Source organism: Gopherus flavomarginatus, chromosome 4, assembly GCF_025201925.1.
Source record: "Gopherus flavomarginatus isolate rGopFla2 chromosome 4, rGopFla2.mat.asm, whole genome shotgun sequence".
NCBI lineage: Eukaryota > Metazoa > Chordata > Testudines > Testudinidae > Gopherus > Gopherus flavomarginatus.
In genome coordinates, this window is record NC_066620.1 from 69,973,182 (window position 1) to 70,185,968 (window position 212,787).

Genomic DNA, 212,787 nt, shown 5'->3' on the forward strand with positions numbered 1-212,787 from the left:
TTTTTCTTCTCTATTCTTTCCTTTTTTTCTTACCGCCCTCCTTACTTTTGCTCCCCATGAGCTTGGTTTTCTCCAGCTCATATTTTCTCTCACCTTTCCTGCTTTTTCCATCTTCCCTGCTGTCCCTCATTCTCCTTTTTCTCTCTCTCCAAGCTCCTTCAGTTTTTTCCTCTCAGAGCCAGAGTGAAGAGATCACCTAGTATGCTCCTCTCTGTAGTTATAGTGATCTCTCTTACTGCCAGGCAAGGAAGCAGGCAAGCACTGGCTTTCTGAAGAAGTGATAGATGGTCATCAGTTAACCGGAAAGAGTGGTTTGAAAAGCTCAGCAACACTCCTAGTCTGTACAAAATATGGTGAAGAGTCTGGGCCTGCTCAGTGCCTTCACCTTTGATGGGCCTGTAGAAAAGCTCATCGTATGCCAAGACAATATCGTTGGTGACATATTGAGTCTGTTGCTTACAGAGCTTGCAGCATTTTTAGTGGCCTCACATGTTCTCAGCCTTTTAGCTTTCTTCTGGATTTGGCAATCCCCTTCCTCTTCAGCAAGGCTCCTTTCATTAATATCTCTGTAAATCTGTAGTAGAGCTTTGAGTGGTCCCAGGCTATGAGATAGGAAGTGAGGGCCATGGCAGCTGCAGCAGAGTAGGAGGCTCTGGCTCTCCTCCTCCTCAAACACCAGCTGGTGAATCCATCCCCTTGGCCCAGCTTCTCATGAGGAGCCAATTTTAAAAGTTTAGACTCCCACTGTCCTTTCAGAGGAGGATGTGGTTCCCATGAGACTTCCTGTAATATGGTCCAGTGACCTTACTCAGCATTCCCCCTCTAGGGAGAACAGAGCTTCCAGGACAAGCTTCCTTCCGCTGCAGTTCTATGGGATGGCTTTACCGGTCTCAGCACTCCAGTTTTTCCTTCTGCTGCAGGGAAGAGCAGTCTTCAGAAGATCCTCCTGTGCTGAACCCTTACAATACCACAGCTTTCCAAAAGTCCTCCTCCAGGCAGCTCATCTGAGAGTTTTCCTCCCTGAGGCTGGGGAGGAGGGGACTGCCATAATTTTCAGTGCCCCAGTTCCCTGTCTCCATCCTCCTAACAGTTGAGAAAAATGACCCTTTCTGCTCCAGCCATTTTTAACAATGTAGTTTTGTAACATGCTGGCTAAGGCCATGTCTACACTACAAAATTGTCAACCTAGAGCCAGCCACCGCAGTTATTAAATTGCGTGTGTGCGCACATGCTTGGCTTCTTATGTTAGTGGTGCACATCCTTAGCGGGAGCACTTCATTGTATTGTCAGTGTGGGGCATAGTGGGATGGCTCCTGAAAGCCAGTAACAATGCAGTGTTTACACTGACACTGTGTTGAACTGACTACATTGACTGACTTTACGTTGCTCAAAGATCTAGTGTTGCTAAATCAGCACCAAGAAGCACTTATTTTAGCAAGAAACAAATTTAAGTGAAGGCTGCTTATGTTGACCTAACGGTGGGGTGTAGCCTGAGTCTCACTGTGTTGTGCCTCCCTCTAGTACCTAGTCTTCAGAGGCTCCTGTAACCAGTGAACAGACTTGCTTCACTACCTCCCATGGTAAAGGCCGTTGACGGTTCTGAGTAGAAAGTGCCTGTAGGGGATGCATCGCTGAACAGACCTGCCTTAGCTTTATGCAAAGCTGCTCTTGCAGAAAATCTTAACATGCTGCACAGAAAGTGATTATTCTGGATACAACTGACAGCCTGTCTCTGACTGTCCTCTGTGCTAGAGTGTGCCACCCAGCCTTACAGAGGACAGGAGTAGTTCTCGTGATTAAGGGCTGGGATGAGAAATGGTTAATTTCCTCTGGAATTTGTACATTTCTCACGGTGCTGTTGACGTGTGGCTCTGTACGTCTGTCTGATGCACCTGTCATGGGCCGCTGCCAGCTCCCAGGGAGAGAAGACACGTGGGGAGAGGGGTTGGTTTTGGGGTGAGGGTTACGTAGATTCTCCCTCCAGCCCCTGCTTTTGCGGGGTGGGAGGAACGGAAGTGTGTGAGGGTCCGCCTGGAAGGCGCCTGTCCGCCCCTGGCCCGGGGGCAGAGCACTTGTCTGAGCAGCTGACGCAGGGATGTGTTTTCCCTGGTGTGATTTCCGTTTCTCGGAAGTGAGGAGCAGAGCAGCCGGCGACCGAGGGCGGATAGGGGCAGCCCCTGCCCTGTCTGCGCTCAGCTCCCCGGCAGAATGGCCCCAGAACTACATTTCCCAGAGTGCCGCGGGCCGGGCCGGTGCGGATCGCGCGCTGGAATTGTCCCCGCCAGGCCCCGGTAGCAGCCGGCGGGGGCGTCCTGTCAGGCGGTGAGGGCGGGCGGGCGGGCGCGCCCAGGTTGTTGCTGCTGCCGGGACGCGGCGGCTGCGGGCGGCGGCTCCGGCCATGGACGAGCAGGCGGGGCCCGGCGTTTTCTTCAGCAACAATAACAACAACAACGCGCTGCTGCTGCCGCCGGGCGGGGCCGGGCCGGGGCTGGAGCCGGGGGAGGCGGCCGCGGGGGGCTCCTTGGCGGCGGCCGCCCCGGCCCCGGTGTCCGCGGCCCGGGCTCAGTACAGCGTCCCCGGGATCCTGCATTTCCTGCAGCACGAGTGGGGCCGCTTCGAGGCGGAGCGCGCCGAGTGGGAGGCGGAGCGGGCAGAGCTGCAGGTAACGTCGACCCTCCCCACCCCTTCTCCCTGGCCCGGCACCGGTGGCGCCTGGGCCCGGCCCGTGACTGTGAGGTCCGGCCGCTGTTTGGGGGAGGCAGAGACGCAGCTCGGAGCCCCTCGGACATCGGCCGTCCCCTCTGGCGCCTGCGCTGCCCCGCATCGCACCCCCCGGGAAAGGGCGGCGCTGGCAGCTCCGCCCCGGCCGCGCAGCGTGTGGGGGGCGTGACACCCGCGTCCCCTCAGCCCGGTGCACCCGGTGACAGGACGCTGAGCCTTATGTGTCCCAGGGCTTGGCAGCCGGGGGCACCCAGGTCACAGTGTGGTCCTCAGTCTCTGTCATGTTCTCTGTCAGTTTCACCTGTGAGTTGGGGCTGTTCTGCGGATCCTTGCTGCGCTGGGGCTTAGGGTGTCTGGTCCTACCCGTCTCTTGTTTCTCCCATTTTATCTTCCCTTGTTTCTTTGAATGGCTCCAGTTTCTTCGTGTCTCTTTCTTAACGTGAAGAGGAGGGAAGAGGAGTGATGCCATGTACTCTTCTGCTCTCCCTATGTGTCGAAATCTTTTGTGCTGAGAGAGGCTGAATCTGGGCCCTGTCCATCCTAGAATAACTGGGACCTTTAATTCTCCAGCAGTGGTAGCAATAGTAGGAGGTGTAGTGGAGAAAAGACCTTGGCATCTTTATTTTCTACATTACAATTGTTGTCGTTCCTGACCGAAGATGACACTGACAACAGTTTTATGTCTTGTGAGTATGGCTGTGGCTAAAAAGACTGATGCGAGAGTGCCAATCCTTGCTACATGAAGCGCATAGGTAGCTGGATGCTGAGGAAGAGATTACCATCGATGTCTGCTGCTGGTTACGACTCAGCCTCTGTGCCTCAAGATCGATATGGTGGTTAATCTCGTATTGGGTAACCCTATCATTGACTACTGCTTATATTACTATTGTAATGCTATTGTAGTATTGCCTATACTACACTACAGCTTCTGCTGTTGATGCTTCCCAGAGTAGTTGCATAGTGAAGAAAGCATCCTGATTTTCCTGTGTAGACAAGGCCCAGAGCCTGTTAGCCTTCAGTTGGTCAGAGCAAGTTGCTAGATAGAGAACTCTCATCTTCCCATCCCTTCATAGGCTAAGGAGTTAGAGCTCTAGTCATTCACAAACTATCTAGAGCCACTTCTCGCAGGCCATGTCTACACTAGCGAGCTTACAGTGGTACAGCTATACTAATGCAGCTGTGCCGCTGTAAGATCGCTCATGTAGCTGCTCTATGCCCACGAGAAGCTTTCCCCCCATACAAAATGCTGTCCACACCAGCACTTCCGTTGGTGTAACTTATGTCGGTCTAAGGGGTGTTTTTTCACACCTCTAAGTGACATAGGTTATACTGACAAAAGTGCTAGTGTAGACATAGCCTTAGTTATTAGCATGCTGTAAGAATTGTAATAGGAAAGGGGGTTTTCCAACCATTTACAGGTGAGTTGCAAGAATGAATCTGCTGTAGATCACATCTCTATCCGTGCTCCTAATAACTAACTACTTGGTTCTCAAAGTGACCATGTTTGAGACTAAGAACCTACCACCCATTCCTCTTCTCTAGGTTTCCCTTTTTGTTTTTCGCTTCCTATCCCTTTGTCCTCTTTTCTCTTCATATCCCTTCCCCAGCACGCCACAACGCAGGCTGCTTCCCTGCTTTTTATAGACAGGAGAATCTCCTGATTTTGTCAAAATCTCTGTTCCTCTGGGATTATCAGGCAGGTCTGCTGAACAGGATTGCAGGTGTGGTGTTCTTCTATGGTGATTCCCTTGCACAGGTTTAAAGACGTGCTTGGACAAGGGAAAGAGAAGAGAAAGATGGATGTGATTGAGTCTGAGCTGAACTGATTGACCTTCACTGCAAAATTTGTAATTTAATAATTGATTCATTATCTATTTGTGTCTAACAGAAACGTGTTGAAAATAACCTCTGTATCTGGACAGATATAATGAGCATCAGGCAGGCCATATGTATAGTGGAATCCCATAAATAAGGTTTGATTTGGGCAAACTTTATTTTGATAATCATATAATATGTATGTATTCACATTACAGTGTGCATCACAAATAAAATGGGCATGAGAGAAAAATGTCCATCTTGCAAGGACCTAATCGTGCTAAACTTTTTACTACTACTACTACTACTTTGCACTTACGTAGCATGCTCCATCAAAGGATCTCAAGATACTTTAAAAAGGTTGGTAAAGATGATTCCCTATTTTGTACACTAGGTGGAAAAACTGAAGTACAGAGGTTAAACTACTTGCTATCTTGTCAACGGCAGAATTGGTAATATAACTAGGGCTGTCAAGTGATTAAAAAAATTAATCGCGTGATTAAACAATAGAATACCATTTATTTAAAGATTGGTGGATGTTTTCTACATTTTCAAATATATTGATTCCATTTTCAACACAGAATAGAAAGTGTGCAGTGCTCACTTTATATTTATTTTTGATTACAAGTATCTGAAGTGTAAAAAAACCAAAAATGTAGTATTTTTCAATTCACTTAATACAAGTACTGTAGTGCAATTGCTTTATCATGAAAGTTGAACTTACAAATGTAGACTTATGTATAGAAAATAATTGCATTCAAAAATAAAACAACATAAAACTTCAGAGCCTGCAAGTCCACTCTGTCTTACTTTCTGTTCAGCCAATCACTCAGACAAACAAGTTTGTTTACATTTGCAGGAGATAATGCTGCCCACTTCTAGTTTACAATGTCACCTGAAAATGAGAACAGACATTCTCATGGCACTGTTATAGCCAGCGTCGCAAGATATTTACATGCCAGATGCGCTAAAGATTCATATGTCCCTTTATGCTTCAACCACCATTCCAGCGGACATACGTCCATGCTGATGATGGGTTCTGATTGATAACAATCCAAAGCAGTGCAGACCAATGCATGTTCATTTTCATTATCTGAGTCAGATGCCACCAGCCGAAGGTTGATTTTCTTTTTTGGTGCTTTGGGTTTTGTAGTTTCTTTATTGGAGTCTTGCTCTTTTAAGATTTTTTGAAAGCATGGTCCATACCTCATCCCTCGTAGATTTTGGAAGGCACTTCAGATCCTTATACTTTGGTTCTAGTGCTGTAGCTATCTTTAGAAATCTCACATTGGTACCTTCTTTACATTTTGTCAAATCTGCAGTGAAAGTATTCTTAAAATGAACAACATCCAAGACTGCTATAACATGAAATATATGGCAGAATGCGGGTAAAACAGAGCAGGGGACATAAAATTCTTCCCCAAAGAGTTCAATCACAAATTTAATTAACACACATTCTTTTCATAAGCATCATCAGCATGGAAGCATGTCCTCTGGAATGATGGCAGAAGCATGAAGGGGCATACAAATGTTTAGCATATCTGGCACGTAAATACCTTGCAATGCCGACTACAAAGTGCCATGCGAATGCATGTTCTCACTTTCTGGTAACATTGTAAATAAGAGGGTAGCATTATCTCCTGGAAATGTAAACAAATTTGTTTGTCTTAGTGATTGGCTGAACAAGAAGTAGGATCATGTTGACTTGTAGGTTCTGAAGTTTTACATTGTTTTGTTTTTGAGTGCAGTTATGTAACAAAAAAAAACTACAGTACTTGTATGAGGTGAATTGAAAAATACTGTTTCTTATGTTTACAAATATTTGCACAGTGAAAGATAATCAAGAATAATATAAACTTTGATTTTAATTAAAACATAGAATACAATATATATATAAAAATGTAGAAAAACATCCAAAGTATTTAAAACATTTCAATTGGTATTCTGTTGTTGTATTCTATTAATTGTGATGAATTATTTTTAGTTAATTGCGCGAGTTAACTGCGATTAATCAACAGCCCTAAATATAACCTATTTTTTCTGACTACAAGTTATCTGCTTCATCCCTTGGGCCTACTGCCTCTGTGCCAAAGCATCTCAATAAGGTTATAATTAGCTTTGATTGGCACTGCCACAAGCTGTAAAAACATTTATCTGCTAGAAAGTGATACTCAAAAAGGTGTGAAATTCTTTGCAACCTTTGTAAAACTCAAAGAAATTATTTCCTATCTGACAATTTACAAATGATTGCTCTCTGATCTGTATTTTGTGCTACTGAGAAATGGCTTTTGGAAATTAATTGATCCACATAGCTGAATTATAAGCAGTGTTAATTAAAACCAAATTCCACTGACTTCTGAAGCCTTCCAGCTGGCCTGTACATATGTACGTGTGTGTGTGTGTGTGCGTGTGTATATATGTGTATATATATATGTGTGTATATATGTATATAGGGAAATGTTTAATAGAAGTTTGAGGTCATATAATTTATCCTTCTCTGGATGCCAAATTGTTCCATATTATACAATTACTGGTTTTTCATCTAGCCTAGTTTAAATGTTAAATTATCACTTTTCTTGGGATACTGTTTTGTGCTCCTGATAGTACATGATTTTTTTCTCATTTTGCATGGGCTTCTTGTGCTAGTCTGTCTAACTCCTCACGTACTATGGTATTTACACCCTTCAGATAGTCCAGGAGTGGCCAACCTGAACCTAAGAGAGAGCCTGAATCTACCAATGTACATTGCCAAAGAGCCACAGCAATACATCAGCAGCCCCCCATCAGCTTGCCTGCTCCCAGCGCCTCCCACCTGCCGGCAGCCCGGCCAATCAGCGCTGCCTCCTCCCTCCCCGCACTCCTGATCAGCTTTTTTGTGCCCTGCAGGAGGCTCGGGGTGGGGGAGGAACGAGGGCATGGCAGGCTCAGAGGAGGGGGTGGGGAGTGGGGACAGAGCCTTTGGCAGAGCCAGGGGTTGAGCAGTGAGCACCCCATGGCACATTGGAAAGTTGGCGCCCATAGCTCCAGCCCCAGAGTCTGTGCCTATACAAGGAGCCACATATTAACTTGTGAAGAGCCGCATGTGGCTCCGGAACCACAGGTTGGCCACCCCTGAGATAGTGTATACTGTTATCATGTTTTCCTTTGCCTTCCCTTCTATAGTCATAGCATAGCCAAGTTACGCTTATTTAGGTTTTTTTTAATCTCCTCATAAATCAATTCCACTATGATCCCTGTTCACTTGTGGGTGTATTCTCCAAACTTCATCTGATTTGCTAATACTTTCTTTGTAATGAAATTCCCAGAATTAAATGCAGCATTCCATATCCACTCACACCAAAGTCAAACAGAAAGATTGTTACCTTTCTATTGCATCTGTTCCCTTGCACATCTTTAAAAAAGAAATGCTTGTGGGGACAAAGGAAACAGATAGGACGTGATTCTAAACTGGAGTGATTGACCTTAATTGCAGAATTTGTCATTTAGTAACTGATTCAATATCTATTTGTATCACGTTAACAGAAACAACTCTTAAAAATAACCCATGTATTTGGCACAGATATAATGTGCGCATTAGGCAAGCGACATACAGTGGAATCCCATAAATAGATTGATTTGGCAAACTTTGTCTTGATATTCGTATGTGTGTATTCATGATTAGGACCCTACCAAATTCATGACCATGAAAAATGTGTCACGAATTGTGAAATCTGGTCTCCCTCAGTGAAATAGGTCTTTTGTGTGCTTTTACCCTATACTATACAGGTTTTATGGGGGAGACTAGTGTTTCTCAAATTGGGGGTCTTGACCCAAATGAGAATTGCAAGGGGGTCATGGTATTGCCATGCTTACTTCTGTGCTGCTTTCGGAGCTGGGTGACCAGAGAGCGACGGCTATTGGCCAGGTGCCCAGTTCTGAAGGCAGCATCCCGCCACCAGCAGCACAGAAGTCTGATTGGCAATACCATACCATGCCACCCATACTTCTGCACTGCTGCCTTACAAGCTGGGCAGCTAGAGAGTAGGGACTGTGGACTGAGGGCCCAGCTTTGCAGGCAGCAGCACAGAAGTAGGGGTGACAATACAATACCATGCCATCCTCACTTCTGCGCTGCTGCTGTCAACGGCTCTGCCTGCACAGCTGGGCCCCCTGCCAGCAGCTACTGCTCTCCAGCTGCCCAGCTCTAAAGGTAGGGTCACTGCCAGCAGCAGCACAAAAGCACCGCAACCCCACTAGTTGTAACCATCTCACAGCTCCTTTTTGGGTCAGGATCTCTAGAATTACAACATTGTGAAATTTCAGGTTTAAATAGCTGAAATCATGAAATTCATTATTTTAAAAATCCTACGACTGTGAAATTGATCAAAATGGCTCGTGAATTTGGTAGGGCCCTATTCATGATACAGTGTACCTCACAAATAAAATATGCATAAGAGAAAAAAATTCCATCATGCATGATGGGATGTTTTTGCTAATTTCTCATGCTTTCATTTGAGGTTTCTAACATCTTGCATAGCAAACTCGTTTCTAATTTGCTGTTCCACTTTCACCTGTTGGATTTTCTCAGTATTAGTTTTTCCCAAGTTTATCCTTCCCATCAAGAATCCCCCAAAAATGTACTAGCTCACATTTTTCAAGTTCAGTCTTATTTTATGATCTGCCTCATTGTCATCTTTCTTGTGTCATTTCTCTCTTTGCTGGGGTTCTTAACATTGGTACATTAATATCACTTGCAAATTTAATTAATATGCTGTTTCTTCCCTCTTCTGATGAAGATGTTCAATAAGATCAGAACTAACATATTCATGCATGATGCCAATAATGCATATCCCCCAATTATATACTTTGCAATTATACTGTTGCCATTTGCTTACAAGTATTTACAGTAGAACCTCAGTTATGAAGACCTCAGGATTGGAGGTTGTTCGTAACTCTGAAATGTTCATAACTCTGAACAAAACATTATGGTTGTTCTTTCAAAAGTTTACAGCTGAACATAGACTTAATACAGTTTTGAACTTTACTATGTAAAAGAAGAATGCTGCTTTTAACCATCTTAATTTAAATGAAACAAGCTCCTTATGTTGTCAAATTTTTGAATTTTCCTGTATTTTTTTTTAGTAGTTTACATTTAACACAGTACTGTATTTGTTTTTTGTTTTGTCTCTGCTGCTGCCTGATTGTGTACTTCCGGTTCCAAATATATGGTTGACCAGTCACTTTGTAACTCTAGTGTTCAGAATTCTGGGGTTCTGCTGTAGTGAGTTTTCAGTGCACATGAGTATTCATGTCTGAGCTGATATAAACTAATGCAAAGAGTAAAATGTTGAGAGACACTGTCAAATATTTTGTGAAATTAAGTGTTAATCAGCTTCATTCCCTTCATCTTGTTTTGTTTTTTGATAGTATTACAAAATGAAATTTGTGATTATAGCTTATTCTATTATCTTCTAGTTTGGTGATTTATTATTATTGGAAATGGAAGCTAGATTTATAGAGCAGAAATTGATACAATTGCACATCAATTTTTGAAAATCAGTGCTAACTTTTCTTAGATTCTTCTGGGGTAACTCCTCAATTCTCAAAAATAATTATTCATTGTGATTGTGTTTTTACTTAAATTAAATTTTACTTAGATTAGGTTTTTACTATTAAAATTTACACTATTTACAAGAGACAACTCCTTTTTATAAAAAGAAAACAGTCAGACATTTGGGAGTAGTGGAACCTATTAGGGACAGTGCTCTCTTATTAAAAAGAACAGGAGTACTTTTGGCACTTTACAGACTAACAGATTTGTTTCAGCATGAGCTTTTGTGAGCTACAGCTCACTTCTTCGGATGCATAGAATGGAACACACAGACAGGAGATATTTATACATACAGAGAACATGAAAAGGTGGAAGTATGCATACCAAGAGGAAGAGTCTAATCAATTGAGATGAGCTATCATCAGCAGGAGAAAAAAAACTTTCCAAGTGATAATGAAGATGACCCATAGAAGGTGTGAGGAGAACTTAACATAGGGAAATAGATTCAATTAGTATAATGAAGCAAATGCTCACCAGCAACCGCACACCATACAACATAAACACTAACCCAGGAACCTATCCTTGCAACAAAGCCCGATGCCAGCTCTGTCCACATATCTATTAAAGTGACACCATCATAGGACCTAATCACATCAGCCACGCCATCAGGGGCTTGTTCACCTGCACATCTACCAATGTGATATATGCCATCGTGTGCCAGCAATGCCCCGCTGCCATGTACATTGGCCAAACCGGACAGTCTCTTCGTAAAAGAATAAATGAACACAAATCTGACATTAGGAATCATAACATTCAAAAACCAGTGGGAGAACACTTCAGCCTCTCTAACCACTCAGTGACAGACTTGAAGGTGGCAATTTTGCAACAAAAGAACTTCAAAAACAGACTCCAAAGAGAGACTGCTGAACTTGAATTAATATGCAAATTAGATACAATTAACTCAGGCCTAAAAGGAGACTGGGAATGATTGGGTCATTACACTAATTGAATCTATTTCCCTATGTTAAGTTCTCCTCACACCTTCTATGGGTCATCTTAATTATCACTTCAAAAGTGTTTTTTTTCTCCTGCTGATGATAACTCATCTCAATTGATTAGACTCTTCCTGTTGGTATGCATAAATATCTCCTGTCTGTGTGTTCCATTCTATGCATCCGAAGAAGTGAGCTGTAGCTCACGATAGCTCATGCTGAAATAAATTTGTTAGTCTCTATGTTGCCACAAGTACTCCTGTTCTTTTTGCGGATACAGACTAACATGGCTGCTACTCTGAAATCTGCTTTCTTATTGTTTGTCCATAAGTAACCTGTTCTTTGGAAAACGTTAATCAAATAGATAAAGGTGACCAGTTGGACGTAATTTACTTGGATTTTCAGAAAGACCATATGTAAGATATTAATGAGTAAAAAACCTAAAAAGATGAGGGCTAAGCTTTGTCAGATTAAAATGGTGTGAAGTGGTAACAAACAGCTGGTGTGAAAGGATACTGTTTGAATTGGAGAGAAGTGGTAGAGGCGTATCTTGGAGGTTAGTATTGGGGTCAATGTTCTTGTCTCTAGGGGTTGGGGAGAAACACTGATGGTTGGAATTGTGACAGAGAGAGCCCCTCTCTGTTTCCCTCTTCTGCTATAAAACAGAAGCAGTGTCTAGTGGGTGGTAAGATTGGGCCATCCGAGGCAACTGAGTTACAGTAGTCAGGAGAGGGGGGTAGTCAAATGGACGAGCATGGCTATTTATATTTTTGAGAACAGTATTTGTCTTTAAAAAAATAAATAAATTGTACATATACTGTTCCCTGACATTATTTATTTATAAATAAACTACTGCAGAATGACAGTCTTTTATTGCAAATATAATTCAGTCAAACTTTGAAAAAGTAAAACTATTAATCTTGAAATGGATAGTGAGTTGATGAAGTTGAATTTATTTAGTTTTTTCAAAAGTGTAAAATTTCAGATGAATTTAAGTAATTTTGAAGTTTGAACATAATAATGGAAGACAAAATTAAAATGTGCAGAAATCAGATATTACATAATATAACCTTCTCCCCTCCCCCCCCCCCAACCAAAACAATAAAAACAAACCCCAAACTTTGGGGAAGGTGATTTGGCAAAAGTCTTGCATAACTAATTGAAGATGTTTGCTGATTAAGAAGCAATAGCTTAAAAAGGCAAATAATGGTTGGGTTCATAGTTTTTTGAAGGATAAAAATATGGAAGATTATGACAATGTCCATTTTTTTAATTTAAGCACAGTGAAGACTAAAGTGCTCCAAAGAAGTGAAAAGAAGATAGAGAATATTGGAAAATGACAAGAGGTTGCAAGAGCTAAATTTATTTAGTTTTGAAAGATGCTAAATCGACCTTAAAGTAATTGAAAAATTATTAACAGTGAAGGGAAATCTGCCAGTTGCAGATCTTGTAATTAGAGCATTCACCTGAAGCAGAGGAGGAAAGGTTATTTTATTACCAGTATGTCATTGGTTTGGTTTTTTTGTTGATCAGTTACCACAAATGAGCACTTACACTCATTAGTAGCCTCATTTAAGACAAGGGACTACTTGTGCAAGTAACTGTTCACCGGTGTGAGTAAGGAGTAAAATGTGCAGGCTTGATTGTTAGGTGCAGAGGAAAATTTAAGAACTAAATCACTTCTGAATATAATTTGAAGGGATTTTCAAGGCCCTTCATATCTCTGCCCCTTATTATATATTCCTTTCTTTTATTGCATCAGTACCCAATAACTGTCCACTTTTCTCATCACCATCTTTGCACCTTCTCCCAAGGTTGGGCCCAGGATCTGTTAAGCTTACGATTTAAAGACACGTATGAACCCTTTAATAGTGCAAAATTATGTATTTAGGGAATAACAAGAATTGTTGCTATAAGCTGGGGATTTATCAGTTGGAAGCAACAGAGGATGAGAAAGACCTGGATGTATTGGTTGATCACAGGATTAATAGGAGCTGTCAATGTAATGTGGCTGTAAAAAAGACTAATGCAGTCCTAGATTTCCAGTAGGGACAGGGAAATTTTAGTACCATTATACAAGGCACTGATGAGACCTCATCTGGAATACTGTGTGCAGTACTGGTCTCTCATTAAGAAAGATGAATACAAACTTGAATGCAGAAGGGCTCCTAGGATGATCTAAGGAACGGAAAACCTACATTATAAGAGGAGACTCAAAGAGCTCTGCTTGCTTAGCGTCACCAAAAGAAGGCTGAGGGGAGATTTGATTGCTCTACATAAATATATCAGAGGGATAAATACCAGGGAGGGAGAGAAGTTATTTAAGTTAAGCACCTATGTGGACACAAGAGCAAATGGATATGAGCCAGCCGTCAACAAGTTTAGGCTTGAAATTAGGCAAAGCTTTCTAACCATCAGAGGAATGAAGTTCTGGAAAAGCCTTCCAAGGGAAACAGTGAGGGCAAAAAACCTAACTGGTTTCAAGACTTAGCTTGATAAGTTTATGGAGGGAATGGTATGACAGGACTGCCTACAATGGCATGTGGCCCAATGGCAACTGCTAGTAGCAAAAAATCCCCAGTGTCTGGAGATGGACAGTAGATGGGAAGAGCTCTGAGCTACTACAGAGAATTCTTTCCTAGGTGTCTGCTTGATGGGTCTTGCCCACATGCTCAGGGTCTAACTGATTGCCATGTATGGGGTCGGGAAGGGATTTTCCCCCAGGTCAGATTGGCAGAGACCAGGAGGTCAGACTAGATCAGGGGTCTCAAACTCAAATGACCACGAGGGCCGCATGAGGGCTAGTTTATTGGCCCGAGGGCCTCATCACTGATACACACACTCCTCGCTGCCCCTGGCCCTGCCCCCACTCCACCCCTTCCATGAGGCCCCACCTCTTCCCTGCTCCCATTCCAACCCCTTCCCTGAAGTCCCCACCCGAGCTCCGCCCCCTCCGTGCCCCCGGAGGGTGTATGAGTGGTGTGGCAGGGGCTCAGGCAGGAAGTTGAGGTGCAGCAGGGGGTTGGGGTGCAATTTGCTCAGGGTGCAGAAGGGGTGTGGGATGCAGCAGGGGGCTCAGGGCAAGGGGTTAGGGTGTGGGGTGCAGCGGGGGATCAGGGCAGGGAGCTGGGATACAGGAGGGGTGTGGGATGTGGCAGGGGGCTCAGGGCAGGGCGTTTGGGTGCAGCAGGGGGTTGAGGTTCAGGCAGGGGGCTCAGAGCAGGAAGTTGGGGTGTGCGGGTGCTCAGGGAAGGGAGTTGAGGTGCTGCAGGGGGTTGGGGTGCAGGCAGGGGGCCCAGGGCAGGGGATTGGGGTGCAGAAGGGGTGTGGGATGCAGACAGGGGGCTCAGGGCAGGGGGTTGAGGTGCAGGCAGGGGGCTCAAGGCAGGGGATTGGGCTGTGCAATGGGTGGGGGATGCAACGGGGGCTCAGGGCAGGGAGTTGGGGGGTGGGGTGCAGGAGGGCTTTGGGCTGGCAGCAGCGCACACTGAGGCCAGGACAGGCTACCGGCCCCGCTCCACTCCAGGAAGTAGCTGGAACCATGTCCCTGCGGCCCCTGGGGGAGGGGGATGCAGGGCTCTGTGCGCTGCTTGCCGCGCCTCCAGATACCTCCCCCAAAGCTTCCATTGGCCGTGGTTCCCCATTCCCGGCCAATGGGAGCTGTGGGGTGGTGGTGCCTAGAAGCCAGGGCAACACATGGATGGAGCCCTCTGCTTCTTCCCCCCTCCCCGGCCGCAGGAACGTGATGCCAGCTGCAGGGAGCGGCGCGGGGCTCGAGGGGGGCAATCCTGCAGCTGTAGTTTGCCCACCCCTTGCCTGGAGGTAGGCTGCGGGGGCGGACATGGGCTGCTTGGCGAGCCGCAGGAAATAGCCCCACTGGCCGCGTGTTTGAGATCCCTGGACTAGATGATCACGATGGTCCCTTCTCACCTTGAAGTCTGAGCCTGTTTTTATTGTTCAAACTGTTTCTTACGGAAATGACTCTACAGAGTAATTAACATTGTGAATATGGTTTTGTAGCTTTTTTTAATGATCATTATTTATTATTTATTAAGGATCACAAATTTAGTGTCTCCCTGAACTGTTGTACAAGTCATAAATGTTATTTTCAGTGTTGTAAATATTCCTTTAAAATATTGTCAAATTTTCATGATTTTGGTACAGAATGCACTGTTGACTATTATAGACATGCCCATGGAATATATTTTGTACCTTATAAGTAAAGATAAAAACTGATATGTACACTCGGTACATATTTCAAAGTGCTAAGTGTGTATTTGTAGTCTGTGCATTGATACATAAGCTTTTCGTTGATATCTTACATACTTAAAGTCTGTTCTTCTCAGTAGTCATTTTACATTGTCTGCACCAACTGGAGCTATAACATGACACTTGCATTGTGGGATAGATCCTTTTTGCCTATGTCATCTGACCAAGAAATTCTAATTATAGGTAGGCTCCAGAAGCACATATTCATTACATCTCTTTTGAGACTGAAGTTTTATTTACTACTTCTAGGATGGACTGTGTGAAATTCCCAAGACCACAAAAATCTTGTAAATTTCTCTTGCATCTTGATTCAATATTAAAAGCAAACAATATGTGAGTGTCTAGTCTTTAATCTATATGCATGCAGACTTATATGGGAGAGATGAGAAATCAGAAAGCCACCTACTCACATTGTTAGCATAATGACTCAGGCCCTCATGGCCTGTCAGGCTGTCCATTTTATTTTGCCTGTCAATCCTTCATTCCCACCTTTCTCAGTGAGTTCTAGACATCCTTTGGCTTGGAAGGAGGAAAGAAAGATTATGATTGTTTCTATGTTTAAATACTTGTGAGATGCTCAGATACTAAAGTAATCCAATGGAGTTACTTTATCTCCAATATCTAGGCTTCCTAAAAGGTTTTGGATTCTTTCAAAGTGAAAAGATGACTCCTTTTCCATTCTGACATTGTTTCATTAACATAATTACTCAGTGTTTATACATGTGTAGTTTCTTGGGTAGCAAGATAAGTCACTTTCTCCCACCTCAGTCCCTTAATTAAACTCTTAATTACGTGTTCAGATTTAATTCATTGTTGCAAGGACTTTTGTTCTTATGTGATTACTGCATTCTATAGGCTTCTATGGGGGTACTCATTTTTTGTGGGGAAAATACATAGTTTGGACTCAAATTCTATTGCATATATCTGCCTTTCCCCTGCACAATGGTTCTCTCCTGCTGAAGCTAGGCCATTGTGAGTATGTCTACACAACGTTTTGAAATGAACAGGACTGGGTCAACAAGACTTGGAATAGTGAATCACATTAGTGCTCTAAAAATAGCTGTGTAGAAGAAAAAAGTTCAGATTTCATGGCCACGAAATTATTGTTCAGCATTGACAAAATTCTTGGCACTCTGCAGGTCAACAATTAGAGACCCCAAAGTCCTGTTTCTGAAATTTGACATTGGAAAGCACAGAGAAGGACTGAGCTATTAAGGTAGAATGCTTCTAGTCAGTGTATAGTATGTAATAAGACAGTTATTTTAGCTAAGGTACTATGCATTGGACCTGTGCACTTAAATGATGTTAAAGTACAAGGAAGCATGAGAAGTCTACATTAAAATAGTAATAAATAATAAACAAGAAATGCTACAATTTTTGGGTGGGTTTCCTGTAGTAAATACCTAAAAATCAATTAGGTTTGAAATGTTTTAATGTGTTAGTAGTATAGTTTTTTTTTTTACAACTATTTATTAGCATTGGTCTAGATCAACTTACACTTCTAATTAGACTTCAAAAATGTTATACAGACAAATTTAGCTTTCATGTGTTTGGTGCCCCCCCCTCCATCTGTCTCTCTAGTCCATTCACACTGCTCCAATTTTGAGAGTCGTGTATTATGCTGAGGACCAGGAACAATACCCTATATTTCAAAAATATTATAGTTGTTTTTAAAACAGGTCTGTGAGAAGAGTCCCAGTCTAGACTAAAGTTATTTTTTGTTACTAGAATAACCTGTTTCTTGGAGAAGATTTTAGTGTTGGTGATGCAACATTTTTAACCGGTAAAGGGGGAAAAGAAGAGAGGAGAGAGAACCTTCTTCATTTTTGGAGGAGGTGGGGAGGACTGAAAATTCTAAGATTTTTGTATGCTTTTTCATATTCTAAATATGTGCTGGATGTGATACAGGACTGAATATTCAGTGATTTAGTCTAGAATAATCTGTTGATCTTTGCTATTTAAACAGTTTTAGCAAGAGTATTCTCAAAACATGGAGGGTTCTTTTTCCAGTCAAGGTCATTGTAGAATTTGGAGTGGGTAAATAATCCAACTGCAAATTAGAAATTAATATATTTTTTTTTTTGCTAGACAGCACCTTCATCTTGCTTCTTGACTGTAACTCACTGTGTCGTTTTTTGCTTTTCATCAGCTGCTGTAAAATTACAGGACCTGTACTGGGTGTAAACCTGAAACAAGCTGTTGGGAATTTGTTGCAGGCCAGTTGGAGTACTTGGAGGATCATTCTTAATGGACTGAACACAGGAATGAGAGCCAGGGACCTCCAGTTATAATTCTGATTTGTCCCAATCACCGTTGACCTCAATGTCCTTAACTACTCTCTCCTTCAGTTTTTTTTCCAAAACCTTGCATACTACAGATGTCAAACTAACAGGCCTATAGTTACTCGGATCACTTTTTTTTCCTTTCTTAAAAATAGGAACTATGTTAGCAATTCTCCAGTCATACAGTACAACTCCTGAGTTTACAGATTCATTAAACATTCTTGCTAATGGGCTTGCAGTTTCATGTGCCAGTTCCTTTAATATTCTTGGATGAAGATTATCTGGGCCCCCCGATTTAGTCCCATTAAGCTGTTTGAGTTTGGCTTTTACCTCGGATGTGGTAATATCTACCTGCATATCCTCATTCCCATTTGTCATCCTACCATTATCCCTAAACTCCTCATTAGCCTCATTAAAGACTGAGGCAAAGTATTTGTTTAGATATTGGACCATGCCCAGATTATCCTTAACCTCCACTCCATCCTCAGCGTTTAGCGGTCCCACGTCTTTCTTTGTTTTCTTCTTATTTATATGGCTGTAGAACCTTTTACTATTGGTGTGACTTCTGTGTGTACCTGTCTATGAAATGGGGATAACTACTACTTCACAAACATATTGCAGAGAGAATTAATTAATGGTTGAACAGCTCTTCAATAAATGAAAAGATTTATATAATTATGGAGTATTACTAATAATGGAACATCTCTTTTTAAGTTGGAGCAATTCCAGAAACATCCCTTAAAGCCATATGTGGATGGATGAAATTGATACCAAACATAAATAATTTGTGTGTGTAGAAACTAATAGCCCAAATGTAGCTTCCTTGCCTCTTCTTGAATATCCCATATTAAAGGGAAACTCCAGATAGTTTTCTTTTTTGCTCTTCTATGATATCAAGGGATTTGTTAACAGCATCTTTTTTTTTTAACTTAAATCTGTGGAGGAGGATGAGAATTTTAGATCCTGTGAATTTTGGAGTTTTTGTTAATATAAAGTTTCATGCAAATTCTAAGCTTTAATTTAAAAAGATATTACATTTTAATCTTTATGTAGCCATAAAATGCAAGATGATGTGCCGTTGCCCTCCTAATACAACCTTGTAAAAAATATTTTTTTGTAGCAAAATAGTACCAAAAGTGTGACCTTACCCTTGACCACTCCAGTCAGTTTCAATGTAGTGTGAACTTTAAAGCATATTGGACCATTTTACAATAGCATACAAAAAACTTGACAAAGGTTAGACTGCTGATGTGCTGAGACCACCGCTTGTCGTGCTGATTAATACTCTTTCCTTGTACTCCCCGTCCGTGTGTATCTGTCTTATACTCAGGACTGGCGCTAGGGGTTTTAGTGCCCTAGGCGCATGGCAATTTCGCCGCCCCGTGCCCTGGTCCTGCAGCTCCGGTGGAGCTGCCGCAGTGGTGCCTGCGGAGGGTCCACTGGTCCGCGGCTCCGGTGGAGCTGCCGCAGTGGAGTCTGCGGCAGCTCCACCGGAGCCACGGGAGCAGCCGACCCTCTGCAGGCACGACTGCGGCAGCTCCACCGGAGCCGTGGACCAGTAGACCCTCCGCAGGCACGACTGCAGCAGCTCCACCGGAGCCGTGGACCAGTAGACCCTCCGAAGGCACGACTGCAGCAGCTCCACCGGAGCCGCCTGCCGCCCCCTCCGGCAAAATGCCGCCCACCAATAATCCTGGCACCCTAGGCGATTGCCTAGGCCGCCTAAATGGAAGCGCCGGCCCTGCTTATACTTAGATTGTAAGTTTTCTGGGTCAGCAGCTATCTTTTTGTTCTGCTTGTTCCGCGCCTAGTGCAATTAAATCCTGGTCTGGACTGGATATCTTAGGAACTATGGTAAAACAAATAATAATTAAGCATGACAGTTTTTCCCTCCATTAAAATAAAGGTAAAATGTTCTTGTTCCCTGAGATTTTCATCCTCCTGAACAGCACGGAAGTGCGGGGGATGGGATCATACTCTTGTAGCCTGGAAAGTCTCATCTGTGTACCTGTCTGTCTCCCTTAGTTCCCCCAGTTCAGCCACTCTGATCTTAAAGCCTGTACTCGGTATCTGAGGGCCATGATTTGCTTGCACCTGCCCACAAGGCAGGTAATCATACATGCTGCATTCAGTGCAATAAACTGCATAGCCCTCATTCTGCTGCTGGACTTCTGCCTGCATTATTTTTACTCTTGCAGGGGTTCTGTTTGTTTGTTGAAAGGGTATTTAGCCTAAGTTTAGAATGTTTTTTAGGTGTTTCTGTCTCTCTCATTCCCTCTCTAAGGGTATGTCCACACGCTGACCCACGTAACAATGGTGATACAACTCCCAGCGTGGAAGCAGCTATGTTGATGTAACTGTGTTTCCGTCAATGTAGCTAACATACTTCGGGTAGGTGGTGTTCCTACACAAACAGAAAAACCTCTTCAGTCAGTTTATACTACGTTTATGATACGGGTCTATGATGGTGTAGCTATCCTGGTATAGTCACTTTAGTGTAGACACACCTTGACTCCACCTTGAGTCTTCATTGCTGAGCCAGCAGGAGCTCAGAGTGCTATGGTAAGAGAGTGCTCCACCCATAGTGAAAGAAGCATTACATGTCTCTGCATCAACCCTTCAGGCCACTTCAGAATTGGTGATGACTAGCCTAGAAGTTTGCTTGACACAGCCCTTCTTGGCTAGAAGGTCAGTTACTGCAAAAACCTGTTTATGGGGCGTGTGTGTGAATCCCTTGAGATTTTGACATGCTTTCTTGGGAGTGGCCAGGGTACAATGCTAACGTTATGACATAGCATGTTCACAACAAAGGTATTCTTTCCTTAATTTACAGTACAGTAAAATAATTTAGATTCAAAATTTGATACACATTAAAACTGTCATATTGGGAAATACATTGTTGATTCCAAATAATCATCAAAAAAAAAATCTGGTTGCAGAGGAAATTTAAAGAAAAATCTGATTGTGCATTTGTGAGTGTGAGAGAGAAAACAAAGCAACCTAATCTGGGTTTTCTCAAACTCTTCCATATTGTGTACCTCAGATATTGTCTTGTGAACCACTTCCTCTTCAACTTGCAATGCTGCAGATCATCTCCCCTCCCATTTGCAGTCATATCCCTGTGGCAACTTCAGAAGAGTAATGTTAAATAAGTACTTTTTTAGATTCCTTTTCCTGCAGTTTAGCAGTTGGATATTTAGAGCCACCAGCACCATAGAGTTACAGGATTTGTGAGTGTATATTGTGGCTGAAAGTAGAAATGAATTTTGTAGGGAGGCACAGACCCTCATCAATATGGTATGCACGTTAAATAAGGTGTCTTTGATACTAGCAGTGAAACGTTTAAATTTTTGGTAGTGGGGTAGATGTTACAGAATATTTCATATTGCTTCCAGACATTCTGTGAATCTTTCAGTCTTCTGATTGCCTTTTACCATCTTATCTTATTGATCACCTACATTCGGCATTACTCCTTGAAGCATGTTTGTTTACATATTTCACTTGGATAATGGCCATTTATTTTGATCAGAGGGGAAATATAAATTTCTTAGCATAGAGACTTTGATTAAATATGGCATATTTCCATTTGAAGTTGTAGAAATATACAGCAATAAATTTTCTTGACTTGCACCTCGTGATATTTTTATTTCCTATTGTTTTCTCCTGACTGGATGAAGGTGCAGGTAGCTGTCTTTGTTAAATAAATATTAAGTAATATTGCGTACAGATACTGTTAAGAAAACATTATAGTTGCATGTTTAAGCATTCAAGTCAGGAAATACCAGTGATAAGACTTGATGTGTAACCTCAATGTTGTCTCTTCTGCATATGCATTAGTGTTTTTTAAATTTAATTTTACTTTAATTATGCTTTAAATTTCTCAAGTATAGTATCACACAGCTTTTTTCTGTAAGCTTAGATACATATCTTGCAATAGTTTTTCACTGTACAGTAAGATGACTTCATTGTAATTGTCTAGTATATATTTATCAGTTGAATACAAAAAATTAGGGTCACTAAAGCCTTGGAAATAACAATAATAAAGAATTGGAGATCTTACCGTGTTCCTCCAGTGTACCCTATGAAAATGACCAAATGAAATACTAACATTTCCAGTTTGGGAATTGCACAGAAATATTGTATATTCTGCATGGAAGGATGTTGTAAGAAGGAGGTGGAGGGGCATGAACAAATTATGCCAGAAACTATTAATCTTAAGGAAGAGAGGCCATAAATTTTTCGTGGTCCCTAAAGTGGGCTTGTCTGTTACCGATCAAGTGAATGGGCAGTCACTCTGAAGAATCCTGATAAGCTTCAATGCACGGAAATAAGACTTAAGTTTGCAGCCTTGGCCTGCCTGGTGATTTTCAGGGTCTGTCTTTTCAGGGCTTAGACCTGGGGTAAGCTGCAAAGATCTAAACCCAAGGGCTTGAAAAAATTGAAAGCTGGTCAAAAGCCTATCAACCTTTGTATCATTCCCCTGACCTCTGTTGCTACATCCCATTCTTCATCTCTGTTTTGTGTTTACCACCACAAAGTCTGAGTGGCAGACATCATTTCTTGATCTTATCTAGTTCAGTCTCTCTTCGGCAGCCTTACACTTCTTGCAGAAGCACTGGACACAGTGATTTAAGAGTCCCATGACTTGATCAAGCTCAAGTTGTTGCAGAACAAGTAGTGTTTTCAGTCAAATATTTAAACAGACTGGAGACTTGAGCTCTTGTTCCCGCAAGCACCCCTTTTACTCCTTGTTTGACAAATCCAGGAGCTATTCAGAAGCCTGGAAACAAGAAAAAGCTACAATATAGTAGTAATTTTACTAACTTGGGCCAGTACTTCTCAAGACATACGGATAGAAACCATCTGCAGAGTCTGTTCTTCAAAACTTTCCTCCAATATACATGCTTCCCTCCTCTCCCCCAACACCAAAATTTCAGGGGACACAATGAAATGAGAAACAATACTTTCCTACATTCCACATCTTTGAATGTGGGCATTCCTCATCAGGATCAGCCACATTCTTCTGTGGGCCTAAGAAGCACTCAAGAGCCGTTTTCACTCTTTTGCCCTCAATTGGCCAGTCATGTAGTCCACACTTAGAACAAAGAACCAGCTGTCTCTCCTGATATAGAAAACATCAAAAGGCAGTACCTTCATTTTACCTCAATGCTTTCCGCAGCCACTATTTCCCTTTCCCAAAATAAGCAAACAGAAAATAACAAACCACCTTCTCCCTTTATAGTCCCATAAACCTTTGAAAAGCATGTCTCTCAAAGTTCATTGACCTTGCTTCATCAGATAGGATAACCTCATGCTGTTCTTCCCTTCCTGTCATCTTCCCATCCCCCTTCTGATGTCTATGTAAATTGGGCTTCTGTTGTTTTTTTGTCACAGGTTGTTTAATTTCTTTGGAGACAGGTAGATAGCAGTGATGTTTCCTCCTGCCTGGGAGGGAAACTGTTTCTCTCTGTTTGGTCATAGGCTTTAAAGCATAATATCATTAAATGTATATAATTTCCTCATATATACATTAATCACCAGTGTGTCATTAGCTTTTAAAAAAGACCTCTCTATACACTTCGTATACAATATTACTATATTATAAAAAAAGTTGATTCAGTTACTTGATGCCTTGAGGTTCAGCCGCCCTGTCTTTAGTGACCAGTAAAGCTTTGAAATGGATTTTTCTCAGGTTTACCCCTGTAAGTAAAGCTTATTTAAGCTTTGAGGAAGGCAACATAGAGTCTGGTGGTAATGGAAGCTCCATGCTCTTTCTTCCTCCACTAGTGTTTGCTAAAATGCAAATTTTCTGTTTCTGCAATCTCGTGCCTTGTTTGATGACTCTGTTGCTTATATATAAATTGAGGTAAGCCCATATTCTTTTGTTTAATACAGACTGTGCTTATACGTTGCTTGCCAAACACATTGTAAGGATGATTCTAGCACATATTCATAACTTATTGTATACATCCTGTGCATACATCATACAAGAATATTAATGATCAGTGAGTTACTAGTTTTCCAATAATATCTTACATGTCGCCTTTGAGATACCGATTATGACAACAGTGTGTGAGGCGCAGTCAGTATGTCAGGCCTGATCAACTGCTGCCAGAGTAGAGCACCACAAATTGGCCTTTGTGTCATAATCATGATGGGATTAATTTGGAGGAAGAGTTTACCGATCTATAGGCAAAACCCTTCATATTACAGAGTATTAGCCTGCCATCTTGCTTGATTCTCCTCCCTGAAAATATGGCAGGAGCTTCAGCAGCTTATTCATGAGGATATAAATATGGCCTGACATTGGGTATGGGCAGCCTAGGATATGGGTGAAACTGTGGTCAGGGCTAGTACCGTGGAGTGGATGCCTGTAAATATGCTTGGCTTCAAACATCTGAGTTAGACTTATAGAGTTTAAGTTCAGAAGGGACCATTATGACCATCTAGTCTGACTTCCTGCACAATGCAGGCCACAGAATCTCACCCACCTACTCCTGTAACAAACCCCTAACCTATGTCTGAGTTATTGAAGTCCTCAAATCATGGTTTAAAGACCTCAAGGTGCAGAGAATCCTCCAGCAAGTGACCCATGCCCCACGCTGCAGAGGAAGGCGAAAAACCTCCAGGGCCTCTGCCAATCTTCCCTGGAGGAAAATTCCTTCCCGACCCCAAATATGGTGATCAGCTAAACCCTGAGCATGTGGGTAAGACTCACCAGCCAGCACCCAGGAAAGAATTCTCTGTAGTAACTCAGATCCCAACCCACCTAACATCCCTTTACAGACCATTGGGCATATTTACCTGCTAATAATCAAAGATCAATTAATTGCCAAAATTAGACTATCCCATCATACCATCCCCTCCATAAACTTATCAAGCTTAGTCTTGAAGCCAGATATGTCTTTTGCCCCCACTATTCCCTTTGGAAAGCTGTTGTAGAACTTCACTCCTCTGATGATTAGAAACTTGTCTAATTTCAAGTCGAAACTTCCTAGTGTCCAGTTTATATCGGTTTGTTCTTGTGTCCACATTGGTACTAAGCTTAAATAATTCCTCTCCTTCCCTGGTATTTATTCCTCCCATATATTTGTAGAGAGCAATCATATCACCCCTCAGCCTTCTTTTGGTTAGGCTAAACAAGCCAAGTTCTTGGAGTCTCCTTTCATAAGACAGGTTTTCCATTTATTGGATCATCCTAGTATCCTTTCTCTGTACCTGTTCCAGTTTGAATTCATCCTTCTTAAACATGGGAGACCAGAACTGCACACAATATTCCAGATGAGGTCTCACCAGTGCCTTGTATAACAGTACTAGCACCTCCTTATCTTTACTGGAGATACCTTGCCTGATGCATCCCAAGACCGCATTAGCTTTTTTAACAGCCATATTACATTGGTGGCTCATAGTCATCCTGTGATCAACCAATACTCTGAGGTCCTTCTCCTCCTCTGTTACTTCCAGCTGATGCATCCCCAACTTATAACAGTAATTCTTGTTCTTAATCCCTAAATGCATGACTTTGCACTGTTCACTATTGAATTTCATCCTATTACTATTACTCTAGTTTACAAGGGTCATCTAGATCTTCCTGTATGATATCCTGGTCCTTTTCTGTGTTAGCAATACCTCCCAGCTTTGTGTGATCTACAAACTTTATTAGCATATTCTCACTTTTTGTGCCAAGATCAATAAAAAGATTGGTCCCAAAACTGTTCCGTGAAGAACTCCACTGGTAACCTTCTTCCAGCCTGACAGTTCACTTTTCAGTATGACCCGTTGTAGTCTCCCCTTTAACCAGTTCCATATCCACCTTCAATTTTCATATTGATCTCCATCTTTTCCATTTTAACTAATAATTCCCCATGTGGAACTGTATCAAATCTTTTACTGAAATTGAGGTAAGTTAGATCCATTGCATTTCCTTTGTCTAAAAAATCTGTTACCTTCTCAAAGAAGGAGATCAGGTTGGTTTGGCATGACCTACCTTTTGTAAAACCATTTTGTATTTTGTCCCAATTACCATTGACCTCAATGTCCTTAACTACTTTCTCCTTCGAAATTTTTTCCAAAATCTTGCATACTACAGATGTCAAACTAACAGGCCTATAGTTATTCGAATCACTTTTTTTTTCCTTTCTTAAAAATAGGAACTATGTTAGCAATTCTCCAGTCATACGGTACAACTCCTGAGTTTACTGATTTATTAACAATTCTTGCTAATGGGCTTGCAATTTCGTATGCCATTTCCTTGATTATTCTTGGATGAAGATTATCTGGGCCCCTCGATTTAGTCCCATTAAGCTATTTGAGTTTGGCTTCTACCTCGGATGTGGTAATATCTGCTTCCATATCCTCATTCTCATTTGTCATCCTACAATTATCCCTAAACTCCTCATTAGCTTCATTAAAGACTGAGGCAAAGTATTTGTTTAGATATTGGACCATGCCTAGGTTATCTTTAACCTCCACTCCATCCTCAGTGTTTAGCGGTCCCACTTCTTATTTATATGGCTATAGAACCTTTTATTATTGGTTTTAATTCTCTTTGCAAGGTCCAGCTCTGCATGGCTTTTGGCCTTTCTCACTTTATCTCTACATGTTCTGACCTCAATAAGGTAACTTTCCTTGCTAATCCCTCCCATCTTCCACTCCTTGTAGGCTTTCTGCTTTTTCTTAATCACCTCTCTGAGATGCTTGCTCATTCAGCTTGGTCTACAACTCCTGCCTATGAATTTTTCCCTTTTCTTGGGATGCAGGCTTCTGATAGTTTCTGCAACTTTGACTTGAAGTAATTCCAAGCCTCCTCCACCTTTAGATCCACAAGTTCTTCAGTCCAATCCACTTCCTTAACTAATTTCCTTAATTCTTTAAAGTTAGCCATTTTGAAATAAAAAACCTTAGTCTCAGATCTATTTTTGTTTTAGCCTTCCATCTAGTTTGAACTGAATTAGCTCATTATCGCTCGAACCAAGGTTTTCCCCTACAACCATTTCTTCTATGAGGTCCTCAGTACTCACCAAAACCAAATCTAAAATGGCATCTCCTCTTGTTGGTTCTTCAGCTTCTTGGTGAAGGAATCCATCAGCTATCACATCCAGGAAAATCTGAGCCCTATTATTATTACTAGCACTTGTCCTCCAGTCTATATCTGTGAAGTTAGTCTCCCGTGATCACACAATTTCTAATAGTGTTTATTTCATTAAAAACATTAAGGCAGTCTCTATCCATGTCTGATTTGGATCCCGACGGTCTGTAGCACACCCCAAGCACTATCTCAGGGGAGGCTCTAGTAGCTTTCTTTCCCAATGTGATTTTTGCCCAGACAGACTGTCTTATCCATTTAATCCCTCCTTATTTCTTTAGTCTACCTCATCACTGATATACAATGCTATTCCACCACCTTTTTCTTTCCTAAACATCGCATAGCCTTCAATACCTGTACTCCAGTCATGACTACTATTCCATCATGTTTCTGTTATTCCTATAATATCTGGTTTCACTTCCTGCACAAGTGGCTCTAGTTCCTCCATTTTGTTACCTAGGCTCCTTGCATTAGTGTACAAATATCTTAATTTTTGCCATTAGGCGTCACTGATATTCTTTACCCGATTAGGCATAGACATTCTACCACCAGTATCACCTATTGGACTGGTATCTACACTACCCTTCCTCTTTACATCCATTCTCCTACTCACGGCTGTATCCTTTCTTACTTTGTTTTCTTCCCTCTCAATGTTAAATTCCGGCATGGAGATTACTTGGGCATCTCCCAACCATCTCCCCCAAATTCCTAGTTTTAAGCTCTCTTAATCAGTTGTGCCAGCCTCCATCCTAGAAGTCTATTTCCCTCCTTACTCAGGTGAAGTCCATCCAGAGAGAATATGAATGCTTCCCAGTGGCCATACATCCCAAAGCCCTCCTTATAGCACCACTGCCTGAGCCATCTCTTGATCGCCATAATCTTGTCACACCTTTGTTGCCCTTCTCTAGAAACAGGCAGAATCCCACTGAAGATCACCTGAGCCTCGATTTCCTTAAGCATCTTCCCCAGCCTGGCATAGTCTCCCTTGATACCTTCCAGTGAGAATCTAGCTGTATCATTTGTTCCCATATGAATGACAATCAACAGATTCTTTCCTGCTCCCATTAGGATCCTTTTCAGCCTCAGGGCCACATCCCGTATCTTACCCCCTGGCAGACAGCACACCCTTCTTTTCTCCGGATCAGCTCTAGTTACAGGCCTGTTCGTTCTTCTCAGTAAGAGAAGTTCCATGAGTTGGTTTAGAAAGAGCTCAGGGACCTGGTTTGTACCCGAGAGAACTCTTTTGGGCACCAGTTGGCCTTTTTGCATGATTGGTCATGAACATCCTCTATTACAATTTTATATATAAAGGAGATTTTTTAAAGTAGTTAAGTGCTAATTTCCATTCGGAGACAATGAGAATTAGGCACCTAACTGCCATTTGTATCTTTAAATCTCTCACCTCCCTCCAGAAACCATTTTTATTAGTTCAACTGACATTTCTTATAAACAATGTTTCTGAATAAACTTCATAGTCTATTTTTCCCAACATTTAAATAAAGGCTCAGCCTTTAAGTTTTCCTTTTCCTTTCATTAACTTTAAAGAAATCCCTTGACCTGCAATATAGATATCTATGAAATATTTAACCTATTTACATGCTACTTCAGTTATTATTCAACTTAAGACATTTTCCCCTTACATGTTGTTTGTGTCTTCCTGCCCGGGAAGGGGACAAAGGAAGGGAGTGGCAGGAGGGAAGCAGTTTGAGTTTAGGCTTGGGGCTGTGTGGGCGGAATTCAGGGTATCCTAGCTAGGATCCAAGCACCCTGAAAGCCCAGAAGGACTCGGTGGAGGGGTCCTGACTGTGCCTGCAAGCTCTGCTGTAACCTGTGTTCCTGTTGTTCAATAAACCTTCTGTTTTACTGGCTGGCTAAGAGTCACTGTGGGTCCCAGGAAGAGGGGTGCAGGGCCAGACTCCCCCACGCTCCGTGACAATTAGACCAAATTTAATTGCTATGTGAGGCAATTAAATATTACTATATTTCTTTAACTCCTGTTTATTATTTTAGAGTCTTTAATGAGGTCATAGTTTAAAGGGTTTGTCAGTGCAAACTATGGGTAGTTTTATAACAGACTTAATAATAATAATTTACAGTACAAACACAGATCAGAAAGACTGCTCCTGGCCCAAGGAGCTTACAGTCTTAGTATAAGACAAGAGATGGCAGATTATGAGGTAATGTTTGTTAGTATGATAGTCACTGGTCTCTGAATAGTAGCAACCTAATATCGTGATGCCTACAAAAGAAACTTAACAAAGGAGATATTTTGAGGAGGGATGTGAAGATGGATAAGATGATGATTTTGTGGATTTTTACAGAGAATACTTCAGCTGAAGTGCATGGGGCAGCATAGAAGAATGCCCAAAGATTCTTGTTTTGAAAATGTAACATGGGCAGTGAAGGCTGGCATCATGGGCTAATTGGAGATGAGCACTGGTAGCTTGCTTGTGAATTAAAGATTACAGATATGCTGGGGACTGACTGTGAAGGGTCTTGAAAGTAAAGACGAGCTGCTTATGTTTGAGGTAATAGAGAAGGGGGAGCCAGTGGAGGAATTCAAAGAGAGTTGATATGGTCAAAATAATAGTTTTCAGTAGCCAAACTTCATTTAAACATGTTAAATGGAATCAGTTGTGAAATGATTCAGAAGGGGTTGGGAGTCTATGGCACCCTTAATATATCTGTCATGCAAATATATTAGGGGAACAACTTGCCTTTTTTTAACTTTTCTAAGTAGAGTTTTGTCTTTTCCAGGCCCAGATTGCCTTTCTTCAAGGGGAAAGGAAGGGACAAGAAAATCTGAAGAAGGATCTAGTGCGGAGAATCAAAATGCTGGAATATGCTCTTAAACAGGAAAGGTACATCACCTTTAAGATACTAGAGAATTTTGTTTAAAAAATCTCTTACTAATATTTGTCTTTTAATATTTGATCTCATTTGACTCAGAGGAAAAATATTTTTTTGTAGATCTGAATCTTGAATTGGTAATTATGAACGTAAGAATTGTTAGACTGAATCAGTCTATCTCATCCAGAATCCTGTCATCAATAGTGTCCACTATTCAGATGCTTCAGAAAAAGGTTTTAAAAAACCCTGCATTAGTCAATTACAGTATAACATCTCTCAGGGCAAGTTTCTTTCTAACTCACAGAAGACATTGTTTTATATCATGAAAATTTTTTTTTTCTTCCAAAGCTCTTGTTTGTTAATAAACTAAATAAAAATTCTTGTTATCCACATAAATATCTGTATTTATGGATCTTGAAAGAGTTATCAAAATTGTAGTGTTCTACACACGTCTATCGCAACATGTGGTGTATCTCACCCAGTGCACTAAATGCCCCAATAACAACTATGTGGTTGAAACCAGACAATCGCTATGCTCTCAAATGAATTCACATAAAAAAAAAATGGACAAAAACACCAAATCACCTGTGGGTGAACACTCTCCACAGAGGTCTGACAGAAGTCCTCATCCTTAAAGAAAATCTGCAGAACACCTTTAAAAGACAAGCCTGGGAGTTTAAATTCATAACTTGCTAGACACTAAAAATCATGGACTTAATAAAGATACTGGATTTATAACAACCTATAACCCAGTAAACCGCTCCTTCCAGCTTTTTTTCCCCTCTCCAGTCAGAGGGGAAAAGGAGAAGTGTTAACTGACCACTTCACCTTAAATGGTCCCTTGAGATGTGTTAACTATTTGTGCTAAACAATCTGATCCTTGAATTTAGCTTTGACACTGAGTACATTTCCCAGATTTGAAGAAATCTTGTGTGAGCTCAAAAGCTTCTCTCTCTCACCAACAGAGGTTGGTCTGATAAAAGAGATTACCTCACCCATTTTGTCTCTCTAGGGCTATGTCTACATTAGAGACCTTAAAGTGGTACAGATGCAGCTGCGCCATTGTAAGATATCCCATGTAGACATTCTATGCCAATGTCAACATAATTAAATCACCTCCAACAAGCAGCAGTAGCTATGTCGGTAGGAGAGCATCTCCTGCCGACATAGCACTGTCCACACCAGTGCTTCTGTCGGTCAGGGATGTGCTTGTTTTTTTTCAAACTCCTGAGTGACATAAGTTTTACTGACAAAAGTGCTAGTGTAAACATAGCCTTAGACCCACGGGAAGGAGACTCTGGAAAAATTCCACCATGATTTCAACAGCTTCCACCCTACCATCAACCTCAGCCTGGACCAGTCTACACAGGAGGTCCACTTCCTAGAAACCACCGTGCAAATAAGTGATGGTCACATTAACACCACCCTATACCGAAAACCTACCGACCGCTTTGCCTACCTTCCTGCCTCCAGCTTCCATCCCGGGCACACCACACGATCCATTATCTACAGCCAAGCACTGAAGTACAACCACATCTGCTCCAACCCCTCAGACAGCTACCAACACCTACAAAATCTTCACCAAGCATTTTCAAAACTACAATACCTGCACGAGGAAATAAGGAAACAGATCAACAAAGCCAGACATGTACCCAGAAGCCTCCTACTGCAAGACACACCCAAGAAAGAAACCAACAGGACTCCACTGGCCATCACATACAGTCCCCAGCTAAAAACCGGCCAACGCATCATCAGGGATCTACAACCCATCCTGGACAATGATCCCTCACTTTCACAGGCCTTGGGTGGCAGGCCAGTCCTCGCCCACAGACAACCTGCCAACCTGAAGCATATTCTCACCAGTAACTGCACACCGCACCATAGTAACTCTAACTCAGGAACCAATCCATGCAACAAACCTCGATGCAAACTCTGCCCACATATCTACACCAGCGACACCATCACAGGACCTAACCAGATCAGCCACACCATCGCCAGTTCATTCACCTGCACGTCCACCAATGTAATATACGCCATCATATACCAACAATGCCCCTCTGCTATGTACATCGGCCAAACAGTCCCTACGGAAAAGGATAAATGGACCCAAATCAGATATTAGGAATGGCAATATGCAAAAACCTGTAGGAGAACACTTCAACCTCCCTGGCCACACAATAGCAGATCTAAAGGTAGCCATTCTGCAGCACAAAAACTTCAGGACCAGACTTCAAAGAGAAACTGCTGAGCTTCAGTTCATCTGCAAATTTGACACCATCAGCTCAGGATTAAACAAAGACTGAATAACTTGCCACCTACAAAACCAGTTTCTCCTCCTTCGTTTTCACACCTCAGCTGCTAGAAGAGGGCCTCATCCTCCCTGATTGAACTAACCTCGTTATCTCTAGCCTGCTTCTGGCTGGCATATATATATATATAACACATATACACACCTGCCCCTGGAAATTTCCACTACATGCATCCGACGAAGTGAGTATTCACCCACGAAAGCTCATGCTCCAATACGTCTGTTAGTCTGTAAGGTGCCACAGGACTCTTCGCTGCTTTTATAGCCTTAGAAATGTACCAGGGGCATTTCATTCCTTATGCTTTAGGGCATAAAATGACCACTAAATAGCTTAGGGAAAAACCACCACTTTCCCTCTGTGGGCACAGTTTCATGTTTATCCATTAATAATTAGACTTGCACCTTTCTCTGAAGTGTGTGATATTAGACATCGTCATTCAGGATATCAAACTAGATGGTCAACTAATCTGATCTGGCATGACAGTTCCTTTCTTCCTCTGTTTTTAACCATTTTTAAAGCAAATCCAATGTTTCTGAATGGGTTAGGCTGACAGCTATTTATAGCAATCTGTGATATAAAACAGCAATCTTCACTTTCAAGAAACAATCTCCTATTTGTTCTGGGAAGGTCTCTAAGCAGAAATTTTGTTTGGTACTTAGAGGCAGGGCAGCATACTGAGCACAAGAAGCCCTGCTGTGTGTCACAACAGTATTTTCCTAAATCAGTTCACAACCTGCGTTAGCCAACATTCAGTGAAGAGCTTATGTTGATTGTTCCCACTGAGCATCTGGGAGTCACAAAAAGGACAATCTGCAGGAGAGGAGCAGAACTTTTCTCTTGGTCAATTGTGATGAGGGCAGGGGAAAGCAAGACTCGGGAGAGGAGGAGAAAAAAAATCAGGTAATTAAGAGATAAAGGGAAGATTACATGGCTCCTGCCGTGCCCTCCAAATTTACCAAATCTTTATCAAGCAAATAACCATACCTATTAGTCATGACCCAGTGTGTAAAATGCTGATCCATACTATGGCCCATTGGCAGCATGTCATGACAAGTGGGAATGGCACTGGTTTCTCAACAATATGCTGCCTCTCCAGCCTCTGTATACTGAGTATTCAGCATATTTTTTCAGTCGCTGAGAATGATTAACTTAATTTCTGATCAATGTCACTGTTCTGTAATTAAGCACTGTAAAATCATGCAAGACTCATTACTTATAGTGTAAAAATTTTCCACTATGGAGCAGAGTGTTTTTGGTTCTATTCCCTGGCAAAGAGATTTGGTCAACTTTAATACATAATGATTTCTATCAAGGATTCTTTAATACGTTATATGCAAAAGTCATTTAAAAAGAAGAAGGATCATCAATAATTAATTTGAACTCTTTCATACATTTGCTGGTTCAAAGCAATTCTGCTGTAATTTTGCTACCATCCAGAAGATTGCAGTGTAAGACTTTTGTTCACACTTCAAGGTTATTTTATTACTTTTTTGGTAGTAATGTTGCTCAGTTACCAGTTACTTGTTTAAATTATTATCCCTGGATTTTCAGGAGCTAACTAAAAACATGCTAATCTGTTTTAAGCATATGTCCAACAACTAATAATCCGTCTGTTACTCATTTGCTTTTCCAGAGTATTTTAACCAAACAGAATTCTTAGGCCACTTTTCTAGAAATACTTTTATTATTTTTTAAAATGGTGTGTCTGGTCAGAGTAAGACTGGCGCCTTCTCCCCTGGCCAGGATATCTCCCAATGCTGTTCCTGGCAGTCTGTCTTGTTTACGTATATTGGTCTGGCGACTCCTCTTAGTACTTCTACGGATGTTTGGCAGACACTCTCAGCACAGCTGGATTGGATGCTTCAGGTCTGCACACTGAAATATTTCCAAGAAATAGCCGCATTTCTTGATTAGAAATCAAACTGGTTTCTTTCTATGAATTGGTCTGTGAGCAATGAAAGTCTTTGATCCTAGGGCATTTAAATTGAGAGAGTTTAAAACTTTAAAATTAAACTAAGTTTCTTGTTCTCAATTATTGAGATGTTGGGGCAGCCATATTGAATAGCAAATATGGATTACTTGCACAGCGGTTCATGAAGAGGAAAAGAATGAAGCAGAGCAATGAATAAGCTAATGAAGTGAGAAAGCAAAAGCAGTTGTAGTGATCCTCCTTATCTTAGTAACTAAGCTGATCTATTTAGTAACAAAGTTTTGCAGTCTAAAAATATCTTCCTTCCAAATGACTTTCAAAGCTGGTTGCAGTTGGAAAATAACTTCTGTGACAAAGTTCCTCCTCTACCCTGGTGGGTCCTGTGTTTATTGGTGGATTTGATTGCCTCAGAGAGTCACCATGTGGGTCAGGAAAGAGCCCAGAGACCTTCCCCTCTCATAGAAGCCACAGTCGAGGTCAGTTACTCATGTATCTGATCAGGAGTTGGGAGGTTTGGGGGGAATCCAGGCCCACCCTCTACTCCAGGTTCCAGCCCAGGGCCCTGTGGATTGCAGCTGCCTAGAGTGCCTCCTGATACAGCTGCGCGACAGCAACAACTCCCTGGGCTACTTCCCCATGGCCTCCTCCAAACACCTTCTTTATCCTCACCACAGGACCTTTTTCCTGGTGTCTGATGATGCTTGTACTCCTCAGTCTTCCAGCAATATGTCTTCTCACTCTCAGCTCCTAGTGCCTCTTGCTTCCAGCTCCTTGCATGCACACTACAAACTGAAGTGAGGTCCTTTTTAACTCAGGTGCCCTGATTAGCCAACCTGTCCTAATTGATTCTAGCAGTTTCTTCTTAATTGGCTCCAGGCATCCTAATTAGCCTGCCTGCCTTAGTTGGTTCCTGCTTGTTCTGGAACTGCCTGTTACCTTACCCAGGGAAAAGGGATCTACTTAATTAATCTGGGACTAATATCTGCCTCATAACACTCTCCTGTATCCATCTGGCCTGACCCTATAACACTTTGGTAACATGATGTCTGTTCAAGCCAATTATTTTCATATCATTTTACTTTTCAGTCTCTGCATACTGTTGTTCCTACAAATTATTCGTTTCAGAAATTAATGTAGAAGTTAATAGTTCAATGACTTACATCTCATCTAAACCATAGTTTTCATGTGAGGATAATGTAGATCTTTAAGTTTAATTTCTTATCCTCCAAACTTTAGGGTATTCTTTTTGGGTATTCCATATTGTCATAATGATCATATGGGAAACTAAATTTCTCCATTTATCTGCTGCACAAACACAAGTATAGTTAGCTGCAATGTACAATTCTCCATATATGTTAATATAGCTGGCCTCTATTCTGGAGCAGCCAGTTTTAGTGTTAAAAATGTAGTTCAGTTGGAGCTAGTCAGAGTTGGACTACAATTTGAGGGAATTTAGTGAACGTATAATGAGAGAAAGTATTAAAATCCATTGGTGTAGAAGGAGTGTTGGGAAAAGTAAAAGACTAAAGTGCAACAAACTATAGTCCCTCTGAAAATGGAAAATGCAAAGAAAACCAACTGGTTGTGGTGGATCAGTAAGTATCTACTCAAACTTCTGGGATTGAAAAGAAACTCCACTGGGATTGAAGAAGGGGAGAGGAAACAAAACTAGATAGAAGGAGTTTAACACACAAGATAAAAAGTGAGAGCCATGAAGAAAATGAATTAATTACCTTGATGTGAAAGGAATCAGAAGGGCTTTCAAAAGTATATTGAGGTGGGAGGAAAAACCTGCCTAAGTTAGTAGGTCCATTTATAAATGAAGATGTGAAAGTGAGAACAGGCATTCGCATGGCACTGTTGCAGCTGGCGTTGCAAGATATTTACATGCCAGATGCACCAAAGAGTCATATGTCCCTTCATGCTTCATCTACCATTCCAGAGGACATGCATCCAGGCTGATGACACGTTCTGCTCGATAACAATCCAAAGCAGTGCAGACTGATGAATGTTCGTTTTCATTGTCTGAGTCAGGTGCCATCAGCAGAAGGTTGTTTTGGTTTTTTTAAATTTTTTTTTGGTAGTTCGGGTTCTGTAGTTTCTGTATCAGAGTGTTACTCCTTTTAAGACTTCTGAAAGCATGCTCCACACCTTATCCCTCTCAGATTTTGGAAGGCACTTCAGATTCTTAAACCTTGGGTCGAGTGCTGTAGCTATCTTTAAAAATCTCACATTGGTACCTTCTTTGCGTTTTGTCAAATCTGCAACGAAAGTGTTCTTAAAATGAACATGTGCTGAGTCATCGTACGAGACTATTATAACATGAAATACATGGCAGAATGCCGGTAAAACAGGGCCGAAGATATATAATTCTCCCCCAAGAAGTTCAGTCACAAATTTAATTAACACATTATTTTTTTAACGAGCATCATCAGCATGGAATCATGTCCTCTGGAATGGCAGCTGAAGCATGAAAGGGCATACGAATATTTAGCATATCTAGCACATAAATACCTTGCAATGCTGGCTACAAAAGTGCCATGTGAACGCCTGTTCTCACTTTCTGGTGACATTGTATATAAGAAGTGGGCAACATTATCTTCTGTAAATGTAAACAAACGTGTTTGTCTTAGCGATTGGCTGAACAAAAAGTAGGACTGAGTGGACTTGTAGGCACTAAAGTTTTACATTGTTGTGTTTCCGAGTGCATAAAATCATAGACTATTAGGGTTGGAAGAGACCTCAGGAGATCATCTAGTCCAATCCCCTGCTCAAAGCGGGACCAATTCCCAACTAAATCATCCCAGCCAGGACTTTGTCAAGCCAGGCCTTAAAAACCTCTAAGCATGGATATTCCACCACTACCCTAGGTAACCCATTCCAGTGCTTCACCAGCCTCCTAGTGAAATAGTGTTTCCTAATATCCAACCTAGACCTCCCCCACTGCAACTTGAGACCACTGCTGCTGCTTCTGTCATCCGTCACCACTGAGAAAAGCCTAGCTCCATCCTCTTTGGATGCCCCTTTGGGTAGTTGAAGGCTGCTGTCAAATCCCCCCTCACTCCTCTCTTCTGCAGACGAAATAATTCCAGTTCCTTCAGCCTCCTCTTCTTAAATCATGTGCCCCAGCCCCATAATAATTTTTGTTGCTCTCTGCTGGACTCTCTCCAGTTTATCCACATTCCTTCTGTACTGTGGGGACCAAAACTGGACACAATACTCCAGGTGTGGCCTCACCAGTACCGAATAGAGGGGAATAATTACTTCCCTTGATCTGCTCGCAGTGCTCCTACTAATACAGCCCAATATGCCGTTGGTCTTGTTGACAACAAGGATACACTGCTAACTCATATCCAGCTTCTTGTCCACTGTAATCCCCAGGTCCTTTTCTGCAGAACTGCTGCTTAGCCAGTTGGTCCCCAGCCTGTAGTGGTGCATGAGATTCTTCCTTCCTAAGTGTTGAACTTCATCAGATTTCTTTTGGTCCAATCTTCTAGTTTGTCTAGGTCACTCTGGACACTAACCCTACCCTCCAGTATATCTACCTCTCCCCCCATCTTAGTGTCATCTGCAAACTTGCTGAAGGTGCAATTCATCCCATCATCCAGATCATTAGTAAAGATTTTAAACAAAACCAGCCCCAAGACCAACCCCTGGGGCACTCCGCTTGATACCGGCTGCCAACTAGACATTGAGCCATTGATCACTACCTGTTGAGCCCAACAATCTAGCCAGATTTCTCTCCACCTTATAGTCCATTCATTCAGTTAATGCTACTTTTTTTTCTTGCTGGCAAGAATACTGTGGGAGACCGTATCAAATCTTTGCTAAAGTCAAGATGTATCACATCTACCACTTTCCCCGTATACACAGAGCCAGTTCTCATCATAGAAGGCAATCAGGTTGGTCAGGCACGATTTTCCCTTGGTGAATCCATGTTGACTGTTCTTGATCACCTTCCTCTTCTCCAAGTGCTTCATAACTGCGCCAAGTGCAATTATGTAACCAAAAAAAATATAAAAATAAAAATCTACATTTGTAAGTTGCATTTTCATGATAAAGAGATTGCACTACAATACTTCTCTGAGGTGAACTGAAAAAATACTGTTTCTTTTATCATTTTTACAGGGCAAATATTTATAATAAAAAATAATATAAATTGAGCAGTGTACACTTTGTATTCTGTGTTGTAATTGAAATCAATTCATTTGAAAATGTAGAAGAACATCCAAAATATTTAACAAATTTCACTTGGTATTCTATGGTTTAGCAGTGCGATTAAAATTGCAATTACTCGCGATTAATTTTTTTGTTAATTGCGTCAGTTAACTGCAATTAATTAGCAGCCCTAATTAACTTCATTTAGATCAGTTTATTAGACTTTTGTAAATTGCTTGCCTAATAGCACATCAAATGGAATTCTCTTACAGTTTCTCTCTCAATGGGGATTATTGTAAAAAAACTTAAAACTTCTTTTCTGTTCACTCCTTTAACCAGTATAAAGTAGACAAAAATATATATCTTTGACTTGCCAAGAAGTGCAGCCTAAAGATTGGACAAATTTTGTCTGGAACATAAGGCTTAGTATTTTAAATAGACCTCTGATCTCTTTTGTCATTGTAAAACAATGTTTGACTTCAGTGATCCATGTATTGACTGTAATCTTATATTCTGTGGAAGAATCTCTCAATATCAGTAATTACTTCTTTTCATGAACATTGTTGAATTCTATTAGTTTTATAAATCTGCGCTATTACATTTAAAAATAAATAATAAGAGGAGGGAGGCAATGAAAGGAAGTAAGGAACAAGAATATTCAACTGCCAGGAAAATACTAGCCCATTTTAAATTAAGGATGTTAAGCAGGAACACGTGTTATCTTGTAAACTTGGGTCAGAGGAACCTGTGTCAACACTGGACGACTCACTTTTTAGAAGAATTGTGATACTTGCTACGAGTGTGTGTATGGTAAGGGAAAGGGGAACCCCTCCTTTGCCTCTCATGGAGCTTCCCTCCTGAGACACTGCTCTGCCTTATCAGTCACCATCTGATTTTAGCATAATGTGAGTAGGTGAGTGGATTTGCTAGTTGATGCTTGCATCATCTGAAGTGTAGTAATTTGCCTCTGTGTGACGAAACATGGTCTGGTGTTTTTAAAGTACAGGACTCAGAATAATGAGATCTGAATTATGCCATTGTGACAAAGTTCCTCCTCTACCTTGGTGGGTCCTGTGCTTATTGGCAGATTTGCTTGCCTCACAGATTCACCCTGTAGGTTGGGAAATAGCCCAGAGACCTTCCCCTATGGTAGAAGCCACAGTCCAGGTCAGTTCCTCCTGTGTTTGATCAGGAGTTGGGAGGTTTGGGGGGAACCCGGGCCCGCCCTCTGCTCCAGGTTCCAGCCCAGGGCCCTGTGGACTGCAGCTGTCTAGAGTGCCTCTTGGTACAGTTGCGCGACAGCTACAACTCCCTGAGCTACTTCCCCACGGCCTCCTCCCAACACTTTCTTTGTTCTCACCACCAGACCTTCCTCCTGATGTCTGATAATGCTTGTACTCCTCAGTCCTCCAGCAGTATGACTACTCACTCACAGCTTCTTGCTCCCAGTTCCTCGCGCACACTTCCTCTCCTCTGGCTCCCTTTGGCCTGACTGGAGTGAGTCCATTTATAGCAAAAGAGGGGCCTTAATTAGAGTCAGGTGCTTAACAGCCTCACCTGACTCTTAGCAGGTTAATTGGAGTCAGGTGTTCTCATTAGCCTGGAGCAGCCCCTGCTGTGGCAATGCTTTAATGATGGTTCTTTGCCACTTCAGTGCTTTAACGTTCCTTTGTGCGCCCACCCTCCACCCCCCGGTTGGTGAGGGGTGCAGCAATGTTAAAGCACTGCCACGGCAAAGGGCCTTGCAGCACTTTAATGTCACTGCCCCATTGCCCCCTCGCCCCCCCCCGCAGCCTCCGACGGGCAGGGGATGAAGGGAGCAGTTGCCCTGGGGGCTGGCGATCTAAAAGGGCCCAGGGCTCCAGAGCAGCGGCATCCAGAGACCTGGGCCCTTCAAATCAATATGGGAGCCCTGGGCAGCACAGGCCAGGCAACTTGAAAGGGCTGGTTGGGGGATACTCACCCCCCAAGCCCTGCCCCTTCCAGGGGCCAGAGCCTGCCTGCCCGCCCCCCGGCCCATACCAGTAAGTGGCCTTACTTTCACCCCTGCTTTTAGTTCTGCTGAAATAAATTGGACGGAGGTTATTTTTTTTTTTGGGGGGGGGGGAGGTTGGAGCAGGCAGAATGGAAAAATATCTTTCTGAAACGGACCTATGGTATCTGTGCATCTACAAGCATCCTTTAAATGAGTTAATAGACTTCCTTTTGCCTTTTCTTTTTCAGAGCTAAATACCACAAATTAAAATACGGAACAGAATTGAATCAGGGAGATATGAAGCCTCCAAACTATGATTCGGGTAAGAATTTAAGAGTGAGGGAATTTTAGCTACAGTTTGTTGAACAACTTAGTGGATACAAAGAAGATAGTAAAGATTGCTTAATGTTGCAAAAGACAAATGTTAACCAGTGCAGTTTGTTACACTGATATTATAGGTACAGTTTGTTTCTTAAGTATCTGTAATTAGGCCATCAAATGAGTTGAAGTAAAAAACTGGATGCTGCAGAATATATCTATTCTCCCCTCTTCAGATCAAAATTCAAGAAAGTTCTGGAGTCACAGAAAGGTGGGGAAAACATATCTGGAGAATCTTGTATTGGAGGAATAGAAGAATTGTTGTGAATTAACAATAGCAGTGTAATGCAACAGCAATGAATTCAAAATGCTTAGTGCACCTCTACCCCAATATAACGCTGTCCTTGGGATCCAAAAAATCTTACCACATTATAGGTGAAACTGCGTTATATCAAACTTTCTTCGATCTGCTGGAGTGCGCAACCCTCACCCCATGCCCCTGGATCACTGCTTTACCATGTTATATTTGAATTCATGTTATATCAGGTCATGTTATATCAGGGTAGAGGTGTACATCATTTCCTGATTCATGATCTTGGTTGGATTCCAGAAAAATTTAAACAAACGTATTAGAGGTAAACTAAAGTTGAAGGTACATACTATAGAATTTTATAAAATTTTCAATGACAACTGGAAAATAAATATATAACAAATGGTGAATACAAGTTTGGAACAGAACAATTTTTCCCTGTATTTATGGATAGCTTTCTTGGGTTATCCCTCGAGAAGATGAATCATCTACTCCTCATAAAGAAATGGAGTGACTTTGAGCCACAAAAGAGGAGGAATTGGAATTCCTTTTGTTCTGATCAGTAAAATAAACATTACCAAGTGGACTTTTTCTCCCAGGATCCAGATTATGCAACAAGTCCTTGAGAGGAAGAAGGAATAAGCAGAAATTATTCCACAGCTTTATTCTCCCATATAGCCAATAAAAAAAACTTACATGAAAGTCATTTCTGCACACTTCACCCCTGCCATTCACTGGAAGGAGACTTTCCTGGTTAACTGAGTCCGGCAAATCCCTATTTTACTGAGTGCTGAAGATGGTCTAAAAACACTTACCTGTCAAATTCTTGACAACACATTCCCTTCCCAAACTGCGGAAAATACAATGAAGCACAAACTGAGGCATCTTATTTTTCATCTCTTACAGAATAGTGCCAATCAGCTCTTGTACCCAGACTGGAAGAATACTCAATTCTGTTACATTCTACATGTAGCTGCTTAAAAGAATGGAGGTTCTTGCACCATATGGGATCTAAAGCTGGTTTTTCATATGCTTTCAGGATGGAGATGTTTCTATTATTTCTAGTCCGTGCGAGTTGTACTTGCTTTACTGCATATAGATCCACGCACATCTACATGCTTCTCTTAGACCAAGTCAGAAAAAATATTGAGGCTTATTTCCAGTGATACATCCTGCATGTCCCCTCTGTGGTACCTTGAAGTTTCTAATAATTCTGGTTATAATTCTCCTAATCAAGGGATTCAGCTCTGATCTGTATTTTGGTGACATTCTTAAAGAGCTCTTCTGTGCCATTTGGCAAGCAGTCCAAGTTCTTTCAGTCTCCTTCCTGAAGAATAATGGATCTGTCTTCAATTTTTGGGAGGGAAGCAGAGATCTCTCTGAGATGTCTTTACTTCAACCTTAATATAGGCAACCTCCAGGTTTCCTATCCGAAGAGGAGTTAGCGTGAATTTACTTCAGTCTTGATGCATAAAAGTCTCTTGGCTTTATCTAGAGCAGGTTTTGATAATTGTACGATGGATCCAGATGTGTTCAGCTGTCTTCAGAAAATCAATATCTAAATGACTGATTATTTCTCATTGCTATTCCTGAGCAAGCTTGTAGATTCAAAGTCATAATAGTACTTAACATTCATATGGCACTTTTATATGTATTTATTTTTAAGACTGAGCTGACAGGGCAGCAGCACATTTGTTTATGCCATAATAGCTTTATCTGGGTTAAAGGAAAAATGTAGTTGTGGTTTTAAATAAAAGATTATTTTCAGGTAAAAATTTGATGAAAATATGTTGAACTACTATTAAAATAACCATGGCTGGAAGAAAACTGCCTATTGTCTAAACAAAAACAGCTTCCCCACACAAATCATTGAAATATGGCTGAACTTTTAAGTTATCTGTAAGGAGACCTGACTGAGAGATGTCTCCATGACCAAATCTTAGACATTGGTTGGGTAAACTTTAAGGATTGCTATTGTGTCAAATGCAGTGGGAACCAATATTTTTTTTTATAATAATTTTTTTCACTTTATAAGAATCTAATTAACCTTAAAATATGTGATCGCTACAGAAAACACTAGTGCATATTTCCAGATATATGCATATGACCGCATCCTTGTGAAGAAAAGGAGTTGGAACCAGTGAGATGATGGGTTTTATACTGGGAAATAATGGTAATATGAAGGCGCTGATGACAAGTATGACTTGTTCTCAGAATACAGTAGTATGCTGATGGCAGTCTTTATAGTGTTCTCTCATAGGTAATACTGCAGAGCTGCACTTATTTTAAGAGCTTTAAAAATAAGACTGAAAAAAACTGATTTTAATGAAATCTTTTCCAGATGAAGGGAATGAAACAGAGGTTCAGCCCCAACAAAATAGTCAACTAATCTGGAAACAAGGGCGACAGCTGCTGAGACAGTAAGTGTCAAAGTTCAGACAAGGGAGCTAGATACAAACAAGCTTGGAAATTGAATGTGTCACTGGGCTTTTCTTAAAGATTTCCATTAGACTTTTCTCTTTCGTGAAAAGAGTGGCAGAGTTGGGTTAACTTTTTCTTTTGTCACTCTAACTTTTCCAAAGTTTGAGAAGTTTTGACAAGTTGCAGAATAGAAAAAGTAAAAAGTCAGAGGGGGCCAAAGTACTTGCCACTTTTCATATGCTTTCAGTGGCAAAAGGGGAAAAAATGGAGAAAAGTAGTGGGAGGGGGATTAAAATTTGGTTTAAGAAAATTGACAACAATCTAATGAACAATATAAAATCTTTTTCACAATTTTTTTTTCAATTTTTGAATGGAAACACACGATAATTTTGCCTCAAGGAGCTTCCAATCCAAAAGGACTAGAACACCACCATCTGTGTTGTAGTTTTCAGTTCTTGACATATTTAACTCTCTCTAGAGCAAGAGTTGGCTCCATATAATAAATTTCCTGCTATTTATTGTGATTATTGCAATAAATTGAAAATAATAGCAATGAGAACATACAATAGTAATCTACAGTGATTTTGAAATGCTGTAATGGAAGGTGCATGCACTTTGATGAAACGGAGTCAAAATTTATATATTTTATCCAAGTGTCTGTCCCCCTAACTATGAAATATCTCAGCAGTTAGCAGTCCCTTGCTTTAAATGGTCTGGTTCTTGTTGCAAGGCAATGTCAGTGTAAGGTCCTCTATTGTGTAACCCAGTCTGTCCCCACATAAACCCTATACCCTATTCTGTCAGAGTGAGGTTCCGATGATTTTCATGCTGCAAAGCTTACCTGTGTTTCCGTACTTTTTTGTTGGGGAGGACTGAGTGGGTAGGAGAAAAGTCTGGGTTTTGTTTGGTTTTTTTTTTTTTTTTTTTTTTTTTTTTCCTGAAAGGCCTTAACTTTTGGCACTGGACCAGTTTTCTTGTTGAATGGATTGTTATTTAATGTATGTATATCCATAGTTAGATGGGCACATTTTAAATAAACAAATATTTTCTTGGCTGTGACTCAGTGGTTTGAGGACAGGTCTCCCTCTCTGAATCTTAAAGAAGATTGTGCTGTTTTATACATGATTCAGCATCATATATTATAAAATTGATGCTTAAATTAAATACAGACTTAATTTTGCATAATTAATTTATGGGGCTGCCAGAAATTCAGCGCTGACTCTTTCTCCCACCAGACTGGTGGCAACGAGGATGTAATTGTTGTTGTTAATGCAAGGAGTGGCTTGTATTAATAGAAGAAAAACAAATGCCCTAGTTTGTCATAGTGTGTTCCTAAAATGATGTAATACATAACACTTACATCCTCAGAGACCTTTACAGTATTGACCAGTTAATCCTCATAACACCCCATGAGGTCAGTAACATTAGCTCTATTTTTACAGATGAAGAAAGAGACTGAAAGATTGACTCACCCAGCACCATGCAGTATATTACTGGTAGAGCCAGTTTTAGAACTCATGCATCCCAATCCCACTCTCAGTTTACTAGGTTGCACTTTCACTTCTTACGCACGTGAGCCAAATGCACGTTCTGCAGGAATATTTAAGATTAATAAAATAATTAAGTAAGACTAGATCTGTACAAAATACATTACATTGTAAAATCATATGTTTGTCCTATTATAGCGACAGTAACAGAATGGGAAGTTGACACAATAGGTGTTTAGAGGCTTTGTCTAATGGTCATCTAAGGGACAGAATTTAAGCTTTTCTTTTTTTAAAGTTTGGTTTAGATTTCCATGAACTTCTCTTGATAAATAAAATGGTTGTGGTATGTTGTATGTAACTGACATTTTTATGAATAAATTGCAGATATTTTAAGTTAAAGTCCTTTTCCATCTATTTTGGTAAATGTAATGAATAACGTATTGTATAAACACTGACTGCTAGCCTCTTTGATTTTCTCAGTGACTGTAGAGACTGGTACTGCAAGAGACAGTCCCCTCTGCAGCTGGTACAAGACAATTTCTTAGCATGTTTCATTAGTGCAGTACCATGCTTTGCTAAGCATTGTACTGCAGATGAGTTTAGGGAGACGCTTACAATTATTTAAATCAATAAATAACAGAGTATATTATTGAGATCTGCATGAAAGACTAGCATGAGTTCTGTTCATACAGGTATCTGCAGGAAGTGGGTTACACTGACACTATACTGGATGTGAAGTCAAAACGAGTGCGAGCTTTGTTGGGCATCTCAAGTGATGCATCAGACAGGGAAAATGGCAAAAATCAAGAATCAATGGTAAATGGTACAGAGGCTGAGGTTAAAGAAAACGCAATGATTGGGTAAGTGCCTAGGATAACAAACGTTATCTTTGTGTATAAGTGCAAATTATTATTATAATTGTAGTTTATGTTCATTTGAAAACTTATACTTTTTAGTCTTCAAACTGACAATATTTATAGCCAATTCTATTTTAAAATTTTAAAGGATGAATATGGAAGCCACACTTCTCTATGTAAGTGTATTGCTTCTTTATGAGAATCTTAATTTTATTTCCGTTGGAAGGTCCCATTAGGAAATCAAACCTTCTGATTTGTGATACATCTGTTAAATGCTTAAGAGAAAATACCAACTGTCAGGGTCAGCTTTTTCTTTAGTTTATTAGAAACCTTAATATAGATTAGAGGCCTCTGCATTCTGGTAGATAGTGCTTACTGTTATAACAGTATAATCTCTAGTAAGCAGAGGATTTTATTTATAGTATCTGAAAACATTTTGAACATGGATAAGTTTTAACTGTTATAACTCTCCAACTTTTTCACTAGTGTTTACATGGATAAATATGTGAAATTCTGGGTATACTCTAAGTGTAGCTTCCATATACTCATGCCAATCCTTTTTTGATATATTTCTAATACTATTGCAAATGTGGTACAATGAGTCAAATTGTGCAGAGTTCAATGCTTAGGCTTAGGCTTTGCCAAACTTAATTATTTTTAAATTTGATGGATAATACTGATTGATATTTAAGTATTGATTTTAATTTTTATTGATTTAAATTTTCACAGGTTTGGGAAATTATGGTGTGTTAGGCATTGTGTGTGTGAGAGAGAGGAGGACAATTAATGACAGTTGACATTGAGACTCAAAAAGTTAGTTTTATAACCATTAAAACACAGACTGTCAAGATTTTAGACTTAGATCAAACTTTAAGTTCTCAAGCACAATTTTTCTTTCTTTGCCTATTTGTAAATTTCAATTATGCAGGAAAATATTTTTTCACTGGTTAGTGTGTGTACAGTGAAATCGATTTCAATATTTACCAATAAAAATCTAATTCTTTCTTTCAAGCTGACTTCTGTTTTGTTTACACAATAATATTTTGCTAAAAGTATTGTAAATAAACTTTTAAATCTTTTTCTTGCCACACTTACTACCATGAATATCTGAAGCTCACTTTAGGTGTTCAGCAAAATTATTCCTTGGTTCTTGATTGAAATACTGTAGCTTGGAAGAGCTTATCCTAATAAAAAGGATGTTGAGTCATTTTGATTGAAAATGTGTGACTGAGCTCTGTACTCCCATAGGTAGTATTACCACCAACAAGCAGTAGACCCTTGTTTGTCTAGGTTTGGCCTCTTGTTCCACAAGCAGGTGTGGTTTAAATGTAGCAGAGGTAGTGCCCTTTTCTTCTGAAGTATAACTGCTCTTTGTGGCACCTAATCTCTCCAAAGGGAGTTCACAATAATCCCAGCCAGTAGATAATTGTACTGGCATCAAGCATGTGTGGAGAGAAGTTACTTAATTAACTCATTTTCATTCTGTAATTAAAATTATTCTGTTAAATGAGGAATTAGGGCATATGAGGGGACCACAACTGTTAAATTATTTTGTACTTCTGAATAGTTAGTAAGCCTTGCCCTGAGGAGGACATCCTCTGGTTGGCAAGGGCTGCTGCTGCTGAGTCAGCCTTGCTGCTCTGAGGTAGTAACCTAATGGAATTGACTATTTGTTGTAGAAAACTATTTTTCTACAGATACATTATTTTCCCTTTCCATATTTATCCTCTTTCTCTCCCACTCCTCCTATGATAGTTTTTCATTTTTGTTCCAGCCTTGAAGAATAGTGAGTTCTGACTACGTATGTAGCTTTCAATTTGGGAGATGTGAATGATTTGTTTGAGGTAAAGTGGGAGTTAAGCTCTCTCTCCCTCCTTTTGTTTTACTTGAGATTAGTGGAGTGTCATTTTCTATTAGTTTGAATGGAAGAGAGCTCCAAATAGGGAGATGTATAATGGGTAAATTGGATTGAATGATGGAGCTGAGCTAGTATATTTAAAGATACCTGTTAGGAAGATGCTCATTAGAGGACATAGGCCTTGGAGTTGGTGGCATCAGGTACTTAGTTTTGCCTCCTTCAGCAGCTCAGTTGTCCTTTTTGAGAACTATGCATGTAGTGGCGGGTGTAACTGTTCCTTCAGATTTCTTCTCCATAAGCTTTGATCTTACAGAGCTAGGTCTGTTTTGAATAAGGATAGAGAGACAAGGTGGGTGATTTAATATCTTTTATTAGACCAACTTCTGTTGGTAGAAGAGACAAGCTTTCCAGGTCACGCAGAGTAGCTCTGTGTGGCTCCAAAGCTTGTATCTTTCACCAACAGAGGTTGTCTCTCTAATACCTGGGACCTGCACGGCTACAACAAAAACTTGAATAAGGTTAACATTTGCAAGCTATTTCTGGCTGTGTGTGTTCAGTGATCCACCAATTATCTGTCGTTCTAGAAGACTTGCAGTTGCAGGATTATGGTATTCCGTGCACAACCTGAGAAACTGCTATGTTCTCCTCACTTGTAATTCACAGGGTCACTAACAGCTGAGAAGAGTTGAGTTGAGCATCTGGGTGTGTGGAACATGACAGATGTTTATGGTTCAGTGCACGTATAGACCCTCAGCTATATGATTATTTCATGGTGGAGTACTCTGAGTTTGTTTCTGCATTCTTCAAATGACTGTGTTTGCAAATGTCAGCTCAGACCTCTGGTTTGCTTAGTCTTAGAAGTGAAGGATGTCAGGGTTGAGAAGAACTCTTGCAGGGCAGAGTGTATAACTAGCCACCTGTGAATATTTTGTATTGTAGAGTACATGTGCATAGGAGATCAACCATCATATCATATATTTCAGTGCAGGAGGTATTCCATGCTTCTCTCCCTTTATTTCAGTCCTGATGGGACTTGCTTGTCTGCTTCCTCAATCTCTTGAAGAGCACCAGTGCTGAGTACGTGATTGAGATTAAGGGCAAGCAGGATGAACCACGTCCTAGTCAGAATATTTGTTCAGCCTTCAGAGACCTGAGACTGTCAATCCCTATACCCAAGCAAATCTGCCTCTCAGAGTATTTCTACACTGCAATTAAAAACCTGCTGCTGGCCTGTGCCAGCTGACTTGGGCTAAGGGGCTTGGGCTCAGGGGCTGTTTAATTTTGTGTAGATCTTTAGGCTTGGGCTGGAGCATGGGTTCTAGGACCCTGAGAGCTGGGAGGGTCCCAAACTCAAACACTGCTTTTAAATAGCCCCTTAGCTCGAGTCAGCTGGGACAGGCCAGCTGCGAGTGTGTAATTGCGGTGTCGACATACCCTCAGAAACACTTCTGCCTAAATTGTGGGAAGAATTGGGGCAAAGTTTAGATGGCCCAGCCCACTCTTCAGTGGCCCAGAGGAAAAAGTACCCAGACTGAGGCACCCCATTAGTCCCAGACAGCTTACTTCCTCAAGAGGGGGAAAGAATAGGGGACTTCAATCAACTGCACCTCCTCCCCACATCCATGGTGTATAGAGAGCTGATGGAAGGTTATGAAGCCAGAATAAGCTTGTGACTGGGGGCAGGAGGTAGACAATGCCTGAAGACATATGAGGTGCTGGTGGTGGTAGTAGAGAAATAAGTGATTGGTGGGTGCTGTGATAGAGGGTATGTGGAAGAAGAGCAAAAGGAAATGACAGAGAAGAAGAAAAGAGAAAAATCGATGGGAACTCTGAGACAAATTGAGAAAGAGTGGAAAAGAACATGAGTGAAGGAAGTAAAGACCACAAACTAGGGGAAAAGAGGGGCTTTGAAAGGCACAGAAGGAAAGAGAGGGAACATGCTACAGTTTGAGGGGAAATGCCCAGATCTCAGAGTAAAAGAAGGGAAAAGCACAGAGGACACACTAAGTTACAATGTTTTAAAGATTTTTTTTTTTTAATATAACAGTATAGAAATTTACAGAAAGAGCAGGTTGGCCGAAGTGACTACCATACAAAGAGAACTCATTCAGTATGTGCAGATCTAATGTTGAGAGGAAATCTCAAGAGTTAAACACTTAAAGCTACAGTATGGTCATTACTTAGGGTATGTCTACACTACGGGATTATTCCAATTTTACATAAACCGGTTTTGTAAAACAGATTGTATAAAGTCGAGTGCACGCGGCCACACTAAGCACTTTAATTCAATGGTGTGCTTCCATGTACTGAGGCTAGCGTCGATTTCCAGAGTGTTGCACTGTGGGTAACTATCCCGTAGCTATCCCATAGTTCCCGCAGTCTCCCCCACCCCTTGGAATTCTGGGTTGAGATCCCAGTGCCTGATGGGGCAAAAAACATTGTCGCGGGTGGTTCTGGGTACAGCCTCACCCCTCCCTCCGTGAAAGCAGCAGACAGCCGTTACGCGCCTTTTTTCCTGGGTGAACTGTGCAAACGCCATAGCACAGCAAGCATGGACCCTGTTCAGATCAAGACCGCAATCGTGGACCTTGTAAACGCCTCGCGCATTCTCTTGCAGTCTGTGCTGAACCAGGACCTGCAAAACGAGGCAAGGAGGAGGCGGCTACAGCAGAGCGGCCACGAGAGTGATGAGGACACGTACACAGAATGCTCTCAAACCGCGGGCCCTTGCACTTTGGAGATCCTGCTGGTAATGGGGCAGGTTCTAGCCATTGAACGCCAATTTTGGGCCCAGGAAACAAGCACAGACTGGTGGGACCGCATAGTTTTGCAGGTTTGGGACGATTCGCAATGGCTGCAAAACTTTTGCATGCGTAAGGGCACTTTCATGGAACTTTGTGACTTGCGTTCCCCTGCCCTGAAACGCCATAATACCAAGATGAGAGCAGCCCTCACAGTTGAGAAGCGAGTGGCAATAGCCCTTTGGAAGCTTGCAACGCCTGACAGCTACCGGTCAGTCGGGAATCAAGTTGGAGTGGGAAAATCTACTGTGGGGGCTGCTGTGATGCAAGTAGCCAAAGCAGTCATTAAGCTACTGCTACGAAAGGTTGTGACTCTGGGAAACGTGCAGGTCATAGTGGATGGCTTTGCTGCAATTGGATTCCCTAACTGTGGTGGGGCAATAGATGGAACCCATATCCCTATCTTGGCACCGGAGCACCAGGGCACCCAGTACATAAACCGCAAGGGGTACTTTTCCATGGTGCTGCAAGCGCTGGTGGATCACAAGGGACGTTTCACCAACATCCACATGGGATGGCCAGGAAGGGTTCATGACACTCGCGTCTTCAGGAACACTATTCTGTTTAAACGGCTGCAGCAAGGGAATTACTTCCCAGACCAGAAAATAACAGTTGGAGATGTTGAAATGCCTGTAGTTATCCTGGGTGACCCAGCCTAGCCCTTGATGCCATGGCTCATGAAGCCATACACAGGCAGCCTGGACAGTAGTCAGGAGCTGTTCAACTACAGGCTGAGCAAGTGCAGAATGGTGGTAGAATGTGCATTGGGCCGTTTAAAGGCACGCTGGCGCACATTACTCACTCGCTCAGACCTCAGCCAAACCAATGTCCCCATTGTTATTGCTGCTTGCTGTGTGCTCCACAATCTGTGTGAGAGTAATGGGAAGACCTTTATGGCGGGGTGGGAGGCTGAGGCAAATCAGCTGGCTGCTGATTACGCGCAGCCAGATACCAGGGCAATTAGAAGAGCACACCATGAAGCGGTGCACATCAGAGAAGCCTTGAAAACGAGTTTCATCACAGGCCAGGGTACGGTGTGACTGTTGTGTTTTTTTCCCCTTGATGAACCCCCACCTTGATTGACTCCTTCCCTGTAAGCAACCCACCCTCCCCCTTCGATTACAGCTTTCTTAAGGAAATAAAGTCACTATCGTTTAAAAATCATGTATTCTTTATTAAAAAGTCTTTATAATAAGAGGGAGAGAACTGACAAGGTATCCCAGGTGTGGTTTGGGAGGAGGATAGGAGGGAAGGAAAAGGCCACTAAAAATATTTCAAAGTAATGACAGCCCAACCAAAAGGCTGTCCACGGAGGTGGAGTGGGCGGGTGCACCAAGCCTTCCCCCACGCGTTCTTACACATCTGGGTAAGGAAGATATGGAACATGGTGAGTGGTGAGGGTGGTTACACAGGGGCTGCAGCGGCACTCTGTGACCCTGCTGCTGTTCCTGAAGCTCCACCAGACGTTGGAGGATGTCAGTTGGATCACGCAGCAGCCCTAGTGTTGCATCCCGCCACCGCATATCTTCCTGCCTACACCTCTGATCTTCCTGCCGCCACCTCTCATCTCGAGTGTCTCTCCTCTCCTCACATTCACTGACATCTTTCCTGTAATTTGGTACCACATCCTTCCACTCATTCAGATGAGCTCTTTCATTGTGGGTCACTTCCATGCTTTCTGAGAACATTTTGTCTCGCGTCTTGTTTTTCCTCCACCTTATCTGAGAGAGCCTTCGGGATGGAGTAGGGAGGCTTGAAAAATTTGCAGCTGCATGAGGGAGGTAAAAAAGGGAGAAAAGCATTTAAAAAGATACATTTCACAGAACAATGGTTATACTCTTTCACAGTGAACAACACTATTCACCTTACATAGCACTTGTGATTTCACTACAAGGTTGCATTTTGCATCTTAATATTGAGTGCCTGCAGCTCTGGTGTTACAGATTTCACAGACGCAGGTCCAGGCAGCAGAATTCAGCTTGCATGCGCCCATGGTAAGCCATTGTCTTTCGGCTTCTGCAGCCTTCATATACACAGTGCCCTCCTTTCCCAAATACCAAGCAAAGCCCGTTCAGTGTTGCTTCTTTCCTGTTAACATGCAGCAGCAGAAACCACCCACCCATCCAGTTCTCTGGGATGATCACTTTACCCCTCCTCCCACTGCGTGGCTGGTATCATGAAAGATCACTGCTAATCACTCCCCTTCCCCCCCACCGCGTGGCTGGTAGCAGGGAAGATCCCTGCCAGCCAAACGCAAAAAAGCTCAGCATCGTTACCGCCCCTCCCCTCTCGGCTACCTGCAAGGAAGGATTTCTTTTAAGCCGCAGGCAAACAGCCCAGTAGGAATGGCCATCTCTGTCCCCTTAATTAAATTCCTGAATTTCAACCAGGTTACCATGAACAATATCACTCTCCTGAGGATAACACAGCTAGATAAAGAACGGATGTTACTTGAATGCCAGCAATCACTGGGACCATACGCAGCTAGGCTTTGTCATGCAGTGATACCAGATTACTTGCTACATGCATGGCGTGGTCAAGTGTCCTACCATGGTGGACGGAATAAGGCTGCCTTGCCCAGAAACCTTCTGCAAAGGCTTTTGGAGTACCTCCAGGAGAGCTTCATGGAGATGTCCCTGGAGGATTTCCGCTCCATCCCCAGACATGCTAACAAACTTTTCCAATAACTGTACTGGCCGCGAATGTATCCCAAGTCCTCAGGGCAAATCAATCATTAAAAAACGCTTGCTTTTAAACCATGTTTTATATTTACAAAGGTACACTCACCAGAGGTCGCTTCCATGGCTTCATTGTCTGAGCTAGTGGCTTGGGAGGGCTGGGATGATAATTCTATCTGGGTGAGAAAAAGCTCTTGCCTGTTAGCACACACCACTCAGTTCTCCCCATCTGCAAGCTCGTCCTCCTCTTCCTCCTCCTCATCTTCTCTCTCCGCAGAATCCTCAGGCATGGCTGAGATTACCAGTCCCACCTCGGAATCCACTGACAGGGGTGGGATAGTGGTGGTGGACCTCCCTAGAATTGCATGCAGCTCAGCGTAGAAGCGGCATGTTTTCGGCCCTGCCCCAGACCTTTCATTTGCTTCTTTGGTTTTCTGGTAGGCTTCTCTGAGCTCCTTAACTTTCATTCTGCACTGCACTGAGTCCCTAGTGTGGCCTATCTCCATCATAGCCTTGGAAATTTTTTCAAATGTTTTTTCATTTTGTCTTTTGGAACGGAGTTCTGTTAGCACAGAATCCTCTCCCCATATAGCGATCAGATCCAGTACCTCCCGTGCGGTCCATGCTGGAGCTCTTTTTCTATTCTCAGGAGACTGCATTGTTAGCTGTGTTGATGAGCTCTACGTGGTCATCCTTGCTGGTGAGCTCTCCACGCTGGCCAAACAGGAAATGAAATTCAAAAGTTCGCTGGGCTTTTCCTGTCTACTTAGCCAGTGCCTCCGAGTTCAGATTGCTGTCCAGAGCGGTCACAGTGGTGCACTGTGGGATACCACCCGGAGGCCAATACTGTCGATTTGCAGCCACACTAACCCTAATCCGATATGGTAATACCGATTTCAGCGCTACTCCTCTCATTGGGGAGGAGTACAGAAACCGGTTTAAAGAGCCCTTTATATCGATATAAAGGGCCTCGTTGTGTGGACAGGTGCAGCGTTAAATTGGTTTAACGCTGCTAAAATCGGTATAAATGCATAGAGTAGACCAAGCCCTAGATTTAAAAAAAATGGAAAATGTGTTTTTTATTATTATTGAAATGTAAGTTGTTAGTAATAAGCTAATACCATTTTAGTTTGTATCAAATTAATACAGTAGGAAAAGTAGTACAAAAACTGACGGACGCTAAGTGAAGACCTGTTAGCAGTGAAATGTAGACCTTCAATACAGTAAAATAAGATGTGATGCTAAAGGGGCTTCTGTAATGTGATAACTTATAACTTTTCTCAGGACTTGAACAGGTCTAGGGTACCTTCCTATTACGTAATAATGTTACAGTAAAAGTACACAAATAATTGATTTGTAATCAAGGTGGATAAAAATCCATTTTTTATGAAAAGAGAATTTTTTTTTAAATTATATCTTTTTTTTAAAATAAATCTGCTTAAAGGAAATCTGAATTTAATACAGAATATGTTGAGGCCAAAACTTGCTATATTCTCTTAAAACATCTATATAAAAAATAAATGTGCTGAATCCATGAGCCTCTATCAAAAACTGAATTAAAAACTACTTTTCTATAAAGAAAGATGGTGTCCCCCTGTTTCTAGATTTTGAGGTCAAGCTTTATCAATATGGCACAATAAGTCAGCCTAAGTAACTCATTTTGAAGAGTCTTAGGCAAGTAGCAACTTATGTTCCAGTCATTTTCACTTAAGCATATTTGAAAATTTTCCCAGGCTGACCTGAAATAATCAGTTTAATTCACTGATTGCAGTTAGTCCATCTGTTTTAATTTATCATTTAAATGTAAATGTGAAATGGGTTAAATGTATATATCCAAAACATTTAAGGTTGTTCTGGTAATAAAAATAAATTTTATGTGCTGTTTTGTGTGTTTAAATTCTAATTATCATCCTAATACAGCTTGACACAAATCATGACCTAAAAGTTAATTATCTGGTAAAGGAAAAGAACAGCTTGGTTAAACGCCTGTCAGGGATAGTCTGGGTTTACTTGGTCCTGCCTCAGCACAGGCAGCTGGACGTGGTGACCTCTCAGGGTCTCTTCTAGCTCTACATTTCTGTGAGTCTGCATCTTTAAATAAGCAATATATCACTCAACATTTTCTAACATACTGAAAATGTACAATTAATATGAATCTGAAAATATTAATCTATATAATTGCTTAAGAAAATATATATATAAATAAAAACATACCTCCTAGATAGCAACATTGTGTATCAAATCTACCGTAAAGGCTCTATTATTGTATGTCCATGTATTTTAATGGTTTTTTCAGCCAATGAGAGTGCACCTTTCTTGGAAAATAACAAGTACAATTTGATTTAAAATGGATTATTTAAATATAGGCTTTCCACCTGATGCTTTTAAATCATGATTTAAATCAATCCACCATGGTGGCAGTCAATGTTTAATAAAAGGACTTGCCTACATGCCAATGGTGAATGAATTTGTCTGACAAATGCCGATCAAATTTTGCACTTGGGGATTCCCAGGAAGAGGATCAGATATGATGCTTTTAATACTGCCTGCTTCTAGCACAGTGTCTTGCATAAGACCATTGCACCAAGTGCAGCAATTGCTGTTGCTCCCTCAGCCTCCATCAGCTCTACTAGCTCACTGCCTTCCACCATACAGACAGACATCTCTTATTTCCCTCCTGTCCTCTACCAAATGTCTCTTACTGTTGTACGGATAAACCCTGTTGTCTTCCCCTGTCCCTGCATGCAATCCCAATGTCCAGATGTCAGGTTTCTGGAGGAAACAAGGATACTCTTCTCCTCTCAACATTGTAATCACTTTATTTTGTAGAGTTTTTTGTTTTGTTTTGTTTTTTTAAAAGAGGGGAAAATTCTTGTGCCTGGTGTGCATGCATCCATTATACCATATCTCATCTGACCTATGTTCATGGCCAGCATTTACTCCTGGGGGAATTCTGTGCTACTGCATACGTGCAGAAGTCATGACCCTCGCAGATTTCTTTGCTTGCCCACAGAAAATGGTGGGAAAGCAAAGGGAAGTCGCAGTGCAGGCACATCGGTTGGGATGCCCGGAGCAGCCAGCAGAGATAAATCTCCATGTGGGGGCTGGGGATGCCCCACCAGGTGGCTCTTATCCTGTGTTGAGCTCAGCTACTAGTCTGAGCTGGGCTGGGGGTGGGGAAGGATGAGACTTGTTCTTCCTCTGCTAGGAGTGGTTGGGGCCAGGTCAGACCCACCCCCAGAATCCTCCCTGACTGCAGGAAGCTCCACATGCTTTCCCACACCCCACTTCCTGCCCCCATTGCTCCTCAGCTGGGGTGTAGGGGGAGGTCATTGTTTGGGGAACTGCCCCCCATCTGCCCATCCCCCAAGCATCCAGACCCTCCCCCCATACCCAAACCTCTCTGCCAAACCTCACCCCCCTGCCCCAGACCCCCTCTCAAGCCCTGGCTCCCTCACCAATCCCCACCCTCTCTGCATCTGGACCTCCATCTCTGCACCAAGACCATCCCCGCTGAGCCCTCCCATACTTCAACCCCCACGCTGATGAGTCCCTCAACCCTACTGCCCCAACCAACTGCACCCAGACCTCCACCCCACCAAGCCCCACTCCCCCAGAACCCAGACCCCCTGCTGAACCCCCAACCACCTTCGTGCAGCCAGTAGCCTGTGCTTCCCACTGCTATCCTGGAACTTCTACATCTATTTATTAACAAATACAATTTTCAGAATTTTGCAGAATTTTAAAATATTGTGCTCCAGAATTATTATTTTTTGGCTCAGAATTTTTAATTTTTTAGTGCAGAATTTTGTAAGAAGTACCAGTATTCTAACGTTCAGTGCTGTAGTGTTGGCTATAAATGCTACATCTCTGTGAGAATGGGAAAATTTCCATGAAGAAGCTGGGAATGCTTGGGGTGACTGTGGTAGGAGGCTGCTTTTATTCATCTCAGTGTTCCTGTGTGGGGAGGAGGAGGGTAGCAGTAGGCAGAGCTGCTGCTGAAGTAGTACTGTGAAGACTGTCACTTTCTTTTCTAATAGACTGAAATGCTTATTTGAAGATCTGTGAGTTTCTAACTACTTCAGAAAATTGTTTTAAGTCTGGATAGTCTCAACTTTTCACATGTTGATGTTGGATTTCCAGTAGATTTGGAGCACCATGCTCAACTTACTCCAACTGTCTGAAAATCACTTAAGTAGGAGCTGAAGTTTTTCCTGCTCATCGTATAGTATATCAGTAGTCACTAGACATATGGCTAAATATTTGTCTTTTTACACATTTCTGTATATCTGCTAATATACAGATCCTCATGAACACTTTAACACTCAAGAACATCATGTGGATTTGGGATGCTTCCTGGAAGATTTTGATTCCATTTATGAAAACATTATTTTGATAGCCTGACATTGATAATCCTGTTCCCATATGTTTCATGGCATTTAAAAGGGGAGCTATGTTCACTTTCTTCAGATCAACCCACTTGCATTGCGGAAGATAAGTACAACTTCTCAGCATGAATGAACTCAAACAGATACTAAAAATAACTTTCTATTAACATTTGAAATTTCCAATGCCTGCAGTGAGCAGAATGAGAGTTTTTCCCACATCAAAGTTTTATGTCATTAAACCAAACAAATGGAAACTGCCTCACTAAAACGTCATATGTAGCCTTGTACAACATGAAAGTATTTAAGTATCTTTAGCTTATTCCTTAAATCTCATAATTAATCAAGTTAATTCACCTTAACTGAATCCTAGGTAGTCCAAATTAATTTCTTTTTGAGGATATTTTTTTATTATTGACAGAAGAATAAACATGTCATAGAATAAAATTGATTAAATGGAATAAAGGAATAAAATATCCAATAATAAAATAGATAATTTATGATGCTGAGGACTTGATAAAGGGGCTCAAAGATGAGAAACTGCATTGAAATGGCCAATCGAAACTTATTCCAAGAGTCCGAACATTTGTTAGAAAAACACTTTTTTAAAGGTTAAGGCTGATTTGGGCTATACTCTCTCTCTAACCTCAAACTGGATTTGCACCTTTTTATTTTAATAAGGCTGGTTTCTGTTTCACATCTTACACATGAGCAAAATAAACTCAAGTCAGCACTGTCATGGAATCTGCTCCCTAACATCAGGAGAATAATTAAGCATTTTCCCATGACCCTGATTTATTTTCTGGAGTAAAATAAACCATTCCCACCAGGACTTAAGCAACTAAATGTCTTTCTACTCCAAAAGACAGACGACCGAGTAATTCCTGCATCCATAAATCCTCTTAGCACTTACACATTTAATCAACCTGCTCTTTGTGTACTGGCTGATGAACATACATAGTGTGTGTTAGCATGCTTATAAAATGGTTTATTGAAAAAAAAAATTAAACCTCTGAATTTAATTGGAGGAAGGAAATAATGCCAAAATAGTGTGTGAAGTAGACACGAATAGTAAATAAAAACAATTATAACATTGAAAAACTATTTTATTTTTAAAAATCACTTTTTATTTCCCCTCCTTTCCTCTGTTCCTATCTCCCTCTTGCTTTGACATGAGTGGGGCTTCAAAACAGTTGTTTTTGCCGCACCCAGACACACACACCAGATGAGCTTAAACAGGGCTTCTGAAGGAAAACTACTGGGCCAGTTGGCTTTAGTGGATTATTAGGAGTAATGCTTCAAACAACAAGCAACACCTTACTGTGTTCTTTGAAGTCACACTCTTACTGATCCAATGAAGACATTCGGGCCAGTGACAACAGCTTCACTTTAGAAGCATCTCTCGTTCCACTGCCACACATCTGTGACCAGGACTGGTCCCTTGTTCTTGGAAACCTCATACAAGGCACTTATGGCGTGAAGAGGAAGAGACAAAAAAAGTTAAGAAATAAAGGAGAGGGAAGTAGAGAGAAGGAGAGGGATGAATAGGGAAGTAACTTTTAAAGGTTGCCCCAATTATTTTTTACAAAAATTGTTTGTGGTGTGGTCTGGCTAGTCAAGTGGCTGTATCTTTTCATGTACATTTGTAGGGACATAATTATATGGGCTGAAAGCTTCTTCAGTCAGTAAACTTGCAGTTTACATCCAAACCATTTTGTAAGTATTACTTCCTACTTTTATTTAGTTTTGCATTGTTTCTTATATAGTGTATGTTAATTCATTAGAACTTTCAAAGAGATTATGACAGATTGTCTAGCCTGTCGTCAATTTATACACAAGGTAAAAATTATATTAAAGCGGTTCTACAGTTTTATTTGGTGACGTATTTCCTTATTTTTAGTTATGCTGCATTATAAAGGGCCTGGCTCTCTGCATGGTAATGAAAATTCTTCAAAGTGTTTGGAGTCACTAGTCATAGAAAAGAATAAGCTAATTGATATGTATGCATGTGTTTTCTGTACTCAGTCTGAGACACAGCTTAACTAAGATTTTGGCAGGCTTAAAAGAACTTTCATACCATGAGAAGGGAGTTTTTAAAGATACTATGGCCTCAAATTTGAACAGATTTTGTTGATAGGAAGAGATAAGGAGTCAACAAAAAATAGCTTAGGAAAGTGATGTAACATATATTTGAGGCCCAAAGCAGGCCTTGGAGAGAACAAAAAGCTGTATTTTCTGTAAGGGGAGAGGGGATTTTGCTAAAACACACTCTCTCGCCCCTCTCTCTACCCTAGGTCATGTAAAACCTTTCTGGTACTCTAGATTAGGCCTTTGAAACTGGAGGTCAGACAGACTTTTTCTTTATTGGCCTGCTTAAACATTTTTTAGTCTAAGGAGAGCCTGTATTTAACTGTTTTATTTTGTGAATTTCCTCTGGTTCTGTAATTTACCAATAAAGTCTGTTTTGATTTAAGACAGTCTGTCTTCAGTCTTTGATACTGTTAGTCACTGACAAGAGTCTCTGAGAAGAAACTAACCTCTTCCCTTGTGGAAGGGAGGGCATAGATTCAAGAAAGATTCAAGGTGGGAGGTAATTAAGATCTCAGGTATCATTACAAAGATAATAACTGTCTGTAATATAATATTAAATTTAATTTTAAATTATAAAATATTATGGGTCATGTTAGAAGCAGCAAAGAAAATTCAATATGCTCTTAGTGGCATCATCATACAAAAAAGTGAGTTAAACTTTAGTGTCCTGTGTTTTACAGTTTACTGTGTTTAAACCAGCTCCTAAATTAGACCTTGAAAGCCAGATGGACATTATATGTTTTGGACTAGTATCTTATGTTTTAAGGTTTTGACCAACTGGCTCCCAAGCCAAAATTTTTGCTGGAAAAACAGTTCAAGGCAGGAATTGAAGTTGGTTGCTGGTATGGTGAGACCAGTCATATCAGAGATAGCTTTAAATGATATCTATGGAGTATTTCTAAAAGAACAGAATTGAGGGCAGAGGTGTATGCTCTACATTATCTCAAAGAGGATTGGGAGTTCTGTGAGGATAGTTATGGTCTCTATTCCAAAAGGGAGTCAGTTCAGATATTTCCCAAATCTGAAATCATTAAAAAAGCATATTGCACCGCCTGGTCCTCTTACCCTCAGTGTGTGTGCAAGGAATTTCCCCTGCACAGTTATGAGTCCATAAAGGTGCTATAGGGAGAGGTGCCCTCAGCTGAGTCCTGTTTTTCCCCCTCTCATTTAATGCAGCAGTTCCTACTTCGTCTGCTTTTGTCGGTATCCTGCTGTTCAGCCTTTTGTCATTATCACGATTACACTTCACACATCAACCAACTTTCAAACACAGGTTTCACTTTCAACTATTTAAAACATTTTCTTCTGGTATTCTAGTATAATTGGTAATGTAAAGTTGAAATCGATTTCATTTTTTTATCTGAGTTAAAAGTAATTTCAGTTACTACCCTTATCCTTGAGCAGTCCTGCCAATTTTCTTCACATACTCGTAATTTTTAATGATTTTCACTCTCCTGTTGCTGTGTGAAGGCCCATACGAACAGTAAAGGAAGCTGACTAAAGAAGGGTAAATCTTGAAACTGACTTTACACAAAGTGCTGTTGAATGCACAATGTAAAACAAACTAAAAAATAGATAAGATTCCTCTCATATTTTTCAGTTAACAGCATTTTTAGACATCACTTGTAAGTCAGTCAGTAAAAAATTAGATATTCATGTGATTTGCCAAATGGCAAGAATACCACAAGTAAAAGCATTAGGTGCTAATGCAATTAGATTGCCAAATCTCCCAGAGCACAAGGCAGAGACAATATGTCTGCAAGGTGAAGCTTCATTTCTCCGTATACCTCTAGGAGTTGGAGATTTTTCCACTTGTTTCCATCTTTATTTAGCTATCCTACCAGAATCTTTGTTCAGACTTCTGTCCCAGTGCGAGTAGTGTTAGACTGATTTGGTTTTATGGATTCTTGTTCATCGTAGGAGTTTGAAGAACTGATTCGCTAATTGTGTTTAATCTTAGGATCTCTTTTACTGTACTGCATGTTCATCAACATTACCTTGATTAATGGTCACAGGCTCTAGCTTGGATTCTTTCTCTTAACAGTTGTTGACATAGCAACCCTTCCTGTTCCAGAGACATTTTCTGGATTTTTGCCAGAATTGACAAAAGTAAGGTTAGCAAAATTATATTTTGTTGAATGTTAACTGCTCTTTAGAGCCCCTACTACATACTTGAGTCTTAAACAGATTTTTTTTCATTGAACTGTTTTACAGTAGCAAATTTAGTGCTCATCAAAGGTGTGTGATTGATGGGTCTGGAGCCTTCTGTTTCCCAGCAAGAGGGAGGCATCACAGGAAGCAGTGAAGTCATATTTTGCTCCGCCACATTACTGTGCTCCTCTGAATGCATGAAAGCTAGCTTGGCTGTCTTGGCTCATTCAATCCTTGTGCTTCCTACTGCAGCTTCCAAGAAGGGTGCCAGTTGTGCTGGTGGTTTGTGATGTGGGTCCAGCTGGAAACTGTTCTAAAATACTTCAAAAAATTGAAGCAGCCAAGTGGGGAATTGCAGCTGAGTAAGAAATAATTACAAAGCGTAAAAAAAAAAAAAAAAAGACCCATCATTAATATTATATTGTTTGCCCACAAATATAATTACATATAATCATTGTCCAGTTTTACCAACTGACTTATTTTTATCTTGCAGAGTACTGGTCATTACAGAACAAAACAACCAGATTGGTGAATGCAATTTTTTTTTTGTTTTTGCTCTTCTTTATTCAAAATATGTTTTTTGTCCAGGAAACCAGAATTGACAGACTCTGCCTCTCTGCTAGAGACCTTCAAATTTCTTGAAAATGCAGCTGCAGATTTCAGTGATGAAGATGAGGATGAAGATATTGAAAGAGAGAAAACAATGATTGATACCTCAACGGTGGGTCAAAAAAACCTCATTGTTGAAAAACTTGTGGTGAACAGAAAAGTAAAAGGAAAGTGTGAGGTTAAGAAAACGTAAACAGGTTGATTCTCTGTTACTTATACATATGCATCTGCATGTGCCCCATGCAAATTATTGAATGTACCCCATATATGACTAAATGTAAATCTGCCTAGTTGGGTGTGCAAGATTGGAAGCATGAGATACGCGCTTCTGAGTGTGTGTGCACAAAGTAAACTTGCCTACTTGGAGCTTGAAAATGATCCCCAAATGTTACTTTTTACTCTTCTTTGGTCTATTCTGTTAGCTTTTATATATATATATATATATATATATATATATATATATATATATATATATATATATATATATATATATATATATATATAATTAAACAAAAACAAAAACCTCTTGCTCTATTTGAATCCAGAAGTTTGTGAACCTAATTATTTTTAATGAACATCTGATCAATTTTATTTTTTAGGAACCACACACCTTCTAATTCAATCTTCCTTCTTTTGATGTTGAGAAGTATAATCTGTAATGCTAAATCAGAAATCCATTTGATGTGAAATATTTGCTTATATTGGCTTAAAACTTTTAAACTAATTTGAGGAAAATGCTTTTTGCAGTTTCCCAAAACGTATTACATTTCATTTTTAGCAGCTTGTAGAGAATCTTAAAGTAAATGTACCTGTAATATATGAATAAACCCAACCCTATTTAACCCAATCCCTTTTTGTTTTGTCAAATTGTTATGATTATAAGAAGCACACAGAATCTTTTTCAGGGGAAAAGGCAATACACCATGTTTATTGAAGATACAACAATTAGCATATGCATTCAATCACACCACACACAGACACACACTGTCCTGCCAAGCAATGTTATAGTTATCAGTCCAGAGTCCAGATCAATCTAGTGGCCACCTAGGTTGATCACCGGTAGGGAGGAGCTGGGTTCCATCGGTCGCGACACGATGCTCTGGGGAAGTCTTGGCAGGACGAACCCAGTGTTTCATGAACAAGGCACCCTGTTTATATAGTGATTTTCCTGCATTGGGACCAATGAATTTTGCACCGTCATGCTGTAATCAATTGTTGTTTGACAAGTGCTTGGTTTTTTAAATGTTTTGTTTTTTATTTTTATTTTTTTTTAAGTTTCTCAGGGAGTTATCCCATGCTGGTTGTAATTACAGCTTTCTTGTCGCCATTGATAGGTGCCTGTCTCATTTTTAGAGTCTTTAATATGTCCTTCTCTGACATTTTAATAGGGGCATGTTGCAGCCTCTTGGCGCCCTTGTATCTGTCTCCAGTTCCTCCCTAGACCATCTGGTTAAGCAATGGTCTTTACACTTATCTCGTAACACACACATTCCTCATTCACACACAACACAAAATTAATTTATACAGAATATTTTGAACAGGAACATCAAGTTGCAATGCAAAAGAAAGCAATTAGACATTCTTTTACTTATTTTAAAATGCTAAACCTACAACAAATTGGTGACCCTCAAAGGTCTGTCACTGCCTTGAAATCAGCACAGACACAGATTCTGACTGATGTATCTTTACCAGTGGCCCATTAGGTCATTTCTTTCTGTTATTCAAAAAGAGTAGGCTGGCAGGATATGATCAAATCATACACCAATACATTTAATACATGTTACATTATTTTTCTTTCTTTCATTCTAAATTATATAAAATACAAACAATACTACTACAAAATGACTAAACTTCTTTTTGAGTATACAATGTATGGTAAGATTACAATTGATCAAATGAAAATGTCTGAAAATTTTGTCCTAATAAATCATGTTTGTCTAATCAGTTAGTGGTATTTAAATATAATTTTAAAATAATGGACCAATTAGTAGTTTGATGGTACAATGGTGATTGACTGTGGAAGTACAAATAAATGCCCTTTCTTTCTCTATCATCAAGGGACTGCCATCTGTAACAAACAAATTTACTTTCTGCAGATCTAAAAATTTTTTTTCAATAAGTCTTTTACCTTTGCAAAAATTATCTCTCCTGGGTGTGTTTCTAATCGTATGAAGCACAAAAATTCTTCCTTGAAAATTTCACCATCATAAAATCTAAAAAACAGTGATAGCTGGGCAGTGTCATTAAATCGCTTGATTCAACCTCTTTTAGAGATGTGTATTTGGCATTTTTAAAACCATAAAGCAGTGCTGACAGACAATCCTTGTAATTTATCTCCAGTCTTCACACTGCCATAGAATTAGGCAGGGAAACTTGCTTTACATGGTTCACAATGTCATCTTTTCCTATTTGACGGAGATAAAAACAGTCATAGGCAAATAGTAGGCTCTAAAGTTCTACATTGTTTTAATTATAAACATTTTTTTAAGGGGAGCTGGTGGGCCACACAGGAAGCCTTGATGGAACACATTTGGCTCCGAGGCTGCCTATCGAGTATCGCTGCACTACTGCTTAGATCGGCTTAACTATGCCACTCAGTGGTATGGATTTTTCATGTAGTTATGTCAACCTAATTTTTAGTATAGATCAAGCCTAAGTGAAATAAGTACTGCTCAAAAGCAGTTTTTTCTTTGAAATAGAGGCCATTAAAATTGACAATATATAACAACTAATATCTATAAATAACAAACCTAAGTCACTGGTTAATTAAGTGACTTTAACGTAGACAGTCCACTTTTGTTGTAGGAAAAATACATTTTGTTTGACTAGTATATTATGAATTAGTGTAGCTTAGAACTTTTTGTTTTTTAATAAATTACTGAGATGGTGTTAATGACCAAAGAAAATCCAACTTACGAGTGATAAAAGCATAGATGGTGATGGTAAAATGTGCAACAAATAGGCAAGGTCATCAGCACCATTTTGCCCAGCAAAGATGAATCTGAACAAATCAGAAGACAGCAGCTACTCAACAGACTCTCACCTCTATGTTTTTGTGTGTATCTATAAGGTGGGGAACATCAAAGACAAATCTGGACATCAAAAACTGTGATTTCAGAAAAGTAGAGCCTGTCTGGCCACTGATACTTGCTTTTCTTGATGCTTTTGTGAAGTCCTGCATGCACTTTTGCCCTCTTGTAAAAAAAAACAACCACTGTGCATTTATTTTGGACTAAAATCCTTTCATGTATGTTTATACACAAGCTACTTGTTGTGACATTACCCATGGTACAGTCTGGATAGGTGGATAGCTGTCCCCCCTCAATTCTCAAACCTGGAGTGCTTCTTACACTGCTATGCTGTGAGAGCAACCACTCCGTTTGCTCACACACAAACTCCAGCTATATTGTATGAATGCTGTAGCTAGCCACTCCTGAATTACACTGCAGGACAAAACCAGTCCCAGACTTTCCCCTAAAAATATACGTCTTGTACTGCCCAAATGAAGTTTCCCAAATATTTCATTCCAAAAACACATTGTTTAGATAAAACAAGTTTATTAACTAAAGAAAGATAAGTTTTAAGTGATTACAAGAAATGAGTCATATAGGTCAGAATTGGTTACAAGTAAATAAAAGGTAAAACGCATCTAATACTGAACTTAAGCTAAATGAATTCAAAGCAGTCTCAGTAATGTTATACAGTAGACTCTTATAACTTTACATACAATGTTGCCACACATATTTTACCAGGACAATAATAATCAGCACATTATGAGTTTTCAAAGGATACCTCATAAGCCATACTTTGTACTAAATCCATTATAGTTTTGTAAAAAGGGTGAACATAGGAATACAGACTGTCAACACTTGTAGACTGTATCCCTGGTAAATTACCAGTATAGCCCTTAATGTGTTTTGGTTGTGTATTGACTACTTTAGGGTGTGAAAAATTGTTGTTTTAGACAGGACTTTCCTTTAGTTTTACAGTTTGAATAAATCAAATGTGTTTACTTTGTCCTGTTTCCCCCCTGCCCCTGCTGCTAAAATACAGGTACCCTATGTTGTTGTTTTTTTTTCCTGCCTCTGTTCTAACTTTATTAGTTCCACATGTGAAAGCAAATAGTGCTGGTAGATACAAAGTTGTATTTTTAGTTTAATTTAGCTTTTTTCTTTTTATTTAGATGGTGAGGAGAAGAGTGGTGTCTGATAGCAGTGAAGACAGAGATACAGAAGAAGCTTTGAAAGAATTTGACTTCTTGGTTGGATCAGATGATGGAGATGGAGAATCTAGAAGTTCAGGAGATGGAACTGACTGGGGTAAGAGAGCTTAGGGGATCACACCATAAAAACAGAAAATGAGTCAAGCATAAAAATTGAACAATATTTTGCCAAGATCGCAACATCTTTAAAGGAGCTCTACTGTAAATCTTTGGGTGGTAGCCTGAGATATTGTTACTTTTCTGTATGCAGCTTTATGTACAGATTTTTAAGATATTCATATTAAAATTCAGTTGTCTCTATTAAGTAATAATGCAAATAAATATAGTTTAAATAATCTTTATAGAGTGCCAATACCTTTTCTATCTATCCAAACTATAGAAGCCCTATAAAAAGTTGTTTTGTCAGATTGTAAACATGAATATGAGAGGTTTTTAATATTCTTCCCTTCCTCCCACTTTAATACAGAAAACAATGTGAGTCATAAAGATTTAATTTATTTTTTTTCCATTCAAATGGCAGCAATTTGAGCAGTTTGGTCTATTCTGTTGCTCAAATTCCTTTGAAAAGATAGCAGACATATATTTAAATCCTACTTAGTTAGAAAGAGAATTTCATAAACTATTGTCTAGTAATATTTGGTTCAAGTTAATATCTTGCAGCCAGGTTATCAGAACCCAGTTTACTTTGAAGAATTGATTACTTAAGCCCCAGCACACTACGTAGACTAGCTGCATGCCAAGCTGATAGATTCTGAGGATATTTGGCCCAGTATGTAAAAGGTTGAGAGGCTGCAGTTAACTCTGATGGTGGGAGAACGTGAGCTCCCCAAGCTCCCCTCATAGCCCAGTGCATATCTCTAACTCTCTCACCATTCATTAACTCTCTCACCATTCATTAACTGGTTACAAGGAAGAAGAAAGCTTTACTTGAGCTTTAGGCTTGCAGTAACCCTAAATGTACTGAAATCACTGGGCCTTGGATTGGACTGTAAATAGTTACTTTAAATACAGCTACAAGAATTCCCTTAAGTAATTAAAAGGATATGATTCTTCCCCAAAAATAATTCTTGAAAGACATACTGGTATTTGCTTTTTTTATAATTAAACCTTCGTCTTTTCTGCTTTCTGAGCATACTGTATCTATCACTTGTGCCACTGAAATGTGAATAGGTTGAGTGTGTCAGTTATCAGTCCTATTTAATTTAAGGTGTTAAATAAATTCTTAACATTGACAGCTCAGTACAGATTTACAAAACATTTACTCTTCCAACCCCCCCCCCGGACCCCAAAAAATGTTTGTTATGGAAAGTTATAATTTCCTTTATAGTAGTATGTTTTCAATCCTTGTAAAATTGGATCCAAAGGAGGTTTTCAATTCTTTATATCACAGCTTGTAATTACAGTTATAATAGTCTGTCTGCATAAGCTGCCGCAATGTCATTATAAATCCTTTATCAACTCATTTAAGACACTTATTTGATTTAAATGAAATGAAAAATTAAAGGTAATAATGTCTTATAACTTAATATATTGAAAATAGGGGGAAAAGAGATGGTAAAGTTGTTTAAAAATTGCTTTCTAGTTTTGAACAGTACATTTTTTGCAACAAAAATTTCCTGAACATTTTTAATAGTAATTTATTAAACAGGTACAATACAATGCCATAACTGACTACTTTTGAGAGCCTATAGAGTTGATCAGATCTGTTATTTCTAAACTAGAAAGCATTTACATACTAGTTCAAAATCCACTTTGTAAGATGGATTAAATATGATGTATGGTACATGCAGGAAGTATGTAAGTGTGTATTATTATCATAGGCATGCCATAGAATATTAACATCTGAAGTAGTTTGCTGACAACTCTGCCATCTATGTCTTGCATATTTCTAAACATTTTTTGCCAAAGAAGAGCACAAATTCCATGTCAAATCTGGGGAAGAAAATCATGATCAGCTAAAACTTCTCTCCTGATTTCAGAAATGATGGCCTGCTGTCCACAAACAAAACTGCCCTGCCCTGCCATTAAATGTAATGCTGCTTATATTTCATGATCCATTTTTATTCTACCTCTGTATTACACTTCTGGGAATGACTCCAGTGCTGATGTGGGGAATAGTTCTTAACTTCTACCCCCAGCAAATCACCAGACTTGCGGAGACTGGGGAAAAATCTGCGGTGAAGAAACTGATACACTCTCCTTTTCCCTTCCCTCACAATATATGTGGAAAAGATCCACACATAGAGTAGACCTTCTGTACATTGGTCAAAATGACTTAGCCCATCGATGGCCCGTAATAGTTTAGCCTCTTCTCTAAGAACTTGTTTAACTATTGATATTTCTCCATTTTCAAAGGTGTTCCAAAAATAATTAATTCTTAGCTCAACTATTTGTTTCCTTAATTAATTAATCTATCACCCATCGACGTAACTCATCTTTGATCGCTGTTTTTTGTATCATAATTCTATCAAAATCCAATGTGTTAGTCTCTTCCAGTTTATTAGAATTTATAAATACTTCCTCCATGGATGTGTTAATGTCTTCACCTCAATATGAGGCGAAGAAAGCATTTATATCAGTGGCTCTCAACCAGGGGTACATATACCCCTGAGGGTATGCAGAGGTCTTCCAGGTGCTACATCAACTCATCTAGATAGTTGCCTTGTTTTACAATGGGCTAAAAGCACTATCAAAATCAGTACAAACTAAAATTTCATAAAGACAATTACTTTTATGCTACTCTATATATTATATCAGTGTTTCTCAACCGGGGGTTGTCATGATTTATTTTATAATTATATTGTAAAAATGAGAAAGTAAGCAATTTTTCAGTAATATTGTGCTGACACACTTTTGTATTCTTATTAGGGCTGTTGATTAATCACAGTTAACTTGCAATTAACTGGAAAAAAACTAACTACTATTAAAAAATTAATCTCAATTAATCGAAGTTTTAATCACACCATTAAACAATAGACTGCCAATTTAAATGTATTAAATATTTTGGATGTTTTTCTACATTTTCAAATATATTGATTTCAATTACAACACAGAATACAAAAGTGTACCGTGCTCACTTTACATTATTTTTCTTACAAATATTTGCACTGTAAAAATAACAAAAAATAGTATTTTTCAATTCACCTCATACAAGTACCATTGTGCAATCTCTTTATCATGAAAGTGAAACTTACAAATGTAGATTTTTTTGATAACATAACTGCACTCCATAACAAAACAATGTAGAACTTTAGAGCCTACAAGTCCACTCAGTCCTACTTCTTGTGCAGCCAATCACTAAGAGAAGCAAGTTTGTTTACATTTATGGGAGATAATGCTGCCCGCTTCTTATTTACAATGTCACCCAAAAGTGAGAACAGAAGTTTGCAATGCTGCTACAAAAGTGCCATGCAAGGTATTTGTCTCAGGGATGCTAAACATTTGTATGCCCCTTCATGCTTTGGCCACCATTCCAAAAGACATGCTTCCATGCTGATGACACTCGTTTAAAAAAAATGCGTTAATTAAATTTGTGACTGAACTCCTTGGGGGAGAATTGTATGTCTCCTGCTCTGTGTTTTACCTGCATTCTGCCATATATTTCATGTTATAGCAGTCTCTGATGATGACCCATCATGTGGTTCGTTTTAAGAACCCTTTCACTGCAGATTTGGCAAAACGCAAAGACGGAACCAATGTGAGATTTCTAAAAATAGCTACAGCACTCGACCCAAGATTTAAAAATCTGAAGTGCCTTCCAAAATCTGAGAGGGATGAGGTGTGGAGCATGCTTTCAGAAGTCTTAAAAGAGCAAAAAGAACAGGAGTACTTGTGGCACCTTAGAGATTAACAAATTTATTTGAGCATAAGCTTTCATGGGCTACAGCCCCACTTCATGAGATGCATGTAGTGGAAAATACAGTAGGAAGATTATAAGTATAATTATACACACACACAAAGAACATGAAACAATGGGTGTTACCATACACACTATAAGGAGAGTGATCAGTTAAGGTGAGCTACTATCAGCAGGAGAGAAAAACTGTTTGTAGTGGTAATGAAAATGGCCCATTTCCAGCAATTGACAAGGAGATGTAAGGAACTGGCAGAGGGGCATATACCATCATCTGCCAGCAATGCCCCTCTGCCATGTACATTGGCCAAACCGGACAGTCTCTACGTAAAAGAATAAATGGACACAAATCAGATGTCAAGAATTATAACATTCATGTTGGAGAACACTTCAGTCTCCCTGGCCACTCGATTACAGACCTAAAAGTCGCAATATTACAACAAAAAAACTTCAAAAACAGACTTCAATGAGAGTCTGCTGAATTGGAATTAATTTGTAAATTGGACACCATCAGACTAGGCTTGAATAAAGACTGGGAGTGGATGGGCCATTACACAAAGTAAAACTATTCACCCATGCTTATTCTCCCCCCCCACACACACACAAACACACTGGAATGGTGGTTGAAGCATGAAAGGACATATGAATCTTTAGCAAATCTGGCACATAAATATCTTGCAATGCTGGCTACCATGGTGCCATGCGAACGCCTGTTGTCACTTTCAGGTGACATTGCCAACAAGAAGCAGGCAGCATTATCTCCAGCAAATGTAAACAAACTTGTTTGTTTGAGCAATTGGCTGAACAAGAAGTAGGACCGAATGGACTTTTAGGATCTAAAATTTTACATTGTTTTATTTTTGAATGCAGTTATTTTTTGTACATAACTTCACATTTGTAATTTTAACTTTCATGATAGAGATTGCACTACAGTACTTGTATTAAGTTAATTGAAAAATACTATTTATTTTATTTTTATAGTGCAAATATTTATAATGAAAAATAAATTTAAGTGAGTACTGTACACTTCGTGTTTTGTATTATAATGGAAATCAATATATTAGAAAATGTGAAGAACATCCAAAAATATTTATATAAATGGTATTCTATATTGTTTAAACGCGTGATTAATTGCGATTGATTTTGTTTAATTGCTTGACAGCCATAATTCTTATGTCTCATTTTGTAAGCAAGTAGTATTTGATTGAAGTGGAACTTGAGATACACAAGACAAATCCGATTCCTGAAAGGGGTACAGTAGCACAGTTACTAGCTCTTGCATGATAAATAAGTACCCCAAATTTCACAAGAAGCCAAAAATCAAGCTAATCCCATTTCAAAGCAAGGCCAAAACAAGCCAGTCGCTAAGAACCCCAATACTATGTGACTAGATCCCCCCGGCATGCAGTCTGGGACTGGGGTGGTCCTGCTGTGCACCCCTGACTCTCTCCCCACCCCTTGCCCCTGCTTGCCGGCAGCTGGTCAAAAAAAAAGATGCAACAAACTACAGGCCAAACAAGCAACATGCTACAAGCCAAAAACTAGTCAACAAGCCACTCACAAACCAATTAAGTCAAAAACAAGCCCAGTTTCTGCATTATTTCATGGATTTGGCATGTCTGTACAGTAGCCTGGAAATGTGGAGAGCCACTGATTTAGATTATCAGCCTCAGACATTGCTTACCTTCATGTCGTATTGTGCCTATCATTTTGTTGGCCAGGGAGAGCTGAATACCGCTATCAGTGTCACGTCTGAATAGCCTGTAGTGGTGTCAGAAGAATATAGAATACACTTTCCAAAGGAGTGAGCAACCATTTATTTTCTTTCAGTAATCATTCATTCCTTACATTACTTCCCTGTTAATGGCCTTACTGGTTTTTTTTGTCATGCTTCTAATATTTTAATAATACACCATAAACTATAATGGCCATCAATTAGGTAATATGGTTAATAAAAAAAATTAAATCAGAAAATGCTACATGGACAAACTTTTTTAATAGTTTGTTTTAACTGACAAAATCTGAGATTGAATTTCTAACTTTGGGGTGTGCTTCTTTCATTTCACACTGGGGAAAAAACTGCCACTTAACTTTTGAGTAGTTTGGCTTTTGTTAGTTGAATCTAGATCTTTGAGGAAATACAGTTTTGTTTTCTATTATAGCTGTAGATGAGGTGGTCTGCGTTCAGTTGGAAATCCTGCTTTCCACAGTTTTGTACTAAGATGGGCATAAACGTATTGACTGAATCATAGCATGAAAGGTCTTGAGTGTTTTTATTCATTTAAATGTTAGATTTTGAAACTAGATAAGTTGTCACTGTGTACACAAGAAAATACTTTTCATATGGGTTTTGAACATGCAAATTAGTCCCTGAAGAGCCCTTTAAATGACAGATCAATCATAGCCAAATGATCTGTTCTGAACCATCAGGAGAATAATACACAACTTTTTAAATTTTTTAAAAGGAAGGAACACTTTACCAATTTTAGGCTTAAGGAATAAACTTTGTATTAAATATTAATGAAACATGATAAATTTGAATGAGGAAAATAAAGCCTTAATTTAATACATTTTTTTTAAAAGAAAACCCACAGTTGTGATGTAAAAATACATAAATGATAAATGGTATTTTTCAGTTCTGAGTTGTCTGTTATAATAAACTGCCTAAATACAGTCTTCTGGTATGCTGTTTAAATGTTTTTAATATTCGTACCTACATATCACCTTTCATTGGAGGATCTCAAAAGAGTTTACAAGTGTGGGTAAGTGTTATTTTCCCTGTTGTACAACAGGGGAAACTGAGAATCAGTGACTTAACTGCAGGTATGGCAGAAGTTCAGTTGAGTTTAGGTATAAAATGCAGGCTTCCGACACTAGACGTGCTGCTTCCTTTGTCTGATTGTGATGTCTCAAATTTTTCCAGTCTCTTGTTAAATTGAATGCTCTTTTAATGTCTAAAATTATTTGTAAAAACCCTGGTGAAATGTAAAGTAAACTGTTACAAGAACCCCTTTAATTTAAACATACTTTTTTTGTATAAATTTTAGGGTCAGACTAAGTAAACTCTAGACATACTGCACCCATGCTGTAAATGCTAGGTTAGGTTAGTAATGTAATGTGTATTTGTGGATATAATTATTTCTCTGGAAAAATAATTAAAGCAGTAAAAGTATTACCTGCTTATTAGAAGAGGAAAAACAAAACAAAAAATGAAAGCAAAAACACTGTTCTATGAACAATCACTTATTGGGTTCAGAGATGAAGCATTTGAAATTTCATCACAAAATGATTTTTTAAGAAATTCTGAGCAAGTGAAAATAGGGGTGAGAATACAGTCTCGCAGAATTTGCAACCATAATGCTACTTGTGTATTTTAAATACAAGGTATAAATAAGATTCACAACAGCTGCTACCTCTTTCAGTGAAAACTGTTTAGTGACATATTTAAAAAGGATGTTTCATTTGTTTTACTTTATTTAGAAAAGGAAGATCAGTGTCTCATGCCTGAAGCCTGGAATGTGGACCAGGGAGTAATAACCAAACTCAAGGAACAATACAAAAAGGAGCGCAAGGGAAAAAAGGGAGTGAAGAGTAAGTGGAAAACATTGCACCTTAAAATCATAAATCCCACCTCTTTCACACCCCTAATTCTATCTTTCTTTCAATGTTTTCCTAAAACTACTTACTCTTTTACTTTGTCACTCCTGACTGCTTTCCTGTTCACCAGTGCTCAGGGGTTGAAATTAATGATAGTCAGTCCAGTTGCCTGAGAAAGTAGGAAGATGCTGACTGGGATATAACTTTTACCAGTTTAGTGTTGGATAAATTCAAAGTGATTATGCTGGACATGGACTATGTAGCAATCAGTGGTGATATATAGACATATGAAGTTTAAATGCATTGTTTTGATACTTTATTTAACTGTATATTTCAACTGAGAAAATGTCAGAACTCTTAGTTGAAAACATGCCAGTTTTATAAGACCTGTTTTAGAGTTTGATAAATAAAACAAACAACTCTTTAGTATCTGTTAGCTGATAGAGAGAGAAACAAGTTAATTTCTACCCTGTTTGTACTTATTAGTCACAACATGCAAGTCATGCTGTCCTCATAATTCCTTGTGCAGGGCTCGAAATGGAAAATAAATCTTATTGACAACCTCTAAATCAATTCTTATTTATCAAATACCATTATACCTGTGGAATTTATATTTGTCATAGGTGTTATTTGGATTCCAAGCAAACAGCTGTGTTAGGGATCTGAAATACAATTTCTAGCCCTGTTCATCATACCTTTCTCTGTTACATCTCCTGAAACAGAAATCCATTATGTGAAACCTTTGTTGTTAAATAAAATAAGTATTATACACCTTTCAGAGTCAAGTTAAATGTTTAACATGGAAATCATAACTATTTCAAACATAAAGCTGTGTTGAGAACTCTTGTGGGAATAAGTAAAATTGAAAAATAATGCACCTAATTCAGGGGAAAATGTGAAGGATATGTTTCATTACTCCTCCCTTTGTGGGAGGATGCTTATTCATTTTAAGGGAACTGTCACTTCCAGCATGGTTACAAAATCCTACAAAAAGATGCCGTGTCCTCTACGTTATTGTTTCAAGGCTGCCTCATTTTGTTACTTTATGCATTTAGTAGATTCTAAATGTGATTGGTTGCAGGTCAGTAAATATTAGCTTTGAGATCATAGCATCAAATATAGCATGTAGAGATTAAACCTACATTATTACTTTCTCTAAGCAAATCAGTATGTACTTTAGATTCCTATGCTGATATGAATGACATTTGAAAGAATTCTATGTTCTTTGGTTGCAGTTATTTGAGGTGCCATTGAGATACCTGAAAAAATGCAAGCATAACAAGAAGTTGAGCTTCCCCTACAAAAAGTTATTGTTTTACCAAATAAATTCTGAATTTCTTCGTAATTAAAATAGAGATTCTCATGCAATGGGAATACACAGAAAATTATTTTAATAATTTTTTGTCTACATATACAATGTCATAGTACATGTATATAATATACAGTTCCAGGGCCAAAGTTTTAATGAGCTAACTTGCTAGAAACATTTAAATTAAGAAATAAATAGAAACGAGTACATTTCTCAGTCAGATATTGGGTGTGTAGATCCTGATTATCAAATTATAGTAATTAATGATTAATTTAGGCACAACTATCATTGGAACTTTGTTTTATATGTTTAATGAGCAAAGTGCCTGATGCAAGACTGCAGTTTGGCACCTTGCACTACTTCACAAGGGTATTGTAGTTAAATGTACAGTAACATGTTTTTGGATGGAGGTTTGATCTGGGGGAGACTAAGAATTGCAGACATTAAGTATCTTTCCATGGACAAACCATCATTGGAAGGGCATCAGTGCAGAAAAATCAGGAGGAGTCGCACCTGTTATTTATCACCTGTTCATGATCTTAGAGAAGAAAGGAGTGAGGAAAGAAATGGAGGTGGGAAGGGGATTAAACACTTTAATATTGAGATGTATGAAGTCTGTTTTATAACTTTAATCTCATCATAGATGAGTATTCAGAGATAAAACTGTTCAGTACAATGTTGTTTTTCTATAAAATCAGATACTGTACTAAAACAATCTTGCAAAATCCTATTCACTCTTAGCCTGACTCAAGTAACATTTTGTAATAGACAACTAAAATACTATTTAGTTTCCTCATTATCATTGTGGTGAGGGTGGGAAAAATAGAACTTGTACCTGGGCTAATACATTTATAATGATTTTGCAAGGCTGTAGTAAAAATTCCTGTGAAGTAGCGTAATAAGATCAGACATATATTAGAATACACCTCTGTGTTAACGCTACGTAAAAATAGCTGTATTATTTACTGGTTTAGGAAAAACCATAATGGACTATGGGTAAGATATTTTCCCATTCTTAATTAAACTTACAACAGGAAAAACTACCGAAGATATGTTTCAGCCTCAATCCTATATAAAACAGTCAAAACAGGGATGTGGGAAAATGATGGCGCAAAGCACAGGTAAGTGTCAAGAAGGGCACGGGTCTTCACCACATGTAGCTTCAGGAAGTAAGCCAGCGAATCCAGTTTGATTTATATGTTTAATATAACAATTGTGTAAATTATGTAGCATCACAAATATACACTCCTGCACAAATAATTGTAAAATATTCACAAATTTATTTAAAGAATATACTGCACAAAGCATCTGCACAGATTTTTAAAATAATTCACAAATGTTTGCAATTGTTCTTGGAAAGCAAGAAAATATTTTGTTCGATCATTTTGTTGCGATGAGTCAATTGAAGGTATTTAACTTTTTCATGCAAATAGCAGTGTGAGTTCATAAAAGTGGGAGAAAAAATTCTCAGTTGCTTCCATCACTTTCTTTTTCAAAATGTTCATTTCATGCTGAAAGGTTAGTTACTGCTGGAAGTAGGCGCTCATTGCTGATGTTTATTAGGAAATGTCTTATCAAAGATAGGATCCATTGTTGCTTGTCTTGCTGTAACATATTTGATGTGATAAATTGCATTGCTGTGAATTATGTTTACATAAGCCATTTCACTTTTGTTTTTCCCGGTTAGGGCCCAACAGGTCAAAGCTGCAAGACATGCTTGCAAACTTGAGAGACGTTGATGATCTACCTTCATTACAGCCATCTGTCACATCCCCTTCTAGGCCGAGTAGCTCAAGGCTTATTGAACATGAGATAAACAGGACAGATGAAGGCAAGTATTTAAATCTGCATATGTTTATATAAATTTGTATATGTTTGTATATTTATAATAATAATTATTACCTAACATTTTACATCTGATACTTTAGAGCGCTTTGCAGATATTCATTTAGCCTCATCATACCCCTGAGGTAGATAAGCATTATCCCCTTCCTCCATCACCCGGGGGAATTCAGGGAGAGATTTAAATTCCTGATCTGAAATTTTTTGAGGTCAGTGGAAAGACTGCAATGAGCTTCGTGTCAGGCCCTAAGTCATTTGCCAATGTTCACCCTAGAAAACTGGCAGAGTCAGGTATAGAACACAGATCTCCCAGACCTTAACCACAAAACCATCCTTTGTCCATGTATGTTTGTACAGAAGATGTGTAGCATTTTATAATATTTGAGCGCAGTGATAAGGAACAAACTCTGCAGCTAAATTAAAGGGTGTGTCTAACATGGAAACACGCAGTGACTGAGTCCAGAATCATAGAGGAAAGACAGACCGCAATTTTTGCTCAGGTTGGTTGCCCATTTCTTAAATTTTATGGTGGAAAGTCCTAATATGCTGTGCACGGTCTCTGATTCGGTATGTAACACTTACCTTCACAAACACTACACCTATAAATTGTTGTTTGCAGTGTTCTAGCTTCAGTATTTCAATTATTTTAATGATATACAGAATAATCAAATAAGCAAAAAGTGCCTTTTCTGAGGTGTTCTATGAGGCATACTGTGATTTATGCCCAAAAGATTGCTAAATATGACCAGAAAAATGAGCAAAACATGGTTTTGGCTAATAATCCATATCTCTTCCTGAAATAGTAAGAAATTAGATTGACAAAATTACAAAACAAATGAAGATGAAAAAGAGTTCCATATGGGTTAACTGCTACAGAGCACAATAGTTCAACCTCCCACATGCTTAGAGAGGTTTTTTTTTTAAAAAAATGGTAACTTAGCAACAATTTGAAATGTAGCAGAATTATTTGTGTGTGTTGAGCATTTCCTGTCATCGCACAAGTGCCTCACTGGTGGCAAAAAACATGAGAGCTTTCCACATTCATTGTCTTTCAAAATATATATATTGTAATTGAGAGCATCTGACGAGCTTATGAACAAGGCAAAACCAAAACACATCAATATCACTTCATTTTTCATTGGTGAAAATTTATTATTAAAAATATAGCAGTTTAATATCCATTTTAAAAAAATTACATATAAGGAAGTATTAAGTAAGTTAAGAATGCAAGTGAGAGAAAGGAAGCTGGTAATTCATGCATCAGTTCCTTAGTAGAGCAAAGAAGAAGAGATGTTCATGAATAAAAAGCAGAAATTTGGGTAGAGTTAAATTTATGCAGTCTTCAAGCAGAGTACAAAAAGCTTGAATCTGACTAGAATAAGGTAGAAAAGAGAATGCCATAGGGAGATTCAGAGAAGTACATGAATGGTGAGAAGAAATGATCTTACTATGTTCTGGATGGACTGGAGAGGAGTAAGATGAGGTCAGAGCTGAAGAAGGCATAAAGATAAATTGGGCAGAAATTACATGTCAGTAGGAATAATCTGCATGTCTGCGTACTCAGAAGGATGTTAGCATGTTTTTCTGTATTAGAAAGGTCTAACATCAAAAAGGGTTAGAAACTTTTTTTTTAATTCAAGCTTAGATTCTAGAACAGTGGTTCTCAAACTTTTGTACTGGTGACTCCTTTCATGTAGCAAGCCTCTGAGTTCAACACCTCCTTATAAATTAAAAGCACTTTTTATATAGTTAACACTATTATAAATTCTGTAGGAAAAGCAGGGTTTCGGGTGGAGGCTGACAGTTGGCGACCCCTTCCCCCCCCCCCCCCCGGAATAACCTCGCTGTGACAGTGTACCCCATAAGGTTTTATGGGGTGGTGCTCTCAAATGTATGTATGATATAACTGGAATAGGGTTTTGCTACATATGCCATGTGTCATAACGTAGTCCCAGATTTGGACCTTAGCGTCCAAAATATGGGGATTAGCATGAAAACCTCCAAGCTTAGTTACCAGCTTGGACCTGGTAAAGCTGCGACCACCCAAAAAATTAGAGTGTTTTGGGGCACTCTGGTCCCCCCAAAAACCTTCCCTGGGGACCCCAAGACCCAAATTCCTTGAGTCTCACAACAAAGGGGAATAAACCATTTCCCTTCCCTTCTCCCTTCCAGGTATTCCCTCCCTGGGTTCCTGGAGAGATAAACAGAAGCAAACTCCATGAATCTAAACAGAGGGATTCCACCCTCCCCGTTTCGAGCCTTGGAAAACAGAAGTACCGAGAGCTAATCTCTCTTCCCCCCTCACCCAGAGGGAATGCAAAGTCAAGCTAGTAAATCTAACACACACAGATTTCCCCCGACTTCTTCCTCCCACCAATTCCCTGGTGAGCACAGACTCAGTTCCCTGGAGTTCCCCACTAAAGAAAAACTCCAACAGGTCTTAAAAAGAAAGAAAAAGTACATAAAAATGGTCTCTCTGTATTAAGGTGACAAATACAGGGTCAATTGCTTAAAAGAAATATGAATAAACAGCCTTATTCAAAAAGAATACAATTCAAAGCACTCCAGCAACTACACCATGTAAATACAAAAGAAAAAAACAATAACCCCTATTGTATTATGACCTCTGTACTCACAACTTGGAAACAGAAGATTAGAAAGCAGGAAATAGAAAAATCCTTCCCATAGCCGAGAGGGACAGGCAGAAGACAAAAAACTCAGAAACAAACTTCCCTCCACCCAGACCTGAAAAAGTCTGGTTTCCTGATTGGTCCTCTGGTCAGGTGTTTCAGGTTACTTTTTTTCACGTGAAAGAGACATTAACCCTTAGCTATCTGTTTATGACACCATGTAACATATCTATGTAAAGGTTATGATCTACTGGTTATGTTCATCCTAGTTGTATGCAGGCACCATTTGTGTGTTCAAAGTTATGAACTTTGGCTGTATAATGGCTTGATTTCTAAGTAGCCTTAATTAGAACATTTGGTCACTTCTTGGGAAAGGAATGTGCAAGTTAAGTGCTCAGTCAGGAAGCACTTAACAGACAAAAGAGCTTGGAAGACTCATAGACTCATAGGTCAGAAGGGACCAATCTGATCATCTAGTCTGACCTCCTGCACAAGGCAGGCCACAGAACCCCACCCATCCAATTTAATAACAACCCCTATCCCAGGACCGAGTTATTGAAATCCTCAAAAATGGTTTGAAGACCTCAAGCTGCAGAGAAACCACCAGCAAGTGACCCGTGCCCCACGCTGCAGGGGAAGGCGAAAAACCTCCAGGGCACCTCCCAATCCGCCCTGGAGGAAAATTCCTTCCCGACCCCAAATATGGCGATCAGCTAAACCCTGAGCATGTGGGCAAGAGTCACCAGCTAGCACCCAAAAAGGAATTCTCTGCAGCAACTCAGTACCCATCGCATCCAACATCTCCCCGCAGACCATTGAGCAGACCTGTGTGGTGGTAATTCAAGATCAATTGCCCAAATTAACGATCCTATCATAACATCCCCTCCATATACTTATCAAGCTTTGTCTTAAAGCCAGGAAAGTCTTTTGCCCCTACTACTTCCCTCGGAAGGCTATTCCAGAACTTCACTCCCCTAATGGTCAGAAACCTTCGTCTAATTTCAAGTCTAAACTTCCTAATATCCAGTTTATACCCATTCGTCCTCGTGCCTACATTAGTACTAAACTTAAATAATTCCTCTCCCTCCCTAACGTTAACCCCCTTGATATATTTATATAGAGCGAGCATATCCCCCCTCAGCCTTCTTTTGGCCAGGCTAAACAAGCCAAGCTCTTTGAGTCTCCTTTCATAAGGCAGTTTTTCCATTCCTCGGATCATCCTTGTAGCCCGTCTCTGAACCTGTTCCAGTTTGAATTCATCCTTCTTGAACATGGGACACCAGAACTGCACACAGTATTCCAGATGGGGTCTCACCAACGCCTTATATAACGGTACTAACACATCCTTATCCTTGCAGGAAATACCCCGCCTGATGCATCCCAAAATCGCATTTGCTTTTTTAACAGCCGTATCACATTGGCGACTCATAGTCATCCTGCTATCAACCAGTACCCCAAGGTCCTTCTCCTCCTCCGTCGCTTCCAACTGATGCGCCCCCAACGTATATCCAAAATTCTTATTATTAATTCCTAAATGCATGACCTTGCACTTTTCACTATTGTATTTCATCCTATTTCTATTACTCCAGTTTACAAGGTGGTTCAGATCTTCCTGAATAGTATCCCTGTCCTTCTCCGTGTTAGCAATACCCCCCAGCTTTGTGTCATCCGCAAACTTTATTAGCACATTCCCGCTCTTTGTGCCAAGGTCAGTAATAAAAAGGCTAAATAAGATCAGTCCCAAAACCGATCCTTGAGGGACTCCACTGGTGACCTCCTTCCAGCCCGACAGTTCACCTTTCAATACGACCCTCTGGAGTCTCCCCTTTAACTAGTTCCTTATCCACCTTACAACTTTCATATTCACTCCCATCTTTTCCAATTTAACTAACAGCTCCCTGTGCGGAACCGTGTCGAACGCCTTACTGAAATCTAGGTAAATTATATCTACCGCATTTCCTTTATCTAAGTAATCCGTCACCTTCTCAAAGAAGGAGATCAGATTGGTTTGGCACGATCTACCTTTAGTAAATCCGTGTTGCAATTCGTCACAATTACCATTGACCTCTATGTCCTTAACTACTTTCTCCCTTAAAATTTTTTCCAAGACCTTACATACTACAGATGTCAAGCTAACAGGCCTATAATTACCCGGATCACTCTTATTCCCTTTCTTAAAAATAGGAACTACATTAGCAATCCTCCAGTCATATGGCACAACCCCCGAGTTTATCGACTCCAATTCACATAAGAAGTCTACCTGAGGATGTTCAAGATAGCATGTGGGTAATGACTGCTACCTGCAAGCCCTGAGTCATGCATGGGCATGTGACTTGCCCATGTGATTCCGAATCTCCATTTTGTGACTGGATTCTACGCAGGGTGAGGAGGGGATCTTCACCCACAAGAGAGTCTTTTTAAACCCCTGGGAGACCCCTCCATTTTGTCTTCAACTGGCTAAAGAAGGAGCCTCTCCACCCCCCACTCTCCCCCAAGAATACTTGAAGGAAACTGGAACAAAGAACAGTAACTACAGGGGTGTGAGTGATTGCTGGACCCAGGCTAAAAGGAAATTAGTCTGTAAAAGGGAGCATTCTGAAACTGGTGAGGATCTTATCCGTATTTAGTTTGATTAGACCTAGATTTGTGCATTTTATTTTTTTTTTGTGACTTTGTTCTGTCTGTTATTACTTTGGTAACACTTAAATCCTACTTTCTGTATTTAATAAAATCACTTTTTATTTATTAATTAACTCAGAGTATATATTAATACCTGGGGGAGCAAACAACTGTGTATATCTCTCTATTAGTGTTATAGAGGGCGAACAATTTGTTTACCTTGCATAAACTTTATACAGGGTAAAATGGATTTATTTGGGTTTAGACCCCATTGGGAGTTGGGCATCTGAGTGCTAAAGACAAGCAGTTCTGTGAGCTGTTTTCAGGTAAACCTGCAGCTTTGGGGCAGGTAATTCAGACCCTGGGTCTTTGTTGGAGCAGACGGGAGTGTCAGCAACACAGGGTGCTGGAGTCCTGAGCTGGCAGGGAAAACAGGAACAGAGGTAGTCTTAGCACATCAATTGGCAGCTCCCAGGGGGGTTTCTGTGATCCAACCCATCACAGTCGCGACCCCCTGAGGGGTCCCAGCCCCCAGTTTGAGATCCCCTGTTCTAAAAGGTGGTAGGTCTTAGACATTTCCTCCACAGCTTCCCATTCTCAGTCTACATGTCACTCAAACAACAAAGGCCATTAGTATATGGTGGAGGGCAGAATATATGCAAACGTGTCTCAATACCAGGGGTGTATGGTTCCCTCCTATTCCTTCAGTTCATATTTTCTTCTGCCTATCAACAGAGCTTTCAGTCACGAAGCGCTGTTCAGATATTGGTTTTCTATGTTTCATTTTCTTTCAGAACTCATTATTTAGTGAATTTTCTCTAGTAACTTATTTTTTTATGTCCTATGGGTGCTCAATTTAAGGTGCACATGCCCCCATGTGCCTTTGATAAGAGACTTGGTAGCAGTGCCTTGCAATCTACCCATGAGCGCTGTCATTCCCCATACTGAGGGTATAGAAGCAGTATCAGATGAACAGCCTTCAGTTCCTTCTCAGCTGCCTAGGCCTGAGTTGAAGCATTTTGTCTATGTCATAGTTACCGTTGTCGTAGGGAATAGATTCTAGTTTTTGCTTTATTGTTTAGAGCTTACTTTAGTCCCCCTTTTTAGTTTTTACCAGTTGTATAAGGTAGGTAGGTAGGGGTGTGTGTGTGTGTGTGTGTTAGGAAACTTCTTTGAGACTCCTCGTTGCTCCCCCTCCCACCGGGGGGGGGGATGAGTGGGTGGGTGCAGGCTTTCCTTCTTTGAAGGATGTTATCTTTGTGTTAAGCTTAAATCCTCTGGATTGAAACATTGTCTCACTTGATGGAATCCTGTGCCTGTTATTGATGGTCACTCACTGTGTCTGCAGCTTAGAGAACATCCATTTCCCATCTAAGTGTAAAAGTTGTTCAGGGTTTAAGAGTAGGCCTAGAAAAAACATGGAAATTAAGTTTAGGCTTCTCATGGTGGTGCACTCCCTTCGCCTTGCTCAGACCCAGGTCCAGATACCCCCTCTTCTGCCAGGTATAGCAGTCTCCCTGTTTGTACAGCACCCCATCAACTTCTGCAGCCCACTCCCCCACTGGGGAGAGAACCACAGAGGATGGCACCAAGACTTCAAGAAAGAGGAGCTCCAAATCACCTCAAAAAGAAGATGGTGCCAGGAAACCAAGGTCACCACAGAGACCCACTGCTTTAGAGACCTCGCATCCCAGAAAGGATACCACTGAGGCTCCTGAGAACTCCTAATACCGAGGACCCTTCAGCTCAGGCTTCAGGAACTTACAAGTCCTGTGGTACCCTGCTTCCAAGTTTCCTGCAGTATCCAAGTTGACATTGATAGCACTGATTGATCAGTTTGCAAAGTCAGTCATCCACAGAGCATCATCAGAGTTCTGCACACTCTCACCTGGTACCACAGGAGTTTAGATTTTCCAGGACTTGTTTGTCTTGGATGAACTTGTCATAAACAGATAGCTAAGGGTTAATGTCTCTTTCACCTGAAGCACCTGACCAGAGGACCAATCAGGAAACCGGATTTTTTCAACTCTGGGTGGAGGGAAGTTTGTGTCTGAGTCTTTGTTTTCTGTCTGCCTGCTTTCTCTGAGCTTTGGAGAAGTAGTTTCTACTTTCTAGTCTTCTGTTTCTAAGTGTAAGGACAAAGAGATCAGATAGTAAGTTATATGGTTTCTTTTCTTTGGTATTTGCATGAATATAAGTGCTGGAGTGCTTTGATTTGTATTCTTTTTGAATAAGGCTGTTTATTCAATATTCTTTTAAGCAATCGACCCTGTATTTTGTCACCTTAATACAGAGAGACCATTTGTATGTATTTTTCCTTTCTTTTTTATATAAAGCTTTCTTTTAAGACCTGTTGAAGTTTTCTTTACTGGGAAATTTCAGGGAAATTGAGTCTGTACTCACCAGGGAATTGGTGGGAGGAAGAATTCAGGGGGAGATCTGTGTGTTGGATTTGCTAGCCTGATTTTGCATTCCCTCTGGGGGAATAGGAAAGTGCTTTTGGTTTCCAGGACTGGGAACAGAGAGGGGGAGTCACTCTGTGTAGTTTCACAGAGCTTGTGTCTGTGTATCTCTCCAGGAGCACCTGGAGGGGGGAAGGGAAAAAGGATTATTTCCCTTTGTTGTGAGACTCAAGGGATTTGGGTCTTGGGGTCCCCAGGGAAGGTTTTTCATGGGGACCAGAGTGCCCCAAAACACTCTAATTTTTTGGGTGGTGGCAGCAAGTACCAGGTCCAAGCTGGTAACTAAGCTTGGAGGTTTTCATGCTAACCCCCATATTTTGGACGCTAAGGTCCAAATCTGGGACTAAGGTTATGACAGAACTGGAATCCCCTCTATTGATGGATATGGAAAGACTCTTGGTACCAGGGCCTCATCTGTCGCCATCTATTCTGCAGACTAACATTTCTTCCTAATGAGGCAGTGATGCTGCCACCTCCATCACGTGTGGATGATCTTAAGCACTTCCAAATGCTCACAAAGACAATTTCCGACTCCCTCCAGAATCCCCACAGAAGACATTCAGGAGACCCAGAACAAATTCTTGGATGTTCTCTATATTGCCATTTCTGGTCTAGGAGTCTTACCTACAAACAGAGCCCTGCTTGAACCTGCCAAAACAATTTGGGAAACCCCAGCTCCCAGACCTCCAACCTGTAAGAGGACAGAAAAAAGAAAAAACAATGTTCCTGCTAAAGATTCCAAGTTTTTGTTCACACACCTAGCCCTCAATTCCTTGGTGCTGGATGCTGTGAATAAACAAAGTAGACAATACCATTAAAGGCTATTCCACATTCTAAGGACCTAGATCTCTTTTTGGCCAAAAAAGGTGGTCCTCTGCTTTGTTACAATTTAAAATTGCCAATTATCAAGTGCTGATTACAAAATATAACTACACCCATTATGAGAAATTTAGTTTTTATTGATCATCTGCCTCAGGAATAATGAGAGCAATATCAGGTATTCATTGTGGAAAGTCATTTATTAACCAGGACTTTGTTACTCTAGATGTGGCTGACATGGCAGCTGACTCTGTTTCTGCAGTGGTCATATGTCATGACTTCTGGCTGCAATCCTCAGGTCTCCCTAGGAAAAACACTGTGAGGTTCAAGCTCTTTAGTGAGTTCACCAGGAGACTCTTACATTCTTGCAGGGATTTGAGGGCTACTATCTGCTCCCTCAGTATCTACGTGCTTGCAAATAAAAGAGATTCAGCAGGTCATAGATGGTGCACAGATCCCACCAAGCCCAATTCCTTGTTTATCACAGGCCTTTGCAACCACCTAAGAAGAAACCTAATTTCCACGATAGAGAACCATCCTCCACCACAAGAACAAACACTACTCAGCTTTCCTCATCTCAGTGTCAATGTTGATGTTTTGGCCAAAGGTTTTGCTCTCTTCCATTATTTGGGTATCATCTCTCCTATTTTCGATCTTCATAGGAGAAGATTACTTCTGACAGATGGATTTTGGAGGTTGTAACATGAGGTTATTCCATCCATTTCACTTCCATTCCCCCACCCTATCCTCCTTCCTCATCCTTTTTCAGGGACTCCATCTGCTGAAACAGGAAGTCCTGTTCCTTCTCCATATAGTAGTCCACAGTTCCAGTTCCTGCCAAACACAGAGGGAAAGGGGTTCTATTCCAAGTAATTTCTGGTTCCCCAAAATAAGAGTATATGGAGACGAATCTTAGATTTCAGATGGTCGAACATTTTCATCAAAACACGGAAGTTCAGAATGGCAACACTCATAGCTATAAATAACATCTCTAGATCTGGGGGATGGGTCTGCAGTCCTTGACCTTCATGGTCAGCCAGGAGCACTTCCAAGATCACGTTCTCCCATCCAGGCTCTGTACTGCCCCCGGAGTCTTTATGAAGGCCCTTGAGAAGCCACTCAACTCCAACGATCAGGAATAATTGATTTCTGCTATCTCGATGATTTGGCTTCTCAAGGGCCATTTGTACAACAAAGTTCTTTCCACAGCGAGGAAAACTATGACCCTATTCAACCAGTTAGGACTTGAGCCCAACAAAGACCAGTCCACATTGAGACCAGTTCAGTGAATAGAGTTTATAAGGAGCCACCTAACATGCCACAAATATCCAGAGTTTACCTACCAACTGACAGGTTTTTGACACTATCAGATCTGATCGTGCAGGTTCAGGTAAGTCTGCAAAGAGCCACAATTTGTCTGCAGCTCCTAGATCATATGGTATCCTGCACATTTGTCACGCTTCATGTCAGATTGCACCTACACTGCTCTCAAGGATGATTGAGAACTGATTACACCCCCAACAAGCACAGTCTGAACAAATTACTGTCAATTCCTCATCAGGTTCTACAGTTGGTGGAAAGACCTGGACAATGTCTGTGTTGGCATTCCTTTCATTCTGCCTCTCAACGACTGCCACCATTGTATGATGCATTTCTCATAGGTTTCTCATAGGGTGGCAGTTGGGTGTATAATATCTTCAAACACATAACATTCAAGGCAAATGGATTGCCCAAGAGTCCACTTTCCACAGTAACCTCCTGGAACTCAGATCAGTTAGATTTGCCTGCAAACGTTTCCTTCCCATGATCAAGGGCTAATCTATCGACAGACAACAGAACCAGCATTCATTATATAAATTGTCAAGGAGGAGCAAGATTCCTTTCCCTTTGTGCAGAAGCAGTAAAATGGTAGAAGTGGCACATAGCGCGTCGGATTTTCTTCTCAGCGTCATACTTACTGAGTCTTTAGAACACTATATCCAATGGCTCAAGCAGACACTTCTGCTAGGACTAGGAGTGGGAATCAAATACTTAATTCTTGAGCATATATTCCACACCTGGGTTTTTCCAGAAACAGACCTCTTCACCAATGTCCTCAGCAGAGGGTGTCGGATGTTCGGATCAAGAGGGTCTAGACCATCAATCTCAGGGAGAAGCCTTCGTCATCTTCTGGTCAAGATATCTCCTCTGTACCTATCCACTAGCACTGCTGCTCCTCAGAGTACTAAACAAAATCAATCAGGACAGAGCTAAAGTCATCCTAGTTGCACTGATTTGGCCAAGGCAAATATGGTTCCCCTGCCTGATTCACCTTGCATCTCACTACAGCTTCCAACCATTCCTGACCTGCTGACTCAAGAACTGATCTCAGCTCGAACGTGCAGTAGCTCAAGGCTTGGTTTCTAGATGGTTCTCTGGGGTAGAGGTCTCCTGTTGAAGAGAGGTACAGGAGGTTTTGTTGAATAGCAGAAAAGCAGCAACTAGAAAAATTTACCTGCAGAAATGAAAGAGATTCCACCATTATTGTATCCCCTGCTGAGTCTTCCCTTTTGGATGTCTTAGATTACCTGTCAAGTTTGAAGAATTCATGCCTCTCTCTGAGCTCTGTTATAGCAGCTAAATGAACTTTCACAGTTTTCTGTTGCCCTATTGATTGGCTTTTAGTGTTGCTCACCCCATCACTTCCAGATTCACCAGAGGATTGGCTGACCTTTTTCCACATGTCAAAGAACCCACTCCTATTTAGAACTTGAATTTGGGCCTCAACTTTATAGACTCATAGACTTTAAAGTCAGAAGGGATCATTATGATCATCTAGTCTGACCTCCTGCACAATGCAGGCCACAGAAACTCACCCACCCACTCCTGTAACAAACCCCTAACCTATGTCTGAGTTATTGAAGTCTTGAAATTGTGGTTTGAAGACCTCAAGCTGCAGAGAATCCTCCAGCAAGTGACCTGTGCCCCATGCTGCAGAGGAAGGCAAAAAACCTCCAGGACCTCTGCCAATCTGCCCCGGAGGAAAATTCCTTCCCAACCGCAAATATGGCCATCAGTTAAACCCTGAGCATGTGGGCAAGACTCACCAACCAGTAAAGCCTCCATTTTTAGCCACTAGCTAAGTGTGTCCTTCTACACTTGTCTGTGAAGACTGCATTTTTAGTGGCCATCACCTCCACTAGGAGAATTGGTGAGCTTTGTGCCTTAATGATTGGTCCCTTTCTACACAGTTTTCTATAAAGAAAAGGTATGTCTTTGGCCACATCTCCCTTTTTTTACCCAATGTAACCTCAGACTTTAATATCAGTCAGGTCATCGGCTGCCAGTGTTACATCCTAAACCTCATCTGACTAGGGAGGAAGCTGTCCTATGCACCTTACACAACAAGAGGGTATTGGCTTTTTATTTGGAAAGGACTAAACCCTTCAGAGTCTCTCCCAGGCTGTTTCTCTCTTTCGTGGACAGAATTAAAGAAGTCCCTCTTTCTTCTTGAAGACTCTCTAAGTGGGTTTCCAATTGTTTCATCTTCTGCTATGAGGCTGCTAATGCTAAACCTCCTTTCAGGGTTGTAGCCCATTCCACCAGATCTCAGTCTATTTCCATAGCTCTGTTGAAGAATGTATCCATTGGTGAAATATGCAAAGCTGCTGTGGACTTTCATCTACACCTTGTCAGAACACTATGCCTTAGTACATGCCTCTAGGGCAGATGCTGCCTTTGGGACTGCAGTTTTGCGAACTGTTAAACTACAACTCCTAAGCACCCATCTCCTTCAGAAAGTACTGCTGAGAAGTCGCCTGAAGTGGAGCATAGGGACCTTACTGACAGAGAAGGAAAGGTTACTTACCCTCTGTGGTAACTGGAGTTCAAGATGTTTGACCCTATAGGTGCTTCACTACCTGCCTTCTTCCTCTCTACCTCAGAATCTTTGTGTCGTAGGACTTTGTAGTAGAGAAGGAACTGAGGGCAGTTCATCTGACACTTCCTGCATACCCTCAGTCTGGGGCACGAATATGCTAGGATGCATGTGTGGACCAAATGGGCACACTGCTATCAAAAGCCTCTGATCAAAGTGCATGGAGTTCATGTGCACCTAAGTGTAACACCCAACAAATATCTTGAAGAATTCCAGTTACTGTACAGGGTAAGTAACATCTTCTTTTGTATGCCTGTCACTTTTTAGCATTACAAAGATTAAATGTAACATCTAAACTACCCACAATGGACAACACAAATATCCATTCTTTGTATCTTTGTAATGTGTTAACATTTGAGAAATGTTTTAAAAGTATATCTATTTAACAGTACCATTCCAGTCATAACCCAGTGATTGTCATAGCTGAGCAAATGCTTTATCATAAAGATGCGTCTCATCCCACACTCTGAAAATCTTTGGAATAGATTTCTGGTGACACACCTGAAAGGGCAAGATACAATGGCAGTGACCTTCCACTGAAAGCATCCTACATTAAATCCCTAAAATGTCTAACTTGACACTGGTAGCAAAAGTATCTAATCAACAGTTGCAGTGCTGAAGACACTAAGGCAGCTATTTCCAAGCTACTTATGGGTTTTTGCAGTAAATTAGAACCAATATATTGAATTACATCTGGAAACAAATGGGAAGCCAGTGGAGCGGAGTTAGCATAGGCATAATTAGCTCTTGCTGACCCATTTTTGTAAGCAATAGGCTGCAACTTAGGGCACTATAGATGAAGATTCCAGGTAGTCCTCAAGAGGGCACAGCAACAGCCTAACCTGAAGACAGCAGAAGCATGAATGACTAGTCAAGTTTGCATCTTCCAGGAGAGGCTGCAACCTATATATAATATGTATAAATATAATAATGTATGAGCCACAACTTCGGAAATTCAAGAGCAATGAAGAAACTGAAGATTTGTGGCAAAAGTGATCTCTTATTTTCATTGCATCTGATCCCTCTCCTTGCTGGTTTTCTTTTCTAAACTTCAGTTCTCCTGGAGCAGCTGTATAGTTCAAGTTGAATGTGATGCATAGGCTAGAATTTCCGTAAGTCATCCAGGCTCCTTCAAGTTTGTTGGTGTGAGCTCCACAGGGAAATTAGTTAGGGTATAGATGGTATCCACATTTAATTGTTCTGTTTTCATTCCTGTTAACTCAAAGATAAGTATCAGGTGACCTGAAGGCTAATTCCACCAGTGTTATGATACCATTTCTGTCGAATCTACAACACATAATCACCTCTGAAATTTGAAGACTTCTCCGTTTTTATTTTTACCTAACGTTGCTCTCAGTTGAAAGGCTAGGTCAGATGCTCCTTATGAGAGAATGCTTGAACACTCCCTTTTTAAATACCCAGTGCTCCTCTGGGTACGTATACCTATAATTTCCAAGATAGCTGTGGAAGCAGTGTATAGAAGGAAAAACCTAGGTTTTTAATACCTGAATTTCTCCAAATATGTTGCCTCAACCAGCCCCTGTTTCCATTCTTCCCTTCCCTGCGTCTTTGGAGCATCTGTGTATTCTGTATAAAATTGAAGAAGTGGCTGTGCACCTCTTTATTACTTTGGCATTAGAAAGAGCTGAAAGGGACATAAACAATTGCTTTTAGCAGTCCTGAGGCACATGGACTCCAAGGGTGTGGATCTGTGAAAGCAGCGTATTCAAAGACCTCCATTACTGGAAAGTGCCTTGGATATCTTTTGGAATATGTGTCTTTTCCGCATGCGTGAATGTCTATTGCTCTTTTGTCCTTGGTTACTAATTGAGATAATTTAATATATAATATTTTACAGGGAAAATGAACAGATATTTTTACATGAAAATCCACAGAATTGTATGTGTATAGCTATGACTTTTTGCGTGTTTTTCATTTCTTGCAGTGGAAGCTTTAACATTCCCTCCTACATCAGGGAAGTCATTCATTATGGGAGCAGATGAAGCCCTTGAAAGTGAACTGGGTCTTGGAGAATTGGCAGGCCTTACAGTTGCCAACGAGGCAGATTCACTGACTTACGATGTAAGTGGTAGTTTAAAATAAGCCATTTAAGGTTCTGCCGTCTATATGTGTGTGAAGATCTTAGTGAAGTCTGTAACCATGTAAAACTTCTGACTACAGGAGGAACCCCACATGTGCAATATATAGAATAAAGAAAAGTGTTTGCAAAATATCCATCATTTGCAAAATGAAGGATAATTCTCTTTATTAAAAGAGAAAAAAGTTAAGTGACCTTTTAAGGGTCTTCTGCTGTCTTAACTCAAAATAGCTGTTCTTCATGTATAGTAATTGCTCCTCAGATCCCCACCCTTGGGGTACATCTCCACTGCAATAAAACTCCTGTGGCTGGTCTGTGTCAGCTGACTCTGGCAGGCTGCAGGGGTATAAAATTACAATATAGCTGTCTGGGCTAGGGGACCATAAGAGGTGGGAGCGTCCCAGAGCCCAGACTCTAGCCTGAGCCTGGATGTCTACACTGCAATTTTAGAGCTCCGTGAGCCTGACTTGGGCCTGCTGCATGTGTTTAATTGCAGTGTAAGGCATACCCTTGGAGTCTGTGTGCCATGCCACAGACCTTAGAACTATTGAAAGTCAAATAGCCTTAATAGGTGATAGCATTGTGCACATATAGCTCCTCGCTAAGATTTTAAGATGCATGACTCCCTCCTTTGTTTCTTCTGTATAGCCTGTTAATGAATCTCTCAGCTGCTTATTTGGAGCCAGATGTCAGATTTTTCATATCTTTAAAAGCTTTTACTTTCTAGCAAAGTGTATTTTAGCTATTATTTACTTTAGCCATCTGTCCCTGTGTTCTTACCTTGGTGATCTGGCAACTACAGATCAATCCCAGTACAATGCTCTTTTGCAGATGTAAAGGAATTGCAAACAGTAGCAAATGGAAGGTTTCAGGGTAGGAGCTTTAGTTTTCATCCGACCTGACCATACATGTAGTAAATTACCATAGGTGTTATGGCTATGTGATTTTTTTTTTTAATAAACTCTGGAATAAAATCATCCCCGGCATTTCAAATTCCAGAAATTAACAAGCAGACCTTTAAAGGCATATACACCCAGACACAGATGTTACACAGCTGACTGCAGTTTATTCAAAGACATTGAGTAATGCTGCAGCAGCAGCCATCACTATATTCTGCAAAGTATTCAATTTGTCTTTTGTGAGTCATGATTTGTTTAGCAACAAGAGAGGACATTCCTGTTTAGGTACATTGGATCTGGTAGCATGGTCTCCTAGCTTTAGCTCAGGGCTGCCTCTGTTTCCACTAAAGTATGCATGATTTTCTTTCAAGAAGGGAGGGATGCTGTTACATTCTGATCTCACTTCCCTTCATTTGGTAGTATAGATTCTTGACTCTTAACTGCTGAAATCTCGAGTTTAAGATATTTGTCAAGTGTTGTTGGAGTCCTCTAATCTATTCATATGAAAGAGCTTTCACGTTGTCTGTTTGCTTCTTTGTTCAGGCTTCCATGTGGGTTCTGGTGTCTCTCATTTGTTTGTTCAGTACTTTACATCTTGGAGTAGCAGATTTCATTGCTGAAACCTATCATTCCTGTCTCTAACCTGAAAGTTCATATGGCAGTTGCTTTTGCATATTACTGCCTTCCTGTGAAAGGGCATTCATTTTTGTTCATTCACTTACAATGTGATTTCTTAAGAGCCTTCTACAATTTTGTCTTGTGATCCAGAAATCAGCTCTTTCATGGTTCTCATTGACCTCACTTGACTGAAGGCTTAGGCTGCAAGTAGTCTGATCAGATACTAATTTTGGAAGAACTGTCTTCCAGTCCTTAAATCAAATTACTCTTAAGCTACCCTCTGTGGTTGATTTCCAAGAGTAGAACCCATCTTGGTAATTTAAAGAGGGAGAAAAGTAGGTTACTTATTAGTAACTGAAGTTCTTAGAGTATGCTGCCACTGTAGACCCATTTTTCTACCTTTCTGCCTTCTTCAGAGATGCTAGGATGTCCAGAAGGGTGAAAAGGAATTGAAGTAGTTTTACCTGGTAGATGGAGCTCTAGACTGGAACTCAGGTGTTCTGAGTTCTGTTTCTGGCTCTGTTACTAGCCTGCTGGCTTACCTTAGGCAGGTCACTTCATCTTCTCTGTGCCTCAGTTTCACCATATGTAAAATGAGGATAATGATATTTATCTCCTATGTAAAGTGTTTCTAAAATCTGCAGATGAAAACTGCAGTCTAAGAAGTAGATGATAGTACTGTTATCTGTATTGGCACCAAGCAGTGCATGCCAAGTAGCATGTGGTCCCCTCCTAAGACTGTTTTCTGTTCCTGTTAATAATTTAGTACCTCCTACGGGTCACTAATTTCAAACACATAGGTCCTCAGCATTGTTTAGTGAGGGCTTTAGAGTAAGATTGGGGAAAGTTCTCAATATTGTGTTCTTTGAACAACATTCCAATTCAGGAGAATCAAAGTACTATAAAATCCAGTTCTTCCTGTGAAGAAAATTGTATAAACCCATTTCCTCTGGTAGAAACAAGTTTTTTCAGATACCTCAATCAATTTGAGACAAAAAATACGTTTGAGTGCTCTGTCTAGGAGTAGTTCCTCCTTGATAGGAATAGGAAATCACTTATGTGATCTAGAGAAAAGTACCTTTCTCCTTAATTAAAATTTCTTTTAGTTTGACATTGGTACTATGTGACTTTACAAAATGTGTCTCAATCCTAAGTACATAATTAGCAAGTAATACAACGAGACTAAGTTTCATGGCTGCTATAAATCTGTGTAAGAGACCCTAAAAGGGCTCTGAGATCTCAGTAGTCATTAATCACACAGATTTTTTGATTTAATCTGTGTGACAGACTCCTTTAAGAAGTTCTGATCTGACAGAATGTTACTGCCATCTGAAATTAAACAGGGATTACCAAATCTCAATTGTCCAAGTGAGTGAAAACAAACATGTATAATCTGTGGTAGGAATCTCATGTGAAGTGGTGCCATTCTGGGGAAACTTGGTGTGAAAACTCCAGATAAGTGTCGTACAAGTGAAGGTATACATTTATTGTGGACTCTTGTCCCATAATCTGTTTTTACTTAAAGAGCAAGCTGGCCATTAGGAGTCCTTGTGGCACCTTAGAGACTAACACATTTTATTTGAGCATAAACTTTCGTGTGCTAGAACCCACTGCATCAGATGCATGGAATGAAAAATACAGTAGGCAGGCTCACTCCATGCATCTGATGTAGTGGGTTATTGCCCACGAAAGCTTATGCCCAAATAAATGTGTTAGTCTCTTAGGTGCCACAAGGTCTCCTTGTTGTTTTTGCTGATACAGACTAACATGGCTACCCCTCTGAAAGCTGGCCATTATCATTTTAAATCCACCAGCAAGAAAGAACAGAATTTTTATACCTGGTTTGGGAAGCCCTCTAGATGGGAAAATGTGAACTGTTCCAGCAAATATTTCACATAAGTAGAACTGGGAAAGGAAAACACACTTGCAGATAGGCTCATCCAATCAATGGTGTCTGGTTGACCTGTCAGTCCGTAACTCTGGTGTTCGTATCTTTGAGGTTCTACTGCTTTCTCCATTCCGTCTAACAACATGAATTCTATCCAGGCTCAGTCTAGACAATAATTACACAATATTGATAACCCTTAGTGGTAAACTTGCTTCCCAGTTGTTGGAGGAGGTGATTGCTGAGTCATCAAATTATGTTTGCATTCTTAAAAACTTGGAATCTTGCTAAATGTTAACTTACAATTTCTGTCTCTTTTGGAGAGAATTTTTGATAATATGAAGTCAGCAAGAAAGGTTTATTGTTTTTCATATGATGGAGGCCTGTGTCCTTTAAATATCATGTTCCACACCAATTGTTTGATTACCTTCTGCACTCTTCATTTGAATTACAAACATCTTTCTTCAGTCACCATTCTGTTTAGTGCTTCATAAATTCACAAAGGGCTTAGATTTTTCTTCCTGGTTTTTAATAATAAATACTGAACTACAGTAGCATCTTGAATTCAGACATATCAAAGTATTTCACGAACATTAATTAAGTCTCTCAGTGCTCCAATAAAGAAAGTATTCATTACATCCATTTTACAGGTAGGTAAACTGAAACATGCAGGGTAAAATCCTGGTCCCATTGAAGTCAATGGCAAAATCCCATTAACAACAGTGTGGTCAGGATTTCACCCAGACACCTTAAGTGAATTTCATAAAGTCCCATAGCATAAATATCAGATCCAGAATGAAGCTTGGGAGTCCTGACTTTGTCATTGTCAGGCCCTGAGAGAATCCTTCTCAGTTTGGTGTTTATTAAAAATTAGCATCTGGAGTACAAATGTGTAAATTAATAATAACTAATAGAAGTGAACATCAATCAGTAGTTAAAATGATTAAATATATATTTATCCAGTAATGTTTTGATGTTCATCAGTCTTAATCTTACATCGTTAAATGTTACATTCTCGTGTAATCTATCAGAAAATAAAATATAAACCCTCCCTTCCCATCCAAAACCTGTAGCTACTTAAAGTTGTTATATTACTGTGTTAGAACATTAATTACAGTTGTTAAACTTTATAGTTATTTAGGAAATATTTCCAAAGTGACACTGAAATCTGTTCTGCCCTGCTCTTTCTGGCCATATCAGTAGAATGGATCCTAAACTTCTCTGAGTTGGAATTCTGTCACCTAATTCCTATACGCCACCTGTTGAAGAAATAATCCGTTACCTGTAAGCCTTCTTTTTAACAAACTGGAGCTGACAAATGTTGTCTCCCTTAAAGGGATGCTATTAATTTGAAATTGTCAGTTTAAAAAAATGACTTGAAAGTATTTTATATCACTGCACCTGCCTCTGACTCCACCTGCCAATTTACTATGGCATTTGCTTTCATCCCCAGTACTTTTTCTCTGAAATTAGGCCCCACTCATTTTCCAGCAATAAAGGAAGAGTCTCGAGGATCTGCAGTCTTTTTTAACTGAAAAGGAGCATTGAATTTAATCTAAAATAATTTGTCACTCCAAGAACCTCATTTATAGATTTAGCAACCACTATTTCTCCTTTAATGCTTATTGAGCCTGATTTTCTAAAGTTTTAGGTTTCTATGCTGTGTGTTCTCATTATTACTTCAATATTTATTAAACTCTGGGAAACAATTTTTAAGTCTCTGATACATACTGTTTGAAGATATGCTGGATAGAATGCATAGACTTTTCAATATTGAAATCTCTGAGCTGTATTCTATTAAAGACCAATCTTTCAAAGGGGCATCAGTCCTCTCTGCCTGCAATTAATTATAGACACAAATGTTGGGATCTACATGAAATGTGCTTCACAACAAATATTATGATACTGTTAGTCCTTATTTAGTTTTTGTATCAGCATTTTATTAGTGGACTTTATCTGTTATTGCCAAGCAAATGAGTGCAGGGGACTCAACTAGATGATCTCTTGAGATCCACTGCAGTCCTGTGATTCTATGAAACTTAGCGCAAGTAGTGGTTGATGACAAAGCCTAAAAGATCATCCATTGTTTTATTTCAGCCTTTGTCCAAGGGAGCTGTGTTGAAATGACTGCCTTACAGCATTTCTTTTACGTTACTGAGACTGGATTATCATTTGGGTCACTTTTAAAAAGCAGTTATTGTTAAAGAAGTATCTTTGTAAATATAATGAGGAGTCCTTGTGGCACCTTAGAGACTAACAGATTTATTTGGGCATAAGCTTTTGTGAGCTAAAACCCACTTCATGTTGTTTTTGCTGATACAGACTTAACACGGCTACCACTCTGAAACCTTTGTAAATATAATCTTACTCAACTGTTCTGCTTCCTTTTTGAATTCCAAGTCATCACTGCTTATTTTACTGATAAAAATAAGTTTGTACTGATTCTGTTAGCACAACAACGCCAATACATCTCTAAGAAAATAAATTGGATTAAATTAAGATCCACATCCCAATTGCATCCTAACTATTCCTATAATGCGCCCTGATTGAGTCAAGGCCACTGTTAATATGTGAACCAGAAAGAACGCAGCTGAACTTCCAGATCCTAGGCTGAGTTGGCAGCACTGGTTGTTAGGAAGGATATCTTTTGACTTGTAAACTGAGAAACTTTGAGTCACTGAGCGATGATAAATGTGACTCACAGAGCATTTCATGTTTGCACAGAGGCATATCCATATGTGAAGACTTCCATCTTCTGTTTTTATGGGATCTTCTCTTTATCATTTTAAAAAAGTAATCCAATTGATGTTATTTATGATCTTATTTTTTAATTCTGGTCATAAACTATGGCTACTTTTTAAAATATGAAAGTGAGGAAGAAAAGTAAGGTGCAAATAATCTGACTTTTGTATATACTACCTGTATATGTAAATATGAGTTTTCTCATGCTTGGCAAATAGAGTGCTGGTTAGTTTAAAGACATGGAGATATGAAAATGAAGTAACAATTTGAAGTAATCCATAAATGCTAGATTAAAATTCTGATTTCTCCTTTTGTTGTAAGTCCACCAAACTAAGTACAAATTTTGGGTATTTTTTCCAAATAGATAGCAAACAATAAGGATGCACTGAGGAAGACCTGGAATCCTAAATTCACATTAAGAAGTCATTTTGATGGAATAAGAGGTCTGGCTTTCCATCCAGTTGAACCAGTCTTAATAACTGCATCCGAGGACCATACGTTAAAAATGTGGAATTTACAAAAAACAGCGCCAGCAAAAAAGTAAGGCTGTTCTTATTTAAGTGTTGTTTATGTGAAACCATTTAAACTAATTATTTAGAGAAACATTAACAACAAAGAAAGGATCATTTGGGGCTTGATCCAACTGCAGGTGGAGTCAATGGGAGTCCTCCCTTTTCACTTCATTGCGAGGGGGAATGAGGCTGTTGTAAGATACAGACTTTAAAAGAATGCCAGGCTGAAGCCATGTAATTTCGTTAATCTCTTCTTTTCATTATGAAAATACCATATGATTTCTTTTTACTGTACTTCCATATAGATACTGTTATATTATTTTACTAGGAAAACTTATTTAAAGGTGGTGACATATTTAATTATATATCACTTACGTGTGTGTATATATATTTACTGATAAAAATATGGACAGACATGAGATCAGATTCTCTGGCCCACTCTGCACTTTGTGCGCAGCTGAATCTGGATGCATCTCCTCTGCTGGAGATTTCCTGAATAGCCAGTAACTATGCCGCCCTCCTAGAGTTATCAGAGTGATTGGTGGGGAGAGACTTGGCCAGAGCATGGTGTACTCCTGCAGTCCCTAACATGCAGTTCCTTAGGGACAGTTACCAGCTGGCAGTCTAGAGCATGTTCTTTAGCTGCTGTAAATTCACTTGGGGTTTTGGCATAACCGACCTTAGAATCAGTGAACTGTAATCCACTCTCTACCTCTCTCTTGTGGCTGAGCACAGTATAAAATGTGGCCCACAGAATATATGTGATCTATTCAAAGTTTATTCCCTCTTTTTGGTTTGATTGTTGTAGGATTGCTCATGACTAGTCTGCTTTTTTTTGGGGGGGGGGGGGGGGGGGGGAGGGGGGGGCTGCTTTACAAAAAAATATCTTTCCAGTATTGCTTTTTGGAGATGGAAGATGGTTAGGGAAAACTTTAATATGAGTTTACAGCAGTTGGACAAGATAGCTGTTTCAGCATTCTGTTTTAAAAAAATATTTCAGGGAACACTTGTGTATTATAACAAACTCTGAAATTGCTCTCCTGTGCTTTTGTTTAGGAGTGCCTCTCTTGATGTAGAACCTATATATACATTCAGAGCACACAGGTAAGTACATGCCTTTGCGCATATAGAAACACTACTGTGCTCTGAGAAATAGTTTTCGTATGTTTAAAGTAGTTTTCAAGTATTAATTTCTACCATGTATGAAAAATCAGCTAGTCTTTTTATTAATTTAGTTTTCATATTATCCATTTTAAATATTTGTATGTGTGTTTGGTTCTATTATGAATGTCTTTATTCTAGTTGGAGCTTGTTAAAGCTACCATTTTAAAAAGACAAATCTAAATATAAATATTGCAAAATAGGGAACTTTTGTGCTTGTTACTGCAGTACAGAATTTTTTTCTCCTAGTATGTTTGCAGGCAAAATAGTTGTTTAATTATATTTTAAAACTGATAGGAACAGACTCATCGTTAGTGCTTCTTTTGTACTTCATACAATTGATTTAATCATTAATTTGGTCTGACTTTAATAATATGCCTGGACATTGGGGAGCCTTTTTTGTCAAAGTCAAAAGCACTGTATCACATACCACCTGAAATGTGCAGTATTTTTGTTGCAGTGTTTCCATCTAGCGAGTCTCAGTTAAGAGTTCACAAGACCAAATGTTTTCTTTGAACATAGACTTAACAGCTATTTTTCTTACATGTAATCAGTGAGAAGAGTTGAAATGATTATTTGGTTTCTGTGGATTTTTTCCAGTGGCCCAGTGCTCTGTGTGGTAATGAGCAGTAATGGTGAGCAGTGTTACAGTGGAGGAACTGATGGCCTCATCCAGGCCTGGAATACAACAAACCCAAATATTGACCCCTATGATTCTTATGGTATGTTTCTGTCACACTTGGCACATTTTTGTCACAGACACTTAGCGAGTGAAAATGAGGTATCTAGTGAAAACCTGAACTTTTGCTGGATTTAGCAGCGCCGTGAACTGTTTTGCATAGTGATATTCAGAACTTGAAAGAAAAAGGTAACTATTGGCTTTAGTATCTAAGGGCTTGACTACATGAGAAGTTAGTACATGCAAGCCACAGTGTGAATCTACAGCACACCAATTTGCTGTGCACTAACTTGCCATGTAGACAAATCATAAGTAAACTGCTGCTTTAGTTCTTGGATTGACTCATTATTACGGGCTGGCAAAAGGGTGAAACCTGCCAGTTTAACGAAGAACAAGGACTATGTCAAGAGACTTCTTAACATGATGTTTCATATATGGTTTGTATGAAAGTTGGCTTTTGAGAAATAAACTGACATGCTATTAATGACATTTTAATCTTAACTTATGTTTAACTTCTTGAATGCTAATTTCTCCCTCATGTAGCATAATTGCAGCAACTTTTTTTCTGTTGCTTCTGTTGATATTATACATGAACACTTTCAGATTGGAAAAGGCTAGGAATACATGGAATTATCCTTTCATTTCTCATCCTCTGTACACATTGTCCGAGACAGATGCAGGTTCGGATAAGGATTTGATTGAGAGAGGAAAATTAAAATGTGACAGATTGAAATTTCAAACCTCGTGGCCGTTTATTAATGGGGATAAGTTACAACTTGGGCCGGCAAGAGGCAATTTATCAACTAGAAATACTATCAGAATAAAACCACACACAACTCGAAACAGTCTATTTACATCCGACAACAAGAAACCAAACGATTTATAATCAACTACTCACTAAAATCCAGAGCAGATACACAAAACTAAGTAAACTGTACACACCTTAACCAAATATTGTAAAATACACCAACCAATCACAATAGCAATCAATACAACAATTTGACTTTCATATACTGTATACACAACTTTGTCCCAAGTAAGAGTGAGAAAGAAAGGAAAAAGAAGAAAGAAGAGGCTGAGCGAACAGAGTATTTATAGAAAACAAAATGCACATACCACACTCCAAACGCAGCTGACCAGCAGTACAGACACCAAGGGCATGACGAATTGGTGAGAAATAATCCAAAAGAAAAATTGACACAACACGAGCCGGCAAAATCCAGAGGAGACCCTGGCTGAAAGGGTGATCAGGCCTTTCAGCTAACACGCAGATACTCCTGCTGTTTTTGGCGTGAGACATGGTTTTATTTGAAGACTCTTACTCGTGTCAGCGTCTGATTGGTCCCTAGCTCCTTCACCTTCCAGGTTCCGAGCTGGTGCCCTCTACGTCAATAGGAAGTGCATCTGGCACACTACTTTTTGCACACAGCCCTTGTCATAACAGATAGCTAAGGGTTAATGTCTCTTTCACCTATAAAAGGGTTAACAAACAGTAACCTGAAACACCTGACCAGAGGACCAATCAGGAAGCAAGACTTTTTCAAATCTGGGTGGAGGGAAGTTTTGGGTGGGAGTTCGTTGTTCTTTGTTTTGTGTCTGTGCCCTCTCAGCTCTGAGAGTGATCTATCTATCTTCAAGCTTATAATCTTCTGTTTTTAAATGTAAGTACAAGGATAGTAAGACAATAGGTTTATATTGTTTTTTTTGTATTTACATGTGTGTAGTTGCTGGAATGTGTTAAATTGTATTCTTTTTGGATAAGGCTGTTTATTCATTTTTTTTCCTTTAAGCAATTGACCCTATATATTGTCACCTTAATACAGAGACCATTTTATGTCCTTTTTCTTTCTTTTTATATAAAGCTTTCTTTTTAAGACCTGTTTGAGCGTTTTTCACTGGTTAAGGCTAAGAAACGAAGGGAGGGGGAAAGTCTCTTTGTGTTAGATTTACTAAGCCTGACTTTGCATACCCTCTGGGTGAGGGGGGAGAGAGGTTAGATCTCTCGGTACTTGTGTTTCAAGGACTTGAAGCAGGGAGGGTGGAATCCCTTTGTTTAGATTCACGGAGCTTGAATCTGTATATCTCTCCAGGAACCCAGGGAGGGAACACCTGGAGGGGAAGAGGGAGAAGGGAAGTGGGTTATTTCCCTTTGTGGTGAGACTCAAGGACTCTGGGTCTTGGGGTCCCCTGGGAAGGTTTTGGGGAGACCACAGTGAGCTAGGCACTGTATAATTCCTGGCTGGTGGCAGCGATACCAGGTCCAAGCTGGTAACTAAGCTTGGAGGTTTTCATGCTAACACCCATATTTTGGATGCTAAGGTCCAGATCTGGGAAGAAATATTATGACAGCCCTATAGTGTAGCACACGGCACTGACTTGACCTTTTGACCAGACAGAAGGTTCAAAAATAGGCACACAGCACTATAAGGTGGCACACCACACCATAGGGTAGCACACGGCACTACAGTGTTGCACACAGTATCAGTGTGACCTTTTGATCGACAATTGGCCATACAGACGCCATGTTTGAGCTTAGGTTTAGGGTTGCGACACGCATCATAAAGATATCTGAATATTTCTCCCTTTCTAAGTGCTTCTTCTTATTTTTATAATACCATTGGAGTGAACAGCTTTGTAGAAAAATGTAGGAAGACAAGAGCTGTGCTGAGGAACTTTAAGTGTAAATTAGAGAATTTAATAAATAACAATAGTGGTCATGGAAAACGGGGACAAAAGAAAAACATTGGAAAGGAAATACAGTTTTGGAAGACTATGGGTTTGCAAAAAAACCAAATCATACCTGTTTTTCATTTATGTGTTAGTTTCTGGTAAGTTTTGGCGGTTTTAGGATTACGTTATAAATTAAAGATAGTGTACTAGTGGAAAGAAACAAATCTGAAGAGGATCAAGATTGCTTGGCCTACACATAAAGAGTCTGTTCTAAGAATTGGTAGCAATGTGGTGAAAAGTATAGAGCTGCAAATGAGAAAAGGAAACAGCTGGGGAACACTAAAGAGAAGAATGCACATAAGGAGCAAAAGGAGGCAGAAGATACTTTAAATATAGGCAGGGTCTGAGCTGTGTGTATAGGGCCTTATGATGAGGCAGAGGGGTTTGGCCTTGATTTAGAAAGAGATTTTAACCCACTAAAGAGACTCAAGGAGCAGGGAGACAGGGAGAGCACCAGGAAAGGAAGGTGCTTTACGCCCTACGGTATTTTGAATATACTGAATGGGTAGGAAAGAAGCACAGGCCAGAACAAAGGAGGTGGCAGTAGTCAGTACAAGATAGTTAAGAGTTTTAGTGGTAGTGGTATAGAGGAAGTGGATTTTTAGAGATGTTGTAAAACCCAATTTTATTGTTTAAAAATACAAATTAAATAACTGAAATCCAGATACCCTAGTGAAATCTGAGTACCGTTACATTGAATACGCTAAACTTCTTCAGTGATAGCCCAGCCAAATCCTCTGTTTTTAATATTTGATTCTATATACAGCCAAAGGAATTACTTCTAATTCAGTGGTTTCTCTTTATTTAAAATTTGTTTCAAAACGTTTATCCCCTATCACTTTTTTCACAGATCCGTCTGTTCTAAGAGGTGCATTTGTAGGCCACACAGATGCAGTATGGGGCTTGGTTTATAGTGGAGCACACCAGCGTTTACTATCCTGTTCAGCAGATGGCACCATACGTTTATGGAAAGCTTCAGAAATTGCTCCAGCTCTTAATATATTTAATGATAATCAAGGTACAGAATAATTTCCTACTTAAATGCTTATAGCTTCGCTGTTTAAACTCATAATTTCTGTTATTGTCCCACACACTCCTCCATCCTGCTCCTGAAGACTCCATCTTAGTTTTAATAGTAATTTTTAAACAACTGCAACTTTTTTGTAAGTATTTTTACCCTTTAAGTTACTTGTGTCCTCTAACTTTGTCCTATAGATGTTTTTCTCTGGGAATTAGTCTTAGAGCTCCATGCAAGAAAAGATTTCTTTCCCATGAACAGACTTCAAAGTAGAAATGGCTCTCCTATCCCATCCCAAGCTCTTAAATAAAGCGTCTTAATAAAAAATATTCTCTGAGATAGTATATCCACCAAATAGGATTAAGTTGGTGACCATATTAGACTATATGGGCATAGATTCTGAGTCCTTACTCTCTCTAGATAATAAAATCTGTTTTAAACCAATGAACCACTGTAGAGTATCACTTCAAATAATGACTTGTATTCATTATATTATCAAGTGCAAGATGGCAGTCAGTGTTTCAATTGATAAGTAATGTTTGAAAATTATATAGTTTTAGACAGCATTAATAACTTTTTCCTTACGTCATAATGAAACTATATAATTTTTTATACCAAAATGGTTTCTTGCTTTTACCAACTAATTCATTTCTAAAAAATGTTCTGCTTTTCTGTAGAAATGGGAATCCCTTCTTCTGTGGACCTTGTGAGCAGTGACCCAAGCCACATGGTAGCATCATTTAACAGTGGGCACACTTGCATTTTTAACATAGAGACACGGCAACGAATTCTTACCTTGGAATCCAACACAGATACCAGTATGTATCCAAAATGAAAACGTTTTCTTCTCTAGAGCGATTGATATTTTTATTGTTGAAAGCTTGTATTATTTTACTCAAAATGAGAGTATGTTCACAAAAAATAGGGAAGTTGGGTGAGAGGTGAAATTATAGAGTGAAATGCAGTTGCTGGCTTTTAAGCAGTGACGGATAATGTTACTGCTAATCTTCTAGACCTCATGCAGGGCTCCAGCAACACAGTGAACCACATATCTCTGATGAAAGGTCAGAAGAAATGCATATTTTGAACATGCATTGTGTGACTCATAATTCTATTGGGATATTTTTAAGCAGTTACTATAATAGTAAAAATTAAAGCAGAGGAAATAGGTTGGGGGAATCCATAGCGAAACCCCTCCTCTGTGTATCCCTATGCATGGATATTATATGTAAGTGAATTAATGTTAGGTAGTGTGTCTGAGTGACAGTGAGTGTGCATGTGTGTCACTTCTAAAGTGCTTTGGAATGATTTAGGATAAAAGGCACTATATAAAAGTAAGGTATTACTTGAGAGAGCTTCCATTACAGACACATGGTAGATTTAATGCCTGTGAAGAATTTTTAGCCCAAAACTTGTTACTGATTTTATTCTTTCAAAGGAATGTGTGCTGGAGTTTGCAATCATTAGAGATTCACTATATATTTTTTTCATAGCCGCTAACTCTTCCTGCCAGATCAACAGAGTTGTCAGCCATCCAACGCTTCCTATTAGTATCACTGCCCATGAAGACAGGCACATCAAATTCTATGACAACAATACAGGTAAGTGTTCTTTCACCAGACACTGTCCAGAATAGTGCTGTAAAACAAAACAAACATACTCTCATAGTAATTTGTTGGCAGTCTCATGAGAAAGGTCAAGGATTGACCTTTGACGTGGAACTATCAACCCAGACTTCATCTGTAGAAAGCCCATACAATTGGCACATTGAGAGGCAATGTCAGGAAACTGCAGTCTGCAGTTTCTGGTTTTAAATGTCTCACATGGTAGTGATTTCCCCATTTCCCCTGTGAGGGCTATTGCACAGACCTAGTGGAAACTCATTCTTGGGAAACTTCCCCTCAGGTTAGTCTAAAATTTTCATTTGCTGATTTTTCATCTTTTTTTTTTTTTTCCTAATTCTGCCTGCTTGGATCCTCATAAGCACTTAAAAGCAGCCTAGGCATCTCTGTAGGATTGCTGAGCACTGGGTCTGCCCTGGCCTATTTGGGGAAGCAGTAGTTTCCTTTTGAAGTTCTACTAATGACATTGCTCCAGACTCAGTGGGAGCGCTACTCCAGTAATGTTGCTTCAAAGAAAATGGCCTCTTCTCCAGGAACGACTGGACAGTTTTTAATTCGGTTTAAGTGTGGACGGGGAGCTGAATTAACATTCCCAGTTCAGTTTTAAGGGAAGCAATTACCTGCACAGAGGTGCTGTGGGATTCAATTACAGTAGTACACCAATCTTTTCCCAGCAATCTGTGGCCCTCTTGCTATTGCCAATTCACTTTCTTCCTTAAAAGTTGTGTTGCACACAATTCAGTATTCCCAGTGTTGTTTTTACAGTAAAACACGAGAGCTTAAAGTGTTATGTGAGCTCATGGCAAGGGATAGTAGAAGCTGGGGGAAAAGATGAAAATAAATCTATTTATTAAAAGTTGAACAAGTAGACAAAAAGACTTAACCTTTTTCCTGTTTTCTTACCCTTTGTGTGTTAATTTCCTTCCACAACAGAAGAATATATTCCATAGATAAACGCACAAGTGTTTTGTATGTTTTTAAATGAAGGAGCTGCTATAATAGCAATAAGTCATGCAAGGCTCAACAGTAGTAAAGGGCTGATTCCATTTTGGAATGGTTGAAGGCAGTCAACTGTATTTACCCAAAATGTGGATGATTGCCTACCAGTGCACACATTGTTGTGGCTTATTGCTGAATAACTGACCGCTAAGTCAGTCAGGAAGCGGATACTTGTATATGCACTCTGGCTGCAGCGTTAGTTCAGGAAAAACTATTGATTGTTCCAATCCACAAGGCATATGTTGTATACATAGTACAATGGATTAACACAGTTGACGACTTCAGAACTGTTGATCACTTAATCAAATGAACAATATAAAATGACTTGATATATAACCATACTCGCTCAGTCATGAGAGAGTATTTTTCTTTAATATGATATAAAACATGAAAGCTCTAATCAGTGGGAAAAATCAATGGACAGAATTAAAATGTTCATTCTCTTTCAGATTCAGTGGGGCCATACAAAGTAAATTGCCATAATATGTTGAATTACAAAAATTAACTGTAGAAAAATAACAGGGATAATCTTTTCTTTCAAAGGAAAACTGATCCACGCAATGGTAGCCCACTTAGATGCTGTCACAAGTTTAGCTGTTGATCCTAATGGCTTGTATTTGATGTCTGGCAGTAAGTAAATCAAATGTTAACCTCTTCCTTTATCATAATAACTTTAATGTTTTTTACAATTAAGAAAACATGTTTCCCTCTTTCTCTGTGTAGGTCATGACTGTTCAATTCGCTTATGGAACCTTGAAAGCAAAACCTGTATTCAAGAATTTACTGCTCATCGCAAAAAATTTGATGAGTCTATTCATGATGTGGCATTTCACCCATCCAAGTGTTATATTGCCAGTGCAGGAGCAGATGCTTTGGCTAAGGTCTTTGTATGACACAGTGCTTCCCTTTCAACTCTAGCTCTTGTACATTTAACCAGATGCACAAAAGAGAGGGAGACATGAGCAAGAATCTTCATTTCCTACCCTGAAATTAAGAGAACGTTTGTAATGGTTTAGTTTTTGCAGGGTGCTCTTTTCTAAATTAAGGTTTCTTCAGGTTTCTGCGAACTCAGCTGGTGCTGAGAGCTTGGAAACTCTCAGTTTCAAATGTCAACAAAAGAACTGCTTTTATTTCTGAGGGTGTGAATATTCGTCCAGGCAGGCCTTGGGCGAAACTAGGTATCTGTATTCTCTGCTAATAAAATTGGACACTATAGAGGGATGGTCAAGTAAATAGGTGGCCTGATTACTGCAGGGAGAGGGGAAGGGAACTTCCAAGTGTTTCTCATCAAGGAATCTTATAAACTTAATACTTAAATTAAGTGACCTAAAAAGGTGACCATTCACATGTCCATTGGGCTACCATGTGAATGTCACTTGTTCATCCCTTTGGTATTAATGACTAGATGGTGTTTAGAGGAAAGTAGCTGATAGTTAATCTCAGCCCACTTTGCTGCTAGCATAAGGTAAATTTGGATAAAAGGAAAAAAATACTAAATTTTAAAAAATATTAATGCAGTAATGTTTTGTTAAATCTATTATGTTATACAGCAAATATTTAGTTGCAGAAAATGTATACATTTTATTAATTTTGTGAAAGAATGTGATAGCAAGTGGCTTGAAGTTTAGGCCATGGTCTAATCTCAATTAAGGAGACAGGCTGAAATAGTCTGTATATACTGTAATAAGGGATTTAATTTATTCAAATTTATAATACTGTTTGTTGTTGGTCAGGCACAAGAAATTATAATAAAACTTCCTACAGCAATCTCTAGCAGAGTTTAGGCAACACATCTTCATTTTTTCCCTTTCCTACAAAAAAGAGTGCCACTGTGGATGAAAATCATTTCATTTTAAGAATAAACGTGGATTCATAGTGCTCTGTCTGAGCCTCGCAATCAGATTAATGCAGTAGTTGCCTTTACAAAGTTCCACCAGTTTGAAAGATTCTGCTAGTTCTAGAGAGACCCCCTAATTTTCAAACTATTGGAACTTTTGAAATGTTCCCCCTGTATGGGGCATGCTGTGCCATTGATCTTTCAAGTGTGGTTATGTGAAAAGTGACCGTTTAAAAACAGCACCTTTTTACTAAGCAGATCTGGTCCCTCGCTATATTCAGAGTATATCTGTTTACATTAGTGACAGAAAAAAGTTTGCTGGTTTTTAGTCCTGTTGTCCCTGCAGGGTGTATTGCAGGTGAGAAAGAGTAAGGTGGATTCTATTCTGCTGGGCACCATCAGACTTGGTTACCTTTCTGTAAATCCATTTAAGGCAGTGGTGTCCTCAGTTCCACTTGTGGAATGTAATTAGTTCTGCAGATTCTTTATTACTGGTGATGATGTGAGAAAGAAAGAACCCCGCCTGACTCTCAAATCCCAGGTTGAGTTTGACTAGAAGTTAATAAAGAGATCTTTTCTTTTAAACTGGCACGTTGGAAATAGGAATCATTGAAACACAGTAAACATAGGACACAATGCTATTTTTAGAGTGATTTTTCAGAGCAGAACCCTCCATTGATTACAATAGGGAGTTTAGATTAGCATTCAGTGTCACTCTATTGCTTTATGATAAAAAGTTGCCCCAAACTGTTTGAGGCTGCAGTGTACTATATTTAATGGAATATCTTTTACTGCTCAGCATATTCAGATATTTCAGTTTGTGATATTGATGTACAATATATTTCCATTAAATAACATTAGAATTTTACCACTAAACAGATTACTATAATAACTCAAATTATTTAGTTTTATATGATAAAAAAGGGGAAATCTGACTGCAAAACTGAGCATTCAACTTTGTGAAAAATCATTTGTGTACTTGACTTGTTCTTTCAGTGTCATTATTTTATTTCTGGAAAGGAAATTACAAAGATTTATTTGAAAAATTCTAAAAGTTATGTATATTATAGATGTGTATATATATATTGTAAACATGTATTAAATCTGTCTTGTAAGGGAAGGAAGACTTCATTGGTGCATTTTAATGTTTTAGTATTAAGAATTCTTCTCAGTTTGTGTATACAAAGGATAATGATAAGTATGAAATGAATGTTGTGCTGTTTGCTTACAAAATATAATATGTAGTTACAGGTGTTTAGATTGCTGTACATAAAACTAATAGGCCAGCATGCTTGTTTTTAAAGACTGTCGTTCTAACTGATTAAAAGTTGAATGTAAGAAAAAGCGGCTAATCAAATGTGAATTGAAATATGTTCCATTCTTACTGTTGAGTTCTTGCTCAAACTGAAAAGTGAATCTTTTAAAGCTGGCAATAGCTGGAAGATGAGGTGCCTTTAAAAAAACAAATGTAGCCTTACAAAGAGGTTGTGGAGTATATATTTTTGTGCTGGTCTTCATAATTGATGTTAATGTCTTTTTTACTGTATCTGCTCATGTACTTGTGGGATTGCAGGATACTGTGCATGAGCCTGTCAGCTCTTCTGAACGTCATCATAGAAGTTAGGGATGGAAAAGACTGCTTATGCAGTTTAGTTCATCAGCCTGACAAAGTAGGATTGTTACCTTATTGTGCATTTTGGTAGTGTTTTGACCAGTGAGGTTTTATATATGTCCCAAAAGATTAGGCTTTTATTGCTTCCCTTGGAAGACTACCCCAACGCTTAGATATTTTTCACTGTTGGAAAGTTTTACCTGATATTCTGTCTAAATATTTCTTTTCTTAATTTCATCACATTATTCCAAATTAGTCCTTTGTATTGAATAGTTCCTCTCCATGGTTGGTATTTACACCCTGAAGGTATATGTAGACTCTTATCATATCCCTTTCTTAATGGTCTCTTAGGCAAGCTATACATGTTAGCTCTTTACATTTTTTCCTCACAAGTCAATTTTCTACAACCCCTGATCACTTCAGCCTTTTCAGTTTGTCAGTTTATTTCTTCATAACTTGCCGTCCAAAACAGTGCACACACCATTCCAGATGCAGTGCCATCAGCACTAGTATAGACAGGGTCTGTTAACCTCTGTGTTCTGTGATGTGATGCTTCTGCTCACGCAGCCCAAAATGTTGTTGGCCTTTTTGCTGCTGTGTCAGATCACAAACTCAAATCCCAGTTGTATCTGCCATCTTCTTTAGACAATTTTCAGCATTATTGCTTCCAAGGTTGTTGTTTCTTCTTTAGTTATGTGCAACTCCTCCCAATTCAGTATAGTCTGTAAATTTCATTAATGTGTATTGGCCAATAATGAAAATAGTCACAGGATTGGACCCAACTCTGTTCTTTGCAGTATCTCCACTAAAAATTTCCATACCCATGATGCATTACATTCTGCCATTATGCTATTTCCACATCAAGTTCACATGGCAATTTTGTAGTTATTTCATAGAAATTTCAGTGTAGGTTAACCTGTGTTATTAATCTTTGTTTTTAGTAAAGTCCAGTTGAAAGGAGAAATTGCAACCCCTTTATCTGGTGAAAATGATCTAATAGGCTTAAACATCCTCCTTTTCACTTTCAATTTACAAGGATAAACCATATGCTGTTTTTGTATGTTTACGGTTCAGCTAACTAAAATACTTGTGCAGAAGGATTAGACTAGTTTGGGACACACCTTTGATTAAGTATTATGGGAAATATTTCCTTCACTATTATAGTGTCTTAAGTCAGTGCATTTTTTTATTTATTTTTTGAGTACCTTAAAGACAAACCTCTGTGACATGCCAAGTAAAATCCTAATCAGAGTGTTCAAATGTCTCTTTCATTTATATTGTTTATAAAAGTCACCTAGGAGTACCATGATATTCAGATCACATTTAAGTTTTTCATTTAATAAAAGTTTTCTTTAGAAAGAGCCCTTTAAAACAAACCTCATTTCCTATAGTGGTGTTTTTTTTTAGGGTGCAGTGTGTGATTAAAGTAATGTTACAGCTTAAGTATTCCCAAGCGTAATACGGTTCAGTTACTAAGTGTGTAATTGTTCAGTATTCAGCTTTGTAATTAAATCATAACTATAGATGTAGAAGCTGCAAATTCCAAATAAATAAAAACTTGTCCTTTTCAATAAATAAAATCTAAAGTAACTAAACACACACTTTTTTAAATACATCAATCTGAACTCATCCCAAATTTTTCTAATTCTCAGCTGCTTTAACCATTTGTTATAGGGAGTTCCACAAACTATGCATTAATGTAAAATACATACATCATTTTTTGACAGGAACACTGGATTCCAAGCATATTACTAGAATCCATCCTAAAGGAAACAAAAAATTCATTAGGAAGCATTAACGTCATATCTTGCATCGTTTTCAAACACTTCTAAAGACTTTTCTATAATGAATGTCAACTTCTGTGAAGTCTGCCCATCACGGGTTGCAGGATATCTTAAGACCCAATCTTAAATTCTAAATTTTGCCCTTTTGTGCCAAAGTAAAAAGCATAGTTTGGTGAAATAGTAAAATATACCACTAGAGAAGGAGTAGCAAGAGATTTGTGGTATCCTATAACAAAATCTTTGAAAATAAAATGGTGTTTTGTTAATTTATTTTTCAGATATAAGGTCCAGTCTAACTTGGACACATACTCCTCAGAGACTCCAGTGTGACCACACATGAGCTTCAAATTAAGCACGTGTAAGAATTTGCAGTATCTCAGGCCATAAAAAAGTTAATAGGTGACTTGTTCTCATATACTGTGATAGTATTAGAACTTAATCACAACAGAGGAAGTGCAGGACCGGTTTTCAGCCTTGTTTCTGAATGCCCATGATTTTTTGGATTTAGATCATGACCTCTATGTTATATAAATGATTATAGTATTTTTGCATTTAATTCATTATAAACAATCCATTCCATACAAATAAATGCACAGTCAATGCCATTCTAAGCTTAGCTTTGGAAACATTGCTTTGTATCCAGTGTGATACACAAATGTTCTAGCCATTTTACTATGTTACTAAATGATGCTACAGCTTTTTATTTTTATTTTGACATGCAAATGAGCTATGGATGGGAAAAGTTCAAGGATATTTCAGAGTCAGTTTATGAACATGTATATATTTCAGATAGGTGAAATGGAACTCTTCATTAGATTGGGAAAATACAAAGTGGAAAAAACTGTGGAAACTCTAAGTACCCTAAGTACAATACAACATTTAAAAATACATTCTGAAATTTGAGGCTGCTAAATGGAAAATTATTTGGCCACAACTACTAAAAAGGGAAAAATCAGACCATGACATTGACAAATGAACATACGGTATTGTTGTTAGGAAAATTTATAATGTGTAACATAGTTAATTTGTTACCTCTTAGACCTTTCCTGATGGTGAGCTTCAAAGCTACAGTCAAATTAACTATTTCACTCGAGTGGCATAGAGTAACTCTGTAGTAAGGTTTTAGTTTTGTTTTTGTTTTTGTTTTTTGAAATCTTTTGCTCTTCCTTGAGGCAAATATTTCAGGTAGTACCCTTGTCCCATAAGGAGTTGAGAATTTACCATTTACTCTGACTTATGTTGTGTTTTTTGTGGAGTAGGCTACACTGAAAAGTGACATGACTTGACTTCTGTGGTATAAATGGATTTAGGTTTATAGAAGAACACTGGTAACTATAAATTGCACGTAATCTGCTAATCAAACCCCTTGCAATGTCAAGTACTACTCAGCATGACTAAGGGTAACAATAGTAAAGTGGTAGACAACATTTTGCACATCAGGCTGTCTGTGGGATATGTCTACAAACCAGAAAAATTGTAGTTGGAGGGAAACTGAATTTTGAAAGGTGGCCTGACGTGAAATGGAACAAAATGAGGAAATCTTAAGATGGTGAAAAATTTAAGGTATGAGCCCGATCAAACCCCTATGTTTAAGTGATCCTTACTCAGGCAAGTACTCCTTTTCATTCAATGAGTCTGCTTCTGTTAGTGAAAATCTTACAAAATCAACCTCTTCGGTTGTGTATGATGACTTCTTCTTGTTTACTAACAACTATTTGCTGAGTAGCCACCTTTTTCATGGTCTTGTTTGTTGTTACCATTTGAATCTCTTCCATAAACTATACATTCACAGAGCCTTAAAATCCCATCTGTTTTTGACTTCCTGCTTTGGAGGGTGAATTGCATTGATTAACAGTGGTTTCCTGTTTAGACACTTTTTCTGAAGGACAGCTGGGATTTCATGTCTCTAGGATTACAGCAGCTGAGTTTTCATTATTTAGAACAAAAAATTTGGACCTACTTATTTTTAATTTTAGTTTCTGATTCTAGTGAATTTTCTTATTTTTTTATCCTACCTGCTGACTTAATTTTGTTGCTTGAAGTCTGTTTGAAACCTGAGAAGTATTGTACAACATAAGACCTTGCTTTAAGATTCTGTTCTCGGTATAAATCCCTTTGAACGGTGCAACAAGGGTTCTAATCTGGTGTTTGCAGTGTTGTTGTAGCCGTGTTGGTCTCAGGAAAGAAAGACGAAGTAGATAACGTAATATCTTTTACTGGACCAGAATCTGTTGGTGAAAGAGACATTTTTTTTCTTTTCTACTTTTTCTTCAGGTCCTGATGACATGCTCTGGGTAGCTCGAAAGCTTTTCTCTTTCACCAACAGAAGTTGGTCCATTAAAAGATATTACCTCGCCCACCTGGTTTTAATCTTGCTCATTTTCAGTAAAGATACTTTGGTTTGTCCATGGTGACAATCTATACAGTAGCTAGATTAAAAAATATATTTTAATGCAGGTCTCTACATGAGCTAGTGTGATATTTTTTAAAACCATTTTGACCCTGTCTACACTGCCAAGACTTGTTATAACACAGTAAGACCACAACCATGTTTACACCATGCTTAAGCATGTTTTTTAAACTGTTCAAAGCCCTGTGCTGACAAAGCCTAAAAGTCCTGTTTGGTTGCATTCATTCACCTTGAATTGCAGGCTCCCCAAATTACTTGCTCAGAGTCTGAGAAATCTTTGGTCCTAGCACCAAAGTCTTAAGCTGAAAGGTTAAAAAAAAGACTTACGCAGCTGGATTTGTACTTTTCTAAAAGGGAAGGAATAATTTCTTGCCAAACCAAATAGATTCATGACTTTTGTGGCTTGCTTACTAAAAGCAGCCAAAAATATTGTATAAAGGATAAACGATGGACTTCAGGCTGACACTTATCCATTAAGAATTATTTTTTTTATTCTATCTTTCATTGAAATTGTGATCTTTACATGTAGCTTGTTTTTTCAGATGTAGAGCTCCCAAAATGGTTGTTTCATCTCAGTCAAGCATTTACAACAAACACACAAACAGACTTCAGGGGTATCACTTGAGCATTAGCAATCTGGAGCAACTTACTTTTGTAAATACAAAAAGAGTATGTTAACAAACAACATTTTGTAGCTTTGGAACCTGAGTGGATTGACAGGGAGTCTTGTACTACATGCAGTGGTTTCCTTAAATCACACATCTCAGCAACTTGTAGAAAAATACAGGATAATAAAACTATTATTCAGTGTAATATTTTCTAATAATTATAGGTGTAATAACGTCTTAACATGGATATTCATCAGTATACCCACTGTTTGCAGTGTGTTTTGCATGAATATCTCAATTGGTTTCTTAAAGAGACACTCAAGTTAAAACAGTCTTTCAAAGAAATTTCTTTGCCTCTGGAACTAATACTACCCGTAGTTAAAACTGAAGTAATTTTAAATGTTTCACTATTAATGTAGTTTGTTTCTTGTTTTGATTCCTGTACATCATTTTTTTCTCTGAAACCAAAAACTATATTTGGGACCAAAGCTGTCTGGTAATGCCCCCTTTTAAAATATAGATAGGGTTGCCAATTTTGGCTGAACATATTCCTGGAAGTTGCCTCACATGACATAATGCTGAATTCAAGTTTCATCTTTAATGTCTGGAGACTCCAGGTCAATCCTGGAGGGTTGGCAACCCGTATTGCAGGTGGTGACTACAAAATATTAGTGACTATAGCTGCCACATTCCTAAGTCTGAACTTTGTGCTGCTCCAATGAAAGTTGAAGTGAAAGGGTACCAGTTGCTAAGAGTAATGTGGGAAACGCATCCTTGAAAACAATTAACAAGGATAAAGATTGAGCGTGCATGTTACTTTGGAGTTCTTATGTTGCACACTCAGAATGACTACTTTGGTGTAACATTATCAGACTGCAAGTGCTTTGTGAAATGGTGGCTCAGATGGAAAATATCTATTTGTTGAGTAATTCTGTCGGCTTGTCAATTTGTGTCTGTGGTTTAGTATGAGATTATGTAAAAGTTATAAACATGCTAATTTGGTGGTATATGCTACCATTTTGTATACAGTGAATTAATTATTTTAAAAGTGATATATCAGTTTTTTAAATTTGCAAAGTAACTAGTTTTCCCAATAATAAGAATCCATAAATTGCAAATGTTCTATAATTTCAAAAGGATTTTGCATTCATTGGGGAAAATCTAACTGCTTGTGTTAATCCCTACAATTTTGAGATGCTTTTACCATCAAGCAGATCAGAAGTTTTTTGTATTAGAATGAAAGCATTGTATTATCAGTTAAAAGTTTAATATTGTGTCAGAACTTCAGAATTCATTTTCAGAATCCTAGACATACATACAAAACTGCAAAATTTGAAAAGTTACAAGGCAGTCGTTTAACACTTATTTGCATATTTTGGGACATCTCAATAGGAGTTCTCTAAGTTTTCTGTTTTTATGAACTGCAATGAAACTATTGGTTGTGGAACGTATTGGGTCAATTGTGTTTAAAGTTATGTTTGCTTGTCTGATAAGCCAAGTATGTCATTAAAATTATATAGATCTGCTTACGTTGATGTGCAATTTAAAATGAGATAACATTGAGGTAATCATGTAGGTATTTATATTGCTATGGCAGTAGTGAAGTGAGATATCTGTATACTGTACCCACATTCTGGCCTGAGCAAAATCACATGGACTTCCAGAAATAAGCAATGGTTTTTAAGAGCAGCTTTATTTAATGTTGCAGGAGCAAGTAAATGTTGTTTGTACCATATACTTGTACATGTAAATTGGGTGCTAATAAATACTATTTTTCAACATTTTGTAGTGTGTCCATATTTTTGCCTTATAAGAAATATATAAGCCTATAGAGTGTGGGGACACCCCAAAAGAGCCCTACAGATGTATATTACACATTCCATTGTGGGCCATGTTAGTATCATCTGAATTTTCCTTTTAAATTTGACTTTTACAAAAGCAGTTCTTCTGTTCCTGTGCCAAATATTATCTCCCTTTCCATTCTTTGTGCTTGGTCTACATTTCCATGTGCTGTTGATTATGACTATGCCATCTTGACATCAGTGGTACCTTACAACTTATGCAGTCTTTATGCACAAAGGTCTTAGTATCTTCACTGGGAGTTAGAGGTACATTATTCCAATAGAGTAAATGCCTTTATGTAGGGAGTTGATTATCACAGAGTGATGCAGCGATCTTGGGAAGAACACAATGTGCTTCAGCCTTACTTTCTCTAACATAAGCAGACAGTAGCATGTACATTTAAAAAAAGTGTACACACAATTCTCCCCATGTGGAGAGGATGATAGAGAATGAACCACACATGACAGAGGTCAGTCATGTTGCTTAATGCACTATTGGCAGATGCTCAGTGAAGAGCATGGTATAAAAATCTGTATCGAATTGAACAGAAAAACTTGTTAGCAAACTCATCCTGTTTCCTCTGAGTTCAGAGTAGGGTAGAGGAGAGCCCCAGCCTCCTTTCAGTGGCTGGCAGAATATTCACTTTTCCCAATTCCCTCTACTGTAGGAAAACAGGAATTGCTAGAACAGAACAAAGGTTTATCTAGTCCAGTATCCTGTCTCCAGCAATGGCCAGTAGCCGATGTTTCAGTGAAAAGTGTAAAATGCTCTTATGTACAATTTATCAGTAAGCTGCCCACATGGGGAGGTTTCTTCCAAAGCCAACTACAAACTGTCAGGGCATTATGAACTGAAGCATAAAGATGTATATCCCTTATTGTAATAGGTGCATAGTCTTATTGGCCATGAAAACAAAAAATGCCATTAATGTAAAGATTGATAGTAAGTATGTGTATATAATGGAAAGTTTAAAAATATGGAAGTGAGCAAAAATATAGTCTTCTTAATAATTGCAGGATTAAAAGTTAACCTAGACAACGTTTAGTAGACCCCAGAAAGAGGGGTGAACTGCTGTAGAAGCAGGAAGAGCATACCCACCTACCCTACCCTTCAGTTGACTAGAGCTAGATGTAAACAATGTGGCTGAGATATTGCTAAATCTGTAATGTCCCCCAAGGCTCAGTCCTGTCACTTGTTCTGTTTAACAAGTAGGTACAGCTGCATGGGGCTAATGAGACTTCATTGGCTATCAATAATGCCATCAGCATGTAGATGACTCATCAAGCATGGACAGTTTTGTACCGCTGCTGTCCCACTGCCTTGTACATTTAAGAACCTGAATGAAAAATAGCTGGTTCAAGTTCTGTCCAGAAATGAGGGAGTTGTTTAAGGAGCTAGCAGTTACTGTGATCTTTCTCTTGAGAGAGAGAGTCCATTTTACAGTTTAAGCGAGGGAGGGGGGGACGGAAGTCCCCTGCTACTCGGGGTGCCCAGATAGCAGCAGTAATGAGGAATGCTTTCTTTCCACTTAGGCTAGGCAGGAGACTGTGTGGATGTGGATCTGGCTATGGTTATCCATGCTTCAGTGACATGGAGAAAGGACATTTTCATGGCCCCCTATTGGGCTAGCTACTTCCAAAAGCTTCCCTAATAACTGGGAATATATTACCTCAATATTGCATACAATGCAGGAGCTGCAGTGAGCACAGAGAAGGGAAAACTGGTTTGTGCGTCTCATATAGGAGCAGCAGCCTCGGGGATCTCTTCCCCGGGGCTTCCCAAATATGAAAGCAGTGAATAAGGAATACGAAGGCCCCATCTGAAAGCTTACCGCCAGCCCTAGTAGCTGAATCCCCACAGAGCAACAGCAGTATGGGATCTCCCCATGCCAGCCACCAAGTGATCACAGCAGGGCAGTGGGCCACTGGGGCCAAAGGGGCAGGGAGGAGTCCCAGCCCATCCAATATCTCCAACCCCACTTCCTGGCCTGTGTGGAAGGCGGTTATGGCTCCACCATCATTCCCCTCCTCACAAAGCCCAAGGGAAGCAGTAAGGAATCTGCACTTCTGGCCCAGCAGTGGCTGCTCCACCCAGCCTGCATGCTACAGGAACTGAAAGGAAGGGGTATTTTGTGGGGCAGTGAACCAGTCTACTCCACATGCTTTGAGCTGCATGAGATGTCACTCTCATGGGCCCCAGGCACAGAACGACTTCTGCCCAGAGCCAACTCTGCCCATACTACACGCACACCACTCCTTTTAGTCTTGCACAGACTCCCTCTTGGTTTCATATCAAGTATTTGCTGTGGCAAGTCCTAGTGGGGGACGTGAGGTATCTGGTGAGTGTGGCTGGTGTGCATGGGAAGGTGGAGCAGCAGGTACCCATGTTCAGTCCATAGGAATAGGGTAGTATCCCCTTTAAAAAGTTGGTGAGCTTTTTAGTGAAACTCACCATGGTGTAGAAGCCTCCAGCAGTCAGGCAGATGAGATGTATACCTATAGTGAGGCCTGGCCTGTGTGCATGTAATTAGTAAACACATCTATTTGGGATCAAGCTATTCCCAGGTGATTCCTTTATGTTCTGGGAGATCGTCTGTCTAGCTGCTGTGGTACCTAATGCTGCTAAGCCCAGCATTAGCTGCTATTGTGTACTCAGTGAGCCCAGTCAGCATGGCTGCAGAGAGCATATATATCACTAATGTAGTGGGTACATGTACGAGTTATGATCTCTAGTGACTAGCTCACAAAAGGATAGGGAGTCGCTGCTATCAGCTAAGGGAGTTTTCCTTCAGTCCAAATGACAGCTTGTGCTTTTGGAGCTGAGAGACTAAGGGCCAGATTTTTAAAGGTAGTTAGGTGACTAAATGGGAGTTAGATACCTAGATATCGCTGACAACTGGCCCTGAGGCATTTATCCCAGCTCTGCATGGGTTTCTAGTTTATCTAGTAATGCTTAGCTTTTAGCCGTACATGGTTTAATTGCAGCAATGGAGTCAAATATGTCACAGCTACCAACTTGGAAACCATGGGATTTCCATGCCATTCAGGTCTCAGAGGTCCACAGCGTTCACACTGATGTTTCCTACAGATCCTCAGGCACTATGTGAGAGATGTTTCACCTTTGTTCCCTCTGTCCTAACATCAACCTCCATCTCAGGTGCAATGTATCCAATTCTGCAAGTTTACACTGCTTGGACTTGACTTTCCCTTCTATGGATCTTTGCAAGATTTGCAGTAAGTCAGCCAGGTATGCTAAACATAAAATAAAAAGGTTTCTGTGCTTTTAACACCGTGGGTCTTGCTGATCGCGATGGTATCTCTAGTTTTAGGAAACCCCTATTTGCATTTAAAAAACTAAAGTGCAACAACGTTTGGATGTAGAGTTTTTAAAATATTATCTTAAATATGCAAGCTGTACTGCATACACCTTTATGGGTTTTTTTATTGCAAAAGGTTTAGCAACTTGTATTACGAAAAGCTCTTTAAGTAGCTCCAACATGTTACAAAAGGAACTCTGCTTCCTTCACAAACAAATATACAAGAAAAAAAACTGTTTTTATGAAAAGTTTTACACATAACTTACTATTCCATGTTTTAACAAAATGTTCTTTGCAGGGGATTTTCAGCAGATGACCTGTACTTTGGTTTCTGTCCAAGGTAAATGTTTTTTAACGTATCACAGGATATATTCTGCACTTGTTCTATAAACTGGATTCCCATTGATATCAGTGGTAATTCCACAATTGTAGAATAAACCAAAAAAATCACTTTTGGGGATCTGACAATTTAAAGATCACTTCAAAGACTTAGGCAATGAAATTCTCATGACATTCAGTCACCACAGAAAAACAGTTGTTCAATAAGTTTATGGTTTTATTTTTTAAGTGGTTTATCTTGCTGCCTTTTGAAAAATAATCTTGCATGCTTGATGGTGACTGAACTTTGTTACACATAAGTGAAGAGCATTTACCATGGTAAATGATTATCAAGTTTACTATTTTTCAAGATTAAAATGTTCAAAGAAATGAATGTCCTAAAGCAGGGATCAGCAACCTTTGGCATGCAGTTTGTTTACCTGCCGTGTCTGCAGGTTCGGCCGATCGCGGTTCCCACTGGCTGCGGTTCGCTGTTCCAGGCCAATGGGGGCTGTGGGAAGTGGTGTGGGTTGAAGGATGTGCTGGTCACCCCTTCCCACAGCCCCCATTGGCCTGGAGCGGCTAACCACGGCCAGCGGGAGCCACAATCAGCCGAACCTGCAGATGCGGCAGGTAAACAAACCGGCCCGGCCCACCAGGCTGCTTATACCCTGGCAGGCCGCAGACCAAAGGTTGCCGATCCCTGCTTAACGCATGCCAATTGCCCTTATTGCTCCTAACTTCATATTCCCATGTTAGACCCTGTGTGTAAAACTGGTCTACTCAGGGTTTATGGAGGGTGTCAGAATTTAGGCCAGTGAGAGTTCAGAATGCCTTGCAAGTGTGTGTGTTTTGCTGATGGAAGGCTGCAAAAATCTCATCAATGAAATAGCATTAGTAGAACAAGGAGATTATCAAGTTATGTCAGCCTATCTTTATTGTGAAGTAATGCATGCCTGTAGGCAATCACTGGAGAGTGGCACAGATCCCTTCGCCTCTGTCTCTGATGAAATTATTTCTTTTGGCTAATTAGGGTTGGAAGGATTGTATTTCTAATGATGTTTTTGAGCAGTAATTTTAATGACATGTTTGCATTCAGATCCTGTTATTTATTCAAAGTTTAGTAGCTATGAGAATTGAGCCACACAAAAATCATTTAATATTTCGTCATTAATTTCTTACCCTTCCCTTTTTAACTATCCCCAAGCATTGTGGACTACAAATTCCAATAGCCAGTGAAGTTCATCATTTCTCTCAAGTAACATTTAACTCTTCTCTCCTTTCCCTCCAGGAACTGTGATAAATGATGAATGTATATTATCAAGTTTTAGTGGGTGAAAAAAATAGATGCCAGCTGACACCAACTAAAGCCCAAGTCTTTCAAAACTTCAATAATATATCACATCTGGCATCGTTTGCTGATGATTAGTTCCTCATTTAAGAAGACAGTGTCATAATACACCTCTACCCCGATATAACGTGACCTGATATAACACGAATTCAGATATAACGTGGTAAAGCAGTGCTCTAGGTGGATAAGTTTAATATAATGCGATATAATGCAGTTTCACCTATAATGTTCGATATAATGTGGTTTCACCTATAACACAGCAGCATCTCCAGACACCAGTGCACCAAGCGTGTGCCTGGAGCAGCAAGCCGCAGGGAGCACCCTGCCAGTCCTGCGAGGGCGGCAGTGAGGCTGCCTTCGACAGCTTGCCTGCGGGAGGTCTGCCAGTCCTGCGGATTTGACAGCAATTCGGCAGTGGGTATATGCTGAAGCCGCAGGACTGGCGGATCTCCCACAGGCAAGCCACCAAAGGCGGCCTGCCTGCCGTGCTTGGGGTGGCAAAAAAGCTAGAGACGCCCCTGCTATAATGCAGTAAGATTTTTTGGCTCCCGAGGACAGCGTTATATCGGGGTAGAGGTATAGTATAATTGGCTTGGTCAAGCACAGTGTAATGCGCACTCTGTGAACCAACAGAGACAAAACCAACCCCAAATACTCCATCTACAGAGTGTCTTTACCATTAGGAAGTCCTGCTTTTGCCAATGTATAATACACAATAATATAGGCAAACTGTGTTTCTCTTAAATCCTTAACAAAACAACTCTAGAGCAGTCTTTTCTCTTCATGCTTTTGATCTCCCTCCATGCTTCAGGGTGAAACTTAAAAGAGAAATGGTTTGATGACAATGCAGTGGTTCTCAAACTTTTTTCATATTGTGTACCACTTAGGACAGAGGTCCTTCCTGAGCCCAGACCCTCCTTGCAGTAACTATCATGCTTGGACACTGATAATAGGACAATGTTAAGAGGACAAGATTCTAAATAAACTCCCTCTAACGCAATGGGTGGGGATTCTGGATTCCATTTTCTCAATTTTGTATGTGTATCAGCTGCTTCCTCTCCATGGGTGCAGAACTCTATTAGGGTCAGTGAATGCCTGCAGACCCCACTGCTCTCATCTATCCATTTGCAGTTTGGCTCTTTCTCCTGTTTGTATCTATCAGCTTGAAATGATACCAAATGAAAACCTGTCAGAGAGACATAAAACAGCTGTCCAAGGATTTAAAAAAAGTGTTCTGGATGTTGTTGGAAAGCATGTCTGGAAACCCTGAGTCCTGGTCTGGACAACAACTAGCAGGAAGCATCACTGCTAGAAGACAGAGATCTTTGCTACTCTGATAAATACAACTTGGCCTCTACCTGGCAGTGTTCCACAGCCTACCAGTACGGGAGGGATAGCTCAGTGGTTTGCATATTGGCCTACTAAACCCAGCGTTGAGAGTTCAATCCTTGAGGGGGCCATTTAGGGATATGGGGAAAAAAATCTGTTGGATGATTTAATTGGGAATTTGTCCTGCTTTGAGCAGAGGGTTAGACTAGATGATCTCCTGAGGTCCCTTCCAACCCTGATATTCTATGGTCCATAGTGCTTCTCAAACTGTGGTCTATGATAGAGAATGTCTTTAAAGAGAGCTTCTGCAATATACAAAGGCCAAATGAAAATGTCCCTGGGATCTACATTGAAAAACCTTTTCAAACCTCTCTTCTGGAAACAAATTTTCAATCTACAAAGCTGAGTCACTTGATTTATCTTTTCAAGGGTTGTAACTATCTTTGTCTAGCCAACCAAGTCAGAGTTTTGAAGCCAGCAAAAAAGTTAAAATAAAAATGCCCGTCTACACAGAGCTTTCTCATGCATAAGGAATAGATCTGAAATCAGCTTTGTTAACTGAAAAATGCCAGAGAATAACTCTTCTAGTATTTCTTGGACTCATAGCTGGCATTACTTGTATAGCATTTTGTGTATTTTCTGCATGATACCCAGTGACCCAGCGTCAGTATAATGCTTTGTCTACTTGCATCAGTTCCGGGGTTGTGAATTAAACTCTGTACAAATGTTCTGGATGATCCTAGGAACAAATTTGTAGAGATAGTCAAATTCATCCACGAAGAAGGAATGCTCTTTATCCGGGTCTGTTGCAATGGATTCCAGTTCATCCTGGGCTGCCCATGCAATTCCAACGGAATAAGCTATGACCCCTGAAAAGACAACCAGCGTTTAAAATGGCCAGGTGTGTTTTCAAAACAGTCACTGCATTGAAATTGTTTTTACAAAATCTGATCCCACAATAGATGTTATGTTTAGGGCATAAAATGAAGGGACCAGACTCTGGACTGTGGCTTCTGAGAGACATTATAGAAAGTGCAGCCAATGGGCCGCTCTTATGTACAACAGGCTCTGAAACTCTTGAGTGTTACAGCTAATTCCCCTCCCACCCACAATACAATGCTTACACTGGAGTCCCTGAAAGGAGCTGCATATAGCCACATACATCAGACCTATGTTGCTTCTGTGCCAGGAAAATTCTCCATGTCCCATTGCAGCTTATTTTACAGCCTCTATTTGAGCGTCCAACAAAAATTGAACCACATATACAGACACGGGTGTGGGGAGGCAGCGTCAGCCCTGAAGAACAAGTCTTGCCAATGGCAAAAGGCATCAAACAGTAGTAGGCTGTTGCCTGAAAGCCTGGCACAGAAGGTGTTTGAACATCCTACACTGAAAGCAAAAGTGAACTTTATACACACACTTCTTGTGGCTGTAGGCCTATAGAAACCCATTGAGCACTGCAGTGTGAGAGAGACATCCTGTCTGACAAATCTGACTACACTATTTTCTTACGGACTTCCCATCTTTTTACTCACCCACCTTCATCTTGATTAGCTCTAACAAGGCCATAGCTTAGGGTGGTGAGCTGCCCAAAAGTCCATCTACTGCCATACTGCAATGACCACTCTAACTGCCTTACCTCCATAAATGTTAAGCTACTGTATATAGGTGGAGTGGGCCACCGTAGCAGAATATAGCACTAGTTTACCATTTTGATGAGCTGTCATGGCTGGCACTCGGACATCATCATAAGACCTGCCATCTGTAATGAGAATCATTATCTTCCTCTTGTTGGGTTTAGATTTGCTGAAGAGCTGTTCAGAGGCATAGCTGATGGCTGCTCCAGTGCTGGTCCCTCCACTCCAGTAGTTAATTTGCTTAATAGCATTCAGAACATCTTGCTTAGTGCTGTGTTTGTCAAATCCAAACTCCAGCCTCTGCTCATAGGTGTACTGCACAGCTCCAATACGAGTGTCGGTGTCTGAAATCTCAAATTCTTTGCTTATGTTGGCTACAAATTGGAGGACAGTGCGGAAATTGCCAGTGCCAACGCTGCTGGAACCATCAATTACAAAGCCAATGTCAGCTGAATTTAGACACGTCTTGCTGCAAGCCAGTCGATCAGTGTCACAGACCCGCTTCACCAAGGTCTGGACTACCTTGCGTAGGTTGAACCAGCTTGGCACGTTAATGGAATAGAAGCCATTTGTTCTGCATACAGCCTGCAGAGAGATGCAAATACAAAAGTAAAAAGGCACTTTTTGGGCATAATGTGGATTGAGTTCAATTATGTAAAGTGTGATCAACTAAAGCACTGGACATCCTGCCCCAACATTTATAAAACGTGATGGAGCGGTCAGTGTTAATTGTCAGAAAAATTCAATATGAAAGTCCACCACCCTCTGAGTTTCGTTTTGTACACAGGTTATGTCAGAGTTAGGCCAAGAGTCAAAACTACAAATTCATTTTCAAATATCTTTGTTCATGTAGTTCAGTTATACTCTGTACAAAGTGGCCTTCTTGGGAGTTCCTTGTTTGACTGGCAATGGCTCCAGATCACATCCCCTCCAGTTAAAAGTAAAAAGATGAGGTTTTGTCCACCTGTCAGTCCTGCAAATTCAACATGGTACCTGAGAGTCAAGCTGCATTCTTTCTGGCTCATGCCATCCCAACCAGAAATCAGGATCATGAAACAGAAATGTGGCACAAAAAAAAAATGTTGGTGATGCATAACCTAAAGGAGACTCTGACATGGTTGTGTTGGCTCCCCAGTGCAGTGGAAGCAAAAATTCTTAATTTTTTACAGCTTAGTAAATTAAGCAGTTATGACTCTGAATGCACATAGGGGGCAGGTGGAGGGAAGCTCTTCCAGACCTAACAAGAGGAGTTGGGAACTTGTGGTGAGGGAATGGATTTCTTGCTTGCTGGCTGGGTGCAGGGAGAGAGGAGGAGGAGGCTAGAATGTGGAGTATGTTGTAGGTAGGAGAGGTAGATTCAGAATTGTTTTAGAATGTAAAATCTTTAAGATGTTAATGTTCCAACTAACTTGTTGAGAGGGTTTTAGCCAGATTGTGTCTGCTCTTCATCGTCCACCTGAAAGGAGGGTTCAACTCTTTCTGTACTAGTGTCCACCCCACTACATTTGGTGTCAGCAAATCTACCTTACGGCAGCTCTAAGTTAGTTCCGTACACATTGGTTTAGGCTTCACTTCATAGCATCACTGTGTTTATTTTCTTCTATCTTGCTGCTCTTTTTATGTTCTGATACTGCCATTTACAGCCATAAGATAAATGCACAGAATCATAGGACTGGCAGGGACCTCAAGAGGTCATCTAGTCCAGTCCCCTGCACTCATAGCAGGACAAAGTATTATCTAGACCATTCTTGACAGGTGTTTGTCTAACCTGCTTTTAAAAATCTCCAATGATGGAGATTCCACAACCTCCCTAGGCAATTTATTCCAGTGCTTAATCACCCTGACAGTTGGAAAGTTTTTTCTAATGTCCAACCTAAACCGCCCTTGCTGCAATTTAAGCCTATTGCTTCTTGTCCTAGCCTCAGAGGTTAAGGAGAAGAGATTTTCTCCCTCCTCCTTGTAACAATCTTTTATGTACTTGAAAACTGTTATCAGGTCCCCCCTCAGTTTTCTTGTCTCCAACCTAAACAAACCCACTTTTTTCATAGGTCATGTTTTCTAGACCTTTAATCATTTTTGTTGCTCTTCTCTGGACTTTCTCCAATTTGTCCACATCTTTCCTGAAATGTGATGTCCAGAACTGGACACAGTACTCCAGGTGAGGCCTAATCAGTGCAGAGTGGAATAATTACTTCTTGTGTCTTGCTTACAACACTCCTGCTAATACATCCCAGAATGATGTTTGTTTTGCCAGCTTTGCCTTCCTGCTTGGGCCCCCTGCTCTCTATCTTCCGTGCCAGCTCTGGCAGGGTCACAGAGCCTCATTGTAGTTTTGCCCTTTTAAAAAATAAACGAAAACAAGACTATAAGCCAATCAAATACAGCCTAGAGACAGTCCAGCTAATGCCATTAAGGGCTTTCAAGCTCATAGGAAATGTATTTCATGGCAGAGTGACAATGGAAAGGGCACAAAATCATCTTGCAGGGTAGCTCAGAGAACAAGTTGCTTTCTGAAAATACTTTCTAACTTCCACCCTGCATCCTGAGCCCTGGCTGATCTGGCATATCACACCTCATGTCACAACTTCATGCCAATTGGCCCTGCAGTACTTTTTAAAATGACATGAGTATTGGCTGCCTATCCAAAATGGTTTAAGGCTAGACCATCCATAGTGTAGATTGCAGGGATTCACTCTTCCAAGAGTAACCAGAAGTTTCATCTATTTGTAACAAAGCAATGGAGACGACATACTTCAAACAAGTTTACTGAGCAGACATTACTTACACCAATTAGCTGAATAATTAGTATGTGCCCCTGTGTTATGATTTCTCATTTAGACGTTTGTGGCTTTTATTTTGTTCTGTTGAAGAAATCTCACAAAAGCAGGTTGAGCTCCAGGTGTGTTTGGTATATGTAGCATTTTTAGGGTGCACTAAGTATCTTAAAAGGTATCAGTCTCTGTGGTATCCAGGTGCAATGACTTTTATAAGAACCAAATAGCATCACAGGAATGGGGTGATGTTTCTCTGTGGATGTGTGGGCTTTCCTGGCAGAGCTAGGTAGATACAGTCCGGGAGACTTAATATTCCAGCTGTTGGCAGGAAGGGAGTAGACTTTAAACGAAACTATTATTTCTGTCTCTCTCAGGAATCTCTATGGCTCTTATTACTGTACTGTGTGTAAGCACTCCACAGTCTCATGTATTTATCTAGCTTCACAATGCACCTGTGAGGTAGACAAGTAGTAGTATTCCTATGTGACCAACGGGGATTAAGGCACAAAATTATGTGTTGCATGCATCCTGAACAGAAGTACCTAACTCTGCCTAACTCTGAGAGGACACACCCCTCTCAGTGATATCTCCCTATTGGCTAGTTTAGGCAGCTCCCTGCATAGCTTGCTGGCTGTTGTGGATTCCATTCTGAGAGATCTCTCTCCTCCATTCAATGTATAAGGAGCGTCAGCACCTAAATCAGGAATTGTGGATGCCATTCTTAGTCTGGTGATTTTCTAGGTGCCTAAAGCTAGGCATTGTGATGCAGGGCATTGTAATGCTTAAGTCCATTTGTGGATCCAGGCCAGAGAGACTAAGGCCTTGGCTACACTGGCACTTTACAGCGCTGCAACTTTCGTGCTCAGGGGTGTGAAAAAACACCCCCCTGAGCGCTGCAAGATACAGCGCTGTAAAGCCTCAGTGTAATCACTGCCGCAGTGCTGGGAGCTGCGCTGCAAGCTACACCTGTAGAGGATGTGGAGTACATGCAGCGCTGGGAGAGCTCTCTCTCAGCGCTGGTGCTCCGACCACACTCACCGCGGCAGCGCTTTGAAATTTCAAGTGTAGCCATACCCTGAGGGTATTCTACACTGGCAGAGTTACAGTGCTGCTCAGAGAGCGCTGAAGGGAAACAGCTGTTGTGAGTTCACACTGTCAGCTGCCTGTGCAATAGCATGTATTTTTTGTTTTTTTATATTAAAAACTTTATTTAACTACTTGAATAATTTACAACAGATATCAGAATGAAAAAATATATATTTCTCCACAACAGATGTGTATACAAACCAAACTTATCAGTATACTAAAATGAACCAGGCCAAAACAGCTACATCTTGAATTCATATTACCGGGCATCAAAGATAACCAATCTTTTTGTTCTGTTCTTGTACATTATTCTGTACCCACATTCTTGACACCTGATAGGATCTCTTGCTTTTATTTCATTTTCGGTGTCACATTCTCCACAAATGTAAATCATTGGCTGTTGCTTTGGAGGCTGAACATCCTTTTGAGAATCCATATTCTGTCCGGAGCAGGCTCCGCTCTGCTCCTCTCGGGTCACACTTGTGGCACTTGCAGCGGTATTCGGAGCAGTGCACTCTGAGTAGCTAACCTACAGAGCATCTCTTCCTCTTCTGCTGCTAAGAGTTGTGGAAGGTAGAGGGGGTCGCAGGGCATCCTGGGTCCTGTCCCAATGCCCCATGATGCTTTGCTTCGCATCCCAGCAATCCCTGTGCTTCCGTCTGCATTTGGCACCATCTTTCAGTGGTTTGTGTACTGTACGCTCTGCCTCTTCGGTCTTCAGGAATGGATCCCGCACTATTGACCAATATGCTGCTTGCTCTGACTAATGCACCATGAGTGACAGTGGAGTTATTCCTTAAACTACAAAGGCAAGAGGAGTGCAGCACTGATCTTGCCATGCATATTAGCTATGACATGAGATGGCCTGTGGCATTCACGGAGGCGCTGACCACAGTCGAATGCCACTTTTGGGCTTGGGAAACAAGCACTGAATGGTGAGATCGCATTATCATGCATGTCTAGGAGTGGCTGCAGAACTTTTGGATGAGGAAAGTCATATTCATGGGACCGTGTAATGAGCTCGCCCCAGCCCTGCGGCGCAAGGACACGAGAATGAGAGCCGCCCTGCCATTGGAGATGCGCGTGGTGATTGCACTGTGGAAGCTGGCTACTCCAGACTGCTACCGATTGGTCGCTAACCAGTTTGGAGTGGAAAAGTCGACTGTTGGACTCATGTTGACAGAAGTGTGCAGGGCCGTTAATCGCATCCTGCTCCAAAAGACACTGATTCTGGGCAACATATGTGACATTGTGGATGACTTTGCACAAATAGGATTCCTTAACTGTGGAGGGGCGATAGATGGCATCCATATTCCAGTTCTGGCACCAAACCACCTAGCCACTGAGTACACTAATCAGAAGAGGTATTACTCTATGGTCCTCCAGGCACTTGTGGATCACCATGGGCATTTCACGGACATTAACATAGGCTGGTCCGGAAAGGTGCATGATGCACACATCTTTCTGAACACTGGCCTGTTGAGGCTGCAAGCAGGGACTTCTTTCTCAGACTAGAAGATCGTGGTAGGAGAAGTTGAAATGCCCATTTTGATCCTGGGATACCCCTCCTTATGAAGCCATACATGGGGAACCTTGATAGTAGTAAGGAGCGGTTCAACAACAGGCTGAGCAAGTGCAGAATGACTGATGAATGTACTTTTGGCTGTTTAAAGACCCACTGGTGCTGCCTATATGGGAGGTTTGACCTGACCAATGACAATATTCCTATGCTTAAAGCCCTGTGCTGTACACTCCATAATATTTGTGAAGGGAAGGGTGAAAGCTTCACTCTGGGATGGACTACTTAGGCTCAGCACCTGGAGGCTGAATTTGAACAGCCAGAGACTAGGGCTATTAGAGGGGTGCAGGGCGGGGCCATAAGGATCAGGGATGCCTGGAGGCAGCAATTTTGAAGGTGAAAGCCACTAATATTTGTTGCTATGCTCAGCAACATAATACATGTAATGTTAGGAGATGATTGTGATTGGTGGAGATGATGCACTATGAAGGTCTAAGAAAATTGCCTGTTGCTCTGTAGGGCTCTGTTTGCTTTCAATTAATGGAATAAAGATTGCTTTCAAACCAAAACAATTCTTTTATTAAAAAAACAACTGGAGAGGGGAGAGAAACAAAAAACGCATATGCAGGGGGATGGGAGAAGGGAGGGTCTCAGGAGGAGGTTGGGTCCTGGAACAGTTAAAGATTTGTGTATCTCCAGGTATCGTATCCAGCCTTCTCCTTTGGAGTACAGTGCAGCAGGTGCTGTACTTCAGCAGGGCTGAACTGCAGAGGGATGGGTGTTGAGTGCAGTGGGTACTGGGAGTCAGCAGAGCTGGACTGTGATGGGGCAGGAGTGGAATGCAGCAGGTACAGACTGGAGCCAGGAGGTTATAAGTGTGTGTTTGGTGGTGGTGTCTGAGGGGCATATGGGAAAGAGTTTTGTGACAGTGGCTGCAGGGGAGGGCAGGTGTGGATCTGATCAGTTTGGAGTGCTTTTAGTGCCTGGAGCGTGTCCACTTGGCGCTCCATAACCTTTAAGAGCCATTCCATGGCTTTGTTCTGGTGCACTGCATTCTCCTTTCAGTCCCTCTTCTCGCTGTCCCACCATTCCTTCAATTCTTGTTTTTTGACCTCTCCCCAGTAATGGCAGAGTAGCGTGGGAAAGTTACCCTTAATGGGGCAAGAAACAAAGCAGCTCTGCCAAAGAACCTGTGGCAGTGAATTGCCCAGTATCTCCATGAGAGTTTCCTGGAGATCTGAGGCAGATTCCTGTGAAGTGAGGGAGTCAATCAACACCCTGTTCCACTGCTCAGCCTAGGCACGTGGTGGTACGTGCATCATACAGACACAAGCCTGCAACCGTCCCCTGCCCCCCTAACAACTCACTTTAGCGATTCCCAAAATCAAAGCCATTTACCAGGGTCGTCCTCTCTTGTTTACGCTTCACCAAGATCTGACAGCTGTGATTAACTAGCCTTCTCTGGGGCAGAAAAGGGCTGCATGCATCTCTGACCTCTGAGTCATCCTCTGCCTCTAGGTTTGCCTCCCCCTCCACATCCTTGTCCAAGATTTCCTCCTCATGGCTTGGTCCACTTTTGACTGGCACGCGAGCCACCGAAGTAGTCACAGTGGAGGTGGGGTCACAACCAAGTATCATATCCAGGTCTTTGTAGAACTGGGAGCTTGTGGGCACAGCACCGGAACGGCGGTTTACCTCCTGCGCCATGTGATAGGCGTTCTGCAGCACCTGCACTGCAGTGTGTCCCAGTCATGTCCCCTTTCTGTCATGCCACATGAAATCTGTCCATAGGTATCATAATTCCTATGGCTGGAGCGCAGCTGGGACTGGACAGCCTCCTCTCCCCAAATGCTGATGAGGTCCAGCAGCTCAGAATTGCTCCAAAAGGGGGATTTGCCTGGTGAATGGAGCAGGCATGGCCACCTGGAAAGATGCACTGAGACCACTGCATATCACCAAGCAAACAGGAAGGGGACTTTCAAAATTCCAAAGGAATTTACAGGGTAGGGATGATGATTGGTCACCTGAGAGCAGGGCAGTAGAGTTCAAAGTGATGACTAGAAAGGCGAGAACAGGCATTGTGGGACACCTCCCAGAGGCCAGTTGCAGCGCTGTAATTGACCAGGGTGTCTACAGTGGCACTGCAGCGCCGTACCCCCCGTGCAGAAAGCTGTATGCCTGGGGTGGATTTTTTTACAGTGCTGCAACTGTGCAGTTTCTGTGTACCAAGTGGCTTGGCAGTGTGTACACCTCAGTGTGTACACAGGAGTTACTGTGCAGAAACTTGCCAGTGTAGACAAGGTCATAGTGACTTTTCCAAGGTTGCACAGGAAGTCTGTGAGGGAACAGGGAGATGAAATGAGCTCTTCCAAGCCCCAGGCCTAGCATCCTAGGCACTAAAAATTTGAGTTATAGTTATTACTTCATATGGCAAGGGTGCTGAAGGTAGCATTTAAGAAAAAATGTCTTCATAACATCTACAAAAGGGTTGAAGAATGGCTGTTATTTATATCCATTGGCTGCTATATTCAATAACATTTAAAATTTAGAAATATGTATTTTCATAATACCAAGTGTTTAGTTTGCCACAGGGACTCATTAACAACTGTTGATGAAACCTATATTTTAAAATAAAGCCATTTTTAGTTAGAACTTCAAAATTTCCAGACTTTTTTTCAGAATATTCTGGTTTCCCTTTCCATAACTCCAGAATGCTCTGACAGATTTACACCATGCATAGCAAACATAAAACACCTCCAAAATTGGCTGCTCACTTGCATGCCACACCATGGTTCAGTCCAAAGCAGTTTGAAACTGGTAAGATGTTCACACCTTGTCTTAACTTCCCCCAGTTACAGATTTATAATGGAAACATTGGAAATTTAAGTAGTAGAGGGGTCAAAAGTGTTGCTTTCTGATGAGTAGTCTAGGAGCAGGGCTTAGACGGACTTATTGATGCTAGAAGTCTTTTTACTAAGCTACTGAGCTGTTTCTAGCCTATGTAGTGGATGGTCAGCGGATCAAAAATTGTGGGTGTCACCTAATTTATTAATATCATTTAAAATAATTTTGTGTGTTCAGCGACACCTCAAAATCACATTTTTAAGTTGTCTGTTTTTACTGACTTTGTGCTATTGTGCCTTCTCTTGGATGTGGAAACGGGAGTTGTTTATGACCTTAGTACTAGCATGGGGCTCAAGGGCCTCTCAAACTTTGTTGAATGGGAGAATCACAGTGTTGATACAAATAAAAACTTCCGAGTCAGTTACGCTAGTGAAAACTCAGAGTACCTCCATTAGCTTCAGTGGAATTACTCCAGATTTACACCTGCATTTTGTAACTGGAAACAGAATGTGGCTTTTAACGTCATAACACATACAAATCCTAACAACAGTAACATTAAAGACATTATTTCATTAAAAAAGGCAAAAGCCATGCTTTAATATATACAACACTAGTTTCTACTGTAGTTGTTCAAGATAATAAAAATCATATGAGAATTCTAGTGGGGAAGGATGTTATTAGGAATGCTGTGATTTCAAGGGAAGGTATTTTTTGCAGTCTATTTATTTGTGTAGTCTGGTATTTTTGTAGTGCAGGGATATAGACAGGAGCTTTATACAGCCTTAATCCAAGCCTTAAAAATGGTATTTGTTTCTAGCTCAGATCATTCATGGAATATAGAAAAACAGGGATTAGAAATGGAAAAGATCTATCCACATTTGCCGGCCAGCACAGAATTGTGGCTCACAGCCTGTTTTCTAACACTTTGTCAAGTCTAGCTTTACAAGTCCCAAATGCTGTGGTTTTCACCACATCCCCTGGGAGACTATTTCATAGCTGAATAGATCTCACTGTAAGGAAGTTCCCCCCTCTCTTAATTAGCCAGTAAAAATGTTACTGGTTCTTCATTCCAGCCGTTCTTTTCTAGTGTAGGCAGAATGTAATATAGCCAGCCTCAGACAAACATAATTATGAACCCATGACTAGACCATTGCTGCCCATTGCTGTTCAACATTCAAATGTTAGATTTTATGGCAATTCTTACAGAGAAACCATAACCATAAGAAAGAAAGAAAAAAAAAAAAAGGGAGTGGAGGAAGAGAGCAACCTCATCCAAGATGGGCTCAAATCAAACCATCAGATCCAAACACCCTGAAAACCTTAGTAACATTCAGGCCTAGCTCCAGGCTTTGCACTGTGAACCCAGATCTAGTTTCATGTACCCTATTCCCCAGTACCTTGTCCACAAAGTTGGGTTCAATAACATTCTGTTTTTCGTTTTCATCAGCTCCTTCAATGGTGACAAAGAAAATGTTGATTCCAGATTCTCTTGCCAGTCTGGAGGCCTCCTCTACCTTATCGGTGGGCCATCCATCCACCAGCACTATGGCCACATTGGGTGCTCCACCTCGGTTTCCATTGGAATCCAAAAAGAAGTTTTTGTTAACAAATGAAAGTGCCTTCCCTGTAAGAGAAGTGAATGGGAGGATGTTATATCCTATTGACAGTAACCAGTCTCTTTAGACACAGCAACACTGAACTCTGAGATTCACTGACCTAGAGGTCAAATTCCAGGCCTAGAGCACAGGGAAAGGGGTGCATTAGCAAAGATAGAGTGGAGGCAACTTGACATGGCTACACAAACAGGAATGGGAGCCACCTGCAATGGTCCAAGTTTATGCCCTACCCTGGTTCTAACAGAGGTGCGAACTTCACCCTTTCTCTGCTCCTCTTTATTAGCGCTGATGAGCAAAGAGAGCACCAGGCTCAGATGTGCCAGGGGAGCTGCTGATGAGGTTGAAGGAGAAGAGCGACACCCCACAACTCTCAACTTTCCTGAAAACCAAACCAAGGCAGGAGCAGTGGAAACTAGACGTTAAAAAAATTAATTAGAAAAAAAATCTTGTACATGAGATGGGATCAAAATCTCACTGACTAATGCATGTAAGTTATCATTAAAAGGTCTTTGCTAGCTCCTTTCTCCCCAGATCAGTGCAATGGAGGGGGCAGAGAAGTTCTAATACCCTTGTTAGTCTGATGGTGATATACGCAACAGAGGATGCCCGAGACATGTTCTTGAGCATGAGGTCATCATCTGCCAAGCCTGGTTCCATGGTGCTGCAATGAGCTTATTTGCCCATGAGAATTAGGATCCCACATCCCATGGTCTTTCTCGGGTTAAGGAATTGCAGATATGCTACCCCCATTCCACATACCAACATTAGAACGTCCTCCTTTCTGTGGAATTTTCTCAATGGCATTTTTCACATCCCTGGAGTTTGCATGAGTTTTGAGGTTAAATTCTGTAGAAGGGTCATCGCTAACATTTAAATAAGAAAAAATAAAAGTAGCTATCAGTTTTTGTTTTCCATGTAGCATGGTTCCATTTATAATTGCTTTAGTAATGCTGCATGGGGAAGGAAGAGGAAGACTCGTCACGTAAGGCAGTTCACTACATAGTAACAGAGGAGACCCTTAAAAGGTCGTCTCTAGTGTTTCCTATATAAACATGTTGGTATACCTGTAAAACACAAATGATAAAGTAACAGGCATTAGTGAAGACATGCCAATGGAATCTTAAATGTTTTTTTGGCAGTGGACATCTCTGAACTCGTTTAGTAGAGCAGTGGTTTTCAACCTGTGGTCCACAGACCCTGGCGGGGAGGGCGGTCCACAGACTAGGTCTAAGATTTCCAAATAGGTCTGCACCTCCATTCAAAAGTTTTTAGGGGTCAGCAAATGGGAAAAAAGGTTGAAAACCACTATAGTAGAGGCAACTAGCTTGCCTGTGGTAATGGTGTAACAGAGTTATATGAATTACAGGGCTTCTTTCATTTGAAAGCTATTTTTAGGTAACTTTACAACATATATTAAAAAAAAAAGCTCGGTGTGTATTTTTGTTTCACCTTTTAGTATTGTGCTGCTATTGGTATGTAAATTGAACTTCAAAGTCTATTTTGTACTAGTCTCATTAGTTTACAAGGTTACTTCCTGCTTAAGAAACCCCCCTCATTTATTTCAGTGATTTTTATCACTTTGTTATTAGTTAGCAGGAAAAGAATAAAAACATTTAGGGCTAGAAAGGACCATTATGATCATCTAGTCTGACCTCCAGCATCTTGTTTACTTCTGTCTATGTTCAATCTTTGAAGATAACCAAGTAGATTTTTCCCATAGACATTTTTATTCAGTCTCCTAATACTCCAAATATGTTATTCCCCAAGTTTCCAAAGTTGAATTTTAGATAGTTTCTCTTATTTAAAATAGATGTGGTGTAAAATAATAAGTGATCACTCCAAAATGAGTTGGGAACAGTGCAGTAGTGACCCTGGACAGACTGAGATAGAGCCAGATGTTACCGGGAGACACACTTACCCATACTGAACAATGCCCATGAGAGGACCAGCTACGCCAACATCAAGAGCTTGAGCCACATCACTGAGGAATTGTTTTTGGATCTGAAAACGGCGTTTACCGATGCTCCAGCTCCCATCAATCAAGAAGGATAAATCAACTTTGCAATCTGAGACAGGAAATAATAATGAGACACTAAAGATCTGTGAAGGATATTTTTGTTGTTTGTTAGATTTGATTTTCCTCTGACAGGAAATCAAGGCATGAACGTTATAGCTGACAACCTATCTCACTATGTGAACGCAGCAGAAAATTCTCATTCCTATTCATTTTCAGAGGATCATTGTCATCCAGTCTGACCTCTTCTATAACATGGGCCAGAGAATTTCACTCAGTCATGACTGTATTGGATCCAATAACTATAACAGACGTGATATGCAACCTTGATCCTTAATCCTACACACCAGATACAGGGAAATCCAGTCAATCTGTTAAAGCCCTGAGTCTGAAATTCCTGTTCCATGGAAGAAAATGGCAAAACTCCTATTTATTTCAATAGAACTAGGATTTCACCTGGAGTATTTAGGCTTTGCAGGTGAAGTACAGGGTGGCTGAGAAGGTGCAATCTATATCCCCCCAGTAAGTGAGGTGCTGTAGATTACTGTCCCTGGCTGCTAGTCCACGAGTAGGAATAGCCACTGCAGGGCTTCTGTGCCTGTTGCATTATGGTGGGGCCACTGAATCCAAATTACTGGAGGTCTCTCACCTCCACAGCCTGCTGCATTGTGAACAGGTAACACCACTGAACAAATTGTGATTTTCTCAGTGTAGCTACTTGAGCGGGGGAGGCCTTTCTTCAAGTGGCTACTGAAATCAAATCCTAGTAATGCTGCTTGCTATAGCACTAGAGAAGTGGCTCTCAACCTTTCCAGACGACTGGACCCATTTCAGGAGTCTGATTTGTCTTGTGTATCCCAAGTTTCACTTCCCTTAAAAACTACTTGCTTACAAAATCAGACATAAAAATACAAAAGTGTCCCAGCTCGCTAATACTGAAAAATCACTTACTTCCTCATTTTTGCCATATAATTATAAAATAAATCAATCGGAATATAAATATTGTACTTACATATCAGTGTATAGTATATGGAGCAGTATAAACAAGTCACTGCATGAAATTTTAGTTTGTACTGACTTTGCTCGTACTTTTTCTGTAGCCTATCGTAAAACTAGGCAAATACCTAGATGAGGTGCTGTACCCCTGGAAGACCTCTATGTACCCAGAGGGGTACATGTACCCCTGGTTGAAAACCACTGCACTAGAGGCTTTTATATGAGAATTGTTCAGTGATTACTTTGGCTGGTATGTAATTAATTCCGAGACTGATAATCTCATGTGGTGTCTTCAGATTTAGTGTAGATGCTTTTAAAACTGAACTATAGACTCTTACATGAATATATGCAAGCCAACATACCTTACTGTACAGGATCACTCTAGAAAAGCCAAGCTTATCCCTAAACAAACTCTCCCCTCTAATTGCACAGAAGTGCTTGATCCATAATAATCTGCAAACGGTCTCTTTGGTCATTAACAGCCTGATCTTGCTTCTATTCCAGTCAATGGCAAAACACTCATTGATTTGAATGGAACCAAAATTTGATTTAACTAGAGTGCTAATTAAGGTTTTTTTGCCTCAATGTAAACCTCATAATTCCTCTTTGATGTTACTTCCTACCAATCAGACTGACCAAGACTGGTGTATTTTAATTATCAAATAACCAAAAGGCTACAAAGCACTGATTGTTCCTACCTGATTATGCAGCAGACTTTCCATCTAATTGCTTTCAGTTTTCCCCTTAGGGAAAACTTTTCTAAATTTCAAAAATGCTGAATTATGGAAGAATGATAGGGAAACTCCGTTCATTCATAGGGAACCATGGGGCACAGCTGGAGTTTCCAGTAATGCTGCCTTAATAAAGGGCCATGTTTTCCCAAATTCCTGCTCCTAAAGCTAGGTCTACACTGGGGAAGGGGGAGTGTCGACCCAAGATACACAACTTCAGCTACGCGAATAGTGAGGACAGCGGCGAGTCAACTGCTGCTGCTCCCCCATCAACTCCACTTCTGCCTCTAGCCACAGTGGCGTTCCGCAGTTGACGGCACAGTGATCGGGGATCGATTTTTATCGTGTCTACACTAGACGCGATAAATCGATCCCAGATAGATTGATCACTATCTGCCAATCCGGCGGATAGTGTAGACATACCTTTAATGTGAAATTCTCCCCTGTAATGTGACTGTGTAAAATGGTGCTCTCTTACCTATCAGGGCCCTGACTGTGCAAAGACTTATGCACATGCTTAATTTGCTTTTGCATGCAAACCGTGAGAAGTCCCGTTGTCATCTATAAGACTATTCACAGCATGAAAATTAAGCACATGTACATCTTTGCAAGATGGGGAGCCCAAATCTGCTCCCTATAGATTCAAATACTTCCAAGGTTAGATTTGAATTTGGTTTCTCTCTACTATGGAGATGAGCATGGGAAAGGAACCGGAGTGGGCTAGAACTGTCGGACAGCATTAGAGTTCATGGGATAAGAATTCTGATACCTGCTATTTCATTTTACTTTGCTATTGTCTATAATTAAACTGTGATACTTTTAATCTCTGTTCAGCCGCTTATTCCTCACAGCCCAGGCAACACACTAACCTAAATAATTTTGTAGTGAGCCTACCTAATTACTGTGACAGGATAAAATATATCTACCAGTATTAAATGGTATTAAAATTAATACCTAATTAAATGGTATTAAAATTAATTCAGTATTAGACTATTAGGGATTATGGGGCCATTCAGTTAAATATTTAATTTATTTAATATCCCTTTTAAATGCTGTTCATAGTGATGTACAAATTTCCATTTGCTGCAGAATTTGGTACTGACCGTACACAGCTGATTTGCCACAACCCTCAGTACTGTGAGGTGAGAGCTGGGGCATTTGATAGCTTAGAGAAGGGCTTCCGTCAGTGGTGGAATGGAGAATCTCTTCTCCCTACTCAACGTTTGCTTTCTTTTTCTCTCACTCCTCACTTTTAGGCCTGATCCGAAGTCAGTGGGAAAATCTCTCATTCACTTCAATGGGCTATGAGTCATGCCCGTTGTGAGAAGAGGGCCTTCCCACCCCTTTCTAACAGGGGGTGAAGGTTTCTAGATGCTCTTTCTCTACTACCTCCCAGCCGTACCTAGTAGGTCTCTCTCCCTTTGCTGCTGTGACTGCTGAGCCCATTTTCTGAGTGATTCCCTCCTCCCTCCATTAGATCTGCTGCCAAGCCAGTAAAGCCCCAATTCCAAGAGCCAGGCCTGCTCAGTAAGTTATCCCGGATGAAGGGAGCGCTCCTGTTATCAGTGCCCAGTTGCCTAGGTCTTATCCCAGGCAGAGCAAATACAGGGCATTAGTTAGTAGGCTTCCTCCTGACAGGATCCAAATTCTGTGTCTGATGGCACGTTGCGAAGCCATGGCCCTGGGATTGTAGAATTCACATGGTCCTCTGTATAACACTTTAAATGGCAAACATCTCACTCATGCTTCCCAGCTCAGGTAGACAGATGCAGGCTAGCTCTTCTTAAGTGAGCATGCTAAAAACTGCGGCGTAGCCAGAGGTAGCCGCCCAAGTGTGTACAATGGGGGTCCAGGAGGGTTTGTACTCAGGTGGCTAGTCCAAGGTGCTACCTGTGCTACTCTCAGCGACGCGGCTATTTTAGCATGCTAGCTCAAGCAGAGCTTACACGTGTCTGTCTATGCACACTGGGAAGCTGACAATGTAGATGTACCCTTTGCTTTGAGTAAGCTAAGAGTCTGTTGCTATTTTTTTCCTTATGGTAGAAACAATTATTATTTAGAGAAGATGAGAGACACGGCAAATGGCTAAACAGAAACTTTTAAGGATGTCTAGGTTATTCTATTGTAAAGGAATATATGTTCCAAAAATGTGTTTTCCCCCAATAGCTAATATTTAGTTCCTTTCTTGACTATAGTCTCAAAAGTACGATTCACATAACAGCAGGAGATTATTACGACTTAATGATATTATTAATTCTGATTTACGTACTTGGATTTCCCTGGGAAACTGGTTCCAAAGGTTTCAGATTCAAGTCTTCCTTTGAACTGAAGCCTGGAGAAATTAAAAAAAAATTTTAGTCACTAAATGCACAAGAAACTGTTCTGAGTCTGACCTCACTGATCAGAAGAAGGTAATGAGTGAACAGATGCATCTTGTTCCACATACGAATAAGGAGGCAGGTCTGAAAGAGATTTGTGCCACCTTTTGTTATTTTGGTCAGGTGACATGTAAAACAATGCATCTCTGGGACACAGGGACTTGTTGCTTGTCTCCACTCCTGTTACTGATTAGAAAAGGAAAGGATTGGGATCAAGTTATTGTCCTTCGCATTGGCCTTACACTAGGTCTTAGTTCTTTTGCTTAATGGAGATGTCCATCTACTCATCTTGAAATCTTCTAATCAGAGAAGAACTATTAAATCAGGGTGCTGGCTATATTCCATGTCTAAAACTGATGGAGAAAAGACTAAAAAGTCAGTAACACATGGCTATTTCCAATGTTTTTTACACATTTACTCTAAGGCTAAATCTGCTCCTAAAATCTAACAAAATATACATAGCAAAAAGACTGGAGAAAGAGTTATTGTTTTGTATCCTATCCTGGTACCTCCAGACAGTTCAGAGCAGTGGCTCATCTAAAAGGTTTACTATCCAGCAGCCTAATCTAGTGGTGCAGATTTTTCTGAGCACAGTTCTATTTTGTGGTGTTTGCTAGAGGTATTAAATTTGGCTTTTCTGATAGTAACAACCTCAGTGAAATGAATTAAACAGGTGATCTGTTCATGACACAAACACTTCTGGAATCTCTCTCAGAAGGTGGTTCTTACTATAGCTCTCAAATTTGTTGCTAAGATTAATTCAAATCTGCATATTTCACTTTCTTCCCTTTGCTGAAAACCCCAGCAATCAAAGGGTGGGTTACTATATGGACTGCATGTTAGAAGGGAAGGGAAATAATGTGAGAAATTGAGAGTTGATTCTCTACTGCCTTGCACCTTCATTTACCCCTAGTTAAAATGTATATTAAGTAGGAGCACTATTCTGACTTACTAGCAGCTTACACGTCCTTTGCACTGGTGTAAATGACTACACAAGGTTTCAAGGCAGCAGAGAGTCAGGCCACTCATGTCCTGTTTCCCTATATGGAGATAGGAGCAAAGACAATGAGCATCCTACCACATTAAGGATGCTAAGGATAACCTAGGCATGGCCCAATATTTAAATAAATACTTTGCCTCAGTCTTTAATAAGGCTAATGAGGAATTTAGGGATAATGGAAGGATGACAAATAGGAATGAGGATATGGAGGTAGATATTACCACATGTGAGGTAGAAGCCAAACCTGAACAGCTTAATGGGACAAAATTGGAGGGCCCAGATAATCTTCATCCAAGAATATTAAAGTAATTGGCACATGAAATTGCAAGCCCATTAGCAAGAATTTTTAATGAATCGGTAAACTCAGAGGTTGTTCCGTATGACTGGAGAATTGCTAACATAGTTCCTATCTTTAAGAAAGGGAAAAAAAGTGATCCGAGTAACTATAGGCCTGTTCGTTTGACATCTGTAGTATGTAAGGTCTTGGAAAAAATTTTGAAGGAGAAAGTAGTTAAGGACATTGAGGTCAATGGTAATTGGGACAAATTACAACATGGTTTTACAAAAGGTAGATTGTGCCAAACCAACCTGATCTCCTTCTTTGAGAAGGTGACAGATTATTTAGACAAAGGAAATGCAGTAGATCTAATTTACCTAGATTTCAGTAAGGCATTTGACACGGTTCCACATGCGGAATTATTAGTCAAATTGGAAAAGATGGGGATCAATATGAAAATTGAAAGGTGGATAAGGAACTGGTTAAAGGGGAGACTACAACGGGTTGTACTGAAGGGTGAACTGTCAGGCTGGAAGGAGGTTACTAATGGAGTTCCTCAAGGATCAGTTTTGGGACCAATCTTATTTAACCTTTTTATTACTGACCTTGGCACAAAAAGCGGGAATGTGCTAATAAAGTTTGCGGATGACACAAAACTGAGAGGTAATGCTAACACAGAGAAGGACGGGGATATCATACAGGAAGATCTGGATGACCTTGTAAACTGGAGTAATAGTAATAGGATGAAATTTAATAGTGAAAAGTGCAAGATCATGCACTTAGGGATTAATAATAAGAATTTTAGTTATAAATTGGGGACACATCAGTTGGAAGCAACAGAAGAGGAGAAGGACCTTGGAGTATTGGTTGATCACAGGATGACTATCAGCCGCTGATGTGATATGGCCGTTAAAAAAGCTAATGCAGTTTTAGGATGCATCAGGTGAGATATTTCCAGCAAAGATAAGAAGGTGTCAGTACCGTTATATAAGGCACTGGTGAGACCTCATCTGGAATACTGTGTGCAGTTCTGGTCTCCCATGTTTAAGAAGGATGAATTCAAACTGGAACAGGTTCAGAGATGGGCTACTAGGATGATCTAAGGAATGGAAAACCTGCCTTATGAAAGGAGACTCAAAGAGCTTGGCTTGTTTAGCCTAAACAAAAGAAGATTGAGGGGGGATATGCTTGCTCTTTATAAATATATCAGAGGGATTAATATTAGAGAGGGAGAGGAATTATTTAATCTTAGTACCAATGTAGACACAAGAACAAATGGATATAAACTGGACACTAGGAAGTTTAGACTTGAAATTAGACGAAGGTTTCTAACTATTAGAGGAGTGAAGTTCTGGAACAGCCTTCCAAGGGGAGTAGTGGGGGCAAAAGACATATCTGGCTTTAAGTTGACATATCTTGATAAGTTTATGGAAGGGATGGTATGATGGGATAGCTTAATTTTGGCAATTGATCTTTGATTATTAGCAGGTAAGTATGCCCAGTGGTCTGTGAAGGGATGTTGGATGGGATGGGATCTGAGTTACTGCAGAGAATTTTTTCCTGAGTGCTGGCTGGTGAGTCTTGCCCACATGCTCAGGGTTTAGCTGATCGCCATATTTGGAGTTGGGAAGGAATTTCCCTCCGCGGCAGATTGGCAGAGGCCCTGAAGGTTTTTCGCCTTCCTCTGCAGTGTGGGGCATGGGTCACTTGCTGGTGGATTCTCTGCAGCTTGAGGTCTTCAAACCACAATTTCAAGACTTCAGTAACTCAGACATAGGTTAGGGGTTTGTTATAGAAGTGGATGGGTAGGATTCTGTGGCCTGCTTTGTGCAGGAGGTCAGACTAGATGATCATATTGGTCCCTTCTGACCCTAAAGTTTATGAGTCTATTATATCTAGGTAAGTGAAGCAAGTCATTAAGGAGATGTGCAGGTTTTTTCTAAGAGAGTTAGGTTCTTCTGCTGGGGGAAGAGAGAAAACAAAGTAAGGTCTGATCCAAACCCCACTGAAATCAATGGAAAGATTCCCAGGGCCAAAATGTGGAATCGGAAAAGGAGCAGCCTGAATGTGTTTCTGTCCCTTCATAAGACAAACTAAAGTAGATATGGCCTGGAGAGGTAGTATTGGATCACAGAGTATTATAGGAGCAGCATAAGGATGATTGAAAGAGTTCAACCTGACTTCAGTTCCTGATTTTAATGTCTGGCCATTTTTTCCTAAGTTAAAGCAACTCACTTCTGCCTAAGTGTAAGAAGCTATTTCTTCTCACATGAATAGGACAAGACAGGGGAAGATAAGCCAGGGCAATACTGCAAATAAAGGGAAAAACCTACCTATGCAGGAGGATAATTCTGTTTTGTTTCCTTATGAGACAGTGAACCGGTTATTATACTTGTCTATCACTGAGACAAGTCGTAGGAGAACCACCCCCAAGTCTTCATCAGCAGGCAAACGGAGAAAATACTGCAGACTTCAAAAGGAAACCAGCAAGATGGTAGCATTAAAAGTATGAATTTAATTACAGACAAAAGTTTAGAAATTATGAAGTGCTTCAGGGTTACTCTTTCCTGTAAAGCTGCCAGCCACCCACAAATTAACTCATGTCAGTGTGAACGTACGTAAAGAGAGCAGATAACCAAGAATATCAGAGGAAGCTACCTCTGAGCTCTGAAGGGAACTGGCAGAGCTTTGACTTCCTGGAGCATCTAAGGTGAACCCTGCAGATACCAATGATCAGATTGTCAAATAAGATAGACCCAAGCCAAGAGGAAGAGGAGAAGCCAACAGCACTCCATAGCTACAGATCAATTCCTGGTCCCATTGTATTCTGATAACTAATCTTCACAAAGTACTAGCTCTTCATACACTCCAATCACTTGCACCCACATAAACATAGGCAGGAACCATCCTGTCATTCTGTTCTGCACACAGTGCCTAGCACAATGAGGTCCTGACCCCCTGGCTAGGATCTCTCCATGCTATCATGTTACAAATAATTATTGTTAAATGAAATAATAATCATTATTAGTCTTAGCTGGGGAAATGTGTCTCAGTTTTAAATCCAACTCTCAGTTAAGAAGGCAGCTTCCAGCATATGAACTTCAATTACCAGACTGCTGCTGGATCCACATACGAACAAGATGAGGGAGGGAAAGGCACAAAGCTCAATTCCTCTTCCCTTATGATCCTGTGGAGGGGCCAGCCCTAGCATAGTGGGAAGCAGAGCCATTTCCCCCTGACAGAGCCAGCCGTTGTGCTAGCCTCCCCAAATGCGGCTGGATGCAGGGCGTGGCTCTGCATAGTGGAGTGGAACAAACACACAGAGGAGCACACGCAGCATTCATTTGATCTGAAGGGTGGCTGCTGTAATGTATGTTCTTTGAGAGCTGTATAAGAGGTTGTGACTGAGTTAGTTGTAAGGCTGGTGCAAGGATGTTTCGTGCCCTAGGCGAAACTTCCACTTTGCGCCCTCCCCCATCCCCGAGCCCCACCCCTGAGGCACCCCCCTCCTTACTTGCTGCAGGAGGCTCTCCCTGTGCTCCCTGCCCCAGCTCCCTCCACCTAAATGCTGGCGGCGACCAGGGGGGCGGAAGATCCGGCCGCCGTGGTCGCTGCCGAAGAAAATGCCGCCCCCAAAATTCTAGTGCCTTAGGTGACCGCCTAGGTCAACTAAATGGTTGCACCGGCCCTGGTTATTTGGATTCCTCCCTAGGCCTTTTCTACACCATTAGAGCAAAAAGTACCAACACAGGCACAGAGGGCAGGAGTCTGGGAGCTAGCTAAACTCCCAGCACAGGTTAGGACAGCTCTCAGGTGCTATCTTCACTTGCACCCTTGTTGCAATGGTCCCACTACAGGCACACAGGGTGCCTTACACACTTTTTTTGGGTGAGGGAGGAGGAAGTTCTCCTACAGCTGCAGCTCTACCTCCCCACCTTCTGACAGGACCAATTCTCAGACAAAAATCCTTCCTGAAACCTATATCATCCACCCCTAGCCTGTCTTTGCACCAGAAAGGCCTCACCAAAGTCGTCTTGACCTAGAAGAGCCAGGCCTTTGCCTTGTGAAACAAGGAGGGCCGTGCCTAGCTTTTTGTTCTTGTGCTGTACTGTGACTGGCACTGTCCCTTTCAGCTGGGGCTTCTCTCCAGTGTGAGCTGTTAATATTGTCTCTGACCAGCCCTCCCATGCCAGACTTTAGAATCCATGAACTAGAGGACAGCAAACGGAGAGGAAAATGCTTTTGTTGCCTCAGGGAAACACTCAATACACAGTAGACCAAGATAACTTAATAACAGGAACATAGTCATTAACATAAAACCCATAGTGTGGCCTGCTTCCTGCTTTAGCTCATTCTGACTAACCACAGCTACAGCAAGAGCACCACCACACCAAAGAGGGAGAAATACTGGCAGGCCTCAGAAAGGTCAGGTTCTAAAAGAAACCGATGTCAAAGCAGCATACTCCACTAGAGCCATTTCTAGTCTGTATAGGAATTCCCTGTAGTTGCCTGGTCCTCTTGCAGGGAGCCCTGGCTGCTGCATTTCTGAGCTGATTTTGCATGCTTGCATGCACTTGTGCCATTTTTAAAGAGGCAGGAACTGAGAGGGCCAGTGCAATGTTACAGAAGAACAAAACGGAGCCCTGTGTTGTGCTGCAAGTTTTACAATGTTTTTCCCACCTGTGCTGCTCATAAACTTCTTTATTAAAAAGAGAAATTTCCCATATAAAGCTGCAACTGACAACAAACGCTCTTCCACTTGCTCCTTTTGTTTCTTCCTGGTAAACAGTACTGACGAAGTGGGTATTCACCCACGAAAGCTCATGCTCCAATACGTCTGTTAGTCTATAAGGTGCCACAGGATGCTTTGTTGCTTTTTACAGATCCAGACTAACACGGCTACCCCTCTAGTACTGAATATGTATCCCCTAACCATTAGCTCACTACTCTCATGACACGCTGCGGGCTCTGTAGCCATAACCATCTTTGCACAAGAATTTTAAAATAAAATCGACCAAACCCATTCGCAGACTGTTGTTCCTGTTTCTTTGTTGTCCCTCTGCCCAGTGGTAGCAGGGCCTTGAAGGTCACTCTCTCAGTGACAGAGAGTCTGTGTAACTTGTTTTATTGACACCAGGGATGGCACAGGGATAATCAAACAGCAATAGGCAAGCCCTTCTTTCAGTAATCTTGGCTCAACACTAATGCCACATTCCTAGGGAACAAATAAGCCTCAAGAATTGACTCCAGTCAGAGACCAAGGCAAAGAGCAAACTCTGCTGCTGCTGGCACAGGCTTGCTCTATCCAGAATGTTGCATTGTATAACCAACAACAACACAGCATGTCTGCCAACACTGAACATTTGCTCTCACACTAACAAAAAAAAACTACTGGAAGACCACATTTAACAGCACAACCTGGTGATGCTGCCATAACAATCACTAATAGATATCAGTCCAAAATATCTAATAGGGAAGGATCTCCATACTTACAGCACGAGGCCCAAAACCTACTCACTGGTCTAAGGGGGACTATGGGACAAAAAGTCTGATGGGAACAAAGAAACTGCTTCCAAAGAGAAGTACCCACTTTCCTCCAGGTAAGGTTGCCAGTTTTGGTTGGACGTATTCCCGGAACTTTGATCATATGACATAATTATTAATAAAAGATTAATCTCTAACTCCTGGAGCCTCCAGGACAATCCTGGAGGGCTGGCAACTCTATTTACAGGAAATACCAAAGGGTGCAAGAAACGTGATCCTCCTCTAGATAAAGGATCAGTTGAGAGCTCCTAGTGGCATCGCTTCTTACTACTTTCCCCCTTGACCAGCCTGATCTTGAGTCACCTGTGGGAAAGAGAGGAGTAGGTGTCAGGGAAATGATGCCGAGGTAAGGAAAAGGTATGGAGCAATACATCCATTCCCTGGGAAAGGAATCAGCCATTCAAGCAGGGACTAGTGGTGGCTGACTGGTAGCATATCTGATCCTCAGCCTCAAGCAGTGACATGTTCCCTGTACCTTTGGGTACATCTGTGTGTGTCTGCATCTTTCTTTGGAATTGGCCCTCAGGCCTAGTCTATGCCATGTGCCTCTGGTTTTCCATCAGTATGCTCCCTACCAGTGGTAGGGTCTGTTTTTGATCCTGGTCCCATAAGCATACAAGGCTTGGTTCCCAGTCTACAGTCAGATTCTCTTAGGGAACTGGCTCAGCAGTAGGGTCAAGAGGCAGAAGTTCACTGCTGCAGTGTCCCAGCCTGGAGTAATGTCGGTCAGATCTGCCTGGCTCTGCCCTACCTATAATTATCAGAGCAGCCCCAACCCTGAATCCCAGTGGAAGTGGCAGAAGGGACCGCAGTGAGGCTAACAATCATCGACGTAAAGACTTCATTCCTTTAAAGCCAGATCCAGAGAAGTCAGTCCACTGTTTGGCAGTAACAGCACATCATCCTGTCACAAAGGCAAGCTGCAGAGGAGTGAGTGGGGGCAAGCAAACACCAGAGTTTAACAGGTCAGTCACAGGAATGGCTAATTGGCTTTAAAGAAAAACAAATATAGGCTAAGTCTACACTACAAATTACTTTGCTGTAACTTACGTCACTCAGGGGTGTGAATAATCCACACCCCTGAGCTACGTAAATTACACCGACTGGCATAAAGACCGGTGTGGACAGCTACCACCTCTCGTGGAGGCAGGCGTTATTAAGCCGATGGGAGAGCTCTCGCCTGTTGGCTTACAGTGTCTTCAAAGCGCTACAGCGGTGCAGCTGCACCACGGTAACTGCTGTAGTGTAGACACAGGCACAGTAATAACCTTCTAAGTAACACAGGAAGTGTGAAGAGTATCATATTCACCCATGGGTGGTCTACAAATAATAAAAACACAATAGAATTCATGTCACCTTATTTAAACAGAACAGGTGAGAGAAGAGAGCAGCAGCTTTCCAGAGGCAGGAACTCAAAGGAGATTACAGAGGGGATAACAAAGTCTGGACTTAGACTGATGAGTGGCTGAAAATCAGAGCAGTTGGGACGTTTCTATGTGGGTCTTTGTTTGACAGATCTCTAGGAGGAAGGCTGGACAAGGAGCTGGGGGCTGTGAGCCAAGGCAGGCACAAAAGCCTGGCACTCAGCAAATGCCCATAAAGCAGCAAACAGTTGAGCTACAAGAGACTTTCTAAAATGAAGGGACTGTGGTGGTCAGTTCAAATGCTGAGCGACCAAGGAGAAAGCAATAAAGTGACAACAAAAAGGGGATTTGGATCAGAGAAGGCAAATTGCGGCAGCAAATTCAGCAGAGGAGAGAATTCATTACCTTGGGATCAACAACTTACCACTCTACCGAAGGGGCCACGAGTGTTTCCTTTCTCACCCCATTTTCAGGTGTTTAATAATTTTTTTTAAACATTCAACTTTTGGGCTCAGATTTTTCAGTTTGAGTCCCTCTCTGAAGAAGATAACGTCTTGAAAATATGAGCAAAACTGGTTTTCATTGTATTTTACATAGCAAATGGTATAAAATACTTATCCTACTATGAAAAAAAAATGCAATCTTGTTTTGAACAGCTCTTCTGCAGCAGGTGGGCATAGAAAGGTGAAATTTGGAAAGGGAAGTAGTCCTCACTGGGGAAAAGTGCCACTGAAGACTTTCCTGAGAACTGGTTATTCTTTGGCAACATTATGAGCCTGCGTAAACACTACACTGATCTCTTGCTGTGCATTGGTCTCATGAAGGGCCTGATTCTCCACTGCTGTGCACCTTTTGCAGTCAGAAATCCATGCACAGTGAAAATAAAAAGTCGCCCTTATGACCAGCTTTGCATTTTCTTCACCTAGGTGTAAATGAGTAACACAAGGTGTAAAGAGGTGCAGAATCAGGCCCAATCCTGCAAAAACATAAGTACATACTTGTTGGCAGAACCAGAGCCTCAATTTGTAAATTGCACTTACAAGTCATGAAACAACAACATTACGGTTTCGTAACCTTCCCCTTGCCTACCTGTGTGTATGCATTCCACTGCTGTCTTCAATTACATGATCACATAATAGAGAACAAATAATACCACGCTTTTTCTGCAGTCATGGCCACATATGTGCAATGTGTACTAACTGTGTATCACTGTATGTGAAAGGCATTCAATACACTATACTTGCACAACAGATTGAGCATAACACTGTGGAGTAATTAATTATGAACATTTACCATCCTATCTACACCCTCAAACTTTGCAGCTAAGTCAGATCCATAGTTAAGTGCCTCATCACCTGATCTGCATTTAAGGCAGGCTCTATGCTCCACATATGTGTCTAGCTGAGATAGCTTTGTAGTTACCTACAAGCCAAACTAGTCATGTGAATTTAACATTTATGGAAGGTTGTGGGTCAGCTGACTGATTTATTTTCCATGTAACAATAATGCCATCTACCAAATATTTCTCTGTGCTAACTGGGGAGATGGTCAATTTCTATGGGCCTCCGGATTCTGCCAGCCCCAATTTAATTTTGTTATTGCCATGGGAATTTCAGCTCTCTGTATGGACAGCAATCTCCATGCTAATTAGTTTTTCCTTCACTGGATTGTCACAGCTGTCCATGCTCATTAATACTTCCATTCACTTACATAAGACAGCAGTTGATGCATGCACACTAGAAACCATGCCTTTGAAGTGACACTCTGAATTCATCAGACTTTATCACTAGTCTACACACACATTTGGGTGACAGAGAAAGGACAAATAAGACCGCCCCAATATATTTTCATCAGGTTTAAAAGTAACCTCTTATTTTTGTCTCCAAATAGAAATCCTCACCACTAGTCACTGTGCTGCAGTTCATTCCAAACAGATGCACAGAACTTGCCTACAATATGCAGTAAAATGTCCTCTCTCCAACTCTGCCCTCTCTGTATCAGGGAAATCTGTTCATCTACATAATGATACATTGTTAGGGATATAGAATCACCTCTCCTGACTCAGGTTCTGAGTTTTCATTCTAATGTGCATGTGCTCTGCCACTCATTGGAGCTAATGCAAATCTAATTTATATCTCAGCTCTGAAGTAATTAGACTTTTCAAGTAAAAATTCTTGAAAATTGGACTTACAAGGCAGAGTTTCACAAAGGAGAGCTCAATGAATCATAGAAGTTAGAGATGGAAAAAATTTATTAGATTTTATGGTCCATCCCCATGCCAGGGTGGGACTGTTCCCTATTATATCATCTAATATAACACCATCAGTTAACTGGAAGATGAAGCTTGACAAATTCAGACTGGAAATAAGGTGTAAAGTTTTGAGAGAGAATAATCAGCCATTGGAACAACTTTTCAAGGATTGTGGTGGATTCTCCATCACTGACCATTTTAAAATCAAGATTGGATGTTTTTCTAAACCCGGGGTCGGCAACCTTTCAGAAGTGGTGTGCCAAGTCTTCATTTATTCACCCTAATTTAAGGTTTCATGTGCCAGTCATACATTTTAACATTTTTAGAAGGTCTCTTTCTATAAGTCTATAATATATAACTAAACTATTGTTGTACGTAAAGTAATTAAGTTTTTTAAAACGTTGAAGAAGCTTCGTTTAAAATTAAATTAAAATGCAGAGCGTCCCCCAACTGGTGGCCAGGACCCGGGCAGTGTGAGTGCCACTGATAATTAGCTCACATGCTGCCTTTGGCACGCAGGGCCAACTCCAGCATTTTTGCCACCTTAAGCGGGAAAAAAAAAAAGCCACAATCGGTGGCAGTTCAGCGACAGCTCCGCTGGCACCGCTTCATTGTTTCTTCGGCGGCAATTTGGTGGCAGGTCCTTCCCTCTGAGATGGACTCAGGGACCCACCACCGAATTACCCCCAAAGAGCCGGACGTACCGCCCCTTTCCATTGGTTGCCCCAAGAACCTACTTGCTACTGGTGCCTGGAGCCGGCCCTTTTGGCACGCATGCCATAGGTTGCCTAGCCCTGGTCTAAATGTTATGCTCTAGGGATTGTTTTGGGGAAATTCTATGGGCTGTGTTAAACAGGAGGTCAGACTAGATGATCACAATGATCTCTTCTGGCCTTGGAATCCATGAATCTAGTGTTTTGTGTGATCCAACTTTTAAATGTCTCAAGGAATACAGACTTCCATAAACTCCACGAAGGTGTTACATTTTGACAGTCACTTCCAATAGGCTATGAATTCTGAAAATTCTATTTTTGTCTCATCCACCCATTGTGTGTTGTCTATTTCAGACCATAAGCTTTTTGAAGCAGAGACTGTCATTTGCTAAATGTTCGTACAGCACCAAGCACAATGGAGCGCTGGCCTGGTTGAGCTCTAGGCACCAGTGCAATATAAAAGTTAAATAATAATTCCCTTGGGACTTTCAGGAGTTTTCCATGTGTTCAGTTTATGTTTCATTATAACCTCTTATATCAGACTAATTGATCGATCTCCTTTCTTGGTGTCGGCAACCTGACACTCTGCAGTTCATCATCATGCACCTGCATTTTCCAAGAAATACAGTGTTCATTTAGGCCCCTTTTTTTCAGTAGCTAGAAGCCCCTTTTGCAGTATGGTTTGCTACTCTCTCCAGACCTCATCAGTTCTGTTCCTGGAAAGAGGCTTGCTTGAGACAGATGGAAACATAGGGCCTATTGAGGCAGTTTCAACCAGAGATAAACTGAAAGCCACATTTGTCATTGTTACAATTCCTGTAAATGGAAGTTATTATTGTTAGTGCCTTAGGCCTTCTTAAAAGTGTTAGTTCCCCTCAAGGGTGTGGAATGCTAATTATTCCCAGTGTAGTTGCTGGTGGATCTGTTCTGTTTTACTGTGTTAAATATTTACCTGTGTCAAAAAGGCTTGATCCAGGTTTCCACAAGTCAGTTTCCAAAGCTTTCAAGCATAAAAAGAGAAGAGAAATTATTACTTAAAATCACGGAATTATGGGACATTACAAAGCACTTTGCACAATTTAGAAAAGTCAATTTGTAGAATGCAACATGATGCAGGGCTGCCCGGGGGGAGGAGGGGCAAATGGAGCAATTTGCCCTGGGCCCTGCAGGGGCCCCCACGAGAGTTTTTTGGGGCCCCTGGAGCGGGGTCTTTCACTTGCTCTGGGGGCCCCGGAAAACTCTTGCGGGGCCGGACCCTCAGAGCTTCTTCCAGTCCGGGTCTTTGGCGGCAATTCGGTGGCGGGTGGTCCTTCCGCTCCGGGACCTGCTGCTGAAGTGCCGGTTCTTCGGTGGCAATTCGGCGGTGGGGGCTCCTCGCCGTAGGTCTTCGGGGCACTTCAGCAGCGGGTCCCGGAGCTGAAGGACCCCCCACCGCCGAATTGCCGCCGAAGTGGGGGACCCCTGCTGCCGAAGACCCCAGGCCCCCTGAATTCTCTGAGCAACCCTGACACAATGAGTAGAATCTAGTGAGATTTTTTGGATCAGTAAACCTGGAAGCCTTTATGAACACATTTCAAGCCCTATTTAGTAGCCTCTTATCGTCTTTCTCTATATTAAGCACATCTCTTTAAATCAGTTTTGTTCTTTTCATATTCACTTGGGAAAAGGCTGGCCTTAGCAATTTTTCTTTTGGCCAGGTCAGCAAAAAAGTTCCACCAAACAAGCCTCCCTGCTGCCTCCAATAATATATATCAACTCCTGTCCTACCTCAACTCTTCCAACACCAAAGAGATGAGCTGATTCCTGCTCACACCCCATCAGGTAGGAATGTGATGAACACCACCACCTCTGTTTGTGTAAATAAATACAAGACTGCCTCTGTTTTCAGGGCACTGTATCACTTGAATAGAAAATAATATTTTGTCCTGGGTTTTGGCATCTTGGAAGCGCTAACAGTTAGGTGAGATGGTGCAAATGGCAGCAGGCTAGGTGAGCCCATGGGCATGTCAGACACCATCCCTATGTCCATCATAAAATGCTGCTACCTGGCCCTCCATGAAGAACCCTGAGACCATTCTTCCTCCCCACCATCGTCCCCTGACCTACCAAATTTCTCACCATTTTTGACGGATACTCATGGTTGGGGATGGGGAGGGATTCCTCAGTGGTTTAAGCATTGGTCTACTAAACCCACGGTTGTGAGTTCAATCCTTGAGGGGGCCATGTAGGGATCTGGGTCAAAAAGTCAGTACTTAGTCCTGCTAGTGAAGGTAGGGGGCTAGACTCAATAAAACAGGTATATCTCCATATATATATGTGTTTTTGTCTCTGGCATAAACCTGTGAATCTTAAGCATTTGAGCACTATCACTCCTAGGTCCCTAAGTCAGCCATCTTTGAGAAGGGCACTTGTTTGTCCTTGGAAAGGGGGGGGAACAGGCTGCTGGGAAGGAACCTGGGTAGCCTTCCACCCCTGATAAAGGTCTTCAAGCCCCCATGACCTCATTGTACTGAGCATTGTTCAAACACAGAGACACAGTCCTGGCTCTGCAGAGTTTAGAACCTAAAAGACTCAAGAACCAATGAAGGGTTGGGACAGGAATATACTACACAAGCAATGGAGTTTTATTTTGATGTTGTGTTTTTATTTTGGGTGGGGAGAAGGAGGGCAAGAAAGAAATGGGGTCGTGAGTCAGGGAGCAGGAGATGGAAGGAACAGGAAGAGGAACAGTCACTGATCATCATCAGCCTAGGCGTAATCAATGTGCAGTTCTGTAGGCTTGGCAGGGGGGGCAAGGCTTGGTGAGCTTGGGTGGGTGGGAAATGGGTGAGTTACACTGCAGGGGGACTACAAGGATTGCAGAAGGGCTTAGGCAGTGGGGTTGTGAACCTGGCTGCAGTCATGTCATATATAGATCATTCGTTAATAGAATGCCAAACGTGTGTCAATTTTTGTTCTGGAGGTGAGCAATAATTTCCAGTGAAGAAAAGCTTTCTACTTCGCCTTAGCAGCCACTGGAATCTTCATAGGCCTCCAAAGGGAAAGGTTCACACAAAACAAAACTCGAGCACAGCTGGTTCTATGAAAGGCCACTCTTCCATCCCATCATGGGAAAGAGCGCATTCTTCACATGTAATTTGTTCTACAAACACATCAGCTGTGCAAATCCAAGGGAAAAAAAGATGTTTTAAAATTTAAAACATATTGGAGCTGCATCCTACATGGAACTAACCTGCCCTTCTACACTCACTATGACCAGGCAAGATGAGCTGAAGTGAAAGTGGACAGTTGGTTGTTACACGGGAATGTACCTGTCTCACAAACAAAATATTTCTTTTCACAACCATCTCATTATTAAGGGTGATGCTTGTGCTCAAGCCCATGGCTCAGCCTTCATGTATTTTTGAATGGAGCACTGGCTCTTTGATTCTTCTGGATTGTTCAGTTTCACTACTGATGGGTTCTTTTCAGCAGCACAAATGATTCAGAACTGGTAAAGATCATCCCACTGATGGTCTGTATTTTTGTTGTGAATCACAACAAAGGAATCACTAAATTTTTGTCACTGAACTTGAGATGTGGCAGAAATGCAAGAACGAAAACAAGGAGGAGAATGGTTAGAGTTTCTACTTAAGAGCTACTTCCACTCAGATGATGACAAAACAGATTGTTTGTTTCAAGAGCCTCACAGATCATTCCAAACCCTTATGATTGAGCTCTGTCTGCTGCTCCTTCAGGCAGGGTTTCAGTGCTCACATCCTTTAACAAGTTTCTACCAAGGAGTGGTCCCTCCCTTTTCCTTTACAAACAGTCTTTTTTTTTTCATATACAAGTGATAAATGACAAAAATTGAGTGGGCTGATTGCAAATGGGACAATTCTTAAATCTCAGCGAGAACAACAGGTTGACAATAATGTCTTATTCCTTGGGATTATAAGAAGCTGGATGATAAGGAAAGCTCTAGATGAAATTCACATCCCTGAGAGACAGAAATTAAAATTCTTGAAAGGAGCCAGGACTTATTACATGATGAATGCCCGGTATGCTCTGAACAATCTGTGGTATATTGAGGACTTTGCTGAAATTGCAAGCTGTTACTTTAAGAATGGGAGTGGGGATTTCCTTGTCCTGACTGCAGGCTCGGGTTGTTCTGTAGGGAAGTGTATGATGATAATCAGTCTGGAAAGAACCAGCCTAGAACAAGGTGGAGTAAGTAGTGCCTCTTTGAGTTAGGGAGAAGCCTGTTTTGTCTCTTTCTGTGTTTAATTTCTGTATGTTGTCTAGTAGTCTAAGAATAAAAGTAGTGTTATATTGCAACCTTCCAGGAAGAATATTTAATGTTTTCATCTAAATTCTCTGTGTGTATTCCATTAATGTAATACAGCCTGCTCATAAAAGATCAAGTGGGTGTGACCTCTCAATTTGTTGACTTTTGGAATGCAGCAAGATTAGGGTTTTTGCGTTTCGAGTACTTTATAAACAGTTTTGTGGTGGTGATGGGGTATGGCTTTTTTTAAAAACCCAAGTTTAAGTTCTTGAGAGTGTGAAGAACTACAAGAAGAGTTTGGTCACTATTAGTTGCCTGGGGGAGATGAAATTCCTAAAGAAGTGAAGGTAGAAGCTTGGCAGGAAAATGGATTTATCTGGATGGAGGTCAGCTTAAACAAGTGTGAGTAGGCTAATGACAAAAAAACTCCTCAAGCATCAGGCCAAGACTGCAGAACTGATCCTGGTTGTTCCGCGAGAAGTGTGTGCTCACCTTGTGTGATTAAGAAAAACAAAACTTCATTCCAAGAGAGCCTGGAGTGGGCCAGTAGCTTCCCTTCAATCATGTGCTGAAGTTGGCTGGGAGCAACAATTTTGAGAGGCCAAAACTGGTGTTGAAAAAGATGAAGATGGGGACTTCTTGAGAATACAACAAGAATCAAAGACTGATTCTGGGGGGGTTGGTGGTTTTCCTTGTGATTAAAACAACATCGTCATTCATGATATGGAACTCCTGTTTTGTAACTGCCTTGGAGAAACATTAGGATGTTTGAACAAAAATATTAGCAGAAATAAAATACCTTCTTCACAACAAACAACTCTCAGCATTATGCTCCCTCCTCCTTCGGGCCAGGTTCTCCCAGACTGGAACACCTGCAGCTTCTTCAGTCCCCATGACATGAATCCTGCTAGTTTTGAGCCAACCGGCCCTCGCACATGGTGTCACATTCATGTGGAATTAGAGAATCTGGGCACAGCTATGAGTGGCATCCCCCTAGGCAGCTCATCTGCACTAGAAGCTCATGTGGGCAGGTAGTGCAGGCTGATGCCCAGGCTTTCTCCATACCTCCCCACACCAGTTTTGGCAGGCATGAGAGATGATTGAGGAGAACAAAAAGTAGTGAGAGGACAAACAAAAAACACAGAATATATATGATGGAGAGAACAAATAAGTATGACAGAGGGGGGCCATATCAGGGCAAAAGCTAAGGAAGAGGAAAAAGAGGAGAGGAAGATTGAAGCAGGGGGAAGGAGCATCAGACATTTGCTGTCTTTGACATACAGTTTGAATGCCCACAAAAGAAATTGTCAACATCATGGAGACATTAATTCACACAACTTTACTCTAGAGCATATCAGTTACTGAGCTAGTAGTTTGCTTCACATTCACAAATATGGTGGCATGATGTAACAGCTGTTCAGCAGACAACTTGCTATGTGTCTCATGGGATCACCCTGAAAATTGCATGAAATGTTACTTATGATCCTATCTTTAAGGGCAAACATTTGAAACGAAAGGGAATGAGGGGACTTTAGGCAATTTCTAACTGTAGACCTTTCCGAGATGGACTGGAGACCCGGCAGGTTTCTGGAAGGCTGCAACAGGCTCTTGGCGTTGAATACCTGTGTGATTTGACACAAGGCTCAACTTCAGTTGGTTAGTACAGAGGAATGTGATTACAGGGTGGACAATGGACCTGAAAGTAATACTCACTGATTTCTTTTGAAGACAAATGGAAAAGGAAGACAGTAACTGAACAAAGAAGTACCTTTGAAGACTGAGACAAAGGGTCAAATTAAGATCTAGTGAAAGTGGATGCTTCTCAGTGAAGTTGTACCCACTTATACCAGGCCTGAATCTAGGGTTCAGAATGACTCCTTCAAAGTGCTAAGCTAACTCGACTGCTGGACACTGAGGGAACTCAGTGACTCTCAGGATCAGGCCCTGGAACCCCAGATTGAAAGGCATCCGATACATGGTTATAGAGCCCAAACCCCGATGGTTTAGCAATAGCAAATGTGCCCTTGTTGAGTGGTTTGAGATATTTAGAGAACATTTATAAGATTATTTTAATTTCTTTGTTCTTTACCCAAACAAGTAGCCCTTGTTAATTAAGCATATTCCCATGCAATAATCACGCCAATGTTCGTTAGCATTGCAGACTGCTGGAAAAGAGCTTAGAAGATGAAACAATATTGTATTATTTAACTCTCAGTAGATGCGAATTGTACAATTTGCTACAAAGAAACATTTGAAAAGTTACTTAAAGCCTTTACCTGTATTGGCTCGAGGAATATTTCTGTTACTTGCATAGGGTGAAGTACTCCTGGATGCTTTGAAAACATTTATTGGTCAGTGCACAGAACTGAAATAGAATTGCTTTCATTATTTTAATTATAAAATCTACTAAGTCTGTATTAGTTTAAGGACATACCTTGATTCTGGCCTCTTCCTTGTGCGGCCTGAACCTGCCCTAAGTAGGCATTAAAATGGAAAATATCATTAGATTATGTTTAGTTCAAGACTACCATTATCTGGGATTTTCAGTGAGTTTCATTTTGTGCTTGTCAGAGTTAAGGATGTGCATATGAAGTTTCTTTATACTTCAGCAATGTGCTTGTGCTTATTGTTCATACATTTAAGTTGTTTCATTTGGGGGCAAAGTAAAAAATATATAGTTCTTGGTTTTTGTTTTGTTTTTAACTGAGAAGGTTAATTAACATTTGCCACTTTACATTTAGAAATGTTACTTGTACAGGACAGTAGGGCTGCAGGAACAATTTCATAGTTATGGTTGTGACTTAGTTTCCATTATAACCCTGATTTAAACTTTATTGTTTCCCCAGCTTTATTGTTCTTATTAAGTATTTGCATTGCAGCATTGCCTAGGAGCCCCAGCCAAAGACCAGGACTTCATTGTGCTAGGTGCTGTACAAACACAGAACAGAGATGGTTCCTGCCCAAGAGAGTTTACAGTCTGAAGATAAGTCAAGAGACAACAGATAGATATAGGCGGATGGGGAAGCCCAAAGAAATAACAAGACAAAACATAACTAATGGGGCAGAATCTATTTCTAGCCGAAATTTCTCATTCCTCATCTCTACACAAGGGAGATGTTTTGAAGATTAATAGCATGAAGTGGTTTTGAAAAGCAGGACTTTGACACAAAGTTTTGAAGAGTTCACCAAAGAAACCACAATTTTTTAGTCATGGTTCAAAGATACATTATCAAAAACGCACAATCATTAAATTTATTTTATTCATTAGTTTCCTTAGTCAGAGCCTGATCCAAAGCTCCCTGAAATCCATGGGATTTTTTTCTTTTGACTTCAGTGAACTTTGGATGAGGCCCTAGGAGGTAGTATCTTGGGATCTTACTGATAAGATTAGGTGGAAAAGCTTTGAGTTATTAGCTCAGAAAAAATCTGAACCTTTGTTTGCTCCAAACGATCTCGGTGTTGCAAAAGCTGGGGAAAGTAACCCCTTCTTGGAACAAATTAGAATCTTCACTGGCATAACTTGCTGAGCTAGTAAATTCCATACTACATCATATAGCTCCTTTTCCAGGTATTCCTGGGAGCTCTTCCCATAGAACTTAGGAGCTCCAGGAACCAAATAAACCCAGTTTAAGAAACTGACAAACATAACAGGTGAAACTGGCAGAGCCCGTAAATTCCAGAAGCATGTCACTCAGGTTCAAAGAGTCTAGAAAAACTCACAGACACACCTAACAAATCCGGCTGAGTTTTTAAGTTCTGGAGGGAAACATCTGTTTATGCAGCACAGTCTGTACAGAACTTTTGCAGGGGACTCTTTCTCCATTGGAGGGCCTGGAGAGATTTTGGCATATGCCACAGAATCCAAAAAGAATTAACTATGAACCTGAGACCTCTCCAGGAGTGATGCTGCCACAACGGAGTCCATAATGTCTATTGAATACTATTCACAAGGCCACTAGGAACACAGTAAAAAAATCAGTTGTCAAAGAGAAAAAATATTAGATCAGTATCAAAAGAATCTAATCCACTAACCTGGCATCTCCTCACTCCCCTCTATGCCAAGATCCAACACAGCCTGGCCCTGTATTTAGAATCCTTTTGACTACACTGGGTTTTGAGGAAACTAGCCCCTGAAGACATGTTACCAATGCTTCAGAATGGTGCTTAGTTCTGTTGGCCTTCATTAGCCCAGATAAACAGGAGGGTTTTTGAATTACAGCTCCAGTGCCTACAAGAATTGTTCTTCTTTTAAATATAAGACAAGCAGGGCGGCTTCACCTGTTTTGCTGCCCCAAGCGGTAAAGGAAAAAAATAAGAGAAAAGAAAGAAAAACCTGATTGAGCTGCTGCCGAAGTGCTGCTGGAGAGGAAGAGACGGAGTGAAGGGCCTGCCACCGAATTTCCACCGAAGACCAAAACTAAGCTGCCGAAGTTCTGCCGAAGACCTGGATGTGCCTTCCCTTCATATTGGCCGCCTAAGGCACCAGCTTCCTCCGCTTGTGCCTGATGTCCCTGAAGACAAGCCAGGGAGCCTGCACCAATGCAGTGTGTTAAAAAGTGAGTGTTTATTGAAATGGAGCACCGGACAAGCAGGGGGCTGTGGCATGAGAAGGAGAAGTCTGTGACAAACTGGTGCCAGGTGGTCAAACAGAGTGAATCCGCAGAAGAAAGCGATCAAAAGTTAACAAGGTGCAGACCTATTCAGCTGAGTGCCATGACTGCAAACTGCAGAGAGGGCAGTAAAGTCCAGTTACTGGAGCTTTGGGAGAAGTCAGGAATTAATGTTAAATGTGTAACTGCAGACCAGCTCTGGGATGCTTTGATTAAATATGACCAGGCAGAACACATAGCTAATACCCTGCAACCTAGGCCGAGAATAAAGAAAATGCATTCTGTGCCAAGGAGCTAGTACAAGCCCATGACTGGAAACTGATCCCAGTCTTATCGTGAGCATGAATCAGAGGTCATGGTGGCTGCGGATGAAGATAGCTAGGCACGGAGGTGGAGATGGATGGGCCAACCCAGCCAGCACAGCTGAGCAGAAGAGAAAGTTGTGACCTGGAGTGCAAGACCATACACAGCAACGGGAGCTAGAGTGAGACACTGAAAGCAATGTACAGAAGGTGTGAAGAAGTGGCGGCAGGAACGGCAGCAGCTGGGCCAGCAGGCAGTCCTTGGAGGAGCAAGTGGTTAGGGTTATCTTGGGAAAGAGCCAAGGTCCAAAAATACGCTCCAGGTTTTTTCCTCCAGTGCCAGGTGAGAGACCTTCTTCAACAGCACAAATGTGTAGGTAGGTACTGTTAGACAAGTGGGCTTAGTCCTCTCATCTTGCTCCACTGCTTCTAGGAAGGCTTAGACCTACTCAAATACAAGACCTGTCTGGACTATGTGAATCAGTAAAAAGTAGTCTTACTGAAAAATTCTCATCTGACCTAGAGGCCTATGTACTGAAATACCTACAGAGTAAGAAGGCCTATTACAGCATGTACATTTCTATGCTTAATTTATTAGGTGCATTCCAACAGTACCTAATTCAGGCCTACCAAGTATCATGCATCTTGCACTGACGTTCATGCATTAGGCAGCCCTCTCATTAGGGTTGACAACTTTCTAATGGCCAACAACTGGACCCACCTGCCCCACCCCTTCCTCATGAGGCTCCGCCCCTTCTCCACCTCTCCCCCCCAGACCCCACCCCCAGCTCCACCTTCTCCAGGCCCCACCCCCACTCATGTCTCTCCTCTGCATTGTTCGCTGCTTTCCCCCCACGTCCTCATAGCTGGAGTCTCTCCACTTCCCTTCCTCCTCCCCCTGCTGGGCTTCCTCTGCTCCTGAGCTGCAGACCCTGTTGCAGAGCCTGCCTGCCCACAAGATGCAGGTAGGAGGCAGCCCTGGCTGAGTAGGGACTGGCGTGGATTGATGACCCATTGCCTTCCCCCCATCAGCCACTCGCAGTAACCAGACTTTTGATGTCCAGTCAGTATATCTGACCGGACGCTGCCAGGTCCCCTTTTCAACCAGACTTTCCGGTCGAAAACCGGGCACCTGGCAACCGTATTTATCATGCCTAAATCATGTAAAAGATTGGGCCTGTAGTGGAGCAGGCCCATCTCTACTGTTTTTTTTTTTGCCAGATTCCATGTAATCTACTGAGACAGTCATTGTTTAGATATAAAATTTGAGTCTTTTATATTGAGGTTTATTTGTTAATTCATGTTTTTCTGACAAGGAAAACAAGGTGAAAACAAAAAAGGGAGAATATAAGGAAGGAAGCATAAATACAAGGACTTTTAGGAACAGCAAGGAGTATTTTCTTCTGAGAGACTCTAAGCCATAAATCACCTTTGGTTTAATCATGTAAACTTTTCCTAATACCAGTGGTTGGTAGTGGCAAAGCATCTTTTCTTATAGATGCAACCATAGTGGTAATCGTTTGAACTACACTGTGTTAAACAAAGTGAGTTTACTCTGGAGGTGCCTTTTGAAAGCAAGTTACCAATGTACCATGATGGTCAGATGTGAGTCCCCATTAGCCAGGACAAACAAGAGAGGGTTTGATTCGTTCTCCAGTTTCTACAGGATCTCACTGTTTTTAAATTTTGGACCAGACAGACTGTGGTGAGAAGCTGGGCATCCTCAAAAGCTCCAGTCTGCATCATAAACATGAGTACTGAATGCATGTAAGGCTGAGGCATCTGAGAGGGAATCTGTGATGATCAGACAAAAATGGGGCCTTTCTAAAAAAATTTTTTGGCAATAGCTTGATTTTTTTTTTAAATGAAGTATTTAGAATTCAGAAGACATTCTTACCAGATGACATCAATGATGCAGTAGGCCAGATTTGGGGTATAAATACTGTGCTTAGCAATGTCCTAAAAATCATATTAAGTTGTTTGGTCCCAATTGTGTTCCTAACAGCAGGCTATCTCCCATGGTCCTCAGCACTGACACATGGTGAGGTACCGCCCCACACCCTGGGCCCTTATAATCTTTCTGTATGTATAGCCTTTTTTCTCTTTTGGGAGGAGATTCATATTAGGAACCTAATTCAAGAAATTTAAGAAAAAACTTGGATCTAAAATGCTTTCAGGAGACTAATCAAAGACAAATAAAAATCACTAATACATTATATTTTAAAGTCTTAGGATGAAATCCTGGCCCCCCTGAAGTACCTGACAAAACTACCATTGATTTCCATCGGGCTAGAATTTCACCTTTAATCTACATTCTCTTGCTGATTTGGGATCTCAAACAGGCCCTTAACTCCCTTGTAAAGAAGACATGGCCTAACTTGGGTCCTGCCCTGCATGAACATGAAAGAGAAAAGGGAGAAGCACACAAAGGACCAGATTTATAAAGGTATTTAGGTGCCTAAAGATGAATTCAGGCAACTAGAGCAATTTATAAAAGTGCCTAAAAGGAGTTAGACACCTAATCCCATTGACATCTGGTTTGGTGCTTTTGAAAATCCCACTAGGCACCTATCTGCATTTTAGCACAATTAAATGCATTTGTAAATCTGTCCCTTAGAGAACTACAGCCCAGATCCTCAAAGGTATTAAAGTGAAATCAATGGGAATTAGGCACCAAAATATCTTTTGAGTATCTGGATTTACGGCCCTTTGTCCATCTTTGTGCAGAGCAGGAGCATAATCCAGTTGGAGAGAGCACAGAGGCACTGCACAAGGCCACTACATTTTGTAGGTCCCCAAAGGGGGAATGAAGGGGTGAAGTGAAGGTGGAACTGAATTGGCCAAGAAGAGATGCCCTGGTGTAGAAGAGAATGGAGAGCCAGAGTGAGCCAGAGTTCCATAAAGGTCTTTCACTGCAGCACTACTCCTCACATGACAATCTGACCTAGAGATGAACACTTGCACATTAGAATAAATGCCTCAAGGAATCAAAATCTTTCCTCTCCTTCCTATTTTTTTCTCCCCAGTGCTTTCAAGGTGTAGCTCAGTGATGAGGTAATACAGTGGGATTCACAACTTTTAATGAATCTTGTTCTCAGTACTTGAATTAGCTAGCAGATAACCATTGCATCCATCTGGTAGGATACTGAATGTCTACTCTTAATTTCAAAGGAGCTTATTTAACAAGACAAAACATCCCAGCTTTGCTTTCAGATATATGGACACCATTCCCATTGGCTTCAGTGACAGTTGTATCTGAGCAGAACCGAGCCCAAGGTGCTTGGAAAGGGTGGCAGATGTAACAGCTGAGCACAGCAAGTGTTCCTTTTCACTCAGTAGAAGCCAGATTTCAGTGCTCAGTCTGGAGAAACTTGCTAGCATTTGAAAATGTGTTTCTTTTTCTTCTCAGCTGAGTAATTAAATACTGCAAGTTGCTTCAAATATTTGTATTACAGCTTGTGGGCTAGAATGGAAGCAGGTTTCTGGATCAAGATGAAGGAGGAACTTTGACCAAACATGATGCTGTTGTCAATAACACTAATGCAAAGCCAGGAAAAACATCACATTTATGCCAGACCCTGAGCCTTGGTCCGAGGTTTTCCAAACAGCCCTGGCCTAACTTAAGTCAGTGTTTCAAAGCTTTCAGCTCTCAGCGAGTGAGTTTAAATAATTATCCCACAGTCTGAATTACATACGTCAGAGCAATATTAAAGTTTTGTTTTTTGGCAGGGGGAGGGGAGAGAGTGTAAGATGAGAGGGCCAATATGAAAATGTGCATCAAGAAGCTCAGGGGGCTTGGAAAAGTTCGAGAGTTGGAAGACTGAGTGCCCATAACTTACCAAGGCAGAAACTTGCAACAAGTGTCTCAAGTTAGACACCTAGGTAACAGTGGTTCATTTTCAGAGATGCTGAGCACCAATATCTCCCGCTGGAATTGTGGGTGCTCAGCATCTCTGCAAATTAGGCTGTGTGTTTATTTTCATGTTTACATACAGATTTAGATGATTCATTTCAGGCCCCCATGTTTGGAAATGCTGACCCAGGTTTGTGCAAGATTTCCTCAAACGCCACTTTAAAAACTGGGGTGAAATCCTGGCCGTTCTGAAGTCAATGGGAGTTTTGCCACTGGCTTCATTGGGGCCAAGATTTCACTCCAGTTTTGCAAATCTGAGCCTTAATGATACGGAAACACGGCTGCTTTAATATGCACTTTATCCACTCCTCACAACTACTGTACTTACTTGCTGCTGCAGCTGCCACAGCTGAGTAAACTGGATGGACACTGCTAGGACCTAGGCAGAAACAAAACAGTTTCTAACTGTAAAAGGTGTTAAACAATAGAAACAATGTACATGCTTGTTAATGAATGAAAGTGTGTGTGTAGTGGGGCTGGGGGACCAGAGAAAATCAGGTCGGAAAAGTCCATAGCAGAAAGCTTTTGCTGAGGGTCCTTTTTAGGGTCCAAGTAAGATTGGGGGGGGAAGTTATTGCAAAAAAATCTATTTTGAGTAATATACTTGAAAGTGATCATGAAAAGATGCTCATATCTGCATGATGAATTATAAGCCCACCTGTACAGCTGGCCAAATCATTCAAAGGAGTATTTGTTGAATAATACATTTGAAAATTATCATGATTTTATTGTGGGCAGAGGAGGGTCCGAACTCAGGTGGAACAATGCAATTCAGGTGTAAGTCTATATTTTATCTATTTGGAAGTAGTATCTATCTTACTCCTGAGATATATATAGACTTGTAGATAACTAATATGAATGTAGCTGCTTTTACCTATTACAGACTATACTTACATAACATGAGGTTTATGTTTATGAAACATACTTTCTTCCAGATGGGCTTTGTAACCTCTCAGAAATCCATATTAACACTCTTAACACACTAATTCCACCCCATCCTTTTTTCTGATTCTTTTATACGTTATTAATATTCCTACATTGTATTATTTAATATATTTTGATAGTCTACTAAACAAGGGCCAATTAGACCTATTCTTGAAATATTATTTATTATTATTATTATTTATCAGGAAAATCGAAGGTCAACAAGACAGTACAAATCCCTGCCTTCATTCTACTGACCTATATCCCTGACCCTATGCACTGCAGGTCGAGGTTTGGCAGCAGTAATAGCAGTTGTAGTGCTGGTTGTTGCAGGGGATGTAGTTGGCTTTGGTGTTGTGCTGATGAGTTCTGGAGTCATGGTGGGCTTCAGAGTTGTGGTGGTAACCTGTGTAGTTGGTACCGGTCCCGGAGACGTCTGATATTCTTTGCGGAGTGCATCGGCTATAAGTGTGTTTAAATATATATATCATGTAATTAGATATGACATATGTAGAAACATCATAAACGGTGTCAACTTGTTTAAAATGAGCAACAAAGTAGCCCAAGTTCATTCTGGCCACATCCCTGAAAATGTCTATGAGCACCAAACCCATTCATGCCTTCACTGCTGTGTAGATATATAGCATATGTCTTGATGTGGCATAGTATTACAACATTCTGTGGAAAGCAGTTACAAGGAATTAATCTGGAGCGTTCGTGCCCTTGATTCTCCCCTACAGTTTCTCCACTTTCACAAGAGAATGTAAAACCACTACGTTCCCGATACTGCTGATTTGCAGCCAATTTCTATTGCACTGGTGTATCTTTTCTACATAAGGCAACTAGAAACTCCATGTAAATGTAACTCATTTTACCTGACGTATTATAAAATCATTAAGTGTGTCCCTGAGCAAAACTGAAATACGTGGTACCTACCACAGTACTGCAAGTTTTCTGACGTATGGACAACTTCTAGGGAAAAATGCTTCAGGAAATTGTGTCAAGATCAGAACAGCAGCCACCTGTTTAGCTGAGATGAGGTGAGGTGGGGATACCACAATATTTGGGGGGGGCCTACATTATTCTAAATTTGACTCATTTCAGACCAGTTATTTTAAAGTGCGGATACTCACTATTATGATGGAGGGGAAAATGACATGCTTCTAAATTTGTGAGCTGCCAAATGTTCTTCCTAAATATCACGATAAGCAATGATTTTATGTGTTTTTATATTTCAATTGATCAGCTTTAAAAATAAGCCCCTCAACTCTGCCCTCTCAGTCTATCTACAAAAACTGCTGTAGAAACAAACATTTCACAACACTGCCCTCAGTCCATCTCCACTTAGCTCACAGCCCCAAGAAAGGCCTAAGAAATAATGGGAATTGAAACAGGGCTGTGTATCATTATTCAATCCATTGATGGCTACATCAGCACAGCCTAGTGTTTCATTGCTGGAATGTTCTCCTGTTGGAAAGCATCATCCCCGACACTGTCTGCTGGATTAATTACTACCTGCTGCTAGCCAGTTAAAAATGCAAACCTCAGACGGTTTTAAAGGGGTAACAAAGAGAACTAAGGAAAACAAAACAGATGAATTGGAAAAATTAACAGAAACAATTTCCTTAGAGCTGAATTGTGCCTTGTCATGCACAGATGTGCTAAAGGGGAAAAGGTAGCAGGCACAACAAGTCCTCCCCTCTAACTTTGTACCGAGTGCTAGAGAAAAGGCATATTCTTGATCTTTGTGCCCACAGCATGCAAGAACCAGGGAAATCTGAAGATGGCAACAATACTAGAACCAAAGGGGGAGGGGCTAGGAAGGACTGTGTTGATGGTGAAAACATGACTGTGCTTCCTGCTGGGTAGGCCAGGAGGAGAATACATTGCACCCTGCAAGAGGGTAGCAGTGGACACTGCTGAGAGTTTGTATCCTGTGCTCCTGGAAGCATTATGCCTACCTGAGCTACAGTACTTCTGAGAGTTACCGTACAGGCACTGATGCTCCTACCCACCTCCTGCCAGTGCAAGGGAGTGGCTGAAAGCCACAGTGGGGGCCTTAATATTGCACTGCAGTAGATCAGTACCATGGTACATGCAAAGTTTAGGTTGTGATGATGCCCTTGCATCCTCACTCCCCTCTCCTTCTTTATCTTGGCATGCTCCTTGGTGATCATTTGCAGAAGCTCGTTCTCTTGCTATGAGAATCCAGAATAGAAGCTGTAGGAGAGGTAGACTGGTATACATCACAAATTCAAATGCAGACTTTTTAGAATGAAGGGCTAATTCATGTCTAAGGATTTGCTGTGAGCCACAGCCCATACCTTGTTCAGGTGATTTTTCTGATGCATTAGAGGTGTCTGTATTCCTGGTAGCTTTTATATCGTGTGCTGATTTTTTAGATTCTGTATGAACTAAAATAAAGCACTGTGAAGGGGTGTGTTTGGTCTATGAAGCTCCCTGTTCTACTACACCCAGGGCCGGCTTCAAGTTTTTTGCTGCCCCAAGCAAGCAATTTTCCTGCGCTCCCCTGCCCCCCGGCCTCGCCCCAACTCTGCCCCTTCCCTGCCACATTCCAGGCTAGCCTGGGAGGGAGGGTGGAGAAGCGGAGCAGCGGCGTGCTGGGGGGAGGAGGTAGAGGTGAACTGGGGAGGGGAGCGGTTTCTCTGCCCCCCCCAGGGTTACTTCCTGTGGTCCTCCCCATGCTCCCCACCACTGCAGCTCACCTCCGCTCAGGGCTAGCTCCTGGATTTTTGCACCCCAAGCCAAAAAAACAAAAAAAGGAGCCGGAGTGCCATCCCTTGGAAAGTGCCACCCCAAGCACATGCTAGGAGTGCTGGTGCCTAGAGCTGGCCCTGACTACACCCCGCCCCAAGAAGCAGCAAACTGAGAAGAAAAGAACAAAGAAGGTGGGTCTTCCAAGTTTGTCTAGAGAGGACTTTCTGGAGTGGCCATTTTGGAAACTATAGACCTTGTCCTCCAAAGGCTCAAGGGGCTATTAACAGCCAATCAGGGCCCTGCTGGTCCAGAGAGCAGGAGCAGTGTGGCCTTAGTAGAGCAGTTCCTGGCTTGGATCAGAGGGGGACTCCTCTATGGCCAAAGTACCCTACGGGATGGTTGGTTGTGGGTGGGCCTTTGCTCCCTGACTGGTCACAAGTCAAGTAGCATAAACCCCCAGTAGGGGATGGAGGTTGTTTGGGAGGTTGAAAAACTGGCTCAATTTGAAGGGCCCAGACCTGGGGCTGAAGACCCTAGCTAATAGATGGTGTATTAATTAGACTCTTCCATTTGGACTTTGTGTCCAAGCCACTGAAGACCCAACAAAGTCAGCTGGCAGCCTGAAGGAGGCAACGGGGTGAGCAAAGGACTGTGCTACTGCACCCACGGCAAGGAAGCACTCAAGAGGTGAGCACCTCTACACAAGCACCTTTCAAAAATGTAGCATTGGGAGAAAACCATTTTAATTCTTTCTCCCATTTACTGAGCATAAATCACCAGATTCTCTAGGGACAAATACATTAGTATTTCTAGACCAGTGGTTCTCAACCTTTCTAGACTACTGTATCCTTCTCAGGAATCTGAGGCCCGAGCCCTGCCGCCCAGGGCTGAGGCATGTAACTTCACATTGTGGGGCCCGCTGTGGAGTGGGGCCCCAGGCATCTGCCCTGCTTGCCACCCCCTAACTCCAGCCTTGCACTTGTGACACCCCCCCCCACTGCTCACAGCCCCCAGGTTGCAAAACACTGATCTAGATGAGTTGATGTAACCTCTGAAAGACCTCTGTGTACCCCTGGTTGAGAGCCACTGCTCTAGACTATGGTATACTTTGGAATTGGAGTACACTATTACTTCCTTGCTGCAAGTCTTCTCCCACCAAATGCTGCAGTCCTTTACTCTGACAAAACTCCTAGGGGCTTCACTGGGACTTTTGAACTGAACCAAAAAAATGTAAGATATGGCTAATAATACAGCAAAATTCAGACAATTTACAAACCATTATGTTGATTCTGCTTCCGAGTAAAATGATGCCCTCAGAAAGAAGCACGAACTGCAAAGGATTTTTCTGACTCCTGATTGCTACTGAAAGTCATTTAAACCCTGCTCCTGCAAACACTTTTGAATGTGCTTGCCTTTGATCATATGAATAGTTGCATCCACTTAAAATATTTGTAGGACCAAGGCTTTAATGTGTGTAGAGTGGTTGGTTAGTACTAGTTTGTATATTATATTTCAGTCATTCATTAAAATGCAGTTACAGGTCATTCACACTTGATATTGTCAAATCACTCAGGGGCCCAGATCCTAAATTCCATTAACCCCAAGACTCTGATTCAGCAAGGCCCTTAAGCATGTACACAGGTCTGATTGACTTAATTTAGCACATGCTGAAGTGCTTTGGTGAGTCAGCTGGAGTGAATACTGGTGGATTTGGTGTTTAGTTTCCTCTCTCTTTTTCAGCAGTGCTGTCTTATTTTAGAGCTGACTCTAGAGTTATAACTTCCCCATTAATTTGGATTCTCTTTTAAACCAGCAGTAGTTGTTTGTTTGTACCAACTGTGAGTAGTTATAACTTGGGAGACTTTTATTGCTTTGCACAGGTTTTGGGGTTGGGGGCTGCCACTTGCATTAAAAAACAAAAAGAGAAAATATCAGATGGCATGAGTTTCTAGGGCCATTGGGACAATGGTAGACAGCCATGTGTGAAGAGGGTGTTTTGAGTAGTTTGGCAGCAACCAGTGAGTTACTCTAAGGAGTCTCTCTAACTGCTGGAGATAATGGGTTCAATTATCTAGTCATGTAAAGTGGTTGTAATGTCTTACATTGGAGTAAAACTGGCACTTCTCAGATAAGGAAGAGGTAACTGTCTGTTACAAGATGGATCCTGTATCCTTTACAGAAACCCTAATGTGAGATATCAATTGCACAGCTGTGCTCCTTTGATAGGCACAGTTTGGCTGGGAACATGGATGTCTGGTGGGAAGAGGGCTCCTTGGGGAGGGTGGGGTCAGGGCTCTCTGATTCATGTGGAATTGGGCTGGGGAGAAACATGTCAAAAGATAAATCAAAAACTGAGTTTGATACAGGAATTGTTATCAAACCCTTTGGTCATCTAGGAGATTTCCTCTCAACAGCACACAGCATCACTTGCCAGGATCTTTTTCAGTTCATGCTGTTTAATGGAAGACCAGTGGCCAATAAATTTTCTGCCATCCATGGTTTGCTGATGGCTGAGGCCAGTGACATTTTGTATGTATAATTGAGAAGTGGCTGGTTGAGGTTTCCTTGTATTAATTTCTGTTATGAGATGTGATTAGAGCACCGATGGCATGGCAGAAATAGTATTTTGAGTTAGACTGATTGCAGCCTATTGAAGCTTTAAAGTCCTATCCCATGACTTGCCTTGGTGTTCCCAGCTATGGTAGGGGGCTCAATGAGTGGGTGTATTTAGGGTTAGTCTTTTGTTTTTTTTTTTCCTTTTCCTGGAAGGAGACACCTTTTCAAAAGTATGTTCTCACTTCCGTGGGTGTGATTTGTCCCCATAAAATATGTGCTCATGAGGGTTTTTTTCTTTTTTTTCTTTTTTTGGTAGGCACAAACCTGAACACTTGCACCTGTAAATATTTGACTATGAGTGCAAATCAGTCATTGAGTGGTGAAAATGTAACTCACTTTGTAGGTACAAAGTAACTGCTGAAAACCTTCCAGGGGTAAACTGACAGGTCCTCAATAGAGCTTGAAATTTGGGCTACAAGTCACTTGTGTTCATTTGTGTACATGTGATCTGAGATTTCTGTAATTGGGACACTTCATCAATCCAATAAAAAGAAAAGATAGAAACAAAGTCCTATTTTTGTACTGTGAAAATGCACTGAGAAAAAAGTGCATGGATTTGAGCTATATATTTGCAATACAAGCAACTAGAATGTAGGTACATGTCAATAAACACGTGAACTCATTGAGAAGCCACAAAATAGCCACATGGTAGCACTGCTAAATAGTAGTGGATAACCTCATCAAGGTTCAGAAATCACACTGGCAGGCTGTGAATGACTAAGAGAAAAGTACATAGCGCTATAAGACAGTGCTATGGCTAAACCCAAGGCATCATCTCACACAGTCAATCACATGTGATGGCCAAATAGGATGTCTCATTAGGGCTGGAGCCATTCAGTACTATTTTCACACACTTATCAACAGTAGATCTATCTCTGTTAAAACACCAATGGCTCCTATGTGCATTACGCTGGTGTAACAAGGAGCAGATATCTACTGCACCTCACTGACAAAGATATTAACAATAGTCAATATATCAGAGATTAATTGGTATAAGACCTGATCTAAAGCTCATTGAAGTCGATGGGAGGCTGTTAGTTGATTTCAGTGGATTTTATACCAGGAACATATAGTGTAGAATGGTGCCCACAGGGAAGGTGCCCATTGCGGCACTAGGCTGGCCATTTTTTGAAAGGGCTGGGGATGTTGTCAGTTGACATTTATTATGGTTTTTATGTATTATTATCCATGCAGTTGATCTCCCAAAGAGGGATTAGTAAACAGCATCAGACGAAAAGGCAAATATACACCCCCTAACCACAGGTAGAATCCAAAACTCATTAAGGCAAATGGTACAGAATCATATTCTCTGACATAAAGCAAGAAAAACCACTGGGGGAAAGAGGTCTGTGGGGAAAGATAGCAATAAATAACAATGTTCTGGAATAACTGGCATTGCTGCCACATATATTAGAGAAAAGCATGTGATGGTTTTGTATAAAGTATTAACACCTATTTGGGAATTAATACCAAGTGATGATGCATTTCTGACTCAGCAATAAAAACTTTATACCATTTCCTCATCTAATATAAACATATACACACACACACACACACACACACACACACACAATTTATATATATATGTCACACACACAGAGAACATATATATAAAATATGAGGGCCATCATCTGTAACTACTTGCCTGTTTTAACAGGTGAGCTTTTTGAGGAAGCATATTCAAGAGTTGATGGGTATGTCACACCTTTCTTTGGTTTGCCTTCTGCAAAAGAAAAGTATATATCATATTCAGAATGATATGGACTAGGAACCTTTAAATGTAATGGAAAACAGTCCTGTAAATAGCTCAGTGAATTCTAAAATATAACCCACATGACAAGCTGACATCCAAAGAATTCCAAGTTCTCGCAGGGCAAAATTTGCATCAAATGTAATGGGGCAAAATCAGGCCCTAAAACCAAACCCCGTAATTCCCTTAGCTCTCTTTGATTCCATGATAATGTCTAAAAATCATTCCACTAAACACACCAATGTCTAAATAAGGGGAACAAGTGAGGTACTAATGCAAGAAGCTGTACATGACATGAGATTCCTTTCTTTAGCTACATCATTTTTTAAAAACCTCTGTTTCATGATGTATCATTTCTAACGTGTCACTTACAATAATAACAGTGAGAATACCATGTGTGTGTGCTGGGTCATATGATAGTTATATCTGGATCTAAAATGAGAGTCCTTCCCTTGAAAATGAGGCACAGTTCTGTTATGTTCTAAACCACAGACCTTTCTAGTGCCACACCAGATGGCATTTCTATTGACACATGTGGCTGTGAGGACTCCTCTTAAGTAGTAGTTTTGATGCTGTTGTGTTCACAATACTAGAGAAGCCAGAGTACACTCTATACTCTGGGCCAGATTCAGAAATGTTGGCACAGAAGGATGGGTATTGCATTTTCCTACCCCAGCTACAGTAGTCCTCTCCCCTCCCGCCCACAACTGTGCCACAGAGGGGATGTACCATTATGGATGACAGGGGGTGTTCCTGCTTAAGCATTAACTTCCACAGAAGCTCTGCCAGTAGGTGCTACTGAGGACAGGCACTGAATCAGCATCATGTCAGATGGTGCTGCTTGTATTTTTTGAGTTGTGTGGTACTCTTGTTCTGCCAGAGCCTCATCCCCTGGCGAGTCTGCTACATCCAGGGGCCTCTGCTGGGGTTTATGCCAGAATCTAACCTTCTCCATATAAGGACAATAGCTGAGTCAGAGAAGCATTGCCTTTGTTCCCCAGTTCAATCTCTTAACAGCTCCAGCCTCTTTATTCCATTTCCTCTGAAAGCCTGAGCTGTTGTAACCAATAAAATCACCAGGTGATGAAGTGAATTTGCTGAAGTTCCCTTTCTAAACATGGCAAGATGCAAAGGTCAGTTTCAGCACTCACTCACACTGCTAGAAGTCAGGAGTCGCTTCACTGAAGTTGAAAGAAGTTACACTGACATACAACTGGTGTGAAAGTCAGGTCTTGTCTTAATATCTGGTGCTACATGTGATTTGTAATTTTAAATAATGTTTGCAAATGTGCAGCTAACGCTAAATTGCTCGGTGTGACTGGCCACTTGGTGAGCTCTGGCATCTTTGGTAAAGAAATGTTTGTGTCCCCTGGGTGTTCCATGCATCCATGGGAGCTGCTCTAAATGGAGAGCTGATTATTGGTGTGGCAATCATGCTATTCTTACAGTGACAAGAAAGCTGACACAAAATCTGTTTGGAGTTTGTATAACCATAATGTGTGTTAAAAGATGGGGTTGCTGTTAAAGATGGGTTGAAAACATGAGTATTATTGAACATACGGATGTTTGAAAAATAGGTGCATAGGTGAAATTTTCCCCACCTTCTCACCACTTACTTGTCACTAGCACTCTCAGACATTTGGGACTCTCTTTTCTTTACCTAGTAACCACAAACCTGAATGGACTCATTCACATGAGTGCCAAGACATTCTGGAACTTGAAAATGAATCCGAGTCCATTTGCTTCCCTCCCAGTGTGCTCACCACTTCAATCCCAGTGACCATGCTTTGTGTTTGTTCCCCACTCCTCCTCTGTCACACCACTTCACAGCCAGGTCCCTTAACAGTTCCTCTTTCGCAGTCTCTTCTATTGATGCTTATTCACCTCAATAGTTTGATATTTAAACTGGTAAGTTTCTTATCTGGGAACAAACTGTCAGCACACTTTCACCGTACAATACCATGTACACTTTTGATTTGCTGACAACTAACTTGACTGGTGTATAGACAATTCCTCAGCCTAAAAGGTCAAAGCTGTCCTGGAGTCAGATACCTCAGTTGGCTTTTCTGGCATTTTTGTATTTCTAGTCTATATGCATCTCTTTTCTAATAAGTAATAATTCACAAACAAATGTCAACTTTTTTTTGCCAGTGGGGTTTGTCTGCATCCAGCCACAGGCCAAGTAAAGCAGAACTAGATGAAGAGTTACAGATTTCCATCGTTTAGCCTTTAAATTCCTCACAAAGAAAACCACATGTTTCAGAAGGCCCAGGAAAGGACTCCTTTCCCTTTAAATATGACTCTCTTTCTGCATGAGCTACTATGATTAGACCCACTGACTCACTCAATCAATTCCCTGCCATTGCAGGGGCCTTGGGCATTGGTGTACCTCAGTCCATCCTATTTTCTGCCCATGGCATGCTATAGTTTATCTGGACTGCAGTAATACTTTAGTCCAATCCAGGTTATTGGATTCAATGCAGAGGCAACTGAGTGGAGTTTTAGTGGCCTGTGATGTAGTCCCTTCTGGCATACAATTAAGCACAAGCAGGATTGGAGCCTTATTTGAGGCATTTGAATGTTATCATTCCTATGTGTACCCAGTCTAGCTTGAACCTAGTCTTCCCTTCTCTGTTAGGTAGGTTTGTAACTTTCTTCTGCACCCTCTATCCCATGGTGTTTATGTAACCAGGAGGTGTTGCTGTCTGAAAAATTAGGAGGAGCTGTTGTTGTGAGAGACTCCAAAGTTCACTGGGTAGTACCTGAATTGTTGCTCAGTTAGAATTTGCTGTTTGTTAGAATAAAGCAAGTACCAGAGGCAATTTGGCCATGACCAGAAATTCCTAACTATCCAAAGTAAAATCCTCTTAAAATGTGAGCCAGGGCTGGGCTGTTAGAAAGCTGCAAAAAGAGCATCCACAAACATTCATTCAAATTCCAAATGACAGCTCAGTTTGATCATATTCCTACACCTTATTTGCTGTTAGCAAAAAAAAAAAAATATTTCTTCACTTGAATTTCTTGGGAATGGCTGTTCATACATTTGTGCTATGTTGATCTTTCCACAAGGTATGCCTGAAATATTAGCAGTTAACTAGTAGTACTGGTTACTTCTCTTAGCCCAGCAGTGGAAACGTGCACACCACCATCCACTTGTGTGACAGGAGGTTCAATACAGAAGCAACATAAAACCATGTAAGTTAGCGCCTCCTTTACTAACTTAGACTTCTCTATGCATTGGTACAGTTGAGTGTAAGGGGACTTAATTTACACATCACCTCTGAATTTGGCCTGGGACTTTCAGGACTTGTCTTTAATCCCTCTGGGGCACAAGTCACACTGTAAACAGTAGAGCACTCTGTAGTGTCATGCTCTCACTGATTCCTAGTGTACGTTAACGTAGTGCTGTTTGAAACAGGACAACATCAACCTGCACTAGGAACCTATTAGATTAGAGCGTGTCAGCAGGATCTACATGGGGCAGTGAGAGCGCAACGCTTCAGAGTGTTCTACAATTTACAGTATAGCATGTGCCCAGAGGGGTGCAAAGACAAGCCACAAGTTGGGGAGGAATTCAGGACAACAAAATCTGACTTAAGTAAGAATTTAATGGACTGACACAAATTGGCTGCTTACTAGAGGTGGAGCAGAACTGTAATTGATACGGTCACTAAAGACAGGATGATGTCTCATCAGAACATTTATAGATTATTAGGGTTGGAAGGGACCTCAAGAGATCATCTAGTCCAACCCCCTGCTCAAAGCAGGACCAATCCCCAAGTGGCCCCTTCAAGGATTGAACTCACAATCCTGAGTTTAGTAAGCCAATGCTCAAACCACTAAACTATCCCTCCACTGAATATGCTTTGAGATATGGGACTGGTAATCTTTTAAAATTGGGATATGTATTTCTTTTAATAAGGAGCCCTGGCACTGCTTGCTGTGGCCAATAACTGGAACAAAAAGTTTTTTGCAGTTTATGGTTAGGAAATAAAGCTTCAAAGCATGGAGTGAGGTTAACTGAAACAGATGTTTCAGGCTCTCTGCAAATTTAGGCAGACAATAGCTCTGAGATGTGAACTGGCCCATCCGTTTAAATGCGTGCTAACTCAGATACCCCAGACGATACTTTGTGTCAGCATAGTTATCTATTTCACTGTACATCAAAGCATGTAAGAAAGCAGAGGTATCAAATTATGAAGGTATACAGTCTACTCTGAGTGACCATTTATTTGGATAAGCTTTTAACAACACAACAGGGTGATGGGGCTTTGGTCATGAATTCAACTGACCAGTTCCTTTGCATAGAGTACATGTCACTTTAAAGCATGATAGTATAACACAATAACTGAATTAGCTATGTAGATTGCTGCTTTTTTTTTTTTTTGCAGGAGTAGGGAGGGTAGTACCTGAAACAATGAAGGACTCCCTCCAGCGTGGTAGGGACAAGGATCGGATTCCATTGGAGAAGCTCCCTCTGTAACCAGATTGTCCAGCAACTTTCTGAACAAGGATTTTCCCTCCTGAGATGTCAATTGCACCACTACAAAAGGGGGTTGGGAAGTGTTAAATGATATCAGAAATGAGGCAGAGAAATTTAGGAAGTGTTCAACTATACAAGAGTTAGGAAAGTGTCCTCTCATTTTAAATGACATGGTTGAGGTTACAACAGTCCTCAGTGCAGTTTGGAGAAGTCTGCAGCTAAGAAGTGTTTGTGCACTTACAGATGACCTAGGGGTCTTGTATTTTAACCTAACTCAAGTGTCAGTATATGGCTGAAGTAAATTGTCCGATGGCGTTGTCTGACCAGCAGTGCCGGTTCAGAACAGGTCCCTGGCTCTTGAAGACCCACGTGTATAGGAAAAAAAGGGCTGAACTCTTTCCTGAGTTACTTTGTGCAACCATGTTGACTTCAGCTGGATTTTTAAATCACGCCGGATTTGGCATAAAACTTCTAAGGTTCAAAAGATTGAGTCAGATCTCACTGCCTTTATACCATTGTAAGTACATTAACTCTGGCAGCTGTGATTTATGGGTATGTATGTAGGACAAGATTCAGGGCCCAAGAATCTAAAATAAATTTTGACAAATAGGAGGGTAATTTCCCCCTTTATTTTGCAGAACCTAGTATTTTCCCTGTTCAAAAGAAATGGACCAGGTGTTACCTGTATCTGATTGTGCCTGATTCTAATCTCACAGTGGTGTAAATCAAAAGAAACACCACTGAAATCAATGGAAAACATGGCAGCTTCTGTGTGTGCTGAATGCTACGAAGTGTTTACCACATGTGATGACATTATATGCATCCTAGTGTGTATGAAGTCTCAGTTTCTGCAGACACTGAAGCACTTGTTTGAAACCAAGAAGTGACTGCTACTATAAACAGAGCAGTCTATGCTAAGTGGAATGAGAAACATAAAATGGTGAAAAATAACTTTGAATAATTTAAATTGTTCTCTTTGAATAATTTAAATTGTTGCTGGCAATAGAAAGAAAGGAAACTCACAGATTTCATACACACATCAGAATAGTCAACAAATCCAAACTCAGATGGCACCTAGAGAAAACTGAGACCTTCTGCTCCAAAAATATAGGCGTCTACCACTTAAGCTACAGGAGAAACTATATTCTCGATCATTATGTTGTGTTAGGTTTAAATTGTTTTTGACACAGTTTGCCCTTAGGTATTCATGGACAACTCCCATTTTAGTCAATGGGAATTGTACACAAGTATTCTGAGGGAAGAATTTGTTTTCTGTAAGCTAGTCACTTCTTGACAATTCAGTAACAAACACCTGAACACACATTACTTCAGCCAGCAGATGGCAGTAGTCTATATACATAAAAGCTAGCTGATACAATAAAGAGCTGCATAGGATTTTTACCCACACAGTGTGTCTCTCTCAGCGTATGCTATGCTCCACCAGTGAATTGCCTGCAGTTTGGCATGGCAGTTTGTAAAGTACCTTTTCACCAATTCTGGTTTTTCTGGGACGTGTTTAAGTCACTCAATATTTGGAGTCTGGGTGGCTTTAGTGTGGGTTCATGGGTTCAATTGCACCCCAGGGTGCAGAACCAGTCAAATGTACATTCCTTCCAGCCTGGTGAGGAGGGAACACCGAGGACAGGAGAGGGAGTCATGAGCAGCTGGCTGAATCTGACTGCTGGGTCACAATTTGTGGCGCTAGGCCCAGCCCATGGGACAGGAGCTACCACTACAGGTTGAGTGTGGGATGGGCTTGTTCTCCAGCCCCACTACTACCCCCTCAGCCCTCCCTTCCACACTGCGTTGGGACTAGGGCTGAGGGGGTAGTAGTGGGCTGGAGTAGGGAGCTGGGGTAGGGAGTCATGCTGCAGGTGACTGGAGCCCCCTTGGCAATTCCGTATAGAGTACCCATTGATTTGGGAGGCAACATCTGCCCCTGGTTTGGAGCAGATGCTTTCAGTGAATGTTTTCAGGGTCTTTTCTAGCTTAAATGGGATCACTAGAAAGAATCCTACCAAGAGAGATGATAACCTATGTTGCCTACACATGATTAGTGAGATTATTATTTATGTGAGACCGTGAACACTTCTGATGGTATAAAATAGTGAAAACACAGTCATTTCCTATCCATAAATGAGTGATCTGGAAAAATCTGAGCACCTCATGCAAGGTGCTGAGCACGCTCAGTAATAACTAACACCTAGCTCTTACAGCGCTTTTCATCCGTAGATCTCAAATCCCTCTACGACAAAGTGTTCCTACTTTACAGATGGGGAAACAGGCATAGAGAGGTGAAGTGCCTTGCTCAAGGTCACCCCGCAGGCCAGTGGCAGAGCTGGGAACAAGAAGTGATTTCAGTAAAAGTTCTGGGTGCCTAGCACTCTCAGATTGGACCCATCACATCAAATACTGTCTATCTCTTATACTCTTTTTTTTTAATATAAGAATCGTGGCCTGCAATTCAATCTGCAAAGACCAGGCAGGGTTTAATAAGCTCCAAAGCCAATGACCCCCCTATACTGGAATTATAATTCTGTACTGGAGTGTCTCAGTAGTTTAAAGCTGCTGACCTGTGAATAGCAGCACTGCACACAGTGGAAAAAGAAGCGTAAATGTTGGTGCCATAAACACGGTATTTTATGTCTTGACATCCTGGTGGACATTTTGCAATGAATTCTGGATTGATTATCTTCCCTGCTTTGATATCGCAGTCTATCTCAGGTACATCTGTGAATGCAAAAAAGCGGAAAAGTTAGATTTAATATTCCAATAGTTGTGTAACCATGTAATGCACAACAGTGCCCTCTTTGAGCATATGAGCGAATTCCTTCAGGGCACAAGAAGTGTGTTTGCTTGTAACATAATAAATACATTACACGGATAGGGTTGTAACTAAAGATGGATTGAGGAAGTGAATGGACATTTCTGACCCTAAAGGAAATCTCCAGTGTAATATAAAAGATTTTAATCACTATGGGATAGATTGTGGTCATAGGATGGGGGAAAGGGGCAGAAGTGAGAGCTGGGAGTTGCATGCATCCCTGAGGCAGAATGTCCACCAGTGTTCCCCTTGTGGTAATATGGTTGTTTCACCTTCCAAGGCAAGGCTGTGGTAAAATGCTATGATCTTGCCCTAACCCATTAAAAATGTTTGACTGCTATGCACAGCAAACAAGGGATATGAATATAAACTTAAGCTCTGTTTTATCTTCACCAGTTAGATTATACAACCTAGTGGCAGGCTTGCATTTCACCCAATGCAGCAAAACTGAATGCACAGAAAAGTCCTTTTGGGACTGTAGCTAGAAGTCCCATATAATGTCCTCTTCCAATGGTTAAGATGCACAGGTTTCACCTTCCAGTGTATGTATTTCAATGTATTTATGTCTCTTACCTAGGCTTTTCTACCAGGCTCTTCACTATGGTATCTCAGCATTTCTATGTAGTACTGAATGTCATATGCTGTATTAGGTATAGTTCACTTGATGTATAGATTTCATTATGTGATGCGTATGTTTTCTGCAAAGAGGCTGTGTAGTGTTGTATGTGCCTAATGGCTCCTAACAGAAGTCCCAAGGAGTTGACAAAAAATAATCTGAGTGAAGTTATGGCTTTTTTTCTGCAGTGGACATTCCTGTTTTGAAGCAATTAGGCATGCTGCTGAGACTACTTACATAGTTTAGCCTTTTTGTTCTTCTTTGTGGCTTCTTTAGTTGCATATGTACAAGTCAGAAACAAAGCTAAGACAAAAAAAAATAGGATGTCAGGTAAACAGGAAACTGCAGCATCTTTCAGCACATGCCTCTGTGCTTGGATGTTCTGGAGTTAATAATAAATCTGAATCATCCTGTTTTTAAAAAATGAAATTAACATTTTTCCAGCAACCAGTAGAATTCTGTTTGAAAAGACATATTTCAGTGCTGTGTGTTTGTTTGTTTGCAGGGAAGTAGAGGTTGACTGACTGTTGGAATACTTACATTTTCACATAACACATAGATAACTTGGGGGAATTCACTACCAAAAGATGCAGTTGAGTCCAAGAGTTTAACAGGCTCAAGAAAGGATTAGACATTTTCATGAGTAATGAGAGCACCCACAAGTATATAAAATAGAATAAATAACATTGGGGCTAGAAAACCTCATGCTTTATGGCTGCACAAACCAACAATTAACTGAGGGATTAGGGAGGGGTTGTTAGGAAGAAACTTCCCCTATAGGAAGGTTGTTCCTTAACACGACACAGATGAAAGCTCTAGTGCCTAAGCAGGTGGTATTGGGCTCTGATGGAGACGGGCTGCTGGACTAGATGGACCACTGACCTGATTTGGTTTGGTGATTGCCTATTTTCCTACAGTTAACGCATCACCAGAGGCTGAGGTTTATCGTTTAACTATTTCAGTGCTTTTTTTAAAATGTGGAAACTATATGGTGGTGACCAGTAGATCTCACTTACCATTATAGGGCTGTCTGCTAATTAATGGTCCTACAAAAATGTTCTATTTTCTGGACTTGTTATAGGTACTATATTGTGCATTAACCTGCATTACAAACACCCTCACCCTCCTAATCTCCCATGTCCCATCTGTATTTGCAATTGTTCAGAGTCTGATCTAGGACCTTGTCCCTTGCCTTCTGTGGCTAGAAATACACACAAGTTGAATATGCTTTTCAAGATCCTTGACTGTGTTAAATGCACAGATTCATGCGCTTCTCCCCTGCCTGGGGCAGACCTGACAGTGCTGTGGATCTGATTGGGCTGGAGGGGCACGATCTATTGAATGCACCGAGTCCAAGGCTCCACAGAAATATTCAGTGGATTGCTGGATATCCACTTGTTTCAACTTTTCATTCACATCCTCCCCCAGCAATGGTAGTGTGGTGCATCATGCCTCATATAGCCAGTAGTACCCCACTGTGATTGTGTGCATGTAGATGGGAAGAGTCACGTGATGCTAGCAGGGACATTAACTGCTGCTCTGTGCAGCAGCAACTTACAGTGTGCATTGCTTTGTAAACCGCAAACCTTTAGATGAGAATTATGCTACATGGATCCACTGGATGATTTTTTCATGTACTGTAGGATGCTCATTGCATGTAGCTGCACATTATGAAGAGTAGCATGCCATGTAGCCGTCCTCTGCATGCAGCCTCATTCCCCATTTTGCACAGGTCTGTTGAAGTTTTGCTTCTGTCTTTATTTCACAGTAGAGGGGAGATATAGCTAGATATTTATTTCCAAGTTCTGTGCAATCCACACATCTCCTGTTATTACACAGAGCTACCTGAGACTCTTCGTGCATTTCTAAACTCTATATACAGTTTAGTAATTTGGTCTAATGGGTCCCCTAATCCATAGGCTTTGATAGCTGCACTTAGTTATTTTATTCAAGGTACATATAGATGCTTCAGAAAGGAGTTGCTTCTCGGGTGGGTGCTTATTCTTATGTTTTGCTTCTGTGTCAGGTACCTTCCCTTTTGACAGGTTTCAGAGTGGTAGCCGTGTTAGTCTGTGTCAGCCATGTTAGTGTGTATCAGCAAAAAGAAGGAGGGTACATGTGGCACCTTGGAGACTTGTCAACTGTTTGAAATGGGCCATCCTGATTATCACTACAAAAGTTTTTTTTTCCTCCTGCTGATAATAGCCCACCTTAATTGATTAGTCTTATTAGAGTTGGTATGGCAACCCCCATTTTTTCCATGTTCTCTGTATATGTATATCTTCCTACTGTATTTTCCACTGCATGCATCTGATGGAGTGGGTTTTAGCCCACAAAAGCTTGTGCCCAAATAAATGTATTAGTCTCTGAGGTGCCACAAGTACTCCTCTTCTCTTTTGAGGAGTTGATGCAAATGAGGTAATATTTCTTATGGGTTGGGTATAGATCTGCTTAGACTGTGAATCCTGTCTAAGATCCTTTTCATTTGGGGGATGGATTCAGGAGGCTGCATGTCCAGCTTTAATTTACGCGGGGCTGGATGGCTGAAGATCATGGAGCAGCAACCACCTCTCTGCAGTGTGTCCCCCCGCCCCGGCAGTGTTCTTCCCCGCCCCTTCCACTGCATCAGAATTCAGCTTATGGGGGATGGAGAATCTGCACCCAATTGTAGAGGAACTGTTCCACTTTTCTGGGGCACTGCTGCCAGAACTCCACATTACGCACTGACAGTAAGAACGTTCCCCATTCCTTCTTCAATAACCTAATGTGTAACCATTCTGTTTAACTCCTCTTTTACTTTAGAGAGGATTAAAATTCCCCATGCTGTGTGGAGAGACACTATAATAATATGTTTAAATTTACTCTTGACTGGAGTATGCCATAGCAATCTTATTCCTCCCTTCCCACCCCTAAATTGCTACAGATTTCTTCCAGCAAGTGCATGGACTTAACAGCTCTTGGAACTTGTTCAAAGGCTGGGGCAGTGCCCTAACCCCATGCCACAGTATGTAAGTTGAGTATGAGTGCCACTTACTCCAAATGGCAGGCATGCCAAATAAAGCTTGGGGACTCTGTTACTTGAGAGAAGTGGAATTGTCAGTGGGGAGGAAGGCTCTTCCATTTTTAAAAAAAAATACAATCCACAGAAAAGAGGGCCAGATTCTGCCCTGACTGACCCCTCGTGCCATGTCAGTGAGCTCAGCTGGGTTGCATGTACTATTAGGGTAGAATTTGGTCCAGAGAAAATAATCAGGCCATTGGTCTCTTGCCTTGTGGCAGACTTAACTGCGCAGATTAAAATGAAGGGAAAATATAGCTAACCCTGAGTATCCAACCATCCTTGACAGTTCCCACTTAGGGCAGTATCACAGTTAGTGACAGAAAATGCAGCTAGGCAATATGATGGCTGGATTCTTTCAAAGAGAAACTTGTAACTAAAACACACACACACAAAATCATGTTTGATCCATTCAACCAAACCAAGATTGATTGTGTAAGGTTCGCTGCAAACCTTGGAGCCTCTACGTGCTCTCTAAAGGAGCAGGTCTCTCCTGCACAACATCCTGGTAAATGACGTCAAGGTATATTTGCAGTCCTTTCCCCTGAATATCATCTTGATCATGTTAAAGGTCCTGCATCCTCCTTGGACACAGGAGAAAAAAAATAAAAGAAGATCTTTGCAGCATGAAATACACATTGTTCTTCCTCGGAGCGGGCCTTTAAGATTTAGACATTGCATAATTATGCAGTCTACTATAATTATTGCAGCCCATGTGCAGTCTAATGATCAGTGCATGTGATTAATTTAATGTAATTTTTTTGGCTGAGGAAATCAAGAAATGGGGGTAACCAGGACTGAATATAGCTGTACAAGGTCCCCCTACATCTTCTACTGGGAGCCCAACTACCTGTGGCAGACCTAAATGAACGCAGGAAGCCACTAGCCATTGACTTGGATTGGAGAACTAAAGCGTCCCTTCCAGGTCTTTCGAGCCATCTTTGAAAGTTTTTCATCATGTTGTAATTTTATCCAGATCTCAGATACTTCTTTCCCCAGGAGAGTGCCTTTCTTAGCAAACATTTCACTGGCATTCACTACTGAACCCAAAACGTCTGCATCATTCAGATGTGCATTGTTCATGTGACGTGGATACTTTTCCAAAGTCATTGACTCAGTCCTAGACAGTGTTCGTAAGTGTATTTGTGTAGTCTATACTTACTTACCAAAGAAGGTTGCAATGATTGATGCCTTCATGTCAAGAACAACAAAATCAGCAGGTTCAGTAAAGTGCACTAGAAAGGAAAACAAAATAACACTGTCACGTTGCATTCAGAGGTAGTATGTTGACTACTGTTGGTGAGGAGGGGGAGAGGAGATAGTTCTGTGCACAACCCCTTAGCCCTTTGAAGTCCTAGCATCCTGAATCCTCTTCTTATGGAGGAGGTGCGCTTTATAAAGACTTCCAATATATTAATAGACAGTGCTATGGCAAGTAAGCTAATTTGAGTTTGATGAACTGGGCCAGGATTTTCTTCCTGGAATCTTTTCAGGAAAATGGGAATTTTGCCATTTACTTCAATACAGCCAGAATTTCACTCTAGATGCTTATTTCTGAAGCCAGCAGCAATGGAGGCCATGACAGAAGCTGACATACTCTTGCAGTCATAAATGTTGATTTAGTTCCCTTTTAGAGCGCTCACAGAAAAAAAAAACCTCACTACTGTTCATAGAATGAATCAGCACATCAATGACCGATTTTTGAGGTGCTCCACTGTTTTTCATTTGTTTTTTGACCAAGACGAGAATCAGGAAAGTGCCTCTTCCTAAGAGATTTCTTGTTCTATCTTTGCAGACTTGAGAAGTTTAGACAAGAATCTGAACTTATGCAAATCATACTCACATTGGAACTTTTGAAGGTTTCTATCACTAGAGAAAGCCCCCTAGGCCTGAGATTGAAGAATAGCTGATGGTGGTAAAATGCGAGAATCCCATAATCAGAATCTGAGCACACCAGTACTGTTGAAAGTAAAAAATGTTAATTTAAACTCCCAGTTATGGGCAAGGCACCAGATATGGCCACACACTAAGCTGTAGAGAGCTTGAAATTCTTAGAGTATTATGTTTCATTCATAATTATCATTCCATTGGTATCTGATTAATACAAAATAAATGTTTTCTCCCCCCTCTAGGAAGGGCAGTATGCTGGTTCCTGCTGTCAGCATCTGAATTCGCCCAAGCAATGGGAAGGGAAGAGGAGCCTCTGACCAAAACGGTCTGCCATTGGCGATCCTGCTAATCAGAATTCATAGTACAGCCACCTTTTAGAGGCACTCTCCCTGGGCAAATTCAAATGTGGGTAATGGGAACCAGCAGGTTTTTCTTCCTAGAGTTTCCACTAGGCCACAAATAATGGCAGCAACCTCCACTGAGCATATGTTGTATGGTTGAGCAGCCCTAAGCCTTCAAATGCATGGGACTCTGAGCAGCTGCACCAGAAATTCCACGACATCTTCCAGCACTCGATTCTGGGGCCCCACCCTCCCAAGTAACTGAGTCAGTCACCATGGCAAGGGGTCCCCTCGCTGCCTCAGGGCTGATGCAATTGCAGAGGTTGTATGGGTCTAACACAGCCCCTGGCCATCAGCCTCCACTTTTATAGGCGTTCCAGGGGACCTATGCCTACCTTTCCTGCCATGCCTTTACAAAACCCTGCAGCATTTGAGCATGCCTAACACTGACTGGTGGGAGTAGAAGTTTCCTAACCTATCCTGCAGCGGTCACAGCCACTGGCAGCAGCGGCTCCAGGCACCAGTGCTCCAAGCATGCGCCTGGGGTGGCAAGCCACGTGGGGAGCCCCGCCAGTCCCTGCGAGGGCGGCAGTCAGGCAGCCTTCAATGGCTTGCCTGCGAGAGGTCCGCCGGTCCCGCGGATTTGGCAGCAATTCGGCAGTGGGTATGCCTAAACCACGGGACTGGCGGACCTCCCGCAGGCACGACACTGAATCTGCAGGACTAGGGACCTCCCGCAGGCAAGCTGCCAAATCCGTGGGACTGGGGACCTCCCACAAGCAAGCTGCCAAAGGCTGCCTGACTGCCGTGCTTGGGGCGGCAAAAAAGCTAGAGCCACCCCTGGGCATGCTCCAGTGCTGAAGGCACTTCTGTCGGCAATTGTAGCTTGTTTCCATAGCCTGCTCTTGCTGTGGGACTCAGAGATGTGTGTTTGCCTGCTGTGGCCTCTCCCCAGCCTCACAGCACTCTCCTCAGCCAGCCACACTCTAGTGCTGTCTATCTCTGCTATATTCAACTTTTTTTTAGGATTATTCCCACAAATGTAGGATAAGTGAAGCAGCACACGAATGTACTTTAGTTAGGCCTATACTTCCAGTGCAGTTATTCTCATACTGGAAGATATCTGAAAATGACAAAAATACAAATAGGTCTGGCTTGGGGGTGGGGGGGGGGAGTTTTATTACAAACTGCCTCCAAAGACCAGGAACTATCATTTTGTAAACTTCCTGATCAACTCCTGCAGTCTGAAGTAGAAAGTCAAGAGCTGCCTCTCAATTCAGCAAGCATGACTCTGTCATTGTGTCAAGATTTGTGAGGAAAACAATTTGTGCTGTCCACAGAAGTTGCACCTGTAGTATGTATTTCCGGAGAAATTTGCTTGAAACCAGCACAACTGAAGATGAGCTATGAAGCCAAAGATCCCATAGACAGACGATCTTACAACCAGCAACAACAAAAAAATCCAAAAGATGCTATCGATGAACTTGAAAGAAGCTATACCAATGGCCCTGTAGATGAACAGGTCAACAGTGGAGCAGGCCAAAACAGACTTCCTGCTGTAAGAAATTTGATATTCCTATCTAAGAAAAATTGTTTTCAAGATTCAGTTTTATCATTTGAGCAACTGTGAATGCTTTTACAGATTGGTCCTTGCCAGCCACTGAACGTAATGGGCCAAAAGGCCCGTTTCCTTTTACCCTCTCCAAACTTCCATTTTCCATCTTCATTTGATAGAATTAAAAATGCACCACATGAAGATTTGCATTTCAAACGGCTTAGCATACTCATATCTTTAAGATTATGCATGCTGTTACATTTTTGTTGTTTGGGGATATAGAAACTTGGAAAACAACATGGTTAACAGTGACTGGAACAATATGCTAAAGTCAATATCTCTTCAGGGGAGGAGCAGACAACATGTGCAGTCACATGAGGCAGCTCTACAGTTTGCGAAGGGTCATAGTATCAATGCCTGTCTTGGATGGCTTGGATGTTCTACCTCAATCTGTTATGGTGGCATAGGATCTGGAAACCTTCAGTAAAAGAAAATTGACCGGTTCCAAGTCCTCCACACATTTGAGAGAAAAGTGAATGAGCTCTGGAAACTTACATCTGAAGAGGAGTATGAGGAAACTGTAAAAGAATCTTGGAAGAGGCGGGTTTTGAAAATGCATACTGTCCAAGCTACAGTAAGAGGCGTGTACGCTACATGGATGATGAATTTATAAATGATTCTGTATTAGAAGCCAAGGATAACTATCAAACAAAATATTTCAAGGTCTTAGACAATATATTTGGGGAACTAAAATCTTGATGTGAGAAATTTCAAGACTTATCTACTCTCTGGTTTCCTCTATCCCTGGCAACTTCAAAATAAAACTTTAGAAGAGTCAAAGGAGGATGTTCTTAAAATCACATGAAAATACTCATTTTTTTTTTAGATTTAGTTCATGAGATTGTCTTTCAAGATGTATGGTTTTACAAAGGACACTGTGGTGTACATTTTGTCACTTGGGGTCCAGATCTATTTGAATTTCAGAGTGTCCAGATCTCTTGATGATGATCTACTGGAAATGGAAATTCTTCCTGACCATACCAACTGAGCACTTTAAGACACGGAAAATCTACAAGCATTCAACATGATGACAGACATGGCTGAGTGACCTTGCACTCCTTGCAATTGAGAGAGATGAGATAGCAAGGTTGGAGCTGGACAGCAACAGCATCATAGAACAAATTTGACAAGGAAAAGTGTCATTGTGGTCTGAGGTTCCAATAACTGGGAATACACAAGCCGATGCAGTTTGGGTGAGATGCTATTTTTGTTTAGGCTGTGATGTTTGTTTTATTGGGGGCGGTTTTTTAAATTTTATCTTTTTTTAAAAAAGCCTAAGGAGATGTGACCATTGGACCTCATGCTGCACGATCGCTGACCGCACTCTGCCCCTTAAGTCTGTCCCTGCATAGGATACTTCCAACCATTCAGAATATTGTTCATACTTCTACAGTGAATCTGTCAAAGGAAACAGAAATGGCAGTGAGTTCCAGAACAGCGAGATTTAAAAGAAGCCCAGATCAGTTCTTAACCCAATCACATCTTGATCCAACACCAAATCAGTCCTTCCAAATCCATCAACAGCAAGATACCTAGGCAATAGCTCTTCCCATCCTTATAGCAGAACTTGTCATTCCATTCCTTCAATCTAGTCCCAGTAGAAGTACCTGTTGAGCCTCAGCTGGCTCACCACTGAATGCTACTGTAGCCAAACTTTTTCAGAAGTTGCCACTGGTTTTTGGCTCAAACATTCTGATTTTTTCAGAAGTGATCTTAAGTTGGGCACTTAAACACTGAAGCACTTAAAACCACTGGTGGGAATTTAGGCCAAAATTCACAGGGAGTTGTGGGTGTCTATAGGTGCTTGTCCAGTCAGGATTAGCTATCTTTTGTATTTTAGCCAAGTTAGAATATGTATGGAATGATAAACCTTTATTAGCAAAAGCTGAAATTGGCATATGGGCAAACTCCTATATTTGGAGGGGTGGGGTTTGTTTGTGTTGAGAAGACTTGATTGTCCGGACTGATAAAATGCTGGAGTCAGTGAATAGCCAAGCATAGTTTGAGTTAAAGATAAAGAAATCTGGTCAGAGTGGTAATGGTTTTTTGTTTTTCATAGCTCATTTATTCCCTCTGTTCTAGTGTAAAATAAATTTTGATAAAGCTAGGATTCCAAGACCTTCACCGTGATAAATGATTTAGGAGTAGTTGTATGCAGCTTTCTAGCCCTTATTGATTTAGACCAGAAGGTTTTGCTGTCCCATGTGTTCGATTTTCCTCTCTCTTTCTCTGTTTGAATGGCGGGGAGGGGAGGGGAGGGAACGGAGAAAGGGAGGGCATTTCCAGTTCAGTTATGCAACATTTGTGAAGCTGGGTGGGATGGGATGGGGCAGAAATCATTGTCTCCCATGGAATTGGGACTATACTCAGTGGTTTGGGGGGGTGTTGTACCATTAAGATTTACAAGCACTCTCAAAACTCTTACAAAGGTTCTGCTGTTCCCCAAGGCTGGCAGCTCCTGCAGCACTCTGCTGCAAACTGGAGAGTCAGAATAGATACGTGTTCAACTGGCAACAACATTCTTTTCTAGAACATTTTGTATTTTCTGCTGAAGGAAAGCAAGTAAACTGTGGGGAGTTCAGATTTAAAGGCCATCCAGTAACAAAATTCACTAGACCGTTTTGCTTGCAACAAGACTTGTTCAAAAAAGGTAATTACTTTTGCCTGCTCAGACCAGCTGGAAGGCCTTGTCTGTACTTAAAACATTTGCTGAGATCGCTGTATCTGTATATCTAAATTCGCAAACTCTGCTAGTGTAGGTTCAGTTTATACAGGCAAAAACCAAAAACATTTTGCTAGTATAGCTTAGACAAGTTCCCAAGTGAAATGAGCTACACCAGAAAAAGGACTTTTTTTTTACTTTTTTCCTATGCTGGTAAAACTTTTTAGTGTATACCAGGCCGTAAGTTGTTGTGGAGTGCTTACTGACATGGCATCTAAATGCTACATCAATTTAAAGAGCACTAAAACCCAAAATAAAAGTGATTTTTCTTTCTGTTTCCTGAGGTAGATGCTCTGATCTTGCAATCTACCCATTATGGGTGGCCTACTTGAGCCCATGTGGATCCAATTGCAGAGTCACATCCTATTTTCAAGACTTTTTTCCCCTTCTTCTTCAGAGCTTTGAGATAAATGCTGCATGATAGTCTTAAAATCTCGATGTTGCTCTCAATTCAACAGTTATGAATTTAGAAAAGGTTTCTCCGTTGGATCAGTTCATAGCGTGAACATTGAGACTATGCTTTGTATTTTGCCATAATAAGCCATAATAAGCCCCATTTATAGGGATTACATTTTGTACCCTACATTTTGTCTTTCCTGAGCATATGAAACCACTCGTGGGCATGCAGATTTTGACTTTAGTATGAAAAACAAAGGTTTATGCATCAAAACTATTTTATCCTTTTGGTTTGAATCCAAGACACCTAAAATGTACCTCACCTAGTTTCCTTCATTCTCTTCTGATGTTAAGTCTTATTCCTGTAGGATTAGTTTTGACCTCCATCTTTTTCACTTTTCCCCCAGATTTTTTGATGAGTTATTTCGGCCTTGTACATTTGTACAATATAAGTAATCTGATCTTATTGTGGATAGCCTACTCCCAAAGATGTACTACAAATTTAACAGTAAGTGCTCATGTTCTACAGTTATTTCACTGATACCACTTATTTCAGTGCACCTGGTTACAACATCTGGCCTTCAGCAATTTGATGCAGGGCACCACATGGATGCCTAATGCAATTAACTCTTCAAAACATAAAAACAAATCTTAAAATATAAGATTATGCTTCTGTCAAATTATAGTTTATTTAAGTTACACTAATCTCTCACATGCTTTTACTGTCATGTATCAATATACCATGCTCATCCCCATGATATGAGTGTCTGATATCGGACCCAGTAAAAAGCATTACATAGTCTCCCTTTTGACTAGAGCATATTATTCCTGATATGAATAAACTATACGTTCTGACACATAAGAAAATTCTATTTATCAATACATTTTTCATTCATTTTCGACAAGCTTTGTTGTGTAAATAGTATGCAGACATTTCTTGACTTCCTCATTTAGCTTTTAATTAGGGAAATGTGTTTAGGACTTTTCAGACACTTCATAGCAGCCAAGTATCAGAGGGGTAGCCATGTTAGTCTGGATCTGTAAAAGCAGCAAAGAGTCCTGTGGCACCTTATAGACTAACAGACGTTTTGGAGCATGAGCTTTCGTGGGTGAATACCCACTTCGTCAGATGCATGTAGTGGAAATTTCCAGGGGCAGGTATATATATGCAGGCAAGCTAGAGATAATGAGGTAGTTCAGTCAGGGAGGATGAGGCCCTGTTCTAGCAGTTGAGGTGTGAAAACCAAGGGAGGAGAAACTGGTTCTGTAATTGGCAAGCCATTCACAGTCTTTCAGTACCTACCTGTAGGAGAACACTTCAACCTCCCTGGCCTCACTATAGCAGACCTTAAGGTGGCCATCCTGCAGCAAAAAAACTTCAGGACCAGACTTCAAAGAGAAACTGCTGAGCTTCAGTTCATCTGCAAATTTGACACCATCAGCTCAGGATTAAACAAAGACTGTGAATGGATTGCCAATTACAGAACCAGTTTCTCCTCCCTTGGTTTTCACACCTCAACTGCTAGAACAGGGCCTCATCCTCCCCGATTGAACTACCTCATTATCTCTAGCTTGCCTGCATATATATACCTGCCCCTGGAAATTTCCACTACATGCATCTGACGAAGTGGGTATTCACCCACGAAAGCTCATGTTCCAAAACGTCTGTTAGTCTATAAGGTGCCACAGGACTCTTTGCTGCTTTCATAGCAGCCAGACCTAGTGATAATTAATAATAGTTAGCACTTATATTGGGCTTTTTAGTCATAGTTCTCAGAGTGCTTTACAAAGGAGAGTCAGTATCATCATCCCCACTTTACTGATGGTGGAAAGTAAAGAAGAGAAATACCATACTATACAATACAATACTGGATCTTATAGTACTCTTATCACTTTTGGGCTTGTCTCCATGACACTGGTCTATGGGGGTGCGAATTGTAAAGCACTCTAATATGTGCTCTAACTGCCCCATGTAGACCCTGCTGGCAAACACTAAAAGGTAAGTAGTTTGAACTGATGTCGTACTGTTTTCGACAGGACTATGTTAATGCAAACTAGGTACCTTTTAGTTTGTGCCAGTAGCGTCTACACAGGACAGAGTGCTCTACAATTCACATCCGCCTAGACCGTACTGTGGCACCAGAGAGACAAGCTCTATCCGAGCACCTTCCAGTACTGCATTAAGCAATGGGACTAACATTTGCAATTTGTAGTCTCCAGGAGAAGAAAAATGAAGTGATATGCCCTGGCAGATTTAGAAGAAGCAGGTTTCAATTTGGTACCTTATCCCTGGATTTATGCTGCCTTTTGGTATTAAGGAAAATTTAACATCTCTCCCTCTTGGAGCCTATTCTAATTCTTCTTATAGTAACTGAAAAAATTATAAGGGAGTCTAATTCACACTGCCATAAAGATTACTTCTGAATTTGGCCTGTAGGTTGTTATTCTAAGTATTTGAAACTACAGTAAATCCGTTGCAACTCATTCTTTCATTTAAAATAATAAGACATTAAGAAAGATATCTGAGTTTGAGCCTTATTAAGCTATCAGGGAAATAAACCAGCTGGATGCTATTTTGGAAGATCTCACCCAGAAGGTCCCATCTCTGGTCTCTTCTTTTAGGTACACCATTTTCTTTTTTTGTCTCTTACAGGAATGTCAAATGTAAGTGGTGTGACAATGTGAGTTATACTTTCATCAGCTCTGTGCATTTGCACTCCTGCTCAACAAGTTGTTTAAAGAAGTTTCTGAATACTGAGATACTCTTGACCTTGAGGTAAATAATAGTAGATTACTGTGTCTTCAGTTTGCTTCACACATTTAATGAATGGGCTCTTTCCCTGTACTGTTGGTGAAACTGGGGTCTTCATTTCTTATATTTATTTTTGCTTCAGCCTTACTTCTTTTTGTTTTTCTCTGGCATTTTTGGCCAACAATTATCTTGAGGCATAACCAAGCAGGGAACCCAAAAGAGGAGTAAGATTGCTGCTGGCAAATCATTACATCTTTAGTGGGTCATTTTGTAAGAGCTCTGTTAACTAATGGCTATCCAGCATTAAATCTCCCAATGTTTGCTTTGGATCTCTGTTTTTCTGAACAAGTTTTCACACCTCTACTCATCAGATTGGTATATTGGATATTTTGAAATCATCCCTATTTAGGAAAACATTTAAGCATGTGCATAACACTAGCATATGCTCGAGTTCCAATGAAGTCAATGAGACTTCAGCACATGCTTAAAAGTGTTTGCTGAATTGGGCCTTACGTGAATAGTTTCCTCTCCAAACATCTATTTGGAAGTTGATTGCCTCATCCCCCAAGACTAAATGTTTGGAAAAACCTGAACATGTTGAATAAAATAAAGTTTGCAAACAACACCTCCATCATACAAAGTCACATTTTATATTGCCATCTTGACCTTTTATAAAGCCCATTGAGACAGCTGCAATATGAAAGTTTCTACAAACCAATGGATTGTTTAAGCAAAATCCATATAAATGGTTCCTGTGTGGCACATCTTATGCTCCTAAATGAAAGTACTGGTTTTATGTCCTTTATTTCAGGCTAGGGGTATCACTGTCGATATATGTGCAAAGAAACTCTTTGGTGGTGTTGTCTCTTAAACAGCTTACACTTGCACAAACTATTTTCTGTAATGTCCTGTGTTGCAAAACCCAATTTGTACACTTTATACAGCAAAAGTGCGCACCATTGTTCTCTTTCTCAATAGGCTGGTGACATAGTAGCCTCAGTGACCCATAAGAAACAGCAGTAGACTTTGTTTAAAAATCTCTTCGAGCTACTTTCAACAGTGTGGGTTGAGTTAAATATACCGTTCTCTATAGAGGAAATAAAATAGGTTTTGTGTAGGAGTGGGTGAATTGTTTTGGTTAAAATAAGAACTGACCTTCACCTTCCCCCAGAGTAAAACCCACATCAGTTTTTTTTTAAATTGGTTGTTTCTTCTCTATTTTTGTTTCAATATGCCCATTCTAGCCTATATAGGCTTGTATATTGCACTCATTGTAGTATCTGCATTAAGTGACGTGTCTAACATCTGGTATGTGTGGTTTGTTTTCTCATATTCTCCCCAGGGCGGAAGTGTGGAATTGGGCATGCAGTGTACTGTGTTTTTGGTAGGGCTTTTAGGGTTTTATGTATACACTACTAAGTGTGTGTTAGATAGGTCAGGTTGAAGAGCACATTGCCCCTTGGACCGGAGGTGGTGAGGAGTGTGATGGTTCTTTGTTCCTGTGTGAGTTCATTCCACAGCCATGGACTGGTCCCTGGGAAAGCTTTGTCTCCTACACTGATGAACTCCACTCTTATTGTAGAGGCTTCAATTGATCCAGAGGAGCAGAGTTGTTGGCCATGGTCCTCATCCTGGAGTCTTGGCGATCTTTTAAATATCTTGGGCACAGACCATTGAGCACCTTGAAGATGAAGACTGAGATTTTGAACTTGACTGGGTGTTCTGTGGGAAGCCAGTGTAAAGAGAGGAGGAGAGGTCTGATGTGCTAATGGTAGCCTGTGGTGGTGAAGAGATGTGCCACAGTGTTGTAACTAGCTGGAGTTTTCTAAGGCGGGTGGCTTCATGCCCAGGTATATTGTACTGTAGTATCTAATTGAGAGGTGTAAATAACTGAGGCCAATTCATCATCTGCCAAGATGGGATACAGTCATCTAACCCATCAGAGATGGTCGAAAGTATTACTTGCAAATGCTGCTATGCACGAGGTTGGCATCAGTGAAGAACCCAAGAGTACTCCTAGATTATGAACTGAATTGACCAATTATGAGTGTGAACCGTCAACTAAAGGAGATTGCACCATGGCTGTAAACTCTTCAAAATGCTTTTGGTTGCCCATCTGCAAAACATCTGCTGCTCAGGTCCAGCTTCATTCAGCTATTCTTCATCCATGAGCTGATCTTGTGCAAGAACTGGGCCATCTTAGTGGAAGTGTCATGTTTGCATGAGTTGAAAAACAGGTAGAGCTGTGTGTCATCTGTATATTGCTGGCACTTGAGTTCATGTCATCTGACCAGTTCACCTATGGCTGCACACGTCTAGCAATAAAGGTGCAGTTTTCAGTTATTAGTCGTTGAATGCATCCCACCAAGAAGGTCTTGGACCATCTAGTGCAGTCTCCTGGACCTCTGTCACCTTTCTTAGGTGAGAAAGCAGTTTCTTATGGTTAATAGTATTGAATGCTGCAGAGAGGTCTAGAAGGATGAGAATAGATGTCTGCTATCTATCCATTGAAACGGGCGGCTCCAGGCCCCAGCATGCCAAGCGCGTGCTTGGGGCAGCAAGCCGTGGGGGATGCTCTGCCAGCACTGCGAGGGTGGCAGGCAGGCTGCCTTTGGCGGCTTGCCTGCAGAGGGTCTGCTGGTCCGCGGCTTCAGCAGACCTCCCACAGGCACGCGAGAGGTCCACCAAAGCCGCGGGACCAGTGGATCCTCCGCAGACAAACTGCCGGAGGCAGCCTGCCTGCCGTGCTTGGGGCAGCAAAATCCCTATCGCTGCCCCTGCATTGAAAGCAGGAGATCAACTATCAGGGCTACTAAAATGGCTTCAGATCCATGTCCATACATGTCCTGTGCCTTTCTACGAAAGAATCATGCATCTTTCTCATGGAACCATGGTCTTCGTAGTCAGACTGTCCTCTTGCCTCACTTATTCTGGTTACTCAGCTTCATGTGGTGCCCTCCTTTAGGCCCTGATTCATTAAAGCATTTGGGATTCAAACCTACACACTGAAAGCAAAGTTCCCATTTACTGTAGTGGTGCAGGATCAGGGATTTAAGCACAGTCATAACTTTAAGCATGTGGGTAATCTCATTCCTGTTAAGCATGTGCTTTTATTTTAAGCGTGTAAGGTACTCCCAATAGAAATCAATGGGACTGCTGACATGTTTCAAGTTTTTAAGAGCTTTGCTGAACTGATGACTTAATCGGTGCTTAGCTCCTATCTCTAAAAGGGTGTGTGGACCCACATAAGCAAAACACTCACTTTCAGAAAGGTCCTAGAAACCACAGATGCTACTTGGAGACTGAACCAAAGTATTTTAAAAAAACCCAAATGAACAAAGTCAATCTGCAATCTTTTTCATCTGCCTTATTTTAATCCTTAGATTGTTATAATTAAAATATACATTCAGAGCAGCAATACAATATACCTGACCAAAAGGTATTGCAACATTCAGGGCCTAATTCCTCAACCCTTATGTAAGCTCAATAGTATTTACCCCTAATCAGGTCAAGTGAGTATCAGGCAGCTGGTTATGGCTTTTTGATTCTGTGCCACTCAGACGCAGTACAAGTTAGTTAGATAAACTCCTCTGGTGCTCTAAGTTATGTCAAAGGAAGACCGGTACAGCAGAGCTTGACCACACCACACCACCTTCCTGTCCCCAGCATAGCCCTTCCTTCCCTGACATATCCCTTACAGTGGAGATAGGGGGATGTGGCTGGGGTAGGAGGTGACTGTCACCTCTGTCAGTTTTGCCAGCCTAATATTCTCTGATGGCCTCCTCTGGACAGAATGTGATCTCTTTGTACTACTTGAGTGGTGCAAAACAGCTGTAGTGGACTGGAGGATCCTGCCCACAATACCTATATACCTAGCTGTTTTATCTATATCTCATCTCTTTCAGATGATGACATAGAAATAACTTTTAGCCTGTGCTGAAAACACCCGCTTTTGGCCCAGCCACACCCATTTTGGGGTATTCTTCATCACAAGCAGGCAGGAGATGTAGATGTGATGGTTTTGCAGGATGGCAGATACAGTTATGAACTGCAGGCCTGAAAACATATTGTTTACTGTGCTCTTCAGAGATATTTGTGTGAAGACTTGAATGTAGCATTTAGTCCAAAATAGCCATGGTCATGGAGGTATAATAAACAGACCTAAAAACCAGCACTTTAGGATCAGCCTAAAAACCCCAGTGGGCCTGTATTACTCATTTTATGCCAATATAACTCCCTGGAGTTAAACCAACATCAAGCTGGAGTAACACAGCCGTGAAACAGGCTCTGTTTTCTTTGGAGCTTTTTCAAAGGAAGGTAATTTATATGACATTATAGTGTATTTTATATTTAGTCCCATTTTGCCAGGCCCCTCTCAGACCCTAAATAAAACTGCAATGATTGTAATTTTCAAGAGATAACTATCAATTATGTTAATGCCTGACCTCTCCTTCCAGCAAAGGAAGAAATACATTGGTGGGCTTCATCTGCTTAAAGTAAAACATCATTGGGAATGTCCAGTGACCAAATCCACAAGATTCAGTAGGCTGCATCACTTCCCACATTATTTTATACATTAATTTAACCATTTAATTTTGATTTGCCACTTCTGATGGCATGTTGGGAACAGCTGCTAGATCAAATCTTATACTTGTTTGCAGGGCTTTGGCATTGTGCTCCGGCTCCGCTCCAGCTCCAGGCAAAAACCTGCAGCTCCACTGCTCTGGAGCTGCGCTGCGCTCCAGCTCCGGGCTCCTTTCTGAAGCCCTGCCTGTTTTGTTTGATTACTGTGCCACTGACCTTTCTGTGCACAACGTCTGCTGTCCTGAGCCAGCTCAGAGTCTCCTCCCTCGAGCATGCACCTTCATTCCCCCTTAGCTGGCAAACATCTCTATCCTGGTTACTGATGCAGGCCAGTTGATGCACCTGCCACTGCTAATCACTTGCCAGTCAGCCACCCCATACTACTCTTACTCCCTCATGTGCCCAGCCACTTGCCTTGCCCCGCCCTCTCCTACCCCCACCCATACTGCTATGGCTCCACCCTTGTTGACTATGAACCAACCCCCACTACCTCTGCACACTGCAGCTTATAAAATTTCCCAACTATTCAAAGTCTCAGTATTTAAAATGTTGTAGAGGTTGGGGTGTTTTCCCCACAAGCAGTTCTACTACACATCCACCCCCAAACCTCCTCTATGGGAACCTGCTATTAATTCCCCACCACAACCACCACCCGAAAGAGAAATTCAGGGTGAAGGGGTTAAATAAGGAAATTGGAAACATTTGCAATTTACCAGTGATCAAGGGCTGATGTGGGTCAGTATATGAAATTCATGGGCTCCATGAGTCTCCATTTTTCTTTTTAGAAAATGCACCGTTTTCCATTTTCCATCCAAAAGCCAGTTCTAACAAGTGTAATTGTCTGTCTTAAGTGCAATACACATTTTCTTAAGCTTGATGCGAAATTAAAAAAAGGGCTGAGTGCCCATCATATTGTACTGCCTGCAACCTAAGAACTGCTGTATTGTCCACTTTCCCCTGAAGGTACATATTTTTGTTGCAGAGTGAAGAATTTGTTAAAAGCTTTGATTCCCTGGAAAAAATTGCAGATCACCTCAGGGATGATTTTATGAATTTTTCTTACATGTCCACACAAAGCTTGACATCTTTCTTCATAAAAGTTTAGGAGTAGAATTTCAGAGAAGATACGGGATATTTATTCTCTCCTTGACACAGATACATGGGTCTTGTTATTATTATACCTGGATCAAAAGCAGGAGAGATTATCCATTTAAAATTTGAAATTACTATTAAGTCAATGTCTCTTTTAGTTGATATTATTATTAATGTTGCCAACATATATAGGTCAGAAACTGTACTGATTTGATGTTCAGGAAAGCATAGCAATCCACAAGATTCCAGAGCTGCCCTGCCATAGGGATAGGACAATAATCAGCAATGCCATTAATGCCAAGTACTGGTTTCTTGATTAAGGAGACTTCTTGTAATGTCAGAGGATAATGTATTCTAGGAAGTCTAGGAAATCAGAGCGCATTGGAGGAAATTCACAGAAGGTTAAAAACAATTTTAAAAAGCTAAGCTAAAAAAGTTTGTTCTGAAGTGGGAACACTCAGCACAAAATTCAATGTTATTTTTATAGTTCACCTTTAAAAGGACAGTGCTTCTCCAGTTTATTTTTTTTCTCCTTTATGCTTTGTGACAGCCTCTCAGAATCCAGAAAGAATGGTTCCTTGCAGACTAATTGCATTATTTCCATTTGACAGATATTGGGTTTTTCCATTCCTCTCAGTGAACTTTTTCATTTTTGTTTGGATAACAGCATCATGTAGGGAACCAGGAGCTCTGGGAAGAGGGTTTATTCATAATTAACCTATGTTGTCTGCTGGCTCTGAAGCAGAACACAAAACAGTATTTGTCTAGGCCCTACAAAAGCACACATCTTGGCAATAGAATAGTGGCTATTTGCCCCTGCCCTGGACATCAGCGCAGTGTTGGCTCTTTCTGAAGAATGGGCTGTGGAATTTTGCTTAAGGATGCTTTTTTGCTGCTGCTTACTTTCTATTCTCTCTATTTTGTTTGTTCCCTGTCCCCACCCCCAGGAACTTGTTTTGACCAGAATTATGAAAAAGAATTGCTGATAGTCCGATCTTTCTGGATCCCATTTTTTAAGATCCATGTTGCATGTCATGTAAGCTCTAGGCCTGTCTAGTGATAATACTTAGCAGTTATAACTCCTGGGGGATTCTGCTTGACTGTGTGCCCACAGAAGACACCTCTCCCCCACACAGAATTCCTGTGCTTGTCTGCAGAAAATGGCAGGGAAGCTGTGTGGGGGGTGACCATGGGTGCAGTTTTTGGGGGGGATTGCCCCCTCCAAAGAGAGGCAAGGCATGGGGAGCAAATGGGGTTACATGTTGCTCCCCCCACCTTTTCTGCAAGTGCAGAGCTGCCCAGCTGATGGAGGCTGTCTGGACTTTGCTGGTCTGCAGCTGAATGCCGCCTCCTGGGTCCTACTGACAATCGTGCTCCCCTTCTGTATGCTGGGAACTTTCCTATTTTCTGTGCAACAGTGAGTGCTAGCAGTGGGGCTGGGTACAGGGGGCTTGGCAAAATGAGGAAAGAGGGGGTAGGGGGAAGAGGTAGTGGGGAAAGAAAGGGGTGGAATAGGGCAGGGGGGAGGGGAATGTGAGAATGAGGGGAGGGGTATAGAGAAGAAAAGGGCACAGGGGAATCATGGTGAGAAGTGGGCACCCTGCCTGTGGCATCCCCTCAGCAGCAGCTGGGGCTTTCCCATTAATCAGGCCCATTGAACCCTCACCCTGACAAGTCCTACCCTCTACACCTGGACCCCTCTGAGCCCCCCTACACATCTCCATCCAGTTGCACCTCGACCCCCACCCCATCAAGCCTCAATCCCCTGGCACCCGGAACCCCACCCCCACTAAACCCTGCACACCTAGACCCTCCCACTGAGCCTCATCTCCCCATACCCAGACCCTCCTGCTGAGCCTCAACCGCCTTCACCTGGATCCCCTGCAGTGTCCCATTGCCCCTGCACCGGGAACTCCCAACGAGCTCCTGTGCATCCAGATCTCCCACTCAGTTGTCCACACCCAGACTGTCCCACACAGAAACCTCTCAACCCACACCAAGCCCCTTCACACTTGGCTGAGCCTGCCCTCCCACACCTGGTGTAGAGAGGCAGGGCCCCCAGGTGTTTCTGGGGCAGACCCAGCCCTTGCACTGTGTCAGGGTCAGGTGCAACCTCACCGCTAAGTCCCTGTCCTGTGTGTGCATGTGTGTGCGAGAGAGAGAGAGATAAGGGCATCAGGGTGAACTCTTATCTCGATGCAACCAGTGGCCTGTGCTTTCCACTGCCATGCTGCAGCCACAGTTATTTATTGACAAACAAAATTTTCAGAATTTTAAAATAGTGTACATAATTTAACATTTTTGGTGTATCATTCCCTCAGGAGTAAGTTGTATATCCTTTAGCTAAGGATCATAAAGCACTTTCCAAACATTAAATGATTAATATTAAAGTTATTGTCAAAAGCAAAATGGAAACCAAATCACATCCTTCAGTCCCTACCTCTCTCCACAACTATGGGGCCTAATCCTGAGAGGAGATGAGCACCCATGACTGCTGTTGACCTCAGATTGGAGTTACAGTTTCTTAACACCTCTCTGGATCAGGATGATAGTGATTTACTGACTTTTTGCACATTAAGAGCTTTTAAAGTCTGCTGCTTCTGCATAGTGAGGGAGAGTTCGACACAAAGCATCTTCCCTCTGTAGGAACCTGAAAACAAGAGGTGGAGCTACTCTTATTGCAAGGGATAAGTGCAACCAATCTGGGACCAGGAAAACTGGACATGTAACTTGTGGTGCAAAGTTTTGTCCCCAAACCAAAATCACAGAACTCAGTTTTGCAAAATTAAACCTAACCTGGATAGAAATGATATTGAAACTTGCTTTTAAATATTTATCCTGACAAACAGCTGTGGCAGTTCTGATATTTGGGTTTCCTTATGTAATTTTCTACATACTAATTTCAACAGTCTGAATAGCAGCCATAGCGCATCCAAATCTGAAACTTGACACCCCCAAATTCCACGTCTCATAGCAAAGTATCTTGGGAGGCAAACGGGTAGTCTCATTGTTCCAAGGACAGTAGAAAAGAGAATCTGCCTGCCCAGGACACAGAACCTTGTGCTTTGTCAGCCTGTGGTTTAACATAAAGCCAATTTGTAGAAATACAGGGCTGGAAGGGACCTGGAGAGATGATCTAATCCCAGTCCTTGGACTGAGGCAGGACAAGTATACCTGGACTATCCCCAACAGGTGTTGGTCTAACCTGTTGTTAAAACCCCCTAGTGATGGGATTCTGCAATCTCCCCCGGAAATCTATTCCAGTACTTAACTATGCTTATAGTTAGAAAGTTTTTCCCAATAACGAATTGAAATCTCCCTTGCTGCAGATTAAGCCTATTATTACTTGTCCTACCTTCAGCAAGCATGGAGAACAATACATCACCATCCTTTTCATAATAGCCCAAAACATATTTGAAGACTGTTATTGGGTCCCTTCTTTTCTCAGGAGTAAACACCTAGTTTCTTAAACCTGTCCTCAGAGGGCAGGCTTTTTAAAAAACATTATCATTTTTGTTGCTCTCCTCTGGACTCTCTCCAATTAATCCACAACTTTAAGAAAGTGTAGTGTGTTCAGTTCTGTGTGCCACACCAGCTGAGGCCTCCCCAGAGCTAAGAACTGTGGGACAATTACCTCCCATGTCTTACATATAGCACTCTGTTTAGTAAACCCCATAATATTAGCCTTTTTCACAACTGCATCCCCTTGTTGGCTCACACTCAGTTTGTGATCCACTCTAACCCCTAGTTCTTTTCAGCAGTACAACTGCCTAGCCAGTTATCCCCCATTTTGTAGTTTTGCATTTGACATTTCCTTCCTAAGTGTAGCACTTTGCACTTGTTTTGTATTGAATTTCTTCTGATTGTTTCAGACCAATTCTCCAATTTGTCAAGGACTTCTTAAATTCTAATCCTGTCCTCCAAAGTGCTTGCAACTCTGCCCAGCTTGGTGTCATCAGCACATTTTATAACCATACTATCCTCTTGTTATCCAAGTCATTAATGAAATTGTTACATAGTACCAGATCTTGGACTGACTCCTTCCCTATTTTGGCTTGTGTTCCTTCCCCCTTGTTATATTAATGGTGTTAAACATCTGGTCATAATTAACCTTTTTAGTTCAAAGCCCTCCTTACTAGGTAGGCAATTTGCTGTGTGACTATGCTTTCCCTTTCTTGTTCAGGTGGACTCCATCTCTTCCTAGCAATCCTTTTTCCTAAAACAGCATCCTATAGCTGAAGAAGCCAAAGCCCTCCTGTCTACACCATCTGCACTTCTTTCACAATGCTTTCCAATGGAAGATCTGCAGATGCATTGTGCAGAATGTGGTGGGGAACAGTACATATGCATTGACCTCAGCTGGTTGGTAGCTGTAAAATAGCCAATGAAATCAGTGGGTTCTGACCTTGTTGCACCCTTATTAAATGGTGTCAGAAGTAAACTACATTTTGGGCAAAAATAGAACAAATGATGTTTCCTGAACACCGAAGGGAACCTGGCAGAGAGATGGAGGAGGCAGTTTCAATGCTTCTAAATTTTCCTGTAAACAAGTGATACTGGAGAAGGGAAAATTCTCTACACTGCTAAATATACAGGCCCCCTGGAAACCCACAATACATTCCAGTAGGAGTATGAAAGAACTGAAAGTGGATAGAAAAAGTCCCTCAGAAATTTCAAGAATAGTTTGACTCATGCAAGAATTTCACTTGGGAATGGTACAACTTTCTTTAAAAGAAGCTAATTGTCAGGTAAGAGCATTGCGATTGTTATGTTACAGAGTTTCATTATAAGGCTAAGGGTTGAAGATCAGTCTGAAAATGCAATTGATCAAATAGGTGTATAATTTGTCTCTTCACGGGATGCAGAAGATATATGTAAAGAATTTGAAGAAACAGAATGAGATGCATCAAGGATATCATCTCAATGTGCCACCAAAAAGGTGTACATCATGGAAAGTTCCATTAGCCTTGAGAAAGAAAAAGCTGAAATTGACTGGGTGATAAAAATTGATGTCTGTCTCTGAGCAGACACAGACATCAACTGGATGAGTTAACAATATGATCATGATAATAAAACCAAGCAGATTAACGATGTGCATAGGTCCAAAAAGATTTGAATAAGGCCAAAATAGTTTGGAAAAGAGAAGACTGAGAGGGGACATGATAGCAGTTTTCAGGTATCTAAAAGGGTGTCATCAGGAGGAGGGAGAAAACTTGTTCACCTTAGCCTCTAATGATAGAACAAGAAGCAATGGGCTTAAACTGCAGCAAGGGAAATTTAGGTTGGACATTAGGAAAAAGTTCCTAACTGTCAGGGTAGTTAAACACTGGAATAAATTGCCTAGGGAGGGTGTGGAATCTCCATCTCTGGAGATATTTAAGAGTAGGTTAGATAAATGTCTATTAGGGATGGTCTGGACAGTATTTGGTCCTGCCATGAGGGCAGGGGACTGGACTCGATGCCCTCTCGAGGTCCCTTCCAGTCCTAGAGTCTATGAATCTATGAAAAAATGAGTACTGTCTACGATAATAGTTGAGGAAGCTGTATCTAAATTTGAAGGAGCAAGAGTATTTTCAGTTTTGAATATGAACTAAGGGTTTTGACTATGCTATGACTAATAGTGAAAATGAAAACTACAGTTAGACAAAGTATTTTCACTGAAACCTATTTTAAATGAAAAATAGATTGAAAATTGATTGAAATGAAAATTATTGTGGAAATGTTCTTTTTGGTCAGAATTTTTTGGTTTTTCAATTCTTGTTTTAATATTTCACCCTTCTTTTTCTCTCTCCCTTCTCCACCTTATCCAGGAGTGAGAGGGGGCCTGTAGTAGAGTGGCTCTCTGCTCTAGCCCTGAGAGGGTTAAAACAGCCCTGGATAAGGGGCTGGGGGGTGGAGAAAGCAGCCTTTAGGCTAGGCTGATTGGGGAAGTGGCAGCAGCTGGGGCCACACCCCAAACTGAGCCCAGACCCTTATATAAGGGTAGAGAAGCAAGGAGCCCAGACAGTCTGCTTGTAGAGGGAGAAGGGCCTGGCTGTATAGAACTGATAAGGTATCTAGAGTAAAGCAGGGCTTGGGAAAGGCAGAGGAGCTGGGGAGCGCCTGCCTGGAAAGCCCCAGGCTGCGGCCTAGAATTAGGCTAGGAGGTAGTGGGATTGTAGGGTGCAACCCAGGGGTAGGCTAAGGCAGCAGGTCCAAACCCCTTTGCTGCTGATGAGTGGCTGATACTGCAGTCTGCCCCAGGGTGTGGGGCTAGACAATGACTGGCAGTAGCCTATACTGAGGCAAAGTGGGGATAGAAGGTGGAGGGTTCCCAGGGTGGGGAAACCCCAGAGAGAAAGGGGTCACTGCCAGGGGGGCAGAACCCCATGTAAAAGGGGCACTGGGGTCCAGGGAGGGACATGGGGCCTGCAGCAAGAAACAAGGCAGATCACTGGCCTGCAGAGGGTGCTCTGAGCTGGAATTTGAGCTAATTCCCAGGATGACCAGTAGGAGGTGCCGCAGGGGTGAGTCCACACTTTTACAGGGCCTGAAAACTGGAACAGTTTTTATTTCACTTGAAAATTTTCATAGGTTGTTTTTTTTTTTTTTTAAACTAGCTTTCAACCCTAACCCTAAGCTCCAGTGCAAATCTTAGCCCCTTCAAAGCTCCCTGTGGTAGAAATACACTTAAGGGACTTTCCTTTAGGATTGTCCCAACAGGTATATATCAACTATTATGTCTCAGATTTTCAAGGTTCTGGATGTGGTGGAAGTAAATTGTCACAGCTGGGAGTTCCACTCTGAACGTTTCTTCAGAATAGTGTGGAATGGCACAGGGATGAAGGGCAAGAGAGATGTTTTGTGGAATTTAAATAATGTTATCAAAGCACTGGTATTGTAATAGTCTGAGATTAACCAAAAGCAAATCTCAGCCAATAGAAATTCATGTGGACTGAGGGCTGTCCTTTCTGCAAGTTGATCATCCAGCATCATAGGTTTCTAAAGCACTGATTAAAACATAATAGAACAATGCCAACACTCAAAAAGAAGTACTGGCAGTTGTTACCTTCTGAGCGGTTTCATGCATCTGTTTGATGGACAGAAAGCAACCAGGAAATTGTTGGATGCCATATTACTGTTACAGACAACTGCAGAATGCTCATTAAATGTGATATAGAAGCATGTCAAAGAGTTTCTTATAGCAGAAATGGTTTCAAGAGCGTATGTAATAGTGCAAGCAAAAAGCTGCAGGGAGAGGGGTTTGAAGTAATTGTGGCACAACTGCAAAACAAAATTTGACAAACTCAGAGGAATAACAAGGCCCAATTTTATAAAAGCTTGAGAATAATTCTAGATGGATGGCCAGCAAAAAAAAGTTTTATATATACAGACACAAAAAAACAACACGCACCTTCAAGCATAAAATCTTAGTGAGACTATAGAAATGCTAAACATAACCCACACAGCCCATCTAGATATTGAGAAGTTCAAGAACATAGGCCATGAATTTGATGTGTTATTTTGGCCATACATTAATGCCACCATTGCAGCCCAGGAGGAAGCAGGACTAAGGTGGCTTTAAGCCACCTTTTCACCCTCCCAATTCTGGGCTACTTCAGGGATTTGAGATGTTCCTGGCATAACATAGACACCCCTAGGGGCCTCTCTAATTTACACTGTCAGGCTGCCCGATGGGCCACCGCAGTGCCCAGAATCTCTACAGTGCTGTGTGCTGTGGTCTCACCCCCCCTGCCTACTCCCCATGCTGGAGGGTGTCCGTGTGAGAGTGTCTTGTGACTGTCTTCTATCTACAGTGCCTGCACTGGGGAAATACCCCTCTTGATGAACACTGGGCTTTTAGAGCTCTTTTATGCCACATTGTCCCTTTCATGTGGCGTAAAGAGGCTGGAGTGGGAGTGAGGCTGTTATCCAAGATTTCCAAGTATGACATATGCAGTAAATGAAGGAAACAGGATGCAAAAGAATCCTTGTTGCACTTGGTCCAAGATTGATGGAGATCTTTTATCAAGGAATGAACCAAGATATTTGCTCAGAATTTATTTTCTAAATATAGTAGAAATCAGTTGTTGTTTGGATAGGGTGGTCATTAGAAGAGAGAGAGAGTTATATCTTCTCTGTCCCAATGGCAGTGAGAATAGGGAATTCTTTGTCCCAAATTCTATTCCACTTACTCAAATTAAGCACTAGTTACTGACAGTAGAACTAACCATGGAGTAAGGTACTACTCATGCGTAAGCATGGGAGAATTTAGGCCTATAGTTTCATCAGCTGCCTATGGTGCTGCTGTATTAACAATGTATAGCACCACTATTATTCTTAAATATCCAGAAGCCATGGATCAAAGTTTTATCCTTTAAAAAAGCTCTTCATTTTATCTTTTGACTGCTTGGATCTTTTTATTCTATTAAATTTGTTTCATATTCTCTCTTCACCACCACCACAGACCAATGAGAGAGATGCTGCAGTGATGAGCACCTAGAGTAGAATCTAGAGAGATGAAACTGTTTTTCAGTTTGGGAGGAAAATAGATGTCAGGTATCAAACCATGCCTACCTGGTAATCCAGTCCTAAATTCTTAGGGTCAGAATGTGCCTTTTAAACCACAGCCCACATTGGAGGGGCCCCAGAAGGAATTCTGGCTGATTCAGAATTCTTACACAGCCAGAATACTTCCTTGGGCTCTCAGGAACAGCAGATCCATCACCCTGCCACTTGCTGCAGTAAATGCTTCAGCTCAGGGAAGGAAGGGTGGGATCGTTTGTTAGCTAGAACTCATTACTAGTGCCTACATACCCCAACTGATCTTTCTCAGGCACTCATATGGCCCTCGTGACCAAGAGCACCTCATAGTCTTCAATGTGGTTAGTCTCAAAACACCTGTGTTGGCACAGGCACCAGGTTCCTTCAGGCCCCAGGGCTGCTCAAACCCCCACCCTGCCCCAGGCCCTTTGCCCATCTGATCACCTCCCCCAAGGGCTGCTGGCGGATGGGAGGTGCTGGGGGGGAGCTCACTGACAGTGGGTGCTAAGCACCCACTAACTTTTTTCTGTGGGTGCTCCAGATGTGGAGCGGACTTGAATAGGACCATGATTTCACCTTAAGTGTCTTGCCTAAGGCCCCACGGGAAATCTGTGGTAGAGCAGGGACTCTCATGGAATCCCATGTTAGCACCTTATCCACTGGATCATGCTTTCTCTCAGGGATTGGTTTTTAGGCATAGAGGCTATAATGGGAGGGTGAGGAAGTCTAAAGCCACCCCTCTCCTTAAGCACCTTTGTAGGGCCAGCTACAATCAAGCATTTAAAACAAATTTACATACATTTCAGGGCTACTTTTAGCACAAAAGCAATGAATGCTCATAAGTAATGGATAGAAATAATAAATGACAATGGTGTTTTTATATGACCTCATGCATTTAATAATTTCAAACCTCTTATAATAACCGCCCCCCTTAAAAGCAAAATGACCATCTTTACATATAACAACAAAGCAAAGAAAACATAATTCATCTGAAAGGTGATAAGATGAAATTTCAGATGATATTAAGACTGAGACTTTTTAAAAAAAATTGTAGGGTTTTCCTGCCTTTGAATCACAAAAAGGCAGTATGTGTTTTCTTTCACCTCAGGTGATATGAACCTTGCCAAGCAATTAGCTAGATCAGATAAAAATGGATGAGAATCAAGTTTCTTCAAAATCAGATGCTAATTTAATACTGAGAAAATAAGATGTGATTATAATATAGTGAGTTTTCTTTAGTTCTGTTTGCACCTTATTAAGGGCCAGCTCCTACAGCCCTTACTTTAACTCCAATGACAAGTCTCTGAATAATGTCTGCAGGTTATGGTCCGTTATGCATAGAAAATAAACAAGTACAAGCAGCTGGAGTGTAGTAAAATGCAGGATGTTTTTATTGAGCAAAGTGTACCGTAAAACTCCATTTGAAAATCTTAAGGCTTTTTTTGCTCTCATTCTTGATTTACTGCAATGTAACATATCTATACACCGTCAACATTTTATCTGGAGTATGTTGGTCTTTTGCCATGAGTGATTAGTTACATTTCTGAAATTATGAAGAAGGGAAAAGAAATCTGCCCCAAAGAGGATCTGTAATTCCTTTTTGGTTCTGAAAGTGATGTAGTTACCATAAACTTCTAGGAGGTATATTGACTTACTCTTCAGAACTCTCCTTGTGAAATGTTTCCTGGGGGCACTTGGTTCATGTTTGTACTGGTCTGACACAAATCACATTTTAAAGACTTATCAAGAATCCAATCTCTCTGTGCAGAGCTGAGCAGCTGCGGCAGGTTCAGTAATGCTATTCAGTTTTGGAGTCTCACCAGCAGAACAAGCATTCAGCACCAAAGAATATATAGTGTGTAGCAACTCTACTGTATACACATCCATCTACCAGGGGATTCAGTACTATCTGCTGCAGTGAAACAATTTCATTTAAAATACAATATCATAGTGATTTGTATTCCTAAGTGTTACCTTCATGTTAATTAATGCTACCACTCATCCTTCCTGTACACAACTTATTCACACATTATTGAGCACAGAGAAAAATGACAAAATAGAATTGACAGTGAATATAGTTTAAAAGTAGTATACAAAGAACACTGCACAATTTGCAGTTTCTTTCAACTGTATTGATCTATTTGTGTGTGTGCACAGACGCATAATATGCACAACTATTTAATGAAATCATTAAGCCTTTATTGCTGAGGCTGTATGTGTATACAGTTTAAGAGGAATGGTTTAATAATTTCTAAAGTATATATGATATATAGAACAGTTTCACTGTATAGATTCTACTTCCCTTTTAGGACCTTTCGTAACATGAATTCAGTGTAAAAGTTTAGACAAAAAAACCCTCTGTAGTTTTCTAAATGTATTTAATTCCATACCAACAAAACAAGCAAACAATTTTCCCCTCCCCATAAAAAGAGCTATAGAACACAGGAATAGCATCAGAATTACCTTGCCTGAGGTGTATTCCCTTTCTCCTCACAGTATGAATGTGGTATTTTTTCCAAGTTTTTCTGCACCACAAACTTCAGTCAACGTTAGTCTAAAGAATCAGAAACAGGCAGGAAAAGGAGGCCTGGGCACCTTTTCTTTTTTGAGTGGAGCTAATCAAACATTCCCATCAAGCTCCCAGCACTTCCAAAGGCACATAACACTCACTCACTTGCTCTCTGTCTTACCCCCCTCAACATACACGCAGAGCTTCTTACACTGATTTAGCTGCTGAATTAGGCAGTCCTCTTTTAAATTTCTGCTCCCTCCCACTTTTTTTTTTTTGTTGGTAGGGATTTCTCAAGATGAAATTAAAATGTACCCACCAGTCTGTCAGACCTATCAAGTTTTGCTCTTTGGGAAAACTTTACTGATGATTTGGTCCCTTTTTTTTAGTTTCAGCATTTCAGCAACACTAAAGTTGAGACTTGTGAGTTTGTTTGGTCAGAAAAGGACTACAGCTAGAAGACTGAAATACATTGAGTAGGTCCGAGGATCACAAATACCAGACTGGTTAATTGTGAGCTAAATTTAAAAAAACCAGAACTTGCTTTTTAAGAGCCAGGTTCTGATCCTTTTACTCACCTGGAGTAGCATCTTACTTCACAAATAGCATGGAGTTGGGTGCTACTTTTTGTGAGCAAGAGTATTAGAATTTGGCCCATAAAAGCATTTCAGGTAGAAATGAAAAACAGTGCTGCTTTCCTTCTTGACTGTGTTTTTTGGGCATTTTAGTAAAATGGTCTTAAATAATTCCCATGGCTCATGCATTCATGTATTTTTGTTCAAATTCTTTCTCCCAACTGATTTGGCTCATGATTGTTTTCATCTTTGTGAAAATGGCTGTTTTAAAGCACCAAGTTTATATAGTACTGGCTTGGACTTTATTCAGTTTTCACATAACAAATGTAATTAAGTCATTTCCAAAACAAAATATGACAAGACCAAATGAGAAACACAAAATGACCCAAAGAAGTTGAGTGAGTATTCCTAGAAAAACCCAGTTCCCTGCAAGTATGAGGTTAGAAATGGTGATCATAATTCACAGTGCCCTCTGAGTATTATTAAGTATATGAAGAGGGCCCCAGATATTTTGCTTTGGCCAAGGATGAGTGCTTAAATAAGTAGAGGAAACAGAATTCAATAGAAACGCTAAAACCATGTGTACTTCCTGATTGCCCTTGGTCCAAGGATGGTGCAGATTTATTTGAATTCAAAAACAAAAGATTACCTTTGATTAGTAGATCACTATTCTAATTTTTGTTGAAATTGTACTGTTGTGCAACAGATCAATATAACATTGGTTACTCATCAAAATATTCCAAATGAGTTACTAGCAAATAATGGCCCAGAATTCATTAGCGGCTAATTTCAGCAATTTTTTCTGTGATATATCCATTTGGGCACACCACATCTAACCTTTAAGATGCAAATTCAAATGGTTTAACAGAAAAATCAATTCAAATAGTAAAAAGAAAAGCTGTTAGAATATCACAATACACCTCATGATGGTTTATGAGGCTTATCTGTTCAGATACTCCTGGGCAAAAGGACCTTAGGGCCAGATTTTTAAAGATGCAAATAGGCAACTAGGTACTTCTGAAAATCTTATCAGGTGCCTAACTCCATTGATTTCCCTTCACCCCAGGAACTGAAAATGAAAAAGCAACACATCTGACACAGGTTCCATGTGGTAGATGCACCTCTATAGCCACTGTGGAAGGGAGACAAGCCACCAGTGCGAAGAGTCCAAGATGGCTACCCCCTCACACATGAGATTAGCACCCATGTATCCCCTGACCACTGCTCTAACCCCCTGAGCTATGGAGAGCAGCTGTTGTTTTGGGAACAAGAAGTGGTCGTGTGATCAGGAAGCCATCAGGTTTGGCGATGACAGTTATTGATGTCCAATCGGAGGCAGAATAAGCCTCTCATTTGTCATATGTTCAGATCATCTACACTGACTTCCATCTGAGATGTCTCCAGTTGTGTAGTCCATTAATTGATGTTGTTTTTTGTGGTAGTGGGTTTTGGTTGCTATTATTTTATTTGCATATGAGTTTAAACAAAAAAAGTGGTAGAAAATGTAATGGTAGCACCCGAATACTGTCCTTTGTCATGATTCAAGATTATTTTCTTTCATCTGGTGTTTGAAAATCAACAGGTTAGGATTATAATTTAATCTTAAAATTCCAAAACTATTCTAATTCTTCTGGGTTAGCTAGTGGAACCTTCTTGTTACCACCACTGTAAGTGTGAATTGGGCAGTTGCCCATGGTTTGTACCTCACCACAATACCAATTTGGTGATTCTTTGATTTATTTTTTCTTCATTGTGGAGGAAATCTCCACATCTTCAGTGTGTTGTCTGAACGTGGTTAAGTGCGCTGCACTGCCTATGGGGAAGGCAAACTCCTTGGATTTCTTTTGTTGGCTCTTCAATCAGGTCTTTGTTAGGGACATCACAAGTGGGCAACGATTCAAGCCAGTGAGTGCTGGCATTCTTTCCATTGGCCTGTAGCACTGATACATGGATCCAAGAATGCTTCCTGGAGTTGAATCAGGAGAGTAGCAGTGAATTGGAATCTTGGTGTACTGGTAGCTCTGGAGCGGCCAGGAGCTTATTGTACTCCTAGATCACAGAGTGTCTTGCCTGATGTTGGTTGGTATGGTGCCTGCCAAAACTGGAAGTCATGGTATTGGCATTGATTTGAGAGAGCCGTTAATAATCTTGAATGCAGCAGTGATTTCAGTGTCAGTGAGATTAGGGTGGGACCTACTGCATCAAACTGGTGTGCAACACTCTGCTGTTGACAAAACCAAGGCTTGTACTGATTTTCAAAATGTGTGTGCATCACAGCCCCGTGATTTGCCCAAGAGCTTCTGAATTATGTTAACCCTTGTTTTTATCATCTTTTTGGTGTTGTCAAGGTTTTGGCTCAGTGTCCAATCGAGGGTAACTCCAAGGTACCATGGAGTGTGGTCATGCAATAAAGGCAGACCACAAAAGTTCCCTTTCAATGTC

The 212,787-nt window shown here is 41.0% G+C and overlaps 3 protein-coding genes across 5 annotated transcripts; 1 reads left to right on the forward strand and 2 right to left on the reverse strand.

Moving 5' to 3' along the window:
- The first annotated feature begins 2,369 nt into the window (after nt 1-2,369).
- Nucleotides 2,370-116,146, forward strand: STRN (striatin). Of its 3 annotated transcripts, XM_050950294.1 has the most exons (19): nt 2,370-2,662; nt 29,452-29,555; nt 40,165-40,238; nt 42,886-42,964; nt 45,145-45,312; nt 61,862-61,994; nt 66,066-66,201; nt 73,438-73,548; nt 75,898-75,984; nt 76,551-76,694; nt 91,097-91,233; nt 97,758-97,933; nt 98,962-99,009; nt 99,667-99,788; nt 103,326-103,493; nt 104,171-104,311; nt 104,987-105,094; nt 106,658-106,744; nt 106,838-116,146. In XM_050950294.1, exons 1-19 carry the CDS (start codon nt 2,399-2,401, stop codon nt 107,005-107,007), a joined length of 2,457 nt encoding a protein of 818 aa, XP_050806251.1. In that variant the 5' UTR covers nt 2,370-2,398; the 3' UTR covers nt 107,008-116,146. The 3 variants fall into 3 exon arrangements, with proteins under 3 accessions (XP_050806251.1, XP_050806252.1, XP_050806254.1); XM_050950295.1 differs by lacking the exon at nt 75,898-75,984; XM_050950297.1 differs by lacking the exons at nt 73,438-73,548; nt 75,898-75,984.
- A 6,718-nt stretch (nt 116,147-122,864) lies between these two features.
- Nucleotides 122,865-209,935, reverse strand: VIT (vitrin). Its single transcript, XM_050950298.1, has 19 exons — nt 209,725-209,935; nt 184,513-184,581; nt 180,526-180,591; nt 179,422-179,578; nt 176,775-176,908; nt 172,261-172,338; nt 167,606-167,686; nt 165,540-165,743; nt 164,686-164,736; nt 157,967-158,005; nt 157,809-157,865; nt 157,080-157,154; nt 152,218-152,265; nt 140,008-140,070; nt 135,916-136,063; nt 134,757-134,860; nt 133,779-134,005; nt 124,230-124,743; nt 122,865-123,390 (listed from the first exon to the last, which is right to left on the reverse strand). Exons 2-19 carry the CDS (start codon nt 184,541-184,543, stop codon nt 123,212-123,214), a joined length of 2,256 nt encoding a protein of 751 aa, XP_050806255.1. The 5' UTR covers nt 184,544-184,581; nt 209,725-209,935; the 3' UTR covers nt 122,865-123,211.
- LOC127049499 (DNA-directed RNA polymerases I, II, and III subunit RPABC4-like) lies at nt 128,123-128,467 on the reverse strand. The gene has a single exon (XM_050950338.1). It carries the CDS (start codon nt 128,452-128,454, stop codon nt 128,278-128,280), a length of 177 nt encoding a protein of 58 aa, XP_050806295.1. The 5' UTR covers nt 128,455-128,467; the 3' UTR covers nt 128,123-128,277.
- Nucleotides 209,936-212,787: the final 2,852 nt, after the last annotated feature.

Coding starts and splice junctions, on each gene's coding strand:
- STRN (XM_050950294.1), top strand. CDS start 2,399: ATGGACGAGCAGGCGGGGCCCGGCGTTTTCTTCAGCAACAATAACAAC. Junction 45,313..61,861: donor AAAGAAAACGCAATGATTGG/GTAAGTGCCTAG, acceptor TTTTTTGTCCAG/GAAACCAGAATTGACAGACT. Junction 103,494..104,170: donor TATATTTAATGATAATCAAG/GTACAGAATAAT, acceptor GCTTTTCTGTAG/AAATGGGAATCCCTTCTTCT.
- LOC127049499 (XM_050950338.1), bottom strand. CDS start 128,454: ATGGATTCTCAAAAGGATGTTCAGCCTCCAAAGCAACAGCCAATGATT.
- VIT (XM_050950298.1), bottom strand. CDS start 184,543: ATGAAGGCATCAATCATTGCAACCTTCTTTG. Junction 179,579..180,525: donor GAACAAAAAGGCTAAACTAT/GTAAGTAGTCTC, acceptor TTGCATTCACAG/ATGTACCTGAGATAGACTGC. Junction 158,006..164,685: donor TGTGGCAGCTGCAGCAGCAA/GTAAGTACAGTA, acceptor ATGCCTACTTAG/GGCAGGTTCAGGCCGCACAA.